This window comes from Achroia grisella, unplaced genomic scaffold, assembly GCF_030625045.1.
Source record: "Achroia grisella isolate CSIRO2021 unplaced genomic scaffold, CSIRO_AGI_Agris_v1 utg947, whole genome shotgun sequence".
Taxonomy (NCBI): domain Eukaryota; kingdom Metazoa; phylum Arthropoda; class Insecta; order Lepidoptera; family Pyralidae; genus Achroia; species Achroia grisella.
This window is the reverse complement of record NW_026713071.1, coordinates 960,628-1,248,985: the sequence shown is the minus strand read 5'-3', so window position 1 is coordinate 1,248,985 and position 288,358 is coordinate 960,628. Positions and strand designations below refer to the sequence as shown.

Sequence of the window (288,358 nt, the reverse complement as noted above, 5' to 3'; positions counted from 1 at the left end):
AGTTCGTATGATTTCGAGATGAGAAGAACTGACAAGAAACTCAGCTCGTATTCTTTTCAAATGAATATTACACGTGTTTACAATATTACAGATTAATTTTTAAATTCAAACTTGGGAGAATAGAGTGACCTCCAGCATATGCTATTGTAAAAGCAAACAGTCTAATCAGTGTTCGCAACCCAAACAGACCAGTCCCCACAAGCAGCACCCGTTCACGAGTATGACGGATGAGCCAGCCATCATTACACTCAACCATATTAGAGGGAGCACATTGACCCGGCCCACCACGCCGCCACAATTTTAAACTTTATAACGAGCATGACTGTGTCAAGTTACTCCACTCATTTATATTATTTACAGCATAGGCTGTACCAATCATAGTTTTCGCCCATTACAATATTAAAGGGTATAACTAACCGTAATTTCTCGAAAAATGACGACCTCGGTGGTCTAGCGGTCTAGCACACAGCTTTACGTCCGATGGTCGCGGGTTCGATTCCTCGCACGGCACAAACATTTGTATTCATGAGTATGATTGTTTGTATCGGTCTGGGTGTTTTCTATGTATAATATGTTTGTATTTACGAAAAAAAATCTATGTACTTGTATCAGTTATCTAGTACCCATAACACAGGCTTTAGCTAGCTTAACTTGTGACTAGATGGCGCTGTGTGAATTGTCCTGAGATTATTATTATTATTATTTCTTATATGTATAGATTTGTGTACATTTAATGTATTATCGAAATAAATACATATAGCCATGAATGTGATAAGGTATCTCATTAAAATTGAAATTTTGTTTATTTATTACATGCTTTGAAAGAAATTTGCCTCAATATATAATAGTCTTTAACAAAATAATATTATTGTGTGAGTTTATGAGGCTGGATAGATGGGTGAAGGATTTGGCATTTGTTTACTATTTCATGAACGGCTACTGGAGGGATTCGAGTCATTGTAGATCATATCTAAATGTGTGAGTGATACAGCTGATATTGATAATTTTCTAATAACTTATTCTAATTTTTTTTTTGTTTCAGGTAAGAGCATCATCTTTTCATGATTCATCATGGATTATCATCGTACGGACTTTGGCTCATGAAGTTCGGTAATTGTAATTATTATAGTGCCATCGAGCTGATCTGATGATGGAATTAGAAGGCTAGTAGTAGTACTAGTAACATGTTAGAAGTGGTCATATAGTGGAGATCGTATGGTTTGTCCTATCAATGTAAGCATCGCCGAGTTTTGGCCTATGTATTTGATTTACCGTCTTAATTTTTTATACGAGTATATTATTAGACAAATCAAATACTATAAATATTAAATATACTATAAATATACTAGACTACTATAAATATACTAGAAATATTACTTAAGTCGAATATATATAATCTTTATTAATTATTATAATAATAACAAGAAAGAAGAAGAAAGAAAGAAAGACATAATCTTATTTTTATAAACTACTAGCTGTTACCGTGACTTCGTCCGCTTGGAATTTATCTTTACTTTTCTAAAATAAAAGTAGCCTAAGTCCTTATTACATCAGCTATCTGCCAAAAAAATTCCCGTCAAAAACGGTCCAGCCATTTCAGAGCGGCAGACAGACAGACAAAAATAATAAAAAATGTTATTTTAGTATATGTACCGTATATATATTCTTCATGTAGTAAAAAACGGTTATTTCAATATTACAAACAGACACTTCAATTTTACTTATATGTATAGATTAAAGAGTCTAATTATTCGAAAATTAACTCTTAAATCAGATTAGCATTATTGGAGGTAAAGTGGATCTTGTTATTAACAAAGTAAACTTTGGAACTACTGCACATTTTCGAAAAAATATATTTTACTGTTTCAAACTGTTTATTCCTTCATATAAATAGTATGTTTTTTAAACAACGATGGTGACAAAACTGCATAAGGCCCAACTGATGGTAAACGCTTACCATAGCCTATAGACGCCTGAAATACCAGGAGTATCACGTGCGAGTTGCCGACCTTTAAGAAACCTTAATATACCCTTCATGGAAATCCCATACTGTAATCTCTAGAGAAAACCTCGGTAGGTAGTTCACTCCATAAAGTAAGTGTACGCGGGAGGAAGCTCCTCTGAAACCGCACTGTCCGAGACCACTTAGGTGCCAGCGTGTGGGGATGAATTCCCTGTCGATGGCGAGCGGTGCGATGGTAAAAGATAGCCGCAGGCATCATGTCAACATGATGTCCACGGCTTCAGAATACAGTCTGTTATATATCTCATTTATTATTAATAATATAAATATATATTCCCTGTCGATGGCGAGAGGTGCGGTGGTCAAACATAGCCGCAGGCATCATGTCAACATGATGTCCACGGCTTCAGAATACAGTCTGTTATATATCTCATTTATTATTAATAATATAAATATAAATTCCCTGTCGATGGCGAGCGGTGCGTTAGTAAAAGATAGCCGAAGGCATCATGTCAACATGATGTCCACAGCTTCAGAATACAGTCTGTTATATATCTTATTTATTATTAATAATATAAATATAAATTCCCTGTCCATGGCGAGCGGTGCGTTAGTAAAAGATAGCCGCAGGCATCATGTCAACGTGATGTCCACGGCTTCAGAATACAGTCTGTTATATATCTTATTTATTATTAATAATATAAATATAAATTCCCTGTCGATGGCGAGCGGTGCGATGGTAAAAGATAGCCGCAGGCATCATGTCAACATGATGTCCACGGCTTCAGAATACAGTCTGTTATATATCTTTCTAATATTAGAAATATAGAAATTTGTGTAATTGTATGGATCGATGTTTGTAACTCTTTCACGCAAAAACAACTGAATGGATTATAATTGCAATTTTGCAATAACATAGCTGTATCAATTCGGTAGAACCGATGACACTTTGGGAGACCCAGTTTATGTAAGACGATCACACACGTCAGTCTTTGTGGAAAGATATGGACCAAGCACTACTTACATATAGACGGATCGTCGGATATTCCCCTGGAAGAGCCGGGGATCGATTCCCTTGTTGCGTTTTGCTCTTCGGGTTTCCACTTCGGATCTGCTGTCCACTTCAGGTCTCACAACTTGAGGAATGATGATGGTTCATAGGGTTATTTGGCTTAAATTTGTATTTTATAACACTTAGCTACGTTGCAACCGCCGTTCGCATCGAATCGAGAGACAAGACTTCTGATCACGAAAATTGTCACGTGATCAACCGATTGCTGTTACGATTGGCTATAGTACGACCAGTCAAGAAACTGGTCAGTGATTGGTCATTTCAATTCACTCAGACTGCGTGTGCGAAAGGTATACATAACAACAAATGTTGTACAATATATGTTTGTTATTTTTTTTTTCTCCTGTATGTATATTATTCTACCTGTTCATTTTTCAATCCGTTTCCCTAAGGTTGCCTTGAAAAGATTGGTTTCAGCAATAAGGCCGCCTTATTGTAACGATACATGTTGTCCTTTAATATATTGTTTATGCCATTTCTTTACTTTGTGTTACAAATAAAGTATATTCTACCTATCTATATATAAATTAATAAAAATGATAACAAAACAATAGCTTCTTATTATAATTATATTTTTTAATTTATAATTATATTTATATAATTATATTATAATTAATACGTCAGAATAATACATAGACTATAAATCTCAGCTTGATATGTTAATAAATACAAAATTCACAGTGTTACAAGGACCCGCACGAAGTCAGGGCGTGATGTTAACTAGTGATAATATTGTACATATTCTAGGTAATAAACGTTAATCAAATTTGCAACTAGAAGCGTCTGAACATTAGTGGAGTGTCATTGAGGAATTTCATATCGTCGCATTGGAATTAATTTATGACACAATATCTTGAACAATAATGCAGTTTGATAACGTATGTAGATCACGTAGGCAACCAGTCCTATTTAATACAATACCATCTAATCAAATCAAGTCAAAAATCATTTATTCATGTAGGACATTTTAGTCGCTTATGCACGTCAATATTTTTGATTTAACATTTTTTCCCTACCGTCCAGTTCAGTATACAGCTTCAATAGAGAAGAACTAGCAAAAAAGCCAACCAATTTAAAAAAAACCCGTTTATTCATTTATGTACTTATGTAGGTCTATGTCTAACATTAAATGAAAATCTGCTTGTCGTGGGACTAGATGGCGCTGTGTTAATTCTCTAGAGGAATTTATTATTTATTAATACTCTACTATCCTGCCGCTTTGATGTAAGTACGATTGTACCCCGTCCAATTAGAATAGAATAGAATAGAATAGAATAGAAAATCATTTATTCAAATAAACTTAATTTAAGCAATAGTAAAATTTTTTTTTAAATCTACCGCTTATTCGGAAAGCTGTCTCATCACAAGAAGAATAAGCAAGAAACTTGTGTGTTGCTCTTTTAAACAATCCTTGTAAGTTCACATTTTACAAGTGGAAACGTGTGAATACAAATTACCAACCAGCACTAATTTATTTAGGCTCAAATATAAAAACACAATAAGATTAAATCAGTCGTAGTGATAATAACAGACCAGTCCCTACAAGCAGCACTCGGTCACGAGTATGACGGATGAGCCAGCCATCACTGCGCTCGACCATATTTTAGGGAGCCCAATGACCCGGCCCACCACGCCGCCACATGTCTGGACATTTTAGTGAGCATGACTACTCATTCCACTCGACCATGTCACAGCTACAAAAATTACTATATGGCAGTTACAGTATTCGCACTTTACATGAGGATGCATGCGGCAATCAATACAAAAGCCGCTACGCTATCATATATCAAGAAAGCAGTATGAAAAATAAATTATAACGTTGTCCGCAAATAAACTTGCTATATATTGCTATCAATTCAAACGGGGATCGAAATTACAAGAGCCTAGGATAGAACCCATAGCAGTGCGGACTAAAGTCATATCAGTTAAGCGGGAGTTGACCTTCAGTCGCTCCGCGGGTTTGGAGTACCATCTGTACTTGCCCCCTATCGTCCAATGAAGCTGTAAATGCCAGCTGCAGCGAACAGCATTAGAGTAGTCCGAAAAAAATGTCACGTCTCTCTGGTATTATGGTAGGGTTATGGCAATGCCTTTATAGAATAGAATAGAATAGAATATAGCAGATATAGAACATAACCTTTTCCTGTACAGGTAACAGATATGTAGCATTTACGAAGAAAGCACCCAATTGATGGTCGTCATTACAGCGTGGTTCTTAAATTAGTAAATATGAGGGAATTTGGGAATCTCATGTGTATAATGTAAGTTACATTAGGATGTTTATCTCGGTTACTCTGCTTTGGGTAAAGTCCACATTTAGAGATAAATTGCATTTATTCAATAATCAAATTTTTGTGAAATTCGATTTTAGAACAATGATTTAAATCTTACATTAATATATACAAAGATATAATTGAAAACTATATTAGTTTAGTTTGTTAACTAATCTAAATATATATAACTCAAATGTGACTGACATAGTGATCTACCAACGCACAGCCCAAACCACTGGACGGATCGGGCTGAAATTTGGCATGCAGGTAGATGTTATGACGTAGGCATCCGCTAAGAAAGGATTTTGATTAATTCTACCCCCAAGGGGATAAAAAGGGGATGAAAATTTGTGTGAAACTTTGTCAATTTTAAACCGATCGGGCTGAGAATTTGCATGCATAAAGCTACTTATGACGTAGGCATCCGCTAAGAAAGTATTTTGATAAATTCCATTTCTAAGGGGATAAATTAACGCGAGCGAAGCCGCGGGCAAATGCTTGTAATTATTATAAAGATGTATTTCCAATATTTTTAATTTTTATGTTAAAGCGGTCTATTATTAAGCAAGATATTTTATCGAAATTTGAAATATCCCTATTCAAATAAATAAATTACAAGCACTTTAAGAAGATCAAGACTATGTCAGTATTAGAATAGAATTTATAATCAGCTTTTGTTAATCAAAATCTACAAGTTTAATATTAGCAGTGTAATGTAAATGTTTTATAAAAGACTTAGTAAAAAAGCTTATTATAAGATAGAATAGTTTATAAAAGATAGTAATGTTTTTATAGACAAATTCTAAATTTAAATCATAGTATTATTTCATTGCTCAAAGATTGTGCGTAACGGTTTATATGTTGACTTTTCTTCTTCTTAATCGTTCCCTCACTGCTGAGGATCGCGACTCTACATTATCTTGTCGACCAGCTGTCGCCATCGGTTGCGCTCAGACGCCTGGTGTAGTGCGGCGCTGACAGTAATGTTTACCTGACGGGATACCTGGTCTGACCATCGAATGGGACTTCAACCTCGAGGTATTTACCCTCTATCTCCCCTGTTACCATTAGTCTCTCTATATTGTCCACACCCCTCCGCACAATATGTCTGAAGTATCGCGCAATGCGTTGCAGACAAGTGGAAGACAGACACTGTGACTCTTCTAATTTGAGCTCTTTTAGTACAGAGAGGTTTGATGCCCACGGTATCCTCAATAGTCGACGCCAGCACCAATATATATTGATTATCGCATGCATAATCCTTGTTAATGTTTGTATAATTAAAATAACATTTATTTAAAAGAGCAACACGCAATTTTCTTGCTCGTTCTTCTTGTGATGAGCCTGCATTCCGAATGAGCTGTGGAATAAAAAAATGTGGCTATGCAAAAGTGCTTATATTAAGTTAATTTGAATAAAGATTATTTCTATTTAGAAATAGACAATTTTAAGTCATTCAGTCTAGTCTACTAGCCGTAATGCCAACAGATATTGAAACCTTCAAAACAAATGAGCACATTCCCTAACATTGTCACTGTTCATTCTGTTGGTACAAAGTTTACCAACTTTACTGATACTATGGCATCCCGCATAACGACGTCGCCTCTAAAGACGGGTGCGATGTCGTAAGAAATGTTAAAACCTATTAAACTTGACAACTTTATGCCAGTCCCCCGTTCTAAGACATCACTGTAAATTCTATAGCTGGCGTAATGTTGGATTTATTTGCGAACACGTGTTGCTTCTCGGAAATGGTTCGTATGTAGAGGATAGAAATGAGATGTGTATTTGTTATGTTTTAACCAACGTCAAAGCAACGAATTTAAGGATAAATTCACATCTAACGCTGTAGTATAAAGTAGTATTTATTTAAACTTTAATACAATATATAAATGTGCATATTGCGAACTTAACACTAAACAGATTTCTCTACCTGCCTACCAGTTAGTAAGCGGTGCATTAAAGTTAAGAAATATACATATATAGAATCTGGTACGTGATGATGCGGCTCGAATGACAGATGGTAGGTGCTGATGGCTTCAGCAGATTACGGGGTGGATAAATGATAGATTTCGCTTGATTTCTTGAATTTAATTGGTAAATACTGTGATAAATTACAATTTTGGTGGAGTGAACAAATATACGTTAGATCGATCGGTTGATTTTTTAAGTCTGTACGTTACGTTGCGTATTTAAATTGGATGGGTGTGCGGTCCAATCAGAACGCTCCCTTTGTATTGCGTTTTGTTACTGCTTGGTACGCGACAGAATCTTTTCCTCAAAGTATATATATTTAAAATATATATTAGAATAGAATAGAATAGAAAATCATTTATTCAAATAAACTTATTTTAAACACTTTCGAATAGTCATAACAATTTTTTTATCTATCGCTATACTATTTATATTGTTTTATTGCAAGTGTCCAATCGATTTCAACCGGCGCCGTGGAGCAGTAGAATAACAAGATTCAACTGCTGAAACATATTTATCTGAAACACAGCGGAGCGTGACGTTTTGTCTTTTACAAAAGATAAATTCAACGTTTTCTTTATTCTACTTTACTGTAGTAGTTTCGTTGTTTCTCTTTTAAGGCTTTAAACATTTGATGGCCTCGGTGGTCTATTTTTTTAGTTTTTATTTATTGCACCTTTAAAAAAATATAAAACAAAACAATAATCACCTTTTGTACCTACTAACAAAAGGCGATCTTATTGCTTATGCGATCCCTTCCAGACGACCTTTGGGTAGAGGAGAAAAGACATAATTTATATATATATATATATATATATACAATATAAATGCATATACATACATTATCTATACATATAAATAAAATTGGAGTGTCTGTTTGTAATATTGAAATAACGGTTTATCGTATATCAGAGAGGGAAACTCCAAGCAGTTCCCGGGACTTGTGACCCGGATGTAGTTTTAAGAGGACTTTGCCTAATAGAGAGAACTCTTAGCGTTCATTGGATTCACCAGGCGAGTGCAGGGTCTATCATATAGCAGAGAGCAAAACTCCGAGCAGTTCCCGAGACTTGTGATCCGGATGTAGGTTTAAGAGGACTTTGCCTAATAGAGAGAACTTCTTAGCGTTCATTGGATTCACCAGGCGAGTGCAGGGTCTATCGTATAGCAGAGAGAGAAACACCAAGCAGTTCCCGGGACTTATGCCCCGGATGTAAGTTTAAGAGGACTTTGCCTAATAGATAGAACTTCTTAGCGTTCATTGGATTCACCAGGCGAGTGCAGGATCTATCATATAGCAGAGAGGAAAACTCCGAGCAGTTACCGGGACTTGTGACCCGGATATAGGTTTAAGAGGACTTTGCCTAATAGAGAGAACTTCTTAGCGTTCATTGGATTCACCAGGCGAGTGCAGGGTCTATCGTATAGCAGAGAGAGAAACACCAAGCAGTTCCCGGGACTTGTGACCCGGATCTAGATTTAAGAGGACTTTGCCTAATAGAGAGAACTTCTTAGCGTTCATTGGATTCACCAGGCGAGTGCAGGGTCTATCGTATATCAGAGAGGGAAACTCCGAGCAGTTCCCGGGACTTGTGACCCGGATGTAAGTTTAAGAGGACTTTGCCTAATAGAGAGAACTTCTTAGCGTTCATTGGATTCACCAGGCGGGTGCAGGGTCTATGGTATAGCAGAGAGGAAAACACCGAGCAGTTCCCGGGACTTGTTACCCGGATGTAGGTTTAAGAGGACTTTGCCTAATAGAGAAAACTTCTTAGCGTTCATTGGATTCACCAGGCGAGTGCAGGGTCTATCGTATAGCAGAGAGAGAAACACCAAGCAGTTCCCGGGACTTGTGACCCGGATATAGGTTTAAGAGGACTTTGCCTAATAGAGAGAAATCTTAGCGTTCATTGTATTCACCAGACGAGTGCAGGATCTATCATATAGCAGAGAGGAAAACTCCAAGCAGTTCCCGGGACTTATGCCCCGGATGTAAGTTTAAGAGGACTTTTGCCTAATAGAGAGAACTTCTTAGCATTCATTGGATTCACCAGGCGGGTGCAGGGTCTATCGTATAGCAGAGGGAAACTCCAAGCAGTTCCCGGGACTTGTGACCCGGATGTAGGTTTAAGAGGACTTTGCCTAATAGAGAGAACTTCTTAGCGTTCATTGGATTCACCAGGCGGGTGCAGGGTCTATGGTATAGCAGAGAGGAAAACTCCAAGCAGTTCCCGGGACTTGTGACCCGGATGTAGGTTTAAGAGAACTTTGCCTAATAGAGAGAAATCTTAGCGTTCATTGGATTCACCAGGCGAGTGCAGGATCTATCATATAGCAGAGAGGAAAACTCCGAGCAGTTCCCGGGACTTGTGACCTAGGTATAGATTTAAGGGGTCCTTTGACGACATACGTCAACACTCACCTTCATCACTCGTATTTCTCTTCTTGCCCAGACAAATCTGGTAGGAGTCTGTGCAGTTTTTATACACGTTCTACTATAGTATAGAAGTTACTATAGTTCTAGACAGGTCGAAGTATTTTAGAAACTTCTAGAAAGATTTCGTTGATATACATCTCACTCTCTTATATGTTTTTGTTTATGAAATTAAATGAAATGTTTGCGCAACAATTATAACTAAATCTTTTGTGGCTGCTGCGACAGATTTGTAAAATACATTTACAACACAATGGCAGCTATTTGGAATAAATCCATTATAATTTATAACATAAAAGATTATAGTAATGAAAACACATAATACAATCTAAAGTTGGTAATTGTGAAGCAAGGTTGAATATATTTTGATATTTCTGAGTTTACTTTTGGGAATGAATATTTAGGGTAGTCAGAAACTGCAAATACTTGCCATAAACGTTATATCGTAGAAAATACTCCCAAATCTCTACTTGGTTGGATCGCCTTCCATATAGGAAAGTATTTGAAAAATATTGTGTAATTAATCAAAAACTGTTCTAGTATCGTCATCATCATCAATACTTTAAGATGTCCACTGCAAAAAGAAGGCCTGCCCAAAGTTCTAATTTATTTATTTATTTATTTCGAAACCAACAGCATACACAATACATAAAAACGTATAAGGTGTAACGTAAACGTATTTTCACAGTTAATGTTATATGGAGAAGGAGTTAATGTAATATGTATTACATTAACCATTTATATCCGATTCCAGCCACCCCCTTCATAACCACTCTATTCCCGTTGTTCGCTTAAAAAGTAGGAAGAGTTTTTAAGAAGTACAAGAGCTTTGATCAACGACCCAAAGAAAGCCAAAGTAAACTTATGGAAGTTAAACCATCCTGCTCCTTTGGCCTTTATTCAACCAACCGAATACCTGCCCCCTGGTAACGACCTGCAATGGCCTACTTGGAAATCGCTCAACAGCCTGCGAACCCAGATGGGCCGCTGCAGGTACAACTTGGTGAAATGGGGTAACGCTTCAAGGGAGACTTGTGACTGCGGAGCACCATCCCAGACTATGGCCCATCTATTGACCTGTCCTTTGAGCCCAACATCCTACACAAAGGAAGATTTAAAAAAACGCGACAGAATGCGCAAAAGTCGTCGCAATATTCTGGGGAAAATACATTTAGTTGCCACTGAAACGAAAGAAATAGTACACAAATTGCCATGTGTTTGGTCAATATATACTTCAAGTCTTTGACAATATAACTTTCTTTATTAGAATACAATAGAATAAGAATGAAAGAAATTTATTCAAATAAACTTATTATTGAAGCACTTTTGGATAATCATCACATTTTTGTTTTCCACGTTTACTTTTCAAAATTAAAATTGTACAGAATTATCGAATATGGTCAATTGAACGACAAATGGTGCCTATAATTTGTCCTCTTCAGCATTCATATTGGTCTGTATATATTTATATTCATCTATTAAATGGGGATATAAACGTATTTATTTGCCTCTAGAGATATTGTCCGTAAAAGCTTACCAGAGAAAGCTATTCATACCGACGTCGGCCACTTCAGATAATAATCAATATTGGTGTAGTCTTAGTATAAGTCTGTTTTATCCGAGACAAGTGGGACAAAGGCTCCGGGAGATATTGGCCGACTGGCCAGTGATAAATTGATAATATTGCAAACTCCGGAATTGTTTCATTCTCCAAGATTTATATTATAACTGTTAGCCGTGACTCTCTATGATTTATTATTTCTTTTTTTTTTTGGGATAAAAAAGTAGTTTGTTTACACTATTGTGCTATATGTGAAATTCTATTAACTTCAGCTGTTTAGTCATAAGAAGGTGATCTTACTAATTGTATAAACCCGAAAGTTTGTGAGTATGGATGTTTGTTCCTCTTCAATAACTACAGAACAGATTTTGATGAAACTTTATCATTACATAGTATAAAACAAAGTCGCTGTCGCTGTCTGTCCGCCCTTATGTATGTTTAAATGTTTAAAACTACGCAACGGATTCTGAAGCGGTTTTTTTTATATAATACATGTACACTCGTGCGAAACCGGGGCGAGTAACTAGTAATATAAAGTAAACACGTGTTTCAGAATATGTTGATATTAATTCTCCAAGGATTATAGAGAAAGAAGTATACCAAATAAACATTGAACGCAAACCGACAGCGTGCCTAGAGACATAATATATTTTGTTTTTAAGTACATCTCATTACTTTATTTATTACATATCTATACCTAATTTTATTTGATACTAGCTGTTCCCGCGACTTCGTCCGCATGAAAATTAACTTCATTTTTATAAAATTACAATTCGAACTTATATCAGGAACTACAAGTCCGAATTGAAATATTATTTTTGTGTTGGATAGTCCATTTATCGAGGAAGGCTTTAAGCTACATAACCTTACGCTACGACCAATAGTTATAGTTAGTTATAGTTATGTTATAGCGGAGCTGGAATAGAAAATATTGCAAAAGGTGAGGTAATGAAATGCAGATGATGCTGCGCGGGTCAAATAGTTATAGTATAAAGAAGTACAATCTAATATATCTGGCAGGTTACTAATGGAACTGATAGAATGAGAAGTCAGGTTACTTAACCCATTATTGAAAATTCGCATTAACTTAAGAATTAACAAGGTTTTGCTTCGAAGTAAAAAATAAAAATAAGAATAAGAAATCTGATGTACCTTACATTGTTAGCAATACAGTTAGTAATCACTATTTCTTACGCTGGCTAGCACCTAATGAGATAGAAAATATATTGGTTTATATGTTTACTAGCTGTCTGGAAAACGTTGTTTTGCCTTAAAATAAAAAAAAAATTAGGGATGGACTACCCCTAACATTTAGGGGGATGAAAAATAGATGTTGGCCGATTCTCAGACCTACTCAATACGCTCACAAAATTTCATGAGAATCGGTCAAGCCGTTTCGGAGGAGTATGGGAACGAAAACTGTGACACGAGAATTTTATATATAAGATTAGCTGTATGCACAGACACAATGCTGCTCGTTAGGTGGAAGGGGATTGTTAGCAATGTGGAATTTACCCCTTTGCTAGCCATGTCAGTTTAGCTTGGAAACCATCATGATAAATTAATGATGAATTTGCTACGATGAGCTAACTGACCTAACCTCATGTTCATCACATCATCCTCCACTGGTGACTCGCTGTACCATGTCAGGTTGGCTTGGAAATCATCATGATAATTTCATGATGAATTTGCTACGATGGGCTAACTGACCTAACCTCATGTTCATCACATCATCCTCCACTGGTGACTCGCTGTACCATGTCAGGTTGGCTTGGAAAGCATCATGATAAATTCATGATAAATTTGCTACAATGAGCTAACTGACCTAACCTCATGTTCATCACATCATCCTCCACTGGTGCCTCGCTGTACCATGTCAGATTGGCTTGGAAAAACATCATGATAATTTCATGGTGAATTTGCTACAATGAGCTAACTGACCTAACCTCATGTTCATCACATCATCCTCCACTGGTGACTCGCTGTACCATGTCAGGTTGGCTTGGAAAACATCGTGATAAATTCATGATGAATTTGCTACAATGAGCTAACTAAGGTAACCTCATGTTCATCACATCATCCTCCACTGGTGCCTCGCTGTACCATGTCAGATTGGCTTGGAAACCATCATGATAAATTCATGATGAATTTGCTTCGATGAGCTAACTGACGTAACCTCATGTTTATCACATCATCCTCCACTGGTGCCTCGCTGTACCATGTCAGATTGGCTTGGAAAACCATCATGATAATTTCATGATGAATTTGTTACAATTGGCTAACTGACCTAACCTCATGTTCATCACATCATCCTCCACTGGTGACTCGCTGTACCATGTCAGGTTGGCTTGGAAATCATCATGATAAATTCACGATGAATTTGCTACGATGGGCTAACTGACCTAACTTCATGTTGGTCTTATCATCCTTCACTGGTGCCTCGCCAGCGTAAACCGTTATCACAGGCGGGTGCTCCATTCCATTGTCATCAATGAAAGTGTAAGGAGATTGTTAGTAATATGAACTGATGATCTCTTGGCTAGCAATGTACCATATCAGGTTGACCCCCACGCGATTCACCTGGAAACCGTCGTGATAAATTCCTGGTGAATGTCACGATGGGCTAACTGACCTGACCTCATGCTCATCTTATTATCCTCCACTGTCGCGCCAGCATAAACCATTACCAGACCATACCAGATTAACCAGATGCACTATTCCATTATAATCATTACATAGTATAAAATAAAGTCGTTGTCGCTGTCTGTCCCTATGTATGCTTAAATCTTTAAAACTACGCAACGGATTTTGACGCGGTTTTTTTAATAAATAGAGTGATTGAAGACGAAGGTTTATATGTATAATACATGTACACCCGTGCGAAGCCTGGGCGAGTAGCTAGTTTATTGTAAAAAAACGCTTCTCGTTTCCACGGGAGAACATGGCAGATCATCAGCATCATCATTAATTTTAATTACATCCAATAATTCAAACGCATATTCCATTAATTGTCCACATTACTTATATGATATCGAATACAAACACAAATATAACACGCAATAAGCCGGCATGTGTTTGAAACGAGAGCTTAATGTATTTAATTAATCACAAAACATTTCCAGAGTGTATTGAGTTACCCATTAGTTCGATGTGATATTACATTTTCGGGAACGAGGCCGGTTACAAAGTCAATAGTTCACTTGTATATTTATCGTGTAAGAACAGGGGCGATGTTAGGTGAGACCTCGACGGATTCAATAGTCTAACGGATTAGCTCAATTTTGCACCAGGGGTCGGTATGTTGCAAACTCTATGCAATTTTTTATATATCTGCCCATGGTTTGGGCTGTGCGTTGATGGATCACTATGTCAGTCACCTTTGAGTTATATATATTTAGATTTATTTATTCAAGAATAGGGGCGACGTTAGGTGAGACCTCGACGGATTCAATAGTCTAACGGATTAGCTCAATTTTGCACCAGGGGTCGGTATGTTGCAAACTCTATGCAATTTTTTATATATCTGCCCATGGTTTGGGCTGTGCGTTGATAGATCACTATGTCAGTCACCTTTGAGTTATATATATTTAGATTTATTTATTCAAGAACAGGGGCGACGTTAGGTGAGACCTCGACGGATTCAATAGTCTAACGGATTAGCTCAATTTTGCACCAGGGGTCGGTATGTTGCAAACTCTATGCAATTTTTTATATATCTGCCCATGGTTTGGGCTGTGCGTTGATAGATCACCAAGTCAGTCACCTTTCAGTTATGTATATTTAGATTTATTTATTCAAGAACAGGGGCGATGTTAGGTGAGACCTCGATGGATTCAATAGTCTAACGGATTAGCTCAATTTTGCACCAGGGGTCGGTATGTTGCAAACTCTATGCAATTTTTTATATATCTGCCCATGGTTTGGGCTGTGCGTTGATAGATCACTATGTCAGTCACCTTTGAGTTATATATATTTAGATTTATTTATTCAAGAACAGGGGCGACGTAAGATGAGATGGATTCAATAGTCTAACGGATTGGCTCAATTTTCCACCAGGGGTCGGTATGTTGCAAACTCTATGCAATTTTTTATATATCTGCCCATGGTTTGGGCTGTGCGTTGATAGATCACTATGTCAGTCACCTTTGAGTTATATATACCTATTTAGATTTATTTATTCAAGAACAGGGGCGATGTTAGGTGAGACCTCGACGGATTCAATAGTCTAACGGATTAGCTCAATTTTGCACCAGGGGTCGGTATGTTGCAAACTCTATGCAATTTTTTATATATCTGCCCATGGTTTGGGCTGTGCGTTGATAGATCACTATGTCAGTCACCTTTCAGTTATATATATTTAGATTTATTTATTCAAGCACAGGGGCGACGTTAGGTGAGACCTCGACAGATTCAATAGTCTAACGGATTAGCTCAATTTTGCACCAGGCGTCGGTATGTTGCAAACTCTATGCAATTTTTTATATATCTGCCCATGGTTTGGGCTGTGCGTTGATAGATCACTATGTCAGTCACCTTTGAGTTATATATACCTATTTAGATTTATTTATTCAAGAACAGGGGCGATGTTAGGTGAGACCTCGACGGATTCAATAGTCTAACGGATTAGTTGCAAACTCTCTGTAAACACCCCTGGTGTTTCAGGCGTCCATAGGCTACGGTAACCATTTACCATCAGATGGGCCGTATGCCTGTTTGCTACCATAGTAGTATAAAAAAAATATATATTTATTTTTTATTTATTTATTCAAGAACAGGGGCGACGTTAGGTGAGACCTCGACGGATTCAATAGTCTAACGGATTAGCACAATTTTCCACCAGCGGTATGTTGCAAACTCTATGCAATTTTTTATATATTTATTTTTTACTAGCTTTTGCCCGCGGCTTCGCTCGCGTTAATTTATCCCCTTAAGGGTGGAATTTACCAAAATCCTTTCTTAGGGGATGCCTACGTCATAGTAGCTTTATACATGCAAAGTCTCAGTCCGATCGGTTTAAAATTGACAAAGTTTCATACAAACTTTCATCCCCATATTTTAACCCCTTGGAGGTAGAATTAATCAAAATCCTTTCTATGCATAAGCACGTCAAATTTCAGCCCCATCCGTCCAGTGGTTTGGGCTGTGCGTTGATAGATCACTATGTCAGTCACCTTTGAGTTATATATATTTAGATTTATTTATTCAAGAACAGGGGCGACGTTAGGTGCGACCTCGACGGATTCAATAGTCTAGAAGATTAGCACAGTTTTGCACCACTGGTCGGTATGTTGCAAACTCTATGCAATTTTTTATATATTTCTATTTTATTTATTTATACAAGAATTGCGGCGACATTAGGTGAGACCTCGACGGATTCAATAGTCTAGAAGATTAGCACAGTTTTGCACCAGAGTATGTCGTCGGTAAGTTGCAAACTCTATGCACTTTTATATATATATATATATATTTCTGCACACACAATTGCAAACATGGCGGACTTATTGCCTAATGTCATTCTCTAGCAGTCAACCGTCGCGTTGATCAGAAATAGTATGGCGGTGCAATGTATAAAATAGATTTACAAAAAAAATATCTCAGTATTTATATCAGTTGTCTACTACCCACAACACAAGCTCTGCTTACTGTGGGACTAGAAGACGCTGTGTGATCTGTTCTGAAGTATTTTTATTTTAAGTCCAATGTTTGTGCTAACAAACTCTTCTTCTTTTAAATATCATATCTTTTTATAATTCAGAATATCTCACGTCCTAGGCAAATGGTTAGTTAATATGGAATATACTCTAGACAGCTCTATCAAGTTCATCTTAGTGATTATTGTGGGGGTGAAAAATTTCATACGTCATCGTTTAGTGGTCGGATGGGGGTGAATTCACGCGTCATTTGCTCCGGACGGATATCGAAAGGAGAAAGGGCTACCTACAATTTTTCGAGCCTCGTCCGATCGCATTGTGTTCTGCAATCGCTTGGCTAATACGAGAATTACTCACTCAACGATACGCGTATGATTATCAAGGATTCCGTACTGTATGTTATAATTACATTTTAAATTGTACAAAAGAAATATATAATACTAGCTACTCGCCGCGGCTTCGCACGTACATGTATTATTTATAAACCTTCCTCTTGAATCACTCTATATATTAAAATCCGTTGCATAGTTTTAAAGATTTAAGCATACATAGGAACGGACAGACAGCTACAGCAACTTTATTTTATACTATGTAATGATATGCAAAGAGTTAGGTTCGATGACTTAGTTCTTCGGAATGGTAAAGCCCGAGTGGTATCACGATTATAACATGATAAAGGTATGTAAAGGTATGGTAAGACCTTCTCTCCATCGTGGAAACACGTCATTCGCGGCAGGGCGGCGTGCAAAGTCGGCCCGGCGAGCGACACAGATTTCCCCAACTGCCACACCACTCCCTCAGCAGCCATTTCAGTGATTAGCCGGAACAAACAGACAGACTGACAGACAGACAAAAATTATAAAAAATGTTATTTTGAGGTATGTACCTTGATATGACACGACGAACTAATTAATAACATTATTGAAGGAAAAATAGATGGAAAGAGAGGAAGGGGAAGACAAAGATACAGCTATATCAAGCAGGTTAAAGAAAAAGTTGGAGTCGTGTCGTATCAACAGCTGAAAGGACTGATAGAAGATCGTGGAAGGTGGCGGGAGCTCCACCGACAAGAGCACAGCTCTTAAATTATGAAAGAACGATGCATGTAGTAAAAAACGGCTATTTCAATATTACAAACAGATACTACAATTTTATTTATATGTATAGATAAATTTTATTAAATAATAATAATAATAATCTCAGGACAATTCACACAGCGCCATCTAGACCCAAGTTAAGCTAGCTAAAGCTTTTGTTATGGGTCCTAGACAACTGATACAAATACATAGATTTTTTTTTTCGTAAATACATACATTACATAAAAGATACCCAGACCGATGCAAACAATCATACTCATGAATACAAATGTTTGTGCCGTTCGAGGAATCGAACCCGCGACCATTGGGCGTACAGCGGTGAGCTAGACCGCTAGACCACCGAGGTCGTGGTAAATAGTGTTTATTTTATTCTTTTCGGATAAAAAATAAAGATGTTCGTTCGTCTGTACCGTACCACGAGTACGGGGTCACGGGTTCAGTTCGTACTTAATAAAATATATTTTTCCTTCTTAGTATTTACACTTCCGTTTTCATTTCTGTTTACGTTTCCGGTAAAACTTCGTTATGGCGTCTGCTTCCGCTATGTCACGTCCGTGGTCTCATCAGTTCTATGATTTCTTTGAGCATTTATTTATTCTTTATATTTCGTTAAATAGTAAAATTATTGAAATTCTTATATATACTTCTTTATTAATGTCTATTGAAATATAATATAAGAAATTTAGATTATTTTACATGGATTATAAAATATAAAATAATGATAAATATCTATGTAGCTATTTAACAAAAAATTGGGTACAAATCAACTCATAATCAGGAGGTATGCATAATACATTTTTTCTTAATGATTTACAAAATAATAATGAGAAGATTTAGTCTTACGTTTATATATAATAAACAATATTATATAATAATAATTCTGGAAAATTCACATAGTACCTACTAGTTCTAAGCAAAGCACAGCTTGTGTTATGGATACTAGACAACTGATATAAATACTAAAGAAAGAATATATATAGAAACACCAAACTAATACAAATAATTATTCTCATGAATACAAATGTTTGTAACAAGCGAGGGATCAAACCCTCAACTGAGGGATGTAATGTATATAAAATTCTCGTCTCACATGTTTCGTGTTTATACTCCTCCGAAACGGCTTGACCAATTTTGATGAAATTTTGTATGTTTATTCATTAGGTTTATATCTAATTTTTATACCCCTTAGTGTTAAGGGTGTCACAATTTTTTTTTTATATTTTCGTAATTTTTTTTTTATGTCGCAATAAAAATACACGCAACCCTAAATTATCACCCTTCTATCACCAACCCCTATTTGTAAATAGCGATTTTAATTTATATGGCAATACAACGTTTGCCGGTACAGCTAGTGTTACATACAATTCGCTTTAGCCTCTGATCCGGGCCGTACAAATCGGTACTTATAAAAACTTGATAATCCTAATCAATGCATAAATCATCTTGTACCCACCACTTAGAGCTGAAACTCAAACAAAGCTTTTCATTTCGTTTAATGTTAACGTTCAATTTGCAGATAATATTATCACTAAGACGATAATTAACGTGGTTGGAGCCTCTCATTTAATTCCAGGCCCATTGAATAGGTATAATCATAATCTTGAGTGTTCTCCGGTTATTATTTGAGTACTTAGTATGGTGACCAGATATTTGGAACTTTGTCTTTAAATTATATTTTATTACCACATAATAAAAACAAGTTTTAACCGCTTAATCATTAGCATTGACTAGCTCATGGCTCAGCGGTTTAGCATACCACTTTACGTCCGATGGTCGCGGGTTTTATTCCTCGCACCGTGCAAACATTTGTATACATGAGTATGATTGTTTGTATCGGATTGGGTGTTTTCTATGTATATTATGTATGTATTAAAAAAAAAAATTAAAATTATTTCTATTAGTTGTCTAGTAGCCATAATACAAACTTTAGCTAGCTTAACTTGGTTCTGGATTGCACTGTATGTGTAATAGAAATAGAAATAGAAATAGGAATAATCTTTATTCAAATAAACTCATTACAAGCACTTTTCAATAGTCATATTTTGATTCTACCACCCATTCTGAATGCAGATGCATCACAAGAAGAATGAGCAAGAAACTTGTGTGTTGCTCTTTTGAATAGATGTTTTTTTTATATAAATAATTACAGTGTAACAAGTAAGAGGCATGCGATAATCAACATAGAAATCGCTACGCACTCATTATTAGTGTAATCAGATAATATTGTCAGTGCTATGTATTTAAAATTTTTCTACAAAAACATTATTATCGTTAACGAATTCTTCAATTTTATAGTAAGCTTTTTTGCAAAGGAACTGTTTTATTTGACATTTAAATCTTTTTTCTGGCAGATTTATAACAGACTCTGGTATTTTATTGTAAAAATAATAATAGGTAATTGTGTGTGTTGAATTGTCTTGATATTATTATTATAATTTGTATTAAATTATATACCCATATTGATGTATTTTTTAGCCACACTGCAGCGATTGAAGTAAGGAAGGAACTTACTCAAATTGCACAAAATTATAGTTTATCTACTTATTTAACTTATCGTTTATCGGCGACTTGAAACACTTGAGTTTTTTAATTACATTATACCACACTCGCGACACAAATACAGTTTGTTTTAATATTGAAGGAGCTCCTTTTGTTTATTGATGCATGTGATGGTTGTTTTCCTCGTTAGACGACGGCGAAGAATAATGTCCATATTGTACAGGGGAAGGGGGCGGGAAAAAGTAGTATGGTGGCTTACAAATGTTTTTATGTTTTTAGAAGATGTGTAAACATATACTACCCATTTTACCCATAATTAAAATTTATCTGAAGCTTGGACTTATTTGATTAATATATTTAGACTTTATTCAAAGTCTTCTTCGATTATCTCTGTCGTATCTATTACAGTCGCCAATCTAATTGACAAGATTTGTTTTGGTTGTAGTTAGATGAGGCAGGCAAATTATAAAATGTGGTATGAGATCTCTTTGTTCTGTCTTATTTATATTAGAAACGCGAAAGTTTGTGAGTGTGAATGGACGTATGTTACTCTTTCACGCAATAACTACTGAATGGATTTTGATGAAACTTTACAGCAATATCACTTATACATCAGGATAACATATTATAGGCTATAAATTTCACACGAGTCAAACCGCGGGCACAGTTAGTGTTGGAAACTCCAACAAAAATAGATATTAAAATCTTTTTAATTATATACTTTATATTTTAATATAGAACGCTGTGTTCTAATAATTACAATTGTCATTTGTTTTTATGTGCTTCAATATATTGTTACATCACTAATTATATCGACATTTTAATAAATATATATAATTACGATTTAATTTACAATTTCGTGTTTTATAATTGTTTACAACTAATACATCCACGCTCCTCGTTGAGATTCACACAGTTAGTAGGCTGTAATTTAAAAGATATCATATAAATCGGGCAAAATACTATGATAACTGTTAAGTAAGCATGATACAGAAGTAGTTGCGACATATGTATATATGCAATCATAAGTGAATTAAAAAAATCGCCGCAATGCAACTCGCAGCAATCTCGATATAGAGATATCAGGCGTAAAATTATTTTGCATGTTGTATCAAATTCATTAATCGCTTCATATGACATTTGAGCTATCATTACCAATCCATTTGAATATGTCACCGTATGATTGTGAAGACCGTAAAATTTAAATTTACGTTGTGAAATTTTGGAATAAATATTATTTACAATAATGCGTATTAATTTTCGGTTTAATAAATGAGAAACACGAATTAATATACGTAATACAAATAGCTATGTGGGAGCGAGAGGTATACCAGGGAAATGTATCTAGAATCTTTCAAAAAAATGGGTAGAGAGAGAAATACGAGCGGTGAAGGTGTAAGGTGTGTCTCAAACCTACACTTGGGTCAGAAGTTTCTAGAACTTCTGGAAGTTTCTCTGCCACATGAAGATAAACCAGTGTATCTAGAATCTTCTAAAAAATGGCCTGTTTAGAACTGCAGTAGGTTCTATACTAGAGTATCTAAAGCAGCATTAGCAGGTTCTTACCAGATTTGTCTGGGTATGGAGAGATATACGAGCGGTGAAGGTGTATGTTGAGGTACGTCGACAAAGGGGCATCTCAAACCTACACCCGGGTCAGAAGTTTCTGGAACTCCTCGAAGTTTCTCTGCCACTTGAAGATAAACCAGGGTATCTAGAATCTTCTAAAAAATGGCCTGTTTAGAACTGCAGTAGGTTCTATACTAGAATTTCTAAAGCTGCACTAGCAGGTTCTTACCAGATTTGTCTGGGTATGGAGAGATATACGAGCGGTGAAGGTGTATGTTGAGGTACGTCGACAAAGGGGCATCTCAAACCTAAACCCGGGTCAGAAGTTTCTGGAACTCCTCGGAGTTTCTCTGCCACACGATGAACCAGACTCTCTCGCTGTGAATCCATGGAATGTGAAGTATGTCTCTCTGTAGTATTATGTTTTTTTTTTTCAATAAATAAAGATAGTTTTTAGTGTATTAATATTAAACAATCGAACAAACAAACTGTAACTTATGTCACAATCTATCCGAGTTTAAACTGTGAACTGTTCCTAAACGGGGTACCATAGAAGTCCGGACGGTCTTTCGTTGTGTCCAGTACTCAACGAGTTACAATCACTGGTATTCACTGTACATTATTAAAAAAAAAATTCGCTAGTAGAAAGAATACTAAAATTATTTATTTAAATAAACTCACTTTGAAGCACTTTTGAATTGTCATCACATTTTTGTTAATTCTTATTCGGAATGTTGTCTCATCACAAGAAGAACGACCATGAAACTTGCGTGTTGCTCCAGTCTATACTAATATTGGTTATGATAAAATTGGTTAATTGGGATATTTGCGGTAATATTTAGTACTCTAATCTAATTTTGAATATTCATTTAGTGTTGGAAAGCCTATTTATTGAATATAATTTTACGATCAATAGCATCGGAGCTACAACGAAAAGTGTTACAACAAATAGTGAAAATCATGCAGACGAAGTGGCGCAAGTCAGTTTCTAATAACACCAGTAAGAAATTGCATTCATCTGCAATAAATATAATTGACTTTTATCCGCAGTGTAGCAATTAAAGATAAAAAAGAAAGTCCCAATTCGATCAGGGTGCATTGGTCGCCCTACCCTCGCTCTTGAGTATTACCGGAACTCGGTAACCAGTGCCCGACTAATAACTTATTGATCCCCAATGAATTATGACAAGGCGCTTACACTACACGTTGAACGAGTTTATGACATTAATTAAGGGTTCTAAACACGTATGGAGTTTCAGGTGTCCATAGGCTAAGGTAACCGTTTACCACCAAATAGGCTGTATGCTTGTTTGACACTAACGTGGTATTAAAAAATTAAACATTCATTTATATACTTCGGTCGTGGTTATATAGACACACACACACACACACACACACACACACACACACATAGACCGACACACATACGCATACACACCCACACACACGCATACACACAAACAAACATACTTCTTTATTTACACGCATCCGTTTGTTCTATTACGAAATTATATACAAACCCTATTTCTAGTAAATAATAGGCACAATATTAATAACTAGTGATCGCCTAATGGTGGAAATTCGACCATAAATAATTTAAATGAAAAGTTTAAACATTATTAGGGATCCATTGTCAAAATAAACATTTCTATGTGTGTGTGTGTCAAATATATGTGTGTGTATAATGTTTTTATATATTGACTTAATTTTTACTTCAGCAATCCAGTATTTTTTCTTATTCATGTTTTTGTATATATTTATTTTTACAGATTAATGAATATACCTAGTTCTTTACTAGTATTTTTTATGGGTGATAATGGAATAGTGCATCCGCCTGCACTAACGGTTTACGCTGGCGGGGCACCAGTAGAAGATGATAAGATGAACACGAGGTCAGGGCAGTTAGCCTTAAATTCACCAAGCATTTATCACGATGGTTTTCGGGGGAGGTCAACCTGATATGGTATATTGCTAGCAATGAGATCATCAGTCCACATTACTAAATACTAATCCCCCACCTAATTCCCATAGAAGTAGCCACAAATGTAATATATTCTAAATCAAATGGGCTTGTTTTATTTCTGTTCATATTGTTCATACATATTCAGGCCAGATCGTCGGCTACGAGTGCGTAGTTTTAACTTATTTTTTTCAACACGTCACGAATTTGATCGATGTACATTTTGGGCGGCTCCTAACGATATCTCCGTTCATTCCCGCTGAATATTATTTTTATCCGTAGATATATCCTTTCCAAATATCCAATCCAGCGCTATATCTTCTTTTCAATCTTTGTCATTAACTACATGTTTCAATTCACGCGTATCGCTAACTAGGTTCTGACCCCGAATTCGTTCGCATGACTATTTCTACCGAAATAAAAAAAATCCTTTATTGTAATCCGTTCAAAATAATAATAATAATAATAGCTGAGGTCAATTTATATAGTAACTACTGATTTAAATATATAGACATATATATTTTTTAATAAGTAATAAGTAACCTAAACAATTATCATAGCGCCATATAGTCCGGTAAGCAGAGTTTGTGTTTTGGGTACTAGACAACTGATACAAATAGTTTTTTTTGTAAATACATATATATAAATACACCCAGTCTGATGCAAGCAATCATACTAATGAATTCAAATGTTTGCACCATGCGAAGAATCGAATTTGTGACTATCGGAAGGAAGGCGGTGTGCTAAACCCGTAGATCAACGGAGCCGTCATTGCTAATCGGTTATGTAGTGAAAACGTATTTTTTATGATTGGGCATTAAAATATATATGCAATCCAATATTTCACCTTTCCACCTTCAAAGTCTATTTTTTAATAGCGATATTGATTTTAATTATAATTATTATTATCTCAGGACAATTCACACAGCGCCATCTAGACCCTAGCTAAAGCTTATGTTATGGGGACTAGATAACTAATACAAATACATAGAAATATCAATTGATATGACAAAACAACATATATAACCGGGTCAGCTAGTATAATATTAACTGTAAGAAAGTAGCTTGAAAGAGGTTGTGTGTAAACATATTTAAATCATCGAGATAAAACATGAACGTGAGAATCCATTAAGGAGCGGACAACAGCAATTTTCATCAGTGTTACATTTTATTATGTATGTCTCCCGCAGGTTCAATTCCAATTTGTGGCCTATGTGTTACAAGGAAATAGTGTTTGGTGGGGATGAAGGCAAAATAGCGAGACCTCCTCGGGGAGCGATGAATGCTCGGTCTGATGTATTAACTTAAAGGAATGCTTTCACCAAACCTACATTAGCGAATATTCCAGTCGTATACGTTCTATTAGGTTGTTTTTTATTTTGTTACAGAAATACAGTAATATATTTTTATTGACGGTATACCAGATGGAAAGTGAAAGATGAATTTGAGTTTGATTTGATTTTGATGAAAAGGTGATAACACTTTTGTAAGATTATTATCTAGTTCACGATTAGTAATGTTTGACTGCGTTATAAAATTGTTTGATATCGACATCGATGTCTAGGGCTACATTTTACCATCGCATCGCTCGCCATTGACAGGGAATTTATTCCCATATACTTGAACGTAAGTGGTCTCGGAGAGTATGGTTTTAAAAGAGCTTCCTCCAGCGTACACTTAGATTGTGGAACGAACTACCTGCCGTGGTTTTCTCGTGAGACTACAGCATGGGGTTTATGAAGTAAATACCCTACTTTATAAACCCCATGCTTTAAGGTTTCTTAAAGGTTGGCAACGTGCACGTGACAACCCTGGTGTTCAGCCAACCATAGGCTACGGTAATCGTTTACCATCATATAAGACCCATATGATAAATACGCTTGAAATTGATGCCATAGTAGTGTAAAAAAAATCTAACAGTTTATTGTTTATTACATAGTTCATGATTATTTTTACTGTATTTTCACACTTATGACTCTAGTGTATAGTGCAACTACCATATATATATAATGCGTAATCTATAGCAATAAATACAGTCTATATCCGAACTTAAGAGTAGTGATTTATCCTCCCAAAGTCCACCCTTAAGTAATGACCATGACAGCACTCGAACCTGTATCTTCAGATTTAAATTACTATTACCTTCATATTTATTTCTTTTCCTAACATTGGAAACCTATCATCCAAATATATCATTCTATATTTTAGCGTTAATATTCTTTCAAGCAATTTCGTGTTCTGATTATAAAATTCAATTGAATTTATCTTCCAGGTAGATACTGCCTCGAATTATATAATGCCGGCAAATCTCTAAGAAAGAATGATCATGAAATCTCTAAGACGAAACAATCATGTGTATAAGAAATTCATCGCCCTTTTATCTCTGGTACATAATTTATTGAATGATAGGAGGACGTACAACGATAATATTAAAAAAGGTCTATCAGGAATGAGAAAATAAAGAAGGGATTTTAAGAATAAATCACAGGCCATAAAGGTTACGCTGAAATCTTTCTCTGTTTCCTTGGATACGTTGGTATTATTTGGTTATGACGCGGGTTCTCCGTGTGGATTATTTACATTGTCTACAGACAATTGTGGCTTTTATATCGTTTTACTAAGTGCTGTTTTGTGCTGTTCGTTTTTAGAATAAATAAATAGGAATATTTGTTGACCAGTATCTTGAGGATTAAGTTTAAATCTGGAATTAGGTTTCTATTCATCTAAATATATATAACTCAAATGTGACTGACATAGTGATCTATCAACGCACAGCCCAAACCACTGTACGGATCGGGCTGAAATTTGGTATGCAGGTAGATGTTATAACGTAGGCATCCGCTAAGAAAGGATTTTGATTAATTCTACCCCCAAGGGGATTAAATAGGGGATGAAATTTTGTATGAAACTTTGTCAATTTTAAACCGATCGGGCTGAGACTTTGCATGCATAAATCAATTATAACGTAGGGATCCCCTAAGAAAGGATTTTCATAAATTCCACTCCTAAGGGGATAAATTAACGCGAGCGAAGCTGCGGACAAAAGCTAGTTACAATATAAAGTTTGTAATCCATTTGTTTCTTCTAAAAATTTTTCGGTACAATTCTTTTTAATAATATACGGTTCATCTAATTATAAGAGGTCGGTAGTTAATCCGTATAGTGATAACAATTCTGCAAGAACGTGGCTCTTTAAATATTATTTACATTTACTATTTGATGCGTATACACGAAACTGGGCACCGCTTAATAAATTAAACGAAGAGGGCGAAACAAGCCACTTATTTTTTACCTTCTTCTCGGCAACTTGTCAAAAAAGTCCCTTTCAAGAGATAGCCCTGGCTGTTTCTGGCAGGCTCGACCATCAGTCACCGGTCCCTCGGGAGCCGAGTTATTAAGCCCAAGAAAAGGGCCAACATAAATACAGCTTACAAAATTAAGCTTGTCCGTCGGCTATTGTATAGCATGGTAATATAAGAACATAATGTTCGTATGGTATTATGTTAAAGTTACGTCCATGTGAAAGTTACACCATAGAATTATTACTCTATTCAGTTCAGGAGGTGCTCGAAGATGTATGACCGGTTTACAATAGTTTTCAAATTGCCGTGATGCTACGTTATATTCTTAAGTATATGGTTAACCTTTTAGTTTATTACTTAACAATACGAGTTAGTTTCGTTTTACTTTGAGTTACTTTTAAGAGCGTTATTAGAATGTAAATAAAGGTATTTGCAATCAAACGTTACAATTTTTCATTGATCTTTTGATCTAAATTGTTCTTCTTGACCGAAATATCGATATCGAAAGAAAACAACTGTCATGTCATATGGATGACCTGATTTTTGATTAGACAAACAAGAAGATACTCTTTAAATAGATTGCTATGCAAATGTCTTATTCACTGTTTAGTAATTTCAACTATTACTAATGCTTTGTACGTGTTACTAAAATTATTAATTTGTTATTATCTATTGTTGTAAGTGCTTTAGTAAAAGTTATCTAATTCTATATTTGTTTTACGGTCTGTTTGTTTACTAATAAAATCAGTAAATCCGTTTCTTGAAACCTTCCTTTTTTCTATATTTTCTAAATATGCAAGTGTTCACAAGATACATGTATTGTATTTTATGTAATTTGAAATCATCTTACTAATATTATAACCGTGAATGTTTGTGAGTATTCAGTAACAGAGGCTTCAAAATCCCTTTTGTATATTTTTACATGTATTTTATTGGGAAAAGTTATATATAATTTACAGATTAAATTTTGTTACAGATATGAACACAATACAGAGTAGACATAGGTTTTTTTTTTATGTTTCTGGAAGCAGGCGTAGACATACCCCCGGCCTTGGAAGCTCCGACTTCCAACGGATGGATCGATGTTTGTTACACTTTCACGTAAAAACTACTGGATGGATTTTTATGAAACTTTACAATAATATAGTTTATACATCATAATAACACAGGCTATAAATTTCAAGCAGGTGAAACCGAAGCCACAGTTGTTAATAATCTTAAAATAAGGTACTCTAAATCAATCGACAATATTATGTAGAAAACGCAATGTCACCACTCAATTGTCTCATTACCATAGCACAGCATGACAAATACGCCTGTTGAACGTCAGGAAACCGGTAATGTATCACGAATGAGCCCGCATCGCCGCATCATTAGCATTGCGTATTGGAAATTTGTCACTCCAAAACGACTCTGACGCGGCGCTATACAAGGATATTCGAGAGATAAATCCCAAACGTCAGAGGAGTTTACTTATGCTCCAAAGTGGAATATTTGTGATTCTGATAAATTGAATTTGTATTAGGGCTTTGCCGCAATCGCCAACAAAATTATGCAAAGTGAAAATAAATAAGAATAATTTTTCTAATCGCGAATACGTAATCCACTGAGTTGCGGAAAGCATAAAACAATTCGAGTGAATTGGTAAACAAGCGATGGATGGCTAATATAATTGAAACTGTTTGTCAAATCAAAATATCTTTATTCATGTCATTACAGACTCTTACTTAATATTTATATATTATATACATACATTATATATTTAGAAATTTTGTAATAAATATATTTTCTGTTCAGCTTTTATATATAATTTTTTTCCTTTCCTAAAACCGAGTGGATGGCTCGTTTTGGGAAAGGAAAAAAACTAATATAAAACTAAGCTTGAAAGCTTTAGTTCGTTTTAAAAAAACTAATTTAAAAGCTGAACAGAAAATATATTTATTGCAAAATTTCTAAATATATAATGTACTAGCTGTCCCGGCATACGTTGTTTTGCCATATAAATTAATAACGCTTTAAAAAATAGGGGTTGATAGAAGGGTGAAAATTTAGGGGTGGACTACCCCTAACAATTAGGGGGATGAAAAATAGATGTTGGCCGATTCTCAGACCTACTCAATACGCTCACAAAATTTCATAAGAATCGGTCAAGCCGTTTCGGAGGAGTATGGGAACGAAAACTGTGACACGAGAATTTTATATATAAGATGTATATAATATATAATTATTATATTTAAAATGTATGTATAAACACATAAAAAATACGCTATTCTCTCTTTTAAAAAAATGACATACAAAAAAGAATTGTGCATAAAACCTCAACACTTACGATATGTCAAATCTACAGTCAGTTCAGAGTGCTTTCGAGCAAAGAACAATCAAGAAACTCAGCTCTTATTCTTCTCAAACAAGCTTATACAAGAATACAAAAATACTTAATTCAATTAGGGAGAATGTAGTGATAACAAGCATATGCTATTGCATTTTGGTTAAAACGAAATAATCAATGGCTGTAACAGTATCCGTTCGCGAGTATGACGGATGAGCCATTATTGCACTCAATCATATTAGAGGGAGCACGTTGATACGACCCAACATTAGTTTCAACTTCATACCGAGCATAGCTGTTTCAAATTACTGCTCTATATAATTATAAGTATAGTTAATAAATTTAATGTTTTCGTTAATGTAATTTTACCTATATTTATTATTATTTGTTTTTTGTCTATGTGTAAAAATGGATATGCAAAATGGTTCATTAAGGCATAATTTCGAAATAAAATCTTTACTAATTAAACGTCTTCTTAAACGATTTTCGAACTCTTCATTGTGGAGGATTTATTAAGTTTCATAGGAATTTCTATTTGAAATAAGGTTTTACTTTATAACATGTTCACTTATTATCCAGGATTTTCGAACTAAACATGTCAGATGTGACAAAATGTGTGAAGCTAAAAGATCTTAAAAACCACATGTGTACCACATTTTTAAGCAATAAATATTCATTTAATTTCTAAATTTCGAAACAATAAATCTTGTTGCATTTTCTAATTTTTATTAAATTTCGCTATAGTAAACTTTTTGTATTGTCTATTTTATATATATTTAGTACTAGCTGTTTAGCTGTACCCGCAACTTCGTCCGTGTGGAAAGACCTTGGCCAAATAAAGAAAAAATATTTAATAATCTAACCCAAAATAGCCAAAGAAAAAAGTTTCGTCGTTCTAGCATCAAAAGTAATGAATTTTTGATCTGAGTCCGTACATACGTTCTTATGTCAGCATCATCTCAGCCCGAAAGACGTCCACTGCTGAACAAAGGTCAAAGATCTCGACAACGATCGGTCCTGCGCTGCTCGTATCCAATGCCTTCCAACGATCTTGACGAGATCGTCGGTCCACCTTGCTGGAGGCCTTCCCACGCTGCGTCTTCTAGTTCGCGGTCGCCACTTGTGGACTGCTGCCCCAACGGCCATCTATCATACTTCATCTTCTTCTTCCGGCCTTATCCCATTTGGGGTCGGCTCTCCTAATCTTTCTTCTCCAGTGGTGTCTATTTTGGACTGTTGTTGGCTCTATTTTTTTTTATATAACACAGGGGACAAACGAGCATGCGGCTCACCTGATGGTAAGTGATTACCGCCGCCCATGAGCACCCGCAACACCAGGCGAATTGCAAGTACGTTGTCGGCCTTTTAAAAAGGAATAAGCTCTTTTCTTGAAGGTTTCAATATCGTATCGGTTCGGAAATACCATTGCTGGAAGGTGATTCCACAGTGTGGTTGTGCGAGGCAAAAGTTTCTAGAAAACCGTACTGCGGAAGACCGCCATTCATCCAGATGATCAGGATGGTATTTCAGTTTCTGGCGGGTGGTAAACTCAGCAGCTGGTATTAATGTTTCCGTTGTCCTTAAGGTCCTTACCAACTACTGACATCCATGTAAATTAGGGTCGTCCACGCTTTTTCGGTACTAGTGACAAGCTGTTAATTTTCAATTACAATCAGACAGTACAATTTCACTTAGTTGTACATATTGTAAAATTCTAAAGAGTCCAAGAATCCCTGCGAAGTATTGTTTCGAAATCAATACAGCGTTGTAACATAATACCGAAGCGGTAAATAACATTTCTCTAAATACGAGTATTTCCACTCAAAAGACAAATTGTACGAAGCTGTGTTCCTTTACCTGTACTTTGTAATTGAATTTATAGATGAAGCCTTGTAATTGGTCCTTTATTACTATTTTCGGTGATTGTTGCGTAATGTTCCAGTTTGGGCGATTGTTGCCTATTGTTCAATTTTGGGCAGTAAATAGAACAGAATAGAATAGAAAATCATTTATTCAAATCAACTTAATTTAAGCACTTTTGAATAGTCATAATCATTTTTTTTTATCTACCGCTCATTCGGAAAGCTGTCTCATCACAGGGAGAACGAGCAAGAAACTTGTGTGTTGCTTTTAAAATTATTCTTGTAAGTTCACATTTTTCAAGTCGAAACGTACGAATACAAACTACCAACCAGCACTAATTTATGTGTATTCATGAGTATGATTTTTTGTATCGGTCTTTTTTTTTAAATTGAATTGTCATATCTAGTAAGTGTTGAACCTCATCATATGCTTAACTCGTGACACATCTATTAAGCGTATTGACCGATTATGATATATGATATAATTTTATTTAAAAATATTTATTTTTTATCTCTATTTTAGTAAACATGTACATGTAGTAAGCTCATTTGAAAAGAATAAGAGTTAAGTTTCTTGTCAGTTCTTTTGAACTCGATAGCACTCTGAACTGTCGGTATATCATAAAAACATATCATAAAGGTCTGTAACAGACTTACATGAATAAAGATATTTTGATTTTAATATTGCGTTTATGTTTATTTAAATGATAACGTCACCGAAAGAGATTTATTAGAGGTTTTTAATTTTAAACTAGCTAATTAGCTTAACTCCGTCTGTATCACATACTTGACATTTAAAATTTTATTTCGCACAATTCTCATAATATCTTTTTAAACTACTAAGCTAAGATCTGTCTTAAGAATTAACTAATACTCCATATATTCTAAATCTAAATATATATAACTCAAAGGTGACTGACTCACAGCCCAAACCACTGGACGGATCGGGCTGAAATTTGGCATACAGGGAGATGTTATTTTTCATGACGTAGGCATCCGCTAAGAAAGGATTTTGATTAATTCTACCCCCAAGGGGATAAAATAGGGGATGAAAGTTTGTATGAAACTTTGTCAATATTAAACCGATCGGGCTGAGACTTTGCATGCATAAAGTTACTATGACGTAGGCATCCTCTAAGAAAGGATTTTGATAAATTCCACCCCTAAGGGATAAATTAACGCGAGCGAAGCCGCGGGCAAAAGCTAGTGAGATATATAATTCTGTAGTATTTTGAACACTACAATTATACATCTCATGTACATTATTGGTACATGTATTGATAATGTAATATACCCCTTAAAGAGTAGAAACGAGGCTCCGACCACAGGAGTTACAAAATGCTTCAATTTTACAGTGTCACGAGAACCACATGATAAATGAGGCAGGACGTAAGGTAACGGTACCACAAGTGACGTTAATATTAATTCGTTATATTCTCATGTATGCGGTACACATGAGAATCTTATTAATATTATAAACGCGAAAGTTTGTGAGTATGTAACTTTTTTAAGGAAAACCAAAAGCATGACATTATATAATATCAGGTACTATATATATAATTAAGTAAGATAAACGGGAAGTAATAATATAAAATTACATTAGTATGAAAATAAATGCGAAAGTTTGTAAGTATGGACATTTGCTACTCTTTCACGCAAAAACTACTGAACGAATTTTGATGAAACTTTACAATAATATAGCTTATGCATCAGAATAACATGTAGGCTATATTTCTTATTGAAAAATAACGCAGATGAAACCGCGGGCACAGTATTATTATAAAAATTATCATTTGTCAAATAAATATAGAGAAACATGAAATATATTTGTACCTATCTCTTAGTGAATTTATACAAAAGAAAATTAGAAAGTAGGCTCCAAACTTAATAACATTGGCCGTAATAGTTTACGGTATGAAATACTAGATGGCGCTGTGTCAATTTTAAAACGCGCTATAGTTTCGTTTTGATCATAACATGTATTCATTGTAATGCAAAAAAATTAAATTGCCCCCTCCGATCGATCCCCCGTCCAATTCAAACGGGGATCGAAATTACGACGGCCTGAGCCGAGGTTCGAACCCCTAGTGGTGCCCTCAGACTAAAGTCGTATCCGTCAGGCAGGAGTTGACCTTCAGCCGCTCCATAAGTCCTTCCGCGGGTTTGGAGTGCCATCTGCACTCGCCCCATAACGTCCGGTGAAGCCGTAAAGGCCATCTACGGCCAACAGCATTAGAGTAGTCCGAAAAAAAATAATTAAATTGTCAGTTAACCTTGATACGTCTTTGATTTGTATATATATTTCTAGAAACTTAAACATTAGCAATATAAACGGGAAATAATAATGTAAAATTACATTAGTAAGAAAATCTTATTTAATATTATAAATGCGCAAGTTTGTAAGTATGGACTATGGACGTGTACTCTTTACGCAAAAACTACTGAACGAATTTTGAAATGAAACTTTACAATAATATGAGTGGTAGAATCAAAATATGACTATTCAAAAGTGCTTGTAATGAGTTTATTTGAATAAAGATTATTTCTATTTCCATTTCAATAACATATATTTTATTGAAATACAACGCGGATCAAGGGCACAGTATTATTATAAAAATTATCATATGTACAGAGAAATAAATATACAGACACATGAAATATATTTGTACCTATCTCTTACTGAATTTATACAAAAGAAAATTAGAAAGTAGGCTCGCTTCATATTTACAATACACGTGAGTACACACCCTAATGTTTGAGTTCCCGTTGCGTTTTCCTGTTACATTATTTTACTGCGTCTCACAAACATGCTGAAATATGTTCAACTTTATGACATATATGTTAATGTCGTATTTGCAATAAATACTTGACTTTTATGTAAGTACGGAAGTACAAGTCTTATATTTTTAGAGATTTTGTCAACGTGTCATTATTAATTACTTATACTTGGTCTATTTGGACCAAGTACAGGGTTAAGTTTTAAAATTCTAAAACGTATACCCACTGAAAGTAAAGTGTCTTAAATCTTTTGTTTAACCTACTACGGGTTCGATTCTCACAGTGCAAACGTTTACATTCAGGAGATATATTTTTTTGTCATATATTGCCAGTATGAATCATTGCATGGTAGAAAACAAAGTCGCTATCGCAGTCTGTCCGTGTCCCTATGTATGTATTCCTGCTTCGCCCGGGTGTACATGTATTATATATATAAACCTTCCTCTAGAATTACTGTCTATTAAAAAAACCGCTTCAAATATAATGTATAATAAATTTATATTATTAAGGAATTGTACATAGTGATTATTTGCTTACTGACATCACTCAATACTGTATTTATACTTTAGCTGTATGAGGGCGCCAACTGTGCTTTTTACTTACTGACATTCTCTTGTAAAATTCGTTCTGTAGTTAGTAACAATAATGACATCTGACAGATGTCAAAGGTCAAAATAACTGAAACATCTGGCTGTATAGGCTGTGTCCTTTTGCCTTTCCCTCAAAAGGGAAAAACGAACCAAAAAAAAAAAACTGAAACATCGAGCTGTACGTGATGTCACTAATGGCAGGCACAGAATACCAGGGCCGTGACAGTTAGCTGTCACGGCGTATGCTGAGTGTCAGCCATGTTGCCAACCATTGTATATAAATAATATAAGATGATTTTTTGTAATTGTTCTAAGTGTGTATGTATGTATGTATATATGTATATGAGTGTGTGTATGCATATGTGTATATATATATATATATATATATATGTAAAATGTACCTTTGTCAAGTGTGTAAATGCAATAATGGTTGTCAATAAATGTTTTTTCTTTCTTTCTTTTCTTTCTTTCTTTCTAGTTCTGCATCATTTTATTGTACTCGAAAGTTACTTATTATTATTAGGAATCTGACTCAACTATTTAGTGTTTTAATATCCAAAACCAATACATAGCATTGTACTGTCTTTAAATATTAATTTAAATAAAAAAAATTGTGTTTCACATTTTATTTGGCCGTTCCCGCCATTTTACAATACCAACTGTCAACTGCACAGAGTACGTTATAGAGAACAACATTAATTATACAAAAGACTATATATCTATAACCATATAAATGTTTGTGATGAGCGAGGAATTGAACCAGCGGCCATTGTAAAAACGCTGTGAGCAAAACCGATAGACCACCGATGCTTTAAATTTAAACATTGATACAGACTTTCAATTTATATATTTTAGCATTTATTATTTAGAATATTATATAGTATTCCAATGTATATTTCCATGGGGAGGAGAGGCACTCTATCTTATTCAACAAGAGCTGTAACAAGCTAATTAGAGTCGGGATCCGTCGACGCGGAATACGTTGGACGTTTATTATTTATTTTACCACTGGATGACATTATAAACTTAGGATAAGGACTTGGAAACTTTGATAAAGTACTTGAATTTTGTGAAGAAGGAGCGTAGTATGAATTTTTTTTTTATAACGCTGTAGACAAACGAGTATGCGGCTCACCTGATGGTAAGTGATTACCGCTGCTTGTTTGTTTTCAATATTATTTGTCTACTGTTTTCTTGATATATGATAGCGTAGCGGCTTTTGTATTGATTGCCGCATGCATCCTCATGTAAAGTGCGAATACTGTAACTACCATATAGTAATTTTTGTAGCTGTGACGTGGTCGAGTGGAATGAGTAGTCATGCTCACTAAAATGTCCAGACATGTGGCGGCGTGGTGGGCCGGGTCATTGGGTTCCCTAAAATATGGTCGCAGTGATGGCTGGCTCATCCGTCATACTCGTGAACGTGCTTGTAAGGATTGGTCTGTTCTTATCACTACGACTGATTTAATCTTATTGTGTTTTTATATTTGAGCCTAAATAAATTAGTGCTGGTTGGTAGTTTGTATTCACACGTTTCGACTTGTAAAATGTGAACTTACTAGGATTGTTTAAAAGTGCAACACACAAGTTTCTTGCTTATTCTTCTTGTGATGAGACAGCTTTCCGAATAAGCGGTAGATTTAAAAAAATGTTGACTATTCAAAAGTGCTTAAATTAAGTTTATTTGAATAAATGATTTTCTATTCTATTCTATTCTTATTGAATGTTAAATTAATTATGGTCATATTTCGACTACTAGGTGACCATTAATAAACGTATTTACAGTATGTTCGTTACATAATATGAACTACATTACCACTTCTTTTCAATCTCAAGATGTAGCGAGTGGTGATTACGAAATCACTCGCATTACTCTATGTTCAAAACACTTGTATTCACGAAAACTGTATATACCCTCAGTTTCAAGACACTCTCCTTGATGTGAAGCCAAATCTCCTTGATGAGGTCCTTGGCGTTGATATATCCAGTGACGTTCAGTTTTGCGGTCATTTGGAGGACAAGGCTAAAATAGCCTCAAAAAAGCTTGGTGTGCTCAGTACAGTGAGACGGTATTTCACGGCGGCCCATCGCTTGCAATTATACAAGGCGCAGAATCGGCCGCATATGGAATATATTATTATAATACCAGCTACATTCATTTGACCGCATTCAGAACCGAGCAACCAGAATCATTGGTAATCAACGTCTATGTGACAGACTCGACCCATTGGCTTTGCTGCGAGATATTGCATCTCTGCATTTTCTACCGCATATATCACGGGGAGTGTTCTGAGGAATTGTTCGGATTAATATCAGCTGCTGAGTTTCATCACCGTACCACCCGCCAGAAACTAAAATACCATCCTGATCATCTGGAATAATGGCGGTTCTCCACAGTGCGGTTTTCTAGAAACTTTTTGCCACGCACAACCACATTTTGGAATCACCTTCCAGCAATGGTATTTCCGAACCGATACGATATTGAAACCTTCAAGAAAAGAGCTTATTCCTTTTTCAAAGGTCGACAACGTACTTGCGATTCCCCTGGTGTTGCGGGTGCTCATGGGCGGCGGTAATCACTTACCATCAGCCGCATGCTCGTTTGTCCCCTGTGTTATAAAAAAAATATATGTTTAAGTGTTACCATTTCATAATATGTTGTTCACGAAATAAACGTTAAACTATATTTAAAATAATAATGTATGAAATTACCACAATAATTTATTTATGTTTTAGTTTATAAACTATCATTGTTATAACATAATGTTTTAGTCTATGAAGTTGAAGATTATTGTAATATTACAACAATTGTAAAATGTAATTGTGTAATTGTACATTGCGATCTGTTTTATATTGGTAACATCAGGGTTACAATACAAAGTATTAATATGTGGATTGCTTATTTTACCTGTGATAGTGTGGCGCAAGTATCGATAATATAGGTATCGACAAATAAAAGTTTTATCTATCTATTTATTTATATAATAAACAAATATAGTTGTACATCGTAATGCCTTAAAATCGAAATCAATTTAATAACTGGATAAAAATGGATTCTCAAAAAAACTACTTCTTCGACAAAACAAAGTCGCTATCGCTGTCTGTCTGCCTCTATGTATGCTTAAATCTTTAAAACTACGCAACGGATTTTAAAGAGTTTTTTTAATACATAGTGATTCAAGAGGAAGGTCGATATACTATATATATAATACATGTACATCCGTGCGATGCTGGGGCGAGTAGATAGTCTACGTATATATATTTTAAAAAATTCCTAAATTTTTCGAGTTCAACACAATGGATAAATTTTAATAAAATTTAGTATAGACCTAGATGAATTGTGTCCTAATTTAACAACTTCTATAATACATAAGTAAAGCAGCGATCTTAAAAATGCAAATACCTAGAAATATATAGCTTACATATCTAGAAATACGGCTGAATACAATTCACAATACGCCTAGTGCGACGGTAATCGATAAAATACACGAGTTAACACAACACTATTACCAAAACCTGACACCGCAACCCAAATGCCCATTTGGGTGGGTGCCCACCCAGCACGGTATTTTGCAGGAATTTGCAAACGGCAAATGCGAGTTCATGCGAGAGCTTGCATCTAGAAAATTTCATGTCTCTCTCCAGATGAGAGCGACGTATATACCTAAAGTATACAATGTTACCACAGTTTTATGTATACAGGATGTCACAAAAATAATGTTATACTTTGAATTCGCTGCTGTTTTGTTATAAACAAAAAAGCGATTTGTTTCATCATTATTATGTGTGTTTCACAGCTTATGCAGGTGATTAGTACCGAGGACGGGATATGACAAACCTCTCGTTACTTTATTTTGCGTGATGGTGGTTTTGTTGTGGCATTTAGAAAGCTACGAACTATTGCACATGTATCTATTGTTAACTATCGTGTGACTGTAATTAATGGTGCATTAATTAAAAATGGTAAAGTCAATAATCATGTAACCTGAAACGGAACGTCAGAGGCCAGAGCCTAAGTAATCTATGTGACATTGACAAGTGGATGACGGACGATTGAACGGAGGCAGCGGGAGTTTTGGAGCGAAAGTGTTGATATTATTATAAAAACAAATAAGAGAGAGATAATTGTGAATATTGTAGGCATTGAGGTGTTTCTCTCCCTGACTAACCGGCATTACGCCTAAGTCGTCAGGATACTAGTGATTTTAAAACTCTGATAACAGCCTTTCGTAGTGGAATGTACATAGATTAGTTTATTTAATTTCAGATTGCCTATTGTTTTATGTAGAGTTTATAGTTCCTGTAGATGCTAATATTGCTAGTAATGATATAATGACATTATTATTATTATTATATATATTATATGTCTCCCTTTGATGGCGTAATAGAATTATTATTATTATCATCATCTCACTCTCTCAGTATTTGCTGGTTTTTTTTACGGGCCGAAACCAAGTAAGTGCAGTGTGTGTGAGTGTGTGTATGTGTGCGTGCGTTATTATTATTATTATTTTTTTTTTTTCATTATTTTTTCTCGACTTTCGCCGGTAATCTTGTTATGTACGGGCCTAAGCCAAGTACATAACAATGTTCTATTTCAGGTGGATATACCATAATACAAATGTAGGCCTAATATTTAATAATATTATTATTATTTTATATACATAAAATATATTTATATATCTCCCTTTTTACAGGGGATGAGTTTTATTACTATTATTAGTTAGATAATACATAAAACTTTTATTTGCATTAACGGCATACACACAACGTACAGTAATATAAAGAAGTAAAAGAAAAAGAGAAAAGTACACCAAGTTTCATCACTTAGAAAAATATATGCATATTAATTAGGTGTAATAAATGCCGTACAATGAGCGTAGTTATGCATAAGCTCGGGAGCATTTGAGCAACATATTTTTTCTTGTTTTTACTTTTTTATAAAATGACAGTCAATTCAAACAATGACATTTTTTTGCATCAACCTGTAGATTCTAAAAGTGTGGAATTATTCTGGTATTTTTATTACACAACAACAAATGAATGTGGGTTACTTTTTTCGTATTTACGGGGTTTCTTATGGGTTTACGAACTTCACTATCATCTATACATATAAATAAAATTAGAGTGTCTGTTTGTAAAATTGAAATAACTTTTTTTTACTACATGCATACGAAATATAAATACGATACATACACCAAAATAACATTTTTTACAATTTTTATCTGTCTGTCTGTCTGTCTGTTTATTCCGGCTAATCTCTGAAATGGTTGGACCGATTTTGGTGGTAGTTTTTTTAGCAGGTAGCTGATGTAATAAGTTAAATTCTACGCGGACGAAGTCGCGGTAACAGCTAGCCATTAATATAAAAGTGATGATGGTCAGCAGTCATCATTAGTACCATTATTGGCTTCTGAATATGGAGCTATAGGTTGCTATACATCGTCTTATACAGCATTTCTATAAAGACTAACATACAAGTGTCTCGCTCAAATATTGATTGATAAAAATTTTTATAGAAGAGTTACACTAGTAAGAAATATATAATTTTAATAAAAACAATCTTTATTAAAAGAAATGATATAGCAATATAAATTAAAGATCATTACGCAAGTTTCTTGTGAAGAGTCTGCGTTCTGAATGTGTAAAAATATGACTATTCAAATGTGCTTGTATTAAGTTAAATGTAGCGCATACGAAGTCGCGCTCGTTAGTTAGTATTTAACATATTACTGTTATAAGATCGTGATATTCAGAGTTTATTTTTACACAAAATCAATTGTACAATATTTGTTTAAAGGAGTAACAGGCATGGTTCTTACTCATTACAGTATAGAAGAATTCATAGATGACAACATATCAAGTAAATAATTAGTTTATTAGCATACAACGTTATAATTTATTCTTCTCATTGCTTTCTTGATTTAATTTCACAATACATTTATGAAAATATCATGTATACACGGAAGAACTTAGATCATCATCATCATCATCATCATCGCAGCCCGGAAGACGTCCACTGCTGGACTTAGGGATTTAGATAGTTTTAAAAAACTCAAAGACTGTACAAGTAGAAACTTACGCAATATAAATAAGCTAATTTTACCTAAATGCCGTCTACACAAAATCAGTAACTCATTATGGTATATCACTATGGTAATTGCGTAAGATTTTATAATAAACTGCCAGAATCTGCATTAAATCTGGCAGAGAGGCAATTCAAATCTTATATTAAACATTTTTTATGTAAGAAAGCCTATTACAGGATAGACGAATTCATAGACGACAACATATCAAGTAAATAATTAGTTTATTAGCATACAACGTTATAATTTATGTATCTCATTGCTTTCTTGATTTAATTATTTTAAAAATATGAAAGCAAAGTGGTTTTTGTATTGATTGCCGCATGCATTCTTATGTGGAATATGAATACTATAACCATCAGATGGCAATTGTGAGTAGCTATGACATGGTCTAGTGTTTTGAGTAGTGCTCACTAAAATGTCCAGACTTGTGGCGGCGTAGTGGGCCGGGTCATTGGGCTTCCTAAAATATGGCAGTTGGTTATATATTCAATATTTTTTCTATATAAAATTATTTAAAAGAGCAACACGCAGGTTTCTTGCTCGTTCTTCTTGTGACGAGACAGCTTTCAGAATGAGCAGTAGATTAAAAAAATGTAATGACTATTCAAAAGTGCTTCAATGTAAGTTTATTTGAAAATGATTTTCTATTCTATTCTATTCATTTTTGTTAACTGAATTCCGAATTAGATGTAGAATTAGGAAATATTAATCATAAGTAAAAATATTAAGTTTATTTGAATAAAAAAAAATATCTACATAGATAAAATAAGGTAGTGAAATAAAAAGGTACTTAATTTATTCGTAGTTTCATTTTTGTTTTTTAATTAATTATTAAAACATGAGTTCTTAATAATTATTAATATCAAACGATAATAATAATTGATTAAGTTGAAATAGAAATTAACAGGAAATTAATAAGAAAAAGAAAATAAAAATTTAATCGTACGCTACGAAAGCTACGAACTATTGCACATGTATCTATTGTTAACTATCGTGTGACTGTAATTAATGGTGCATTAATTAAAAATGGTAAAGTCAATAATCATGTAACCTGAAACGGAACGTCAGAGGCCAGAGCCTAAGTAATCTATGTGACATTGACAAGTGGATGACGGACGATTGAACGGAGGCAGCGGGAGTTTTGGAGCGAAAGTGTTGATATTATTATAAAAACAAATAAGAGAGAGATAATTGTGAATATTGTAGGCATTGAGGTGTTTCTCTCCCTGACTAACCGGCATTACGCCTAAGTCGTCAGGATACTAGTGATTTTAAAACTCTGATAACAGCCTTTCGTAGTGGAATGTACATAGATTAGTTTATTTAATTTCAGATTGCCTATTGTTTTATGTAGAGTTTATAGTTCCTGTAGATGCTAATATTGCTAGTAATGATATAATGACATTATTATTATTATTATATATATTATATGTCTCCCTTTGATGGCGTAATAGAATTATTATTATTATCATCATCTCACTCTCTCAGTATTTGCTGGTTTTTTTTACGGGCCGAAACCAAGTAAGTGCAGTGTGTGTGAGTGTGTGTATGTGTGCGTGCGTTATTATTATTATTATTTTTTTTTCATTATTTTTTCTCGACTTTCGCCGGTAATCTTGTTATGTACGGGCCTAAGCCAAGTACATAACAATGTTCTATTTCAGGTGGATATACCATAATACAAATGTAGGCCTAATATTTAATAATATTATTATTATTTTATATACATAAAATATATTTATATATCTCCCTTTTTACAGGGGATGAGTTTTATTACTATTATTAGTTAGATAATACATAAAACTTTTATTTGCATTAACGGCATACACACAACGTACAGTAATATAAAGAAGTAAAAGAAAAAGAGAAAAGTACACCAAGTTTCATCACTTAGAAAAATATATGCATATTAATTAGGTGTAATAAATGCCGTACAATGAGCGTAGTTATGCATAAGCTCGGGAGCATTTGAGCAACATATTTTTTCTTGTTTTTACTTTTTTATAAAATGACAGTCAATTCAAACAATGACATTTTTTTGCATCAACCTGTAGATACTAAAAGTGTGGAATTATTCTGGTATTTTTATTACACAACAACAAATGAATGTGGGTTACTTTTTTCGTATTTACGGGGTTTCTTATGGGTTTACGAACTTCACTATCATCTATACATATAAATAAAATTAGAGTGTCTGTTTGTAAAATTGAAATAACAGTTTTTCACTACATGCATATGAATACAAATACGGTACATACACCGAAATAACATTTTTTACAATTTTTATCTGTCTGTCTGTCTGTCTGTTTATTCCGGCTAATCTCTGAAATGGTTGGACCGATTTTGGTGGTAGTTTTTTTAGCAGGTAGCTGATGTAATAAGTTAAATTCTACGCGGACGAAGTCGCGGTAACAGCTAGCCATTAATATAAAAGTGATGATGGTCAGCAGTCATCATTAGTACCATTATTGGCTTCTGAATATGGAGCTATAGGTTGCTATACATCGTCTTATACAGCATTTCTATAAAGACTAACATACAAGTGTCTCGCTCAAATATTGATTGATAAAAATTTTTATAGAAGAGTTACACTAGTAAGAAATATATAATTTTAATAAAAACAATCTTTATTAAAAGAAATGATATAGCAATATAAATTAAAGATCATTACGCAAGTTTCTTGTGAAGAGTCTGCGTTCTGAATGTGTAAAAATATGACTATTCAAATGTGCTTGTATTAAGTTAAATGTAGCGCATACGAAGTCGCGCTCGTTAGTTAGTATTTAACATATTACTGTTATAAGATCGTGATATTCAGAGTTTATTTTTACACAAAATCAATTGTACAATATTTGTTTAAAGGAGTAACAGGCATGGTTCTTACTCATTACAGTATAGAAGAATTCATAGATGACAACATATCAAGTAAATAATTAGTTTATTAGCATACAACGTTATAATTTATTCTTCTCATTGCTTTCTTGATTTAATTTCACAATACATTTATGAAAATATCATGTATACACGGAAGAACTTAGATCATCATCATCATCATCATCATCGCAGCCCGGAAGACGTCCACTGCTGGACTTAGGGATTTAGATAGTTTTAAAAAACTCAAAGACTGTACAAGTAGAAACTTACGCAATATAAATAAGCTAATTTTACCTAAATGCCGTCTACACAAAATCAGTAACTCATTATGGTATATCACTATGGTAATTGCGTAAGATTTTATAATAAACTGCCAGAATCTGCATTAAATCTGGCAGAGAGGCAATTCAAATCTTATATTAAACATTTTTTATGTAAGAAAGCCTATTACAGGATAGACGAATTCATAGACGACAACATATCAAGTAAATAATTAGTTTATTAGCATACAACGTTATAATTTATGTATCTCATTGCTTTCTTGATTTAATTATTTTAAAAATATGAAAGCAAAGTGGTTTTTGTATTGATTGCCGCATGCATTCTTATGTGGAATATGAATACTATAACCATCAGATGGCAATTGTGAGTAGCTATGACATGGTCTAGTGTTTTGAGTAGTGCTCACTAAAATGTCCAGACTTGTGGCGGCGTAGTGGGCCGGGTCATTGGGCTTCCTAAAATATGGCAGTTGGTTATATATTCAATATTTTTTCTATATAAAATTATTTAAAAGAGCAACACGCAGGTTTCTTGCTCGTTCTTCTTGTGACGAGACAGCTTTCAGAATGAGCAGTAGATTAAAAAAATGTAATGACTATTCAAAAGTGCTTCAATGTAAGTTTATTTGAAAATGATTTTCTATTCTATTCTATTCATTTTTGTTAACTGAATTCCGAATTAGATGTAGAATTAGGAAATATTAATCATAAGTAAAAATATTAAGTTTATTTGAATAAAAAAAAATATCTACATAGATAAAATAAGGTAGTGAAATAAAAAGGTACTTAATTTATTCGTAGTTTCATTTTTGTTTTTTAATTAATTATTAAAACATGAGTTCTTAATAATTATTAATATCAAACGATAATAATAATTGATTAAGTTGAAATAGAAATTAACAGGAAATTAATAAGAAAAAGAAAATAAAAATTTAATCGTAATTAAAAATTATGAATATCCGACGGGTATCAAGGACGCCGTCACTTTTATGTTTAGGAATTTTAATTCATTTTTGGTATGCTTGTGTTTAATCAACGTTGGATAAATGTAATCAATTCTTATATCTTATATCAAATATATATATATATATATCAAAAGCCTTTCTTAGAGGATGTCTATGTCATAGTAACGTTATGCATGTAAAGTCTCAGCCCGATCGGTTTAAAATTGACAAAGTTTCATAGAAACTTTTATCCCCTTGGTGGTAGAATTAATCAAAATCCTTTCTTAGCGGATGCCTACGTCATATCATCTACCCTCATGTCAAATTTCAGCCCGATCCATCCAGTGGTTTGGGCTGTGCGTTGATAGATCACTATGTCAGATACCTTTGGGTTATATATATTTAGATATTATACTACTATGTTATACTTACTCTCTGATCGATCTCCCGTCCATACAAAACGGGTATCAAAATTACGACGGCCTGAGCCGAGGCTCGAACTCCTAGTGGTGCACACAGACTAGTCTTATACGTCCAGCGGGAGTTGGTCGTCAGCTCCATAAGTCCTTCCGCGGGTTTGGAGTGCCATCTGCATTCGCCCCCTAACGTCCGGTAAAGCTGTAAAGGCCAGTTGCGACTTAAAAAAAAACTGTGCTCATCATCACTACACAGTATAAAACAGTCGTTGTCTGTCCGTCTTTATATATGCTTAAATCTTTAAAACCACGCAACGAATTTTGAAGTGCGGTTGTTTAATAGATAGATTGATTCTAGAGAAAGGTATATACATATATATAGAATAGAATAGAATAGAATTTTATTAACTCGTTTTTACAGTAATAACATAAGAAGTACAAGAATAATTTACACATTAAAAACGGAGTCAATGTGGACCACAACTCAGCATAGTGCTGGAAGTAGTTTCCAGCGCTGATTTTCAGTTGGCCCTCAGTACGGACGTGCATAATATATTACAATTAAAAAATACGTATACATATTGTGGGGGTTTTTGTTAAATAAAACCGCCTTGGTTGAATGCTACTCGAACACTGATTTTTATTACTAAAATAAATATAATGAGGTGAAATGTATAGAAGTGAAATTGCATGTGTAGGCAATTGTGTATTGCACAGTAAGCAGGCATGTGCGGTTGCCCGTACACATACACTTAATACATATATGTATATAATACATGTACACCCGGGCGAAGCCGGATAGTGAGTAATCAATGTAATAATGATGTAATATACCTTCTCAACCATTAGGCGATGGGCTCTAAAAAGTGGGCATTAAATAAAAGGTTGAGAAACGCTGACATGGTGAATGTAATGGTATTTTATTATAGTTATTAGAAATATTGATAGCGGCGTCGTAAAATATAATGAGCCATCAATAGAAAGAAGGTTAATCGGTGGTAGGTTGAAATGTAAAACTTTATTGATTACCTATAGCTTCCACGGGGTTGAGTTTTATTGAAATTAATAAATTTGATTGATCCGACTTTATTGGCTATATAAAAAAAACGTGCCGTGCCATTCCGGGGTGGGGGGGTGGCGATTAGTTATATTATAGTAGGTGGTGCGTGATGATGCGGCTCGAATGCTCAGATGACACGGATTGGCTTTTCATTTTATCTTGTAATTTTTTTTTCCTTTTGATACTGTTATTGTAACTGATTTCGGTTTTTGTGAGTTTATCTATCTATCTATCTATCTATCTATCTATCTATCTATCTATCTATCTATCTATCTATCTATCTATCTATCTATCTATCTATTTATCTATCTATCTATCTATCTATCTATCTAGATGATGTTGCGGCTCGAGTGATAGATGGTATGTTCGCGCCATTTATAAACATATCAAGTGGTATGGTATTATTCCCATATCCTAATCTCCTTCCCGCGCACAGTATGTCAACTGAGGTCGCCCGACGACCTCGTCTACTAACGTGAATGGTGACTCGTCCCAACCGCTCCGCTTTAAATTAATTAATATAATATTGACATTAACAATAAGTAACTTTGTGTGCGTGCCTGTGTTAAACTTAGTGTTCATCGAGTGCAGCAGCTGTGCAGTCGCAGGTACGTACTGTGGATCCCTTTACTTTATTCCATACAGTCCATTTACCATATCCGCTATCCCCCATTTCTCCATGGTAAGTGTTGTGGCTTCAGCAGATTACTATAAGCAAATTTGCTTATAGTCTTGAATTTATTGGGTAAATACAATTTTAGTGGAGTAAACAAAAGTATGTTAGATCGATCGAATAGATTTTTAAACTGTTTTCGTTAGGTTGCATATTTAAATTGGATGGGTGTGCGCTTCATTCAGAACGCTCCTTAGCATTGCGTTTTGTTGCTGCTTGCAATAGTAGGCTTAAAATAATTATTGGAAGTAGCCTGTTGGAATTAAGTTAATATAAATCTTATTATAACATTATAAAAGCGAAAGTTTCTGAGTATGGGTGCATCTTTGTGACTCTTTCACGCAAAAACTACTGAATAGATTTTGATGAAACTTTACGGTAATATAGCTTATGGGATACATCAGATTAACATATAGGCTACGATTTAAAAGGAGAAAATTGGGCGAAATATAATAATAAACGTTGCAGACGAAGTTACGCGGGGCAACTAGTGTATTATACGAGTATATTACAGTTATAAAGTTTGTAAGTACTAATCGACTTAACAAAATGTAACTTAAAATTCAGTTTGTAAGTGATAATAATAAAGAAAACTAATTTAAAATTCATAGTGTTGACCGTATGGTATTGCATAAAAATTAAATACGTAGCTGTTTCTATGTTGATTGTCGCGTGCATAATACTTCTTCTACTCCATCACGTGCCGTCCACCAGCTTCTGTCTTTTCTCCTCTACCCAAAGGTTGTCTGGAAGAGATCGCATAAGCGATAAGACCGCCTTTTGTACCCATATACTAAACATTGTTTTCTTTTGTATATTTGTTTTTATGTTATTATGGTGCAATAAAGAATAATAAATAAAATAAATAAATATGTATTTATTTAGAACCACATTTGTTTAAAAACATCATGCAAGTTTCATACTCTTTCATCTGGTCATGAGTATGCATTCCAAGTGGTAGAAATAAAATATGATTATTGACAAGTGCTTATATTAAGTTTATTTTACTACACATTACTTCTAGTTCCTTAGTAGTAACTCTCCTTTATTTTTGTTCAATCAATTTTCAATCAACGGTTTTCTCTATTTTGATTATAATTTTTAATTAAATGATATATAAATTAAATTCAAAAATCATTTATTCATGTAGGACATTTTAAACGTCAAATTTTTACATTCTAATTTTAATTTTTTTCCTACTCTACTCGTTCTTCTCAATTGGATATATATACCGAACTGGACGAGTTCGGTATATAGATCCAATTGAGAAGAACTGGCAAGAAACTCAATTGAATTACTTTATACATATGTATCTTAATTGGCAGTCATTATTTTATTCACTTTAATTATATATTATGATATATATAGGTATGTTAATTAAAAAGTTATTTTTTTACTCTACATATAGAGTCATATAAATGTTTACATAGTATAACATGAAGTCGCTTCCGTTGTCTGTTCACTTATATCTTTTAAACTACGCAACAGATTTCAATGCAATTTTCAGCAATAGATAGAGTGATTCAAGAGGAACGTCTATATGTATAATACATGTACACCCGAGCGAAGTCAGGGCGGGTATCTAGTGATATAAAAGATGGTAGCCACATAAATCTTGAGAATACTTCTCAACCTCAACCTCTACAATTTAACGGCCTTCGTTCACATTGTGACTCGGAATTGGAATTCTGTAGGGTTCATTTCACCCATTTATCGTTTCATTGATCGATTGATAGACTTTTTATAGGATTGTATTGTTGCCTGCGAGTTGTGAGTCTTTCGTTTTTTTGTAATATGTAATTGAAGCTACCGAACTGTGTTTTAATTGGTTTTATTTAACACATGGTATCAGATCCTCCTTTTTTTGTGAAATAAAAGTAGCCTAAGTCATACTTTATAATATTAGCTATCTGCGAGTAAAGGTCCCGTTAAAACCGTTCAGTCGTTTCAGAGATTATCAAACAGACGTTCAGACAGAAAAAATATTAATTATTTTTTTTATGTAAGTAGCGTATATACTTTCATATGATAGATAGATAGATAATCTTAAGATCTTAATTCACATTACACGTATTTATAAACAATCTAAATTTAGATAGTTATTTTTGGTTTGATTTGATTTGATTAGACCACCGTAAATTTAAAGTTTCAGTTAAGTGAGCACATCGCCTTGATTCCCATTACTCGTATTTATAAACAATTTAAATTTTGGTCCACAGTTATATTTGATTTGATTTGATTAGACCACCCGTAGACTTAAAGTTTCAGTTAAGTGAGTACATCGCCTTGATTCCCATTACTCGTATTTATAAACAATTTAAAATTTGGTCCACAGTTATATTTGATTTGATTAGACCACAGTTTATTTAAAGTTTTAGTTAAGTGAGTACATCGACTTGATTCCCATTACTCGTATTTATAAACAATTTAAATTTTGGTCCACAGTTATATTTGATTTGATTTGATTTGATTAGACCACCCGTAGACTTAAAGTTTCAGTTAAGTGAGTACATCGCCTTGATTCCCATTACTCGTGTTTATAAACAATCTACATTTAGGTCCCCAGAACACCATTAATATCGACGCGTCCAAGATGCTACATTAAAGTTAAGATAACGATCGTTCAAAGTAAATCAACAGTAATTTGGAAGTGGAACAAGATATCTGTCGGTCCGATCCGCAGTCCTAATAATTGTACAAGATGTGGATCGAGAATCAATTTGTCAAATTGAGGTCCAAATGTGGCCAATAAAGGACCGTAACAAGACGAGGCCGCCCTGTCCTATTCTGGATTAGGCGAATTTATATCGTAATTGGGTTAATTTTATCGATGTCGATATGTTTTGTATTATATTTTATGTTTAGATATGTTTATGAATCGTATATAAGAGCGGTTTTATTGATTAATTAATTAAACATCAAATTAGAACATTTTAGCCTATTCCGGGATTTCTTTCTCTTTATTTTAGTCTTTTATTATATACTACAGCTTCGTTGGGGTACTCAGAACTTAGTTGGTTATACATATATTGGTTATTTATTAATATAAAAAAAAAACAAATTTATCGAAATAAATATACATATAAATAATCGTCATTTGAATAAGCTTAATATGCATATAAGCACTTTGTAATATATTTTTTTTTATTCTACCACTCATTCCACTCATTCACGCAGCCACACACACACACACACACATATCATTAACTATATTATATACCGCAACTAGCGACACATTATACAACTTTACCTCACAAAAACAGTTAGATTTATTAAATACCAGTATGTCCTCGGAGAGAGCCTGGAGATCTGTAGTACAGGTTTCGACTTAGTTCAGACTCCAGACTCTCACAGAGAATAGCTTGTAAGATTAAATACATACTTTTATTACTTTGTTCAATATTGTAAGTTTCCTTGTGAGCAGTAAATAAATAAAGATTATTATTATTATTATTATTATGAACGCAGGTTCAGCACCGCGTGTTGCTCCTTTTAAATGAAAGTTGTTCTAAGTTTATTCTTTTGGCATTTATTCATATGTTAAATATATAATTTATTTATATCTCTTATATTATATATGTAATTATTAAAAATAGAGCAACTGTAATACAGTTATTGAATCAATGCAGTTGTTTTACCTAAATGTCGTTTAACTAAAGTTAGTAATTCGTTTTACGGTAATTGCGTGAGGTTTTACAACAAACTACCAGAGTATGTTCTAAATATAAAAAAAAAATTAAAAAATTCATAGCTCTGACAATATTATCTGATTGCACTAAGAGTGAGTGAGTTTCTATGTTGATTACCGCATGCCTCTTACTTTGTTATTGTATCATTTTTTATATAAAAAAAATCAAAAAGAGCAACGCACAAGTTTCTTGCTCATTCATCTTAACTATGATGAATCTGCGCTCCGAATGAGTAGTAGAGTAAAAACTATGACTATTCAATCGTGTTTGTATTGAGTTTATTTGAATACATATTATTTCAAAATCTATTTCTAAACTAATTTTTGTTTGTTTTAATGTTAACTTAATTTACTATTGATGGCTACTTAATTTACTTTTCACTACCTAACTCTACAAAATACGTATAATTAATATAAAAAAAAATACAGTCTATGGTAATTTTGACATTATAATCCATCCAATTACTAACTCTATCGTTACTTGCCACTTTTATCATTTGGAAAACTCATTATTTATTCACGATACTGAGTAGTAGATACAAAAAATAAATGGATTTCTGACTTCAAAGTGTGAGTTTTTTATGTCCATAAAAATATGTATTAGTCATGAAATTTTACACTTTACCTTTTTAAACAAAAAAGCTTTGATATACTCTGTGGTCAATCTTTTTTTACGTAGCGCTATTTCCTACTTTTCTGGGTCGCCTAATCTTATTTTGTATTCGGGTAGCGTTGTTCTTTTAGTGAAAGCGTTTGTAATTTTATGTTAGAAACTGGTGTTAAAAATCCTTTATAAAAAATAAATAATCCTGGACAATTAACACAGCGCCATCTAGTCTTATAGTAAGCATAACTGTGTTATGAGTCCTAGACTACTAATATAAACACAAAGAATTTTTTGTAATTACATACTTAAATACAAACACACAGATCGTTTAAAACAAAACTCATTAATACAAATGTTTTCACCGTGCGAGGAATCGAACTCGCGACCATCGGAAGTAAAACGATATGCTTAACCGCTAAACCACCGAGGCCGTCAGTTATGACCCAACAATGTATAGGTAGACGATTTTCAATTAAACCTAAGTAGTTATTGTTTAATTGTCCAAATCTCACCACAAGCCTTTCCATCGTAGTCTATAGATCCACACAAACAATAACAACTTTATGTACCTATAAAGGGACCATGAAATATTTGCAAATTGCGACCGAGATTAACTATAAAATAGCCGTATAATCTTACTCAATAACACCTTGAGTTACTTATCCCAAATCGGGGGCTACAATTAAATACTGCCATTTATTACCACTGTGTCCCTCGAGACCTTCCTCAGGATTATCAATAAGGGGATATACCACGGCTCGGGGACTCAAGTAGCAATTTTGGTCAGTTTATAGGTCTGCGGAATGCTCTACACGCGTTCCAGTGGCCGTAATCTATTTTATTACTGGCACCTTAGCGTTTGCTTCAAAGTTACGTCCATTAGTTGAAACTAGTAGTTTGCAGTCTGTATGTTGCAATTTGAGAAGCTTACACGGAAACCGCTATACTGCACTTTGTAGATTGCGTTCGTTTGAAATGTGTTTTAGTGCAATATTCATAGGTGTGAGTATTTAGACGACGCTCTTAATGACCAAGTTACTCTATATTTTCTCGTTTATGTTTTGTAACTAAATTACTCTGCATTTTCTATATGTATTCTATGTTTTGTCTCACCTATTAAAATAACATAATGTACATATATATATATTAGATTATTCGGAAAGTAATTTCGTTTTTTCCTGACTGTGGATTTAATTGTATTGTTTGTACTCAACTTCACACTAAAGTCGTATATATAATATAGAGATATTTATTTATTTATTTATCATTTATTTATTTATGCATCATTTTTATATGCTTTGAGAGCTCATATAGCAAGGCTTGTGTGTGAAAAATTACAATTAATTCTACGCAGTAGTTTTTGGTTGGTACCCTTTTAAATATGGAGAGTCATAAGCAGCATTTTCGATATATACATATATATATCGAAAAATTTAAGTGATAAGTTGAGTGCAAAAAATACAATTGAGTCTTCAGTCAGGAAAAACCGAAATTACCTTCCGAACAACCTAATATATATATAGCACAATTATATAATATATAATTATATGATATAAATATAAGACAATTATCTATTATTAGGTCCCTCGACAAATTAAACCATGCGTTGCTCTGTAAAACAAAGTAATTTTATTTAAACTTTTACAATGTTTGATACAAACAAATTATAAACGAGTTATCGTAATGCAACAAACGTTACCTGTAAAACAAAGAAACTATATTTAATGTTTATTTATCGATCTTTTTCCACTAACACACTTTTATTTTGTAACACTGTCACTCACAATCTCAGTTTTTCAATCCACCATACTTTTATTAATCTTTAACAATTAGCGCCATCTATTGGAAGTCGATGAGAGAGTAATTGAGGTTTAATAACGCGCGTAAAAACAAAGCGTAAAGGTACGCTAAGTAAGTATTTCTTTATATATATAAAAACACCTATATCAATACAAACAATCATACCAATGAATACAAATGTTTGCATCGTACAAGAAATCTAACTCACGACCATTGGGCGTAAAGCGGTGTACAAAACCGCTAGACCACCGACACCGGTTTACTTCCATTGACCGCGGGTTCGATTCCTCGCACGGTACAAACATTTGTATTCATGAGTATGATTGTTTGTATCGGCCTGGGTGTTTTCTATGTATATAATGTATATATTTAAAAAAAATCTGAACTATTTTATATCAGTTATCTAGTTCTTATAATATAAGCTCTACTTAGAGTGGACGAGATGTCATTATGTAAATTGTGTATGGGATATTATATATTATGAGCTGTACCCGCGGTTTCACTCACATTAAACATTCAATTTCAATATATTATGCATTATTCTGATGCATAAGCTATATTACTATATGTCGGGATTAATTCTGTGTTTTTTCGCTAGATGGCGCTAATTGTACTTTTGTTTAATACAGTTTCCTCAGTGGTGTTTCATTTAATAATAAGAAAAATCAGTAATGAGGTAGTCATAGTGGTCCTTCGAGCCGGATAGTTGCATTAACATTCGTTCAGTAGATTTTGCGTGTAAGAATAACAAACATCTATACTCACGAACTTTCGCGTTTATAATATTACTAGCTTTTGCCCGCGGCTTCGCTCGTTAATTAGGGGTGGAATTTATCAATTCCTAGGGGATGCCTACGTCATAGTAGCTTTATGCATGCAAAGTCTCAGCCCGATCGGTTTAAAATTGACAAAGTTTCATACAAACTTTCGTCCCCTATTTTATCAATTTGGATTGAATTGAATTAATCAAAATCCTTTCTTAGCAGATGCCTACGTCATAACATCTACCTGCATGCTAAATCTCAGCTCGATCCGTCCAGTGGTTTGGGCTGTGCGTTGATAGATCACTATGTCAGTCACCTTTGAGTTATATATATATATAGATTAAGGTTATTATAATGATACATACAAAACAATGTAATTAATCTCTTAAAACATTCTCAACTCGGAGAGAAAGTTAGCGTGGACACATTTTCTTGAAGGTTTACATTATATAGACGTATGTATATATATTTATGTATCAAATTGTAAGAAACCAAAAGTTTCCGTCACCATAATTTACAGTCCAAAACAAAATTAATTTCATTTGATATTTCTTTGACCGCGACTCGTATATCTTTTGTTCCCTGATACTTGGGAATGGTCTTTAGCGAATTAATTTCCCTTAATTACGGAGCTCCCCTGTAATTAATAAGAGAGTTCTGTAAAGTAACATTGAAAGTATTTATCATATTTTTTTTTAATCTCTTCCCTGTTTATTAAACAGTTGGAAAATTGATTTTCTATAATAGAAAGTGTTTCTAATTCCAGCACGGTTTGAAAACGGTGGATAGTGTTTCGAGTTTACTTTTGTTTTTTGTTCCTGTCAATGAAAATGTTGCTGAAGCGTGAAATAAATGTGGAATAATTATTTCTGTAGAGAACAACTGAAATGAATATCTGATGGAGGGTATTTTTTGTATTCAAATTGTCTATTATATAGTATATTCTTTATTGCACTTTAAAATACAGTTCTAAACTTAAACATATACAGAGTGAGCAAAGGTGGACTTATCTCTAAGAGAGATCTCTACCAGTCAACCCAACAATGTGGCATAGCTAGTGGTGAGTAGGTAACACCTGTGCAATTAACACTATTATGTTGAAATGTCCAAAAGTTGAGAAAAATAAAACATTTAAAATGTTTATGTTTATATTATATGTTTATTCTAAGAAATAAAAATAAAAATTACGATAACTGGGCAACTGAATTTTAAGTTGTTTATTTTTGATACTTTGTGAGTAATGTATTTACGCAATGGAAAGTTATTTATATAAATAAACTTAAATTTGGTCACTGTTGAATACTTAATTTTTAATCTACTGCTCATTCGGAAAGCTATCTCATCACAGGAGGAACAAGCGAGAAACTTGCGTGTCGCTCTTTTAAATAATCTTTGTAACTTTATATTCAGTTAACATGTGCGAATACAAACCAACTAGCACTAATTCATTAGAATCCCCAGTATTAACATATATTATTCCATATACTGGTTCTTAGGTTGCCGAGTTTTTTTCATTCGTATCTATCTATATATTTCTATCATACCATCATACCATCCTGATCATCTGGATGAATGGCGGTTCACAGTGCGGTTTTCTAGAAACTTTTTGCCACGCACAACCACATTGTGGAATCACCTTCCAGCAATGGTATTTCCGAACCGATACGATATTGAAACCTTCAAGTAAAGAGCTTATTCCTTTTTAAAAGGCCGACAACGTACTTGCAATTCCCCTGGTGTTGCGGGTGCTCATGGGCGGCTGTAATCACTTACCATCAGGTGAGCCGCATGCTCGTTTGTCCCCTGTGTTATAAAAAAAAAATCTAACTCTATGATTTTCCGTCTAGTATTTAAATTTTTTTTTAACAGTAGACTGAAAATCATGCTGCAAGGTCATACTGTGAAGTAAGAGGTATTATTTTGAATATTTGTACTCATGAGCCATTTAAGCTTAGCTATAGTTGAAAAATTTCGATTAGAATCATAGCTTTACGATATTTAAAACCTATATATACCCTCAAGACGGCTCCGAAGCCGCAGATTGTAGGGAAAGTTAAATTTTATTGCCTTCACTAACGACCTGCCCCCTCTACTCTATCCCCACCGATATTAAACGATACTTCCTTCCAACGGAGTGTAAATCCCGCAAGTTTCCGAATCTCAGACGTTGCTCCGAGAATACGATCGCTGGACTCATTTCGGCGGAAAATCGATGAGGAAACTACTGGTGGAAATTAATTTAAATTTTTATTTCCACTACTTTTTTTATTGGTACAAGTTGCATTGTTTGCACATATTTTAAATTGGTTGTAATAACAAATGGTTTAGTAACAAAATTGAAAATGTACCTTACATTTTCATTTTTGTATATACTATATATGTATTATTTATACATATTTTCGGATGTGTATTTTAATGTATAAATATTTGATATGTTGATTATTTGATATAATGTTAGAGTGATGTACCGAAACAATGGGATCAGATTTAAAAAGGACAACAATAGTTTTTATTGGTTCTTCCTATTAAAAGCTTTTCATGTATAGAATTACTTAAAAAAAATAAACAATAAATACGACAAAAATCAACTACTATATAATTAATCACATAAATTGTAATGGTTTATACAGCTTCCAAATTAAAAAATCGGCAGAATTCAACGGTAGGGTAAACCAAAAAGAATGTGGGATAAAATAAAATAAGAATATGAGAAGAACATAAAAAACAAATAATTTTTTAGTCAAATTTATCAATATTCCAAATTTGAATATAAAAATGAATCTGTATTATTGTAAACATCATTATCATCTGCTTCTTCCTTATCCCATTTATTTGGGGTCGGCGTAATATGTTTTTATTAATATGTTGTATGAAAGGGAGTAAACAACGGGATGACTGCGAACAGAGATGAATGGAAGAGAAAAACATATTATTGTAAACATGTACAAAATTTATTTGAAAATAATACGAGTAGAGTTTCTTGTCAGTTCTTCTCATCTCGAAATCATTCTGAACTGATGGTAGATTTGACATATCATAAGAGTCTGTAATAGACCTACATGAATAAAGATATTTTGAATTTGAATTTGAATGACATTATTTTGATTGGAACCAGCACCTTTCAGCTGTCTCTATGCCATGCCAAGAATGTAAAATAAAAATGTCACCTAAAAACTCATATTTTCCTAATTTTATATATTTACTAGCTGTCCCGACAAACGTTGTTTTGCCATATAAATTAATAACGCTATAAAAAATAGGGGTTGGTGATAGAAAGGTGAAAATTTAGGGTTCTATGTAATTTTATTGACATATAATAAAAAAATATAAATAAAACATTTGCCCAAAAAATAAAAAAATAATGTTAGGGCTGGACAATCCTTATCACTTAGGGTACAAATAGATAGTAGTCTATTCTCAGACCTATTGAATATGCATATAAAATTCCATAACAACTAATATTATGAGACGAGAATTTTATATATAAGATTTGCTTCGCTTTCCTATATATTAATTTAGAAAACAAATTCTATTTCGTATTACGTTTGTATCTGCGGTTATTCCGTGTTTTTAGTTAAAATTCCAGCGGCGGGTAGCGGCGTCGAGTCTACCCGTAGAGCGCGGCGCGGCGCGGCGCGGCGTGCAGAACTAATGGTTTTATAAATTTAGCTGTCCAGTGGATTTATTACGGAACCTGTTCAATCTATTGCAGTAAGGGTGTGTACAGTTACATCTATTTCACTCATATCAGCAATAATTTAATAAAATATTTCATATTAATTAGTGATATTAATAAGTTTACGACAGTATGGCAACCGCGTCAAACTCCTGTAATTTATAGTTTTCAAATATCTCTAAGACATAATTACATACACATATACATAGTGCATGTATGTGTATGTAATATTTCTAAGCTGTGCCCGCGACTTCGTCTGCGTGGAATAGTCAGCATTTTCAATTATTTAGGTTAATTATAAGCCAAGGAAAGAAATTAAGAAAAAAAATTTTTGCATACAAACTTTCATCCCCTATTTTATTTTCAAAATTTTTACAAACTTGTAATGTCATATTCATTTATATTCAATCAACAGGCTAAAAAATAAGTTTCAAGCTTCTAGATTTCAAAATGACGATACTTCCATACAATCTTTCTTTGTTTTGAATTAAAAAGTTGCATAGGAAAATCCCTTCTCAGGGTCTAGACTTTCTGTGTACCAAATATTATTTTAATCGATTGAGTAGTTTTTGGCGTGACAGCGAAACATACAGAGTTACTTTTGAATTTATAATATTAGAGTACTATATAGAATTATATAGTACTCTAATTATAGTCAACTGAAGTATACACGTACTACATATTTTTGGTATCCGCGCTCCAAGCCCTCAAGATACAGCCCTAACCTAGTTAGGGGACTACTGATAAAAGAAATATATAAAAAAATTATTTATGTAGTAAAAAAAAAAATTATAATATTAGTAAGAATAATATGTAAAGATGACGGATGAACGACGACTGCATGCAGCTGAAATGCAAATGTTGAGATGGATGTGTAAGAAGCACTAATTATGATGGACGACTGATGCTTTGAAGCCGGCTACCGCAAGGGAAACCCCAAGTAGCGCCCGGACTTGTGACACGGGTGTAGGTTTAAAAGGCCCTTTTAGAATGCATTAACACTCACCTTCACTACTTGCAGCTTCCCCCCAGGCCCAACTAAGACCGGGATAAACCCATTGCTAATACAATTCACTTTAATATCCAAAACACAACCGGCACGTTCTGCACTCGTCGACTGAATGCCGCGGCTCATCCAACCAAAGAGGATTATTCAACTACCGACCTCCGTATTTATAGACCAAAGTCAGTGTAGTAGGTTGGTCTATAAATACTAGATGGCGCTATTTACAATATTCGTAATAATGCTTACATTGGGTACTTCATTAGTACTAAAAACAAACTACCTTCTTTTAATATATTTTTAAAATATCGGATTTTTCTACAATAATGATGTGAATTCTAACAGATATATGGTGTGATAAGAATGGATAAGATAAAGAATGAATACATTAGAGGAAGTATGAAAGTGGTTCCAGTGTAGGAGAAGTTGAATAGACTATATATAATAGTAATAGCAATCGTTTGTCTCGGTATGGCCACGAAATGCATAGAAATGAATATCATATTTTAATGAAAGGGTTATATATGAATATGGATGGCTATAAACGCAGAGGAAGGCAGAATTGAAGAGAAAAACCGACCTCAAATGAACGGGATAAGGAAGCAGAAGATGATGATACACAATATTTAATAGGAAAATAATCTTAAGTTTATACCACTTAAAAAAAAAACTGCCATCCTACGAAACCGCAGCAAAATGCATGTAACTATATACTTGTAAAAAGCAGACCCGACCACGCGTTGCTGTGGTTAAGATTCTTTAATAAAATAATATTGCGACTATAAATTGAGATGTAAGCTATCCTATCTTTCAAGTTAGATCAAATTGCACAAATCAAATTTGCAATCGGTTAAGTACTTTAGGAGTACATCGCGAACAAACAACGTGACACGTAATTTTTATATATAAAGATTAACAATTGGGTAGTTTTGATAGTACAAACATCAATTCTAAACCCAACAGGATATATCACATCGAAACCGTGGAAACAATAAATAATTCTAGTGAAATGATGGAAAAGTTCATTGGCCAATCACTAGCGGGTACATATTCGGACGGATGTCCCTTTTGTTTTTATAAGTGTTTGTTAGCTCAATTAAAAACTCCTCTGAATCTGACTTTTTTATGTGTATTTAAAATATATATTATATTTAAATAAAAAATATATGTAATTTATAAAAATCCTTTAAAAAAAAAAGACAGCGGCAGAGTCTTTGTTTTATACTATGTAATGATTAAGATTGTATTGTTAAACACTATACTTTTATACGGGCATGTGATATACATATATATATGTATATATTAGTGTGTAAAGATTTTTAATATAGTTAATGTATATTTGACGACCTCGGTGGTCTAGCGGTCAAGCACACCGCTTTACGACCGATGGTCGCGGGTTCGATTCCTCGCACGGCACAAACATTTGTATTCATGAGTATGATTGTTTGTATCGGTCTGGGTGTTTTCTATGTATGTGTTTACAAAAAAAAAATCTATGTATATGTTTCAGTTATCTAGTACCCATAACACAAGCTCTAGCTAGCTTAACTTGGGTCTAGGTGCTCCTTTGCAAAAAAGCTTACTATAAAATTGAAGAATTCGTTAACGATAATAATGTTTTTGTAGAAAAATTTTAAATACATAGCACTGACAATATTATCTGATTACACTAATAATGAGTGCGTAGCGATTTCTATGTTGATTGTCGCATGCCTCTTACTTGTTACACTGTAATTATTTATATAAAAAAAACATCTATTAAAAAGAGCAACACACAAGTTTCTTGCTCATTCTTCTTGTGATGAATCTGCATTCCGAATGAGTGGTAGAATCAAAATATGACTATTCAAAAGTGCTTGTAATGAGTTTATTTGAATAAAGATTATTTCTATTTCTATTTCTGTGTGAATTGCCCTGAGATTATTATTATATTATTATTATTTAAGCAAGATAAAAAAATATATTAGCATTCTGGACTTCTCTATAAGAGCGGGAAGTTACTAGTACATGCTCCTCCGGACGGAGCAATTTTCGTAAAAAGGGTTACAAAGTTTTTACTTCACGTATTAATATAATCGATAGATATATAGATAGATAGATAGATGAAATAATATAGTGAAGGCGTTGGTTAACGACGTCGTTATAGCAAGAGCAGTATCTGCAGTTAATTGATTGGGTTGTAGCCGAGTACCGAGTCTTATCTGTACATAATACTAACTGTACCCGCAGCTTCATTTGATATCTTAGAGCATATGAGAAATGGGATGGGATATCCTAACTTGGTAGTTAAATGTGAATATAAAACCTTCATGGCTTTACATTTTTTTTTATAGGACAATTCTAAATTTGAAATGAGGTCACATAAGTTTTATACCATAACTAGCTGGCTTCGCAAACGTTGTTTTGCCATATAAATTGATATCGTAATAAAAAAATAGGATTTGGTGGATAGAAGGGTGAAGTTTTAGGGTTATATGTACATAGTTTTTAATGCCACATAATAAATAAATATTTTCTATTGTCGAACAACTGAATAAAATAGGGATATAAAAATTAGTTATAAACCTATTCTCAGACCTACTGAATACATATAAAATTTCATCCAAATCGGTCAAGCCGTTTTCGGAGGAGTATAAACACGAAACGTGTGACACGAGAATTTTATATATTGGACTAGCTACTCGCCCCGGCTTCAACCGGGTGTCCATGTATTATACATATAAACCTTCCTCTTGAAACACTCTTTTTATAAAAAAAACTACTTTAAATGAATTTCTTATGGTTGTCTTTGACATTCAGTAAAATTATAGACACATAATAGTAGAGACAAACAATATTGATGTATTCTCAATTTGACCACAGACTTTGATAATAAACAAATGAGTATATATGTGTCTTTGTTTACATGGTACACTCTGGTGATATACTCATTTGTTTACATGTATTTACATGGTAGTGTGTATAATGTTATTTTTTTTATTGATTTAATATAAACTATAAGTAACGCAATTTTCGTATAAAGGGTTTCAAAGTTTTTGCTTCGCTTATTAATATAATGATATTTATATTTTTTTTATCTATAGGACAGTGCTAAATTTGAAATGAGAAATTAATTAGTGATGTAACTAATTAATTTCGCATTTCAAATTCAGCTCGATATGATAATTAGTCGTGTTAAGAATATATTTTTATTTTGTTAAATAATAATAATAATACATAATAAATATCAGAATTATAAAAATATTAATTATTTAAATCTGAATATAAATAATATTCATTCAAATAAACTCAGTACAAGCACTTTTGAATAGTCATATTTTTGATTCTACCACTCATTCGGAACGCAGATTCATCACAAGAAGAATGAACAAGAAACTTGTGTGTTGTTCTTTTGAATAGATGTTTTTTTTATATAAATAACTACACAATAACAAGTAAGAGGCAAGCGATTATCAACATAGAAACCGTTACGCATTCTTTCTTAGTGCAATCAGATAATATTGTCAGCGCTACGAATTTTAAGTTTTTCTACAAAAACATTATTATCGTTAACAAAATCTTTAATTTTATAAAATGCATTTTTACAAAGGTAGTATGTTGTAAAACCTTACGCAATTACCATAAAACGAATTACTAACTTTAGTTAAACGATATTTAGGTAAATAGTCTATTAGTGTACATTTAAATAGACTTACTAGAGTGTAATCAGATTCAGTTCAGTCAACTGACTCGTTCTATTATTGGTTAATGGTTATTGTCAGTGAGCTGGTATAACAAACTAACAATATTTTGAAGTAAGTTCAGTGTCAACAGTGACAGACAGTTTCAGTTCCAGCGCGGCCCGGAATGGCCTAATTCATTACGTGAGCTAACTTTGTCTGGGAGCACGTATCTGGTAATTGAGAGAGGTCTAACACTGTGTGGGATGCTTGGAGTAAATATGGATATTGTTGGATGTAAAACGAAGCTCACACGAGGGAATATTGTTCGTGTTTTTGTCCTTATATTAGTTGGTAACTGTAATTGAGAGAGGTCTAGCGGTTTAGGTGCTGCTTTACTTCCGGTGGTCGAGGGTTCGATTCCTCGCATGGCTCAAACAGTTGTACTCATGTTTTATCGGTCGGGGTATTTTGCATGTATATTATGTTTTGTAAGTATTTAAAAAAAATCACTAAGTATTTATATCAGTTGTCTAGTACCCATAACACAAGCTCTGCTTACTTTAGGAAGAAATGACGTTGTGTGAATTGTCCAGGATCATTATTATTATTTTACAATATAAATAAATACGATATTCAAATTATGTGACTTATTAATTAAGTATTTAAGATTAAGTGTTGTCCTTTGAATAAAAAGTAATTAAATAAAATTATATATTATTATGTCTTTCGTGAAGCAAAAACTTCGTGCTTATTACGAAAGTTCGTAGGGTAATCGTAAGGTAATCTTATATATAAAATTCTCGTGTCACTGTTTTCGTTCCCATACTCCTCCGAAACGGCTTGACCGATTCTCATGAAATTTTGTGAGCGTATTGAGTAGGTCTGAGAATCGGCCAATATCTATTTTTCATCCCCCTAAATGTTAGGGGTAGTCCACCCGTAATTTTTTTTTTTATTTTAATGCAAACAACGTTTGCCGGGACATCTAGTATTGTTATAATATACCTATTTAGAAGTACATTAATTTTATATCATAAACATTACACACAATACCATACATTTGATACACATACGTACACACATCATTACATAATCCTTACTCCTTACTAATATTATTAATGCGAAAGTAACTCTGTCTGTCTCGCTTTCACGCCGAAACAACTGAACCGATTTAAATCAAATTTGGTACACATATAGTCTAGGCCCTTACAAAGCACATACGCTACTTTTTTTTTTTACTTTTTTAATGCAAAACAAGTGTTATAAGGGGTTGAAAGGTTATATGGAAGTATCGTCATTTTACGCAGACAAAGTCGTAGGCGCGGCTAGTATAAAATAAAGACTTTATTTTCTACCTGTGTATGCTTAAATCTTTAAAAGTACGCAACGGATTTTGATGCCGTTTTTTTTATAGATAGAGTTATTCAAGAGGAAGGTTTATATATATAATACATGTACACCCGGGCGAAGTCGGGGCGAGTAGCTACTATCTATATATATTGTTTTTTAAAAATAAAACCTTAATAACATTCCAACTTCAACCATAGCTAGAACGCCGCTAAATGCTAGAACCTAAGTGGTCTCGGACAGTGTGGTTTCAGAGGAGCTTCGTCGCGCGTACACTTAGTTTGTAGCACAATAGCATGGGGTTTTTCAAGGAGGGTATATTAATGTTTCTTAAGGCAACGCGCACGTGACACCTCTGATGTTTCAGGCGTCCATAGGCTACGGTAACCATTTACCATTAGATAGACCGTATGCATGTATGCCATAGTAATATAAAAAACTACTAAAATTTAAATTAAGTATCCCCTCCGATCGCTTCCCCGTCCAATTCAAACGGGGATCGAAATTACGACGGCCTGAGCCGAGGTTCGAACCCCTAGTGGTGCCCTCAGACTAAAGTCGTATCTGTTAGGCGGGAGTTGGCCTTCAGTTATTTGAAGTGCCATCTGCACTTGCCCCTAACGTCCGGTGAAGCTATAAAGGACAGCTGCGGCCAACAGCATTAGAGTAGTCCGAAAAAAAAAAATTAAGTATGGTTTTATTTCGGTACAGTGGTCGACACAAATACATTAAACATGAACACATTATCAATGACAGTCGAATACATTTAGTTAACAAATACGTAAAATGCACTGCTCACCGGAATAGGCGAGTTTCGCTGTAGTTTTGCAATTCAAACTTCGTCTCATATCGGTTTACGGACGAATGGTTCAGCTACTGCCCTCGACGTTGGTGCAATTCACAAGCTTACGATCGTTTTAAAATTAAAATTAAAATTAAAAAATCATTTATTCATGTAGGACATATTAGCTGCTTATGAAATTTAATTGAATTTTGAATTTATTCAGCACATATTATTATCCATACGTACATCTAATATAAGCTAGTTTTACAGTTTTCCAATGTATCATAGAAAGATTACAAGCTGTAGTCGCGACTTCAACCGCGTGGAATTTAACTTTATTTTTCTAAAATAAAAGTAGCCTAAGTTACTCCTTATTACATTAGCTACATGTCAAAAAAATTCTCGTCAAAATCGGACTAGCCATTTCAGAGATTAGCCGTAACAAATAGACGGACGGACAAAAATGTTATTTTGGTGTATGTATTTATATTCATGTAGTAAAAAACGGTTATTTCGATATTACAAATAGACATTCCAATTTTATGTATATGTATATGTAGATGTATAGTTATGTATAGGCGATGGATAAACAATGACTGCATGCAATTGATATGTGACTGTTGAGATGTATGTGTGGACGGATGTTTTTCCATTTTAGAGAAATACTAGAGAGAATGAAAATAACATTAATATCTAATGACTAGAGGTAACTGGGACCAAATAGAACTATTTCTTTTTATAGTTCTATTATCCTATTGGCTGCAGCTGACCTTTACAGCTTCACCGGACGATAGGGGATGAGTGCATGGCACCATACCACCCTTGGAAAAACTTATGGAGCGGCCGAAGGCCAACTCTCATATGACGGATACGACTTTTGACTGACCCTCGGCTCAGGCTGTCGTAATTTCGATCCCCGTTCGAATTAGACGGGGATCGATCTTAAAGGCAAGTACCTCCCGTTCTATTTGTACTAGCCATAGTTCGTTTACGAATGGTGTTAGTATAGTTAATAATATTATTTGCACGCTTTTCTCTCATGACTCGCGCCATACAAAAATCTCGTATGACTTTCTGATACAGTGGACACGAAACGTGAATATTTGTGTAAAAACCGTGTAAAACCTGACCGCTTTACTGACCAGAATTCACGGGCTTTTCAGGCCCGTTGTTATGAATACAGCCATATATAAAATAACCCGTATTTTGGAGGACAAAAGAGCAGATACTAGCGGCGCTGTTATCTGAATCGTAATGTAGTGGAAAATGCTGTTAAAAAGATGTATGGCTTATGAATATTGAGATTCCGAATGAAATATGTGTTGTACAGAATATTCTGTTATTCGTATTGTAGGTTCGTGCCGATGGTTGCGGGTTCGATTCCTCGCACGATGGACACATTTGTACTTATGAGTATGTTTGTTTGTATCAGTCTGGGTATTTTCTAAATAAATTATGTATGTATTTTTATAATTTGTCTAATATCCAGAAATCTGGTCTGCCTGCTTAGCTTGGGACTAGATGGCGCTGTGTGGATTGTTCAAAGATATTATTATATTTACACTACATATGTAACATATATTTAAATCTTAATAATATATTAATATTATAAACGCGAAAGTTTGTAAGTATGGATGTTTGTTTCTATTTCACGCAATAACTACTGAACGGATTTTGATAAAATTTTACAGTAATATATCTTATGCATCAGAATAACATATAGGTTATATGTTTTATTGAAATTTGACGCAGGTGGAACCGAAGGCATATCTAGTTATCAATAATTGTAAATTTATGTCTATAACCTTATTTAATTATGTTCGTTGTAAGCAACGGCGGATCCAGGGGGGGGTCATGGGGGTCATGACCCCCCCCCCTGAGCTGGTTTCAGGACTTAAGTGGACCACTAATGGAACATAATGATTTTATTTATATATTTTGAGACCATTCAGATTTTATGTAACTACATACCTACCTTCAATTTTTAAATAATTTAATATAATATAATAATCTTGTACATAACTAAAATACCTACTTTTTACTTGTATATATTGTTATCAAAATTAAATTATAAGTTCTTGACTTGACCACGACTATGTGACCCCCTCCTGAGGGGGGCCCTTATATGTAAAAGATATAGATTATAATTATTATCTCCGGCACTAGAGCAAATGGAAGAGATTCTATATAATGTTTGCTAATTATTCCATCGCCAGTAAAATACCAAGTTAGGTTGACCTCTACACGGTTCTTTTAACCATCGTCATAACATCCTGGTGATTTTTTCACGACGGGCCAACTGACTTGATCTCATGTTCATCTCATCATTCTCCACTGGTGCCCGAGTAAACCATTAGCACAGGCGGGTGCACCGTTCCATAATCATCAATTAAAAAATAACTTCTCTCTCTCGTCTCTACTCTCTCTACTTCTGTAATATAATCTATATAATATTATGACTCATTATTTATTTATTTATTTAACTTCAATGCACACAATGTACAAAATATAGTAAAGTACATTTGGCGGACTTAACACCATGCGGCATTTTCTACCAGTCAACCATAGGTGGTGCAGAGAGTAAATGTTGGCGGTGCAAATATAATATAATGATAAATATATACAAATATTATATTATACATATATACAAATAAATATATACACACATATATATAAAATAAATATATACTAGATACTCAATAGTCTGACAGTCACAGAACCATAGAGAGTAGAATGGAAAAATAATGAAAGAAAGAGAAATAGAAGAGAGTAGTAAACTGTTACAAATTGAGATAATGTTCTCGTAGTTTATGTTTAAAAGAAATTTTATTCGTAGCGGTTTTGATATCAAGAAGTCATTTCAAAGTTTGATAGCCTGAACGGCGAAAGAATAGTGGACGAAATGTTAACATTACGTATTTTAATACGAAAAAAACTTTGCCAAAGAATAAACTTACTGTACTTGTTTAGCGGGCAATCTGATGATATTAATTTTGTTCGTCGCTGTACCATGACTTCGTAATTAGTACAGTCACGAAGTTTTTTAATTTTATAATACTGCCCAGCTGACTTTTAATGAAATATCCTTAAGATCTGTTTTTTTCCACGCTGTGTTACAAACAATAGAAACTTTTTTTAATCTACATGTGCAGGTTCTAGGTTTTAATTTCTTACAAAACAGATGAAGAATGTATGGATGTTATTATGTCATAAATTATTTGAGTGTCCCTACCGTTTGTGTAGTACTAGTAGTATAAGCTGTAATTAATTTAACACTAGATGGCGCTTTTCCTTTTCAACAATTTACAACGCCATCCAGCGGCAAATAGCTTATACAACCTAATGTATTAAGGTCAAAATTTATTAATGTAAAAATTTGTCAGGCCATTTGTACTAATTTACTAATAAAGGCTATAACAAAATAGCAGAGAGGGTGGACTGCCTTCTCTGAGTTATAGACCGTTTTGTCTCGATTATTACTTCTAAATCATTACATAGTATAGAACAAAGTCGCTGTCGCTGTCTGTCCGTCCCTATTTATGATTATATCTTTAAAACTACGCAACGGATTTTGAAGGTTCTTTTAAAAGATAAAGTGATTCAAGAGGAAGGTTTATACTTATAATACATGTAAACTCTTGCGAAACCGGGACGAGTAGTATAATAAAACTTATCATAATCAGCAATTGTAATAGTTGAGACAATAATTTTGCGACCCAAGACTAACAGTATTTTACACTTCAGCAGCGTTTATATATATAGTTTTATAATCAAACATGACAAAATTGTTCTTGCCAACTCCCTAACGGAGTTAATTAAATCTATCTAAAGCTCTTAAATAAACACACACTATTAATAGATCACTTGGAATACGTAGATTGAAGATAGCTATTGTTTCACGGCTTTGGAGTACGACATTGAAACACTATTTCTTTTCTGCGAAGAAAATTATTTTAAATTCTTCAAATGCTCAGCTTAGGATTAGATAATTCATTATACTAAAAAATTACATCTTTCAATAGCTTTACTTTCCTTCCAATTGTTCAGAGGCAGACTGTGCTGTCACCTATCGCTGTCTTTAAGTATTTGGATTGTAATCCGTTTTGAAATTCACGACGTTGAAATAAAGCATTGAAACACTATTTCTTTTCTTTGAAGAAAATTATTTTAGATTCTTCAAATGCTCAGCTTAGGATTAAATAGACTAATAAATTACATTTTCAATAGCTTTACTTTCCTTCCAATTGTTCAGAGGCAGACTGTGCTGTCACCTATCGCTGTCTTTAAGTATTTGGATTGTAATCCATTTTACTTTGAAGTATGAGAGACGGCAGTGATATTTCAAAATAAGGAGGCATCATATTCACGACGTTGAAATAAAGCATTGAAACACTATTTCTTTTCTTTGAAGAAAATTATTTTAGATTCTTCAAATGCTCAGCTTAGGATTAGATAAAATTCAATTCAAAATTCAAAAATCATTTATTCATGCATGACAGTTTAACCGCTTATGAACGTCAAATTTTTGTATTACAATTTTTTCCCTACCGTCCAGTTCGGTATATAGATCCAATTGAGGAGAACTGGCAAGAAACTCAATTGAATTACTTTTTTTTTTAAAGCCAGTTTATTTACAATGTATTTTTATATAGGTGTCTATGTCTAACATTAAATGAAAATTCAGTGCATGAACAACTATTGCCATGCACACTCGTCATTCAAGTAATCGTTTAGTGAGTAATAGGCCTTGCTCAGTAAATATGATTTAACAAATTCAAATTTTTTTTCAAAATCAAATTCAAATTCAAAATATCTTTATTCATGTAGGTCTATTACAGACTCTTATGATATGTCAAATCTACCGTCAGTTCGGAATGATATCGAGATGAGAAGAACTGACAAGAAACTCAGCTCGTAATTTTTTTCAAATAATAGTGGAACATGTTAATACAGTTATTAAAATTCAAATTTGGGAGAATAGAGTGACCACCAGCATATGCTATCGCAAAGAACAAAAAATTTAATCAGTGTTCACAACCTGAACAGACCAGTCCCCACAAGCAGCACCCGTTCACGAGTATGACGTATGAGCCAACCATCATTGTACTCAACCATATTTGAGGGAGCACATCGACCCGGCCCACCACGCCGCCACAAGTTTGAACTTTATAGCGAGCATGACTGTTTCAGGTTACTCCACTACGTCAATTATATTATTTACAGCATAGGCTGTACCGATCACAGTTTTCACCCATTACAATATTAAATTTACATTATTTAATTTACAATATGTCATTACAAAATTTATAATAAGTTTCTTTATTGTTATTACATTATCCATGTCAATGGGAAAAATTATATGCCTCATAACAAAAGTTAAAATTGTAATTAAGTCCACACATTGTAGTCATTTAAGTAGTCGTTTATTTTATAATAAGCTTTAGAGCAAAGTGTTTTTTTTACATGTATCTTAAATTTGGCTTCACTTAAATTTAAAACACTATCTGGCAATTTATTATAAAAACGTATACAATGTCCCATGAAAGATGTACTTACTTTTTTGAGACGATAACTAGGCATATTTAATTTATTTTTATTCCTTGTATTAAAAGCGTGTAAGTGACTATTTTTTGGAAATAAATTTAAGTTTTTGCGTACATACATAATATTTTCATATATATATTGAGAGGGAACAGTAAGAATACCTGTTTCTTTAAAGCGTTCTCTAAGAGATTCGCGACACGGTAAATTATATATTGAACGAATTGCTCTTTTTTGTAATATAAAAATTGATTCTACATCAGCCGCTCTTCCCCACAATATAATACCATACGACATTATACTATGGAAGTAACTAAAATACACTAGTTTCGCTGTTGCAGTATCAGTCAATTGTCTAATTTTTCTGATAGCAAAAGCAGCCGAGCTTAGTCTTTTGGCTAGTGTGAATATATGTGGACCCCACTGCAATTTATTATCTATTACAATACCAAGAAACGAAGTCTCATCAACAAAGTCCAAAACATGATGATTCATACTAACAGTTGTCGTTACTTGTTTTACATTTGGTAAAGAGAATTTAACACATTTTGTTTTCATTGAATTAAGCGCTAGATTATTTGATGTAAACCAGTTTAGAACATCCTCAAGAGCAATATTTATATTATTAAAATCCTTTGTATTTCTTTTCACTTTGAAAATAAGTGATGTGTCATCAGCAAACAATACTATGTCAAGTATGTTTTGAAACTGGTATGGTAAGTCATTTATATAAACAAGAAAAAGAAATGGGCCAAGTATAGAACCCTGGGGTACACCCATTTTTATAAATGACCCCTTGGACTTGCTTCCTTTAATGTCTACCACTTGAATTCTATCGCGCAAATATGATCCAATGAGTTCTGAGGATTTTTCTCTAATTCCATAATGCTCTAGTTTGCGTAATAATATCCTATGGTCAACGCAATCAAACGCTTTAGAGAGATCACAGAAGACACCAATGGCATCCTGTTAATCTTCCCAGGCACCGAAAATACTTTGTATTAAGTTAATGCCTGCATCAGTAGTAGACCGTCCACTCATAAATCCAAATTGCTGTTTATGAAATAAATCATGTGTATTAAAATGAGCTAACATTTGTGTAAGTAGTATCTTTTCAAAAATCTTACTAAATACTGGTAAAATTGAGATAGGTCTAAAATTTGATATATTGTCTTTGTCACCAGATTTAAATAGCGGTATTATTTTACTCACTTTCATTAGGTCTGGAAAAATACCTTGATCAATGCTCATATTAAATATTTCAGTTAAATGTGAAGCAACTTCACTTATTACAGTTTTCATGACTCTAACTGACATACCCCAGATATCCTCAGTTCCTTTTAGATTGAGAGCGTTGAACGTTTTTATCACACAGGAGCAACTGATATGATGAAAAGTAAAGTCATGAACGCAAGGATTTATGGTATTTTTTAATAATGTTTCAGCTAAACTAGGTGACGAGTTTAAATTTTCCGTAGCTTTGAGAGGTATTGTTGAAAAGAAATTATCAAAAGTTTGAGCAACTAGTTCATTATTATCAATAATAACGCCATTTTCTGCTTTTAACTCATATTCTGACTGGCGCGACTTAATGTTACCTGTTTCTGTATTTATTATATTCCAGGTAGTTTTTATTTTATTTTTAGAAAACTTAATTTTATTCTTTAAATAAAGTGCCTTGGCGGCCTTACATACTTTTTTGAATAACTTTGAATAATTTTTGACATATTCATAGAATATAGGATCACGCAAATATGATCTAATATCATATAATTGATACATATTTTCCCTACTTATATTGATACCTAATGTTGACCATTGAGCGTACTTAGAATTATTGACTTTAAGTTTCTTTACTGTAAAATTTTTATCAAAATGATTTTTTATTATATTGAAAAAACGATTATATGATATATTTGGATCAATATTATCAAATATCAAAAACGGTAAACTTCCATTTAATCTGTTTTTAAAATTCTGTAATTTAAATGCTGTCGTTGGTCTGTAGAACTTATACATAATCTCGTTTTTTTCATTACATGTGAATGTTGCTATTTGTCCACAATGGTCTGACGGCAATCTATTTATAATCGATTTATTTAAAATACTAAAATTACAATATATATTATCAATACATGTTGCCGTAGTGGATGTAATCCTAGTAGGTTCAAAGAAAATATGATCCAGATCAAAACTTTTAAAAAGGTTTCTAATTTTATTACTTATAGGACTATCAACAAGAAGATCTATATTGAAATCCCCACATACCAAAATAAATTTGTTACTTTTGAATGCTAACTTCAGTACATCTTCCATGGTAGACTCAAATTTTTCATAGTCTGAGTTAGGAGGCCTATACACACATATAATTATGTGTTTCTCTAGTTCTACACATGATAATTCTATAATGCATTCATTTGAAAGTGCTACAATATCTTTACGTTCTTTCCCTTTAATGTTATTTTTTAATAAAATAATTGAACCACCTCTAATTGAAATTTGCCGAGTAAATGTACTCAATATTTCATAATTTGGTAACTGAAATACCATGTTGGACTGTTTCAACCAATGTTCTGTGAGGCATACAATGTCAATATTAAATTTACTTATAAATAATTCTATCTCTAATTCTTTGCCAAGAAAGCCTTGAATATTTTGATGTACTAAATTTAGTTGTGATGGCTTTCTCTTTGTCTGTAACTTAAGTTTAAAGATTCTTGCACAGAAACATTAGTAAAACTACTAAAAACTGTGCAGTCAGAATGAGTACCCGTTATACTACTTATAACAGGATTGTGTATATTATAAGCTAACAAAGTAGCTATATGTCTTTTATCAAAATGTGACAAATACAAAGTATTTTTAGTCAATGTAAATTTTTTTACAAATTTATTTGTATCAAAACAATGAATGTTGTCATTATAACAGCTCATGTTATATATATGAGTGTTAAGTTTAAAGATATAATTATTTCTATTCTTTGATAATGATTTTGAGTATGGAAATGTACATATTACAAATTTTTTAATTCTCATATTTGAGACAGATTCAAATAAGTTCATCAAATCATTTTGAGTGATACCTAAACTATTTCCAATGAATAACACAATAGTTGTGTATTCAGTATAACTATTTTGATTTTTTAACATTCTATCAACTATATAATTAAATGGGGCATTCGGCATACAATTGTTTTGGATATGTTCACTCAAACAGTTATTCATGAGCGATCCTAGATTTATTCCTATACTATCTGAATATATTACAGTGTTATTCTTACATGTGTGGTGACTACTAACAACATTGGGTAGTATATTTGTTTGTTCCGGAGTGACAATGGATGTTGATGAAGGTGATGTGTAATTGCCCGACATAGTGTTGCAGTCTGCATGTTGCTGTGACAGTTGTTCTGATGTTCCACTTTCACTTTTTGAGTTAAATTCAAGCAATTCCTTCATCACAACATTATGTTTTGATATTTGAAACTGAGCATGTGAGTACTTGTCACTAATAGCATCCAATGATGTTTCCAGTTCTTTTATATGCAATAATAACCTTGTAGTATTTGTATCAAACTGTAATTTATGGGTCCAGAACTGATTTTCATAATATTATAATTGTTTTTCAAAATTAAATTCTTTTTCTTTTACTAATTTTGATAAGGCAGTTTGATTAAGTTTGAAAGATTTTCTTAATCTTTTAATTTGTCTGCTTATTTTTCTATAGTTCTTACTATTGTAATTAGTTAGAGGGTGCTTTACTCGCTTCTGTTGTACAAAAGGCTTCTGTGTGTCGGAGATGGAGTGGACAGGGTCAGGCTCATCACATACACTTAGTTAAAATAGTTCAGACTGAGCATATATAGTATATTAGTTAGCGCAGATGGATGTGCATGTTGCATCATCTATAAAAATAATAAAAAATAGTTTTACAAACAACCCTTGAAATGTTTCAAAATTTTCAGGTTCGATCAACTCGGCATATAATGTCATAGTCTTTTCTGCTTCTTGGTCTCCCATTTTTGTGGTCAATGTGTTAATTTTATTATATGCTTCTGACAATTCACATTCTAATTCATGGATGCGGTTGAGTGCACAGTCATGAGCATTCCGGCACTGGTCAAAGGAGTCGACAAGAAACTGCAGTTGATCCCGTTCTTTTTGTACATTTTGAAATTTACAGTCTAATTCAGCCAAGTTTTGCTTTAATATAGTATTTTTATGTACTATATTTGATATTTCTACCTCCCCCTCATCCCGTTCCTGAATTAATTTGTCACATAGTTCCTTCTTGTCTTTTAACTCCTGTAAAGCCTTCTTCAATTTCACATCCAAGTCCTTACTGCGAGTGACCATTTTTACTGGAAACATAGTAAAGATAAAACAGATGAGTATTGAAAATATACAATTTAGTAAGGCTGATTAGGGAGTTAATATATAAGATTACTTGACAATTTAATAATTTATAAAACAATTTTGTAGTTGTGTATTATTTTATATTTATGTATTAATTATTAATTAAGAAAATATACTAGAAATTGTCAGGGAGTACAGTAAAGACAAAATAAACGAATCGTTAGTACTATTATGTAGGTAGTTAGGAGTGTATTTTGTAAGTCGCAATTATTGTTAAATATTTCTAATATTACTTTAGGAATAAAATGAGTAAAAAATGGTAAATCTAGATACTTATTTTTCTATAAATAAAACAACATTCAAAGAATTTGTATATAACAAACGATCTATAGCATGTGATGAATTGATGACAATCTAATTATTTAGATTAGCAAGAAAGTATTTATATTAAGAGGTAGTTTATTGATTAAATAGATTACTCAATCAAAGGTAAACATATAAATAAAAACAATACTTCCCCGGTTTATCCAAAGTTTATCCAAAGTTTTTCGAATTTTGCTGCCGTTGCCGAATTTCACAAATTAAATCTTGATGAAGTCTTTAACAAACACTGGTACTAATTAATTATCACTTATTATATTAAATTTTATTAAAATACACGATTATTTATTAGTAAAATTAAATTAAAATATAAATAATGTATGAGCTGTTTGTTTTGACAGCCGGCCGCGGTGTTGCCATCCAATGCCAATAATTTATTAGACTAATAAATTACATTTTCAATAGCTTTACTTTCCTTCCAATTGTTCAGAGGCATTATATTAATACTATTATTTTAGAAAAATAAAGTTAAATTCCACGCGAACGAAGTCGTGGGTACAATACTAACTAACTTAGTTAATATTACTAACAATCCCTTTTCTTATATGTCCATATATTTTCTACGTTTGAGATATGCTGACTCAAATCCTGTTGAAATGACAACTTCATATTTTCATTGTCTTTTCCTTAAATGTTCATATATTCTCTATATTTTAGATATGCTTTTAATTCCGTCAAATTAACAATTCTAATTTTTCATCCTAATTATATTTACCGGAGGAAAGGGACTAATGACCCCATTGCTTGATAGCAATGGGGTTATTGGTCGGGATATACCAGAATATAATGAAATAATGAAGTCGCTTATAAAACATTTTGCACATATAAGTCAAGATATGTTTATTTGGTGTTTGTTTAGTGTGATGTTTCAGGTAACAATAGGTTAACCAATTTGTTTAGAATAGGACTAAATGTAATGTACCATGTTAGGTTGTCCTCCACGCGGTTCCCCTGGAAACCATCGAGATAAATTCCTAATGAATTTGCCACGATGGGATAATTGACCTGACCTCATACTCATCTTGTTTCCATTATCATCCGTTAAAAACAAATTGTATTTACCGAAGTGGATTGCTAAAATCTCATCACAATATTATTAAATGTATGCAAACTACATCTGCGGTCGAGAAATGAAGTTATGAATCCGAGCTAATACGTATCTAACAGTAATACATTTCTCACTCTACCTGGCGAATGCACCCGGGGCAAATTACGACGGAATAAATTGTATTTTTGCCTGACTGCTAAAGAAAGGTGGGGAATATATTTCAGACTAGCTGTACCCGCGACTTCGTCCTCGTGGAATTTAACTTTATTTTTCGAAAATAAAATTAGCCTAAGTTACTCCTTATTACATCAGCTACCTGCCAAAAAAAATCCCGTCAAAATCGGTCCAGCCTTTTTAGAGATTAGCCGGAACAAACAAACAGACAGATAGACAAAGATTGTATAAAAAAATATTTTGATGTCGGCCAATTTTTTCCTACCCCTCATGGAAAAGGATGACCTACCCCTAAATATTTTTGTTTGGCAATTTTTATTATTTTACTTTATTATGAAAAATACATACAACTTCATTTTTGCCCTTTTACAATCAACCCCTATTTTTGTACTATACTTTATATAACAAAACAATGTTTGCTGTTAATATAGGTATATGTATGTACAAATGTAGCATGTAGTAAAAAACGGTTATTTCAATATTACAAACAGACACCAATTTTAATTACAACGGAATAAATTGTATTTTTGCCTAACTGCTAAAGAAAGGTAGGGAATATATTTCAGACTAGCTGTATCCGCGACTTCGTCCGCGTGGAATTTAACCTTATTTTTCGAAAATAAAATTAGCCTAAGTTACTCCTTATTACATCAGCTACCTGCCAAAAAAAATCCCGTCAAAATCGGTCCAGCCTTTTTAGAGATTAGCCGGAACAAACAAACAGACAGATAGACAAAGATTGTATAAAAAAATATTTTGATGTACTGTATTTATACTCATATGTAGCATGTAGTAAAAAACGGTTATTTCAATATTACAAACAGACACCAATTTTAATTACAACGGAATAAATTGTATTTTTGCCTAACTGCTAAAGAAAGGTAGGGAATATATTTCAGACTAGCTGTACCCGCGACTTCGTCCTCGTGGAATTTAACGAAAATAAAATTAGCCTAAGTTACTCCTTATTACATCAGCTACCTGCCAAAAAAAATCCCGTGAAACTCTGTCCAGCTTTTTCATAGATTAGCCCGAACAAACATACAGTTAAAAATTAAAAAAAAAAATAATTTGGTTTTTGTACCGTATTTATATTCATATGCATGTAGTAAAAAACGGTTATTTCAATATTACAAACAGACACTCCAATTTCATTTATATGTATAGATTTGGAGTTTTATAATTGTTTTCAACGATGCCATTCACGCACCTCGTCGAGATTCACACAGACACCACTGGTTGTGAGACTAAACTGTGAGTGGAATTGAACCCGCGGCCAACGGAAACAAGTCGGCGAGGTAAACAGCTAAACCACGAGGTCGTTTATGTTTATCAGTATCTTCACGTACATTTAATACACTTTGTGATAGCGTTTTTTGTTTTTGTTTAATTTAACCAATCACTGGATTCCAGGCATTAGAAATTTTATTTATATGTATAGATAGACATCATTATAATACATATTTGTATAAAGTTTAATAACGGAATGCATCAAATAAACTAGAGGCTTTGCATTTATATTCCAATCGGATTTAATTAAATGTACAGTTGTTTGAGTTAATAACTGTGGGTATCTAAATATTCGCATGTAGATGCTAAAACAAACTAACCCATTTGAATAGATTTATGTTCACGTCTTCAAGATGGAAAATTCGAGAACGCACTCGAGGTAGCATGTTCCCAGTTCGGAGATGCCCTCAACAGCGGGAGGGCTGATTTGAAATGCTAATGCCTCTGAAATCCCATTCGGGATTACGACAGTAAGGCGTATAGTAACAGTTACCATTACCACTGCCAATGGACTTCATAATTGAAGGGATGACAATATCACAAAAGTTACCATTCTTTTTTTTTTCGGGAATAACTTTTATTGTAATTTTTTACTTAGTCATCTCGTCTTTATAAATTGGGTTCGTCGAATAGGATAAAGGAAAGGAAAATGAAAAAGAAAAAAAAAGAAAAAATATTACCAACTTTTTCTTCGATTATTCCTATCCCTTACAGAGTAGACAGAGAGCTGTAAAATGATAGGGATAAAGAAAAAGATATATCTTTATTTTTATATTCTAGTCAGAGGACTAGAAGATAAAAACAAAACATGTCTTTAATTATTTAATTAAGATTTAAATATTTTAATTTTTTTAATGTAGTGGTTAAACGTAGAAGAATTGGATTAGGGAGTTAACGCTGAAACCTAAGTGGTCTCGGACTAGGTTTCATCCCGCGTACACGTAGATTGTGGAATGAGCCGAGGTTCGAACCCCTAGTGGTGCCCTCAGACTAGAATAGAATAGAATAACATTTATTAATCACACATCACAACACAATAAAAACGATGCCGACAGCTGCATATAAATTATTATGTAAGATGAACGTAAATATAAAACAATTCATTAAATTAGAGATGAAATCATTATATAAAAAAAATGAAAGAACAACATAGTAACAAACAAATAAATAATAATAATAAAGTAAAATGCATTTCCTATACACCACTGCGGAGCATCGCCACCGCGTCACTGTGTACTGATGTGTGTGTAAGGGGCCCATCTCAGCATTATGCCATGACAAAAGCCACGACGCTGATTTTCAGTGGAACCCCGAATAAGTGATTCACGGACAAATGTACAGAGAAAGTCAGTCAGACTAAAGTCGTATCTGACAGGCAGGAGCTGGCCTTCAACCGCTCCATAAGTCCTTCCTTAGGTTTGGAGTGCCATCTGCACTCGCCCCCTATCGTCCGGTGAAGCTGTAAAGGCCAGCAGCCAACAGCATTAGAGTAGTCCGAAAAAAAAAAGATTGTGAAATGAACTACCTGCCGAAGTTTTCTCGCCAGATCGGTTTAAAATTGACAAAGTTTCATACAAACTTTCATCCCCTATTTTATCCCCTTGGAGGTAGAATTAATCAAAATCCTTTCTTAGCGGATGCCTACGTCATAACATCTACCTGTATGCCAAATTTCAGCCCGATCCGTCCAGTCCAGCTGATATAATAAAGAGTAACTTAGGCTGCTTTTATTTTAGAAAAATAAAGTTAAATTCCACGCGGATTAAGTCGCAGGAACAGTTAGAAAATTATTAAATTAGATATAATATAAAATGTTTATTATTTCTATTTAATTATTAAAACAAGTCAATACATTCAGAATCAGTTGGTACAGCTCGTATAGTTTGTTTGTTTGTGTTCACGTTATTGACTGAAGTGTTTGTGTAACTTGCGACTGTTTATTTCAGAATTCCTGAACATGCTGAATAATTTAAGGCTCTATTTTGTCAACATTATACTCTATCTATCCGTAGGTATACCTAGTTACTTTATTACGTAAATACCTATTAAATTATTTTATTTATTTAAAATCTATATATATATATATATATAACTCAAAGGTGACTGACATAGTGATCTATCAACGCACAGCCCAAACCACTGGACGGATCGGGCTGAAATTTGGCATGCAGGTAGACGTTATGACGTAGGCATCCGCTAAGAAAGGATTTTGATTAATTCTACCCCTCAAGGGATAAAATAGGGGATGAAAGTTTATATGAAACTTTGTCAATTTTAAACCGATCGGGCTGAGACTTTGCATGCATAAAGCTACTATGACGTAGGTAAGGAAGAAAGGATTTTGATAAATTCCACCCCTAAGGAGATAAATTAACGCGAGCGAAGCCGCGGGCTAAAGCTAGTTACGTTATAAAGCTTCTTGTATTTAATAAAAATTACACTTTAGTATCCGTTTAATATTACTGACTAAGTTTTCAATATATTTGATTATATGTTATACTGTATGTAAATATTTATATCTCCAGCACACATAAGAATTGTTATCAAGATAAAATAAAAGTAAAGTGATTATCAAAATCGTTATTGATTACAATGATTACCTATAAACAAATAATAATTTATTTGTATATAAAATTAAGTGCCAAATGGACTAAAACCTGAACATGTAACAATCCAATTCAGTCATAGTTTTTCCCAATACATCAATAAAATATAATCGAGAAAAGAGCAATAATAAGTAGAGAAAGGGCCAATGAAGAATTCCCCAATAATCCTTTAGGTGCGATGGGACCGCAAGGCGAGTTAATCTAACCAGTTCGTAATTCGATTAAAGTTGCTAACTCTTGCCGCGATCTAATTATGTTTTTGCCGAGTTTCGTGGTAGACGCCGGCACGCGAGGGCTGGCTCGCCAACACCGCTCAAATTGCTTAGATTCGATATTATGCGAAACTTAATGTTCACGCTAATATTTAATTTGTAGTATAAAATAGTTCCGCAGAGTAAACTAGATGTCGCTGTCTCGTTTATGTTGAAGTTCTACTTCGCGTTGGCAAGATTTTATGTCTTATATATAAGTAATGTAGCGATTGATTGATCCATCGCGATCGATCCCCCGTCCAATTCAACGGGGATCGATGTTACGACGGCCTGAGCCGAGGTTCGAACCCCTAGTGGTGCCGCTTAGACTAAAGTCGTATCCGTCAGGCGAGAGTTGGCCTTCAGCCGCTCCATAAGTCCTTCCCCGGGTTTGGAGTGCCATCTGCACTCGCCCCTAACGTCCAGTGAAGCTGTTAAGGCCAGCTGCGGCCAACAGCATTAGAGTAGTCCGAAAAAAAAAATCGATCCACAAGTCCAATTCAAATGGGGATCGAACAAAATTAAGACGGCTTGAGTTGAGGTTTGAACTCCTAGCGGTGCCATCAGACTAAAGTCGTATTCGTAAGGCGGGAGTTAACCTTCAACCGCTGCGTAAGTCCTTCCGCGGGTTTGGAGTGCCATCTGCACTCATCCTGTGAGACTGTAAAGGCCAGCTGCTGCCAACAGAGTAGTTCGAAAAAAGTTATAGAATCCCTCCGATCGATCCCCCATCAAATTCAAACGGTGATCAAAATTACGACGAACTAAAGTCGGATAACCAGACGATACGCCAGACTCGTCGTGGCCTTCAGCCGCTCCACAAGTTCCGTGGATCTAGAGTGCCATCTGCATTCGCCTCCTATTGTTCAATGAAGCTGTAAAGACGAGATGCGGCCTACGAAAAAAATTTCTTGGCTAGTACCGCAATTTTCTAGTAATACCTGTAAATATTAACAGTTTTTATAATATTCTTTCTGATACAACACTAAACAAACAATATGAGAATGTGAAAGAATAATTCGATATATTAGACTGTATCGGAAATTACGAGTGTCGGTTGGATTCAGCGCGCAATCAATCACAGAGTGCGGATGTTTAGCCAGTCTGACAGGTGGCAGCGAGGGAATTACAAAACGAATCTCACATATTGACGTTGCAACTAATATTACATTACAACAACGATTTCTACCATCCGATGGTAACGATTATAATAAAAAATTAAATCTATCTAACAATTTAGAATATTAGTCTAATGTGCACAATAAATATCGAAATTCGAAGTTCGAAGTCGCGGGAACAGCTAGTGTATAATATAATAGAGATACCTACGTGTTTTTTTGTTGATGACTAGCTAGTACACGGGATTTCGTCCGTGTGGAATTTAACTTTATTTTTCTAAAATATAAGAAGTTAAATTCCACGCGGACGAAGTTGCGTGTACAGCTAGTTGTCGGTAGTCTAGCGATTTAGCTACCACACCGCTTTGATTCCTGCTTGGTGGTCGAGGGTTCGATTCCTCGCACGCTGCAAACATTTGTATTCATGAGTATGATTGTTTGTAACGGTCTGGGTGTTTTCTATGTATAGATAATATATATGTATTTGTATCAGTTGTCTAGTACCCATAACACAAGCTTTAGCTAGCTTAACTTGGGTCTAGATGGCGCTGTGTGAAGTGTCGTGAGATTAGATTATAATTATTATTACATTATATTATTATATTGATACATATCATTACATAGTATAAAACAAAGTCGCTGTCGCTGTCTGTCCGTCCCTATGTATGCTTAAATCTTTAAAACTACGCAACGGATTTTGAAGCGTTTTTTTTAATAGATAGCGTGTTTCAAGGGGAAGGTTTATATGGATAATACATGTACACCCGTGCGACGCCGGGGTGGGTAGCTAGTATAAAATATATTAAACAATTTATAATTATAGAAAACTTTTTCAAAAAATAAAATTCAAAATATCTTTGTTCATGTAGGTGTCTTATGATATGTCACATCTACTTATCTATCGTCAGTTCAGAATGTTTTCACGTTAAGAAGTCAAGAAACATGGCTTTCATTGATGACGGCCTCGGCCTAGCGGTTCAGCGCACCGCTTTTCTTCCGATAGTCGCGGTTTCGATTCCTCGCAAGTCACATTTGTATTCATGAGCATGATTGTTTGTATCCGTCTGGGTGTTTTCTATGTATATTATGTACGTATTTATAAAAAAAATATCTATGCATTAATATCAAATTCAATTTAGAAAATCATTTATTCATGTAGGACATTTTAGCCGCTTATGAACGTCAAATTTTTACATTCTAATTTTAGTTTTTTCCCTACCGTCCAGTTCGGTATATAGATCCAAAATATATCAGTTGTCTAATACCCATAACACAAGCTCTGCTTAGCTTGGGACTAGATGGCGCTGTGTGAATTGTCTTGGGTTATAGAGATTATATTTATTCTTTGCTGGTAATATTCGACTACGTTCGATATCCTGTCAGAAGAATTATATCAGATACATTGTTCTTGGCGCCTGCCGCTGCTTAAATGAGCCCAACCGAGTAATTTATTCGCATTTAGATTAAGATCTTTGCTGTAAACAACGATCAATGTCACCTTCCTAGTAAAAATATCTGTAGCGGAATTTCTCTAAGAAAATATTGTCTTTTCTTAGAATGAAGCTTGAAAACAAGTATACCCGTGTAACTGATGGCGCCGTAATAATTTTAAACACGCGTTCTTGTAGGTAAATGTTGGTGTTTTTCTGTTGTATAAATACGAAGATTAACAATTTCCACGAAGTAGGCGAGCCATTACAATTGTTAAAAGTAAATTAAGTGGTGTTAGCTATTGGAATTTTATAAAATATAGTAACTATATATCTAGTGAATATTGTAGCATCGTAGACATCCACTTCAAAACAATCGGTGCATATCGAAAAAAATATATACGACCGTTTAATAGTTCCATTGGAATAGTAAAAAAAAATTACTATTTTAATATTAAACACACATAGAAACAAAAACATATGCAACTTCTTTAAACGACGAAATATGTCTGTATATTTTGATGGCAATTTTATATGCCGGCAGGAGATATTATCGTTTTGACATGTGATATTAAAAATCATATATACATATTACATCATGTTGGCGTGATCTCCACGGTCAAAAATTTTAAGTCCCTGTGCTCAGAATTTAACTACTGTCTATCTTGGTCAATCGTGCTAATACTAATCTGACACAGACATAGTTGGGGGAAATAATTGTAGTAGTGAAATAATTGTCCTCAATGAACCATGTCAGGTTGACCTTTATACGGTTTTCCCTGGAAACTATCGTGATGAACTCTCAGTTAATTCGTCACGGTGGTCTAACTGACCTGAAGTTGACCTGAATGATTATCTTCTCTTCTGCCACTGGTGCCCCGCCAGCGTATACCGTTAGCGAAGACGAGTGCGCCATTTCATCTATTAGAAAAAAAGCTGTAAAATCTTTTTTGTCTTTGATGTTATTCAAGACTTTAATACACTACTACCTATTAATTATTTATTTGACGTGAGCCCGAACAATCTATCAAAGATGGCTACACATAAGTGTCGACTATATCCGGACTTAAAGTAACAAACCTGAGGGTGACACAGCTGGAATCGAGTAGCAACGCTAGCTTCAAAGCGATTGTGGCCCTGGTCTCCATCATCTGTCTACCTTCATGATGGAAGACTACTGGCCGAAGGGTCTATCAGCCCTACCATGACAGATTGCCATGATGAGTGTGGTGACCACAAAGAAAATATTATTATTATATATATGTACCGAATATACCGAAAGGAATATCTAATGAACGGCTAATATTGTTACATAAATAATATTTTTTTGCCTGAATCAAATAAATAAAGTATTTGTGGTTTATATCTTAGTGGACATATGCAATGTATGTTTATTTTAATAACAAGTTGTTGTAATGACCTTACTCAAAGGCTCTACTCTACGACATGATTTGACAACGGAAGTTCCAAAATTTCTAATAACTACACAAAAAATAAATCGCTTAAAAAACTTAGCTTGTACATTCTGAAATATAAAAAAGTGGAGATATACTTTCCAAGAATACGCAATTACAAATGATTCGAATGGTATTTCTTAGATAAAATTCAGAATATTCCATGAAACTTTAGTATTTTCTATATTTTTATCGAACGTAGGTACATGATATCTTTTCATAAATTCTTTTCGGTTCATTTTTCTTTTATTATGATAAGTGTCTTGAATATTTAGATGGGTAATTCCTTTTAATAATACTGATCGCATTTCCTCCTCCGTTTTTTCTTTACTACGAAATTATTTCGCAATATCAATCATAATATATATTTCCCGAAAGAAAATAATAATGAGATTTCAAATTAATCATTTTAATATGTCGTAAGTATTTTTATCTACCGAAGTAATTAAATTAAAAATAAAACATGGGAAGCTTGAAAAGGAATTATAAAATAGAGATGTTATGTCGGGCGATGCTGTTGCTACGAGGCAGATGTTTTATTTCTTTAGTACACATTCATCCTCATCCAGTTACAGGATCAATTTCACTGTCTTCTAATTACGTTGAGGTCTACAATATTTTAGCGGTTTGTCTGTATGTTGTGTTATACAATATTTTAGGGATTTTGGGTATACGATCACATACAGAGTTATGGGAGTGTTTGGAGAAACATGAAGCGTCTGGGAATTGGACCAGCTCCCCGAAGCACTAGTTTACTGCGTAGAAAGGAATTATAAAAAGTTTTTGGAAAAATATGGACGCTGCCAAGTTATGCAAGGAGCTGTATTCTAGACTTCACCGTTGTTCTGATAATGTTATATGTATAACATTATCAGGAAGAATTTCATGAAACAATAATATTATAAAAGAACCTAGAAAACTACACCTAATTAATAATAATACTTACTACTACGCGGGCGAAGCCGCGGGCGAAGCTAGTTGCACTGTAATCCAGCACATCCAAAATGGAGTGTATATCCCAATTTGAACTAATACCGGAACTAGCATTGATACATTTAATGCTCTTTCGGAAACCAGGTTTAAGTGATTATCTGTAAAATTTGTGATTGATTATTGGGCCCGTGCATTATCATAGTTAATCTGTTATTTGAACCTCACAGGGGTGAAATAGGGCGTACATCCATAGGTGAGGATAATGTTATTACAGAATTTTCAGATACTGTAATAGACTTGAATGAAATGATTCTGAAATTTATTAATTAATGATTCCTAATGCCTTCTTACATGACTACCCCATAATATATACGGGGTAGTAAATTAATAAGGTATTTAGAAGAGCAAATGATGAGTACTATTGAGAATAGGATAGGGGCCGTTCAAGTATTACGTAAGCACTATAGGGGGGCGGGGGCTCTTTTCTTTGCTTATTTTGGATGACATGGGGGTGGGGGAGTCTGTATGATGATTACGTCATCGGTCGTAATTTACTTTTTTACACGAATGGCAACCCTCACATTGTCTTTGCTAAAAAAACAATACATTAATTTAGAAATGTTTACGTAAGCATGGGGGGAGGGGGTAAGAGCTTTGCTTACTTTTGCTGACAAGGGGGATGGGGGGTAAATAATTGTGATAAATCTGCTTACGTAATACTTGAACAGCCCCATAGACAAGGTGTGGCACCACATACAACGTAACTAACGCACATCTTTACATAGTATAAAACAACTACTAGGTTTACATGTATTATACATATAAACCATCCTCTTGAATCACTCTATCTATTTAAATAAACGCTTTAAAATCCGTTGCGTAGTTTTAAAGATTTAAGCATACATAGGGACGGACAGACCGCGACAGCGACTTCGTTTTATACTATGTAATGAAGTTAAACCCGCTGTCTGTTCGCTGATATCTTTTAAATTACGGCAACGGATTTTAATGCAGTTTTCAACAATAGATAGGTAATTCAAGAGGAAGGTTTATATGTATAATACGTGCATGTTTTTTTTTTATTAATAATGGGATTGCGCTTGGTCTTACCTCATCTGATGGTAAAATTTTTTAGAGGATGATAATGGAATGTGTCAGCCGCCTGCGCTAACGGTTTAGCTAGTGTCTGGTCTGAAGGTCTGAGCTTACTCTTGGTTACGTTAAATTAGCTTGAACGTTTATATAATATTTTTTCTTTTTTTTTCCAGGACAATTCACACAGCGCCATCTAGACCCAAGTTAAGCTAGCTCAAGCTTGTGTTATGGGTACTAGATAGCTGATACATATTTTTTTTGTAAATCCAAACATATTATATATAGAAAACACCCAGACCGATACAAACAATCATACTCATGAATACAAATGTTTGTGCCGTGCGAGGAATCGAACCCGCGACCATCGGTCGTAAAGTGGTGTGCTAGACCGCTAGACCACCGAGGTCGTCAAATGATAATGAACTTACTGTTCATATTGTATTATTATATATATATTTTTTTAGGTGTTCTATTATTTTTTGTTGATGTATGAGTGCTAAATATAACTTCAAATCCTTTATCTATAAATCTATTTACAGATACATTATGATATTGTATCTGGACGTACTATCGGGATATTTCATAGCTTGTTCTGTGCTCAAGTGTTGGCATATCGATTACCAACACTGCTATTAGTTTGCTGTCCACAAAACTTGTTTCCAATCAATCATATATAATCCAATATTTGTCCAACGTGTTCGGGAGCAGTCGTTTCCGTAATCGAGCCTTGATTAATGATGGGTAGCCGACTAGGCGCTTCGTGTCTGCACTGTATTGCTTCATCCCTAATATAATTTGTGTGGGTGTAGTGACAATAGGTTTTTAGATTCATGACCATGTTAGGATATTGTTTCAGTCTAAATACCAATTTGTTTTGTTAATTTTAGGTACTTGATCTATATTGTAAGTTACTTTTAAGTAATGAAGACAATTGATATGGTATCGTTAGTATCTGTGGTAGGTCTCAATAGTTTTAAAATTTCAAGTATTATTTGCAGTAAAGTATTATATTTTAAGCTGTTTGTAATCTTTATATATCTTTAGTACAACTATATATACGTAGGTCCCTAATTAAGATCCGGCTCGAAGGACTATATTGCATATTACGAAATTAAGACGAATAGTTCAATAGTACCAGTTAATTAAGTATAACTTAATTTCTACTAAATATTACAAATATCATTTGAATCTATGAGAGTATAAACGTTAAGTATGGAGAACTTACTATCACAGTAAAAGCTCTAAGACCTTCTTTGCTTATGATACTACTGTTAACGCCATACATACTAGCTTTATAAAAGAATTTATGTTAGCTCCTATAAAGACAGAACTAGACTTATGAATTTAGCTGTAGACTTAGTGACAGTTGATTTTTTTATTGTTAATTAAAATTTTATGACCATCACACAAATTTATAATATCAAAGATGAAATCTATAATAGCGGTCGTAATACTTCAGCAGTTAGTAAAATTACACTTCCCAATGATAGTAGAATTAAACGAAATGATTCTAATTTAGTAGCTAAAATACGAGTACACAAATGACATAAATGTATCAGTACCTCGTAATTGCCACACTAATGAGACGTGCTTACCGCGAATGTTACGTTGTTTGTTGTTAAAGATGATAGAAACAAATTAATTCTCACCTTGAGTGTTACGTTTTCTTAAAGCGTATTCATATGTTTAACGCAATGGAATACAAAATCGGAAATTCCAGAGGCTTAAAGACTAATATATATTTATGATACTTTATTGTACTAATATTAAAAGGAGATACAACAAATAAGCAATAGATTGAAGTTAGAAGCTAAACGGAAACAAAAGGCGGTCTTATCGCTAATGCAATCACTTCCAGGCAACCTTTAGAAAGAGAATATTACTAAAAGTAGGCAGCACATGAGTAGAAAAAAGTTAATAAAAATAATCACTAAGCAATTCAAAATTAAACATGCGGATGTACACCGAAAGGTGTTTAAAAAGTAATCTAATAGTATCACAAAATACAACATTTAATCGAATTTAGTTGTTATTTTGCGGAAGTCCATTTCACTACTTGATGGATTTGAAAACAAAATAATATAAATGCATCAAGTAGCAAAATACAATAGTCTTCAAGAACAGCACGTGATAAGTACTGCTTATATACGAGTAAATAGTCCTAAGTTACCTTTTCCATCAAGAGTACCATAAAACTACGAGTACAAAGCGACATTAAAAAAGAATTTATAACAATCATTAGGTACATACAGGCGCGACATTTTGCCTTGAAATGTATTTTTTAGTACTAGCTTCTTCTAGTAAATATGTCATTCATTCTTTTAAATTTTGTCGAGGCTTTTAAGTAATGTAGGAATTTTATTTATTACTAAAACACTTAAGGTTATTGTTAGTAATAATATACGATCTAAGTAATCTGAATAAAATTTATTATCATTATTTGAAATGTAATGACTATTATTGTTCTTGTATTATACAAGTTTAATTCCAAATAACAAAGACTATCTAAAGGTAACAATAGAAGCGTATAATAGGGTTTAGCTACAACCCTTTTAATACAGTCTAATCCGAGAGAAAAGTGAATTTAGCTCATAACATTAGCATTTCAAACGGAGAAAGCCCTACATACTTGAAGGCTTAACTCTATGGTGCATCGCTAAGGGCTTTTTTGTTCCACTATCCATTAGGTAATGTTGACAGGCTGCCCATTAGGGCTGCTATTTGTCTTGTTCACTTGTGGTCTGGGGGGTCGGTGACGAATGATTTGTATTGGACGAAAGGAGTCGTTACTTTTTCTGGTAATTTTGTGGTCTGCTGTAGATCGTGATTGTTGGCCATGGGCTATGAACTCATTATCATTATTTTTTTACTAAACTCTAAATTAAAATATCGAGTAAATAGATTTTGTGTTTAAAATATCACACCCTGCCATCTACTTTAAATATATGTAAAGTTAATATTGTGATATTAGAGGTCAGGTAGATTTTTTTTCTGTTTTTGTAACTTTTTTAATGTCATAAAGAACATATATAATATTTTTTTAGTTTGTTTATTATATACAATTCAACGTACAATAATATATACATGTATGTAGTGTATTTCTGTAGTTTTGGTAATCCTATTCACGCATAATAATTGGACATTTTAAGAGAAACAGTTATCTAGATATTAAGTACATAAAATTATGAAGAGGTGAAGATATTAAAAGTTCCTTTAACTGTTAACGTACATTTTGTAATAATTTTCGTTTTTGTTTCAGGTACAAATAATACTTGGCAATAAAGGAACATATTCATGCAAAAGTGAAGCAAGAATTAAAGAGGAAAAGGTCGAGCATCGTTCCGACAGTTCTTTATCCAAACTATCGTTTATACACAATCCGTGGCGCGTCCTCCACTCATGAATATGACATCAGCCATCGTTTGACCCGCAATGTTGATTTATGCCCCGACGGCAATCCATCATCCGGCCCGGATATCTACACCGACAAACAAACCACTTTTGCCTGATAGGACAACGGCGAACCTTTTGTGTGCCCAACTCGAGTCTCGGGAATTGTGTATGCATGAAGCTACAATTTGGGTAAAGTGATTCGTTTTGATGTGTTTAGTGTAGTGCGGAATCATGAGGCGACGCCCGTTGCCGCCCGTCAAAGAGGAAGTGAATACGAAATCTTGGCGTAGCGTGTGTGAGAGCGAGTGGGCGATATATGCTTTAGTGTCATCGGTGGGTGCGTTGACCTATGCGAATAGTTTTGATGGTGAGTTTGTGCATGATGACATCCCTGCGATTGTGTCGAACAGTGATGTGAATGGTGGCAACCCTATCGCGAGGGTTTTTAAGAATGACTTCTGGGGGACTCCTATGTCGGATTTGAACAGTCATAAGTCCTATCGGCCGTTGACAACGTTATCGTTCAGGTGAGTTATAATTAGATAAATAGATAGATAGAGATAATTATTTTATTTGCATCCTGCACATAAATTAGAATAACATTGCGAAAACGATGTAAGGTGAATAAAAAATTAAACCTACGCAGATGTTTCCGTTCGAAACGATTTTGGTTCTTTCATGATATATTTTTGTAAATCTAATCTATATTACGAATATATTAATTAAATTAAATCCAATTTGAATTATTACACTTATAATTTTAAATTCTAAGTATGTGAATAATAAGGTACGAAATCGATTGATCTCTAATTAACATAGTAACGTGGACTTGAGTCGGTTTCACATTCATGAAATTAATATCATTCAATTTAACAATTTCATATAATCAAATAACGTAATCTTTACTTATCATATAAATGGTTTATAATTTTTATCTTACTAATATAATAAACGCGGAAGTTTGTGGATGCATGGATGTTTGTTATTGTTTCACGTAAAAACTATTAAAGGTTAGGATATAAATGTAATATTATGTTATTATTATTATTATTATAACACTTTATTGCACCAACATATAAAGGACATGAACAAATTAAAAACAAAAAAAAAAAACTAAGTACAAAAGGTGGTCTTATCGCTTATGCAATCTCTTACAGACAACCTTTGGAAAGAGAGTATTTACAAAAAAAAAAATAAAGTAGGTGGCGCATTAGTGGAAAAATAAAAATTGTATACACTTATGTAAACAAAATAAAAAAAAATATAGTACATACACAAATTTACATATATATACATACATACGAATACACAATAAAATAATATAATAATATAGTATACATCAAATAATTATACCTAATCAAATATTACACATATAAACCAGAAAAAAAAAAATATCATACTAGTTAAAAAGTCACAGATAACACAGTGTAGAAGAAGGAAACATATTTATAAAGAGAGAAAATAGGATTTGACTAGATGCTTAAAAATGGCTGGGGACTGAGCATTACGAACGGAGGTATTACGGTTATCTGTGGTAATATCTCATTTTGTGATAATTAAAAACAAATATTGAAAGGATGTTCCTTTCTTTATTTAAATATAATAATCTAATTCAAATTTACAAAGAAAAAAGTTTCATTGGTGTAACTTTAAAAATATACTTCCATACAAATTCCATCTCATCCATCCAACTCTCATATTCTCCATCTTCCCTTTCAACCTCTCATAAATCTTTCTCGCTTTAAAGTAACTTATGTCCTTTCAGGGTCTAGACTAACTGTGTACCAAATTTCATTTGAACTTTGGTACCGTTCCATCTGAAACTATCAGAAGTTTTGGCGTGAAAGCGAGAAAGACAGACAGACTTACTTTCGCATTTAGTAAGGATTTAACCTGTAACTTATAGTATCCTATGGCCAAATAATTCAATGGTAGATAAATAATGAAAAAAGTCGACGATCTCCGCGAACCGATACGAAATGATACTATGATGGATTGCGTCCGCATTTGATGTGGTGATTCCGGATATTCCTGCTGCGTAAGGGTCATAACTTTGAATAAAAAAGGGTTGTGAGGGGTTGAAAGGAGTTTCAACCCCTTACATCCCTTTTTTCGTTGTGTTTGTAAGAGTTTGAAAGGGCTTTCTACCCCTTACAACCCTTTTTCGCATTAAAAAGTTGGCTATATCATATCAGGGTCTAAAGTCATAGATTTTGTTTAAATTAGTTTAGTAGTTTTGGAGTGAAAACGAGAAAGACAGACAGACCTGTAACTTACCGTATCGTATAGTTAAATGTTTCAATGGTAGAGTAATGATAAAAGTCGACGATCTCCGCGAACCGTTACGAAATGATACTATGATGGATTGCGTCCGCATTTGATGTGGTGATTCCGGATATTCCTGCTGCGTAAGGGTCATAACTTTTAATAAAAAAGGGTTTTAAGGGGTTGAAAGGAGTTTCAACCCCTTACATCCCTTTTTTTCGTTGTGTTTGTAAGAGTTTGAAAGGGCTTACAGCCCTTTACAACCCTTTTTCGCATTAAAAACTGGCTATGTCCTTTCTCAGGGTCTATACTCACAGATTTTATTTAGATCAATCCAGTAGTTTTGGCGTCAAAACGAGACAGACAGACAGACCTGTAACTTACCGTATCATATAGTTAAATGTTTCAGTGGTAGAGTAATGATAAAAGTCGACGATCTCCGCGAACCGATACGAAATGATACTATGATGGATTGCGTCCGCATTTGATGTGGTGATTCCGGATATTCCTGCTGCGTAAGGGTCATAACTTTGAATAAAAAAGGGTTGAAAGGAGTTTCAACCCCTTACATCCCTTTTTTCGTTATGTTTGTAAGAGTTTGAAAGGGCTTTCAATCCTTTACAACCCTTTTTCGCATTAAAAACTGGCTATGTCCTTTCTCAGGGTCTATACTCACAGATTTTATTTAGATCAATCCAGTAGTTTTGGCGTCAAAACGAGACAGACAGACAGACCTGTAACTTACCGTATCATATAGTTAAATGTTTCAGTGGTAGAGTAATGATAAAAGTCAACGATCTCCGCGAACCGATACGAAATGATACTATGATGGATTGTGCCCGCATTTAATGTGCTGATCCCAGATATTCCTGCTGCGTAACGGTCATGACTTTGAACTTTTTCTTTAAGTCGCTAATGGTAGAAATCCGGTGTTTTTGTTGCATAACCGTGGCTTTAATACCGCTATAGATGATCATAATGAATAGGATTTGCTTTGCACAGCTCGTTAAATTTAGGTGTCTCGCGGAGGGATGTTATGAGGAGTGTGTCCACAAAATAAAATTGCTAATTTAGTTATTCTTCAGTGTTCATTCCATCTCTATCACGAGACCTTGTCTCTCCACACCCAAGTGAGATAGCAATACTTTCAATCGAAATTTTACTGTAAATATTTACGTTTCTACTCGCCTTACACTATCACAGATGAAATATTATTGTACTGTATTTTAATATTAATTTAAATTAAAAGGTAATTTTCGTTTCACATATAATTTGGCTGTAGAGCTCGTATTCTGGGTACAAAACTACTGATAGAAATACTTATGTCATGAGTTTCTATAAATATTGTTTCATTAATAAAATAGAATGTAGGTTGTTCCGACTATCGTAGAAAGTTGATAGAGGACTCTGTTGGAAACTCCAACAAAAATAAGTGTTAATAACATTTCAATAATATATTTCATAATAATCAAATATAGTGCGCTGTGTTCTGAGAGATTACGATTTTCATTTGTTTCTCTGTTCCTCAATATTTGGTATACCGTTAATATGGACATTTTAATACAAAATATATAATTACAATTTTATTTACAACAAGCTGCATCTGCGACTCGTCCGTGTGGAATTTCACTCTATTTTTCTAAAATAAAAGTAGCCTAAGTTACTCCTTATTACATCAGCTACCTGCCAATAAAAGTCCCGTCAAAATCTATCCAGCCATTTCAGAGATTAGCCGGAACAAACATACCGACAAAAATAGTAAAAAATGATATTTTGGTGTATGTACCGTATTTATATTCATATGCATGTAGTAAAAAATGGTTATTTCAATATTACAAACAGACACTCCAATTTCATTTATATGTATAGATTTGGAATTTTATAATTGTTTTCAACGATTACATTCACGCACCTCGTCGAGATTCACACAGACACCACTGGTCGTGAGACTAAACTGTGAGTGAAATTGAACCCGCGGCCAACGGAAACAAGTCGGCGTGGTAAACTGCTAAACCACGAGGTCGTTTATGTTTATATTAAAACTTACTCAGAATTGTGATCCCAATAATTAATGAGAACGGTATCTCTGTTACAATAAATAATACAGAACTGGCAGTTAATAAATATCTTCATCTTTTAAGTAGGAAATCAAAATCACGCGCACGTACTACCTTTGTTGTACTATCTCGAATTATTTCAGGGTCCCCGGGACGAGGTATGTATTTTTTTTCTGTATATTTTTCATATTTTCTTTGCATTTTTATTATACTTTACTTTATTACATTCTTATCGTAACTTGTAACTTGGAATGTTGGATTAAATATTATGAAAGAACGTCCGTGTTATTTTAACATATGTACGTTATTCAGACGGAGATGGTATGTGTGTATAAGTTTAATATGTTCATTAGTAACTGTTTTAGTAGTTCACTTTTTTATCACTAGATGGCGTTATATAGTTTTTAAACAACAACAACAACTTGTAACCTATTTTAGATAAAATTAAAAATGTTCATTGATAACTGTCCAATAGTTCACTTTTTTATGACTAGATGGCGTTATTTAATTTTAAATAACAACAACAACTTGTAAACTATTTTAGTAAAAGTTAAAAATATCCATTGATAACTGTCCAATAGTTCACTTTTTTATGACTAGATGGCGTTATTTAATTTTAAATAACAACAACAACTTGTAAACTATTTTAGTAAAAGTTAAAAATATCCATTGATAACTGTCCAATAGTTCACTTTTTTATCACTAGATGGCGTTATATAGTTTTTAAACAACAACAACAACTTGTAACCTATTTTAGTAAAAGTTAAAAATGTTCATTGATAACTGTCCAATAGTTCACTTTTTATCACTAGATGGCGTTATATAGTTTTTTAAATAACAACAACAACTTGTAAACTATTTTAGATAAAATTAAAAATGTTCATTGATAACTGTCCAATAGTTCACTTTTTTACCACTAGATGGCGTTATATAATTTTTAAAAAACAACAACTTTTAAATTATTTTAGTAATATCTTATAATTGATATTATGAACGCGAAAGTTTGCGAGCATGGATGTTCGTTACTCTTTCACGCAAAAACTACTGAACGGATTTTGATGAAACTTTACAGTAATATACCTTATACATTAGAATAACATATAGGCTATAAATTTCACGCGAATGAAACCGCGGGCACAGCTAGTATTATATATTATTAATCCAGCCTACGTCCTTATGTTTCTATTAAAATTATACATGTATAATAAATAAATAAAGAACCCTGGACAATTAACACAACGCCATCTAGTCCCATAGTAAGCAAAAGCTTGTGTTTTGGGCACTAGACAACTGATATAAATACATAAATATTTCTTTTATAAACACATACATAATATACATAGAAAACACCCAGACCTACATAAATACCACATGCATATAAATATAAATACGGTACATACACCAAAATATATTTTTTTACAATTTTGTATGTCTATCTGTTTCTTCCGGCTAATCTCTGAAATGGCTAGGCCGATTTTGATGGGACTTTTTTTGGCAGGTAGCTGATGTAATAAGGAGTAACTTAGGCTACTTTTATTTCAGAAAAATAAAGTTACATACCACGCGGACGAAGTGGCTGGGACACCTAGTAAAATATAAGAAATATAAATAGAAATAATCTCTATTCAAATAAACTTAATATAAGCACTTTTGAATAGTCAAGTTATATATAAATATTGTTGTATTGTATACAACAATATTTATGTTCTTCTTTTTGTAATGAAATAATAGAGAACATATTCGATGAATGGAAAAGAAAACCCAATCAAACATAATGGGATTCGTTGGAATTGTGTTGTCCTTTTGTTATATTAGCAACAAACAGCAATGATGCCAGAGTTATAATAAATTTACCCTGAAACATACTTACGTTTTGTACAGACTTTCTTGTTACACAGATAACGTATAGACTTGCAGATTATAATACTCTAAAATATACTTACGTTTTGTACAGACTTTCTCGTTAGACACAGATAACACATAGACTTGCAAATTATAATACTCTAAAACATACTTACGTTTTGTACAGACTTTCTCGTTAGACACAGATAACATATAGACTTGCAGATTATAATACTCTAAAACATACTACGTTTTGTACAGACTTTCTCGTTAGACACAGATAACGTATAGACTTACAGATTATAATACTCTGAAACATACTTACGTTTTGTACAGACTTTCTTGTTACACAGATAACGTATAGACTTGCAGATTATAATACTCTAAAATATACTTACGTTTTGTACAGACTTTCTCGTTAGACACAGATAACATATAGACTTGCAGATTATAATGTTGTAGCCTAAAAATATGAGGTCTTGTATCCCATATTCCTACTTGACAATATAAATACAGACTTTTATATCTTAATCTTAATAATATTATGATTAGTATTTTTTTATATGTATGTATTTACAAAAAAATGTATCTATTTATAAGTATAATTAGTAAATCACGGGATCTTACCACGTTTTATTTTTAATCAAAAAATAATTATTTGAATCTAAATATATATAACTCAAAGGTGACTGACATAGTGATCTGTCAACGCACAGCCCAAACCACTGGACGGATCGGGCTGAAATTTGGCATGCAGGTAGATGTTATGACGTAGGCATCCGCTAAGAAAGGATTTTGATTAATTCTACCCCCAAGGGGATAAAATAGGGGAAGAAAGTTTGTACGAAACTTTGTCAATATTAAACCGATCGGGCTGAGACTTTGCATGCATAAAGCTACTATGACCTAGGCATCCCCTAAGAAAGGGTTTTGATAAATCCCACCCCTAAAGGGGATAAATTAACGCGAGCGAATCCGCGGGCAAAAGCTAGTTTAAAATAAAACGTAAGATCCCGTGATTTACTAAGTATACTTGTAAATAATGAATGATGATAAACTTAAGTATATAATGTATGTATTATTTCTATCAGTTGTCTAGTACCCATAATATAAGTTTTTTAGCTTGGGTCTAGATAGCACTGTGTTGTTATAGAAAATTTTTATTCAAACACAATATAAATTGTAAGATATATTATATCAATATTTGTTTTTTGATATTATTACAATCGAATTGTATCCATATCCCCTTACTATACTGTCAGATATCAAAGCTGGGAAATACACACAAAAACAAACTTAAATATTTCCCGGAACAAACATAAACTATTGCATTATGGACCCTATGTTGTTGTGTTAAGGGTGGAAAATGAATGTTGGGTGTGGTATTAAAGTTGTTGCGCAGATGAGAAGGGCAATGAAATGTGTGATATGTAGATTTACAGGCAATTTTAACCGTCTACAAAAAAGAGAAGCTTCTTAATACGTCTGTTTTTTTTTAATATATGTTACTTCGGAACTTCATCGTCTATGAACATATTTGAAAATATGTTTTAAATTTGAAAGAGTATACTTTCGGATTGGTCTAATTTTCTTTTGGTATAGGCTTTTTAACTGTCTACAAAAAAGAGAAGCTTCTGAATTCGTCTGCTTTTTTAATGTTTGTTATATAACTTCGTCGTTTATAAACCGATTTGAAAAATGCTTTTTATTTATTTGATTTCAGATTTATCTAATTTTTTTAGTTAATGGAGTCGGTTTTTTTTTAATATTATTGTTATAATTCATATTCGAATTTGGCCAACGATTTAAAATATTATACTATACTAGCTGTCCAGGCAAACGATGTTTTGCTATAAATAAAAAAAAATTAGGGGTGGACTACCCCTAACATTTAGGGGGATAAAAAATAGATGTTGGCCGATTCTCAGCCTACTCAATACGCTCACAAAATTTCATGAGAATCGGTCCAGCCGTTTCGGAGGAGTATGGGAACGAAAACTGTGTCACGAGAATTTTATATATAAGATTATACGTTTATTGTGTATTGAAAAAATTGTAATATCATTTAACGTGATTTATTTATTGAATACTATAACATGTAAAATATAAATATATATGTAATATTTATTTGAATGTATACAAGTAACAAATAAAATGAAATTATATATTCTATGTTAAAAACCCGAACACAAACATTATATTTTTTCATATATATTATATTTATACTATATAAGTAACATGTTCAAATATTTTTTCCCCTCCGATCGATCCCCCGTCAGATTCAAATGGGGATGGAAATTACGACGGCCTAAGCCAAGGTTCGAACTCCTACCAGTGCCCTCAGACTAAAGTCGTCTTCATCCGCTCCATATGTCCTTCCGCAGATTTAGAGTGCCATCTGCACTCGCCCCCTATCGTCCGGTAAAGCTGTAAAGGCCAGCTGCGGCCGACAGCATTAGAGTCCGAAAAAAAAGTCGTGGAATTCTTGAAAGTTACAATTTATTATAAATTAAAATAATTTTATCTATCAGAAACAACTGTATCTACCAGATAAGTTATAATTGCTATAATTTCTCGACTTTAGTCTTTATATTACTTTTTTCTTATTGAAATTTATTTTTGTGTTACGTACGATTATGCTTTACTTGTACTACTATGTTCTAAGTAATAATATTAACTAGTGGGTCAGTGTCAGTGGTGGAAATTTGACCATAGATAATTTAACACTAAGTAAAACTACAGATAAATAATATTAATCTATTCTCACTTCGGACAAGATGGCGTTGTCAATTGTTCAGGGATATTGTTATTTAAATATTATGATTTCTAGAATATTTCGCTACGTAATTGTAATTTTACAAAACAATAGTTGTTAAATTTTATGTTTTTTAAAATACGTACTTTAGCCTAAGTTACTCCTTATTACACCAGCTACCTGCCAATGAAACTCCCGTCAAAATCGGTCCAGCCATTTCAGAGCTTAGCCGGAACAAACAGACAGACAGACAGACAGAAATTAAAAAATATATTATTTTGGTGTATGTACCGTATTTATATTCTTATGGATGTAGTAAAAAACGGTTATTTCAATATTACAAACAGACACTCCAATTTTATTTCTATGTATAGATTAATTATGGCCGATTTTCGATCATTCGGCGACCACAAAAGTATCAGCCGTAAAATATATGACTTTTAATTAAATGTTAATTAATTATAAGGTAAATAAGTGTATGTATAAACCATAAATAAGGCAATTTAGGAGGCTTTGAACATATAACAAGGATGTTATGGTAATTATAAACAGCTTTTGTAATTTGTTAGAGCATTATTCATATTACAAATATATTATTACAAATATTTAGTGTTTCATCTTATTTATTTAAAGTAACACGAGTTTTTTTTTACTTTACCGTTCAGTCGTAAGTTACACGAGTATATTGCCGTATCTACATGTGAAATAGATATAGAAATAATATTTCAAATAAACTTAATATAAGCACTTTAGAAAGGTTTTGTTTTTTATATTCTACCACTCATTTAGAACGCAGACTCATCACAAGATACATAAACTTTAGAAAAGTCACACATTTAGAACGCAGACTCGTTAGAAGAAGAATGAGCAAGAATTTGCGTGTTGCTATTATAAATAAATGATTTCAGAATTACATTTTTAAGAAGTTTGTGACCGCCATATAGACCTAAGTTAAGCTAGCTAGAACTTGTGTTATTTCGTAAATACATATATATTATTGCACATAGAAAATACCTAGACAGATACAAACAATTATATACTCATAAATACAAATTTTTGTGCCGTGCGAGGAATTGAACCCGCGACCATCGGAAGTAATGCGGCGTGCTGAACCGTTAGACCACCGAGGCCATATATATATATAAGACACAATATATGTTTGTAATATCTTCCATACACTGCCTTTGTAGCCTCCTTTCCTAAACTGATAACTTCCTAACTGACCTGACTCCATCTTATCCACTCCACTGGTGCCCCGCCAGCGTAAACCGTTAGCATCAATACATTATTATTCTCAGAAAAAAACGACTACGCCTTTCTCAGTAAATATATTTTGAAACTTTGCAAGTGACATCACAATTACAGTCATTCTACAAAGTCCCATTCGGGACAATAGTGTCAAATTCATTACCAACTAAAACTAAACAAAGAGAACCCACACGGTACGAAGCCAGAAGTAGGTCGCAAAGATTCGGAAGACAATGGATGTCGGAACGCCACGGCAGATGTGATAAACGACAGGGGGATGAGTGGTTGAAAAATGCTCCGGTGTAAATTAAAAGGAGCCGGCATGATGGATGGCCCTCGTGCGGAGATCCAGAGGAAAATATAATTTTCAAGATTGAATGAGTATTTACGGGCGATTGTTTGATTTGAAAGGCAACTGAGCATTGCTTTTGTTTCAACGCGTTATATTATTGTTTTGTTGCTTTCTATTTTTTTTTTAACTAGCCGTTCCCGCGACGTCGTCCGCGTGGTTATTTAACTTTATTTTTCTAAAATAGAAGTAGCCTAAGTCACTCCAAATTATATCAGCTACCTGCCAAAAAAAGTCCCGTAAAATCGGTCCAGCCATTTCAGAGATTAGCCGGAATAAACTGACTGACAGACAAAAATTGTAAAAAATGTTATTTTGGTGTATATTCATATGCATGTAGTAAAAAACGATTATTTCAATATTACAAACAGACACTCCAATTTTATTTATATGTATAGATTTGAATTGTTTGTGAGTGATGATCTTGGTGGTATGGCTTTTGAAATCGTCGCTCAAGACAAGACTTTTATTAAGATGATTCTTTATATCACGGACCGAGGCTGTGGTTTAGCACACCGCTTTACGTCCGATGGTCGCGGGTTTGATTCCTCGCACGGTACAAATATTTGTATTCATGAGTACGATTGTTTTTGTCGGTCTGGGTATTTTCTATGTCTATTATGTATGTAGGTAAAGTATCTATGTATTTATATCAGTAGTTTAGTTACTCAACTACACAATCTCAACTTAACTTGGATCTAGATGGCGCTGTGTTCAAAGATATTATTATTGTTTTTATAATTATTAAGTAGTAATCCTTTAAAAATTACTTACAATAACACATCCACACATTTTTTTTTATATCACGTAGGTGGCAAACAGGCATACGGCCCATCTGATGGTAAACGGTTACCGTAGCCTATAGACGCCTGAAACACATATACAACCTTCGATATTGATGTCCCCTACAAAACTATGGTACAATAGGGAGAAGGGATTTGTAATATGGACTAATAATAATAATAATGGTGTTTTTGGTGGACATCACCATACCGCATGACGAGAACCTCGTGAAAGCCGAAACTGAGAAAAAGAGAAAGTATCTCGACCTGGCTCACGAGGTGACCGAAATGTGGGGGGTGATGTCCACCGAAATCATTCCAATAGTTATGTCGGTGAACGGTCTTATCCCAACCAGTCTGGAACAACATCTCAGACGGTTGGGATTCCGGGGCGGCTCACTCCCGGGAAAGATGCAGAAAGCGGTGCTGTTAGATTCTGCCCGCATTGTACGCCGGTTTCTCTCACTGGGGCCCTGAACCCCGGCCGACTGTGCTTCTGCCGGGGGTATGTTGCTATCTCCTCTCCTTAAGAGGGGAGATGAGAATTTTTGGGAAAAAAAAAATAATAATAAGAAAGTTTCTACAGACAGATTAGGCCTAAATTTGTATTATGGTATATCCACCTAAGATAGAACATTGTTATGTACTTGGCTTAGGCCCGTAAATACCAAGATTACCGGCGAAAGTCGAGAAAAAATAATATAAAATAATAATAATAATAATAACTTGGATCACTTACTTTCATCCTTCTCCAAAAAGCTGTAATATTAAACACTTGTAGAATAGTCCGCAAATTTTTGTCTTCCACTTAAAAATTATCCATCCTCATCATTCATAATTTATACTATCATTGTTTGGTGATTTTTACCCGCAATGATCAGTCTATTACCCCATCAAAGGGAGATATATAATAATAATAATAATCTCAGGACAATTCACACAGCGCCATCTAGACCCAAGTTAAGCTAGCTAAAGCTTGTGTTATGGGTACTAGATAGCTGATACATATACATAGATATTTTTTTTGTAAATACATACATATTATATATAGAAAACAGCCAAACCGATATAAATAATCATACTCATGAATACAAATGTTGGCACCCTGCGAGAAATCGAACCCGCAACCATCGGACGTAAAGCGGTGTGCTAGACCGCTAGACCACCGAGGTCGTCATAAAATAACAATAATAATAATAATAAATTCTCCATCCTCATCATTCATAATTTATACTATCATTGTTTGGTGATTTTCACCCGCAATGATCAGACCCCATCAAAGGGAGATATATAATATATATATTATATATAAAAAAAAATCTTTATTGTGCACAGACAAACAAAGAACAATAAAAAAAATGATAAAAAGTTATAACATATTCCATTGCTAGCAATGTCCCATGTTAGGTTGAAGAGCAACCACCTGGAGTGGTTGCTATGGAAACCATCGTGATACCTTGCAAATTTAGCATGATGGGCGAACTGACCTGACCTTACTCATAATCATCTTATCATCCTCCACTGGAGCTACCAGCCCATGCCGTCAGGGCGGGTGTACCATTTTATTCAACATCGTCATCATATCGGCCCGGAAGACGTCCTCTCCAGAATAAAGTCCTCCCCCAAAATCTTCACGACGCTTTCCAGCGTTGATCTTAACCAGATCGTCGGTGCACCTTGTCGAAGACCATCTCACTCTGCGGCTACCGGTCTTTACTACCTACCATTCCATCATTATCCTTCAAGAAACTGTAGTACATTATTTTGCTTTAAGCATTTTTTACTCCAATTTTCACACGTTAGTTGGGGTTATTGAAATATTCTATCGCTTACGTTCATCAGGCATGATGTAGATGATGTAATGGTAAAAAAAATGTTTCAAATCGGTCTAGCAGATTCGAAGCTTATTCGATGCAAACAAACAATCAAATCTTTTCTCTTTATTATATTTTGAATAAACAATAAAATTATATGTATAATTGAAAATACTCTAAATTCTTTTAGAATAATGTGGACCATGTGATAGATATTAAATTTTCATTATGTTTAGATCATAATAATATAAAAAATGATAAAATCTGTGAGTTAACAACATCCGCTTCAAATGAGAATTCTTATCCGCTTCATTTGTTTTATATAAACCGAGATAAAAATGTCGTTTTCCGAAAAAAATAACAGGAACAAACACAATCGTTCAACAAGTACAAACAGGATTACTTGGTACATTTTTATCTTGGTAGAGACGGCAAAACATCCATCGGACCATTTTTCAAGCGTCCCTTTCATAATACTCCGACATCAGGACGTTACACAATCTATTTGGGTCCCTCCGTTTTACATGATCACGAAAATATTGTCTACCATTTTAGTGATGTTTCATATTGCCAGCATCTTCATTTCAATTGATAGCGTTTCTTTCTTTGAAGGAATAAAACGCTATTTGCATATTTCCGAGATTAGAGAACAGACAGACATATATGAAAATAAAAACTTGGTGTATGGACCGTATTTATATTCATATGCATGTAGTAAAAAACGGTTATTTCAATATTACAAATAGACACTCCAATTTTATTTGTATGTATAGATAATTATGATATGTCAAATCTACCGTCAGTTCGGAGTGATATAGTTCGATATCACTCCGAACCGAAGAAGGACTGATAAGAAACTCAGCACATAATCTTTTCAAATATTCCCAAATTACAATTACAAAAGTGTTATATTAAGTTTCGCACTGGTGTACATGTATTATACATATAAACCTTCCTCTTGAATCACTCTATCTACTAAAATAAAACCGCTCGCAAAATCCGTTGCGTAGTTTCAAAGATTTAAGCATACATAGGGACAGACAGCGACAGCGACTTTGTTTTATACTATGCAATGATTGCAATTTCACAAAACTCACAAAGTAGACATCCGGGAGAAGGCGGGGCGAAGTATTAGTATACACTAAAAGGAGTATCAGATTTTAAAGTTAGCTCTTTTAGAAATTTAAGTATACATTTGCATGCGTAGAGTTTCATATTAACGCAAACTATTGAGATAGTACAAAGTTTAGTCGTTATCATCATCTCGATATCACCAGCCCGAAAGACGTCCACTGCTGGACATAGGCCTCCCCCAAAGGTCTCCACGACGATCGGTCCTGCGCTGCTCGCATACAATGCCTTCCAGCGATCTTAACCAGATCGTCGGTCCACCTTGCTGGAGGCCTTCCCACGCTGCGTCTTCCGGTCCGCAGTCGCCACTCGAGGACTTTATTGTTTTTATTAATTGACGACTTCGGTGGTCTAGCGGTCTAGGTCTAGGTCTAGCACACCGCTTTACGTCCGATGGTCCCTTGTTCGATTCCTCGCACGGCACAAACATTTGTATTCATGAGTATGATAGTTTGTATCGGTCTGGGTGTTTTCTATGTATAATATGTATGTATTAAAAAATATATATATGTATCAGTTATCTAATACCCATAACAGAAGCTTTAGCTAGCTTAAGTTTGGTCTAGATGGCGCTATGTGAATTGTCCTGAGATTATTATTTATTGTTTTTACAAAGCTTAGTACAAATACTATAATAACTTGTACTAAATATGTAGCACTATGCATTTCCCGAAGTATATTCTAGTAGAATGTAGAAGGAAGATCGCGTGTTACCAACTTATTACGGCATTGCGATTTCCTTTAAGAACTAACCTAAGTTCGCAAATAAACTTTACACATTCGGCGTATCATCAACTGTTTTGAAAGTGATATTAGCAGCTTTTATTACTTTATTTATCGCTTGGTTTCTTCATTTAATTAATAATAATATTAATAATAATATCAGGACAATTCACACAGCACCATCTAGACCCAAGATAAGCTAGCTAAAGCTTGTGTTATGGGTACTAGATAACTGATACATATACATAGATTTTTTTTTTGTAAATAAATACATTTTATACATAGAAAACACCCAGACCGATACAAACAATCATACTCATGAATACAAATGTTTGTGCCGTGCGAGGAATCGAACCCGCGACCATCGGTCGTAAAGCGGTGTGCTAGACCACTAGACCACCGAGGACGTCTTTTTTTTTATAATAATAACTTTAATTATATAATAATAACTTAAAAAAATTACTTACTTTCTTTTAATTTAAGTTTACCATATATCTTAAACGAATTGATACAGTTTTATACGGTATTAGGAGATCTTCCCCCGCATTCACTTAGGTTGTGGAATGAAGTACTGATTTTTCTCGATGTAGTCTATTGTCAGCATGGGGTTTTTCAAGAAGGGTGTATTAAGTTTTCTTAAGAGTCGCTAACGTGCCGCGCCGTGACGCCAATGGCGTTTTAGGAATCCATAGACTACAGTAATTGTCTACCATCAGATGGGCCGTATGCTTGTTCGCCACTGTCAGTGTATATATTATATTCCTATAAGTAGGTTTTTATTTTACGCACCTCGACTTTTTGACGACCTCGGTGGTATAGCGGTCTAGCACACCGCTTTACATCCGATAGCCGTGGGTTCGATTCCTCACACGGCACAAACATTTGTATTTATGAGTATGATTGTTTGTATCGGTCTGGGTGTCTTCCATGTATAATATGTATGTATTTATGAAAAAAAAATCTATGTACTTGTATCAGTTATCTAGTACCCATAACACAAGCTTTAGGTAGCTTAACGTGGGTCTAGATGGCGCTGTGAGAATTGTCCTGAGATAAAAAAAAAATTAACTCAGGATAATTTCTTAATTTACTTATTTATTTTTTTATTCCGAATAAAAAAAATTATAAACCTAAATTTTTTGGTATAAAAAAAATATTTAGGTTGGACCATGCCTAAAATACTTTACGTCCTATTCTAAAACCTACTGAATATACAAACGAAATTTCGTAGGAATCCGTCAAGCCGTTTCGTAGGTGTTTTGTCACAAACAGTTCAAAAAATTCAAAATTTAAAATATCTTTATTCATGTAGGTTTATTACAGACTTTTATGTATGTCAAATCTACCGTCAGTTCGGAATGATTTCGAGATGAGAAGAACTGACAAGAAACTCAGAACTTATTTTTTTTAAATCAGTATAACAGGAGATTTTTATATATTAGAATAGAGATATATTTCTATATTTGTACCAATTATTCCGAATAAAATGTGATTAGACGACTTCCATCACGCGGCGAATAATTTTTCACTTCCCCAATTTTTCCTCGTCTTTTGTTTATAAATACAACTGGGGTCCAACGATTTTTCCATTCAAAATAAAAATGTGCCCGTTCAATGAGTGATCGCAAAAAAATAAATATTTAATGTTACTTGAAATGCAAAAGAATTGGTATTTTTGTAATTTCACAATTTGTCTTATAGAAGGTGTTTATTATTCATTATAATTAAAAAATAACTTTTTCTTTTCTTATTTTTTATTTGGATTTCATGTAGTAGGTAAGTTTCATCATCGCTAAAACAATTAAATATGTATGATCTTTAAAGAGTTTAGAAATAGAATATAAAAGGTGTTATGTTCAACATTCAATATATATACAATTTTTTTTCTATTTGCAGCTTTATGTATACATAATAATTTAGGAAACTCATCTATAATATTCCATGAAGTTTGTCAAAGTTATCAAATGAGATTCATTGTAATAAACTTTTAATATAAATACAATATTTTTTGATTAATAAAAGAAATGTAACAAATATTTCTTTTATTAATCAAAACATATTTAATAAAATATAAGTATCGATGGTAAATAGCGATATATGTATTATCGAAGAATAGAAAATGCTTTATTAGAATAAACTTAATTTAAGCACTTTTGAATAGTCATAAAAAAAAATTAATCTATCGTTAATTCGGAAAGCTCATCACAAGGAGAACGAGCAAGAAACTTGTGAAGAAAAAATAAAACCTACTTAAAATATAAAAAAAAATCCAGCGAGTATAAAAGAAACACTACGTTCTTCCTAATTTAATTGAAAATGAATCAGTATTTTTGTAATCATGTACAACCTCATTTGAAAAGAATAAGAGCTGAGTTTCTTGTCAGTTCTTCTCATCTCGAAATCATTCCGAACTGACGGTAGATTTGACATATTATAAGAGTCTGTAATAGACCTATACGAATAAAGATATTTTTATTTGATTTGTGTTATTTGAAATCGTGAAACCTTTTACTTATATACATAGATAATTCAAGTAGACATAAACTTAGTAAGTCGTCAAACAGATTCACATGAGTAAGCCCCGAGTCAATTACAACTCTGTTACAACGCTTATAGCGCTATATCTCCAATATCACACTTGGCTTAACACTTTGTTACGAAAGCCTCAATGGAAAACAAACGATCATTATAGAGGCTCAGACACACTTGTTTGAGCCGAGTAATTCACATAATGACATGTCAGTATTGAGCATAAGGACATGCATCATTTGTCAACCAGTGGAGTGTTCTCGCGTCAATTTTGAAGATTGACATCTTATTCTTGTAGCGTGTACAAGGATTTTGCGGGAATAACATGTCGGTGTTTTGTGACGCACTGCAAGAAAGATTTGGGCCATTAAACTTTGTCACATTACGCTATTGTGGAGTCGGATCGACGCTATTGTTGTGGAAAAATTTTATTCCTTCACATATTTGATGATTAGTTGGTGTTTGACATCGATTTTTCTTATTTTTGTTGTTAACTGGCTCTTGACTCGAATAATTTTATAGTAAAGAAAGGAAGTATAGAAATCTATCTTGACCTTAACCGAATGTTATATATAAAATTCTCGTGTCACAGTTTTCGTTCCCATACTCCTCCGAAACGGCTTGACCGATTCTCATGAAATTTTGTGAGCGTATTGAGTAGGTCTGAGAATCGGCCAACATCTATTTTTCATCCCCCTAAATGTTAGGGGTAGTCCACCCCTAATTTTTTTTTTAATTTTAAGGCAAAACAACGTTTGCCGGGACAGCTAGTATGAATATAAATACGGTACATACAGTAAAATAACATTTTTTACAATTTTTGTCTGTCTGTCTATTTGTTCCGGCTAATCTCCGAAATGGCTGGATCGATTTTGACTGGACTTTTTTTGGCAGGTACCTAATGTAATAAGGAGTAACTTTTGCTACTATTATTTTAGAAAAATAAAGTTAAATTCCACGCAGACTAAGTCGCTGGTACAGTTAGTATAATATATACATATATAACTTTGGACAATAATAAATATCTTTAAGTGTTGTTCACGCATTTGCATTCGCCGCTTGAGACACCTATTTCGTTTGCGAGTTACAAAATATCCGACTGTCTCGTTCCGTGTCAACCCTTTTTACTTTTATCCATTAGAGAAAGGGAGACAGCGATTACTGGAATGGACTTATTTTTACGGAACACAAAAACGGATTGTTTTCCTTTATATATTTATATATAAAATTCTCGTGTCACAGTTTTCGTTCCCATACTCCTCCGAAACGGCTTGACCGATTCTCATGAAATTTTGTGAGCGTATTGAGTAGGTCTGAGAATCGGCCAACATCTATTTTTCATCCCCCTAAATGTTAGGGGTAGTCCACCCCAAATTTTTTTTTTTCATTTCAAGGCAAAACAACGTTTGCCGGGACAGCTAGTATTTATATATTTGTAACTATAACACGCTGCTTACTAATTTCTCAATTTGCCTTTTGGTTGACTGGTAGAGAACGCCCTTGGGTGTTATGTTCCCCATATGCACATTGTATTGTATTTGTGTATTGGTTTAAATACATTTCTGATGTTTGTATTGGATATTAGTGCTGATTTAAATAATAATAAAAGAAGTAATTTATAATAATAATAATAATGATAATAATCTCAGGACAATTCACACAGCGCCATCTAGACCCAAGTTAAGTTAGCTAAAGCTTGTGTTATGGGTACTAGATAACTGATACATATACATAGTTTTTTTTGTAAATACATACATATTATATATAGAAAACACCCAGACCGATACGATCAATCATACTCATGAATACAAATGTTTATGCCGTGCGAGTAATCGAACCCGCGACCATCGGTCGTAAAGCAGTATGCTTACGTGTCACGTTGTTCGTCCGCGATGAACTACTGAACTACTGAACAGACTGCAAAATTGATTTACACATTGTGTGCAATTTGATCCAACTTAAAAGATAGGATAGCTTACATCTCAATTTATAGTCGCAATATTATTTTATTGCCTTAGCCACAGCAACGCGTGGGTCTGCTAGTATTTATATATATATATATATATATATATATATATATTTGCTTTGTAAGATGTCACTGAAAGACAAACTTTACGTTACTTAATACATGTACACCCGTGCGAAGCCGGGGTAGGTACCTAGTAAAAAATAATGTAGATCTCAATAATTGAAAGCATTTTTAAACTAAGTTTTTTTTTACTATATGGCACACAAATACTTACTACAAATTACAAATTTTGACATTGTATAACTCTCTTATAACAAAGATATCAAACAAGTTACTATATAAAGATACATATAAATAAAATTGGAGTGTCTGTTTGTAATTCTGAAATAACTATTTTTTACTACATGCATATGAATAACGGAAAACGGTACATACAACAAAATAACATTTTTTACAATTTTGTCTGTTTGTTCCGGTTAATCTCTGAAATGACCGATTTTGATGAGACTCTTTTTGGCAGGTATATGATGTAATAAGGAGTAACTTAGGCTCCTTTTTTTTAGAAAAATAAAGTTAAATTCCACGCCGACGAAGAAGCGTTTACAGTTAGTTGTACAATAAACTGAATTCAACCATATAAATATATGCTATATACGTAAGTTTAACGGTAACTGATAACAAAGTCGTGAAGTTTAGTAAAGTTAGAATAAATAAAGTACAGCAAAAAGGCCCAGCAAGTTTGGTTTCAACTTATTTACGTCACGGACCAAAGGGATTCCGCATTTTGCAGCTTTCGGCCCCAAACAGATGCCCTTGGAGCTACGGAATTACTAGCGGAACTTCAGGAAAAATAAGTTTGCAATACGCTTGTACATTGTTCCTTTTTACTTAACCGACTTACAAAAAGTGTTGATAATTTATACATATGAATAAAATTGAAGTGTCTGTTTGTCATACTGAAATAACCATGTTTTTTACTACATGTATATCAGTATAACCTATCATGGGAACATATACCTAAAAAACATTTGTTAGAATTTTCGTCTGTCTGTCTGTTTGTTCCGGCTAATCTCTGAAATGGTTGGACCGATTTTGATGAGACTTTTTTTGACAGGTAGCTGATGTAATAAGGAGTAACTTAGGCTACTTTTATTTTAGTAAAATAAAGTTAAATTCCACGTGGACGAAGTCGCGTGTACAGCAAGTAATAACAATAAATAATAAATATCGCAGGACAATTAACACAGCGCCATCTAGTCACAGGATTGATGTTAATCACATTGAGATGATTAACATCACAAGTTATCTCCCATTATTGTGTAAAATAAATTATGAAATTTAAAAAAAAAAACGTCATACTACACTTACTCCCCTGTGAAATCCCAACAACAATATCCTAGTTATAAAAAAATATTGACGTCCATAAATGGAAATCAAACTCTCGACCTTAGGAAGTAAGAAGGTTTAATAAAATCCCCGTACCAATGAGACCCATCAAGTATGCCGCTTATCTCATAGCTCGATAGGTCGGGACCGGATTTTACATCAAGGCTGCCAGGTGCAAAGGTTCGATTACCCGGTAACGTGAAAGCCCAAAACTCTCATTCATTCAGCCACGCATAAACTTTGGTATATTGACGCTATTTTGGAGGTTCGTTTTATATAGATGCAAATCATAGGCCGTTAGTTGATTTATTTGAAGAAAGAAAGATTAATAAGTATTTCATTCAGATATTCTTGCTTCTCAGAAAGGTTAAAGAGTAATCGTCTATCGTGGTATGGGCATGTAATGCGTAGGAATGAAGATCATATCCTAAGGACGGTGTTACATATGAATGTGGATGGTTATAAGGGTAGAGGAAGACCGAAAAAGAGATGGATGGACTGTGTGAAAGATGATATGGTGAGAAAGGGAGTAAATAACGGAATGACTGCGAACAGAGATGAATGGAAGAGAAAAACATATTACATATTTGTTTTCTTTTATATAGTTTTTTTTTTGTGGCTTAAAGCATAAATAATAATTATTGTTCAATTTTCTCAGCTTTTGCTAGTTTTTTCCATACTTACGGGCCGAAACCAAGTAAGTGCAGTGTATGTGTGTGTGTGTGTGTATGGGCGCGTATGCGTGTACTTAGTGTGTAACTGGTGTAATTGGTGGTGGACCCTAATATGGTTAGTGCAATGATGGCTGGCTCATCCGTCATACTCGTGAACGGATGCTGCTTGTGGGGACTGGTTTGTTCATGTTGTGAACATAGATTAGATTTTTTGTTTTTTTTTTGCAATAGCATATGCTGGTGGTCACTCTATTCTCCTAAATCTGAATTTAAATGACTGTGTGTTATTGTTAACATTACATTTTTTTTAAAAGAATACGAGCTGAGTGTCTTGTCAGTTCTTCTCATCTCTAAATCATTCCGAACTGACGGTAGATTTGACATATCATAAGAGTCTGTAAAAGACCTACATGAATAAAGATATTCTGAATTTGAAATTTGAATAGCTGACAGATTCTCTCGCAACACTAGTGTTTAATAACTCCCTAGGATGAAGTGACAGGCAATCTATTTGGAAATTCACTAAAATATCATTATACAGAACATTATAACACTTGTCAGCTGTTTGGCACGTCACGTAATTTCCTGCAGGAAATAAAATTTTGTTGGGAAGTTAGAAATGTCACGATATCGACAGATCCTGTGAGCAGCTTTGGTTTAATTTACATATTATTCCGTAGCTGTTTTTTGTTTATAATATTGAATACTTGCGTATTTTTTCTTAAATATATTTTACGACTCCGGAAGCGAGCCGTTTTTAACCTGTGCGTGCCTAGAGCGGGAACACAGAATCTGTTTATTTAAAAATTTGTAATTCTTAAATATATTTTTACGACTTCGAAAGCGAGCCGTTTTTAACCTGTGCGTGCCTAGAGCGGGAACACAGAATCTGTTTATTTAAAAATTTGTAATTCTTAAATATATTTTTACGACTTCGGAAGCGAGCCGTTTTTAACCTGTGCGTGCCTAGAGCGGGAACACAGAATCTGTTTATTTAAAAATTTGTAATTCTTAAATATATTTTTACGACTTCGGAAGCGAGCCGTTTTTAACCTGTGCGTGCCTAGAGCGGGAACACAGAATCTGTTTATTTAAAAATTTGTAATTCTTAAATATATTTTTACGACTTCGGAAGCGAGCCGTTTTTAACCTGTGTGTGACTAGAGCGGGAATACAAGAACGGTTTATTTAACAACTTGTAATAATTGTATATGTGTGTATTTCTTTAGTGTGTATACTTTTGACATGTTTGTGAGACCTCTTGGGAAAATTTGGACTGTAAAATATTTGTATCAAAATAATACAATATTTATAGAAAAGAAGGTGGACAAGCTGCCAGCTATACTGTGCAATGTTTTTTTAATTAACTTAATCTTTTAGCACTATAGAATAGTTTTGAAATAAAATTTTAAATTGTATGTTATGACATCTCCTAAACATAAATATATTACAAAAAATTAAATGTAATGTTACAATATGTAATTTAAATTGTAATTAACTAAGAATGTGCGGAACGCCACGATAACTTAAAAAATCATTTTAAACACCAATAGAAATAGAAATAGAAATAGAAATAGAAATAATCTTTATTCAAATAAACTCATTACAAGCACTTTTGAATAGTCATATTTTGATTCTACCACTCATTCGGAATGCAGATTCATCACAAGAAGAACGAGCAAGAAACTTGTGTGTTGCTCTTTTTAATAGATGTTTTTTTTATATAAATAATTACAGTATAACAAGTAAGAGGCATGCGATAATCATAATAGAATAAACTAAAAAGTAAAGGACTGTGTACGTTTGTAAATAATCTATATATATAAAAATAAATTGCCGTTTGTTAGTCTAAAACTAAAACGCTAAAACTCGAGAACGGCTGAACCGATTTGGTTAATTTTAGTCTTGAAATAGTCGTGGAAGTCCCGGGAAGGTTTAAACGATGATCAAATACGGACAAATTGCAAGGAAAATAGTAAAAATAACAATTTTATTCTCCCATACAAACTGTGCGTTTAGAAAATTATCGCGTAACTAAACTTCAAAAAACCTTTGACAGCTAGTAATTATAAAAAAATATTTATTCAAATTCAAATTCAAGAATCATTTATTCATGTAGGACATTTTAGCCGCTTATGAACGTCAAGTTTTTTACATTATAATTTAAATTTTTTTCCTACCTTTGTAATTATTATTGAGATTATGTAAACGTAATACATATGATACAAATTTGAATATATAGGTGATATAAAAGAGATTATAAAGCGGTCTAAAACAGAAGGTTTGCTCTCAATAAAAACATAATTTGTACAAATTGCCATAATAACGGTTTGATATTAAATTTACGCGTTTCAAATTTACGACGGCGTATAGGTGTACAATAAAGGCAAAAAGTACACGAATTTTTCGCTTACAGTATGTTTTATGGTCCATTAAAAATCGCTATCCGGCCTGAAATGTTTTATTTTCATAACAAGCGGCATTTTATTGCTGGCGTGGTAGAAAGTAAATTCTGTGAGGGTTGAATGATTCAAACGAGTACGAAATGTAGATAGACTTAACCAATGGGTGTCATTTACTGGAGACTATTTTTTGATGTTACAACACGATACAAATATATATAAATAAAATTTAAGTGTCTATTTGTAATTTCTGTAGTAATTTTCTTTTTTATTTTTTTTATTCTTACATTTATTTATGGATTTTCATCATAATATGACAATGCCAGTAGAGGCGTATCTTATTTTTTTTTAAGGGATGGTAATGGAATGGTGCACCCGCCTGCGCTAACGGTTTACGCTGGCGGGGCACCAGTGGAGGATGATAAGATGAGCATGAGGTCAGGTCAGTTAGCCCATTGTGATAAATTCACAAGGAATTTATGACGATGGTTTACAGGGGGAACCGCGTGGAGGTCAACCTAACATTACTAACAATCCCTTTTCCCCCAGCGTATCTTATTACTAATCTTATCTTATATTATTCAATGAAAATAAAAATCTTGCTGGCGATGATACAGGATCAGATTTGTTTTGTTGTAATTTACAAATCAATAGAAGAAAAGAAATAAAATTGAAATGTCCGCTTGTAATTTCAAATTAACAATTTCTATCTTCAAATTAACAGCAACACACATCATTTCTTGATCGTTCTTCTTGTGATGAGTATCCTTTCCGAATGAGAGGTAAATAAAAAAAATTACTCATCAAAACTTTTTAAATTCAAGTTTATTTGAATAAACAAAGGAAATTTTACGAATTTAGATACCGTACTTACATTAAAAGTTGAATTTTTGTCTATCTGCCTGAATGCTAATCTCTGCAATTCACTCGCAGATAGCTAATATTATAAGTAGTAATATTGGCTATTTATATTTTAGATATGTTATAAGGAGTTATATAACTACTTATATTTTAGATTTATTATATTTTAATAGAAAGTAAGTTAATTACCAAGTGGACGAAGTAGTGGGTAACTGCTAGTCTAAAAATATATACATTGCCACGTAGTACAGCGATTTGGTGGCACTGTAGTCCATTCGTATGAATCCGAGATACGAACCTAGTCTAATTTTTATATACCAAACGAATACATCAATTTATTAAAAAATTAACATTATCGCAATAGGAATTTCATTTTCATTTTCATCCAAGAGGCCATCTGTGTGATTCCGATGCATAAAACTAGTATAATATTTAAATACCAAACGAATACATCCAATTATTAAAGAAAAACAACAGTCATTGAACGAATTTGATAATTGCACCCCTTTTAATCGTTAATTATACGTGCAATCGAGGCGTAAACGAAATTTCCATGCAAAATACTTTTTTCATTCTAAAAACGAGAACATACATTCAGCAGGGCCAGCCCCCTTCGCCCCTCTTTTAATTAAACGAATTAATCAAACGCCCCCACCCTCTCGGCCGTCTGTCCGCGTCAATCACGTGACGCGGCGTTTAGCCAACATTGGCTGTTTTTAATTAATTTAGCCCTAACTATTGCTTCATATTTAAAAACACACTCTGAAATACACTTGAATGGAACGATGGTTTTCGTATCCTTCCATATCAGCGTGTTAATTATTATTAGTATTTTATAACACAGGGGACAAACGAGCATGCGGCTCACCTGATGGTAAGTGATTACCGTCGCCCATGAGCATCCGCAACACCAGGGAATTGCAAGTACGTTGTCGGCCTTTTAAAAAGGAATAAGCTCTTTTCTTGAAGGTTTCAATATCGTATCGGTTCGGTAATACCATTGCTGGAAGGTGATTCCACAATGTGGTTGTGCGTGGCAAAAAGTTAATTACTTAAATTTGATTAAATTTTCATCATCAGCCCACTTCAGCTCACTGCTGGACATAGGCCTTTCCCATGCACGCACTGGGCATGATCTTTAGCTCCTCTCATCCAGTTACTACCCGCTATATATGTACGTATGTTGTCACTCCACCTTGCTGGGGGGCGTCCTACACTACGTTTACCAATTCGCGGTCTCCACACTAGAACATAGGCGTGTTCTGTTCTCCAGCGTGCATCGGTTTTGCGACAGATATAAAATCTGAAAGTTTAAATAATTAATAATATATATAAAGCTAGGGTTTACCTTGATCATGACGGATATATCTGCCTTACCTATTCAAATCAAATCAAGCCAAATATCTTTCAGGTAAGTCTATTACAGAGTATTACGATTCGTCAAATATACCGTCAGTTCGGAGTGCTTTTGAGCTAAGATGAACTGACAAAAACAAAAAAGTATATATGAAGTATCGTTTAGAAAAAGTCAATAGTCCAAAGAATATACAGTAATTACCCTTAAATAAATTCACAACATCTGTTAAATCATATTTACTGAGCAAAGTCTATTACTCACTAAACGATTACTTGAATAACGCGCGTGCATGACAATAGTTGTTCATGCACTGAATTTTCATTTAATGTTAGACGTAGACACCTATTGTAAGTAAACTGGTTTAAAAAAAAAAATTAATATTCAATTGAGTTACTTGCCAGTTCTTCTCAATTGGATCTATATACCGAACAGGACGGTAGGGAAAAAATTAAAATTATCTACATGATGATCTACAGGAATAAAGATATTTTGATTTGATTTGATTTGACAAAGATACAACAATGGAAAAGAAAAAAAAAGGTAAACCTCATAGTAATGTGTAACGTATGTAAATGTGTCTTTGATAGAGCGAGACAGAGATATCGTGCCTCTCTCACACGCATCCTATTACGATTTTATTATAATTACATGAAGAGGTAACAAAATTCCGTGTCAGTGAATAACCAACATCGGTTAACATCTCTATATTCTTATATATAAAATTCTCGTGTCACAGTTTTCGTTCCCAAACTCCTCCGAAACGGCTTTACCGATTCTCATGAAATTTTGTGAGCGTATTGAGTAGGTCTGAGAATCGGCCAACATCTATTTTTCATCTCCCTAAATGTTAGGAGTAGTCCACCCCTAAATTTTTTTTTTATTTTAAGGGAAAACAACGTTTGCCGGGACAGCTAGTAAACTATAAGTGTGCGGAATCTCATACTGCTCTGTGCGCGCAATTTTCGTAAAAAAGGGTACAAAGGTTTTTGTTTTACATCTTAATGATTAATTAGATAACGGTAGATTTGACATATCATAAGAGTCTGCAACAGATCTACACGAATAAAGATATTTTGATTTGATTTGATTTGACAAAGATACAACAATGGAAAAGATAAGTAAATGTAACGTATGTAAATGTGTCTCTGATAGAGCGAGACAGAGATATCGTGCCTCTCTCACACACATCCTATTACGATTTTATTATAATTACATGAAGAGGTAACAAAATTCCGTGTCAGTGAATAACCAACATCGGTTAACATCTCTATATTCTTATATATAAAATTCTCGTGTCACAGTTTTCGTTCCCAAACTCCTCCGAAACGGCTTTACCGATTCTCATGAAATTTTGTGAGCGTATTGAGTAGGTGTGAGAATCGGCCAACATCTATTTTTCATCCCCCTAAATGTTAGGGGTAGTCCACCCCTAAATTTTTTTTTTTATTTTAAGGCAAAACAACGTTTGCCGGGACAGCTAGTAAACTATAAGTGTGCGGAATCTCATACTGCTCTGTGCGCGCAATTTTCGTAAAAAAGGGTACAAAGGTTTTTGTTTTACATCTTAATGATTAATTAGATGCAACAGATCTACACGAATAAAGATATTTTGATTTGATTTGATTTGACAAAGATACAACAATGGAAAAGAAAACAAAAGGTAAACCTCATAGTAATGTGTAACGTATGTAAATCTGTCTTTGATAGAGCGAGACAGAGATATAGTGCCTCTCTCACACACATCTCATTACGATTTTATTATAATTACATGAAGAGGTAACAAAATTCCGTGTCAGTGAATAACCAACATAGGTATTAACATCACAGCGTTTTCAACTTACGTCGAGATACGTTAGACTAATACATTCAACATCACTCCCCGAATTATTACGAGTTCTTATATAAGATTTAATAGAAATTCATACCTGCCTTTGAACTTTTGACAGGGCTTTCATGAACGAACATGAAAGCGTGTTGTTTGTAACTTGTAATCATGAAAATAAACGTATAAAGCTATGCGTATAAATCAGAGTCTTGAGTCAACAGTTTGCAGCATCTACCAAAAATGTCTAATGAAATTTGACAAAAGTACAAGGAAGCTTATGTTTGGATTTATTAAACGGAAATACAATTTCACTAAGAGCATCAACGTATATATAGCTTTGTGAATATGTAAAAGAACCGATTCATTTTGATATTACTTTAGTCCGTATATAATCTATAATAGAATAATGATAATCTCAGGACAATTCATACAGCGCCATCTAGACCCAAGTTAAGCCAGCTAAAGTAGAAAATCATTTATTCAAATAAACTTACACTTTTGAATAGTCATTACATTTTTTTTTATCTACCGCTCGTTCGGAAAGCTGTCTCATCACAAGAAGAACGAGCAAGAAACTTGCGTGTTGCTCTTTTAAATAATTTTATTATTACTTTACATTTTTAAGTTTAAGTGTGTGAATACAAACCACCAATTAGCACTAATTCAATTAAATACTCAAAAAGAAAAAATATTGAATACATAACCAACTGGTTAAACAATTAATAAGAGGAAATCAGTCATAGTGATTAGAGCAGACCAGTCCCTACAAGCAGCACCCGTTCACGAGTATGACGGATGAGCCAGCCATCACTGCGCTCGACCATATTTTAGGGAGCCCAATGACCCAGCCCACCACGGCGCCACAAGTCTGGACATTTTAGTGAGCATGACTACTCAAAACACTAGACCACGTCAAAGCTACTCACAAAGCTTGTGTTATGGGTTGTGTTATAGATAACTGATACAAATACATCGATAAATTTTTTTAAATACATACATATTCAACATAGAAAATACCCAGACAGATACAAACAATGATACTCATGAATACAAATGTTTGTGCCGTGCGAGGAATCTAACCCGCGACCATCGGACGTAAAGCGGTGTGCTAGATCGCTAGACGTCCGAGGTCGTCGTATATACACTTAACAAATAAAAATATTTTTGTTGTTGTTGTTGTTTACTTGAAAACTGTTACTTTGTAATATGATCGCTACATGTATACAACATATATATATGTATACCTATTGCAGAGGTACCAACAACAATGCGGGCAGCCCGGTGTCCGTACATAAGGCGCTTGCCTGGTAGGAATGCGGGCAGTTCCAGGATCTTCAATAATGTCGTATCCTCGCATAGTTTAGGGGCGGACGCTTCCGAAATTCCGAATGTAAAGCGCTATGAAGTTTGGCATTGTGTTGGCTGTTATAATAAACAACGTATAATTGAAATCATTGATAACCTCAGTGGCCTAGCGGGTTAGCACACTGCTTGGCTTCTGATGGTTGTGGGTTCGAATTGTAATACTAACATTTGTTTGTTTGTAACACTTTATTGCACAATATAATAATAATAATAATAATCTCAGGACAATTCACACAGCGCCATCTAGACCCAAGTTAAGCTAGCTAAAGCTTGTGTTATGGGTACTAGATAACTGATACAAATAAATAGATATTTTTTTTTTGTAAATACATACATATTATATATAGAAAACACCCAGACGGATACAAACAATCATACTCATGAATACAAATGTTTTGCCGTGCGAGGAATCTAACCCGCGACCATCGGTCGTAAAGCGGTGTATTAGACCGCTGGACCACCGAGGTCGTCAATATATACATTTAAATTAACTAAAGATGCAACGATCTTAAAATATATATATATAAGTTTTTTTCTTTTCGGACTACTCTAATGCTGTTGGCCGTGGCTGGCCTTTATAGCTTCACCGGACGTTAGGGGCGAGTGCAGATGGCACTCCAAACCCGCGGAAGGACTTATGGAGCGGATGAAGGCCAACTCCCGCCTGACGGATACGACTTTAGTCTGAGGACGCCGGTGTAGAGCGCCCGGGCGCGCGCAGGCGCCCGGTTGAATGCGCGATATTGTGTGTTTGAGGTCGTCGTCTTCGCCGGCGAGGACGGTGTCGTGTGTGTGTGTAAAAGTGTGGTCGGGGTGGAACGGGTGGGTCCGTGGGGAGGTTACCTGCCGTTATGGGGTCGTCGGAGTCAATGAGAACGTGCCTCGGGCGACGTTGTCGCGTATGTCGGATATTACTCCTCGGTGCGTAGTCGACCGCACTGACTATAAGCGGGTTAAGGATATATGTATATAAGATGTACAATGGCTGACTTATCCCAAATGAGGGATTTCTTCCAGTCAATCTTTGAATGACTGAAAGGAATTGTGGAGTGGTGGAAATACATTTTGTATTAATGACATTTTGTATTCATTAGTGTGATTGTATGTTTCAGTTTGGGTGTTTTTTATGTTTATTATATATGTATTTGCAGAAAGAAAATGTATTTAAATATTTCAGTTGTCTAGTACCCCTAACACAAGCTATGCTTCGCTTGGGATTAGACGGTGCTCTATGGATTGTTGAATTCCAATCCACGGACAATTTTTGATTATTATTCATAACTAGCTGTACACGCGACTTCATCCGCGTGGAATTTAACTTTATTTTTTTAAAATGAAAGTAGCCTAAGTTACTCTTTATTACATCAGTTACCTGCTAGTAAAAGTCCCATCATAATCGTTGCAGCCATTTCAGAGATTAGCCGGAACAAACAGGCAGACAGACGATTGTAAAAAATGTTATTTTGGTGTACGTACCATATTTATACTCATATTACAAACAGACACTCCAATTTTATTTATGTCATGTTATATACATTTTAAATTAATTCTTTAATTTTATTCCTACATTTCATTTTGTAACGTTAATTAACAATTCTTCCATTTTAATTTATATAAATAATCTTTTAATTAATATACTTTCGTATCTTTTTATCAACTAAATTTCATACCTTTTGAAAATTACCGATGTAGAGTTTATACAAATTCAAATTCAAATTCAAATTCAAAAATCATTTATTCATGTAGGACATTTTAGCCGCTTATGAACGTCAAATTTTTACATTATAATTTTATTTTTTTCCCTACCGTCCAGTTCGGTATATAGATCCAATTGAGAAGAACTGGCAAGAAACTCAATTGAATTACTTTTTTTTTAAAGCCAGTTTATTTACAATGTATATTTATATAGGTGTCTATGTCTAACATTAAATGAAAATTCAGTGCATGAACAACTATTGCCATGCACACTCGTCATTCAAGTAATCGTTTAGTGAGTAATAGGCTTTGCTCAGTAAATATGATTTAACAGATGTTTTGAATTTATTTAAGGGTAATTCCAACATATCCTTTGGTATCTTATTGTAAATTTTTATACCTATTCCCATAAAAGACCTATTAACTTTTTCTAAACGATACTTGGGGACAGCAAGTTTGTCTTTAAATCTTGTATTAATATTATGAATATTGCTGTTTTTTGGAAATAAGTCAAGATTTTTATGAACATATAGGATATTTGAATATATAAGTTGAGAAGCAGCGGTGAGAATATTTGCCTCTTTGAATTTCTCTCTTAATGAGTCACGACTCTTCATACAGTAGATCGCTCGAACGGCACGTTTTTGTAATATGAATATATTTTTAATATCTGCCGCTTTTCCCCATAGTAATATTCCATAAGAGAGTAAACTATGAAAATAACTAAAATAGACTAATCTAGCAGTATCAGTATCAGTGTACTGTCTAACCTTACGCACGGCAAAAGCTGCTGAACTTAGTTTCGCTGCAAGGCTTTGAATTTGTGCACCCCATTGTGTTTTATTATCTAGTGTGATTCCTAGAAAGACAGTAGATTCTATAAATTCGAGAGATTCGTCATTTAATTTAATATTGCAATTAGTATTAAAACTTTTAGACAGAGAGAAATTAACACATTTTGTTTTTTTAGCGTTTAACATAAGATTGTTAGTTGTAAACCAGTGCAGGAGACGCCGCAAAGCACTATTTACATCGTCATAATTATTAGTCATTCTATTAACTTTAAAAATCAATGAAGTATCGTCTGCAAATAATACTATGCCGCATCTATCCTGCATGGCATATGGGAGATCATTAATGTAAACTAGGAATAAAAAAGGACCGAGAATAGATCCTTGAGGTACACCCATTTGCACAAGTGACCCGTCAGACGTAGCGTTGCTAACCTTCACTTTCTGTATTCTATCAGATAGATAAGATTTTATTAAATTTAAAGCATGGTCTTTGACGCCATAAAAAGCAAGTTTTTTTAGCAATGTATTATGATCAACGCAATCAAAAGCCTTAGAAAGGTCACAAAAAACACCTATCGCATCCATTTTAGTTTCCCATGCAGCAAATACGTGTCTAAGCAACTCTGCACCTGCGTCTGTAGTTGAACGACCTTTGGAAAAACCGAATTGACTATTGTGGATTAAATTATTTAAATTGAAATAACTGACAAGCTGCATAAGGATTATTTTTTCAAAAATTTTACTGAGTGCTGGGAGTATAGATATAGGTCTATAATTTATTGGGTCACTCCTATCTCCAGATTTAAAAAGCGGTATGATTTTACTAATTTTCATTATGTTAGGAAATTTACCTTCATCTATACATTTATTGAAAATAAAAGCAAGAGAGGGCGCAATAATTTCCATTATACTATCTAGTATTTTAACAGATATACCCCATAGATCCTCTGTTTTTTTATTATTAAGCTGTTTGAATATTTTCATTATTTCTACTGATGATGTATGTCTAAAGTTAAATACAGCTGATGACTTGCTAACATTGTCTGTTAGTAAAGTTTCAGCAGCAGACGGGGAAGATTTTAGAGCCTGTGTCGTAATTAATGGAATATTAGTGAAATAAGATTCGAATGTATCCGCGACCTCTGTGTCGGAATTTACCAATATGTTATTAATATTTAAAGCTATTTTACTATTTTGAAAATTAACTTTTCCAGTTTCGCTATTTATTACTTTCCAAGTGGCTTTTATTTTATCTTTAGATTTAGTTATTATTTTACCTAAATAGAGAGACTTAGCTGTATGACAAACCTTTTTAAATATTTTCGAATAAGATTTTACATGTTCATGAAATAAGGGATCGGATATATAGCTTCGTTTTTCGTAAAGTTCGTAAAGATTAGCCCTAGACTTATAAATACCAAACGTGGCCCAGTCACAAAACTTTGATTTTACACTAGTTGAAAAGGTTTTTGTTTTAAATTCACTGCTAGCTTCATGTTCAATTAAATTAAAAATATGTTCACATACAATGTCCGGGTCATATTGAGGTACTATGACACTAGATATTTTATGTTCAATTTTATTTTTAAAACGTGCCAAATTCTTTTGTGTTATTTGTCTGCATGTAATTGTTTGAGTCCCTTTGGATCCCTTAGTTTCAATTATAACTTTTTGTCCATAATGATCAGATCCAAGACAGTCGAAATTCATTTTCACCTTTACTTCACAATTACAAAAAACATTATCTATACAAGTGGCAGAATTTCCTGCGACCCTAGTGGGTTCTAAAAAAAGATTGTGCAAATTAAATGATTTAAATAAGTTAATCAATCTTAAGCTTATTGAGCATTCCGATAATAAATCAACATTAAAATCGCCACATACAAATAATGTTTTATTCTTCCGTGCGACTCGTCTCAATGCTTCCTCCATAGCCAGTTCAAAAGAATCAAAACAAGCCGATGGCGGACGATAAACGCAAATTATTATACAAGTAACTAATTCTACGCAAGATAGTTCAATTGTTTGCTCAATAGAAATATTTACAATGTCTTGACGGTTTTTATATTTTACATCATTTTTTAAAATAATAATTGACCCGCCATGAATGGCATTGTTCCTAGCAAAAAAACTAGCTATATTATAATGTTCAAAAGGACAAATTATTTCATATTGTTTAAGCCAATGTTCTGTCAGACATAACACCCGTACATTGTTAGATTCTAAGAATAGACTTAATTCTAATTCTTTGCTGGAGAAGCCACGAATATTTTGATGAATAATGACCATATCCTGTGGCTTAACCAATGTCGTAGATGTTAGTTTAAATTAACACATGTCACATTATTAGTATTATTACTAATATTACTAATTAAATCCGTTATACTACTTATAATGGGATCATAAATGTTATACGCTAGTAAACTAGCAATAGTCTTTTTTTGTTTTTTAGGAAGATAAAAATTACCTCCCGTCATATAATAATTTGTAACAAATTTGTTACTTTCAAAATAAAATATATCATTACAATGATATGTCATCGAATAAATTAAATTATTTATACTATAAATGAACTTATTCTGTTCATTAGTCAGGGATTGAGAGTAGGGAAATGCGCATAATAATATTTTACCTATACCAAGCTCCACTATATTATATAATGATTTTATTAAATTAACTATATCAGATTTACGCATATGCAAACAATTCCCTAACGCTATTACTAGGGTCGTGTGAATATCATATTTTTCATTTACTATATTTCTTATAATCTTATATATACCTGATCCCGGAAAACAATTATTTATTACTTGTTGCGAGAGACAGTTCGATAATAAATTACCTAAATCCTTGCCAAATTCATCTGAATAAATAATTGTTCTCCTGATGGTTTCATGTACAGTGCTGCATTTATTTACTTTTGTACTGTTTCGTGTGGGTAAACATGAAACGTCTGGTTCCGTGACGGATGAGATATCAATGTTCAACTGATTATGGTGGGACGGTTGGACACAGGTCGGTTGGATACAGACTCACCTGTTTCAACCAGCAAGCAGGTTCCTTTTTATACTGGGTTTCTTTTTCACTGTATAGGTTACTAACGACCCGCCCAGGTTTCGCACGGGTGCAATGCAAAATATGTATACCTACTACAGACTGTCCAGGAGGAAGGGGATTGCTTTTTTTTTATTTTTATGGATGATAATGGAATGGTGGTCCCGCCTGCGCTAGCGGTTTACGCTGGCGGGGCACCAGTGGAGGATGATAAGATGAGCAAGAGGTCAGGTCAGTTAGCCCATCGTGACAAATTTACCATGAATTTATCACGATGGTTTCCAGGGGGAACCGCGTGGAGGTCGACCTGACTGGACTGCTGATCTTATTACTAGCAATGTACCATACATTGGTAGCAATAAGATCAGCAGTCCACATTACTAACAATCCTTTTCCCGGAAGGGAATTGTTAGTAATGTGGACTGATGATTCTATTGCTATCAATGTACCATGCCAGGTTGACCTCCACATGGTTCCCCTGGAAACCATCAGGATAAATTCCCAGTGAATTTATCACGATGGGCTAACTAACCTGACTTCATGTTCATCCTATCATCCTCCACTGGTGCCCCGCCAGCGTAAACCGTTAACGCAGGCGGGTGCACCATTCCATTATTATACACTAAAAAAAAACTACAGACTGTCCTTATAAACGTTTACAGCTTTTTTGTCATTAGACAGTACAAACATGTATTGTGTAGCGCCGCCGGCAGGGCCGGTCCGGTCCATGCATGTCCCTGCATTTTTAATCTGTAATAACTTCGAAAATAGTCATTTAAATTAAACAGTAAACAGCCATATAGATCTATATTAAATGGATAATATATTTAAAGTACTTCATCAACATCAGCCCACTGCAGTCCACTGCTGGACATAGGCCTCTCCTAAGGCACTGGGCACGATCTTCGGCCCTTCTCTTCCAATTACTACCCGTAACTCTACGTATGTCGTCGCTCCACCTAACTGCGTGGCGTCCTACACTACGTTTGCCAATTCGCGGTCTCCACTCTACAACACGTCTACGTCCAACGAGCATCGATTCTGCGACATATAACGTACTTAATTCGATAAAAATTAATGCTATATTGCTTAAAATAAATTCGTAAATGAGCAATTTTTTTCGTAAAATGTAAAGGATAAAATATGGTTCTGCCAAGGTTTTGCAATTTAAGTGCATTTAAGTGTTTATTTACAATATCACAGTAGAAACCTCTAAATTTATCAGTGTTTCTCTACAGTATTATGCATGTATTAAACATATAGACCTTCCTCTTGAATCACTCTCTATTGAAAAAAAAGCGCTTAAAAATCCGTTGCGTAGTTTTAAAGATTTAACCATACATAGGGACGGACAGACAGCGACAGCGACTTATTTTTATACTAAATAATGATGATGTATGTATTTACCAAGCAATAGTATATATATAGTTCTACGGGTCTTCTCTGTGTAAACGTATAATGTACCTATTTACAATATTGTAAACAATATTACAATATTGAAGCGGTTTATTTTAATAGAGTGATTATATAGGAAGGTTTATATATATATTACATATACACCTTTGCGAAGCCGGGGCGAGTAGCTAGTAATATACATAGAGAATACGAATAATCATTCCCATGAATAAAAATGTTGGTAACGTGCGAGGAACCGAACCCACGACCAATCTCGATTATGTCGGTTCACAACATTTACAAAGTGATGTGCATACAACATCGTCACATGAAAAGTAAATAGCTCCCCACTTAATATTTTACATGATTCCAAAAATAATTATGAAAATGAGGTCATTCCGGCGCGTGGTGGAATTTAGTTTTGCACGTAAATGAGGGGAATTTCAATGTGACTAAGCCATTGAGTGGTTTTGTAATATACCTATGATATTTACAGAGTATTGTTTTGATGTTTAAAACACATGCTTTAGCTATTCAAATTCAAATTCAAATTCAAATTCAAATTCAAATTCAAAAATCATTTATTCATGTAGGACATTTTAGCCGCTTATGAACGTCAAATTTTTACATTATAATTTTATTTTTTCCCTACCGTCCAGTTCGGTATATAGATCCAATTGAGAAGAACTGGCAAAAAACTCAATTGAATTACTTTTTTTTTAAAGCCAGTTTATTTACAATGTATATTTATATAGGTGTCTATGTCTAACATTAAATGAAAATTCAGTGCATGAACAACTATTACCATGCACACTCGTCATTCAAGTAATCGTTTAGTGAGTAATAGGCTTTGCTCAGTAAATATGATTTAACAGATGTTTTGAATTTATTTAAGGGTAATTCCAACATATCCTTTGGTATCTTATTGTAAATTTTTATACCTATTCCCATAAAAGACCTATTAACTTTTTCTAAACGATACTTGGGGACAGCAAGTTTGTCTATTATCCGGTACTTCTAGCGGATATTGAATAAAGCAAAGTAATGTACTAAAGTTATTTTCATAGCACCTTAACACATGTTCTTCTGACATTTAAGCAATCTTAACACCCTTCTAAAAAACCCCATGCTGCAGTCTCTCGAGAAAACCTCGGCAGGTAGTTCATTCCACAATCAAAGTGTACGCGGGAGAAAGATGCTCTGAAACCGCATTGTACGAGACCATTTAGATTCCAGCGTGTGGGGATGAAATCCCTGTTGATGGGGAGCGGTACGATGGTAAAAGGTAGTCGTGAGCATCATGTCGAATAATTCTTCAGAACCCAGTCCGTTGTATGTTTGGTAGAACACAGAAAGCAAAGCGAAGTCGCGCCTCAAGCTAAATGGTTCGATACCCCCTGAGAGATCGGGATCAAAAATTTTCATAGCACGTCTCTGAGCCGAGTCGAAAGGACCGAGTGGTAAATGGTAGGTATGTACTCCTGCCCAAAAATAAGAGCAGTACTGTATAGGCGAACCTGTGATTTATAGTAGACATCAATATTGAAGGTATTATGTGTGTGTGTGTGTGTGTGTGTATATTAAAAGGGATGAAAAGTATTATAACAAGAAGATCGTCATTAGGGATAATGTAGAAATCTAAAGGTAAAAGAATTTCTCAAGTCGGTCCAACAGTTCAGAAGCCTACTCAATACATACAGACGATCAAATCTTTCCTCTTTATAATATTAGTATAGAGAGGGGAATTACCAACGATTATTAACAATTACATGTGGATTAATAACCTCATTACTCGCAAGGTTGACCTCCACGACGGTTCCCCCTGGAAACCATCATGTTAAATTCTGGTGAATGTGTCACGATGGCCTAATTGACCTAATTCATTCATGCTCATTTTATCATCCTCCAATGGTGCTTCGCCAGCGTATACTGTTAGCCCAGCAGGTACCATTCCATATATTCCCTTAAAAAATATATAGATAACGAAAAATGCCGTGCCTTTAAAAGTTACTCGTAATATACCTAACAGAACGTTACAATTCCCAAACCCTCATGAAATATACAGAAACGAGTTCATAAATAAAAACATACGTATGATATTATATGAGTATAATAAGCTCACGCATACCTAAGGTCCTCGGCTTGCAAAATATTAACGTAACAGGTTTGAGGGGCTCCCAACACTTGTTATAACAAAGGACGAAATCCATTTAAACCCTTCAAATAGACCATGAAAATTTCAGCAGAAAGGATTAATGGAGCCGGCCCGTAATCATTATTTAGCGTAGTCTGCTTCATTGCTTTATTCTGATTATGAAGAGGGTATTAAAAATGGCCGGCGTATGGTGAAATATTGGCTAAGGAGCAATATTGTTCGGCCTAATCTAGGTATTTTGTGGAAAAGGAAGTGGTAAAGAAAATATCAAAATTTCTCCCGCGCTGAAAACATAAATCTGAGATCGGTGGTATTGAATTGGTTATACTGAGAACTTTTGAAGAATTCCAACTTAATTGAATTATGTTTCATGAAAATACATTGGTGAGTTAAATCGATCCACGATGGAAGTTGAGGGCTCTTATCTTGAATGACTTGGATGTAATTATCTGAACTCTTAAAACTGATTTACAGTTCTCTACAACGCGGTACAGTTTCCTACTTTTAGTTACTAATTAATGGTAGTTTTAGAATAGAAAAGAATAGAATAGTAAATCATTTATTCAAATAAACTTCATTTAAACATTTTTGAATAGTCATAAGTTTTTTTTATCTACCGCTCATTCGGAAAGCTATCTCGTCATAAGAAGAACGAGCAAGAAACTTGTGTGTTGCTCTTTTAAACAATCCTTGTAGGTAATCACAAGTCGAAACGTGTGAATACAAACTACCAACCAGCACTAATTTATTAGGGTCAAATATAAATAGACAATAAGATTAAATCATACGTAGTGATAAGAGCAGACCAGTCCCTACAAGTAACACTCGTTCACGAGTATGACGGAGTTTGTTACCAATTTTATGATAATGTAACATGTAGAAGTATAAGTAAGTATAAGTTTCATAATTTTCCCTAAAGGCCGGGTCCTTCGAGTTTGCTAAGCCACACAACCGGAGTCGCCAGCATCCCCGCAACTACCCTGGGAATTTCGGTTTTTGAAATCGTAGAAAATTTTCAACCAGTTTTTGGCAATTTTCTCACCGCCATCTTGGATTTTAATTTTTTATTTTTACGCCATATTTTGGGTCCCGCCGAGACGTGCCAAATCACTCTTTGAAAGGGAATCGATCTGAGCAAAACTGTAAAAGTTAGCCGCCATCTTTGTCCGCCATCTTGGATTTTCCCAAATTTCGGAATTTTCTCGTGGTCACCCTAGCCAAAGGAACATTTCCCCCATATACAGTACAAAACTCTTTATTTTTCTCGTCACAGATAAAATCATTTACTTCTAATACTTATATAAAATTCTCGTGTCACAGGTTTCGTGTTTATACTCGTCCGAAACGGCTTGATCGAGTTTGATGAAATTTTATAGGTATATTCAATTTCTTTTGAACAAAGATTTTAGTTCTGGTTCTGGTTATAACTAATTTTTATACTACTAAGTGTTAAGGGTAGTTCACCCCAAATTTTTTTTTTATGTTTTTTGTAATATTTTAATTTTATTTGTTATCATGTGGCTTTAAAAAATACATACAACCCTAAATTTTAACCCCAGTTTCAACGAGCCCTATTTTTTAAAAGTAATATTAATTGATATGGCAAAACAACGGTATGTAATAAAAATATGAATATACAACAAAGGGCAAGACAAAGAGGCAACAATGGGCGGCCTTATCGCTGAAAGCGACTTCCTCCAGAACTTCTTCGTATTATGTTTTTATTAACTAACTGAATACAATTAGAATAGATATAATTAGACTTTTTAAGAAAGTTAAGTTAAAAACTTTTTTCTTATACAATTATGTTAATATAGCATGAAATTTGTCAGTATTGTTTTGTTTTTTTTTTACTTTTTTATATAAAAAAAAGCTAGTTTCTATTAATAATATATTATTATCATTATTAATATAAATTTTAATTCATATTATATATCCTTCATCTTTATATGTTTGATATATATGAGGTAATATGCAACCAGAAGAAAAGAAAAATATATACATTGCGTATTACCTGTGCGATATTTGAATACGTGTCCATAAGGTTGCCTTAAAAAGATTGCTTTCAGTAGTAAGGCCGCCTTATTGTAATTGTACATTAATTGTATATTTTTGATGTTTTTTTTTACTCTATGTTTCAAATAAAGTATATTCTAGTTATTTACAACTAGCTACTCATCCCGGCTTCGCACGGGTGCACATGTATTATATATATGTATACCTTCCGCTTCTATCTCTTAAAAATAAATCTCTTCAAAATACGTTGCGTAGTTTTAAAGATTTAAGCACACATTGGGACGGACAGACAGCGACAGCGACTTTGCTTTATACTATGTAATGATAATGATTATCATCGACTTATAAAATAGTAAAGATCTCCTTTGTAATACAAACTATCTTCACATTGAAATATTCAGCCGTTTAGTCATAAAGCAGAGCCTATTATCTCACTAAACGATTACTTGAATGACGAGCGTGCATGGCAATAGTCGTTCATGCACGGGATTTTCATTAAATGTTAGACATAGACACCTATATAAATATACATTGTAAATAAACTGGCTTTTAAAAAATTAAAATAAAATATACAATTGAGTTTCTTGCCAGTTATTCTCAATTGGATCTATATACTGAACTGGACGGCAGGAAAAAAAATATATAACGTAAAAATTTGACGTTCATAAGTGACTAATATGTCCTACATGATTAAATGATTTTTGTATTTGAATTCGAATTTGAAATTAATATATATTACCTATAATTAAATAACATTATACACGTGCGTTTCTTCTCTCCCCAGACAAAGGTTGTGGCAGCCAGTTCTGGAATTTCAAACATTACTGAATTTCCCATTCACTGATTTTGCGAGGTCAAATAAGCTTCTGAACAAAAAAGCTTCGAAATTAATTCGATGCGTAGGTACCTGCGAAAAGTCGGCTTTATCTTGAGAAGGATTTAACTGGTGCTCCGTTAGGCCCCGTATTTTGGGGTTAATAATATTGACATGACCCTTATCCCGTGATAAGTTATGAGATATTTGATTAATTGTACAACTAAGAACCTAAAATTAAAAAGCTTAAAAAAATATATAATATGATGACTAAAATATATTATTAAAAAGGGTCCCTTTAGGCAACGTTCCGAAGATACTGGCAGCGTTCCCTCTTTGAATAGCTAGACTAATTATTACATCAGCTATCTGCCAATAAAAGTCACATCAAAATTGGTCCGGGTTCGATTCCTCGCACAAACAATTGTATTCATAAGTATGATTGTTTGTATCGGTCTGGGCGTTTTCTATGCATAATATGTATGTATTTACAAAAAAATATCTATGTATATGTATTAGTTATCTAGTACCCATAACACAAGTTTTAGCTAGCTTAACTTGGGACTAGATGGCGCTGTGTGAAATGTCCTGAGATTATAAACGCGAAAAAAACAATCTATAGTCTCAAAAAATATGGATGGACAGATTTTGCGTGAAAGAGTAACAAACATCCATTCATACAGATGTATGAATGGATGTTTGTTACTCTTTCACGCAAAAACTACTAAATTAATTTTGATGGAACATCATTAATAAAGCTTGCACATAAAAATAATATACTGGCTATAGATTTCATGTGGATGAAACCGCGAGCATGGTTAGTTTACTATATGTATTTTAATGAATCCAGTTATAGAATATAGTTCTCTAACAAACGAATAGATACAATTAAATTTTGGATGGATACTTCGTCAACTATTACCCCTAATTGGTTCGGTACACAAGAGAATTAAGACGAAATCACTGGTACATAACAATATCGCTAAATTAACAAATACATAAGTGTACAAGCGGGCCCTGAGCTCGACTAATTGTAGGGAAAATAATCTTTGCAACGGTTATTGGCCCAAACGGCTGTTTGCGCGGCCCGCATTAATTTTCATGAGCTCCGCGTACCGGGTCCTACGTGTTTGTAAGATGTCCGTGTTGATTAAATTAGACCCTAGATATTAAATGGCTCGCATATGTCGACTATTTGTTGCTTTAGTGCCTCTTACATATATAATAATAGCTGTTCCCGCGACTTCGTCCGCGTGAAATAGTGAACTTGACTAAATAATGGAAAAATATTTAGTAATCTAACCCAATAAAAACGTGTCATTGTTCTAGCTTCAAAAATGAAAATTTCCATACGAAATACGATACAACTCAATCAACAGCCTAAAAAATAAGTTTCAAGCTTCTAGCTTTGAAAGTGACGATACTTCCATACAATCTTTCATCTCTCTTTTTATCCCTTACAACCCAATTTCTATGTTGTGTAGACTATCTGGGTACCAAATTTAATTTAAATTGGTTCAGTAGTTTTGGCGTGAAAGCGAGACAGACAGACAGACAGAGTTACTTTAGTAAGGACTAATTTGGGGATTGAGCGAACATTGAAACTATTCACTGGCTCCTTGACTATACCAGTGTAGCCTACACTGGCATAGTCAAGGAGCTTTTTTTTTCGGACTATTCTAATGCTGTTGGCCGCAGATGGCTTTTACAGCTTCACCGGGCGAGTCCAGATGGCACTCCTAACACGCGGAAGGACTTATGGAGCGGCTGAAGGCCAACTCCCGCCTGACGGATACGACTTTAGTCTGAGGGCACCACTAGGGGTTCGAAACTCGGCTCAGGCCGTCGTGATTTCGATCCCCGTTTGAATTGGACGGGGGATCGATCGGAGGGGTACCTTAGACGTTTTTTTTTGTTATATATATCTATACCAATATCATAAGGAGACAAAGTATGTATGTTTGTGTGTTCATGGTAAACTCGAGACTAGAAATGCAGTAAGTTCTATACCATAGCGTGTATTTAAAGCTACATTAGCGGGTTCCTACCAGATTTGGCTGGGCAGGGAGACCAACACGAGGGTTAAAAGTGAGCGTTGAGGTACGTAGGCAAAGGGACCCCTTAAACTTATAACCGGGTCACAAGTTCCGGGAAAGGAGAGAAAAACGAGCGGTGAAGGTGAGTGTTGACGTATTGACAAGGGGCCTACACAAGGTCACAAGTTCCAGGAACTCCTCGGAGTTTCCCTCTCTGCCACACGATGGACCCGGCACCCGCACGGTTAATCAGTGGAATACTAAGAAGTTCGTTACACTATATCAGCGCTATATAGTCTCCGACTGATTGCAGGATAAGCACAGAAAAAAAAAGTAATAAGTATAGTATAAGTAAGGAGCCAACAGAATATCAGCGCTGCAGAGTTATCTGTAGCATTATGCTGAGTTGGCTACCTTTTCACTTTTGCGGCACATAAAGTCACCTACATTTCTTTTATTAATTCGTGTTTTTTCTGTATCTCATGTATGTTATGTGTCTGTAATTGTTAATAAAGAATTTATCTATCTATCTATAATTGCTAAAAATGATTCATCTATATCTGTTAATTTTTAGAGCATGTACATCTTACTAATTTTATAAATGACGACCTCGATGGTGTAGCGGTCTAGCACACCGCTTTACGATGGTCGCGGGTTCGATTCCTCGCATGGCACAAACATTTGTATTCATGAGTATGATTGTTTGTATCGGTTTGGGTATTTTCTATGTGTAATATGTATGTATTTACGAAATAAATATATCTGTGTATTTGTTTCAGTTATCTAGTACCCATAATACAAGCTTTAGCTAACTTAACTTGGGGCTAGATGGCGCTGTGTGAATTGTCCTGAGATTATTATTATTTTTTATTTTCTCTCAGTTTTTGCTGATTTTTTTTAAATTATTATTATTATTATATTCAAAAGGTTTAAGAAACGCTTATTGTAAATTCAACATATTTTCTTTCTTTCTTTCTTTCTTTCTTTCTTTCTTTCTTTCTTTCTTTCTTTCTTTCTTTCTTTCTTTCTTTCTTTCTTTCTTTCTTTCTTTCTTTCTTTCTTTCTTTCTTTCTTTCTTTCTTTCTTTCTTTCTTTCTTTCTTTCTTTCTTTCTTTCTTGCTTTCTTTCTTTCTTTCTTTCTTTCTTTCTTTCTTTCTTTCTTTCTTTCTTTCTTTCTTTCTTTCTTTCTTTCTTTCTTTCTTTCTTTCATATCTATTGGTATGTTATGTATTGAAGTAATTTGGATTATTATTTCTGTATTATAATTTATAGATTTTACTCCCACGCTCTTCTCATACTTGTACGTTAATTTTGTTCTGAACAAAGTCAGATTACTTTTCTGAATAAACTAGCCTTTGCCCGTGGCTTCGCTCGCGTTAATTTGTCCCGTTAGGGGTGGAATTTATCAAAATCCTTTCTTATTGGATGCCTACGTCATAGTAGCTTTATGCATACAAAGTCTCAGCCCGATCGGTTTAAAATTGACAAAGTTTCATACAAACTTTCATTCCCTATTTTATCCGCTTGGGGGTAGAATTAATTAAAATCCTTTCTTAGCGGATGCCTACGTCATAACATCCACCTGCATGCCAAATTTCAGCCCGATCCGTCCAGTGGTTTGGGCTGTGCGTTGATAGATCACTATGTCAGTCACTTTTGAGTTATATATATTTATTTGAGTTATATATCATTTTGTGTGTTTTCTTTGTCTGGTGTAATAATGATTTTAATAAATAATTTTTTTTTTTATATCATATTTATTATACTTTTAAGATTATACTTTTTTTTTGGAATCAATTTAAATTTATTTTATATGCTAAAGATAATTCTATAATAATTTTGATGGTAGAGTTTACTCCTGTGTTTCTGAAGACTAAGTTACATCTGAAGTTGTTTTTTTTTGTGGTAACAAATATACTTGAACAAAGTGCGGTCAAGTAAGAAGCGACTTTCAAAGAAATAATGGCTAGTTGCTACAGTAATGTCGACAAAGAGGGTTATATATTTGCCGCAGCGTTCAAGAGAAATTGTGCAGCGAAATTTTTCACCGCCCCACATTCTCAAGTACCACTGCCATAATTTTAAACTTGTTAAAATTACCACAAATGTAATTGAGAATTTATTTATTCAGTTGAAATTCTACATACATACTTTTGCAGTAAAACTTTTTACTCGTACTAGCGACCAGTGCTGTAATTTTAGATTTGTTGAAATTACAACAATTACAATTGCAAATTGTTCAGTCCAAATACTATAGGGACAGATATATTGTTGAAATACACTTTTTTCATATCTAAAACACTATAGGCACAGAGTAGAGAAAATGGTTTAAATTCATTTTAATTATTGGCATTAGAACATAACATTATTGGCCTTTGTGCCAAATATACACGCGTAGTGCTAATGACGAAGGAAGGGAAATTATTAGTAATGTGGATTAAGAATGCCTATTGAGAAATGTACCATGTTAGGTCGACCTCCACGCGGTGCCCTATGTAAACTATCATGTTAAATTCCTGGTAATGCTAGCATGTTCGCAACCATTCTCTTACAACACGGGCTACTATAAAAATTATCTGCAATAATTTAACTCAAAGTAATGTTATAACAAAATTTTGGTTGAAAATATTGCTATGGCGTTTAGGAGAGTGATAATAAACTTATATAGTGGCCATGTCTTCTATAGAAGCATATATATCGCGTCCGCAGACTGTCGCAGATATAGGTTGTATATTTTTATACTTTGAATGGCTGATTGCCATTCAAAGTCGTCATCTATATACATAAATGGCATGTCGACATGACTAAATTAACTTTAGTATCTCACCAATTAAAATTATACAAAATCATTACAAGATGGGATAGAAATATTACCAAAAAACGTTCAGTGAGTTCTGAATTAATTCAAATTAAAAATAATTTATTCATTTAGGACAATTTAGCCGCTTTCTTCTTCTTCTCATTCGCTTCGTTCTTGTCAGGACGGTCGTGGTCATTACGTAGTGGGATGTGAGGCTGATGTCGTCCGCCGCACGACAGCTCAAATTCAAATTCAAATTCAAAAATCATTAATTCATGTAGGACATTTTAGCCGCTTATGAACGTCAAATTTTTACATTATAATTTTATTTTTTTCCCTACCGTCCAGTTCGGTATATAGATCCAATTGAGAAGAACTGGCAAGAAACTCAATTGAATTACTTTTTTTTTTAAAGCCAGTTTATTTACAATGTATATTTATATAGGTGTCTATGTCTAACATTAAATGAAAATTCAGTGCATGAACAACTATTGCCATGCACACTCGTCATTCAAGTAATCGTTTAGTGAGTAATAGGCTTTGCTCAGTAAATATGATTTAACAGATGTTTTGAATTTATTTAAGGGTAATTCCAACATATCCTTTGGTATCTCGGCTCCTATCCTAGGCTCGCCATTTGTCTCTACTGTCTGCCATTCTGGTACACTCGTGGAGTGGACCGCCTATTGCTGCTTTGTTTTGGTCGGTCCATCGCATGGGTGATCGTCCACGGGGTCTAGTACCATCAACTCTACCCTGTATGACAAGTCGCTCTATGGATGCGTCGTTTTTGCGTGAAACCTGACCGAAGAAGGAAATAATGCGTGATTGTGTTGTTGCTGATAGACGCTGTGTAATGCCGAGTTCTTCGAGTATAGAAACGTTTGTTCTGAATTCGGTCCATGATACCGGAAGCATTCTTCTCCAGCACCACATTTCCAGAGCGTCTATCTTTTTCTTTTCTATATCCCGCAGGGTCCACGTCTCCGTACCGTAGAGAAATATGGGGAACACGAGTGTACGCACTAATCTCACTTTTGTATTCTTTGTTATTTTTCGGTTTCTCCATATTTTTTCAACTTATCCATAGCGCTTCTTGCCATGGCCATACATCTTCCATGCAATCTTCTCCATTCGAAACTAATGAGCCCATGTAAATGTAGCCGCTTATGAACGTGAAATTTTTACATTATAATTTTATTTTTTTCCCTACCGTCCAGTTCGATATATAGATTCAATTGAGAAGAACTGGCAAGAAACTCAAATGATATACTTTTTTTTTTAAAAGCCAGTTTATTTATAATGTACATTTATGTAGGTGTCTATGTCTAACATTAAATGAAAATCCAGTGCATGAACAACTATTGCCATGCAGGCTCGTCATTATTTGTACTTACTAATATATCGTTATTTTTTACTACTTGATTAATTTTATAAATCACTTAAATATTGAAAACGAATGAAATGTCATGTAATATACTAAGAAGGAAGCTTTGCTTCCTTTGGGCTTCCCTTATATTCTTCTATGAAGTCTAAACACGCGTCTCGTTTAACCGCGATCTGAAGAATGCATGCAAATCGTACTGCCGTCTTCTTTACGAAACTGTATCCATTTCTCATCACTAGTTATGAATATCGTAACAGTTAAATGTGCAAACGGTGCCCCAACATTGCTATGATAAAATGAATTATTTATGACGCAACGGAGCAACCTCCATTCTATTTTCTCAGCAAATTACATGCGAACCGAATTCATAAAACGAGGAAAAACTCAAAGCACAATACAAGGGCTCTCTCTTTGCCCTGTATTTAAATTCGTTCCCTTTATAGCGCGTAATGAATTACAAGACAAAAGTTTCTAACATTATTCTCCACCCGTTTTGAAGCGGAGGTAAAGTAATTAGCGTAATCAATTTATTTTACATTTTGTCCGTCTCGTGCAGAATGGAGAAGAATTAGGGCTCTCCCTTTGTTGTTTTGACAACATTTTGTAATTCATAAGATATAAAACTTTTATATTACGACTGTGAATCTGAACAAAACGAGAGGACAAAAGTTGAGTTGGCTTGGACATGTCTTTAAAAGAAATGAGGATAATGGCAATAAAGACGGCAAGCTTAGAAGTGATTAAAAATAGATAGGAGTAACTTTGTCGAAGGATATATATATATATTGTTAGTAAGCACAAGAATAAAAATATAAAAATGTTATTTTCATTTCTAACAAACAAATTTATACAATAAACTTAAATAACTTTAAAAATATAGACAAGATAAATATACGTGTTCAAACATGTATATTTATCTTATCTATATATCATCATCATCATCATCATCGCAGCCCGGAAGACGTCCACTGCTGGACATAGGCCTCCCCCAAAGATCTCCACGACGATCGGTCCTGCGCTGCTCGCATCCAATGCCTTCCAGCGATTTTGACCAGATCGTCGGTCCACCTTGCTGAAGGCCTTCCCACGCTGCGTCTTCCGGTCCGTGGTCGCCACTCGAGGACTTTATTGCCCCAACGGCCATCTGTCCTACGAGCTATGTGCCCCTTATCTATACATGTAAATAAAATTGGAGTGTCTGTTTGTAATATTGAAATAATCGTTTTTTACTACATGCATATGAATATAAATACGGTACATACACCAAAATAACATTATTTACAATTTTTGTCTGTCTGTCTGTTTGTTCCGGCTAACCTCTGAAATGACTGGACCGATTTTGACAAGACTTTTTTTAGCAGGTGTATTACACCAATTACCTGCCAAGTAACTTAGTTTACTTTTATTTTAGAAAAATAAGTTAAGTTCCACTCGGACGAAGTCACGGGAACAGCTAGTGTTGTATAAAAATAGAACATTAACCTATTATTATACATTTCTATTAATCGACTTTCTTATAGCTTTGAGATAGTAGTTGCCAAATATATAAATAAATAGCAATATATATATAACATAACTGAGGTGTTTTCCTTGAAAAATCTACCAGAACATTCCTTGACCATTTCCAGAACCTTATTCAATCGTCAGTAGTCAGGAACCCGGTAACGACGTCCATGGGACTTATAAACATTGGCAAATAGTTGTTCCACCCCTGTTCTTGTAATACCATAGGCTTTCTAATGCTCCCTTGAGGATGTCATGCACGGGATTCGGCCGACCCATTTCAAATTTTCATAGGTTTCATGCTACGAGTATACCGCAATTTTAGTATATTAAAAATCAATATTTTTACGACTAAATTGTACAAAAATTTTTTTAATATAACTATTTACTCGCTCCGGCTTCACACGGGTGTCATGTATTAAACATATAAACCTTCCTCGTGAATCACTGTATCTATTAAAAAAGACCGCTTCAAAATCCATTGCGTAGTTTTAAAGATTTAAGCATACATAGGGACGGCCAGACAGCGACAGGGACTTTGTTTTATATTAGGTAATGATAATGATTAAGAGGCATGATATCTTAGTTCTCTGGAATAGTAACGCACGAGTGGTATCATGGGTGTCACATGATAACGTGATGTACTTGCTGTTCGTGTATGTTGGCGACGGTTACCATTTACCAGCAAGTAAAGTTTGTTTGCCATTTAAAGTACTTAAAAAAATTGATATTGGGGTTTCTGTTCAGTTCTCTAGTACTGAAAGTATAAATTCGTTGGAGTATCTTATATATAAAATTCTCGTGTCACAGTATTCGTTCCCATACTCCTCCGAAACGGCTTGACCGATTCTCATGAAATTCTGTGAGCGTATTGAGTAGGTCTGAGAAGCGGCCAACATCTATTTTTCATCCCACGAAATTAGGGGTAGTCCACCCCTAAATTTTTATTTTTTATTTTAAGGAATAACGTTTGCCGGTACAGCTAGTAAATATATGTAATCTTTATTAAAATAAACTTAATATACGCACTTTTAAATAATCATACTTTTTTTTTATTCTACTACTGTTCGTTATATAAAAAAAATAGTAATAATAAATTCAATTGAGTTTCTTGTCATTTCTTCTCAATTAGATCTATATACTAAATTGAACGGTAGGGAAAAAATTGTAATAGAAAAAAAATTACATTCATAAGCGGCTAAAATGTACCACATGAATATATAATATAATCTGAATTTACTTATTCGGAATGCAGACTCATTATACATAGATAGATAAATTCTTTATTAACAATTACAGACACATAACATACATGAGATACAGAAAAACACGAATTAATACAAGAAATGTAGGTGACTTTATGTGCCGCAAAAGTGAAAAGGTAGCCAACTCAGCATAATGCTACAGATAACTCTGCAGCGCTGATATTCTGTTGGCTCCTCACTTATACTATACTTATTACTTTTTTTTTTCTGTGCTTATCCTGCAATCAGTCGGAGACTATTGTAACATTATTTGTTAATTATAATTTATTTTATATAAAACATACATGTATTTAAAATAGATATTTTTTCGATCAATATAATCTGTAATGTTAAATCTTATCTTCTAAAGATGTAACGATTTGAATGACATTGACTTCTAAATAAAACTTTATGATCAAAACGGGAAAATAACAAGTTGGTCATTTTTTTTATCGGTTGATATATAAACGGAGTGGGAAATAATGACTTGCTTTGTATTATCTATTATTAAACAGCTGTTTTACTATGAACAGATTGTAGTAGAATGAACACAGAGTGTAGGTGCTACGTCGCGGGTAGAGAGTGATTCCCAGCAGAATCATCGTCTCTTTTGGTGGTCCTGGTTGATCATCGGGTTCCAGTAGCCTACGCCTTTTAAGCCGACATATGTTGGGGAAGGGTTAAGGGACTATCAGATGGTTGGCCCTACACTTATTACTAAAAAAAAATTATGACCTGGTTTGTTGGGGTTCCGGTCACTAAGTAGATTATAACCTTTTGATAAAAATGGAGTACAATATTCTGGTCACAATAATATCTCTAATTAAAATTAAAAATTAATATGCATTTCTATAATCCTGTACAAACTCATTTGAGAAGAATACGAGCTGAGTTTTTTGTCAGTTTTCAAAATACTGACGATGGATTTGATATATCATAAGAGTCTGTAATAAACCTAGTCACAATCTTGACGACCTCGATTGTCTAGCGGTTTCCAGACCGCTTTACTTCCTATGGTCGCGGGTACGATTCCTTGCACAGCACAAATATTTGTATTAATGAGCGTGATTGGTCTGGGTGTTTCCTATGTATAATATGTATGTATTTATGAAAAAAAAATGTATTTGTATCAGTTATCTAGTACCCATAACACCTTAGCTAGCTTAACTTGGGTCTAGATGGCGCTGTGTGAATTGTGTTGAAGCTAAGCAGAGCTATATTATGGGTATAAGACAACTAATATAAACACATAGAAAACATCCTGACGATACAAACATACTTATGAATACAAATGTTTGCACCGTGCGAAGAATCGAACCCGCGACCATCGGAAGTTAAACGTTGTGTGTGTCAAACTTTATTTTATTTCCACAAAGTGCAATAGAATCAATAAATAAGAGTATTAAGTTTTATTTTACGTGTAAAGCAATATTTCATGTGTCGCATTTGAAGCGAATCAGCACACTTGCACGCTTCGACAAATATTCCACTATTTCGTTGGTTCCGCTATGAATAACTGCAAATTCAAATTTTCTAGGCTTCTGTGCAATAGTAAAAATATACTGTTCATAGTGAATTTTAAAGAAATAAAAAAAATACATATGCATGTGGATGGTATTAGGGCAATTTACTTGAAAAATTAAAACAAGTTGCTTGTGTGCAAGATTTTATACCAGTCTTCCTTTAGTAAAACATACTTATAATAGTAATAATAAATACCACATGCACACACACACACACACAAACACACGCGCGCGCGCACACACACACATATACACACACTGCACTTATTTGGTTTCGACCCGTAAGTATGACGAAAACCAGCAAAAGCTGAGAGTGTGAGACGATGATAATAATAATAATAACCCTGGACAATTAACACAGCGCCACCTAGTCCCGTAGTTAGCAGGACCTGTGTTATATGTACTATACAACTGACATAAATACATAGTTATTTTTTCATAAATACATACATAATAGACATAGAAAACATCCAGATAGATACAAACAATCATACTCATGAATATACAAGTGTTTATAGCGTGCAAGGAATCGAACCCGCGACCATCGGAAGAACAACGGTGTCCTTTATCGCTGGACTACCGAGGCCGTCATGATCAAGTACTACAAGGTTGGGTTTCATGTGTAGCACTCCCGCGACCTATCAAAACTGTACATGGTCCCCCCAGAGATTTCTTCGTTACCACGCGGAACTTTCAAACTAACTTCCCAACTCGCGAGTGACATAAAACTTGTAACTTTAATAAGCAAGTAATAATAGAACTTAAATTGACAAGATTTTCTTTAATAACTTATCTCCACAACAAGAAATATTGCAGCAATAACTAATAATACAATTCTACTTATATATTACTTAATTTGCCTAATCAGTGATCTAACGGTTTACCCTCTTTACTTTCGAAGGCTACGCGTTCGATTCCTCGCACGGTATAAACATTTGTATTGAGTCCCATACTCATGTTTGTATTGTTTGTTTTTGACTGTTAACATTATGTATGCATTTACAAAAATATATATTTTAGTATTATCATCAGTTGCCTAGTATCTATAACATAGGCTCTGCAACATTAACTGGAAACATATATCAATCTCTTATAATTAAAATGTTTTTGTATGAGAATTTGTAAGAAAGTAACATATATAATTTAAGAAAAAAATTGTATCAGATAAACTTTGAACCGGTTAGGAAATTGTTCTGATTTACAATGTTTATGCTATAAGCCATAGAGTAAAATAAGTAGAAGCACTAGCTTCTACTACTACCGTGCTTACGGTAAAGTTTGAAAGTAGCGTCAGTTACACAGAAGTTGCGAAGTAACCGATTATCTTGATATAGCCGTCTCATGTGAAGGAACGAAAGCCTTGTTCTAAAGAAGGTATCGAACATAAATTGGATATACTCGAAGTGAATGATTAAAGATGGTGTAGTATATGTGGGAAAGAGAAGAAAATATATTGTCTTTATCGCACACTGCTGGCGTCATGCTGGCACTAAGCTGTGAACGATGAGTGAGAACAGTGTGAATTTGAGAGTCAATAATTAGGACTAACAATACATATTGATAGTATTAGAGTGATCTTAGGTATTAAGTTAGTTATGAGTCAGTAGCACTGGAATGCTTTTAATAAATAATCAGATAAACACAAGAGGATGACAAATACCATATTAAATTAATGAAAAAATCCATACTTTTGCTCGTTAGCTAATAATTGGGTACCTAAAATGTTATATTTACAAAAATTGTTGAAATGTTGTTGGAGCCATTTGAAATGAAATGACTAACTTTAAAAGTTTATAGTACAGTGACTTTAAAACTAATTCTAATTATATAGCTTGAAAAAAATACTGTTTATTGAGTGTACAAATTGGAATGTCTGTTTCTAAATTCAAATTAAGAGCTTTTAACTAAATGCATAAGAATCACATCAAAAATATTTGTCGGTCTGTTTTTCCTAATCTATAAAACGGCTGGACCGATTATGACCGATTTTGAGACTTTCACTCGCAGATAGCTAATGTTACAAAGAGTAACTTAGATTACTTTTGTTTTAGAAATGGTATTTAATTAAATAAAAAAACATTAAATTCCTCGCGGACGAATTCGCAAGTAATAGCCAGTTATAAATGTAATAAATTTGCAAGACAGATGAATATATTACAAACTACTAAACGAATTGAACTCTGTATGAGACCTGGATCTTATCGAACTCTATCTCTCTCTAATCGAACCTACTAAATTTCAGAAACGTTATTAGACTTGCCTTCCGCTACGTTGATTTAAATCTATGCAGGCAAACGTGGTCTACACCAAATATATTCACACAAGAGTCAATAAAACGCGTCTATCCAACCCATTTCGAATTGTAGCGTATTTTTTTATGCTGCACCATATTTTTACACATAACAAGGTTGTTTTACTTGTAAGTCACGTCCATTCTACGTGTTTTCTTCCACCGTACATGTATATATACATGCCTAGTTATATTAGGTTTGGGCCAACGCTTTGAGGGCAAACCGCCGGTCACTCTTGGGACTAATTACGCCGGGCATCTGTTCCCGACATAATCTCGCGGCTTCCCACAAATATGGAGCATCTCCAAACAGGCTGTTTACTTGCTTTTATTATTATGTATTTTCCAAGATAACCAAAGTTGGGAAGTGTTTATTGCTTTTAATAATGTTGGCGTCTTGTCTTATGTGAGAACGGGATGAAACTGTTAAGATGCGCAGAAGGAGTCATTCTATTAGACAGACCACATTCCCGGCAGCTTTAAGATCTCCCCTATCGAAGACGTATTCACCGAGAAAAGGTTGAGGTGGTATGGTCACAAAATGAGACGAGAAGAGAGTTATATGACCAAAGAAGTTCTTTATTTAATAATATTGGCCCAAAGAGACGAGAAAGACCTACCTACTAATTTCGTAGTTATGAATAACAATTTAAAGAGAGACGACAACAAAAACCAAGGGGAGAGGAAGAGGCAAAGAGAGAGGGTGTCTTATTTTATAACACAGTTGCGGTTATAATGGGTCTATGAGACGATTTGGCATTCGATCTGCTAGGCTAGTGTATCTAGTTCTAATGCAATTAGTGCGGAGTTTAGTTGAGTTATTCAGGCCATCATGTTAGTATTAGATTGGTCTTACTCAATTCTGTAGATGGATCCAACAAATTAGGCCATTAAAGTATGTGCTTTTGAACAATAATTGAAGTGCTCTTGAATAGGATCAAACTTTGTGCCTAATTGCTCTTCCGATTTCAGTCACAAGTTGAAGGAAGGACGAATAGACACAAAGTTTCTATATGAACAGAAAACACAGACAGAACTTATAGTACAAGCCCAATAAAACAAAAATAACATAATTTTAAAATATATTTTTGATATTGGTTCTGGAATGAACAAAATGGAGAGTATCCACCGATTTCTCCACAGATAGAGAATATTTTTAATACCGGGGATGTTTTTAAAACAAAAAAAGCATATAATATACTAATAGAAGAAAGAGGAGAAAGAAAAGTCGCCAGGTAATAGATGACTGATCTCCTCTTACCAAGTAACTATTTCCCAGTTGTGGCATATTAATTAAATTTAATATAATCTGCACAAATGAAAGAAGTCACTTGTAGAATAAGTCTTGTTGAAGCAGGTTCTTCAATTGGGATGTCTTTATACGATATTGATGTTAAATAAAAGAATACTGTGGAAATAAGAACAGCAAGTGAAGAAGGTTAGATATAAATATATGTATAGAAGCACGACATATTGTATTCTATATCTGTATGTTATGTTAGTGAACCTTAAAAGTAAATAAATAAATAAACATTCCTACGGTAGTGCCTGCCAACAGTACTGAAACGATGCGAATGCTTCAATAAATTATTTGGAGCTCGCAGAAAACATCGCTAAAGACATTTCTATTTATGACTTAAATGCGTAAAGTATCTTCAGAGTTGTCGCAATAAATATAAACGTACAATTCGCAACAACTGTCTGTTTCCGTATTAGATGCGTTACGAATATTTATGGGAGTGCGTTGAAGCAACAAATATTTGTTGTAATTGTCGCGAAAGTAATCCGCGCGGTCGAGAACACCTCGAGAATACACCCCCGTCGGTCACAAATAAAATTTTATAGACCAAATACGGGTTCGTGTTATGGCGAAATACATTTCACGATCCTGTTTCCCGTATGAAAATTCGTAATGCTCGCTTTTTGGCTCACCGGCGCGATTTGTTTGTTGCGGGAAATGTAACAGATGTAATTATAAAGGTGGTATTACAGGAAGCAACCGAGTTCTGGTTCCTTCCAGACACTTGTGCTTGTTTATTGTAACATCATCTATGAATATTTTAGACGTACAAATAGATATGGAAATAATGTTTATTCAAATACACTTAATATATACGTTTGACGACCTCGATGGTCTAGCAGTCTAGCACACCGCTTTACGACCGATGGTCGCAGGTTCGATTCCTCGCGCGGCAAAATATTTGTATTCATGAGTATGATTGTTTGCATCGGTCTGGGTGTTTCCTATGTATAATATGCATATGTATTTACAAAAAAAATCTATATATATGTATCAGTTATCTATTACCCATAACACAAGCTTTAGCTAGCTTAACTTGGGTCTAGATGGCGCTGTGTGAATTGTCCTGAGATTATTATTATTATATACAGTTTCGAATAGTCATAATTTCTTAATCTACTACTCATTCGGAACGCAGACTCTGATTTTTTAAGTTCTCTTATTAGAGTTTTTTAAGTTATTTATGACATTCATGGAATATACTAATGTAATTACATTTGCCGCAGTTTAGGCTAACTGACATTTATTCGTAGAAAACACTGCTACGTAATTTTAATGGTATAAAAATGTCCTAATTATACATTCCACTTGGCGTCTTCCTTTTTGTTCTTATTTATTCCCATATGCCATCCCATATATATACCTTGTATATCATAAAATATTTATAACCTAACCCAAAAAAGCAAAAGTAAAAGTTTCATCGTTCTAGCTTAAAAAATGACGAATTTCCATACAGACTTTCATCCCCTATTTTATTTTATCCCCTTATGGGTAAATTTGTTACTAATTTTGAATGTTATTTATATTTAATCAACAGCCTAAAAATAAGTTTCATGCTTCTAGCTTCAAAAATGACGATACTGCCATACAACCTTTCATCTCCCCTTTCTACCCGTTACAACCCTTTTTTCACATTACAAAGTAGCCCATGGCCTTTCTCAGGATGTAGACTATCTGTGTACCATTTTTCATTTAAATCCGGTTAGTAATTTTGGTGTGAAAGCGCGACAAACAGAAAAATAGAGTTACTTTTGCATTTATGTTATATGTTAGTAATAATGATTTAAGTGGGCAATAACTTTATAGCTAGTCACTTAAAATAATGATATACTAAAAGCTCAATAAGTATACAGTAGCAATCTTATAGAGATTACTTATTGATCTTGAGAAATAGTTTCTAATGCACTCGGTCACAACTTACCGTCGTCAATATAAAATGTAGCCGTAAGATATCTCACTTAGCGTCCATTCTTGTTTGAACCGTAAAGAATGGCGTCCGGAGCTCGGGTCCCGAGTAAATCGTGCTTTGCTTTTAATGTTGAGATAGCACTTTGCACGCGACGCGCCATGTCCGTGAAGATGGGCTTATTTCCGTAGCAAAATGTAGGGAAGTGCGTGCCTACCTGATGCATTATGTTTATTTAGTACTTTTCCACACGACTGACAGGGAAAACGTACATCTTTTCAAGTAGACCACGATCGTGTACAACAGAGACAAACAGGGTCATTTGTTATTACAGAAAATAGCAACCATACGGCTGACATTAAGTTAAATTGTTATAATACTCCATTGAATATTTAGGTACACCATGCCTATGCTGCTATACGCTACCCTTTACATTACATTTAGCCGCTTCCCCTGCCACTCGCGCTGTCGGAAATATTGCCGGGCGACAACTGAGCGAGAGGGCTGAATGTAAAAACACGCTGCCACTCGCGCTGCCAGTCCTTTGACTCGCGCACGAAAAACCGACAATCGAGGGAGCGCCGGGCAGCGCGTGTGGCAGCGCCAATGGCATGGGAAGTGTTTCCACTCGTGTTTACACTCTCGCGCTGCTCACTTCCCTGCCCACTCGGGCTGAGTGTAAATTGGGCATATCATTACAAAAGGGTAAGTAGAGAAATTTCATATCTTTACCTATATAAAGTGATGTCGCTTCCGCTCTGTGTTCGCTTAGACATTTTAAACTACGCAATTTTAATGCAGTTTTTGCAATAGATAGATCTATTCAACAGGAAGGTTTATATCTATAAAACATACATCTGTGTGATGCTAGTTAAAAAAAGTGAGAATAAGAAGCTGGAAGTGTAATTAGTTTCTTTATAAGTTGTTTTTTTAGTATCCCGTCTTGAGAGGCTTACAATCAATATAATAAAGAGTGCAATAAAGAACATAAATAAAATAAATAAATAATATTTTTAAGAACGCACTCAATGCTAGTCAAAAAAATCTTAGAAAGTATAAAATAAATAAATAATATTTTTAAGAACGCACTCAATGTTAGACAAAAAATCTTAGTAAGTATAAAATAAATAAATAATATTTTTAAGAACGCACTCAATGCTAGTCAAAAAAATCTTAGAAAGTATAAAATAAATAAATAATATTTTTAAGAACGCACTCAATGCTAGTCAAAAAAATCTTAGAAAGTATAAAATAAATAAATAATATTTTTAAGAACGCACTCAATGCTAGACAAAAAATCTTAGTAAGTATAAAATAAATAAATAATATTTTTAAGAACGCACTCAATGCTAGTCAAAAAAATCTTAGAAAGTATAAAATAAATAAATAATATTTTTAAGAACGCACTCAATGCTAGTCAAAAAAATCTTAGAAAGTATAAAATAAATAAATTATATTTTTAAGAACGCACTCAATGCTAGTCAAAAAAATCTTAGAAAGTATAAAATAAATAAATTATATTTTTAAGAACGCACTCAATGCTAGTCAAAAAAATCTTAGTAAGTCCTTTTCAAAATATCCTATGCTGTGGCTTTTAGAGAAAATCTCGGGAGAATGTTTTAGAGAAAAATTATACCGAGATTTGAGAGTTTGCGATAGTTTCGTACTTTCAAAGAGCTTTTGAATTTTTATCAAAGCCTCCAGTTGTTCTTAATGTATATACTTGTTATCTATTATTAAATGATAATTTTATAATGTTTATTATTTCTTCGTAAATTGAAAAAAATCTTGCTGTTTCCGAAGAAGCAACTAACGACCTCATTTAGGTAAAAAATCACATTTGAAGTAGATTCGGATCGTCCTTCCAAGAGCTAGGTACTCAATCGTCGATTGATTTATCTCAGGCTTCAACAATGACTATTAAAGTATTTTCTTTTGAAGAGATATTATCATCATTAGCTATTTTTTTATAATTAGAGCGGTAAACAACTTGATGACGGTAAATGGCAACTATCACCTATAATTATTACATGAACAGTAGCTCAGATATTATGTCCGTGATACTTCTGGTGTATTGTCATTTCTCCGTACGATATACTTCTCTACCATATCTCATCACCATCCTTCATCATCATCATCCTCAAAAAATATGGTCGAGCGCAGTCATGGCTGGCTCATACGTCATACTCTGCTCTTATCACTACGACTGATTTAATCTTATTGTAAGTGTATTTATATGTGATCCTAATAAATTAGTGCTAGTTGGCAGTTTGTATTCACACTTTCGACTTAAGTTTCAGGCGTCCATAGGCTACGGTAACCATTTACCATCATATATATATGGGCCGTAAGCCTAGTTGCCACCATCGTAGTATAAAAATAAAATTGAATCGTGTAATAATAGAGATGGTAGTTCTATAACTAAGGATTTCATTATTCAATTGAATGTCGATGGTAGACAGCAATATACTGCACATCTCATAGAACTATTGCTAAATAACTCGTATTCAACCTCAAAATCCATGATACAATGTCAAATCAACTGTTAAAACTATCACTTCGAGTCATTGGCCGATGTTTATGTAATGTGTGGTGACTAATGCTTCGCTGAGAATTCTAATGATTATTAGTTCTGTAAGAAGCACTAATAGAAGATGATGATTTAGGCTTTAAGTAGCGCTCGTGACTTGTGACACGGGTGTAGGTTTAAAAGGCCCTTTTAGAATGCATTAACACTCACCTTCACTACTTGCAGCTTCCCCCCAGGTCCAACTAAGACCGGGATAAGCCCATTGCTAATACAATTCACTTTAGTATCCAAAACACAACTGGCACGCTCTGCGCTCGTCGACGGAATGCCGCGGCTCACCCAACGAAAGAGGATTATTCGACTACCGACCTCCGTATTTATAGACCAAAGTCAGTGTAGTAGGTCGGTCTATAAATACTAGATGGCGCTATTTACAACATTTGTAATATCTTTACATTGGGTACTTCATTAGTACCAAAAACAAACTACCTTCTTTTAATATCTTTTTAAAATATCGGATTTTTTCCTCAATATTGATGTGAGCTTTAACAGTTCTTACTTAAGAAGAATTCTTGTCTATAAAACAAAAATGATTGCTTAAGTAATTACTTTTGCTCAAGCAATTACTTTTGCTCGACTATAAATACGAGTGTTAGTCCTCTATCCTCTGGATGTCCGTCGAGCTGTTCGTGTATATAGTATTGGGAAGTTTCAGAAAAGATACGTCGATGCAGAAGTACTTATATTTTATTCCTTTTTCTAATTACACTCCATGTAAATTGCGTCGCTGTACATTCACGTGTGGTCATCTCGGTCGCCTCGAACAGAGAGAGAGCAGCCCGCTCCCTGCTTGTTCCCGGCCTCTTTATCTCTATTACTATTGGTGGCGACATAATCGTGACGTCACCAACATCACGTGACTCACTATGGTTTCTAATTTGAAATGTAAGTAACTTTTTCGTGCGCGAGTCAAAGGACTAGCAGCGCGAGTGGCAGCATGTTTTTACATTCAGCCTTCTCGCTCGCGGCGGCAGGAGAAGCGGCTGAATGTAAACGTAGCATAACAATAGGCGATGGTAAGATCTTACCATCATAAAACAATTTTCCTTTGATTGAGTGACAAATAAAGATTACACTGCACGTCACTGCGGACAGGCTGTCGGGGGTTCGGATCACGCACGTCAGTTACGCGTCAGACACGGGCGCGGCCGACGAGTGTCGGATTATGTGAGATTATGATTGTGTGTACGAAAATGTACTACTCAATTGACGGGCCATTTTATTCTTTGTTAATATCGGTAAGACACTCGTGTATGAAAAGATAATATATAATAAATCGCATTACAAGAAAATTTCTAACTTCCACAATAATAACATCCTCTCGTACGACAACTTCTCCCACACTTGGCTAAGGCCCGTGAGTATCTTTTAAACAAGATAAAAGAAGAGAAAAGATAAGAAATAAAAATAATAATATCAGGACAATTTACACAGCGCCATCTAGACCCGAGTTAAGCTAGCTAAAGCTTGTTTTATGGGTACTAGAGAAATCGTAATTTTTCGTAAATACATATTATATATTCTATATATAATATGTATTATATATAAAATATATAAAAATAAAATACACATAAAAATAAAATAAAAACAAACTGATACAAACAATCGTATTCATGAATGCAACTGTTTGTGCCGATTGAGACATCGAACCCGCGACCATCGGTAGTAAGGCGGTGTGCTCCACCCTCCACCACCGAGGCCGTCAAACATAAACAGGTGTCCATCCAGATGTATCTAATTTTAAGAACTTATAATAATAATAATAATCTCAGGACAATTCACACAGCGCCATTTAGACCCAAGTTAAGCTAGCTAAAGCTTGTGTTATGGGTACTAGATAACTGATACAAATACATAGATATTTTTTTTTTGTAAATACATACATATTATACATAGAAAACACCCAGACCGATACAAACAATCATACTTATGAATACAAATGTTTGTGCCGTGCGAGGAATCAAACCCGCGACCATCGGTCGTAAAGCGGTGGCTTGACCGCTAGACCAGCGAGGTCGTCACTTATATCATATTACTTTAGAAGACGAAAGATATGCTATCAATTTTAGTTATTAAGGACATTTTCCATCCAGTTCCTTAGACGTAGATGCAGAATGCAATTCGAGACTTAAATTGGTACACCAACTTCAGTTTCGTATAACTGCATTCAAAGTTGGATGCTAACTAGATTTTATGTCACGAAATATGTCAGTCGCAGTTCAGTCGCTGAACACTAAGCTTCCAAACTATCTGATCTCTATTCAATTCTTGATGGAGCCTCATTCAGAAGTAAAACAAGTGTTATGAGTGTAGACTCAACAACTCTTTCCTTCTATATTCCTTAATAATAATTTTCATGAAATCATTACGCCTAGGTGCCTTATCAGGAAATAATAATCTAAGGACAATTCACACGCGCCATCTAGACCCAAGTTAAGCTAGCTAAAGCTTGTGTTATGGATACTAGATTACTGAAAAAAATACATAGATATTTTTTTTTTCTTAAATACATACATATTATACGTAGAAAACACCCAGATCGATACAAACAATCATACTCACGAATACAATTGATTGTAATGATTTTTAATATATTTTTTTCTATGTTTTTCTTATTAATATTTTGTTTTTTCTCGTTTAATTAGTTAAAATTATATCAAATTATACTCTGAATTATTTACATTATTTTTATTATAAACACACCACACAGACAATCACCAATAATATTGCTCTTTTTATATTATATTTATTTTAATTATTATTTTCACGTACACTCAAAAGGGTTAAAGCTGAAAATCAGTGTTTTGTTCCTTGAACAATGTTCCACGCTGAGCTTCGACCTTTTTGTATTGCTACAGATCACACATAGTAACACAATTTTATAAATCTTATGTCGTATTATGTATTGTCTATTCTTATGAACATGTTGTGTGTGATTAGTAACAAACAAATAAACGATATATCTATATATCTATCTACTGTGCGAGAAATCAAACCCGCAATCACTGGACGTAAAACGGTGTACTAACCGCTAGACCACCGAAGTCGGTATAACATTAAACTACAGATAATATACTATACTATATATATACTAAAATCTGTAGACAGAACATTTATCTCGGCTCCTGCAGCGTTTTAATGTCAGTCCTTTGCTCAGAAAACATCTAGCTACACTCGCAAGAGAAGGATCGCCGTGGGCGTACAGTATGAGAACATCACAAAGGCTTGGAATGTTTCGGGACAGAAATGTCCCAGAAATAGATCTTTGTATAAAGATGACCAAGCATCTTCTGTATTAGTCTGACACTACAAATATTTTTCTGAAATAACTATTTTTGTATGCTCTTTATTAAAATTTGATTTTTGTTCTTTTATTCTTTACTAGCTCGGCGCCCCGGTTTCGCACGGGTCTCCATGTGTTAGACATATCAACCATCCTCTTGAATTCCTCTTTCTCTATCTACTGCTAAAAAATTTGTTCCTTTATGCTTTACCTAGACTGGCTACTCGCCCCGGCTTCGCACGGGTCTCCATGTGTTAGACATATCAACCATCCTCTTGAATTCCTCTTTCTCTATCTACTGCTAAAAAATTTGTTCCTTTATGCTTTACCTAGACTAGCTATCCGCCCCGCCTTCGCACGGGTCTTCATGTGTTAGACATATCAACCATCCTCTTGAATTCCTCTTTCTCTATCTACTGCTAAAAAATTTGATCCTTTATGCTTTACCTAGACTGGCTACTCGCCCCGGCTTCGCACGGGTGTACATGTGTTAGACATATAAACCATCCTCTTGAATTCCTCTTTCTCTATCTACTACTAAAAATTTTGATCCTTTATGCTTTACCTAGACTGGCTACTCGCCCCGGCTTCGCACGGGTCTTCATGTGTTAGACATATCAACCATCCTCTTGAATTCCTCTTTCTCTATCTACTACTAAAAATTTTGATCCTTTATGCTTTACCTAGACTGGCTACTCGCCCCGGCTTCGCACGGGTCTTCATGTGTTAGACATATAAACCATCCTCTTGAATTCCTCTTTCTCTATCTACTGCTAAAAAAATTATTCCTTTATGCTTTACCTAGACTAGCTATCCGCCCCGGCTTTGGACGGGTCTCCATGTGTTAGACATATAAACCATCCTCTTGAATTCCTCTTTCTCTATCTACTGCTAAAAATTTTGATCCTTTATGCTTTACCTAGACTAGCTACTCGCCCCGGCTTCGCATGGGTCTCCATGTGTTAGACATATCAACCATCCTCTTGAATTCCTCTTTCTCTATCTACTGCTAAAAACCCAGGGCCCCGTGGATACAAACGGCCCCCAGTCCCCACTGAAACGATATTTAGAATATAAAAAAATATCTAGAATTATAAAAAACCTATCATAAAGTTGACAACCCTGAGTTCAATCAACCCATGCAAGTGCGCGTCTATCAAAAGGAACGGGTAATTTCTGGTAAGTGTATTTTTTTAGTTGAGTATTAATTAGGTAGATTTTGTCCAGGGCCCCACAAATTCATAATCCGCCCCTGCTAACATTGCATTTAAACAGACTTAATTTCATACTATGTAAAGATTGTACTCAGGAAAATCAAATTTAAACTGTAAATATATAAATAAAGACAGTGTATTGACTAGTAGAGACATACACAAAAATACATACAAAAAAATAAGAAATTGAGCTATTTATATTAAATCAAATACAAAAACAAAAATTACATAAATTATACAACCGCTAGTTAACCACATCGCTTTACATTCGATAGTCGTTGGTTCGATTCCTCGCACGGTGCAAATATTTGTTTTCATGAGTATGGTTTTTTGTATCGGTCTGGGTGTTTTCTATGTATATTATTTAAAAAAAAATACTAGTATTTATATCAGTTGTCTAGTACCCATAACACAAACGCTGCTTATAGTGGTACTAGATGGCGCTGTGTCAATTGTCCAGGATTACTTATTATTATCATAATCTATACATATAAATAAAATTGGAGTGTCTGTTTGTAATATTGAAATAACCGTTTTTTACTACATGCATATGAATATATATACGGTACATACACCAAAATAACATTTTTTATAATTTTTGTCTCTCTGTCTGTTGGTCTGTTTGTTCCGGCTAATCTCTGAAATGGCTTAACCGATTTTGACGAGACTTTTATTGGCAGGTAGCTGATGTAATAAGGAGTAACTTAGACTACTTTTATTTTAGAAAAATAAAGTTAAAAAGCACGCGGACGAAGTCTCGGGAACAGCTAGTATATAATATAAAATCCTTGAGAAACCTGTTATATAAAATATTGTTTATAATACTTTTGTACCTAATTATTTTTCATACCTTAATCATATAAATATAAAATCTCAAAAGGCAATGTTTTTTTTTCTTAAGTCATTAAAAAAACAAAAACAGTATTTCGCTGACAGTCTCAAGAAATTGTTCTTCATGTCAGTACATTAACATAATAATTTATTTATTTGAGTGTATGTTGCGTTTTCATTATTTATTACCACAGTATAATCATAATGTATGCAAATTATGCAAAACACTCGACACAAGGCTGAGTCTTTGCGGTCATTTGGAGGACAAGGCTAAAATAGCCTCAAAAAAGCTTGGTGTGCTCAGTAGAGTGAGACGGTATTTCACGGCGGCCCATCGCTTGCAATTATACAAGGCGCAGATCCGGCCGCACATGGAATACTGTTCTCACCTCTGGGCGGGAGCACCACAATACCAACTACTTCCATTTGACCGCATTCAGAACCGAGCAGCCAGAATCATTGGTAATCAACGTCTATGTGACAGACTCGACCCATTGGCTTTGCGGCGTGATATTGCATTCTATCGCATATATCACGGGCAGTGTTCTGAGGAATTGTTCGGATTAATACCAGCTGCTGAGTTTCACCACCGTACCACCCGCCAGAAACTGAAATACCATCCTGATCATCTGGATGATACCGGTCTTCCACAGTGCGGTTTTCTAGAAACTTTTTGCCTCGCACAACCACATTGTGGAATCACCTTCCAGCAATGGTATTTCCGAACCGATACGATATTGAAACCTTCAAGAAAAGAGCTTATTCCTTTTTAAAAGGCCGACAACGTACTTGCAATTCCCCTGGCGTTGCGGGTGCTCATGGGCGGCGGTAATCACTTACCATCAGGTGAGCCGCATGCTCGTTTGTCCCCTCTGTTATAAAATAAAATAAATAGTTTTTTTCTTTATTATGTTCATATATATTTTAATAAATAAAATATACATGAAATAGTTATTATTACCTTTACATAGTATAAAACGAAGTCGATGTCGCTGTCTGTTCATCTATCATACATAGGGACGGGCAGACAGCGACAGCGACTCTATTTTTTACTATGTGATGATAATAATTTTTAGGAAAAAAAAGTACTGAAAGAAAAAAGAAACTCCGTATTTTTTATTATTTTACAACAAGAAAATTGCGAAAGTTTCTTAGTATGGATGGATGTTTGTTATTCTTTAAGTACTGAATGAATTTTGATGAAACTTTACAATAATAGAGCTTACGCATCAGAATAACACATAAGCTATATATTTTATTGAAGTTTAACGCGGCTAAAACAGCACAGCTATTATAAAATAATAATAATTTGTAAAAAATAGAACGCTCCATATTTTTTATTATTCTATAACAAGAAAAAATGTTAACAATCAGTGATTTTTCAAGAGCATGTAGAATAAGATGAATTTTGAACTCTTTGCACGGGTTTGTAGTCCAACTATGTGAATAGGATTTACTTTTCACAGTTCACAAATGGTAACAACCACGCACCGTCACAGTACATAACATAGCTATATGAAATAGAAGTAGAAATAATCTTTAATCAAATAAACTTCATATAAGCACTTTTGAATAGTCAAGTTTTTTTATTCTACCGCTCAATCATGAATGTAGATTCATCACAAGAAGAACAAACAAGAAACTTGTGTGTTGCTCTTTAAAATAAATATTGATTTAATTATATTTACATTAACAAGGATTAGGCATGCGACAATCGACCTAGAAACCGCTACGCACTTAATCTCTGTTCAATCAGATAACATTGTCAGCGCTATGAATTTTAAGTTAGATATTTTCTACAAAAACATTATTATCACTTATAAATTCTTCATTTGAATTTCAATAGACGACCTCGGTGGTCTAGCGGTCCAGTCTACCGCTTTACGACCGATGGTTGCGGGTTCGATTCCTCGCACGGCACAAACATTTGTATTCATGAGTATGATTGTTTGTATCGGTCTGGGTATTTTCTATGTATAATATATATGTATTTACGAAAAAAAAATATATCTATGTATTTGTATCAGTTGTCTAGGACCCATAACACAAGCTTTAGCTAGCTTAACTTGGGTCTAGATGGCGCTGTGTGAATTGTCCTGAGATTATTATTATTATTATTATTAATACATATATACTGTACAAAATATTTTCTTTGTAAAAAAGCTTTATAATAAGCTTTTTTACAAAGAAAATATTTTGTACCACATTTGAATTTTTTTTCTGGCAAAATGAGTGGTAGACATTGAAGTTTACGAGACCGCTGCACGTTGGCTGCTATTCAGCAATCAGACATATATCTTGGTAATTCTGGGTGGCGCGCAGGGACCGGAGCGGCAGCGGCACCAGGCCAGCCGGCGCTGCCAGATTCGGCTGCATTTTCGCTGCTTTTATATGTTTTACTAGTTGTTACAGGCGACTTTGTCTGCGTAAAATTTACAGTATATATGTATTCAAATTCAAATTCAAAAATCATTTATTCATGTAGGACATTTTAGCCGCTTATAAACGTCAAGTTTTTACATTATAATTTTTTTTCCCTACCGTCCAGTTCGGTATATAGATCCAATTGAGAAGAACTGACAAGAAACTCAATTGAATTACTTTTTTTTAAAAGCCAGTTTATTTATAGGTATTTATATAGGTGTCTATGTCTAACATTAAATGAAAATCCCGTACATGAAAACTATTGCCATGCACGCTCGTCATTCAAGTAATCGTTTAGTGAGTAATAGGCCTTGCTCAGTAAATATGATTTAACAGATGTTTTCAATTTATTCAAGGGTAATTCCAATATATCCTTTGGTATATTATTGTAATACGATACTTGGGGACAGCAAGTACGTTTATTACAGACTCTTATAAGATCTAATTCGTAGTGCTTTCGAGCTCAGAACAACTAACTAAGAGAAACTCAGCTTTTATTCTTTTCAATAAACCTATTACTAATATTATAAACACGAAAGTTGTAAAAAGTGATTGAAGATGGATGGAGTTTGTTACTCTTTCACGCAAAAACTACTGAACGGATTTTGATGAAACTTTAGAGTAATATAGCTTTTTCTAGAATAACACGTAAGTTAGGAGTATGGGAACGAAAACTGTGACACAAGAATTTTATATATAAGATGTTATTCAAAGTTTAAATGAGTAGTAGTAACGTGAAACATACGTTTAGAATACATTACAGATATCAGGACCATTCTGTAATGTCGGCTAATCGGTTGTCATGTAAATTGCTCCCCGTTTGATCTCATCCCTCGTCTCGCAGACAATACGGGATCATTCGAGTCTAACGCGTATTTCGTACGTTTATTGTATTTGATATGAATGTAGATGTGTTATGTAGGTGAAGGACGGAGGCTGTAGTGGGTTCGATAAATAACTGTATCAGTAAGGTTTTCAATTAAATCAATATTTATTTAAAAGAGCAACACACACGTTTCTTGCTTATTCTTCTTGTGATGAATCTGCATTCCGAATAAGCGGTAGAATAAAAAAACTTGACTATTCAAAAGTGCTTATATTAAGTTTATTTGAATAAAGATTATTTCTATTTCTTTTATTTGTCGGCGATGGTCGTTTAGCGGTTTAGCACACCGCTTTACTTCTGATGGTCGCGGGTTCAATTCCTCGCACGGTGCAAATATTTGTATTATTAAGTACAAATATTACAAAGTGCTAAATTCTACGCGGTCGAAGTCGCGGAAACAGCTAGTATCATGTATAAAGTGAGGTAAATAAATAATGTTTAGTTCATAGTAATGTTTGTGACCGCAATACAGCTCTACAAAGTGCTGTATTACGCTCGTATAGCGCCGGAGTGTTTCCACTAATAACATTATGTTCCAGTTTATACACGGGCGGCTATAAAGGGTTGAAAGCCAGGGGTTGTACCCGTGAATAGGGGTTGTACCGATAAACTGAACAACTTTCATCATGCAACCAAGTGGAGATGCGAAAATTAATTTTTAACTTTTCATCCCACATAGGGCGTAGTTTTTATTAAGTGTTCGAAAATTGTTAATAACTAACTATATTTCGCGACTTTGGTCACCCGCTTTTGGTCACTACCTTTTGTTTGATTCTGTCTAGTAGTTATTGCGTGAACGACTTACAAACATCTACCTTCAGAAATTATAATCTATACACATAAATCAAATTGGAGTGTCTGTTTGTAATATTGAAATAACCGTCTTTTATTACATGCATATGAATAGATATACGATACATATACCAATATAACAATTTTTATATTTTTTGTTTGTCTGTCTGTCGGTCTGTTTGTTCCGGCTAATCTCTGAAATCGGCTGACCCGATTTTGACAGAACTTTTTTTGGCAGGTAGCTGATGTAATAAGGAGTAACTTAGGCTACTTTTATTTTAGAAAAATAAAGTTAAATTCCACGCGGACGAATCGACTATATACTTAATAGTGCACAGACCTTAAGAAAAATGTAGGAGAAGAGACCATGAGACAATAAGAACAATAAAAACTTGAAGGGAAAGAAAATGAAAATTGACAAAGAATTGGAAACTGCCATGTGATTTAATGTTCCAAATGCAAGGAGATCCTACCTATATGTATATTTCTAGTTTTAAGATTAGGATCTTTTTATACCTATCAATATAGTCGATAGAAGCTATCTGTACACATAAGTCTTAAATGTTTCATACAATTGTTTCAGATTAAACCACGCTCTATGTGGTTTCTCACCGTGGTGGTGGCACGCGTGCAATGTAGCGCTGCATGCAGCCTGTTGCGCTCTGGTCGCCCGAACTGGCGCTGTAGTAGCACGGCTGCAGCGGCCATTTGCAGCGCTGGCTGCTCTGCTGTTCGCTGTACATCCAGTGCACACTGAGGCTGTAAGTTTAGAACATACTTTTTATCAATTATTACACATGTTTTATTACATACGATTTTAAACTTGACGCGGTCATTATTTATGTACAACTAGCTGACCCGGCAAACGTCGTTTTGCCATAGAAATTAATATCACTATTAAAAAATAGAGGTTGGTGATAGAAGGGTGAAAATTTAGGGTTGTATGTATTTTTTAATGGCACATAATAAAAATAAAAAAAAAATATTGAAATAATGAAAACAATTTTTTGGATGTAAGACACCCTTAACACTTTATAAAAATTAGTTATAAACCTATTTTCAGACCTATTGAATATACTCATAAAATTTTATCAAAATCGGTCAAGCAGTTTCTGAAGAGTATAAACACGAAACCTGTGACATGAGAAGTTTATATATGCTGCTCGCATCCAATGCCTTCCAGCGATTTTGACCAGATCGTCGGTCCACCTTGCTGGAGGCCTTCCCACGCTGCGTCTTCCGGTCCGTGGTCGCCACTCAAGGACTTTACTGCCCCAACGGCCATCTGGCCTACGAGCTATGTGCGCTGTCCATTGCCACTTCAGAGTCGCAAAGATTATATGATAACCTCTACTAACGAGAAAATAATTCATGACAAAATTACAGTTTTATTTTGAAATATTGCTAAACCGCTAAGCATCGAATGAGTGTAAAAAGTTACAATTGTATGGCGGAGATAACATGACAACCTTTACTAATGGTGTGAAGTTAAAGAACTCACAAGGATCACATATTTCTATCATCTGACAACACTTTCTCTTCCCTCTACCCATAGGTTGTCTGGAAGAAATTGCTTACGCATAAAAACCTTTGTACCTTATTACTCCTATTTATGTTCTTTATAGTTTACTTCTGATGCAATAAAGAGAGCATAATTTATTAATTATAAAATTATAGGTCTATTTTGAAACATTGCTAAATTCCTAGAGCATCGAATGAGTGTAAAAAGTTACAATTGTATGGCGGAGATAACATGACAACCTCTACTAATGGTGTAAAGTTAAAGAACTCACAAGGATCATATATTTCTCTCATCTGACATCACATTACACGCCGACAGCAGCCTTTGAAAGATAATGCCATATCATATATTATCTGTGAGAGCTTTGAACTGTATAATATGATTACGGTGAAACGTGAATTGTAAGATGATTTAGTAATGAAATTTTAAAAGTTATTTTCGTTCGTACTAGACCGATTTGGAAAGGTTGGACGAAATAAAAATTATGAAAGATAATAGACAATTATAGACAATTATTTTTTAGCCTTCTTAAATAATAGTATTGCAATATAGCTCATTCATCACTCATTGTACTAAATAGTTTACTCCAAAAACACAAAGCAATTTTTTGGAGTAAGTGAGTAGCTGGATTTGATCTTTTATTATATGTCATTTTTTTACTTTTCTATTATGAGCCTTTCTGCAAACCAGCTACTCACTTACTCCAAAAAATTGCTTTGTGTTTTTGGAGTAAGCTATTTAGTACAGTGAGTAGCTATATTGCAATACTATTATTTAAGAAAGCTAAAAAATAATTGACAAGAAACTCACATTAAAAAGGTAAGAATTGACATATTAAAAAAGTGTAAAAAATAAACTGTGTAAAAAGAATGTAAAAAGGTGCAATAGTTTCAAAAAAGGCTAACAATAGAAAGGAAAAAAATGATATATTAAAAGAGTATAAAATAAGGTGTGTTAAAGGAATGATAGACAATTTGCTAGCAGCAAGTTAGATAAAATATAATTGTAGGGGTGCATTAGTCTCAAAAAAGGCTAACAATAGAAAGGTAACAAATGACATATTAAAAAAAGAGTATAAAATAAGGTGTGTTAAAGGAATGATAGACAATTTGCTAGTAGCAAGTTAGATAAAAGATAATTGTAGGGTTGCCTTAGTCTCAAGAAAGGCTCACAATAGAAAAGTAAGAAATAACATATTAAAAAAAGACTATAAAATACTGTGTGTAATAAGAATGATACACATTGTGCTAGCAGCAAGTTAGATAATTAGTACATTAGTGAGAGAGTCTTTGATTTTTGTGATTTGCCATGTCGTCTTATAACCAAATATTTTGAGTTAGAATTTAGCTACTTAAAAAAATTCGTTATATACAAAACTGATCCGAGGTACAAAGTATTCCATGTCAAATATTTTACTGTTTATTAGTTGTGTCAATCTAGAATGTATTCTTGTCTATATTGCCTCACAAACTTTCTACAATACTAGTAGCATTACAAAAGTATGTACATTTTATTATTGCTTACGTCAAGTCAAGTATACCAATATTCTTCCATTTTATCTCAGATTATTCTTGCCGTATTCTTGCCTCGTAATACTTGGATGTCACCTCAACAGCGTTGATTGAATTTCGGTCTCGCCCCCTCATATAGATTTTTTATGGACCGTTCCTCTGGATGGAATCTATAAACTGTTTTAGTGCGCCGCAAGCTGACATTGTCTGTGTTATTGTAGTGGAATGTGGTTTGTGTTCCTTTATGAGACAGTCGCTCAAATATTTTTATTATAATAATAATAATATATCGCTGCAAAGTAATATTAATAGTATTAAAAACAGTAATAATAATAATAATAATGTTTGGTCATTTTCACCCGCAATGACAAGTTTATCACCCCATCAAAGGGAGATATACAAAATATATACATAAACAATAATAATAATCTCAAGACAATTCACACATCGCCATCTAGACCCAACTTAGGCTAAAGCTTGTGTTATGGGTGCGATAACTGATACAAATATATATATATATATATATATATACATATTATACATAAAAAAACACCCAGACGTTCCAAACACTCAACGTTAGCGCAGGTGGGTGCACCATTCTGTTATCATCAATAAAAAAATCCACATAAGGAGGGTAAGAAGAAAGATTTTTAGTAATGCGATTACATGCAGTGCCCCCTGAAAACCAACTGACCTGATCTCATGCTCATCCTATCATTCTTAACTGGTGCCCCTCCAGCATATACTGTTAGCGAGGGTGCACTATTCTATTATCATTCTATAAAAAAATAATACCATTACTACTGTTTGCGCCACAACTAGTTTAAATGCACATCTCGTGTAATAGACAAGGACAGACATACTCACGATCTAGGGCCGAAAGGAGCCGAGTACGCCCGCGCCATCGATGGAAAGAAAGATGGCGTTTCTTCTTCGTTTCCCGCTCGTGTCTGAGAAACGCCGCTCGCACATAATTACGTTTTATAATAATTGAATCACTACGATTTAATAAACTATTGAATTGTCAAGGTGTATATAGATAGTGTGCAATATTCAAGGTGTATATACACTAATTTCCGCCGCGCGTGTTGTGTGTGTGATCAGTTCATCGATCATCATCGTCGTCGATCATCGATTCCTGCACCAAGACGCCATAGCAGAAAGCCAGGTACGCTCGTAACTCCTTACTTTGCCCGTGATCTGTGACGACAGTCTTATCGAAGGAATATATCTCTCGGGATACATATCCCTAGGGAACCGCTTTAACATTTTTTGGCCCGTTGCGAACCGGATATTTTGCTATTTTTAAATTGAGTTATATTTAATAACGTACCCCTTTTGCTATTTATTCGCAAGGTCCTTCGTTTAATATTATTATTAAGAAACCGCTTTCAAAATTGATAATATAAAATCCGCTTATTTAGTCTTATATTACTTATTTGTTTCTCAGACATACCCGCGTAGCCATATAGGATTGCCTTGTTATTTCTTTATATTATACCGCAACCAAGCACCTATATGTGTAATAGTTTATTATTTATAAACATATTTATTATATACCGCTATAGAATACCATATGATATCCCGCATTCCTCTGTATTATCTCTTTAGATAATAAATATTTATATCACCGCATTTATAGTATAGTCTTAAAATTGTATCCTATAACTATATTATACATAATATACTTGTACATCCCGCACACCTATAATATACAAATATAAATGTCTATATCCCGCATTCCATTATATTTTATATAGTAATCTACGCAACACTTAACCGTGTTCTCGCTACATACCTACATATAATTTTTATTTTCGTTACTGTCCGCTTACGCTGTCTATTGACAGGTCACTGTATAATTACCTATAGTTATATTGCGTTAAATCATTAGATATGTCACGTAAAGATAAAGATGCGCCTACCTTTTCACCTAGTCGTCAACTTATTATGTTAGAAGCTAAACGTAATGCTTTATTTCAACGAATACAAAGTATTTACGATAAGTCGAAGTCGGCTACGGAATCGGAAGAAAAAAGACGTATGTTTCTTAGTTCATGTATAACCATCGATGACGTTCGTAATAAGTTTCAAGATGTACTTGATGAATATAATAGTAGGATGCTTGATGAGAATCCTTCTGCCGTACCTAATTTTCATGTATATGACTCATTTGAAGATTTGTTTTGTTCAATTAAACAGACATTTTCTGATCTTTCTTCTGCGCCCACGGGTGGGAATTCGTGTGGGATAGATGCACCTGTATCTAGGCCCAGGCTCCCCCCCCTGGAATTAGTCTCCTTCAGCGGCAATTATTAAGATTGGAATTTATTTTACGCTAGTTACAAATCTACTGTCCATGACAACTCCTCACTTACAAACTCAGAAAAACTGTATTATTTACTGGGTAAGTTATCACCCAAAGTACAATCGGTATTTGCAGGTATTACACCCTGCGCCGAAAACTATGAAATTATATTTAAGTCTCTGCTTGATAAGTATCAAGATATTCACGTTCTCGGTTCTAATTACTTAGACCAGATTTTAAATCTTAAATTAGGCAAAATGCCTTCCGCCGCAAGTTTTCAATTATTTATAGATAAGTATGTCACCGCCGCTATGTCATTAAAGGGCTTAGGTATAAAACAATTATCTGATTTCATTTTATTATATATTGCAAAACGTAAATTCGATTCAGAAACATTACGCGCGTTCGAATTACACTCTTCTATAACAAAATCACGTGATTTTGACGGATTTATTAATTTTATAAAAACACAATGCCGCATATATGAAAATACACAACCCGCGCCCGCCACCAGTACAGAGTCAAATAAATACCGCCCGCCTACTAATAAATACCGCCCGCCTGCTAAGTACCCGGACCCGCAGTCTTATGTTTCAAGTGTAACACCTATAAAATGTTCACTTTGTAATAGTAATATGCATGATCATTTTTATAAATGTAGTGCATTCGAAAAATTGTCACCTCTCGATCGTTATAAACATATTAAAGCTAACAATTCATGCGTAAATTGTTTAAGTACCAAGCATAAGTCAGGTGTTTGTAGATCAAAATCTTCGTGTCGTGCATGTCAAAAGCGCCATCATTCTTTGCTACATTTTGTTACGGATCGGGGCTCGCTGCCCGCGCGCGATGCGCCCGCGCCCCGTAGTAGCATGGCCTCACCCCCGCTCCCGTCACACAGTGGCGAGGCCGTGGCCAAGCAGAGTGGTCTGTCACTTTGCGCGCTCAGTAACAAAACTGTGCTACTAGCAACTGCACGCGTTATTGTGTATGACGCATTAGGTAAACAACACTTAGTTCGATGTTTATTGGACAGTGCGTCCCAAAGTAATTTTATTACTGATGAATGTTGTGACCGCTTAGGTTTATTAAATGAATTAAAATATTCATCTACGATGGTAAAGGGTATTGGTGGCTCACAAAAAAACGTTAAGGGTTCAGTAGAATTTAATATATTTTCTCGTTTTAATTTTAATGTTCGCTTTAATATTTCCGCGCTTGTTGTTGACCGTATTACGGACAGTTTGCCTTCCGTTCCTGTCAATACCGCCGCATTTTCACACATTAAAAACCTACCGCTGGCAGACGGCGAGTTTGCCATTCCTAGTAATATAGACGTACTTATAGGTAGTTCTATATTCCCGCACTTGCTATTGCCGGGTATTGTGCATAGCAAGCATCGTAATATTCCGCCTGCGATACAAACCGTATTAGGGTTTGTAATCATGGGTTCCGTACCCACTTTTAATTCCGCATCGCCTAATTCCGCATTATTAAATACCGCATATACAACGTCATGTTGTTCCGTGATTCATGATCGTATGGACACTCTCTTCCAAAGTTATTGGTAATTGGAGGAGATATCCGCGCCGCCCGCTCAGAGTGCCGATGATCTCGAGTGTGAACATTATTTTCGCGCCACCACTACTCGTGATGATAGTGGTAGATATATCGTATCCCTGCCGTTTCGAGAGGACGTGTTCTCCTTAGGCGACTCTTTCGCTGCCGCACATAGACGTTATTTATGTCTAGAACGTAAGTTGGAAGCGTCACCTCATTTTCGTTTTTCTTATAACGAAGTAATTCGCGCATATATTGATAAGGGCTATTTAAGTCCAGTTAAATCGCATCAAGACAATTCACTTATACCCTCGTACTCGTACTACATTCCACATCACGGAGTGCTACGAGAGGATAAGGTCACCACTAAATTGCACGTGGTTTTAGATGCCAGTTGTAAAACGACATCTGGTCGTTCGTTAAATGATATATTGCATAGTGGTACCAACCTACAGGGTGATTTATTTAGTATTTTAATTAACTTTCGTCTTTTTAAAGTTTGTATTTCCGCCGACTGTTTTCAAATGTTTCATCAAATAGTTGTACGCGAACCCGATCGTAGGTTTCAGCGAATTTTGTACCGCTTCAGCACCGATGATCCTGTGACTGAATATGAATTTAATCGTGTATGCTTCGGACTGAGGTCGAGTCCATTTCTCGCGCTCCGCGTTGTTCAACAACTAGTTGAAGATGAAGGGGATAAATTCCCTGCTGCTGCCGCTGTTGCTTCGTCTGCACTATATATGGATGATATCGTATCTTCTGTTATGACAGATGAACAGGCTATTACCATTAGCAACGAACTTATTGCACTTTTTAAAATGGCACAGTTTGATCTCGTAAAGTGGACGAGCAGCTCCCGCGACGTGCTTGCTCACATCCCGGATACACACAAAACTCTCAGTGACAAATCATTCGATAATTCCACCCCGCACAAGATCTTAGGTCTATTTTGGGATAACTCTAATGATTCTTTTAAGTTCAAGGTAATCACGCCAGACGCTATATGTACTTTACGCGCTATCTCAACGCTTTTCTGTATATTCTAAATTATTACGGACTATTGTATATATATATAAATTTATTAAACGCCTTCCTCGTAATACTGTTATTACGAGTGAAGACTTAGATTTTGCTGAAATAAAGTTAATCCGCGCCGTGCAAGAAGTATATTTTGCACATGAGTTTAATAATTTAAAAAATAATAAATATTGTTCTTCCGCTTTAAACAAGCTCCGACCATTTATAGACAAGTACGATGTCATCCGCGTCGGTGGTCGCTTGTCAAGTTCCGCTGAGGATTACTGCACTAAGTATCCTCTACTTTTACCGCGCCGCGATCATGTTATCGATATTCTTATCGACTTTTATCATAAGAAGCATCTTCATGCAGGACCAGAGTTACTTATGTCCTTACTCAGGCAGAAGTACTGGATCCTGTCCGCTCGCCGCTTAATACGTTATCGCATTCATAAATGTAACGCTTGTTTTAAAATAAAACCGCGCCCTACGATTCCACTCATGGCCGATCTACCGAGCCACCGCGTCACTCAAGTTGATAAGGCATTTACGCATGTAGGCTGTGACTATGCCGGTCCCTTACAGTACACACCTATTCGTGGTCGGGGGGTTAAAGGCCGCAAAGCATGGCTATGTATTTTCACTTGTCTGACAACCCGTGCTACTCATATTGAAGTTGCTACTGATTTAAGCACGGTTAGTTTCTTATCCGCACTTAAACGATTCTTATCTCGCCGAGGCCCGATAAACTGTTTATATACGGACAATGGAACATGTTTCGTGGGTGCTCGCAAGTATCTTCGCGATTTATATAAGTTTCTTGATGAATATCGCCCGCATTTAGAATTAGAACTTTCAGAAAATCGCATTAGTATGAAATTCATTCCTCCCGCTGCTCCCCACTTCGGTGGAAGTTGGGAAAGCATCGTAAAAATAGTTAAAAATAATTTATTTAAGGTGATAGGATCACAAATTCTCTCTTATGAGGAACTTATAACAGTGCTTTCTCAGGTTGAGGCACTTATTAATTCGCGTCCACTCACAGCTAGAAGTAGTGACCCCGCTGAGCCGTCTGCTCTTACGCCGGCTCATTTTTTAAATACTGTCCCTCTTTCATCCATTCCTGCGCCAGAAGCTAACACGCACGATTTAAATCAACGCCATTCCCTTCTGGATAGCATTGTACAGTCTTTCTGGCGCCGGTGGCGAATGGAGTATCTGCATCAATTGCAGACACGCGCTAAATGGAATCTTCCATCAGTTCCCATTAAGGAGGGTACTGTTGTAATTTTAGTAATAGATAACGCACCGCCCTTTTCATGGCCATTAGCTGTCGTTGAAAAGGTACATCCTTCCAAAGACGGAACTACGCGAGTGGTCACTGTTAGGACTTCAAAGGGTAGCTACCTTCGCCCGGTAGTTCGTTTGTGCCCATTGCCGCATCAATAGTTATATATTTAATATAAGTAAAATTTAGATTTAGCTTAGTTATATATAACTTTCATTCATATATCGTATTCACATAACCTCAAATAACTTCCCGCTTATGATTAATCTTATACGCATTAATATACCGCTCATTTTATTTATATATATCTTCCGCATACTGCTATTCATTTCCCAGTGGTATATATATGTATATTTTTTTTAAAGGCAACCCTTTAAGGCCGGGGGAATGTTTGCGCCACAACTAGTTTAAATGCACATCTCGTGTAATAGACAAGGACAGACATACTCACGATCTAGGGCCGAAAGGAGCCGAGTACGCCCGCGCCATCGATGGAAAGAAAGATGGCGTTTCTTCTTCGTTTCCCGCTCGTGTCTGAGAAACGCCGCTCGCACATAATTACGTTTTATAATAATTGAATCACTACGATTTAATAAACTATTGAATTGTCAAGGTGTATATAGATAGTGTGCAATATTCAAGGTGTATATACACTAATTTCCGCCGCGCGTGTTGTGTGTGTGATCAGTTCATCGATCATCATCGTCGTCGATCATCGATTCCTGCACCAAGACGCCATAGCAGAAAGCCAGGTACGCTCGTAACTCCTTACTTTGCCCGTGATCTGTGACGACAGTCTTATCGAAGGAATATATCTCTCGGGATACATATCCCTAGGGAACCGCTTTAACAACTACCAACCCCTGACTAGAACTGTTTTCATTTCATATTATGGAAACTTACATCAAAGGCTCTTATAGAAAATGTTCTTTTAATTCTTACAAAGAGCTCAAACCTTTTAACTACAAACACGTCACATTCTGACAAGCAATAAAGAAAAACATGTCTTGTATGTATACAATATCCGGTTCAAGGAAGAAAGGTTGTTTTGTGAAAAATAAGCGAATAGCGCTGTAAAAGCTGTTATGTGGTGAAAACAATTTTCTCAGTAACAATGCTATCAACAACAGTTTGTAATACACCCTGTATGTCAGGGTGTATTATAAGGTATCTATATTAGAACACCCTGTATGTCGATACTAGCTACCCGCCCCAGGTTGGCATGAGTGCAATTATTAATCATCTTATATATAAAATTCTCGTGTCACAAGTTTAGTTGGTAACTAAAATTGTGACACTCCTCTCAAACGGCTTGACCGATTTTTATAAAATTTTGTATGCATATTCAGTAGGCCTGAGAATCGGCTTCAATCTACTTTCCATACCCCTCAGTGATAAGGGTTGTCCACCACTAACGTTCTTTTTCTACTTTTATAGCCAATTTTTTTTATATTTTTATAATATGGCATTAAAAAATCCATACAACCCTAAATATTCACCCTCGAAGCACCAACCCCTATTTTTATACCGACATTAGTACTTTAATTTATATGTGCAAAACAACGGCTGCTAGGTCAGCTGGTATAATATATATTAATAATGTAACTTTCTATAGATAATTTATCAAAATATTTTTAAAATTTATAAAGCATTTTGTTGATAAACTTATGGGAACGTGGTATAGTTAGTTCTCCGTTAGTTTTATAATAATACTAGCTGTGCCAGCCAGGTTTCACTCGAGTTAAATTTAAATATATACATTTCAATAAAATATAGACTATGTGTTGTGGATTTTGTTTGTGAGTTTCAATACTATATTAATATATATATTATATAATAATAATAATAATAAAACTCTTTATTGTACTTGCACAAAAATAACAAAATATTATAAAACAGAAAAAAAAATATGTGCGAACAAAAGACGATTTTATCGCTCAAAGGAATCTCTTACAGACAACCTGAGAGATACAAGTATTGGGTAAGAGAAAGATAGGTAGCGCACTGTAAAAAGAGAGTTAGATGTTATATGAATACTATATATATAGATAGATAGATAATAGTTTTTATTTGTATCTTACACACATATAGGTTTAATTATAACATCACATAACAAGTACCTATAATATAACAATTAAAGATTTAAGCATACATAGGAACAGAAAGCGACAGCGACTTTGTTTTATACTATGTAGTCATAGATAGATAGACAGATAATAGTTTTTATTTGTATCTTAGTACACACATAGGCTTAGTTATAACATCACATGACAAGTACCTATAATATAACAATTCAATAAGGGTAAACCTGCAAGTGTGTGCTACAGCAATACAAAACTGGTACATAGCTCAGTGTGGAGAATCACTCAAGGAGCAAAACACTGATTTTCAGCTATGTCCTCGAGGGTGAATAAAATACTTTTTTTTTATCTAAAATGAACTGAACGAAATAATATGAAATAAATAAATATTAAAGGAACTTGGATAATAGGAATCACAGTTAGGGTACCAGAACTTTATAAATACCTAGATACTATAATTTAATTTGAGATATATGCAAACATATACTAAAGGTATATATATGTATATAAATTTGTTGTAATATTATATATTCGAAAATATGTCTGACTGTCTGCATGTTTGTAAAACAGTAGTTAAAAGTCATATTCAAATTCAAATTTATTCAGCTTTAAACAAAGAGTATCCTTTTTCATAAATTTCGCATACACTGGTCATCCCCTAGGGGGTTGAAGGTTGGGGCCCTTGGGATGAAACCCTTTACCCGGCATCAACTTCAGGAGCAACAACTTCCGGGTGATTGAATATAAGCCTCTTACAGCGGGATATTAAAAATCTACCAGGAATACAATTAAAATAGACTTGACCTAACTTAAGAAGTAGTGCCATGTTTGGGCACAATTTTTTTTAAATAGAATAGAAGAATAGAATAACATTTATTTCATAAAATATAACTTAAGTAACATTGTAACTATGACCCCACACTAGGCAATGCCTGTATCGTGGAAATCAAAGCAGGTTTGACAGTTAACGTTACATTGGTACGGCGATCAGAGTGCATATAAAAATTTAGTGTTTATATAATATTAATACTAGTAATATATGACAAAAAATAAAATAAAATAAACAAAGAATACAATAATAAAAATTACAGATATGTATTTGTTAGTCGGCGAGTGTGTGTGTGTATGTGTGTACGTGTGAGTGTGTGTGTGTGTGTGTTTGAGTGAGTAAGAATGTTATTTGGAAGTGTTGTAAATTCATATAGAATCATTAGAATATTTCAGAATTGTCTAAATTTATATTACGGGTTTTAGTATTTTCTCAGTGTCCTCATATGTCCAGGACATCAGTATACTGTTGAGGAGTGTTTTTAAACCTGATAACTGAGAGTGTTTCATATCAATTAGTTTGCAAATTTGATTGTATATGTGTGGAAAGAGAATTTTTTTGTGACGTTGAGCAAATGATGTTTTAGCCTTAGACATAGGAGCTTTATAGATTCTCTTCTTTAATATATCTTTGTATGTTGGTAGACTCTTCACATATTTGTGCATGTATACAGTAACTCGCATTACAAACAATTTGCGCACGCTCAGGACCTCAGCCTCTTTATACAATTGCATCGTGTCGAATAGTCGCGGTTTTTTTAGAGAAACCTTCAGAACAGCTCGTTGAGCTCTTTCTAAGGGAATTAAATTGGACTTCGTAATACCTCCCCAGGCTAGTAGACAATAATTTATTAAAGACTGACATAACGCTAAGTATACCAATTTCAGAGTAGTGTTGTCTGAAATGACTCTCAATAATTTCATTGTGTACATTAATTTTCTAACTCTTTTTGCGGTAATTGATATATGTTTCTTGAAATTTAAATTTTCGTCCAGTTCAATTCCAAGATACCTCAGCGAGACCACCCTGTTGATAATGTCACAATTACAGTAAGCGTTGGAAGTACCATTAGGCGATAGGCAGTTTTTGTGTATTTTAATTTTTTAGTATTTAAAAGTTGTTAAATTTAAATTTGAACAATAAATTTCCTATTACATTATAATGTTCTAGAAAATTCTACTGGGTTAAATTAATTAATATTTTATTATCATATAGAATATTTCTAGAACACAATGGGTAGCTACCCATCGTTACAAATCGTTCTTCTTGTGATAAAATATAAAAAAAAAGAAATTATTCAAAAGCGTTTAAATTTAAGACTATTTGAATTAAGAATTTTGTTATTCTATCTACCGTTGAATAACAAAATTGTTCTGCTAACAAATTCGACGGAGCTGATTATAAAATCGTCTTTTCCACACAAGTGTACGGAAACACCGCAATGGATGCGTTTCACGACGCTTGACTTGTAAACGGGCGGATACGGTCTCGTTGATATAAAAAAAAATAGATTATTTGAATTAAGAATAGTCTATTCTATTCTATTCTACTTCAAATTCTACTGGGGTAATCAACTAATCACCACTACAAATTGTTCTTCTTGTGATGAAACATCTTTCCAAAACAGCCGCAAATCAAAAAATCTAATATGACTGTTCAAAAGTTCTTAAATGTAAGTTTGTTTGATAAAGAATTGCGTCTACTATTTTATTCTACGTCAAATTCTACTGAGGTAAGCAGCTAACTACTACTACGATACTATATTTCCGAATTAGCGGTGGATTAGAAAAAATATGACTATTTAAATGTGCTATAAGTTTGTTTTCTATTCTATCTACCGTTGAATAATAAAATTGTTCCCCTAACAAATTCAACGGAGCTGATTATAAAATCAGCTAACCATCACTACAAATCGTTCTTCTTCTTGTGATGAACTTTGTGATGATTTTTCCGAATTAATGGTAGATTAAAAATCCATTATGACGATTGAGAAGCGTTTAAATTTAAGATTATTTTAAAAAAGAATTTTCTATTATATTTTTTTCTAAATAATTCTATTGGAACAACCATCATTACAAATCGTTCTTCTTCTTGTGATGATCTTTCCGAATTAGCGGTAGATTAAAAAAACACATGACTATTCAAAAGCACTTAAATTTAAGACTATTTGATTTAAAAAATTTCTATTCTATTTTGCGTTGCGTTGAATAATAAAATTGTTCTGCTAACAAATTCGACGGAGCTGATTATAAAATCGTCTTTTCCACACAAGTGTACGGAAACACCGCAATGGATGCGTTTCACGACGCTTGACTTGTAAACAGGCGGATACGGTCTCGTCGATATTGGAAATATGTCTCCGCAAGTATTGCTCGATCCGAAAATATTTCAACTTCCAACTACGTCGCGTTGTTGTAGATTGTGTAGCTACCTACTGTTTGTCTGTTCTATTTTATTCTATGTCAAATACTACTGGAGTGAGCAGCTAACCGACACTATAAATTGTTCTTCTTGTAAAGATCTTTCCGAATTAGCGGTAGATTAAAAAATCCATTATGATGATTCAGAAGCGTTTAAATTTAAGATTATTTTAATAAAGAACTTTCTATTATATTCTGTTCTAAATTTCTATCGGGATAAGCAGCTAACCATCATTACAAATCGTTCTTCTTCTTGTGATGAACTTTTGTGATGATCTTTCCGAATTAGCGGTAGATTAAAAAAATACATGCCTATTCAAAAGCACTTAAATTTAAGACAATTTGATTTAAACATTTTCTATTCTATTTTGCGTTGAACAATAAAATTTCAACTTTCAACTACGTCGCGTTGTTGTAGATTTTGTAGCTACCTACTGTTTTTGGGACGTGAGGTGACAGTTATTGGTTGATTTGCCCTTTAGATGATTTCTCTTACAGTTTACTAGCTACTCGCCCCGGCTTCGCACGGGTGTAAATATAATCATCATCTGCTTCTTCTTTATCCCATTTATTTGGGGTCGGCGTAATATGTTTTTTTCTTCCATTCATCCATAATAATAATAATCCATCATTACATAATAATATAATATATTTTTTTAATCTCCACATTTTACATAATTCCAATTTTATTATACAAATGCCAACAATAAAAATCACAAATATAATTTGTGGGAAATCTGGAGCCCAAACTAAGTCAAAGCCTGTACCTTAGATACCATAGTTTTAAGCATAAACGCGGAGAATTGAGCATGTATGTGTATGCGCGGGTGTATGTGTGTGTACATGTTTTATATAAATAAACCGTCCTCTTGAATCACTCTATCTATTATAAAAAGCGGCTTCAAAATCTGTTGCGTAGTTTTAAAGATCTAAGCATACATAGGGACGGACAGACAGCGACAGCGACTTTGTTTTATACTATGTAACGATGATTTGTTTAAGCTTGTGTTTCATCATCATCATTCCCTTGCCTTTATCCCATTATTTGGGGTCGGCGCAGTATGTCATTCTCTTCCACTGCTCTCTATCGGTCGTCATATCTAAACATACTCTTCTTTTATTCATATCATCTTTCACACAATCTATCCATCTTTTCTTAGGGCGTCCCCTCCCTTTACATCCATCCACATTCATATTATACACTTGTTTATCTTACTAATATTATAAATGCTAAAGTCTCACCTCGCACTTTTTTTTTTCATTTTTTAGAAAAAGTTTTATATTTTTGTTTTTTTATAAAGTGATATTAAAAAATACATACAGCCTTAAATTTTCACACTTCTACCACCAACCCCAATTTTTTAATAGCAACATTAGTACTTAAATATATGGCAAAACAGCTAGTATTCAATATAAAATTTGAATTTCAAATTTCGAACGTCAAAAGTGGAATTCGACGTAAGTACATGGATGTATATTTGGTATAATTACTAGAGCACATGTGGAACTCGTGCCCGGCTGCGCGGCTGCTAAATTATTCAGCCCGCGAACCATTCGCCGCCGACGGGAAAACTTTTGCTTGCGAATTTAAAATATTTAGCGTAGCTACCCACGTCTTGAGCATTTAACGCCCGAAATCTGGTTTACTGTTGGAATTTTGAAGACGTACTGCCTACTGGATTGTGGAAGTTTGACGCCATTAAAAGTATATAAAGCTGCATTGACGTAATGAAGGAATCAGTCGATGGAGTTTCACGTGTAATCTATACATATGAATAAAATTGGAGTGTCTGTTTGTAATATTGAAATAACCATCAAAACAACTTTTTTACAAATTTTGTCTGTCTGTCTGTTTGTTCCGGCTAATCTCTGAAATAGCTGGACCGATTTTAACCGGACCTTTATTGGCAGGTAGCTGATGTAATAAGCAGTAACTTAGGCTACTTTTATTTAAAAAAAATAATGTTAAATTCCACGCGGAAGAAGTCGCGGGTACAGCTAGCATATAATAAAATATTTATTTAAAGTCCAAAACTAAGATTTGGCCTCCTCGTTAGTAAAACATAACAACATACGACAAAAGTGTAATGGGATCGCAACTACCACAATAAGAAAAACAATATGTGCACAGATCAAAAGCCTGTAATCAACAATAATTCTTACGACTCGTCAGTAACTACAAAACGAAAACATATCGCGTTGTAGAAATTGAACAGCGCCATCTAGTGACAAGTATATAAATTAAATTTACAAAAGACGATTAAACACTACACCACTGACTGACTTTAATATTCGGATTTAAATCAATGTATTCTTAATTTGAATACCTAATAGGTTCTTTATCTGTATTTCTACATCCAATTATTGATACATATATCATGAATAAAATTAATTAATTAATTAAATTAATAATCTAATCAATAATAATTAATAATCAATAAATAAATAAAATCTAAAATTATTATCTAATCTAATAAATTAAATTAATAATCTCCAAAAGTGTTTATTAAACACTTTTAGACAAGCTTTCTCTATTTCGTGTTTTCAGTTAACTTCAACTCGACTTCCCAATTCTTCTTTCTCTTTTCATCCCTATTACTATTACTGCCAGAATCTGCACTAAATCTGACAGAGAGGCAATTCAAATCTTATATTAAACAATTTTTGTGTAAGAAAGCCTATTACAGGATAGACGAATTCATAGACGACAACATATCAAGTAAATAACTAGTTTATTAGCATACAACGTTATAATTTAATTTTCTCATTGCTTTCTTGATTTAATTGATTGATTTTAGAAATATGAAAGCGTAGCGGTTTTTGTATTGATTGCCGCATGCATTCTTATGTAAAATGTGAATACTATAACTATCAGATAGCAATTGTAAGTAGCTTTGACGTAGTCTAGTGTTTTGAGTAGTCATGCTCACTAAAATGTCCAGACTTATGGCGGCGTGGTGGGCCGGGTCATTGGGCTCCCTAAAATATGGTCGGGCGCAGTGATGGCTGGCTCATCCGTCATACTCGTGAACGGGTGCTGCTTGTAGGGACTGGTCTGCTCTAATCACTATGACTGATTTCTTCTTATTAATTGTTTAACCAATTGGTTATATATTCAATATTATTTCTATTTGAGTATTTAATAGAATTAGTGCTAATTGGTGGTTTGTATTCACACACTTAAACTTAAAAATGTAAAGTAATAATAAAATTATTTAAAAGAGCAACACGCAAGTTTCTTGCTCGTTCTTCTTGTGATGAGACAGCTTTCCGAACGAGCGGTAGATTAAAAAATGTAATGACTATTCAAAAGTGCTTCAATGTAAGTTTATTTGAATAAATGATTTTCTATTCTATTCTATTCTATTAAATAAATAGGTATGAAAAGAGAGAGATTCTCTAAAGAATTCTCCCTTCTATCTCTAGAATACCATTCTGTTATTTCTCTATTCAATTCCACCCTTGTGTCACGTATCTGACCCTATAAATAGAAATTACTTTTAAATACTGATCTATAGCTATATCATGCAGTAACTTTATTATCCATCGACTTTCAAAAGTTATACGGACCATAAAACGGATGAAGTATTTTATGTGATCGAAACTGCTCTGATCTACAAGCAAAAGCCTACAGAAGTTTGAGAATTTATAAACGCTAAGTTAATATTCAAGTACATATATGTAGACTATAATAGAGAAGTTAAAGAGTAATCGTCTATCGTGGTATGGGCATGTAATGCGTAGGAATGAAGATCATATCCTAAGGACGGTGTTACATATGAATGTGGATGGTTATAAGGGTAGAGGAAGACCGAAAAAGAGATGGATGGACTGTGTGAAAGATGATATGGTGAGAAAGGGAGTAAATAACGGAATGACTGCGAACAGAGATGAATGGAAGAGAAAAACATATTACGCCGACCCCAAATAAATGGGATAAGGAAGAAGCAGATGATGATGATATATGTAGACTATAGTAAAACTGATATGTCTCTCTCATTCTCTGAGTGTATTGTTTTAACTTATGTTATTTTAATCGAGTACCAACTTATGTTAAAAAAGTAAGAGAATTTTGCTATAATTGCCCCTCCTATCGATGTTACGCCTGAGACGAGGTTCGAACCCCTTGCGGTGCCCTCAGACTAAAGTCGTATCCGTCAGGCGGGAGTTGGCCTTCAGCCGCTCCATAAGTCCTTCCTTGGTTTGGAGCTCCATCTGCGCTCGCAGGTCTAGGTAGGTATCGTCCGGTAAAGGCCAGCTGCGGCCAACAGCATTAGAATAGTCCGAAAAAAAAATTTGGGCTACAAATGTGTGTTATTTTACTCAAATACATTTCAAATTCAAATTCAAAATATCTTTATTCTTGTAGGTCTATTACAGACTCTTATGACAAATCTACCGCGTCAGTTCGGAATGATTTCGAGATGAGAAGAACTGACTAGAATGTCAGCTCGTAGTCTTTTCAAAAAAAATGTTGTACATGTTAACAATAATATACAGTCATTTAAATTCAGATTTGGGAGAATAGAGTGACCACCAGCATATGCTATTGCATTCTCATTTTATGCTTGTAAGGGCATTTTTCTATAAACTTTTTCCAAAGGTAGACTGTCTATTGCTATTTGATGCCTGATGATGCCTCGTTCAGAGGCGGAACACGTGTCGCATTATGGGTGCAGGACTGTACACTCAATAACGGTCGGAATTTGATCACCAATAGAAAAGGTCGTAACGCTTCCAGTAGCGATGATCTGGTTTCCATACTGAATATTTGTGATCTTTCACTTGCTAATGGTAGTGGAATTAAACAAAATAATATAAATTCATTGAGTAATGGAATGAAGTTTCGCAAAAGTTCGATAAAATATAATAATTATAATAATAACTCCTCTCCTTAAGATGATGATGAGAAGATGAGAATATTTGGAAAAAAAAAATAATAACTCTTTATTGTGCATAAAGAAAAGAAATAATTACAATAACGAAAGAAAGAAAAATATGTTAACAAAAGGCGTCCTTATTGCTGAAAGCGATCTCTTACAAAAGTTATTGTTATATTAAGTTTAAGTTATTGTTATATTAGTATTAAGTTTTAGTTGAAATTAAAAAGAAATTAAAATTAAGAATATCCTTATTCATGTAAGTCTATTACAGTCTCTTATGATATGTCAAATCTATCGTCAGTTCGCAATGATTTCAAGATGAGTAAAACTGACAAGCAACTCAGCTCGTCCTCTTTTCAAGTAAATGTTAAACATGTTTACAATAATACAGATTCATTATAAATTTAAATTTGGAAGAATAAAGTGACCATTTGAATAAAGATTTCTATTGTGAATAATAATGTAAATTAATTGGTATAACAATATAACTCCAATGTAAATGCAATTTCATGTCGTACTTACTGCATTTCGCTTGTCTTCAATCTCGACTAAAACTGTAATCCTATTCACAAAGGTATTTCGCTCTTTCAGATGGTTGTTAGGGCATCAAATGGCTTAAGCGTTTGGTTGTCTAGTAATGTACTGATTCGGATTGTTTAATTTCACTTCAGTTAATTTTAATCATAACTTATACATTATAAATTAACTTTCCATTAACTTTCACATCAATGTTATTACGTCATTGTAATTTATTATTACTAACTTTACTTGAAGTTTAACAAATTTCCGAAAATAATCTTTGAATGTTTTCCTTCTTTGTTCAACCCTTGTTCTTAATTTCTCTGTCAAATCTCCCTGTATATTTGAGCCAAAGAACTCTGAGCTATCTGAGTAGTAAGGTTGTCCTGGTCCATCTGTTTCTTAATATTGTTCCACCAAGAGGCGGGTGGCCTGCCTCTACCCCTTATCGAGTTTGGTATGTTGAGTAGTTTGTTCACCACGTAATCGTCTTTGCGTCTTTGGAAATACCAGCGTAAGAGGGAATGTTATGACATCATTGTAATTTACTATTACTAACTTTATTTGAAGTTTAACAAATTTCCGAAAATAATCTTTGAATGTTTTCCTTCTTTGTTCAACCCATGTTCTTAATTTATCTGGGGTCAAGTCTCCCTGTATATTTGCGCCAGAGAACTCTATTCTGTCTTGTTTGAGTAGTAAGATTATCCTGATCCATCTGTTTCTTAATTTTTTTCCACCAAGTGGCGGGTTGCCTGCCTCCACCTTATTGAGTTTGGTATGTTGAGTACTTTCTAAATCATGTAGTCATCTTTGCGTCTTTGGACATACCAGCGTAAGCGAGTTTCTCTTACTTTTCTTCTTTCCACGATAAGAGGAACTCCTTTGCAAGAACTTCTAATATACTTGTAATAAAATAACCTTCGGGTCATGAGTATGATTAATATTAAAATTTCTTTTACATTAATCAGCAGTTCATATACGTTGTCGATTATATACGAACCAAAAGTAACCTGATATTGAGTGTGACGCAGCTGGAGTCGAGCCACAGTGCAAGTTTCAAGGTGCTTGTGGCCGGGTCCCCACCAACATTTATGAAGGAGAACTATTGGCAGAAGGGTGTGGTGTATCAGTGCTACCATGGCAGATTGCCGTGGTTTCATGTGACACCTGGAAACCATTGTTATAAATTCTTGGTGAATTTTGCCACTATGGGCTAACTGACCTGGTCTTATACTCATCCTATCATCATCCAGTGATGCTCCGCTTACCTAGCGTAGGCGGGAGCACCATTCCATTATCATCCATTAAAAAAACACATTGCTATATGAGCTCTTGGTTTGCGACCAATTAATTTATTTTCAACTAGCTGTACCCGTGACTTTGTCCGAGTGGAATTTAACAAAAAAGTTAATTAGAGAATATTTCTAAAATAAAAGTAGCCTAAGTTTTTCCTTATTACATCCTGCCAATAAAAGTCCCGTCAAAATCGGTCCAACCATTTCAGAGATTAACCGGAACAAACAGACAGACAGACAAAAATTGTAAAAAATATTATTTTGGTGTATGTACCGTATTTATATTCATATGCATGTAGTAAAAAACGGTTACTCCAATATTACAAACTTTTTTTTTCGGACTACTCTAATGCTGTTAGTCGCAGCTGGCCTTTACAGCTTCACCGGATAGGGGGCGAGTACAGATGGCACTCCAAATCCGCAGAAGGACTTATGGAGCGGCTGAAGACCAACTCCCGCCTGACGGATACGACTTTGGTCTGAGGGCACCACTAGGGGTTCGAACCTCGGCTCAGGCCGTCGTAACATCGGTCCCCGTTTGAATTGGACGGTGGATCGATCGGAGGGTAATTACAAACAGGCACTCCAATTTTATTTATATGTACATATTACGGTGACAATAATTAGCATGACCTGATGAGAAAACCGTTACATATTCAAACACGGTCGACTCCCGTTGGTCGATTTTATTCGCCAACAGCTCGCAGCCAATCACGAACGTTTGTTTGTATAACGGTATTTTAATTATATTCTGTTTGAATTTGGAATGAACTGCGAACGTTAATCAAGGTCGTTGCTTTTGTAAATGTGTGTAACATGAAAGTACTTTATGTAAAATTGTTATATCTGTAGCCTTTACATATAGTAAAATCAGCTATACATATAAATAAAATTGGAGTGTCTGTTTGTAATATTGGAATAACCGTTTTTTACTACATGCATATGAATATAAATACGGTACATATACCAACATATATTTTTTTACAATTTTTGCCTGTCTGTCTGTCTGTTTGTACCGGCGTTCTGAAATGGCTGGGCCGATTTTGACGGGACTTCTTTGGTAGGTAGCTGATGTAATAAGGGGTAACTTAGGCTAATTTAATTTTAGAAAAATAAAGTTAAATTCCACGCGGAGGACGTCGCGTGTACAGCTAGTTAAAAATATAACTGTTAACTCTATGAGGTGCGCCGTAAAACGTCTAGTAGGCACTCATAAAAGCTCTAAAGCTCACTAAAGCTGAACGCGTGATGTTTCGTAGAAATTTGAGATAATCGACGGCCTTCTTTGTTGGGTAAACAGAGGAGATAGATAGATAGATAGATAGATAGATAGATAGATAAATTCTTTATTCAACAAACAGACACATAACATACATGAGATTCAGAAAAAACATGAATTAATAAATTAATAAATAGAGTCATTCAAGAGGAAGGTTTATATATATATAATACATGTACACCCGTACGAAGCCGGGGCGAGTAGCTAGTCCTATTATAATACTACTTGTGGTCATTAACTTAACAGATACATCCTTTTATTTTTAACATTAGCAGTTAAAACATTAATTCGCGGACAATCCGCTCGTTAAGTAAAACCCGGTGAGTTATTGTGGCCAGGTAAATCGTGTTAACGAGTTGGGGTTCCGTGCCTGATAAATAACGCCTGATAACTGCTAATGTCCCCAACTGGCTTTGTCCCGGGATAAATCGGCGGAAAATTGAAGTGCCCCCGGTGTATTCACGTGGAGATATCGTATTCATGTTAAGTGCAGGCTCCAGTTACTTAGAATATTTAGAAAATAATTGCAATGTTGAAAAAAATTACCAGTAGATTTTGTATTATAGACTAATTTTTCATTTGTTCTCCTAAGAGTAGCATGAACTCATAGGAGTGTATCCACTCTATAAAAATAAGATGTACCTACATCTACCTCTTTTGGCATTCGTTCTATCTCTTTTCAGAGACGTTGTGTCTCCCTTCATCCAAACGCGAAAGCAATACTTTTCTTAAATTTTCAAATTTATTCAATTCCTTATTCTAAAAATTCAATATTATTCCAATAGTATGCAATTTTTTTTTATTTTTATATTGTGTATACTAAGTTTTTTTTTTTGGTACAATTTGTGATTTTCAGTTCTGTCTCATTCTAAAACAAACTTGTTTAAAGAAAATCTGACTATTGTGAAACGTTGATATTAATTGACTTATTTGACTACCTCGATGGTATAGTGGTCTAGCACGCCGCTTTACATCCGATGGTCGCGGGTTCGATTCCTCGCACGGCACAAACATTTTTATTCATGAGTATGATTGTTTGTATCGGTCTGGGTGTTTTCTATGTATAATGTCATGTATGAGCCGAGGTTCGAACCCCTAGTGGTGCCTTCAGACTAAAATCGTATCTGTCAGGCTGGAGTAAGCCTTCAGCCGCTCTATAAGTCCTTCCGTGGGTTTGGAGTGCCATCTGCACTCGCCTATCGTCCGGTGAAGCTGTAAAGGCTAGCTGCGGCCAACAGCATTAGAGTAGCCCAAAAAGCGGACATGTGACCATAGAGCGCGCGGTTTCCCACGTAAAATGACATGTCGTGTAAAGGCACCTAATGATGAGGACTACTGACCCAAATATTAGCAATGTACTCTATTAGGGTGACATCTATGCGATGCCCCCTGGAACTCGGCGAGGTTAATACCTGAGAAATTCACCACGAAGGAAAATCTGACCGAACGTCATCCGCCACTAGTGCCACGCCAGCGTATTGTACGAGATTGACACTTATTTATATTGAATTTAGGTGTAAATAGAATGAAACTACAGAACTTATTCGTCACAGAGTAGGGATCATTAGATACAGATACATAAATGTAGGTTCAAGTTTAGGTGTAAATAGTATGAGTGAAACTACAGATACTACCTTGTTAGCCACAGAGTAGGGGCCATTAGATACAGATACATAAATGTAGGTTCAAGTTTAGGTGTAAATAGTATGAGTGAAACTACAGATACTACCTTGTTAGCCACAGAGTAGGGATCATTAGATACAGATACATAAATGTAGGTTCAAGTTTAGGTGTAAATAGTATGAGTGAAACTACAGATACTACCTTGTTAGCCACAGAGTAGGGCCATTACATACAGATATATAAATGTAGATTCAAGTTTAGGTGTAAATAGTTTGAGTGAAACTACAGATACTACCTTGTTAGCCACAGAGTAGGGATCATTAGATACAGATATATAAATGTAGGTTCAAGTTTAGGTGTAAATAGTATGAGTGAAACTACAGATACTAACTAATTAGCCACAGAGTAGGGATCATTAGATACAGATACATAAATATAGTTTCGAGTTTAGGTGTAAATAGTATGAGTGAAACTACAGATACTAACTAATTAGCCACAGAGTAGGGCCATTAGATATAGATACATAAATATAGGTTCGAGTTTAGGTGTAAATAGTTTGAGTGAAACTACAGATACTACCTTGTTAGCCACAGAGTAGGGATCATTAGATACAGATACATAGGTTCGAGTTTAGGTATAAATAGTTTGAGTGAAACTACAGATACTACCTTGTTAGCCACAGAGTAGGGCCATTAGATACAGATACATAAATATAGGTTAGAGTATAGGTGTAAATAGTATGAGTGAAACTACAGATACTAACTAATTAGCCACAGAGTAGGGGCCATTAGATACAGATACATAAATGTAGGTTCAAGTTTAGGTGTAAATAGTATGAGTGAAACTACAGATACTACCTTGTTAGCCACAGAGTAGGATCATTAGATACAGATACATAAATATAGTTTCGAGTTTAGGTGTAAATAGTATGAGTGAAACTACAGATACTAACTAATTAGCCACAGAGTAGGGATCATTAGATACAGATACATAAATGTAGGTTCAAGTTTAGGTGTAAATAGTATGAGTGAAACTACAGATACTACCTTGTTAGCCACAGAGTAGGGATCATTAGATACAGATACATAAATGTAGGTTCAAGTTTAGGTGTAAATAGTATGAGTGAAACTACAGATACTACCTTGTTAGCCACAGAGTAGGGATCATTAGATACAGATACATAAATATAGTTTCGAGTTTAGGTGTAAATAGTATGAGTGAAACTACAGATACTAACTAATTAGCCACAGAGTAGGGGCCATTAGATACAGATACATAAATGTAGGTTCAAGTTTAGGTGTAAATAGTATGAGTGAAACTACAGATACTACCTTGTTAGCCACAGAGTAGGGATCATTAGATACAGATACATAAATGTAGGTTCGAGTTTAGGTGTAAATAGTATGAGTGAAACTACAGATACTAACTAATTAGCCACAGAGTAGGGGCCATTAGATACAGATACATAAATGTAGGTTCAAGTTTAGGTGTAAATAGTTTGAGTGAAACTACAGATACTACCTTGTTAGCCACAGAGTAGGGATCATTAGATACAGATACATAAATATAGTTTCGAGTTTAGGTGTAAATAGTATGAGTGAAACTACAGATACTAACTAATTAGCCACAGAGTAGGGGCCATTAGATACAGATACATAAATGTAGGTTCAAGTTTAGGTGTAAATAGTTTGAGTGAAACTACAGATACTACCTTGTTAGCCACAGAGTAGGGATCATTAGATACAGATACATAAATATAGTTTCGAGTTTAGGTGTAAATAGTATGAGTGAAACTACAGATACTAACTAATTAGCCACAGAGTAGGGGCCATTAGATACAGATACATAAATGTAGGTTCAAGTTTAGGTGTAAATAGTATGAGTGAAACTACAGATACTACCTTGTTAGCCACAGAGTAGGGCCATTAGATATAGATACATAAATATAGGTTAGAGTATAGGTGTAAATAGTATGAGTGAAACTACAGATACTACCTTGTTAGCCACAGAGTAGGGCCATTAGATATAGATACATAAATATAGGTTCGAGTTTAGGTGTAAATAGTTTGAGTGAAACTACAGATACTACCTTGTTAGCCACAGAGTAGGATCATTAGATACAGATACATAAATGTAGGTTAATGCAATCTGTATATTCCTGTAATCTTTATTTATAGCTACAACGTTGGTGAAATTAAACTGAATATTGAATTGCGGCCACAAACATTTGTTACAAACGGATGTGGCAGAATATGAATGGTTTCTGTAGTTCCGTCGTCATGCTTTGATATATAATATTAATTACACTGAAGTAGAGTTATCTACATATGTGGGTACATGTTTATACATAACTAGCTGTACCGGCAAACGTTGTTTTGCCTTAAAGTAAAAAAAAAATTAGGGGTGGACTACCCCTAACATTTAGGGGCATGAAAAATAGATGTTGGCCGATTCTCAGACCTACTCAATACGCTCACAAAATTTCATGAGAATCGGTCAAGCCGTTTCGGAGGAGTATGGGAACGAAAACTGTGACACGAGAATTTTATATATAAGATATATCTCGTAAAAATCAATATTAGCCACAGAGTAGGATCATTACATACAGATACATAAATGTAGGTCCAAGTTTAGGTGTAAATAATTTGTATGAACAGTATAAAATAGAAAATCATTTATTCAAATTAACTTAATTTAAGCACTTTTGAATAGTCATCACATTTTTTTTAATCTACCGCTCGTTCGGAAAGCTGTCTCATCACAAGAAGAACGAGCAAGAAACTTGTGTGTTTACTCTTTTAAATAATAAAAAAAGTGGAGTTATCTACATATGTGGGTACATGTTTATAACGAACGAGAATGGAAATTTACAGTTTAAAAAAAAGTTTAAAGGATTTTTTTGACAAATATAATTGTCGATTGGTGAGATCCTATTTTAGTATTTTTCTTATTATTATTCTCTCTGTATAGTTAATTATGTATAATTTTCTAAACAATACTATTTTTTAATGCCATTACTATGGCAAAACACGTGATACTAAGCTTTAATTATCATCTTTTGTACTGTGTTTTTTGAGCAAATAAATTATTATTGTACAAAAGATGTCTCGTAAATATCAATTTTTTCTTTTTATATTTTATCTCATACGAAACGATTAAGCGGCTTAAGTTTTCTTAAAAATATTTGGTAGGAACAGAGACTGGCAACTTTGTCGATCTTCTTTTTTCTCTTCTTCGTCTTAACTCTGTCCCACTTTATGCGTGGTCCTGTCCCACTTTATGCCTGGTAGGCTCTTCTAATTTCTCGTCGCTAGGAAATCTGTCCTAGGTTGTCGGGTCGGGCAATTTTTCCGCAGCGATAAGCTTACTCAGCCTTGCATCTTTGTTGTTGCATGTTTGTTGATAATTGATAGAATTATAATAATGAATAGCTGTCTGTACTCGCACGCGTGGAATTTAACTTTATTTTTCTAAAATAAAAGATTGTTTCTAAAATAAAAATAGCCTAAGTTCTAAATTAAAATAGTGATATTAACCAAATAATGAAAAAATGTTTAGTATTCTAATCCAATATATGTCAAATATAAAAGTTTCATCGTTTTAGCTTCAAAAATGACTAATTTACATAATTCCATATAACTCAGTCAAAACACTAAAAAATAAACTTCAAACTTCTAGCTTACTACCTTTTTTCGCAAAACAGTCGCCCATGTCCTTTCTCGTAGTCTAAATTATATGTATACCAAATTTTATTTAAGTCGGTTTAGTAATACTGTCGTGAAAGGGAGACAGACAGACAGAGTTACGTTAATTTATAATGTTAGTAAGGATAGCTAGGGTAAACAGAATACAATCAATTAAATTATAAAAATCTTGAGCACCAAACACTTTTTTCCGACTTCCAAAGCCGCGAAAAAAATCAAACGCAATCAAAATAAAAAAAAAACATTCCGCAGCTATTACATTACCGAAATCGAACACATTCCAGTGTAAATACATAACACATAACACGAGCCGAGTCACTTGAAGTGGAAACGAGTCGCGTTCTTCCGTAGCCAAACACAAAAATCATTTACTCAGCGGTTATTGGACCAACACAAATATTATTCTTCTGATAAAGCAAACTCCCAAACAGTAAAACAAACAGTGTTAACACAACACGGGTTGCAACGCATTATTTAAGGGATGTACACGATTTTGTTACCAGCGGCCGTATGGGAATTAACTGGGATTATATCAAAACTTCGAATGTGACTAAGAATAGCTTTGTTTCTGTATAATCTAGTACAGGGTAGGCGAACCAATGGCACGCGTGCCATTGGTTCGTCATTACACAGTACAGTACAGTACCATTGGTTGATGTACACGATATTGCTACCAGAATCTGTATGGGAATTAACTGGAATTATATCGACACTTCGAATGTGACTAAGAATAGCTTTGTTTCTGTATAATCTAGTACATCGGGTAGGCCAATCAATGGCACGCGTGCCATTGGTTCGCCATTACACAGTACAGTACAGTACAGTACTATTGGTTGATGTACACGATTTTGTTACCAGCGGCCGTATGGGAATTAACTGGGATTATATCGACACTTTGAATGTGAATAAGAATAGCTTTGTTTCTGTATAATCTAGTACAGGGTAGGCGAACCAATGGCACGCGTGCCATTGGTTCGCCATTACACAGTACAGTACAGTACCATTGGTTGATGTACACGATATTGCTACCAGAATCTGTATGGGAATTAACTGGGATTATATCAAAACTTCGAATGTGACTAAGAATAGCTTTGTTTCTGTATAATCTAGTACATCGGGTAGGCCAATCAATGGCACGCGTGCCATTGGTTCGCCATTACACAGTACAGTACAGTACAGTACTATTGGTTGATGTACACGATTTTGTTACCAGCGGCCGTATGGGAATTAACTGGGATTATATCGACACTTCGAATGTGACTAAGAATAGCTTTGTTTCTGTATAATCTAGTACAGGGTAGGCGAACCAATGGCACGCGTGCCATTGGTTCGCCATTACACAGTACAGTACAGTACCATTGGTTGATGTACACGATATTGCTACCAGAATCTGTATGGGAATTAACTGGGATTATATCAAAACTTCGAATGTGACTAAGAATAGCTTTGTTTCTGTATAATCTAGTACATCGGGTAGGAACCAATGGCACGCGTGCCATTGGCTCGCCATTACACAGTACAGTACAGTACCATTGGTTGATGTACACCATATTGCTACCAGCGGCCGTATGGGAATTAACTGGGATTATATCAAAACTTCGAATGTGACTAAGAATAGCTTTGTTTCTGTATAATCTAGTACATCGGGTAGGCGAACCAATGGCACGCGTGCCATTGACGGCACGCGACACAATATTTTGGGCATTTTGTCGATCATAAAACTGTTTGAAGAAGCTGGCTCATGCTATTTTAACAATATTTTCACCTACCTATGCCTGCGAGTCATTATTTTAGAGATGAATAACATTAAAAACTCGGTTAGAAACCGTTTGACAGATGAATCCAGTTCAGCATGCATTTTGCTTAAAGTAACATTGTACAAAATCGTAAAAATCAGGCCAATCAAAATTTTCGCACTATTACAATATTAAATACAACACTACATATACAGAATATTTCTTAAATTTTACTGAGTATGCTATTGAGATTCAGTTATTTATTTTAAAGTATAATTAGTAAAAATCACGGGATCTTACCACGTTTTATATTTATTTGCTGAGTTCCCGATATTTCGGCAGTGTTTCAACCACCATGATCACGGGTAAACTGTTAACCCGTGATCACGGCGGTTGAACGTGGTAAGATCCCGTGATTTTTACTAATTATACGTATAAATAATGACCGCGTCAAATTTAAAACAGTATATTTTAAAGTATTAACGTATTATTGTTGAGAAATGGCGGTCTTCCACAATACGGTTTTCTAGAAACTTTTTGCCTCGCACAACCTCATTGTGGAATCACCATCCAGCAATGGTATTTCCGAACCGATACGATATTGAAACCTTCAAGAAAAGAGCTTATTCCTTTTTAAAAGGCCGACAACGTACTTGCAATTCCCCTGGTGTTGCGGGTGCTCATGGGCGGCGGTAATCACTTACCATCAGGTGAGCCGCATACTCGTTTGTCCCCTGTGTTATAAAAAAAAATGTGTCAACTAGTTTAGTTTACATAACATAATGCCCAAATATTACTATGAAATATTGTTAATTTACTTGATACTGCTAGTAAATGGACAGTATTTAATAGACGAATCTTTTGCTATGAATTAACGACTTTTATCACCGAAGAATCAATCAGAAATAGAAATTGACACGCAAAATATTTTGTTTGCTGTCGGTCAGTTTTAACATCAAGGTCTTTGAGTATGTATCAGGAAAGAAGACCTGTGCTGTGTTCTCAACTGCCAGAGAAATCATACTTTGCAACACTTTGGTTGTGAACGCGTTTGAGTAAATAAATTTTCTCTTAATGCGAGAGACATTCTATAAGTAACTCACTTAAATCTACAAAGAAACACGTACAGAGTACACCCACTTTCCTTATTTCCGCTCTAGCTACCTATATCCTGCTCTTAAGTGCTGTTGGAAGCAGTCGACAAATAAGTGTTGCAAGTTCAAATCTTGCATGTACGTGCTTTATTTGTCCGTTTGAGTCTTTAGGTGGGGTAACGAGTATCGGGTTATATATACCGTTTAATGTTAAACAAAACAATAGTCAAAGATTTTGACTACTTAGTCAAGGAGTTTGTTTGCTTGTGCTAATTTAATCATATTACCAATAATGACCCTGGACTATTAACGCACCGTTATTTAGTCCCAAGCTAAGTAGACCTTGTTTTATGGGGGTACTAGAAAACTGGCTTACAAACTTAGATACATTTTTTTGTAAATACATGCATAATATACATAAGCAACACCCAGACTTGTACAAACAACCATATTCATGATAATGAGCGAGGTTGTACATCGCACGGTGCAAACATTTGTTTGCACATGCGAGGCGAGGTATACGAGCTCAGTTTCTTGTCAGTTTTTCTCATCTCGGAATCATTCCGAACTGACGGTAGATTTATCTATAGACATATCATAAGTCTGTAATAAACCTACATGAGAAAGATATTTTGAATTTGAAAACTTATTAAATCATCCATTACACGCATCACGTCTTCATTTGCATGTTTTTAAAAGCCTTACAGTGCCCCATTGTACCTGTAAACAATGATAGCAAACCCAAATAGATTTCTTTCAACGTTCCAAGCCAGCTAATAGCCTGCCGCTTTGTGTGTCCAATTTCCTTCCGTCTAATGTTATTTAAGATTACCTAAGCTCGGGGGCTTTGCTGATAGTAAAATGCCTAGCAAATATTGACAGTAGCGTAAATGACGAGGGATTATGTGAAAAGGAAAGGAAATAACTTACTCTTGTGTTAACTTTTTATGTAATAACATTGGTATTCTGTAAGCGGTTTATCAACTATTTCACTCATCGCTTCACTCGTATCACTTGTCAAATATAAAATTCCTACTAAGCTATCGAGTTTGCCTGTATTTCTAAAAAACTCACTACTGTCTGTTTTACCTCTATCCCGCTCTCGTGTGGCACTGTAGTCGCTGTCGAATTTTATAGAATACCAATGCAATATGTAATGTTTTTGCCATACACAACCACATTGCGGTATCACCTTCCAGCAATGGTATATCCGAACCGATACGATATTGAAATCTTCAAATTCAAATTCAAATTCACAAATCATTTATTCATGTAGGACATTTTAGCCGCTTATGAACGTCAAATTTTTACATTATAATTTTATTTTTTCCCTACCGTCCAGTTCAGTATATAGATCCAATTGAGAAGAACTGGCAAGAAACTCAATTGAATTACTTTTTTTTTAAAGCCAGTTTATTTACAATGTATTTTTATATAGGTGTCTATGTCTAACATTAAATGAAAATTCAATGCATAAACAACTACTGCCATGCACGCTCGTCATTCAAGTAATCGTATTGTAATAGGCTTTGCTCAGTAAATATGATTTAACAGATGTTTTGAATTTATTTAAGGGTAATTCCAACATATCCTTTGGTATCTTATTGTAAATTTTTATACCTATTCCCATAAAAGACCTATTAACTTTTTCTAAACGATACTTGGGGACAGCAAGTTTGTCTTTAAATCTAGTATTAATATTGCTGTTTTTTGGAAAGAAAAGAGCTTATTCCTTTTTAAAAGACCGACAACATACTTGCAATTCCATTGCGGGTGCTGATAGGCGGCGGTAATCACTTACCATCAAATGAGCCACATGATCGTTTGTCGGTGTTTGTTATTATAAAAAAAATACACTGCGGATTTCGCTTTCGAATTCGTAAGTGATGCTTACAGAATAGATCTAATGGATTTTGATTTGGAAACAAATTGACATCTCATCTAATGGAATTTTCTCTCTCTCTCCTGTACATGCAAAAAGCACTAATTCAAGATGGCGTGTAATTCTCACGTTCAATAATCATCATATTTATTTTTAATCTACCGCTCATTCGGAAAGATATTTCATCACATCGACAGCCTCGATGGTCTAGTGGTTTAGCACACTGCTTCACTATCCGATGGTCGTGGGTTCGATTCCTCGCACGGTACAAACATTTGTATTCATGAGTATGATTGTTTGTATCGGTCTGGGTGTTTTCTATGTATAATATGTATTTATTTACTAAAAATCTATCCGTGTATTTATATCAGTTGTCTAGTACCCATAACACAAGCTCTGCTTAGCTTGGGACTAGATGGCGCTGTGTGAATTGTCCTGAGATATTATATTATTATTATTATTATCACAATAATAATATTGCCTCTAATTAACCTTGCCTATATAAACAATATTCTTGAATATGACAAAAAATGTTTATATGTATTTTTATCAGTTGTTTAGTACCCATATTTTTGGAATTATGATTTGGCAAGATACTTAAGTAAATATATTTTTAATAGAAAGTGTGTTTACGTTATATATTTATATAGGAGTCCATGTCTAATATTCAATTAAAATCACGTGATAGATGTTTGTCACTCTTTCACGCAAAAACTACTGAACGGGTTTTGATAACACTTTATTGAATTCATAAATAGAGTAGTGTCAAAAATATAACTTATACATCACAATAACACATGTTAATACTATTATAACAGGAATGTTTGTTAGGATAAATTTGAATTTTTTTTATTTTTTAGTAATATTTTTTATAATGTGGCTTTAAAACATTTGTACAACCTTAATATTTTTTTTGCCCCAATTATTACCCACTCAGTACCACATATCCCACTGTTTTAGGTTGACTGGAAGAGATCTCTTCTAGGGATAAATCCACCTTTGCTCACGTTGTCTCTAAATTATAATATCTTTTTATTATCTGTGCAATAAAGAATATATAATATTTCACCCTTCTTTAGCCAACCTCTACTTTTTAATAGCGATTTTAAGTTATATGGCAAAACAACGTTTGCCGGGTCAACTAATTTCAATATAAAATATTTGAATGACAAAGAAAGACATTTGGGTGACAAAGGCTACTGAACAGATTTTGATGAGTGTACAATAATAATTTATGCATTAGAACAACACATAGGCTATATTTTATATTGAAACTAGCTGACCCGGCAAACGTTGTTTTGCCATATAAATTAAAATCGCTATTAAAAAGTAGAGGTTGGCTAAAGAAGGGTGAAATATTAAGGTTATACGAATGTTTTAAAGCCACATTATAAAAAATATTACTAAAAAATAAAAAAAATGTTAGGGATGGACAATCCTTAATTATGAAAAATAGATAGTAGCCGATTCTCAGACATACTGAATATGCATAGAAAATTTAATAAAAATCGGTCAGGTCATTTTGGAGTAGTATGGTAAGTAGCATTGTGACACGAGAATTTTATATATAAGATTAAACGCGTGTGAAACCGCGGGCTCAGCTTATCAATATTCCATCTCCCTTCATGTTATCCGACGTAATTAAATAAACGAAGAAATTTATTATTCCTAACCGTTCACTTTTCCGGAGTATGATTTACCTTTTAATACCTCAGTGGTATTTCAATTGCGAGCTCTCAGATTGCCTCTCGGGTTCCGTACGTTTAAATATTCAACAATCCGGCGGATCCTGCCTCCGACAGGATCGCTACAACAAGACGCTCTCTGTACCGTAACTATTACATATTATTACATTCGATATGTTTAATTTCACTTTAGATATACACCTATATAAATATACATTGTAAATAAACAGGCTTTTTAAAAAAAAGTAATGCAATTGAGTTTCTTCCCAGTTCTTCTCATCTCGAAATCATTCTGAACTGACGGTAGATTTGACATATCCTAAGAGTCTGTAATAGACCTACGAATAAAGATATTTTAAATTGTACGCGTTTTTTAGCGATATTATGAGAGTGTAGAATTATGGTTTGTTACTTCGATTTCGTGAGTTCGAAACAGGGTGATACAAAAACATCGTGTGTTAATATATGTATATACCAGTTCTTCTAAATTGGATCTACATACTGAATTGAACGGTAGGGAAAAAGTTGTAATATAAAAAATTTGACGTTTATAAGCGGCTAAAATATCCTACATGAATAAATTATTCTTTAATTTGAATTTATATAGATATGTTACTCTAAAAGTCTGTATATATTACTTAATTGAAATAAGATACATGCTAAAGGCCAACTCCATATATAGCATACGCTGGAGGTCACTCTATTCTCCCAAATTTGAATTTAAAAATAAATCTGGGTTATTGTAAACATGTACAATATTTATTTGAAACATTTTTTACGAGCTGAGTTTCTTGTCAGTTCTTCTCATCTCGAAATCATTATGGACTGACGGTAGATTTGAGATATAAGTTTTGAGTCTGTAATAGACCTACATGAATAAAGATACTTTGAATTTTGAGTATTGGTTTCTTGGGAATCTATCAGCTGCCTGCTAAAAAAAGTCCCGTCAAAATCGGTCCAGCCATTTCGGAAATTAGCCGGAACAAAAAAAAATGTTATTTTGGTGTATGTACCGTATTTATATTCACATGCATGTAGTAAAAAACGGTAATTTCAATATTACAAACAGACGCTCCAATTTTATTTATATGTATAGATTAGTGCATAATAGGAGAATTTCCTATTTTAGTTCTGTACAGGAAACGTACGGGGAGTTTAGTTTGTCGCTGAAGTATTCCGAGCTGGAGCTCTGGAACGGTAAAAGTTTGTACTATTTCGGGTAATCGAGATAAGTTTCCTTTGTGAATTTTAAATTTAAACTAAAACTCAAACCGGTCTAATAATTTGTTCATCTTAGTATTAAATAGAAGGGAAAAATAGAAGGAAAGAGGGGGAGGGGAAGACCAAGGCACAGCTACATCAAACAAACTAAGAAGAAAATGGGCGTCGTGACGTATCAAGAATTAACGAGCATGATGGAAGATCGCGGAAAGTGGCAAGAGCTCCACCGATAAGAGCGTAGCTCTTAAATTATGAATGAATGAGTATTCACTTACGTGATTATATAATTTGTATTACAAAAACACAATTGGCTAAGATATAAAATATATATGTTCAAAATCTACCCTGTATCATCGTAAGCACAGATTATTATATTAGAGTCCGTTAGTTTGTGTTCCCGCGGTTTCTGTTCCCCTTCCTTACCTACAGTACTGAACTGACTGTACGGCGGCCATGACGCGCGCGCATTGTGTTGTGAATTAAAATAAATTAGAACTGTGTTAAACCTACTGTGAAACTGGAAAGCTAGCGAAGATATCTTCGAGACCCTGAAGCCCAAGAAATCCGCAGAACCATACAGGTACGTGACTGACGCTTCCACCTATTTTTCCCTATATATATATATATATATATATATATATATACATAGTACTTTCCCTAACATTTTGGTAGCAGAGAGTATTTTCCCTAACATATATTTATAATATATAGGCTTAATTACAAATGGTACAGTACGGATTATTTAAACCAATATAATGTATGGGACACAGTTATCTAGATACATCAAAATAATAATTGCATTTAATAATGTCTAGTAAGACAAATTCAATATTGTCTACTAAGCACTGTGTCACCCCACCTTACATTTTCCTGTTGTTATTTAGTATATAAGATCATTATTTCTATATACATATGGTGCCTCCACCCCGACCACACTTTTACACACACACACGACACCGTCCTCGCCGGCGAAGACGACGACCTCAAACACATAATATCGCGCATTCAACCGGGCGCCTGCGCGCGCCCGGGTGCTCCACACCGGCGCCCCCGGGCGCCCCTCCGATCGATCCCCCGTCCAATTCAAACGGGGATCGAAATTACGACGGCCTGAGCCGAGGTTAGAACCCCTAGTGGTGCCCTCAGACTAAAGTTATATCCGTCAGGCAGGAGTTGCAACAGCATTAGAGTAGTCCGAAAACAAAAAATGTCATATGGTCAGTTTATTATCATCTGTAATATATATCGTCTCTACCAACAACATCGTATCATTACCAGCAACACAATGCAATAGGGTAAACTTGCAGTGTGTGCTACAGCAATACAAAATGGCTCATAGCTCAGTGTGGAGAATCACTCAAGGAGCATTCTTTCCTTGAGTGATTGACTGATTTTCAGCTATGTCCTTAAGGGTGAATGTACTATTTAATATAGTTTATGGAAAAGGTTAATGCGTAAGGTTTTACAACAAGCTCCCAGAGTCTGTACTCAATTTGCCAGAAAAAAATTCCAATGTGTTATAGAGGGCCATTCACTCCATTTACGGTATGGGTTCCAGAGAGTCCGCGTGAATGTTTTAAAGAATCCAATATCCTCACCGTTACTTCTCAATACATCTACGAAAATATTATGTATGCCAGGAAAAATAGTAACAGTTTTAAAAAAGTAGATGATTACACTAATAAAAGCTTACGTAATGTCAACAAACTAGTTTTACCTAAGTGCCGCTTTACGAAAGTTAGTAATTCGTTTTATGGAAATTGCGTAAGGTTTTACAACAAACTCCCAGAGTCTGTACTCAATTTGCCAGAAAAAAATTCAAATGTGTTATAAAATATTTTCTTTGTAAAAAAGCTTATTATAAAATTGAAGAATTTATAAATGATAATAATGTTTTTGTAGAAAATATATAACTTAAAATTCATAGCGCTGACATATGATTGAACAGAGATGAAATGGGTAGCGGTTTCTATGTTGATTGTCGCATGCCTAATTCTTGTTGTTAATTAAATATAAGTAAATCAATATTTATTTAAAAAAGCAACACACTAGTGTTTTGCTCATTCTTCTTGTGATGAGTCTGCATTCGAAATGAGCGGTAAAATAAAGAAACTTGACTATTCAAAAGGGCTTATATTAACTTTATTTGAATAAAGATTATTTCTATTTCTATTTCTAATAAAAGAAAAACTAAGGAACCTTCAAGTGACTGAGAACTTGAAATGAAAACATTTTATAATACAATTTTTCGGCGGTGCGCTAAACCCTAGACCACCAAGGAGGTCATGTAACTATGTTTTTTACTACTCTAATGCTATTGGCCGCAGCTGGCCTTTACAGCTTCACCGGACGTTAAGGGGCGAGTGCAGATGGCACTCCAAACCCGCGGAAGGACTTATGGAGCGGCTGAAGGCCAACTCCTACACTATTGACATCCCAGCTGCTCGAACTAATCGTTTTGCATCATCTTTCCTTATGCGAGCAGCTAAGGAGTGGAACTCTCTACCAGCGTCTATTTTTCCTGCCTCTTACAACATTGGGTCTTTCAAGTCAAGAGTGAAGGCACTATTTGAGCTTGCGTGTAACAGCTTAGACCACATCATCACTTAACATCAGGTGAGATTGCGGTCAAACACGTTCAAATTTTAATTTTAATATAAAACTCCTGCCTGACGGATACTACTTTAGTCTGAGGGCACCATTAGGGGTTCGAACCTCGGCTCAGGCCGTCGTAATATCGATCCCCGTTTGAATTGAACGGGGGATCGAACTGAGGGGACTGTTACTTTCCTATATATATATATGAAAGTAACAGGCCGTGTGTATACTATATGATCCTGTATCATCGCCAGCAAAATTTTTATGTTCATTGTGCAGTAGAAGATAAGATTAGTAATAAGATACGATGGCATTATCATATTATGATAAAAGTCCCTAAATAAATGTAAGAATAAAAAAAAAAAATAGGCCGTGTGTAGCTGTAATCGTAACATTGTACAGTTTAATTTTGCAACAATGCGCAATATTTTTTCCGTTGATTTCGTGTTATTCTTACGGGATGAGTTAAAACCGCTTTTCCCGTGTGCTCGCATCATAAAGGATTCAAAGGGAGTGTCATATTTCATGACTGCGACCACCATAGCCGTCGGCCATTGTTTCCAACGTCAAAACAAAACATGAACTAACTTTATGTATGTGAGGTTATAGCGGAGTTATTTTATTGTGATAATAGTTTTGTTTCCAAATTATTTTTAGGAACGGAAACGTTGTTTTATAAATGTACTAGCTACTCGCCCCGGCTTCTCACGGCTGTACATGTATTATATAATAAATCTTCCCCTTGAATCACTCGTATCTGTAAAAAAAAACCGCTTCCAAATCCGTTGCGTAGGTTTAAAGATTTAAGCATACATAGGGACGGACAGACAGCAACAGTGACATTGTTTTATACTATGTAATGACGTGCAATATCTTTGACTTTGATGGTCTCGGTAGTTTAGCGTTTTAACACACCGCTTTACTTACGATGGTCGCAGGATCGATTCTTTGCACGGCACAAATGATTGGTTGTATCGGTCTGAGGTCTGAGTTTTCTAAGTATATATGTATAATTTGTATCAGATAGCTAGTACGTATAACACAAGCTTTAGTTAGCTTAACTTGGAACTAGATGGCGCTTACTTACTTTTGAGTTGCATTTTGTCAAAATAAATAAAAATCTATTGCCGATTGTGTACAACCTGCTACACCTATTGCTATTTAATATAATTTATGCATAATAAGAATATCGTCATGTAGTCCAAAACTAGTTTGTGACTAGACAACTGGTACAAATACTGAAATAAATTTCTTTTGTTAATATACACATACTCACGATGTTTGCATCGAATCAAACCAAATTTATTTTGAGAAAAACATAGATAATTTTAAAATATAACATTCGATTATGTCTTACTTCATTATGCATGAAATATATAACATAAAAAAAATATTTATTTTAAAAAAACAAATTTCGTCAGATCATTTTACTAGGTACTTAACAATTTGTTTAAGGAGTTGAAACATTGAGAGAGTAATCGAACCTGCAACCATCAGTTGATGGTATTCTACATACAGTAAGACAGTGTGCCAAATATGCTAGACCAACGAGACCGTTAAACTTTTGAATTCGAATTTATGACATCATCTGCTTCTTCCTTATCTCATTCATTTGGGGCCGGCGTAACACATTTTTCTCTTGACTTCGCTGTTTACCGTCATCTCGTTATTCACACCCTTTCTTGCCATATCATCTTTCATATTCCATCTCTTTTTCGGCTTTCCTCTGCATTTATAACCACCCCTTACCTGCACTTATATATATCACTTTCTTTAAAATATTATCTTCATTCCTACGCATTATATTCTCATACCATGACAGACGATTACGCTTCAACTCCGACACAAGTTCGAATTTTGTAACAATCTCTAAATGGAAGTTCGAAGGTGATAGGTAGAGACTTTACCGAGCAGACTTTGTAATATTTCAAACAAAAGGTCAACTATATTTCAATAGAGACAAGGGTAGTCGATCTTAAAGGTCGCCCGTCGGCATCCCCACGCATTTGTGACCCATATACGTGTCAAATATGAATCAAACCAAATAAAGGTTAATCTCATTGGAACGTATGGTGACATGGGTACGGTTTAACTCTAATATGTCGTAGTTAAGCCGTTGGAAGAGCGGGAAAATTTCTGTTTTGTGGAGAGCTGTAACTACATAGATAACCAAGCGTATTGACGTAAAAGCTAGATAGATAGACAGATAAAATCTTTATTCATATCCAAAATATTACAGACAACGTTAATGATAGAAACAAATCAGCATGAGAGGATTGTTAATCTTATCAGGTAGACATTTAGTCGTTTGCTGCTGTATCTCATGATGGGCTGGCTGGCAGGTTACTTAGACCTGACGTCATGCTCATATTATCATCCTTCACTGATGCCCTATCAGACTATACATTATCAGATTATAAAAATATACGAGTAAGAACGTTATATAAAAAAACAAAATGAGTGTAAAATGAAAATAATAAAAGAAAACATAAAAAAATATTCGCACAGGTATATGAAAGGGTTTTGGATTTTTTTTAAATTTTGCTTCAGGTCGATAGTTAGCTATTATTTAGTTATTTTATATATATCTGTATCCAGTTGAATTGCCCGTGTTAATTCCGATAAGAAGTCTAGAATAGTATCTATACATATGTCAAATTACAGTCTAGTCAGTCCAGTAGTTTTTGCATGAAATAGCAACAAAACTATCTTCCATTCACATAAACTTCTAACTACTATGCTACTAATATAATTTACTACTACTAATTTTAAGAAATACTTGCATTATATATGGAAATATATATAGTGTTGTAGTAATAAGAAAAAAGACTAGGTAAAACGGAGAAAATATAACTGGCTAATCAGATATGTATTTTATATTCTAAATTTGTATTTGAATTTATAGTTCTTTTATATTACATTCTTGTTTTTGATACTTCAATTCATTCTTTCTGTTCCTAATTGTCAGTAGTCTATATTAATATATTTTCTCCTTTTTACCTAGTCTTTTTTCTTATTACTACAACATATAGAAACACAGTTAAGTTCATTTTGTAACTGAGTTTTACAACATGTATTATTATTGTCTTTATTTTTTATCTTTTCTTTTTCTTCTTTTATAAATTTAAAAGAAGGTAATACTCACCCAAACGGGCCTTATCCAAGTATGGGAGAGGTGCTGTGTGAAGATATTATTGAGGAGATCAAGAATTTTCGAGTTATGCGACACGTATTTAATATTGTGACTTTATTATAATTATTATTATTAATAACAACAATAGAATGCTAGTGATTGCTTAATAGTCGAAATTCGACCATATATTTTTTAATTCTTACGTTTAAATGTAATTGGGATGCTTTTCATAAACCATATTTATACCTATTTATACATTGTTGAACATTACAATCCAATATGCAGACTCAGAGCTAACCTACAACACTCTCTCGGATGAATTACGTTTGTTATCGCTGTTACTATCACCGGAGATTTATAACGAGTAAATAAAATGTGAGTTTAGTACCTGAATGATAATTTCCTGAAAATAAATCAGCAATACTCAGTGACTAGTGATATCTAAGCTGTTAGCCACCCCTAATGGGGCATTAGGCAGTGCTCAGCGCGGGGCTCGGGCGTATCTCGTTATTTATCTGCTGTGTCGGTTTTGCACAATCATTAATAACGTCATTAACGAAGTATTATCAAGTGGTTAACATCCCGTTAATGTTAGCCGTGAAATATTTCAGCCGACTTCAAAAAGAAAGCAAGTATGTCGATCGTGTAAGTCGATTAAAGAAATCGAGTTAATGACTTTTTTTTGTCGAGTACTTATGTCATAGAATAGAATAGAATAGAATAGAAAATCATTTATTCAAATAAACTTATATTGAAGCACTTTTGAATAGTCATAACATTTTTTTTTTTTAATCTACCGCTCATTCGGAATGCTGTCTCATCACAAGAAGAACAAGCAAGAAACTTGTGTGTTGCTCTTTTAAATAATTTATTCTTACTTACAATTTAAGTTTAAGTATGTGAATACAAACCACCGATTAGCACTAATTCAATGAAATAATAAAATAAAAAAAACATTCAATATACAACAACTGGTTAAACAATTAATAAGAGAAAATAAGTCATAGTGATTAGAGCAGACCAGTCCACACAAGCAGCACCCGTTCACGAGTATGACGGATGAGCCAGCCACCACTGCGCTCGACCATATTTTAGGGAGCCCAATGACCCATCTTGACCATCATCAATGACCATCATCTTATGACAATCGAAAATGACAATAAAAAAAAAATTCAACCGGGAAGATGGCTATAGACTCTCTAATACTTGGAATCCAGTGATTGGTTTAATTAAACAAAAACATAAAACGCGATCACAAAGTGTATTAAGACGTGAAGAGTGAGTATAGTTTGCCGAGATGAATATCAAGCGAGTTCCAATAGTAGCAACAAACGAAGACATGTGAAGGTAGATGGATATGTCTGCCCATAAAAGATTTATTTACCATCTACTCGCTGCTCGTTTACTCGTGATCATGGCCGTTGAAACACTACCGAAATATCGGGAACTCAACAAAAATAAAACGTGGTAAGATCCCTACGTGATAAGATTTACTAATTATACTTATGACAATCGATCGAATCGATGTTAATAATATTTTTTTTTATACCACGAAGGCTATTAAGCATACGGCCCATCTGATGGTAAACGGTTACCGTAGCCTATGGACGCCTGAAACACCAGGGGTGTCACGTGCGCGTTGCCGACCCTTGAAAAACCTTAATATAATAATAATCTCAGGACAATTCACTCAGCGCCATCTAGACCCAAGTTAAGCTAGCGAAAGCTTGTGTTATGGGTACTAGATAACTGATACATATACATACATAAGATATACCTTTCTTGAAACACCCCATGCTGTAGTCGCGATGCCTGATATACATGGTATGATTCCATACTATATCTTTACATTACTATGTAAATTAGGTTCAGAAAATAACCTCACCAAGAATATTGCACTGTCTAGTCTAGGTACGTGACACGACAAGCATATAAATCATTTATTTCTCAGTACAATATGTATTTGTTTGCTTTAGACATCGTTTGCATACGAATATTCTAGAACAGATACTGTCTGTCATGATATATCTACTTCATATTTTACTAGCTGTTCCCGCGACTTCGTTCGCGTGGAATTTAACTTTATTTTTCTACAATAAAAGTAGTCTAAATTACTCTTTATTACATCAGCTACCTGCCAATAAAGGTCCCGTCAAAATCGGTCCAGCCATTTCAGAGATTAGCTGGAACAAACAGACAGACAAAAATTGTATAAAATGTTATTTTGGTGTATGTAGCGTATTTATATTCATATGCATGTAGTAAAAAACGGTTACTTTAATATTACAAACAGACACTCCAATTTTATTTATATGTATAGATAATTAGCATGACAGAAAACCGTTACGTTGCCAATAAAAGTCCCGTCAAAATCGGTCGAGCCATTTCAGAGATTAGCCGGATCAAACAGACAGACAGACAAAAATTGTAAAAAATGTTATTTTGATGTATATACCGTATTTATATTCATATGCATGTAGTAAAAAACGGTTATTTGAAAGAAAGAAAATTGTTTAATTGGTACACTGAAAATAATTTTTAAAATTAAATTAACATTTTATATTAATAATTAGAGTTACATAGTATAAAATATTTATTAATATTATTTAGTTACATAGTATAAAACAAAGTCACTGTAGCCATCTGTCCGTCCCTATGTATGCTTAAATCATTAAAACAACGCAACGGATTTTGAAGCGGTTTTTTTTAAATAGATACTGATTCAAGAGGAAGATTTATATTCTTTATTCAAATAACGTACAAATATTACAAAATTTATTATAATAAGTTTATTGTGCAAAAAACAGTTACAAAATGGACTTAACTAAGATTCTATATCTACTATATATACATATATATTCACTTTTTAAATTACACTAATTTAAAATTTTTATGTAAACAAATCGATTGTATATTAAAAAAAAAAGAAGAAACAGATACAACATTTAAGTCTCAATATAACATTATGTCACTGCTGTCCTTACTAGGTCATTATAATGACCTGTATGAAGGACAAAATTTATTATACATTAGAACTCGCACTAGAACCTGTATCGCGGGAGTCCACAAAAGAATTGCCAAATAATTATTAACTATTACTGATCAGTGAGTTTGACATATCAGACTAATTATGATTTTTTAGATTGGTTTCATAAAAACACAATTGTTGACTATATAAAAAGTACACAAAATAAACAGAGAAAATAAAATAAAAAGAGAAAATTTCAAGTTCAACACATTATATATAATACATGTACACCCGTGTGAAGCCGGGGTGAATAGTTAGTTAAATATAAAACATTATCTCGTAAAAGTGTTTACACGATCGTAATACGAAATAAGAATAAATGTCCCGATATTTCACGACGGAACAACCAAATGTGAGTTATAAATATGAATAAAGCCAGATATCATACCATTCACAAACAGACAGAGCGATAATGTTTATGAACTGCACAATTTGTCCAAGTAAAATGGGCTTCATTTATTTGAATTTGCCATGTAAGTACTTGTATATTACCCTGGCACCAGAAGTTTCAAAGGTTTGAACATATTTGAACAAATATTTGGAATATATTTGAATTTGCCATGTGAGTACTTGTATATTACCCTGGCACCAGATAGTTTCAAAGGTTTGAACAAATATTTGGAATATATTTGAATTTGCCATGTATATACTTGTATATTATCCTGGCACCAGACAGCTTCAAAGGTTTGAACATATATTTGAACAAATATTTGGAATATGTTAGAATTTGCCATGTATATACTTGTATATTACCCTGGCACCAGACAGCTTCAAAGATTTGAACAAATATTTGAATATATTTGAACAAATATTTGGAATATATTTAATTTGCCATGTAAGTACTTGTATGTTACCCTGGCACCAGACAGTTTCAAAGGTTTGAACATATATTTGAAGATATTTGAACAAATATTTGGAATATATTTGAATTTGCCATGTGTATACTTGTATGTTACCCTGGCAACAGACAATTCAAAGGTTTGAACACATATTTGATATATTCGAATTTGCCATGTAAGTAATTGTATATTACCCTGGCACCAGACAGCTTCAAAGGTTTGAACATGTATTTGAAGATATTTCAGCAAATATTTGGAATATGTTGCTAATAGAAATTTTATATATGAAAATAAAATGACGTTTATTAGTCTCGTTAAAACTCAAGAACGGCTACATCGATTTGGCTAATTTTGTTTTTGAAATATTTGTAGAAATCCAAGTAAGGTGTACCTGGTGAGAAGGTACGAACAATTTGCATGGAAAAATTTATTTTTCCATACAAACTAGTACCATATTTCCTATACAACTTCATACCTGTCAAACAGAGTGCGTTCAGAAATGTATTGCGTTATATATATTATTATTTAATTGTTAGATGGAACACAGTTTGCGAGGGTCAGCTAGTTTTAATAATAATAATAACCCTGGACAATTAACACAGCGCCATCTAGTTCCAAGCTAAGCAGAGCTTGTGTTATAGGTACTGTTAATATCAGCTGTCTAAGCTGATATTAATACATAGATTTTTGTAAATACATACATAATATACATAGAAAGTTCCCATACCGATACAAACAATCATACTCATGAATACTAATGTTTGTACCTTGCGAGGAATAGAACCCGAGACCATCGGCAGAAAATTGGAGTAGTAAACCGCTAGACCACAGAAGCCGTCACAAGATTCTACAAAAATATTTGAAGAATTTTAAGATTTTAAATTCTTCAAGCAAAAATCTAATCTTTGTACTTGTACAGTATAAAATATAAAACACAAATGGTACTCTATAAACACATCGGAAATTCTTTAAAATTTTCTTTAAAATGTGCGCTAAAAATATTTGAGCCAGGCAACTGCAAATGTTTGACCAACATTTGAACATGTGAAATCCTCCATTCGTGCTACACTTACAAACTTTGTAGATGTTTGCGTATTTGTAGTTACGTCTTTCAATGGCTTTATGTATTTTATATTTCATGGTACAATTGACGTGGCTATTATAAATGAAATTATTACATTATTACAGTTACATTCCGTCACGCGTTGCGTAATATTTTTATACATTATCTAATTTAATTCAAAAATGAATCTGTATTTTTGTAACCTTGTACACATTTGAAAATAATATAAGGCGAGTTTCTTGTCAGTTCTTCTGCTTAAGAGTCTGTAAAAGATCGAATTTTTTATACATTATCTAATTTAATTTAAAAATGAATCTGTATTTTTTTTACCATGTTCACATTTGAAAATAATATAAGGCGAGTTTCTTGTCAGTTCTTCTGCTTAAGAGTCTGTAAAAGATCGAATTTTTTATACATTATCTAATTTAATTTAAAAATGAATCTGTATTTTTGTAATCTTGTACACATTTGAAAATAATATAAGGCGAGTTTCTTGTCAGTTCTTCTGCTTAAGAGTCTGTAAAAGACCGACTTGAATAAGGCTATTTTGTTTTGATTTGATTTGATTGGCCCATTTCTTACCCAGATAATATTGACAGTTTACCATACATAGTATACTAGCTTTATGACCTTCCAAATTAATTTTTAAAAGTAAACGATAATCTATGATCAATCACGAATATATAGTAATATCAAGTTTCATCACGATCAATCCAGCCGGTACATACACCAAAATAATATTTTATACAATTTTTATCTGTCTGTCTGTTTGTTCCGTCTAATCTCTGAAATAGCTGGACCGACTTTGACGGGACCTTTATTGGCACGTAGCTGATGTAATAAGAAGTAACTTAGACTACTTTTATTGTAGAAAAGGCAACAAAAAGACAGACAAGCAGACACTTTTTCACATTTATAATATTGATATAAATTATAAGGAAGCATGGTTTTTAAATTGGCTTCACATTTTTTTAATATTTGTACACTTTTGTAGAATTAAAATAATTTTTTGGGAACGCTGTAATTTTAATTTAGCCATATTTTTTTGCTCATTTGTTTTGATTGTATCTACGTTACTAATGTATATACAATAAAAAAACCTATACAAAACTGATTGAATAAAATTAATTCAAAATAAATATTATTATATTGTATACATACGTAGCTGTTTATTTATATATAGGTATGTGTATTATATAATTTATTTATATTTGCAATAATTATTTAAATTAAAGTTATATAAATAAACTAGCTGTCCCGGCAAACTTTGTTTTGCTACATACATTAAAATCGCTATTAAAAAATAGGGGTTGATGCTAGAAGGGTAAAAATTTAGGGTTGTATGTATTTTTCAATTCTAAATAATAATAAAATGAAAATAAAATATTATGTCGAAAAAATAAAAAATCTCTTACCACTTAGGGGTATGAAAAATAGATAGTAGCCGATTCTCAGACTACTACTGAATATGCATATAAAATTTAATAAAAATCGGTCAAGCGGTTTCAGAGGAATGTGGTAACTAACATTGTGACACGAGAATTTTATATATAAGAAGATATTATTTCTATTAATTTGTTTACCCGTACAGAGTAAACTTTTGCAATGTTTCATATTTTATCTAAGTAGGTCCAAAAATCAATTGTACTAATACAAACCTATAGCAATCCTATAAACATTTCAGTTTAAAGTGTCTATTCAGAAGATTTAAAGCAATTACGAGATCCATCCTTAACAACAAGCACCTAAATAACAAACATACCAAGTAGGGATGTTCAAAATCGAGAGCTACGGCCTGGAGTTTGAAGTGGCTGGCTCGAATGCGGGCTATTGTCGGCCGATTGTGAATACAGGGTGCTCCACTGACACAACGGTACAGGGTGTTGTTAGTAGCTCCAATCGAAGACTAGACTTCGGCTTGTTGGAGTGGGTTCGGGGCTCTTGCGGAATATAGAGTTTGAATTCCATGCTTATATACAATTGTGATGTCGCATGGACGCAATATATATAAATAATTTAACGTTTGTTAGTCTCACTCAAACTCGAAAGCTACAGGACGGATTTTCGTAATTTTGTTTTGAAATTTTTTTTAATTCCAACAAAGAATCGAAGATTCAAAAGGAGAAAAAATATAAAGAAATTATAAGGATTTTCAAGTAACTGTTTATAAAATTGCTTGTAAAATTAATTTCTGAACACATCCTGTTTGATGAGCAAATGAGGTGTGTTCAGAAATTTATTTAGGTACATTTCAATTTAAGTATATAAAAAATATCAGTATTAATAGTAAAGACTTTTTTCTAACAAAATAGAAATGGAAACAATCTTTATTAGATGCAACTCAATGCAAGCACTTTTGGGTAGTCATCTTTTGTTTTTTATTATACTACTCATTCGGAACGCAGACTCATCACAAGAAGAACGAGCAAGGAACTTGCGTGTTGCTCTTTTGAATAATTGTTATATTAAATGAATAAATACCCAGTAACAACTACAAACTCATTCTTTATGCAATCAGATAATATCGTTAGCCCTATAGTATTAATAGTTTTTTTCGACGAAATTAGGAATATGATTAAATTGCCAGGAAAATAGTAAAAGTAACAATTCTATCTTCTCATACAAACTGTTGTTATGCAATGTTATGTATTCTATAAAAACTAAGTAAACTACGAACTCATTCTTTGTGCAATCAGATAATTTGTCAGCGCTATAAAATTTAAGTTTTTTCTACATAATTATAAAATATGAAAAAATTGCCAGGAAAATAGTAAAAACAACAATTCTATCTTCCCACACAAACTGTTGGTATGTAATATACTGTTATCTGTGCTGTTGGTATCTGTCAAAACTAAGTAAACTACGAAATCATTCTTTGTGCAATCAGATAATATTGTCAGCACTATAAAATTTAAGTTTTTTCTACGAAATTATGAAATATCAAAAAATTGCCAGGGAAATAGACTGTTCTGATCCGTCAAATAAAATAAAATAAAGGAAGATATAAATTTCTGAATTTCTCATCTTGTCACAATATAACCACTCATCAATACTTATATTATTGGTTCCAATATTAGAACCATGTTGCGTACCGCTATACGCGAACACGTTGTGACACCACCTCAACATGTCACGCTGTCTCAGATGACAGTGACAGTGACACGACAAGTCACATAACGCATTGGTAGATGCAGTTGACATTTGCGGAGTAGATGGCATTTGGGTATTTGATTAGGCGTGAATGAGTAGAAATAGGGATGTACATATATATATATATATATACTGTTAGATCCCGCTTAGCGCTGTTTTGTTCAGCGTTCCTTTATTTCAACCCGGGTATTCGGAACATAACGGAAAGACGTCAAGGACAAGGTTCAATCAACAGCAGTCTTTTTAATAATGAGGTCAAATAATTAGCTGAGCAAGAAGAAAATATTTTTTTTTTTTATTCTTTACACTTTATAAGAGTGTACAAGAGGCGAGCTTAATGCCATATGGCTTTTTCTACCAGCTAACCTTTGGGTAGAACTAGAAAGCGTTGTAGGGCAGTAATGGCGAAAATTTGTGATATTAATACTGTAATAAATAATTAGCTAAACAAAATCTATGTACATATATAATTTATGTTATATAAATATAATATATACTTTAAATATACATATATATATACACAGAATAAATACGCTAAATATAGTTGAAAGTACCTACTTAACTCAACGTTGATAGTAGTGTTAAATTCACTAGTTATCATAATGACTTAGGTAGAGAGAAAAAAAAAAAATAAAAAAAAAAAAAAAAAAAAAAGGTAGAGATGTGTCAACTCGAGTTGCACTGAATTCGAGTTACCTCGAGTTGAATTATGACAACTAGAGTTGGAAGAATTCAACTGGTAAATGAACGAATCGAGTGAAAGAGCGAGAGCATGATTCTGTCATCGAACCGACAATGACATGAAATTTTCCGATCATTTCATGTCATACAATTTTCACTCGTCACAAATATTTCAATATGGATTTGAGGTTGTTATAATTTTTTTCGCATATTCGTCCGGTTATGTTATCATTAAAATGATTATGCGTTCCATAAGTCCTTCAGCGGCTTTAAAGTGCCATTTCTACTTGCCCCCTATAGTTTGGTGAACCTTTCAAGGCTAGCCCAAAAACATTAGAATTGTTCGAAAAATAAAAAAAAACTGTTTATTCCAGGTAACTCAAGTCAACTCGAGTTACCTGAATTTCAACTCGAATTAACTCGATTCATGTTTATTACGAGTTAGCACATCTCTAGACTTAGGCGTGATGCCGGTTGTCCAGGGAGGAAACCCCAAGTAGCGCAATGTAGACTTTGAGAAAGGATATAGACTACTTTTTAATGTGAAAAGAAATGTGGAAGGGAAAGGAAGGAAATAAAAATTACTTCTATTTATATTTCTAGAAACTTCCCTTTATCACGATTTGTTTAAGGTATCTACTATTTTCTATTCTAAAAAGAAGAAAAAAGATTTAAAGCCAAATAAAACAGTTCCTTTGCAAAAAAGCTTACTATAAAATTGAAGAATTCGTTAACGATAATAATGTTTTTATAGAAAAACTTTAAATCTATAGCACTGACAACATTATCTGATTACATTAATAATGAGTGCGTAGCGACTTCTATGTTGATTATCGCATGCCTCTTACTTGTTATACTGTAATTATTTATATAAAAAAAACATCTATTAAAAAGAGCAACACACAAGTTTCTTGCTCATTCTTCTTGTGATGAATCTGCATTCCGAATGAGTGGTAGAATCAAAATATGACTATTCAAAAGTGCTTGTAATGAGTTTATTTGAATAAAGATTATTTCTATTTCTATTTCTATAAAAATGGAGCGTCCGACAAAGCTAGAACATACGCACCTATCCTGGACCCTCATGAAGCCATCGTGGTATACATAATGAATATGACACCGTCTGATGCAGATATACCAGTCACTAAAATACGAACAACGAAACCAGCATCGTGAAATTTTAATTAACGCACCGATAAATTTATCCCGTCAAATTAGAGAATTTAAGAATTTATGACTTATTAAAAATGTTGTTTCATAAAGTCTAATTAGTAATAAATTCTTCATAATCGTTTTATGTTATTATATACTAACCTACCCTCCGATCGATCCCCCATCCAATTCAAACGGGGATCGATATTACGACGGCCTGAGCCGAGGTTCGAACCCCTAGTGGTGCCCTCAGACTAAAGCTGGCCTTCAGCCGCTCCATAAGCCCTTCCACGGGTTTGGACTGCCATCTGCACTCGCCCTCAAATGTCCGGTGAAGCTGTAAAGGCCAGCTGCGGCTAACAGCATTAGAGTAGTCCGAAAAAAAACCAAAAAAACTAACTGTGATTCCACCCGGAAATAATCATGTTAAATTCCTGGTCTTTTTATCACGAGGGTCTAATTAATCTGACCTCATACTCATCTTATCATGCTTCACTGGTGCCCCACCAGCGTATACCGTTAGCACAGACAGTTACACCGTTCCATTGTCACACTTGATAACCTAATTTGTCAGCACTTTTAAACAGTTACTTTTCCATTTTATCGCCAGATTCCAACACTCCACAGCTTTTCGTACAGCTACAGAATGATCTAGAAACTGAAGAGGAGAAAAAAAATAAAAAGGTTTATCAAGACGGCAAACGTACATTTAAGCCTAAAAGAACTAATTTCGCCCAGTAATATTGGCCGCGATTACCTTAATACTCGGCGGGGTAAATTTTTAAACAAGAAAATCCTTTCGCCCTCTAATTTCGTTGCGAGCGAGTTCCCAAGAAATTCGGTCCGTATCGGAGACACAATTAGAAGGCCCTACCTCCCCAGAGATGAAAGGAAAACATTAAATGGCTGGAACGGTTCTTATTGTTTAACGCCTAGTTCCAAGTTTTAGCTCCATACTGAGGGGGGGGGGGGGGGCAGGGGTATTGTTTCACTAACTCACCCCGTTCGGCTTCTCGTATAAATCAAAATTAAACATGAAGTTTGGTGCTGGGCAGATTAAGGCCAATTGGTTTTCGGCGCGGGGTCCGTTCGCATAATTTTCAGTGAGGTTTTTAATGAGCCCATGTGCGTGAAAGTTCCTATTATATTATATATATACAATAATAATGAAATAGAAATAATCTTTATTCAAATAAACTCAATATAAGCACTTTCGAATAGTCACATTTTTTTATTCTACCACTCATTCGGAACGCAGACTCATCACAAGAAGAATGAGCAAGAAACTTGCGTATTGCTGTTTTAAATAAATGTTATTCTAAGTAAATATAAGTTAACAAGGATTGGGCATGCGACAATCAAGATAGAAACCGCTACGCACTCAAACTTTCTTCAATCAGAAAAAAATCGCGTTATGAATAAATAAAAAAAAAATGACTATATATGTACATCTATAAATAACTAGCTATCGTTTGAGACAGAAGACGAAAGTAGGCTACGTTTGTTCTTAAAATACAATCTAATTTCAATCCGGCCATTAAGCTCCTTTCAGTCGTCTAGACGTAAAAAGGTAACAGACAGAAAGGACAGATAGACAGCCACTGTTTCGTATTTATAGTTTTAGTATTTATAGATGACGATAAATTATCGCTAAAAGATATAGTAAGTATATCATGTGATGAGTACAGTAAATCTACTGACACGTACTACCTAGAAAAACCCTAATACTCAAATATTAATTTCAAATCATATGAATAAACAATAAAAATTTCTCGAAATGGACATAACTCAAAATCTGTCATGAAATTAGTCTTGCACAATTTTATTGTTTATTCCTATGGCCTATGTCCAGCAGTGGACGTCTTCCGGGCTGCGATGATGATGATGATGATTCCTATGGTTTTCATAATACAGAAATAACAGTCACCATGTTGATTGGATATTTATACTTAAAAGATTTTTTTTATTTGTCCCTAAGCGCAAAGACAATTTTTAAACACCAAACTAAATATCCATTCATCAGCAATAGAAACCCAAAGTAATCCAAGTAAAACAATACATACTAAGAACCGCAAATAGTTTATCAGTAATAAAAATAATCATCTCAGGACAATTCACACAGCGCCATCTATTTATATTTATATTGATAGTTTGAATATTATTTTTAGATTTATACATGGTAATATTTACAAGATCAGTGATTGGCTTTGCGAAGCCCTTACTTTTAGGAGATGTATTATTTGACGACCTCGGTGGTCTAGCGATCTAGCACACCGCTTTACTTCCGATGGTCGCGGGTTCGATTCCTAGCACGGCACAAACATTTGTATTCATGAGTATGATTGTTTGTAGCGGTCTGGGTGTTTTCTATGTATAATATGTATGTAATTACAAAAAAAAAATCTATGTATTTGTATCAGTTGTCTAGTACCTATAACACAAGCCTTAGCTAGTTTAACTTGGGTCTAGATGGCGCTGTGTGAATTGTCCTGAGATTATTATTATTATTATATGTAAGTTTTTAGTAATAAATATACTATAAGTACAGGAGCCAACAGAATATCAGCGCTGCAGAGTTATCTGTAGCATTATGCTGAGTTGGCTACCTTTTCACTTTTGCGGCACATAAAGTCACCTACATTTCTTTTATTTACTCATGTTTTTTTCTGTATCTCATGTATGTTATGTGTCTGTTTGTTGAATAAAGAATTTATCTATCTATCTATCTATCTCCTCTGTTTACCCAACAAAGAAGGCCGTCGATTATCTCAAATTTCTACGAAACATCACGCGTTCAGCTTTAGTGAGCTTTAGAGCTTTTATGAGTGCCTACTAGACGTTTTACGGCGCACCTCATAGAGTTAACAGTTATATTTTGAACTACCTATACACGCGACTACATTCGCGTGGAATTTAACTTTATTTTTCTAAAATACAAGTATTTTTTAAAATATAAGTAGCCAAAGTTACTCCATATTACTTCAGCTACCTGCCAAAAAAAGTCCCGTCAATATCAGTCCAGCCATTAAGAGATTATCCGGAACAAACAGACAGAGACAAAAATTGTAAAAAAAATATTTTGGTGTATGTACCGCATTTATATTCATATGCAAGTAGTAAAAAACGGTTATTTCAATATTACAAACAGACACTCCAATTTTATTTATATAGATGTATAGATTATATACAATGTATAAATAAGCATCCTTTTCGTACCATAAAAATATACCTGAGTGAAAGTTAGTCTTATCGATCATAATAAGTGACTAACTTTACCTTTACCTTTTAGGTTTTTTTTATCATTACAATCTCATGCGTATTTCCCTTGGGACAGGACATGAGGTTATATATAAATTCTTAACTTATTAATAACTAACATTATTAACTAAAATACATACATCTTAATATAAATATTATTTACTAGCCACTCGTCCCGACTTCGCCCGGGTGTATATATATTATATATATAAACCTTCCTCTTGAATCTCTCTATCTATTAAAAAAAACCCTCTTCAAAATCCGTTGCGCAGTTTTATAGATTTTTAAGCATACATAGGGACGAACAGACAGCGACAGCGACTTTGTTTTATGCTATGTAATGATTATAAAAGCGAGTTTGCGAGTATGGATGTTAGTTTCACGCAAAAACTACTGAACGGATTATGATGAAACTTTACAGTCATATAGTTTATGCATCGGAATAACACGTAGGCTATTTTTCTTTTAATTTAACGCGAGTTAAACCGCGAGCACAGCTAGTTAATATTATCAACGTGAAAGTTTGTGAGAAGCTGCTCTGAAACCGCACTGTCCGGGGCCACTTAGGTTCTAGCGTCATCATCTGCTTCTTCCTTATCCCATTTATTTGTGGTCGGCGTAATATGTTTTTCTCTTCCATTCATCTCTGTTCGCAGTCATTCCGTTATTTACTCCCTTTCTCACCATATCATCTTTCACACAGTCCATCCATCTCTTTTTCGGTCTTCCTCTACCCTTATAATCATGGTGTTTTGAGTAGTCATGCTCACTAAAATGTCCAGACTTGTGACGGCGTGGTGGGCTGGGTCATTGGGCTCCCTAAAATATGGTCGAGCGCAGTGATGGTTGGTCGCATCCGTCATATTCGTGAACAGGTGCTGCTTGTGTGGACTGGTCTGCTCTAATCACTATGATTTATTTCCTCTTATTAATTGTTTAACCAGTTGTTGTATATTGAATGTTTTTTCTATTTTATTATTTAATTGAATTAGTGCTAATCGGTGGTTTGTATTCACACACTTAAACTTAAATTGTAAGTAAGAATAAATTATTTAAAAGAGCAACACACAAGTTTCTTGCTTGTTCTTCTTGTGATGAGACAGCATTCCGAATGAGCGGTAGATTAAAAAAAAATGTTATGACTATTCAAAAGTGCTTCAATGTAAGTTTATTTGAATAAATGATTTTCTAATTCTAATTCCACATTCATAGGTTCTAGCGTGTGGGGATGAATTCCCTGTCGACGGCGAGCGGTGTGATGGTAAAAGGTAGCCGTGGGTATCATGTCGAATACACGAGTTGTACAATAGGTATCATATACCTTGTAATTACCGTGCTACTTTTCATGCGTTGTCTTTCCTATCTTTTCTTTAATTTTATTCACGTTATCTATAAATAAAATTGAAGTAACAGCTTTCCACAAAATGCTTAAGTATTAAAATTTTTTTCTTTCTTTCTGTTTGTTCTCGCTAATCTCTGAAACGACTGGGCCGATGTTAAAGGGAGTTACAGTCGCAGATTACTAATATTGTAAGGAGTAACTTAGGCTATTTTAAATTTAGTAATTTTAATTATATTAATGAAATAAGTAGTTATTAATAGTAATAGTTATAAACTATGGGTCGAGTTAGAATTGTTTTTAAAATATATATAGGTAAAGAAAGACAACTATTTTAAAAAAGGAAATCAAAATAGAACAAATATAGTAATCATGAATAACTGTTGATGATATAATGTAAAAAAAAAACATATTCTGATATTAATTTCATTTACATATAAACCAGGGCTAGGTTATTGTTAAAGTATAATTTCAAATTTAAATTAAAATATACTGGCCTGACTGAACGAAGGTCTGTTTAGGTGAGTAACCTTTTTTTTTACAATACTATTTAAAATGTTATTATTAATCAGTATTGTAAAAAACAGGTAGTAATTAAGGAAGTATTACTACAATATGTAGCTACGTAGCGAAGGCTATACTTATTCTATATTAACTGTACTTGCGACTTCGTCCACGTGGAATTTAATAAAAAATAAAAGTAGTCTAAGTTACTCCTTATTACATCAGCTATCTGTCAAAAAAAGTTCAGTCAAAATCGGTCCAGCCATTTCAGGGATTAGCCGGAACAAGCAGACAGACAGACAGACAAAAATTGTAAAAAAATATTTTGGTGTATGTACCGTATTTATATTCATATGCATTTAGTAAAAAACGGTTATTTCATTATTACAAACAGACACTCCAATTTTATTTATATGTATAGTATAATTGAAATTCTAATAGCTATAATATAAGATATAAAATGGAAATATTGATAAGCTTGTTTGTTTTAATTAACTGGAACTCGAGACAGCCATTAGTGTAGTTAAAGGGCAAAACGATGTTTTGAAAATAAACAGAATGAACTCAACGTTTGTTGTTGTGTAATAACGATTATACATTTGCGACAATTCTCAATATTCTCATGTCATATTTGCTGTGAGAATTCTCATACACTCACATTAGGTCTCACTACAAAATCCCTACAGTTTCTAGATTCATTTTAAAGATAGTGTGAGAATATTGCGTATTTATAAATCAAATACAGACCAGACTATTTTACTTGATAATGTAAATTTCATTGAGAATTCTCATACACTCATATTAGTTCTCACTACAAATTCTTATACCCTACAGTTTCTAGATCCACTTTAGAGATTGTGTGAGAATATTACTTATTTATAAATCAAATACAGACCATTTTACTTTCAATAAAAGTTTCATAAAGTGAACGAATTTTTAAAATTCGTTATATTTGTTTTAATTTATCCATTATAAATGCAAATACAATACTTTCTCTTTTATAAATATTGTGGTATAAACCAAAGTCGTCTATTCTGTCTGTCTGTTTCTACGATTTCTTGTCCTAAACCACGCAACAAAGTTTAATATAATAATAATAACCCTAGACAATTCATACAGCGCTATTTTGTCCCAAGGTGCAACAGCAAGCAAGGTGCAGAGTTTGTATTATAGGTACTAAACAATTGATACAAGTGTTTAGACACATTTTTATAAAGAATATATAAAAGCAGTGTAAAAACGTGTATGGAGTGTACAACCTTTAGGGTATATAAACGTGTAAAAGTTATTATCGTTTTTGTTAAAAAAAATGTATAAAAGTGCTGAAAACTGTTTTAATAACAAAACAAAACACACCACATATGTATATGTATATTTAGTTTGTTAAATCTAAGAAAACATACACAACTTCCCTAAGGGATTGTGGCAAGGCGGGCTATTTTATCTAGAACGTCTAATTAAGTTTAATTTTATTTGAATTTCATTTGTTTAGAAATGAAAACAGCCAATTAACCCTCTCTTTCCCTTAACAGGAAATGTTCTAAAAGCAAATATCACAAAGTTTTATTATGTTTCGAGGTGGATTTTAATTGCCGTCTGTTGATATGCTACTATTGAAATTACTAGCAATTTTACCTATAGATATAGAAATAGAAATAATCTTTATTCAAATAAACGCAATACAAGAACTTTTGAAAAAAAAAGCTACAAGTGAGAGGTCTACAGACAGCCTCTAGTGATTCAGCATACCGCTTTACTATCCGATGGTCGCGGGTTCGATTCCTCGCACGGTACAAACATTTGTATTCATGAGTATGATTGTTTGTATTGGTCTGGGTGAACAAATAGGTACCGTGAGGTCAAAAAGCTGCTATTGCGGATTCCAATTGAAACTACCATTCAATAGGGATGATAGGAATTTATTTAAAAAAAATGCTATACGGAGGTCATTAAAACAAAAAAAATCTTAACAGCGCCATCTACATTTACCTGTGGCGCCATCTAGTTTGCACGGAGTGAACTAATATTATACATTTGGAACTATCTTAAACACTGGTTGTGTTTTCTATGTATTTATTTACAAAAAAATGCATTAATTATTTGTATTTTATTTTTGTGTGTGTATTTTGTGTCTGTACGTACTAACATTAATTATAAGAAATCTGTAATACTAACAAAATGGGCAAGTAAGCCTGATAATAAATAAATTATTATTATTATTATTATTTCTTTATATATATATTATATATCTCCCTTTGATGGGGTAATAGACTGATCATTGCGGGTAAAATTCACCAAACAATGATAGTAATACCAGATGATATAAAGACACTTCCACGAGAACGATTGACATATAAATTAAATAGTTGGTTACTCGACAAATGTTTTTACTCCGTAAACGAGTTTTTAAATTAATAATAATGTAATAATAATAATATGTATTTATAATTCTCTGATGACAATTGATTTAATAATTAAATAATATTTAATATTTATATATTTTGCATGCCTAATGAGGCAAAACATAATGGGACATTATATTACAATAACAACCAATGTTTAGTGCAAATAAATTTGATTTGATTTGATTTGACTTGATTAGTATAAATGATACATTTTTTAAGTGGAAGACAATATTATTATTATTAATACTTTCTTTGTTCTTGTCAAAAAGTCTCTGTATTATGAAACGCATATGTTTATCAATCAAATAATATAACTATATAATATTATCTTATCTATGCAATAACTAACACTGGAAAAAGCGTAAAAAATTCTTGTTAAAATTATAACCTTTCAAAGTAATATGTCATCACTGCAGTAATTATTTTTTTAACTTATAAAATATGTACATGTATTAACTGCGCATTAATAATTGCTAACTATAATAACATCTGTAGATACAAATGTTTGAATTGTGCGACCAATCGAATTCCCGAACATTGGAAGTAAGGCGATGTACCTAATCGCTGTACCACCGAGGTCGTCATACTTAACCATTTTTTTATATATATATTTTTGTCTAATAAAGTTACACTTAATGGCTTCTTTAAGTGAAATACAACAACACTATCAACATATCATGAAGTGCTTAATTAAAAAGATGGTATTCATACAGTAAATACAAGCGAGCGAAGCCGAGTGAGGTCGCTAGTCTCAATACAAGTGGGCGGTCTTTGTGAGAACTTGAAAGCGATCTAAAACAGGAACATTTGAGGTACCCACTCGTACTTCTAAGATGATCTTGGCTGAGAGAAATAGCCCTGTTGAAGTATTGGGAGCACGATCTACCAATCCAATAATAGTCCTCCCATCTGCTTTATGAATATTCATAGCGTTTTTCCGTTACGGGGGATCTCACCCGGTTTGACGAGTTAATAAAACAAGCTAGGGTGCATACGACTATGTTGAAATATTGTAAATTGCAAGTAGAAATCAAGTTTTTTATTCTACCGCTTATTCGGAATGTAAATTCATCACAAGAAGAATAAGCAAGAAACTTGTGTGTTGCTCTTTTAAATAAATATTTAATTAACAACAAGGATTAGGCATGCGACAATCAACATAGAAACCGCTACGCACTTAATCTCTGTTCAATCAGATAACATTGTCAGCGCTATGAATTTTAAGTTAGATATTTTCTACAAAAACATTATCATTTGTCTACTTGTCACTTGTCCACTAGTACTTTACAACTACTTGTAAAGTACTAGTAGACAAGTGATACAAATACATAGATATATTTTTTTTCGTAAATACATACATATTATACAAAGTAAACACCCAGACCGATAAAAACAATCATTCTCATGAATACAAATGTTTGTGCCGTGCGAGGAATCGAACCCGCGACCGTTGGACGTAAAGCGGTGTGCTAAACTGCTAGACCACCGAGGTCGTCATTAGCATGTGCACAACAAATAGTCAATGCTGAAATCTGATCAATACTACTGGAAGCGATAGGGTCTTCTCTATTGGTGATCAAATTCCTACCGGTATTGAGTCTACACCCAAACTGCGTAGTAGTTGTGGACTAATAATTCCTTTGCTAGCAATTTACCATATCAGGTTGACCTCCACGTGGTTGCCCCTGGAAACCATCGTGATAACTTCATGCGGAATTTACCACGATGGGCTAACTGCCCTAACTTTATTTTCATCTTATCATCCTCCATTGATGCCCCGCCAGTGTAAACCGGGTGCACCTTTCCATTATCATCCAGAAAAAAAAAACACTGGGCTTCTAAGCTATATCCGAACTCTATTCCATGTCTGATGATGCTTCGTTCACAGGTGGTACACGTGTCGCAATATATACTTTTTTGTGTCAGTACATACATAGAAAACACCCAGACAAACAATCATACTCATAAATACAAATATTTGTACCCTGCGAGGAATCGAACCCGCGACCATCGGAAGGCCATGTTCTAAACCGCTTAACCACCGAGGTCGTCAAATGTATATAAAAATTGCAACACATTTAATATTGCGATCTCATTTTTGTGTCAGTACACAATATACATAGAAAACACCCAGACAAACAATCATACGCATGAATACAAATGTCTGTACCGTGCGAGGAATCGAACCCGCGGCCATCGGAAGAAGGCTATATGCTAAGCCGCTAAACCACCGAGTCGTCAAATGTAGGTAAAAATTCCAACACAGATTTGATATTATGCAATCTATTTTGAAACGTAAATTGTTAGTAACTACTCTACATAATCAAGTTTTCAGAACATAATGTAGTTAGTTAATAAATTTGATTTACTAAATAATAATCAGTAGCGTTACAGAGATAGAGATAAACTTGCGAGTGTTAACGAGTCGTATTTCATTAAGAACTAGCTGTTTCCTGTGACATTCTTAGCGTGGAATTAAAATAAAGAATATTTCTATAATAAAAAGATAGAAACGGTAGATACAAAAAATTATGTAACATTATGTAAATTTAAGTTTATTTAAATAAGGAATTTTCTATTCCATTCTATTCTAAAAGTTACCTAACTCCTTATTACATCAGCTACCTGCCAATAAAAGTCCCGTCGAAATCGGTCCAGCCATTTCAGAGATTAGCAACAAACAAACAGACAGACAGACAAAATTTTAAAAAAATATTATTTTGGTATATACCTATACCGTCTTTATATTAATATGCATGTAGTAACAACGGTTATTTCTATATTACAAACAGACACTCCAATTTTATTTATATGTATAGATATAGATTTATATGTATAGATTTATGAGTATTCAAATAAACCTCTTATCTATCTATGTATATGTATATGAATATTTTATTAGCTATGTTTATTTTGCTGTGTGTTATTTTTTTAATTGTGTATATTTTTTTGTTATAGAAATAGAAATAGAAATAGAAATAGAAATAATCTTTATTCAAATAAACTCATTACAAGCACTTTTGAATAGTCATATTTTGATTCTACCACTCATTCGGAATGCAGATTCATCACAAGAAGAATGAGCAAGAAACTTGTGTGTTGCTCTTTTTGATAGATGTTTTTTTTATATAAATAATTACAGTGTAACAAGTAAGAGGCATGCGACAATCAACATAGAAATCGCTACGCACTCATTATTAGTGTAATCAGATAATATTGTCAGTGCTATGTATTTAAAATTTTTCTACAAAAACATTATTATCGTTAACGAATTCTTCAATTTTATAGTAAGCTTTTTTGCAGAGGAAGTGTTTTATTTGACATTTAAATCTTTTTTCTGGCAGATTTATAACAGACTCTGGTATTTTATTGTAAAACCTTACGCAATTGCCATAAAACGAATTACTAACTTTAGCCAAACGACATTTAGGTAAAATCAGTTTGTTATTGTTACGTAAGCTTTTATTAGTGCAATCACTAACTCTTTTGAAACTGTCTATATTCTTCCTGGCATACATGATGTTTTCATAAATATATTGAGAAGCAACGGTGAGGATATTTGATTCCTTAAAGCACTCTCGCAAAGACTCCCTGGAACCCATGCTATAAATGGAGCGAATGGCCCTCTTTTGTAAAATAAATATTGTATTTATATCAGCTGCTTTGCCCCATAACAAAATACCATACGACATAATGCTATGGAAATAGCTAAAGTACACAAGTTTAGCCGTTGCCACGTCTGTTAATTGTCTAATTCTTCTTACCGCATAAGCGGCAGAACTAAGTCGACTCGTTAATTTAGTAATATGGGCACCCCATTGCAACTTGGAATCTAATGTGATACCTAGAAATACAGTATCATCCACAAAATTAATAGGTTTATTGTCCAACATGATTTTTGAATCTACCGGCCTTACATTGGGGAGAGTAAATTTGATACATTTAGTTTTATTTGCATTTAGTAACATATTATTAGCCGTAAACCATTTTAAAACATAAGAAAGAGCACCGTTTACTTCGTCCAAATCATCAATATGTCGATTGACTTTGAATATTGACTATGTCGATTGACTTTGTTATGTGTGTGTTTTATTATTTTCGTTCATTTTTTATTTCTATTCGATTACAATTGTAGAAACTTCTCACCATCCACCAAATAAATACCATTTCATTTCATTTCAACCAGGGCAAACTAAGGCAACATATTAGACTGACTCAACCGGCCTCCATTTGTGCCAATTAATCAGAATCTGAAACGTCGACCCCACTAATTGGAAGTCATAACATGTCTAGAATTGTATACAAAAAAACCCAAGTTTTTTTAAACAGTATTATGATTAACTAGCTGTTCCCGCGACTTCGTCCGCATGGAATTTAACTTTATTTTCCCCTTGGGGCTAGAATTAATCAAAATCCTTTCTTAGCGGATGCCTACGTCATAACATCTACCTGCATGCCAAATTTCAGCCCGATCCGTCCAGTGGTTTGGGCTGTGCGTTGATAGATCACTATGTCAGTTACCTTTGAGTTATATATATTTAGATTAAAGTTTCATTTCTCTTCAATTTGAATAGATTTCATTTAAATTTATTAGTAACAAACAAATAAACGATATATCTATCTATCTATCTAAATAACGATAGAGATAATCTCAAAAATGTTTTACGATATCAATTTAACGACAATAACCGGTAGTTTATGATATTTTTATTTGCACATTAAACATCCTTATTAATATTATAAATGCGTAAGTAACTCTGTCGGTCTGTCTGTCGTCTGTCTCTAGACAATGAGAAAGGACATTGGCTAATTTTAATGCGAAAGTAGGGTTGTAAGGGGTTGAATACTTCTATGTAATCTCCCCTAGATTACATTTTTAAAGCTAGAAGTTTTAAACTTATACCTTATAAGTTAAAAACTTCTAGCTTTAACTTAAGCCGTTGATAAATAAATATGACATTCAAAGTTTGTAAATATGTAAAATATTTACAAATTTTGAATGTCATATTTATTTCTTTAAGGGGGTAAAATAAATTAGGCGAAATTTGTAAGTAAAATTCATTCGTCAAAACGTCATTTTTGAAGCAGAATTTTTTTGCTTTATTGGTTTGATTGTTGAAAGTTTTTCTTTATTTGGGCGCCTATTTATGTTACTTTTTATTATTTCAACTTTTTTATGCAAAAAAATATTAGCATTCTGTACTCCTCTCTATATAAACTATAATGTTGACTATAATGAAATTTTAATAATCCATGATCCGCGCAATTCTCGTGAAAACGGAGTTTTCGTTAAATCAAAATTTTTGCTTTGCGTATTAATTATATAAATATATATAATAATTGTATAGCTGTTGGCGTCAGGGAGTGAAAGAGTGGACTGTTATAGATTCTCCAATGCGTTTATTACTAGAACTTGTATTACAATGCTTTAGCCCGACATTAATAGTATGGAACGCTATGAAAGTAAACTAAAGATGCGCGTACGACTGTTACGGCGTTAAAAACCAGTGTGTCGCTGTGTGCGGCAGCTATATTGTCCGACGCCCCGCGCCCCCGTGTCTCCCCGGGGACATCATCGCGCTCGCAGTTTATGGCTTGACCAATAGCTGAATTTCAACATCCAGCCAATAAATTAGGTCTTTCTTGGAATATACGAAAATAGACATGTATTTTACTACATAAATACTCTATAAAAAAAATCATACCGTTGCAATTTAAAGTATTTGGATAACAGTTTTAAAATCACTAGTATCCTGACGACTTAGGCGTAATGCCGGTTAGTCAGGGAGAGAAACACCTCAATCCTACAATATTCACAATTATCTATCTCTTATTTGTTTTTATAATAATATCAACACTTTCGCTCCAAAACTCCCGCTGCCTCCGTTCAATCGTCCGTCATCCACTTGTCAATGTCACATAGATTACTTTGGCTCTGGCCTCTGACGTTCCGTTTCAGGTTACATGATTATTGACTTTACCATTTTTAATTAATGGTGCGTCACACGATAGTTAACAACAGGCACGTGTCAAATTGAAAATGACGAGTAACGGTATAAAACGCGCGCAGCCAAATCGGAAATTCTCTGCATTCAATGTATCCGATTGAAAAACTAGGCGTTGTTGCGTTCCCGCCAATTTTTTAGTTCTGATTGGAAACCATTCCGATCGATGTTCTTTGTTCAAAACGACATCAATGCGGATTAAACGAATGGATATTGCTTTTTCTATGTTGAAGCGGATTTACAGTGTTGAGTCTGTGGGGTGCTTACTTTGTACAGGGTGCTGTAGCTCCATTTTTTGCTTGTCGTACGATTATTATGGTAAACATTAAAAGCATTTAAGAAATTACTTCAAAATTGTATATTTATTTTATGACTAGTATTCGAATAAGTATAATTAGTAAATCACGGGGTCTTTCCACGTTTATTAATATATTATAAATTTTATTTCATCTCCACAAATGACACAATTCCAGTTTTATTATATAAATGACAACAATAAAAATCACAAATGTAATTTGTGGGAAATCTTGAGCCCAAACTAAGCAATAGCCTGTACCTTAGATATCAGCTTAGATTTACCCAATTGTCAAATTTGTGATTGTAATTGTGAACATTTGTTGATGGAACGCGTCAATAAAAAAACAGACAGAATAAACTTAATTTTTTTTTATATTTCCCGGATGTCAACTTATATTAATAAACTATTCATTAAATTATTCTGTTTACGGTAATAAACTTACATTGAAGCACTTTTGAATAGTCATCAAGTATTTTTTTTAATCTACCGCTTATTCGGAAAGCTGTCTCATCACATGAAGAACGAGCGAGAAACTAGCGTGTTGCTATTTTAAATAATTTTTGTAACTTTACATTTTTAAGTTGAAATGTAAATATACAAGCTTTTTTTTAATTTTTTGGACAAATATTTTATTTAGTTCGTAACTCGCTATTAAGCAAACACACAAGCCTAAATTTTCAGCCGTAGGGAATCGTAGAACGCAAACGTTGTTTTGCTATATAAATAATTAACTATATCTCTATAAATTAATATCGCTATTAAAAAATAGACGTCATTGAGAGATGAGAGAGAGAGAGAGAGAATGAGAGAATCACTAACACCTATTTTTTGTAGAAAAACAACGTTGGCGTTCTACAATTCCCTTATACCCTTCTACCATCAACCCCTATTTTTAATAACTATATCTTATATATAAAATTCTCGTGTCACAATGTTGGTTACCATACTCCGAAACGGCATGACCGATTTTTATGAAATTTTATATGCACATTCAGTAGGTCTGAGTATCTATTTTTCATACCCCTAAGTGATAAGGGTTATCCACCACAACATTTTTTTTATATTTTCATGTGGCATTAACAATTACATACAACCCTAAAATTTAAAATCGTATCACCATCGCTATTTTTAAAAAGCGATTTTAATTTATATGGTAAAACAACGTTTACCCCGGGGGTCAGCTACCCCAGCTGACCCCCGGGGTAGCTGGGGTAAATTTATAGATAGATAAGTAAATTTATATCTTTATATATAAATTGAAAGCCTTTATATTTAAATATAGTAGGTAACAACCTAACCTTACTTAAAAGCGCGTGATTTAAGGTACTCAAGTTAAACCTTTTTTTTTTTTTTTTTTTTTTTTTTATCGTGTGGAAAAATCTTCAACAAGACCGTCACCCCGCCGGAGGGATGGCGAGGTGGTGTGTGGGACTCGTACCCACTAAAAAACCACACGGTATACCTCGAGGTGCCGCGGGCCGAAGTCCGGGGATCGCACTTGGCACTCAACCCAGACTTCGGCGGCTTGGCCTGTCCTGTAGATGTTGTAGGACAGGCCCCCTCTCTCCGGTTAGGGTGCTATGGCTTGCACCCTACCTTCTCGTGGAGGCGCGTGGGTACACGCGCGCGCCTCCAGGGGCCTGGTTGTGGGGTGGTGCCTCCCTCAAGGCATGCACCCCGGCCCCCGTGGGGGGTATACTCGGGACGGAGTTGGACTCGTCCCGACGTCTGCGCCTGGTCCTCCGGCGGCGGATCATTGGGGCGAAAGGATCGTACTCCCGGTCCCTCTCCGCCGCCTCCTTCTGCGAAATAACTTCTTCGCAGAAGGTGAGCACTGCCAGCCACGACCCCTCGCTCCTAACCATTGCCCGAACTAAATTCGGCAGCGAGAGGTCGGCCCCCACTTCCGCGACCAAGACGCGGCGCTCCTCTGCGAATGCAGGGCACTCCTCCAGAACGTGCTGCGCCGTGTCTTGGTCGCATCCGCACTGGTGGCACATTGTTGTCGGCTCCCTCCGTGCGATGTTACACAGGTACCGCCCGAAACACCCATGTCCGGACAGCACCTGCGTAAGTCGATAAGTCAGCGGCCACCGTCGCCTGCCCATCCATTCTTTGAGAACTGGACGGACAGCCTCGACGGTCCTCAGGCCGGCCGTAGGGTTGGCCAGCCTTTCTTCCCACTTTTCCATGAGGACACGTCGGAGGTGGGATTTCCGTTCCCCTAGTTCCACTCCAGAGGGCTCCCTTCCTTGGGCCCTTTCGTCCGCGCGCCACTTGTACAAGGACGCGCGGGAATCCGCTACGAGATCCCAAGGTGGGGAGCCCGCGAGCAAGCACGCCGCCTCTCTCGAGACGGTGCGGTACCCTCTGATGACCCTTATGGCCATTGCTCGCTGCGGACGCAGGAGCAAGGCCATATTCCCCCTGGACAGGGCCCCATACCATATAGGGGCCCCGTATAGGGCCATCGATTGTACCACACCCATATAGAGGCGGCGACAATTATCCCCCGGCCCCCCGATGTTAGGCAGCAGCCAGCTTAAAGCGCCGGCCGCCGCCATTAGACGAGGAGCCAGGTTCTTGAAGTGGAACCGGAAACCCCAGCGACTATCAAGGTCAAGCCCTAAATATCTAATATGTGGCTTGACCTCGAGCCTATGACCGCTGACCACGATATGGGCTCCTGGTGGCGGCGCTCGTCGGGGTCCATGGAAACAAAGGACCTCCGACTTCTCGAGCGCCACTTGGAGCCCTAACCTCCTAATCCTGCCGACAACAAGTGCCACACTGTCAGTAGCGAGACGGGCAGCCTCCCTGTAGTCCCGCCCGCGGGACGTTACCAGCGTGTCGTCCGCATAGCAGACTAAGCTGGTCCCGTCGAGCAAGGTGCCCCGCAGATTCCAGTCATACCCGATGTTCCACAGGACCGGACCCAGAACCGATCCCTGTGGAACACCGCGTTGCATCTCCCTCTCAATCACCGCGCCGTTCCGCCCGATACACATCACTTTCCTGTCTTGGAAGTAGGCCCCGATCACCTCCCGAAGGTAGAGAGGCACTTGGTGGAATTTGAGTGCCTCCCTAACACACTCAAAGGGAAGGGTGTTGAAAGCATTTTTGATGTCGAGAGACACCGCCAACAACACCCCTCCCCGGGAGACTACTTCATCCGAGAGGGCACGAACCTGTGCGATAGCATCGATCGTGGATCGGCCCTCCCGGAACCCGAATTGATTCGGGGATAGGTCGGGACCCACCCGGACCAGGTGCTTGACGAGGCGGCGTACTATGATCCTCTCGAATAGTTTGCCGACCTCGTCAAGAAGGACTATCGGGCGGAACGCCGAGGGGGATATGGAATCCGCAGGGCGCCCCTCCTTGCGGAGCAGGACTACTCTGCCCGCCTTCCACTTCTTGGGAAATCGCCCCGACTCCATGCACTCATTGAAGAGGCTTAGGAGTCGGTCCCCAAGGGCACCAAGGGCCAAATATAGAGTCCGGCCGGGAACACCATCAGGCCCTGGGGCAGTTTTCTTGCCCCGGAGCTTGTCCACGGCCGCGGAGAACTCTTCCGCCGTGATTGACGGAACCCCAACTTCCCTTTGGGTGCCGCCGTCGTCGTCCTCTATTTGACGGCTGCGCGGCACCATAGGAGGGGGTGTGAACTCCGGCTGCTCTGGGAATAGAGCTGTCAACACCCCCTCCAATTGCTGGGGCTGGAGGCTCTCTGCCACGGGGGGCGTCCAGGGGCGTAATTTGCCCCTTACGCTCCTGTATGGGCGCCCCCATGGATCTTTGTTGAGAGTCTCCAGGAGTTCCTCCTTGGCACTCTCTTTGGCCCTCCTGATGGCGAGCTGCAGCGTCTTCTTCTTCTGCGTATATTGCGCGTGCAGCTCGGCTTCTATAGCGGCGTCACGGCCCCGCCTGAGACGGCGGTGCCTAATGTACTGGCGTCTAGCGCCCATGCTTTCGACTCGCAAGGCCGCTATCTCTGCGGACCACCAGTACACTTGACGTCTCGGAGGGGGAGGGCACTCAAGTTAAACCTAATATCGTAAGAGGCGTTTAAGCCACGCTTAGCCACGAGCACAGATAAGACTATTTAGAAGTGGGCGTATTAGGTTTAACTTGAGTTGTATTAGGTTTAACTCAAGTTAAACCTAATACGCCCACTTCTAAATAGTCTTATCTGTGCTCGTGGCTAAGCGTGGCTTAAACGCCTCTTACGAGACAGCCACCGGCTTATCACTATATCAGAGCACAAGCGCGGCAGCCTCCCAAGCTTCTGTTAATTAAGATACTTTCATTAGCTTGGCCGTAGTCGGCGAATTAAAGTGAGTTGCTTGAAGTTTAATTTCACTTAGCTGCGTTGTATTGTTCATATGTGTAACAAACTGACTGAAATGTCATTAAAATTGATTAATTTAAATAGAATTTGAAATGGTCTGTAATTTATATTTAGTTAAACAATAATTTTTTAACAGTCAATAGTTGAGAATAAAATTGGTCAGTGTAATAATAAATATAATAACTTTAATGTAAATATAATAAATGTATACAGTAACTGACCAGTGTCGTTGGCTACCCGAAGGAGATTGACTAATAATAATATAATGTATTATAAAATAACGGACAAAATAATATAAACAAAAAAAAATATTAACTGCGGGAAACCACAATGCATATTATTCGCGAAGCACTAAAGGCGAGGAAAAATAAATAAATAGAAAGACACGATTAAAAAAAATTGCAAAAAAGGACATGGACCTTCAGTCTATGGTAATAAGGGCGAAACTATATAAAAATAAAAAAAGATGACACAAGATGCACATGACGCCTAAGGTGCTAATGTAGAAACACTACTTCTTCTATCTAATATAGGTATAAAATACAATGAAGTATTAATTGTACTAGTACACTCCAGTACTTCTGGCTCTGTTTAGTTTATGACAAGATTACTAGGTGGCGCTATGCGCTATGTGTAGTTCAGGGTTATTTATCACTAGTTAGCTATCATTTCTACTAAAAAGTACTAATACTACTAAAGTTAATAACTAGGCCTATGCACGACAAGTATCTGCAGATTCTGCCAAACTGAAGAGGAAACGCCGCTTCACATCCTATGTGGTTGTAGCCCACTCATGCATAAACGAAATATCTCCTTTGGAAAGTTTACACTCTTTCCCGAGGAGATAAAAACCATCGCTTCTGAAAATATCCTTCAATTCTTGTCCCTGACGGGTCTAGGCAGTGAACTTTGAGAAGGGCGAGCACAATAGATCTATGTAGGTCGCAGTGCTACAGGTGCTACACATCTGACAATAGCCCAAACAACCCAATAAAAAAAATAAAATAAAAAAGTTAATAAGAAAAATACGGGTGTAAACAGTCTCCTAATCACTATAGCAAACATAGTAAATTGTCCACTTCAGAGGCACTGTACATCACTTCATCTGGATGTCGACACGGCTAAGATAGTTTTTAAGTTGTTTACTAAATTCAAATTCAAATTAAAAAATCATTTATTCATGTAGGACATTTTAGCCGCTTATGAACGTCAAGTTTTTACATTATAATTTTTTTTCCCTACCGTCCAAAACTAAACTAAAATAATATGAAGGGATATCCGAATTAAATATATATAATAAAACTAATTTTATATGTTTAAAGTAAAGATATGCCGAATTTAGAACTATTTTAACAATAAAATCTGTTTTTTTTATTGATTTAAATTTTGATAATTGTTGCAATTGCTTACGCTAACGGTTTACCCTAGTGGGGGATAATATGAGCATAGTCACTAGTGTGGTCAATAACCATAATGTTTTGTGTTTTAAGAGGGGGACGGCGCGAACGCAGTCCCCACTACCAAAAATTACGCGTCCGAGTTATCCACATTAGGGATAATCACAGGGGTCAACCCGACCGCAGTGCAATGGAAGGGTCTCACCCTGGGGGAACCGCCTTATTGATCACGGTATCCCCTACGCCAGGTAAGTATGATTTCAACTTCGCGCACTGAGGAGGTCATCCACACGGAAAAAATCTTAATAGCGCGATGTAGAAACTCGACGTAAATTGTACAGCGCCATCTATCGTAGAGGTGGGAACTAAAATGTTACATTTGTGCTTTATATTAGCACAGATAAGCAAGAAATCAATAAAATAATTCAATTTATAAAATTAATTACATTAATAATTAGAATTAGGAAAACACCAAAATAACTGAAAGACAATTGCACTAGTTAACTCGTATATTGAGAAGGGCGTGTGATTGTATGTACACACACACAAGAGTCATTCCAACGCCTGCTCGCTTCGTGCCAGCAAACATCATACGGCAAGCGCCAACAGGCGTAAAAGCAACTCGTATGTGGGGCCCTGCACATCACTTCCTCCAACCTTGTACCAAGGTCGGATCCAGCTTTGGCGCCAGGAGGGGGTCACATAGTCGTTGTCAAGTCAAGAACTTATAATTTAATTTTGATAACAATAGATACAAGTAAAAAATAGGTATTTTATTAATGTACTGTATTTAAAAATATTTATCCTATTTTTACACTTGAAAAACTTAACACTTAATAACTTGTATATATACACGTACATATTGCCATCTTCTCTTGAAGACATCCTGAGAAGCACTATTTAAATATAATTAATTAAATTTTGAAGGTATGTAGGTAGTTACATAAAATCTGTATGGTGTCAAAATATATAAATAAAATCATTATGTTCAATTAGTGGTCCACCTGAGTCTTGGAACCAGCTCATGGAGGATTCATGACCCCCATGACCCCCCCCCCTGGATCCGTTGTCTTGTACATATACATTACATTTTGCTTTTGTGTGGAAGCCATTTGGTTTGTCAATTATAAATGCAATTTACTATACTAGTGATTACCGCGATTTTATTCGCGTTTTGATTTGTATTACATATTATTAAACTAGCCGTTCCCACGACATCGTCCGCGTGGAATTTAACTTTATTTTTCTAAAATAAAAGTAGCCTAAGTTACTCCTTACGGGACTTTTTTTGGTAGCTGATGTAATATCAGCTACCTGCCAAAAAAGTCCCGTCAAAATCGGCCCAGCCATTTCAGAGATTACCCGGAACAAACAGACAGACAGACAAAAATTGTAAAAATGTTATTTTGATGTATGTACCGTATTTATATTCATATGCGTGTAGTAAAAAACGGTTATTTCAATATTACAAACAGACACTCCAATTTTATTCATATGTATAGATTAATCAATAGTACATTGCGTATTTTAAATCAATAGGTTATGTTTACTAATAAGAATCGTAATAAAGTGAAAACTGAGTTTATTTTGAAATGTCGGTTATAAGTTATATTCTTTTTCTCAATTCTTACGATTATATTCTATTCAAAGACTAGTTGTTACCCGCGACTTCGGCCGCGTTATTTTTTTTTTTAATAAATTAAATAGAATTGATAAAACACGAGAAGCCTAAATAACTTCTTATAACATTAGCTATAATAATAAGAAAGCGGTGCTCTTAGATTCTGCCCGCATTGTACGCCGGTTTCTCTCTCTGGGGCCCTGAACCCCGGCCGACTGTGCTTCTGCCGGGGGTATGTTGCCATCTCCTCTCCTTAAGAGGGGAGATGAGAATTTTGTTAAGTTAGTTTTTAAGTTAAGCTATCTAAAGCTTGTGTTACGGGTACTAGATAACTGATACAAGTACATAGATATTTTTTTTTCGTAAATACATACATATTATACATAGAAAACTCCCAGACCGATACAAACAATCATACTCATGAATACAAATGTTTGTGCCGTGCGAGGAATCGAACCCGCGACCATCGGACGTAAAGCGGTGTGCTAGACCGCTAGACCACAGAGGCCAAGGATTAGCATGCAGTCAGATTTTAAAGATTTTTTTAATGTAAATTTTAACCATATTTACTATCATATGCTTTTAGTAAAAAGTTGTTAATTAAAAGTTACTAACAGAAACACCAATTTTATTTATCTTTAAAGATGTAGTATATACATAAACTCGCTACTCGCCCCGGCTTCGCACGGGTGTACATGTATTATACATACAAACCTTCCTCTTGAATCACTAAATCAATAATACTAAAACAATAATTATTTTGCTTTCTTTCAAATTCAAATTCAAATTCAAAAATCATTTATTCATATAGGACATTTTAGCCGCTTATGAACGTCAAGTTTTTACATTATATTTTTTCCCTACCGTCCAGTTCGGTATATAGATCCAATTGAGAAGAACTGACAAGAAACTCAATTGAATTACTTTTTTTTTAAATCCAGTTTATTTACAATGCATAGGTATTTATATAGGTGTCTATGTCTAACATTAAACGAAAATCCCGAACATGAAAACTATTGCCATGCACGCTCGTCATTCAAGTAATCATTTAGTGAGTAATAGGTATCACTACATAGTATAAAACAAAGTCGCTGTCTGTCCGTCCCTATGTAAGCTTATACCTTTAAAACTAATGGATTTTGAAGCGGGTTTTTTTAATACATAGAGTGATTCAAGAAAAAGGTTTATATGTATAACACATGTACACCCGTACGAAGCCGGGGCGAATAGCTACTAACGTATAATACAATGAAACGCGTAAATCAATCCAAAACGCATTACCCTTTCAAACTGCAACAGGCCCCAATCCAACTTGCCCTAACTTGCGCAAAGTTGAACTCAATCTAAGTTTGCGTTGAGAATTTTTATTACTTACCGCCACAGATAAGTAAACAGTGACCACAGACATAAACTGTGAACTCATCAAAGTCGAGATTAACTTTCGGCTCCAGATTTAAGAATTATTAGCGACAGTACTCTCTTGGGATATTTCTGAGACAAACATGTTATGCTGAGTAAGCAGAAGAAATAAATCGCTTTAATACACTAATAATATTCATTTAGTAAATATTTGTTAGTAGTGTAACGTTATTTATATTATTAACCGGGTCTTAACACGAAAAAATTTTGTGGCAAATAAAGTTATTTACATTTTTTTAAAATATTTTTATGTGGCATTAACAAATACATGACCGATTTTTATGAAATTTTATATGCACATTCAGTAGGTCTGAGAATCAGTTACTATCTATTTTCCATACCCCTAAGTGATAAGGGTTATCCACCCCTAACATTTTTTTTATATTTTACATACAACCCTAAAATTTAAAATCCTATCACCACCCCTATTTTTAAAAAGCGATTTTAATTTCTATGTTAAAACAACGTTTGCGGGGTAGCTAACCCCCGGGGTAGCTGGGGTAAATTTATAGATATATAGGTAAATTTATATCTTTATATATAAATTGAAAGCCCTAAAATTTAATATTCTATCACCACCCCTATTTTTAAAATGCGATTTTAATTTCTATGTTAAAACAACGTTTGCGGGGTAGCTGACCCCCGGGGTAGCTGGGGTAAATTTATAGATAGGTAAATTTATATCTTTATATATAAATTGAAAGCCCTAAAATTTAAAATCCTATCACCAACCCCTATTTTTAAAATGCGATTTTTATGGTAAAACAACGTTCTGTTATGCCCGAGCCCAGTACAAAGAAAATGCTGAGCCTGACTGATTCCCGATTTACATCGTTATATGAAAACAGTTTAGACAGTTAGTCAAATCAGTGCGCGTAGATAAATCATTTCACTTGCACCTACATAGTTTGGGATAAGTTTGTTAATATAATAACTTGTGAAACCACATTTTCGAAATAAACTATCTAAAATTAAGTGACTTTTGTGTTGTGTATTAAAAACGGTTTTTTTTAAAAACCAAACGGGGTCAGCCGCCTAACAGTTCGCTGACCCCAGGGGTAGCTGGGGTAAATTTATATATAGATAGGTAAATTTATATCTTTATATATAAATTGAAAGCCTTACCATAGATAACATAATATTACATAGCCTTACCTACCTCGACGTTTACGACAGTTTACGACCTTTCTCGATGTTTCGACTAGGTTGCACTAGCCGTGGTCACGAGCTGACTGGAGTAACAGCGATGTCAATGTAGATAGGTGACAGCAGTTTTTTCATCTACCGTCACTAGATTGTTTTAACGAAAGTTCGCGACACACAGCACTCACGGTATCCGTACACTTATTGACTATTGATGCTACTGAACTTTGCTTGAATTTATTTATGACTGGATTCCACGCAGAAATACGAAAGTTAAAAAATAACTAGTGGTGTATCGGTTTTAATTATTGTTTTACTATATTGGAGTGGCGGTGTGTATATATATATATTCATATATACATACTGCAAAATTAATTTAATGTAGGTATGCTAATGTTGACTTTTTTGGTAAATAAATTTCTATTATTATTTTTTAAACTTTATAAAAATTCTCATCTCCCCTCTTAAGGAGAGGAGATGGCAACTTACCCCCGGCAGATGAACAGTCGGCCGGGGTTCAGGGCCCCAGGGAGAGAAACCGGCGTACAACGTACGTAAATTGGAGTGTCTGTTTGTAAGATTGACATAACCGTTTTTTTACTACATATATATGAATATATACGGTACACACATCAAAATTTTTGTCTGTCTGTCCGTTTGTTCTTGCTAATCTTTGAAATGGCTGGACCGATTTTGACGGGACTTTTATTGGCAGGTAGCTGATGTAATAAAGAATAACTTAGGCTACTTTTTAGAAAAAATCTCTAATTAACTTTTTGTTAAATGCCACGCGGACGATGTCGCGTGTACTACTAGTCTACATATATATAACTCAAAGGTGACTGACTTAGTAATCTATTAACGCACGGCCCAAACCACTGGATGGATCGGGCTGAAATTTGGCATGTAGGTAGATGTTATAAAATAGGCATCCGCTAAGAAAGGATTTTGATTAAATCCATCCCTAAGGGGATAAAATAACGCGAGCGAAGCCGCGGGCAAAAGCTTGTATTAAACAAAATTTAAGTAAAATGAAGTTTATTGAGGATTTCACGTAACAAATGCATGAAACAACACTACAATACAACATCCACAAATTCATCACTTGAAATGGGAATGTATTGCAACGGAACACAAAGGTTCTCTCAGCTCGGACGGCGCTCAAAGCCAACGAAAGTAATAAACATCGCAATCTTCATGAAAAATCCAACTAAAATGGCACTAGACGATGAAACCACACAAGCAACAACACTGCGGGCAGGGCCGGATCTACCTAAGGGCTTTTTGGGCTGTTGCCCAGGGCCCCGAGTATACTAAGGGCCCCCAGTCCCCACTGAACCGATATTTAGTATATAAAAAAATATCTAGAATATTAAAAAACCTATCATAACGTTGACAACCCTGAGGTCTATCAACGGGGAATTTCTGGTCGCTTGTTTTTGGCCGGTGTATTTTTTTTAGTTGAGTAATATATTTAGGTAGGGCCCTAAGTAGATTAAGTTCAGGGCCCCACAAATTCACGATCCGCCCCTGACGGCAGGCAACAAGTGCTATTGTTGCACTAGAACGGCGATTGTACCGTTTATATATCCGGATGGTGGACTTAACTCGTGAACCGCCTGCATCCGTAATGCAGCGCTGACCTTACTCCATTCAGTTACATTTTGTCTACCTAAATAAAAATATATTGCCGGCTGTGTATAACTTGCTGTATCTATATTAATATAACATAATAATAATGATAATTCACACAGCGCCATCTAGACCCAAGTTAATGTAGCTAAAGTTTGTGTTATGGGCACTAGATAACTGATTCAAATACATAGATCATTTTTTTTTCGTAAATACATACATATTATACATAGCAAATACCCAGACCGATACAAACTATCATACTCATGAATACAAATGTTAGTGCCGTGCGAGGAATCGAACCCGCGACCATCGGACGTAAAGCGGTGTGCTAGACCGCTAGACCACCGAGGCCGTCAAGTGTGTAATTAGTACATATATATAGTAGTATGGTTTTTTGCATATATATGTACATATTATATCTTAACATATAGCAATACGAGTAGAAAGCATCTTTATTAAAATAAACTCAATTTATATTTTCAATGAGTGGTAGAATAAAAAAAACTAATATTTTATTTTTATTGTAGACTCATTTTATTTTAGGTCTCAATAATACGAAACCTACATCCGTTTTATCCACACGATACACACAATATTTCGGTAACTGCCTAATATTACGATACAGTATCATAAAGAAGACTAGCTCAACTTCGATCCGATAAAAAATATATCACATTGCTTTTAACGAAATGACGTCGGAGTGTCACGTTTAATGAAATATCCATAAAGATATGAATTACTATTTTAGTACCGTATAATCTTATTATTGTCTCCGAAGCATTATCTCGATTGGCGCTATAAGGTCATTGGTGATATTTCATAACACCGAGCCATGAAAAATTTACGCCTTTGGGGCGGTACGAGGCTCTTAAGACCGCCGATAAAGCCTCGATACAACTCGTAAACCATTTGAGTGTTCTTTTTTCATCGTATATTATTTAACTTAGAATATTTTATTTATATTACAACATTTAAAAAAAAAATACTTAGGCTAGGATAGGCTAATCTCTGAAAGCTGAACCTATTTTGACGGGACTTTAATTGGCAGGTAGCCGATGTAATAAGGAGTAACTTAGGCTACTTTTAGTTTAGAAAAAATCTTGTATTTTAGAAAAATAAAGTTAAATTATACGGTTAAGTTATATAAACCATTTGAGTGTTCTTTTTTTCATCGTATATTATTTAACTTAGATTATATTATTTATATTACAACATTTAAAAAAAAATACGAGCTCAGTTTCTTGTCAGTTCTTCCCATCTCGAATCATTCCGAACTGACGGTAGATTTGACATATCATAAGAGTCTGTAATAGACTTACATGAATAAAGATTTTTTTTTATTTTAAGGCAAAACAACGTTTGCCGGGACAGCTAGTATACTATAATATTTCAAAAGTATAGTCAGAGTTAAGACAGACTTATATTATACTAGCTGTACCCGCGACTTTGTCCCCGTGGTATTTAACTTTATTTTTCTAAAATACAAGATTTTTCTAAACTAAAAGTAGCCTAAGTTACTCCTTATTACATCGGCTACCTGCCAAATAAAGTCCCGTCAAAATAGGTTCAGCTTTCAGAGATTAGCCGGAACAAACAGACAGACAAACAAATATTGTAAAAAAAAATTGGTGTATGTACCGTATTTATATTTAATATATGAACTCTCTCTCTCTCTCTCTCGTCTCTCTCTAGTCTCAATATATGAATCAAATTTGACAGGTTTATGTGAAAGAGTTTTTGAGTTATGAGGGGGTCAAAAGTGACTCCAAATGGTTCGTGTAAGTATACACACGGTGCTGCTCGCCAGTTCTCTTACTTGAAACTCGGCTTTGACACGCTACGGCGTGTCTCAAATTCATATTCAAATTCAAAATATCTTTATTCATGTAGGTCTACTACAGACTCTTATGATATGTCAAATCTACCGTCAGTTCGGAATGATTTCGAGATGAGAAGCTGACAAGAAACTCAGCTCGTATTTTTTTTTAATGTTGTACATATTTACATTAATACTATTTCATTTAAATTCAAATTTGGGAGAATAGAGTGACCACCAGCATTTGCTATATAAAAAAAATAATAATAATCTAATCAGTGTTCGCAACCTGAACAGACCAGTCCCCACAAGCAGCACCCGTACACGAGTATGACGGATGAGCCAGCCATCATTGCACTCAACCATATTAGAGGGAGCACATCGACCCGGCCCACCAAGTTTGAACTTTATAGCGAGCATGACTGTTTCAAGTTACTCCACTACGTCATTTATATTATTTACAGCATAAACTGTACCAATCACAGTTTTCACCCATTACAATATTTAATTTACAGATTTAGATGTCTAGATATGCATGTAGTAAAAAACGGTTATTTCAATATTACAAACAGACACTCCAATTTTATATATGTGTATATATGTATAGATTACGACGATACCACGTCGTACTGCTATGAATTTATTAAACGCGTCTACAAGCATGTATTTCGCTTAAAATCAGTTTCCATATAACGTTATTACAGTATCCGATGCCACCCAAATTGGGTAATGGGACTCGACTTAAAGTAATTGCACTTGAGCAAAATTTAATAGGGGCAGTAATTTTATCAGGTTGAATGAGGCGCTTGATGGGAAGAAAAATAATCATCTCAAATAATACCGTATTCAGACCTTGAAAGAACAAACTTTAGCAGTAAAACCACCTCTATGTATCTGAATTTCCCTGTTGATTTGTATAAATTTATAATTGTATGTGTATTTGTATGTAGTATGTAAGTAGGTACGTACGTGTATGTAGTTATATTTATATATGTATAATTATTTATTCATATTATGTATTGTAGTTTATAAGTATATTCGCATATGTATTTATATTTAATCATATTAAAGTGATCTTCTTATTATTTTACTTTTTTTAGGTTTGAATTTCAATTTGTAAATGCACCGCTAACATGAATCTCTGTTTGCCCAATGGTTGACTGGGAGACAATGCCACAAGGTGTTAAGTCCGCCATGTGTACCTTTATTTATATATTTGTGCATTAAAGTTTTAATAAATAAATAAATAAAATAAATAAATACGTTAGTGTAGTAGAAATAAAAATTATCTTTATTCAAATAAACTCATTACAAGCACTTTTGAATAGTCATATTTTGATTTTACAACTCATTCGGAATGCAGAATGCAGATAGTATATAAGTAACTTAGTCTTGATTACTTAAAGAAAGAAGGAAAGAAAGAAAGAAAGTACACATGTACATATACACTACACTACTTATTTACTACGGAATACAGGAGTACTTTAAAACTAGTTATTATACATCTATACATATAAATAAAATTGGAGTGTCTGTTTGTAATATTGAAATAACCGTTTTTTTTATTCATATGCATGTAGCATATGTAGCATACGTATTTTTTTTTTTTTTGGAAGGTAGCTGATCTAATAAGGAGTAACTTAGGCTACTTTTATTTTAGAAAAACAAAGTTAATTTCCACGCGGACGAAGTCGCGGGAATAGCTAGTCTACCTATAAATTCACTCATCCTATGTACCAGCTGTCCCGGAACCTAAAAATCTGTATCCGATCCATCACATGCGTTGTTTCGTTTTAATATAGTATATACATATATATCTATATGTTGAAACGTTATATTATATAACTAGCTGGACACGCGACTTCGTCCGCGTGGAATTTAACTTTATACTTACTTTGTCTACAATAAAAGTAGCCTAAGTTACTCCATATTACATCAGCTACCTGTCAATAAAAGTCCCGTCAAAATCGGTCCAGCCATTTCAGAGATTAGAAGGAATAAACAGACAGACAGACAAAAATTGTAAAAATGTTATTTTGATGTGTGTACCGTATTTATATTCATATGCAAGTAGTAAAAAGCGGTTATTTTAGAATTACAAACAGACATTCCAATTTTATTTATATGTATAGATTGTTGGAACTTAAATTTATATCTGGCCGTTATTGGTAGAAGATAATTTGAATTTTGTATAAAGAAAATATCTTCTATTGTTCGTAAGATTTTCTATTGACATATCGTATGTGAGCCTTGTTACTTTTACCAAATATATATATTTTACTTTCTTATTTTTCTATATTTACTTCCGCTGTGCATACTACCCCTACATAGATGTATAGATATATCGTAATTTTGTTGAGCTGTATTTTCTACAAAAGTACTTCCCATTCAGCAAAGCTATTATAAGTACGATGATGGTGTTTCATTTGTCTATTCATATTGTACTAGCTTCGCTGATAGCCGCGTTTTGATCTGAAACGAAGACCATTGTATATTTTAACGAGAGGAAAACATTTACGAAGACGTCTCGAGTTTCTGAAAATCTAGAGAAATATTTACCCATTATTTTGTTCGTAACATCAAAGCTTTCCATAGTTCTGTTTAATATATATCAAATAGATTTTAATGTAATTTAATTCTTAACAGACCACAAGAACACATCATTATCAGTATTTCAAATTTTAGGATTTCTATCTATTATTTTAGTCTAAAAAAAATAAAATAATCGTACATTATTCACCCTCGACGACATAGCTGAAGATCAGTGTTTTGCTCCTTGAGTGAGTCTCCACACTGAGCTATGTACCAGTTTTGTATTGCTGTAGCACACACTTGCAGGTTTACCCTTATTGAATTGTTATATTATAGGTACTTGTCATGTGATGTTATAATTAAGCCTATATGTGTGTACTAAGATACAAATAAAAACTATTATCTATCTATCTTGCGACCTTTCTTATGAGATCACATTTTCATACATATTCCTAATTTTCTAATTCTTTTGATATGTCTTTTATTATAGTTTCTTATGGTCTTTTATAGGCGAAAGCTAAAACCTGTACAAGAAATACCATTAAATTAAGAACTTTTTTCGATAATTGGTAGAAATCGACAACCTTTGATAGCAATCAAAATAAATTAAATGATAATTTTTATATGAAATCACTGTCACTAAAATCTTAATATTTATAACTCAAAGACTGACATAGTGATCTATCAACGCACAGCCCAAACCATTGGACAAATCGGGCTGAAATTTGCCATGCAGGTAGACGTTATGACGTAGACATCCGCTAAGAAATGATTTTGATTAATTTTACCCCCAAGGGGATAAAATAGGGGATGAAAGTTTGTATGAAACTTCAATTTTAAACCGATCGGGCTGAGACTTTGCATGCATAAAGCTACTATAACGTAGGCATCCCCTAAGATAGGATTTTGATAAATTCCACCCCTTAGGGGATAAAATAGGGGATGAAAGTTTGTGTAAATCTTAGATTTTCGACTGATTGAACTGAAATTAAAGATTGCAGCTACTATGATGAAGACGTTCGCTTAAATAGGATTTTGATAAATTCAACCCCCATGGGGATAAAATAAGGGATGATGCAGGATGTAAATGTATTAGTTTGAACCTATCAGTACCTAATGGAATTTTTATAGGATACACTTTGCATTGCACTCTGCATTTGATCTTGCCTTCTCCTTTTTACCACCGAACTACACGACGAACACTGGGACTTCATCCGTACGTCGTGGAAATTCCGCACATTCGGAGCGGTTCGCATGGTCCTTCCTAATACGCACTGCCAAAGAGTGGAACACACTTCCAGCTTTTGTGTTCCCGGAGAAATACAACCCCGGATTCTTCAAGTCTATGGTGAATAGATATCTTCTGGGTAAGCGCGCTACATCCTAGGTCTTACCATCATTTACCATCAGATGAGGTAAGACCAAGCGCAAACCCATTATTAATAAAAAATAACATAGCAGCTCCAATCTTTTGGGTACATCGCGCTTGACTTGGCACAAATAGACAGCAGATTTGCATCTGACTGAGTTTATCATTTCTAAGATAGTAAATAGGATTTCCAACGTCACTGTTGATCCCGAACTCGAATCTGCTATAATTAACAAAAGCCGAACCTTTTGTCTATCTCGGAACTTGGTGTTGATTGAATTTGAAATTCACCTGCCGCCAGTACTAAATGAAACGGCGGGTTTTAAAGAGAAAATTAGAATAGAATATAAATAATCTGTATTCTAATGAAGTAATTTTAGATTCAATGTAAGTATTCTAGTCTATATTGGATTGTCTGGAAGAAATTTTATTATGTACTAGCTACTCACCAGCTTCGCCCGGGTGTATATCTAAATGTATATAACTCAAAGATGACTGACGTAGTGATCTATCAACGCACAGCCCAAACCACTGGACGGATCAGGCTGAAATTTGGCATGCAGGTAGATGTTATGACGTAGGTATTAGAATAGTATAGAAATACTCTGTATTCTAAAGAAGTAATTTTAGACTCTATGTAAGTATTCTAGGGTCTAGGTAGCGAACTTTGAAAAAGGGCGAGCACAATAGATCTATGTAGGTCGCAGTGCTACAGGTGCTATAAATAACTGACAATAGCCTAAACAACCCAATAAAAAAAAAGTATTCTAGTCTATATTGGATTGTCTGGAAGAAGTTAATGCTACTCGCCCCGACATCGCCCGGGTGTATATATATTATATATATAAACCTTCCTCTTGAATCACTCTATCTATTAAAAAAAACCGCTTCAAAATCCGTTGCGTAGTTTTAAAGATTTAAGCATACATAGGGACGGACAGCGACAACGACTTTATTTTATACTCGCTACTCGCCCCGACTTCGCCCGGGTATATATTATACATATAAACTTTCTTCTTGAATTCTATCTATTAAAAAAAAACCGCTTCAAAATCCGTTGCGTAGTTTTAAAGATTTAAGCATATATAGGGACGACCAGACAGCTACAGCGACAGACAGCGATAGATAGATAGAGTGATTCAAGGGAAAGGTTTATATGTATAATACATGTACACCCATGCGATGCCGGAGCTAATAGCTAGTATTATATATATATATATATTAATGCGAAAGTTTGTGAGTACGAATGTATAGATGAATGTTACTCTTTAAAACTACTGATGGGATTTTGATAGAACTTTACAGTAATATAGCTTATACTTCAGAATAACATATAGGCTGCAATTTAAAAAGATATGTAAATTGGTCGAAATATAATTGATATATATTAAGTAAGTGTGATGCAGGCGAAGTCGCGTGGGTCAGATAGTATGATATAACCACAGATAACATAAATATAACTTACAAAGAGTCTCCTAAAATAAATTTGAGAAAAGAAACCAAATATTCAATTTTAAATAATGGCCGGGATTTTTATCCGTTGGCTAATTTTCTTTGGGTGCCATTGACGTAACATAACTTTGCTCTTACCTGCCGTCTCTCTCATTTACGGCGAAATAAATCCATATCGATTTTCTTGGTAGCGTTACTCGAATAATAAGGAGTATAATGTAAAAGAACGCCTTATTGCTTAGCGGTTTAGTACTTCCAATGATCGCAGGTTCGATTCCTCGCACGGTAAAAACATTTGTATTAATGAGTATGACTGTTTGTAGCGGTCTTTTAAATTAATGATAATGGAATGAGAACACGAGATCAGCCCCTCGTGTCAATTTCACCAGGAACTTATCACTATGGTTTCCATAGGGAACCACGTGGAGGGCTACCTGACATAGTACATCTTATGTCATTCCTCTACTTATATATTTTTTTTTAGTGGATGATAATGGAATGGTGCACCCGCCTGCGCTAACGGTTTTTTTAATTAATTTTATTTGTTTCTCTACTGGTTTTATTACCACATTTTTACTTTTTTTTTATTATAAATATATTATCTAGTACTTCAGCCGCGATTTGATACGGCCAAAGTTTTAATTGCTTAATGTGTTCCTCTGGAGGGTATGCTAAATAATCGAAATAAATACATATATATTATATTACATTATAGTTATATATATACGTAAATGAATAAATAAATATTCTTTTTAATTTTTTTTACGCTGGCGGGACAATAGTGGAGGATGATAAGATCATGAAGTCAGATCAGTTAGCCCAACGTGACAATTTCATCGGGAATTTATCACTATGGTTTCCATGGTTCCCCACGTGGAGGTCAACCTGACATATTACATCTCATCCCATTCCCCCTTCTATATATATTATGTATATACTTACAAAAAAAAATTTTTTTTTTCTCAGAACAATTCACACAGCGCCATCTAGACCCAAGTTAAGCTAGCTAAAGCTTGTGTTATGGATACTAGATAACTGATACATATACATAGATATTTTTTTTTGTAAATACATACATATTATACATAGAAAACACCCAGACCGATACAAACAATCATACTCATCAATACAAATGTTTGTGCCGTGCGAGGAATCGAACCCGCGACCATCAGTCGTAAAGCGGTGTGCTAGACCGCTAGACCACCGAGGTCGTCATATATATCAGTTGTGTATAGTACCCATAACACTAGATCTGCTTAGCTTGGGACTAGATGGCGCTGCGTGAACTGTCCTGAGCTATTTAAAATATGACTAGCTGTTACAGGGTTAAAATTACTTTTTTATAGCATAGGGGACATATATACGAGCTTGCGGCTCACCTGATGGTAAGTAACTGCTGCCGATAAGCACCCGTAACACAAAGAGAATTGCAAGTGTATTAGCTGGCTTTTAAGAAGGAATAATCTCTTTTCTTGAAGGTTTTGGAAATACAGAAATTGGCGTGACTGTACATAATGTAAGGATGGAAGAAATTATTACGTAGTATAAAACAAAGCCGCTGTCGCTGTCTGTCCCTATGTATGCTTAAATCTTTAAAACTACGCGACGGATTTTGAAGCGGTTCTTTTAATAGATAGAGTGATTCAAGAGGAAGGTTTATATGTATAACCAGCTGTTCCCGCGACTTCTTCCACTTGGAATTTAACTTTATTTTTCTAAAATAAAAATTGCCTACGTTACTCCATGTTACATCAGCTACCTGCCAATAAAAGTCCCGTCAAAATCGGTCCAGCCATTTCTGAGATTAGAAGGAATAAACATACAGACAGACAAAAATTGTAAAAATGATATTTTGGTGTATATAGCGTATTTATATTCTTATGCACGTAGTAAAAACCGTTATTACAATATTACAAACAAACACTCCAATTTTATTTTTATATTTGTACTATCCTTTTGTTGTTATGAAAATAAAACAAATATTTCATACTAATAATAAGTAATAATAATAATAAACTTTATTCATAAATGTACGGTACAAATAAATATTGTTAGCCCTGGCTTTCGATATAGGTGAACCTGTGCCACGAAAGCCAGTTCCCAAAGGAATGAAAAACAATTTATAGAATGACATATTTAAAATTCGATAACTTTATGTTCTTTTTTTTACAAATGTAAGAAGCACTAATTATGATGGACGACTGAGACTTTGAAGCCGGCTACCGCAAGGGAAACCCCAAGTAGCGCCCGTGACTTGTGACACGGGTGTAGGTTTACAAGGCCCTTTTAGAATGCATTAACACTCACCTTCACTACTTGCAGCTTCCCCCCAGGCCCAACACAGACCGGCATAAACCCATTGCTAATACAATTCACTTTAGTATCCAAAACACAACCGGCACGCTCTGCGCTTGTCGACTGAATGCCGCGGTTCACGCAACGAAAGAGGATTATTCAACTACCGACCTCCGTATTTATAGACCAAAGTCAGTGTAGTAGGTTGGTCTATAAATACTAGATGGCGCTATTTACAATATTCGTAATAATCCTTACATTGGGTACTTCATTAGTACTAAAAACAAACTACCATCTTTTAATATATTTTTAAAATATCGGATTTTTTCTACAATAATGATGTGAATTCTAACACAAAGTAATAAAATATATTGTAGCAAAGAGGTTGCATACTTTTGTATATAACAATATTTAACGCCTTTAATTTCCTATCATAATAATTTTCTAGAAACTTTTTGCCACGCACAACCACATTGTGGAATCACCTTCCAGCAATGGTATTTCCGAACCGATACGATATTGGAACCTTCAAGAAAAGAGCTTATTCCTTTTTAAAAGGCTGACAACGTACTTGCAATTCTCCTGGTGTTGCGGGTGCTCATGGGCGCCGGTAATCACTTACCATCAGGTGAGCCGCATGCTCGATTATCCCCTGTATTATAAAAAAAGAAATTATATATACATTCTATTGCTTGAATCTTGTGCGATGCGTTTTCATTTGTATAGAATTGAAGTCTTATTTAGGTTAGTTTATAAAACCATCCTTTTCTAGATATAGTCAGATATAATTTCCCAATCATATTTACCGTCTTCGACATACATGTCACACCCGTGCGAAGCCGGGGTGGGTAGCTAGTGATAGTATAAAATTAATGTATGGTTGAATGTTATTGCTAGAATAATCTTCTTACCTGACGTGTAGCAGTTATACCATATTTCATACCCAATGTTTCCGCATTTTGCGGACAGTTTAACGTTACCGGTTGAAAATTGGGCCAACCCCTCCATAAAGTTCCCTCCCTGATTTACTGCGATGGGATCGGATACAAACTAATTTATTAGACGGTTAAATTAACTTAATCGTTAACGTAACAGTGCAATGAGGTGCAGTACTTCTAATATTGATTTTCTAAGTAGCTTCCTATCTACGTCTGAAGCAGATTGTATGAACAAAAATAAATGTTAACATACATTAATTATTATACACTCAATAGAAAAAAGAAAGAAAGAAAAATAGCAAGAAAGGAAGAAAGAAAACATATTATTATTTAGATTATACCTTTTAATTAAAATATTGTACTCATTTGTATTTTTGTATTTCGAATGCGCTACGCATTCATTTGTTTTATGAATAAAAATATTAAAATTTGTATAGTATTTTATTATTTTTATAATGTTATTATTGTACAATATTATTGTGAAAATAGACAATTATTTTACATACACATAAGAAAAACAAATCTAGTTTATGACTTCATTACATAGTATAAAACAAAGTCGCTGTCACTGTCTGTCCGTCCCTATGTATGCTTAAATCTTTATTTAATAAATAAATAATATAGAACAAAGCTAAATAATGTAGAAATATATATTATGTGTAATGTATATGTTTATAATGTATATCTGTTTTTTTATATATTACTGTTATTATTAATGTTTCTTCTATTCCATCTTGCGACATCCAGAACCTTCTGTCTTTTCTCATCTACCCAAGGGTTGTCTGGAAGAAATCGCAATAAGACCGTCATTTGTACCCATATATTCTAAATATTGTTTTCTTTTGTATTTTTTTTTTGTTATGGTGCAATAAAGAATCCTTACTAGTTTATAAATGCGAAAGTAACTCTGTCTGTCTGTCTATCTTGCTTTCACGCCAAAACTACTGAACCGATTTAGATGAAATTTGGTACAAGGTGAGAAAGGATATAGGCTACTTTTTAATGCGAAACAAGGTTGTACGGGGTTTGAAGGGGGAATGAAAGGTTGTATGGAAGAATCGTAATTTTTGCAGCTGGAAGCTTGAAACTTATTTTTGAGGCTGTTGATTAACTAATTAATAAATAAATATGACATTCAAAGTTTGTAAAAATGTAAGGGGGTTACAAAAATAACCTAAAGCGGATTATAGTTTGTATGGAAAATCGTTCAATCTATTTGCCTTTTTTGGGTTAGGTTATTGCATTTATTTTATTAAAAAAAATATTTTCTGAAAATTATTTTTCTTTCTTTGTTAGGTCGAGGTCACTATAACACGCGGACGAAATCTGAAAGGTTTCATATACTTACAGATAGTCAACCACTAGACCGCTGCAATCTCAAATTACTTTCCAATACCAATCAGAGATAAACACAGACACGTTGTAACAGGTGAGCTATTGGAAGACAATAATCTTGGAAGTTTTCCTATCAGCCGGCTGATTGCAGGAGTTGTCCTTTAGATGGCTTTTAATTTGAAAAGTTGAACGATGCAATTTATAACTGTTGATAGTGTAGCTGTAGGGATGTGAAAGAAAAACAGTATTATGTAAATAGTCGGATATTATTCTATAAAATAATAGAATAGAATTTATTAATTCGTTTTATAGAGTAATAACATAAGAAGTACAAGGAATAATTTACACATTAAAAAAACAGAGTCAATGTGGACCACAACTCAGCATAATGTTTCCAGCGCTGATTTTCAGTTGGGCCCACAGTACGGACACACATATATTACAATTAAAAAATACGTATACATAAAATTTATAAAACATATAATTATAATAATAATAATAATCTCAGGACAATTCACACAACGCCATCTAGACCCAAGTTAAGCTAGCTAAAGCTTGTGTTATGAGTACTAGATAACTGATACAAATACATAGATTTTTTTTATCGTAAAAACATACATATTATACATAGAAAACACCCAGACATATAATTATACAATTAAAAAAAATATTCCAATTTTTTTAATATTCAAACAAATGGATTATTCATTAATCTATTTCATTGTATAATAATAATACTTCAGTACTATGTGCCACACACAGTGCCATCTATTTGCACATTCCAAAAAATAGTCCCAAATTTTTGCACCGTACGAGGAATCGAACCCGCGACCTTCGGAAGTAAAGCGGTATGCTAAACCACTAGACCACCGATGTATTATTTATCTATCCACTGGTGCCCTGCAAGCATAAATCGTTAGAACAGACGGGTGCACCATTCTCGTATGTATGGATCTTTGTTACTCTTTAACGCAAAAACTACTGAACGGATTTTGATAAAACTTTACAGTAATATACGTCATACATCAGAATAACATATAGTCTATAATTTAAAAAGATATTATGTAAATTGAGTAAGTGTGTAGATTTTTTTCGTAAATACATACATAATACATATAAACTATGATTGTTTGTATCGGTCTGGGTGTTTTCTATATATAATATGTATGTATTTACAAAAAAAAAATATCTATGTATATGTATCAGTTATCTAGTACCCATAACACAAGCTCTAGCTAGCTTAACTTGGGTCTAGATGGCTCTGTGTGAATTGTCCTGAAATTATTATTATTATTAAACTACCCAGACCGATACAAACAATCATACTCATGAATACAAACGTTTGTGCCGTGCGAGGAATCGAACCCGCGACCATCGGGTCACCACCACCACCACCACCACTAAACCACCGCGGTCGTCCAAGCGCCATCTATTTGCACATTCCAAAAAATAGTCCCAAATGTTTGCACCGTACGAGGAATCGAACCCGCGACTTTCGGAAGTAAAGCGATATGCCAAACCACTAGACCACCGATGTATTATTTATCTATCCATTGGTGCCCCGCAAGCATAAATCGTTAATATATATGTTACTCTTTAACGCAAAAACTACTGAACGGATTTTGATAAAACTTTACAGTAATATACGTCATACATCAGAATAACATATAGTCTATAATTTTAAAAAATATTATATATATTGAGTAAGTGTATAGACATACATACATAGCAAATACCCATACCGATACAAACAATCATACTCATGAATACAAACGTTTGTGCCGTGCGAGGAATCGAACCCGCGACCATCGGGTCACCACCACCACCACCACTAAACCACCGCGGTCGTCCAAGCGGTGGTATTATATTTTATTTTAATTTAAAACGCACACAACTCCGCAAGGCTCCATGTACCCTGTAATTAATAAATCATGTTGATGTTGTTAATTAATTTCAGCAGCTTCAGTCGCCGATGGCAATTTTCCACACTGACAACTTACAGAGCGCACCCTGCATTATTAATTATTTGCAATTCGTCATTGACAATTGACGACCTCGGTGGTCTAGTGGTCTAGCACACCGCTTTACGACCGATGGTCGCGGGTTCGATTCCTCGCACGGCACAAACATTTGTATTCATGAGTATGATTGTTTGTATCGGTCTGGGTGTTTTCTATGTATAATATGTATGTATGTACAAAAAAAAAAAAATCTATGTATTCGTATCAGTTATCTAGTACCCATAACACAAGCTTTAGCTAGCTTAACTTGGGTCTAGATGGCGCTGTGTGAATTGTCCTGAGATTATTATTATTATTATTACAATATGGATAAAAATGTAGACTTTAGATGTATGGATTTTAAATGTAATTGAACTGGCAAACAATGTGGGAATTTTATTATATTTATATATTACTAGATGTGCCCGTGACTTCGTTCGCAAGGAATAGAGGACGAATGAGGTACTTCCATTTCATCCCCTATTTTATTTTACCCCCTTAAGAGTAAAATTCATATAAACTTTGAATGTCAATTAATAGTCAAAAGTTTAAAAAATAAATTTCAAGCTTCTAGCTTTAATAATGACGATACTTCCATAGAACGTTTCATCTCCCCTTTCATCCCCTTACAACCCTTTCTTCGCATTTAAAAAGTAAGTAGTCTATGTCTTTTCTCAGGGTCTAGACTATCTGCATACCAAATTTTATTTAAATCGGTGCAGTAGTTTTGACGTAAAAGCGAGACAGACAGACAGACAGACAGAGTTAATTTCGCATTTAGAATATTAGTAAGGATTTTAATTCATAAAATATCTGGTACATGAATAATTTTTATTTATTTTAATAATAATAATAATAAATAAATAGATGTTACGGGTAACAGCTAATTTTTGAATAAAATAAGACATCTTCCGCGTGCAAATAAGCTTCTATTATTACTAAAATAAAAGTTTTTTCTTAAATAATAGTAGCCTAAGTTAATCCTTATAACATTAGCTATCTGCGAGTGAAAGTCCCGTCAAAATCGGTCCAGCCGTTTCATAGATTATAGGGAACAAACAGATGACTGACAGAATTTATAAAATTTTAATTTAAAAATTGGTCCAACCACATTACAAATTAGCAAGAACAGACAATTTTTTTTTTATATCAGTGCTTATATAATAATAATAATATTATCTCAGAACAATTCACACAGCGCCATCTAGACCCAAGTTAAGCTAACTAAAGCTTGTGTTATGGGTACTCGACAACTGATACAAATACATAGATAATTTTTTTTTTCGTAAATACATACATATTATACATAGAAAATACCCAGACCGATACAAACAATCATACTCATGAATACAAATGTTTGTGCCGTGCGAGGAATCGAACCCGCGACCATCGGACGTAAAGCGGTGTGCTAGACCGCTAGACCACCGAGGCCGTCTTATATATGTATATGGACTTTCATATATGTATATGGACTTTCATATGTATTTAGTAAAAAGCTGTTAATTTGAAATTATAAATAGACACTTCAATTTTATTTATTTGTATAAATAGCTGTGCCCGTGTTTTCACTCGCGTTAAATTTCAATATAAAACATAGCCTATGTGTTATTCTGATACATAAGCTATCTCTATATTACTGTAAAGTTTCATCAAAATTCGTTCAGTAGTTTTTACGTGAAAGAGTAACAAATATCCATACTTACAAACTTTCGCATTTATAATATTGAAATGTAATCATAAGAAACATTTGATGGGCAAGTTATGATAATTAATGTCTGAAAGTCTGAAAGTTCGATTGAAGATGAATGCTAGCAAAATCAAGATAATAACTAACTCATTAACAAAGATCATCAAAATAGGACACGAGGAGCTGGAATACGTCAAAGACAATATATACTTAGGTCAAGTTATCTCTACTGAGAATCAAACTACAAAAGAGATAAATCTGAGAATAGCTATAGGTTGGAAAAAGTACTGGATTCTTAGGGAAACAATGAAGTTAAAGACCTAGTAATGGCAATCAAAAGAAAAACCTTCAAAACCTGCATACTCCCATGCCTAACTTATGGCTGCGAAACTTGGACCTTGACCAAGACTCGTAGAGCAAAATGCCACCTGCCAAAAGTTTACGGAGAGAAGTATGATCGGCGTACGAAGACTGGACCGAGTAAGGAACAGTGATCGTAGGTTGAGGACGAAATTAACAGACATATTGTCAAAAATAGACCAGCAGAAGTGGTGATGGACTGGCCACATGATGCGTGACAATAGGGAAAAATGGTAGAAAAATAACAGAGTAGTATCCTAGAGACGGAAAGAGAAAGAGGGGAAGGCAGATGATGAAATGGGAAGATGAGTTGAAGGCAAGGCGTGGGCACAAAATGGAGAAGAGTTGCACAGGATAGGAATCAATGGAAGTCGCTGGAAGAGGCCTATGCCAAAAGGCATACTGAAATTAGAGATATATTATAAAAAATTAAATAAAAAGAATTTGTATATTATAGTCAAAAATATTAGTAAATTATTATATTTTGACAATTAATACACAGATTTTAACCATCCGTTAAAAAAATGAAAGCTATGTTTATCGAAAACATCGAAAAGTCGAAGGCTTTGTTGTTAAAAAAGTTATTATCGTTAGTATACGCTTATAACTGATTGTTAGGTACTTTTAGGTTCATTTAAAAAAGTTTTAAGTACTAAGTGCTTTGTTTCACAGTTCACAGGGAATATCAACCGTTTTGAAACTTTCAGGGTTGCTCAAAAGCACTTTATATTTTATGAAAGATAATTCACTGGAAATTACAACCGAAATTGAACGTTTTAGATGTTTTTATACTAGCCGCTTCCCGCGGTGTAGTCTGTGTGAATTCTGGTAATTATCTATGTAATTTTAATAATTTTAGTAGTCAAATTAACGCTACCCGCGACCTTAGAATTTTTTTTTATTTTTCTAAAATAAAACCTAAGTTAGTCCTTTCAATATTAACTATCTGCTAGGGAAATTCCCATCAAAAATGGTCCAACCGTTTTAGCGATTAGCAAGAACAAACTATTAATTTAAAATTACATACAGACATTCCAATTTTATTTATTTTTATTTTAAATTACGTGAATGTGTGTATGTGTGTGAGTGTCTGGGTCATAGCATCCACCAAAAAAGGTCCGAGCTCAGCATATGCTGCAGTGGATGTGAATCTGCAGAGCTGTTTTTCCGCACAAGACCTTTTAAATATAATTAATTTCAATTTTATTTAAACAAATAATATTCCTATTTATTTATATTATAGTCTACAATTAACTTCAACATAGAATTCTCTAGATTCTTTATTTTTAACTACTAGTGGTACAAACATACTAATCTTCTTCTATATGGAAGTCGGTTTTAAACTAATGGATATGACAAAGAAGCCCTATGAAAAATGGTAACATTCGTGGAAGTGGTAGCACGAACAAGCCATTACTTACCAGATTGAGACTTCACACAAAGTCGTCTGGGTACACTCAGCTGTGGGTACACTCAGCTTCATAAATATGGTAGGATTAAGAATGGTTAATGTTCTTTAAAATTCAATATCTTAATCATTACATAGTATACAACAAAGTCGCTGTCGCTGTCTGTTCCTATGTATGCTTAAATCTTTAAAACTACGCAACGGATTTTGAAGCTGTTTTTTTTAATAGATAGAGGAAGATTTGTATATATAATACATATATTTTTGATTCAATGCGAACGAAGCCGCGGGTAAAAGCTAGTAGTAATATTATAAACGCGAAAGTTTGTAAGTACGGATATTTGTTACTCTTTCACGCAAAAACTACTGAACGGATTTTGATGAAACTTTACAGTAATGTAGGTTATGCATCAGAATAACATATAGGCTATATTTTTTATTCAAATTTAACGTGGATGGTACCAGCTAGTGTACTATAAATATCTCTCTAAATAGCACTATTTTGACTGACTCCAAAATAGGAGGAGGTTCTCAATTCGGCTGTCTCATAGTCTTCGTTGATCATTGCTGCTGCCGCCCCGTAATGAAAAAGAGTTTATAAACGACGGAAGAAGAGAAGAGAAGTTTCTCTTAATTGTTTGTAGCTACTTTACACTTCGAGCTGGACCGTGCACACAATATCGTGGTTCTATTTAAAGACAGTAGGTAGATAGAACATAGATAGATAGACAGTAAAGGTAGATAGAACTGATTTGGTCATGCTGAATATGTGACGTTGACCTCACTTCATGATCATTTTATCATACTCCGCTGGTGCACCAGGGTTAACCATTACCATTGGTAGGAGCGTCATTCCATTTAGCTACATAAAAATATTCATTTATATAAAAAATATATAACAATATAAACTGAATCTGTCTGTCGTGGTATGGACATGTAATAAGTAGGAATGAAGAATATTTTAAGGAAGGTGTTACATATCAATGTGGATGGTTATAAAGGCAGAGAAGGAAAGAGATGGATGGACTGTGTGAAAGATGATATGGTAAGAAAGGGAGTAAATAACGAGATGACTGCGAACAGAGATGAATGGAAGCGAAAAACATATTACGCCGACCACAAATAAATGGGATATGGAAGAAGCAGATGATGGTGATGATGATAGACCTATCTTTTTGACAGGCTCCACTTCCGATGGTCGCGGATTCGATTCCTCGCACGGTACAAACATTTGTATTCATGAGTATGATTGTTTTTATCGGTCTGGGTGTTTTCTATGTATTTACGTAAAAAAAACATATCTATGTATTTGTATCAGTTGTCTAGTACCCATAACACAAGCTTTAGCTAGCTTAATTTGGGTCTAGATGGCGCTGTGTGAATTGTCCTGAGATTTATTTATTTAATTTATTATTTCTCTTTTTTTACAGGTAGCGGGTGTTGTGGGACGCGCCGATGTGCTCGCTTGCGTATTCTTCTTATCATCTCTTCTATTATATCATGGGTAAGTTTTTTTATATCTCCATGGCAAACAAGCATACGGCCCATCTGATGGTAAATGGTTACCGTAGCCTATGGTATGGACGCCTGAAACACCAGGGGTGTCACGTGCGCGTTGTTGACACTTAGTTGACATAATAATATAGTGTTAATATACTTTCATGGGCATAATTAAGGGTGAGAAGGAAAAATATTTTGGAGGTTTTTCTTCACTAAAAAAGTGAGAGAGTGAGATCTATCTTTTGATTAGTCGTAGCAACAATCTAAGACAGTATATTTTTTTAAATAAAAACAACTTCATACTTTCATGTTCATACTTAGAAGGGAAAGGGATAGGGCATCATCACATAGTATAAAACAAAGTCGCTGTCACTGTCTGTCCGTCCCTATGTATGCTTAAATCTTTAAAACTACGCAACGGATTTTGAAGCGGGTTTTTTAAAAGATAGAGTGATTCAAGGGGAAGTTGGAAACCTCTTACCAAAAATGAGGACCTATAGCTCAGTCATAGACATAGACAATCAAGTCAGTACATTTTTTAAAAATTCAAGACATTAGAATTATACTAATTTTTCGGAATAATGAAAATATACATATAAACCTTCCTCTTGAATCACTATCTATTAAAAAAAAACGCTTCAAAATCCGTTGCGTAGTTTTAAAGATTTAAGCATACATAGGGACGGACAGACAACACTTCGCTGCATTAATTTATCCCCTGAGGGGTGGAATTTATCAAAATACTTTCTTAGGGGCCTACGTCATAGTAGCTTTATGCATGCAAAGTCTCAGCCCGATCGGTTTAAAATTGACAAAGTTTCATACAAACTTCCATCCCCTATTTTATCCCCTTGGAGGTAGAATTAATCAAAATCCATTGTTAACGGATGCCTACGTCATAACATCTACCTGCATGCCAAATTTCAGCCCGATCCGTCCAGTGGTTTGGGCTGTGCGTTGATAGATCACTACGTCAGTCACCTTTGAGTTATATATATTTGAATTAAGGAAGTAAGGATTGTGTAAAACGAGTTTATTATATTCTATTTTATTCTATAAATAGGACGAACAGTGAAGTATATCTGCAACATAGATTTATAATTTAGACACACTCCTCTTAAATAAGATATCACCGCCACAGACTCCACTGTACTGTATCTGTGGCCGAAGGGACGTGTTCCAATTAAATCTCTCGCCTCTAGCTCGGGCGCAGACAGTTGCAGCTGCATTACACACTAGCAATTAAAATAAGTAAAAGGATTTTCCGTATTTTATTACCTACATGTAAATCTAGTATAAAAAAATGAGATTAAAAATATTTTTAATTATATAATGTGTACAGTATATTGTTAGGTATATGTATAAATATAATATTGCCATCTGCTCATCTCATTTATACTTATTAGATTTCGAATTTACATGTATATATAATAGAAATAGAAATATAAATAATATTTATTCAAATAAACTCAGTACAAGCGCTTTTGTATAGTCATATTTTGATTCTACCACTCATTCGGAATGCAGATTCATCACAAGAAGAATGAGCAAGAAACTTGTGTATTATATATATATAAATAATTACAATATAACAAGTAAGAGGCATGCGATAATCAACATAGAAACGCTACGCACTCATTATTAGTGGAATCAGATAATATTGTCAGTGCTATGGATTTTAAGTTTTTCTATAAAAACATTATTATCGTTAACGAACACTTCAATTTTATCATAATATAATATCATAATTCTATAGTATCATATATGTATATATATGACGCCATTTTGTCCAAGTTAGTATAATATGTGCTAGCTGCCATTTAATTAATTAAAATCAAGCTCTCAGAATATGTAGGCACTACGATTAACTTTTGAATATGTCACGTCACCTTTGTGTTAATGTAACGTTATAAAAATATATGTGTTAAGCCTCCCCACAACAAATTATATGTTATTCCTACAGAGGGAGGCAGGGTGAAACTTAAGAGGATTACAACCGCAGACTATACCTACTACAAACGTGTTTAGCTTCTACGGACCAAGTATATAAGGGGCGGAAAATAGACTGCTCCGATTTTGTAATTGACTAGTGAGTTCATAACTTTGTTAGTTTTATATATTATATAAAATATACTTTGTTAGGTATATATATATATACTAGCTGATCGGACCCATTTCGTTGGGCGGCAATCATTTTTATTTATTTATTTATAATTGCATCTAAATATATATAACTCAAAGGTGACTTACATAGTGATCTATCAACGCACAGCCCAAACCACGGGTTGCATCGGGCTGAAATTTGGCATGCAGGTAAAGGTTATAACGTAGGCATCCGCTAAGAAAGGATTTTGATTCATTCTACCCCCAAGGGGATAAAATAGGGGATGAAAGTTTGTATGAAACTTTGTCAATTTTAAACCGATCAGGCTGAGACTTTGCATGCATAAAGCTACTATGACGTAGTCATCCCCTAAGAAAGGATTTTGATAAATTCCACCACTAAGGGGATAAATTAACGAGCGAAGCCGCGGGCAAAAGCATACATACAATAAATCAACATACAAACTATAACTTACGAAACCTTCAAGAAAAGAGCTTATTCCTTTTTAAAAGGCCGACAACGTACTGGCAATTCCCCTGTTGCGGGTGCTCATGGGCGGCGGTAATCACTTACCATCAGGTGAGCCGCATGCTCGGTTGTCCCCTGTGTTATATATATAAAAAAAAACAATATACATATGGACTCTGTTTAAATGAAATTTAAAATTTAAGTCTGCTGTAGTGTCTGCTTAGCTCCAACAACAGTACGTCTGCTAAAAAATCTGTTACTGTATAATAAGCTTAATCTTTCTGTCAGTAATTCTTTAAGCCTTTTTTTTAATATATTAATTTTACCTTCTTGTTTAATGGTTTCCGGGATTTTGTTGTGTATTATAATAGATCGGTAGTAGGGACTTGCCCTAAACATTTCTATTTTAGGTTCTGGGAGGACTAGTCGGTATTTTAATATATTATTAGTTTTAAAATTAAAATGTGATAAATGCTGATGAACAAATCATTTTAATAATTAATTATCATTTTAATTATTAATTATCATTTTAATTAATAATTATCATTTTAATTAATAATTATCATTTTAATTAATAATTTAATGTTTAATTAATATTTCAATTGATGTAATTGTCAGTTTTTTGATTCAACGTCACGTGTCAGAGTTTTTGATTCAACGTCGTAGCGTGCGGTCGTGTCTATATTGACCGGTACAAAAATTAGTGACATAAAATAACTTAGTTTGCAATTAATTAAATTAATAAATAAATACATGAAATTAATCAAAATATGTCCAATAATAAAGTGTTATGTTTAAATAATTAGTGATGTTGTGAGAATTGAAGTAATTAGTACAGACTTAATAACTTCAAAATATTTTTTCATACGTGTTTATTTGATAAGTGTAATATATGCACCTATTGGAATCGCATGTAAAGCAACAGAAAATAGCAAGTTTTAATAAAAACACAAGTTAATATAAATGGTGTAATCAGCTGTTAACGGTTTCAACGATTGTTTTTTCAAAGTACCCTCTGTTATATAAATATTATATTTGCTCCTCAAGTAAATTACAAGCTTGAACTGAACTGATGACCATGGGTACCACGACCCGCAGGGCTACTGCACAGGCAATGGAAGCCAGATTGAGGGAAGCTCTTGAAGAAGTTAAGTCATTGAAGCAACTTTCTGACCAACTAATGCACGAACGTGAGGACAGTGAGGAGGAAATAAAAAGTGTCATTCAAAAGAATACTAATTTAAAACAAGAACTTTGTAATCTTCACACCACAAATGTTGAGATTACGTCTGAATGTGAATCACTTCGTGCCATTGTGGAGTCATTCAAACAGTGTAGTGATACACATCAAGAGGCATTGGATCGAATCACAGACTTAGAAATTGAACTGTATAAGGCGAACAATATCATTAATCATTATGAAGCGAGTAGACAATATTCCCTAAGAAATAAAACAAATAACCTCTACGATGAATTATTAGCAAGTAATTATGAGTTACACACCATCAGGGACAATCTACAAAATAATTTAAATAAAAATAACGACAGGAACAAAATATGTTTAAGTAAAAATAAAATAAAGAAATATATTAAAATCAATAGATATATAAAAAAGACGCAAAAATTAATAAAAATTAAGAAGTATCATCGTAATGTGCTAAAAATTAAATCTGACAATCGAAGTTTATATGAGCAAATTGATATATATAGAAATAATATGCAGTTATATGATGCTGAAGTAGGTAACATGCAATTAGAGATTACCCGACTTCAAAAAAGTCTTCACGAAACATCGCTGAAATATGAAATATCAAAAAAGCAAATAGCAGAACATATATGAGCTGCAAATAAACTCGTTGATATGTGTACATGTAGTGAAGAAAGACACAAGTCCCTTGTAAATAACGACTACACTTGTAGTAAGTTACCTTTACCTTCTAATTGTAAGTCGGTTCCACTTTCTCCAATTATAACAGAGAATAAAATTTCAACTTTACGAAATTCTGAAGTATCCCAAGATTGTGTTATAGTATTTTCAGATAAAGTTGGAAAAGGTGTGGGTACTTACTTAAACTACAAATTAAACCAAAAAGTTATTAATTATTGCATGTCGGGTGCCACTTTCACTCAAGTTATAAATAAAATTATAGAAATGTCATTTACCAAAAATACAACAATTATAATATTAGTTGGAAATAGTGGGGGAGTACACAAAAAACAAATAAATAAATCCTTTGAAATACTTTTAAGTCTTACTGTAAAAAATATAATATTTTGTGCACTTCCTTATTCTGTTTACTTTACGGCGGAGCAAAATAATTATATTCATAAATTGAACAATCTAATATATAATATGACATATTACAAAAATGATGTTATCAGTTTTTTTGATATTAATAAATTTATGAAAGGTTTTTATTTAAATAAGAATATATGTCATATGCCTAGGAAATGTAGAAATATATTAATAGATTTACTGACTTTTAGAATTAATTCTGTTTGTTAGCAAAAATATAATAATTACAATTTAATGAAATTGATAGTTATAAATGACTTGTAAATATTAATTATCTGTTTATTGGACAAAAGTTGTGTTTCATTATGTATACCCTAGATATGAATAATTTAATTATAATCATGAGGTAAAAAGATTAAAAAGCTTATTTTATTATGTTTATTACTAATTATTATTATATTGGATTCTAATGTCTAACAGGATGCAATGAAGCACAGCCTGCCACAATTTAATTTATTGTTTATTTTATTTGTTTTGTTTATTGTCTTTGTGATGTAAGACTAGGCTAAGATTTGTTCCTGGATGTATAAGTTATTATATTAATATGTTCTCTAAGTAGTAGTGTAATTGTTACTCTATCTCGTATATACAATATATTACTCTATCTCGTATATATAATATATTGATTATAATTAGACTTGTCATAAGTGTCTGTTACGGACCTACATGAATAAATATTTTTTTTAATTTGAATTTGAATTTGTCAGTTATCCGACGAGATTTATACATGTACTAAGATCGCTATTCAAAATAGGGACTGATGGTCGAAAGGTAAAATTTAGAGTTATATGTATTTGTAACTCCGAATCTAAAAAAATAGTCGAAAAAAATTTACGCTCTATTCTCAAGTCTACTCAATATACTCGTAGACACAAAATTTCAGAATAATCGGTCGAGCCGTATCGTAGGCATTTTGTAACACTGTGACTCAAGATTTTTTTTTAATAGATATAGTAAATATATATATGTATGTCTGGTATAATATACCTTTGAAACAGTGAAAGAATTTCTTAAATCATAAAGTGGTTCCAAAGTTGAATATTCTCACAACAAACTCTACTTGCTCTTTTTTTCAGCTAATTTTTCAAATAGTTTATATGTATTTTAAGCTTATATTTATATATTTAATTTTCTACCTTTATACCATAAATAATAGGTAATACCTTTTCACATAAAATACCTATTGACTTTTCTATAATATAAACAAATTATTCAAATATTAATCACAAAAAAAAATACTTAAATAAAACAGATACCTGATATTTTAATTGATGTAAGTATGTAGAAGCGTGCCCAAAATACTGGTAGCAATGCCTCGTTAGTTTTATGAGATTGGACGTTCAGGCGAAGCTGATCCGTTCGAGCATAGTGCCAGCTCTTTGATCCGTACAAGGTAGATTAATATAATGGCTAAGACTTTTAAAGAAGAAGGAAGAAAGAAATAATCTTTATTCAAATAAACTTAATATAAGCTATAAAATAAACTTAACTTTTGAATAGTCAAGTTATTTTATTCTATCGCTTATTCGGAATGCATATTCATCACAAGAAGAATAAGCAAGAAACTTGTGTTGCTTTTTTAAATAAATATTGATTTACTTATATTTAATTAACAACAAGGATTAGGCATGCCACAATCAACATAGAAACCGCTACGCACTTAATCTCTGTTCAATCAGATAACATTGTCAGCGCTATGAATTTTAAGTTAGATATTTTCTATAAAAACATTATTATTATAAATTCTTCAATTTTATAATAAGCTTTTTTACAAAGAAAATATTTTATGACAAATTTGAATTTTTTTTCTGGCAAATTGACTACAGACTCTGGGAGTTTGTTGTAAAACCTTACGCAATTTCCATAAAACGAATTACTAACTTTTGTCAGTCGGCACTTAGGTAAAACTAGTTTATTTGACATTAAGTAAGCTTTTATTAGTGTACTCACCTACTTTTTTAAAATTGTCATTTTTTTTCCTGGCGTACATAATATTTTCGTAAACTTGTTTTGAGTCCCTCGTGCAAGGCAGATTAATTCTATTACATAGTGGCTATGACTTGTGTTTTGTGTAAGACGAACTTCTTAGTATTCCATGGATTCACCGATGCTGGGTCCATCGTGTGACAGAGAGGGAAATTCCGAGCAGATCCCGGGACTTGCGTACCGGGTGTAGAATAGAATAGAATAGAATAGAAAATCATTTATTCAAATAAACCTAATTTAAGCACTTTTGAATAGTCATAACATTTTTTTTTATCTGTCGCTTGTTCGAAGAACGAGCAAGAAAATTGTATGTTGCTCTTTTAAATAATCCTTGTAAGTTTATATTTACAAGTCGAAACGTGTGAATACAAACTACCAACCAGCACTAATTTTTTGGGTCAAATATAAATATACAATAAGATTAAATCAGTCGTAGTGATAAGAGCAGACCAGTCCGTACAAGCAGCACTCGTTCACGAGTATGACAGTTGAGCTAGCCATCAGTCCACTCTACCATATTTTAGGGAGCCCAATGACCTAACCCACCACGCCGCCGCATAGGTTTAGCCCTTTGGCGACGTATGTCATGACACTCACCTTCACTCGTGTTGTCTCCCTGCCAGCCATCCTCAGCCTCATCTTCTCGTCCTGCCCAATCAAAAAAGTTTACATTTTTTTAAATATAGAATATATCTGATCTGGATGGTGAGATCTACATCCTCTGGTATTTTATAATGAGTTTCATACAATAAAATAGATCAGTCAGGTGCAATAGTATTCAGAATCGCTTGTTGTTGGCTTTAATAGAGTTCTTAAATTTGTAATAACTTTTCTGTACTTATTGTAGACATTAAAGAAAATACCTACCGCAAAGAAAGTTTTCCGTAATTTTCTAATAATTTTAATCTGTTCCACTCTGACATTTACTGATGTAGAATTCAATTTTATCCGCCATAAATTAAAATTATTAATAATTCCAATTTCAAAACAGGATTACACAAACTCCTTTAGTAAAGTCAATATTTTTAATAATTCATAACAAACTTGGATTAGTGGATTAATAAAGTTGTGTTGCAAACCAAAAAGAATTATGATTAAGGGATATAATATCCATTACCGTTATAACTTGGACCCTGAAGAATTATAATTAATTAATTAAACTTTTTGTTAATATCCGTGCCATCTTAAGTCTAAGCGTCTTCTTACTTGGACCAAATGTAGAAAAAAATAATAACCCTAAAGTAAAAAAGACAATTCTAGAAATATGGACTACGCTAATTACTATTTACTAGTAAGTAGAGTGATACATGTTTTTAAAAGATTATAAATATATTTTTCTTTTAATAATTAAAATAGAATAGAATAGAAAATCATTTATTCAAATAAACTTAATTTAAGCACTTTTGAATAGTCAACATTTTTTTTAAATCTACCGCTTATACGGAAAGTTGTCTCATCACAAGAAGAATAAGCAAGAAACTTGTGTGTTGCTCTTTTAAACAATCCTTGTAAGTTCACATTTTACAAGTCGAAACGTGTGAATACAAACTACCAACCAGCACTAATTTATTTAGGCTCGAATATAAAAACACAATAAGATTAAATCAGTCGTAGTGATAAGAGCAGACCAGTCCCTACAAGCAGCACTCGTTCACGAGTATGACGGATGAGCCAGCCATCACTGCGCTCGACCATATTTTAGGGAGCCCAATGACCCGGCCCACCACGCCGCCACATGTCTGGACATTTTAGTGAGCATGACTACTCATTCCACTCGACCACGTTACAGCTACAAAAATTACTATATGGTAGTTACAGTATTCGCACTTTACATGAGGATCCATGCGGCAATCAATACAAAAGCCGCTACGCTATCATATATCAAGAAAGCAGTATGAAAAATAAATGAAAATTTGATATGATTTCGAAGTCTGCTACTAGTTATCACACATAAGATTGAACATTTACTTAAAAAAATACAAAAAACATGTCACGTAGATATATATACATTGTTAAATAACATAATATACTTTGAAACCAATTGCCTGACCAATACCAATACAAACATACTTATGAATATAAAATGTTTGTACCATCCCCAATCATGGCAATCGAACTAGCGATCATCGGAATTAAGGCTAAACCGCTAGACAACCGAGTCTGTCAATTATTGCACCTTTATTTTCATCATCCTATAGATAGACATGCAGCAAAATATAACAAATTAAAAATTACACAGTCAGATAATATAAGATTTTACGTACTTACGCAAGTAGTGCGCAGTATACAATTTGAAGAACTGTAACAATTACAGCTTAAATAGAACCCTAGTTGCCTCTCCAAATAATGCTCGAGATGGGACACAGCCGTGGCAGTGTAGCTACTTATAAACACTAATCCCATAGTCTCATAGTTTGTACACCAAAACTCCAGCCAACAGCTAAAGAGTTGGATGCTGTTAGTTACGCTTTGTCGCTCCCAAGTTTCGCGTACTCATTTTTGGTCGCAAAACTGTTAGCCGCTTCTCACTGGATAAGAGGCTTTGTGTTGTTGAAGCCTGTTATTTTTGGTGTCCTGTTTATAGAGGATTGTCTTTGAATAATTTGACTTCTACTTTGTAGAAAATCCCTATCTAGGTATCTTGGCTTGGTGGTAATTTGTTGTCCTAAAAATTTACCAGTTTTTGTAAATAATATATTCTGCAAAGTCATAGTATAACAGTTTGTTCTATCATCAATAGTTTTCGCAGCGCACGCGGTATAAGCTATTTTTTATGTAATTTTTACACCTTGGGTTACATTAATAGATGTATAATTTTTTTTAATCAATTGTTTTTCTTATTTTTTATATTTGCACCGGCTATAATTTTTCTCTGCACAACCTATGTGTTGGCGACCGACCGCCGAACTCTTCTGATATTGTTATTATTTTTAAATTTTTATTTTTGCAGAGTTCTTTTCTATATGTCATGTTATTTGATATGATAACAATTTACCAGTTTCAGATTTTTCCCTTTATATTCACCTAATTACCTATCTGCATGCCAAATTTGAACTTCCTAGGTCATCTGGAAGTGGGTTATAATTTTGATCTATAGTTGATCAGTGATAAAAATGACGATATTTGGACGTTAATATCTAAATAACCGTTTGAGATATGTTTATGAAATTTGGAACACATATTTATCTCGCAAGTCTGAATATATAAACCAAATTTGACAGGTTTATCTGAAAGAGTTTTTGAGTTATGAGGGGGGCAAAAGTGGCTCCAAATGGTTCGTGTAAATATATATACGGTGCTGCTCGCCAGTTGTCTTACTTGAAACTACAATTTATTGTATTATTCTCTTATTGTCTTTTCATAATTTCGCATCTGCACAATAATATACTATTATTATATAAACTATGTGTTTTCATCATTTAGACACCCATACAGTCCACCGATCCATTACACTATGGTTGACTGGTATAAAATACCGTAAGGCGTTAAGTTCCACATATGTACCTTGGTATTTTGTGAATTGAATATATAAATAAAATTACTGGTTTTTTTAGGGTTTTTTTTTTAGTAGGGATTCCTATTTTTTTTTGGAAATATAATGGCCTAGCACCCACGCATAGTGTAGCTTCCTAATGGTGAAAGATTTTTCAAATCGGTCCAGTAGTTTCGGAGCCTATTCAATACAAACTAACTAACAAACCTTTCTCTTTATAATATTAGTTTAGATTTAGGTAGATAATATGCTATATGGACGAGCTTGGTGGTAAATTGCCTGATCTAAATATTTACGTTCTTCTCTGCAAAGTTTACTCTATAATTACAGTAAATATAAAGTTATTTTTATCATTATTCTATATACATTATAATACCAATATAACGAATATTTTATCCAATTTTTATACCGTATATAATTAGGAAAATACACGCAATCTTATTTTTATTGAGTTCCCGATATTTTTATACCGTCCTGGATTGTTCATGCGAATGAGCTAAAGTTTCTTTTTGGTGATAATCTGAATTTCTGTTTCGTCTAATTTTAAATAAAACTTGTTTTAAGTAATTCTGTCTAGTACGAAATCTTGATGCCTTATGTTGCCTTATACTACGGGAAAAATTTTATGAGGCAACCGTCGCCTATGTACTGAAGATTAGCAGTATCACGAGCTCAATCGTTTCCATTCCAGAGAACTAAGATGTTACGCATCTTATCATATGATTTCACTACCTTAGCTCACCCTACAACCGAAACAGCTTTAAGAGTAAGATTAGAGATAATAGTGCAATTTTTTATTTGTATATATTTTTTTGTGTATCTACTTTTTTATATTACTGTGCCATGTATATGTTCTTTAACGCAAATAAAAGTTTTATCTCTGTATTACTTTACTTTTAATTTAGGCTTATTCCTCACTAAACGATTACTTAAATGAGAAGCATGGCAATAGTTGTTCATGGAGGGGATTTTCATTTAATGTTAGACATAGACACCTATATAAGTGTATAATGTAAATAAACTTGCTTTATTAAAAAAAGAAATTCAGTTGAGTTTCTTGCCAGTTCTTCTCAATTGAATTTGTACATATATTGAACTAGACGGTATGGAAAACAATATTAATACAAGAAATTTGACGTTTTTAAGCGATTTTAATTTGATTTTGACTTAACATTTTCAGGTCTTCAGGCAGACACCGCGTATGGTCAAGTGTTGTGCTTGCCGCCCTCAGCATGCTGGCGAAGGAGACAGGCCTTACAGTTCTGCTGTTCAACGTAACCTTCGATTTATATCGGTGCTGGAGCCCCATATCAAAGTAAATATGTACATGTTATAATTCTAACACTAGGTCAAATACGACTGCATTTTACCTGTTTTTGGCAATTGCCTATTGGTGATCTTATACAGATTGTCCCAAGAGAAGAGATCACGACCAACTGAAAGCAGGAGATCAAGTCAGCGCGGGTATAAGAAAAATAAAAAAAACATAACCAAGTATTGTAACTATAAAAAAATTAAAAAACCAACACCACTCCGAAAGAACCCCCCCCCCCCCCCCAGTTCAAATGGGTACATAATTACGAAGGCCTGAGGCGAGGTTCGAACCTCTACACAGTGTTTTAGGACAAGCCCGTATCCGTTAGGCAGGAGATTGAATTCAGTTAGTACCTGTATATGATTTTAGCCTGTATAAAACAAAGTTGCTGTCGCTGTCTGTCCGTCCCTATGTATGCTTAAATCTTTAAATCTACGCAACGGATTATGATGCGTTTTTTTAATAGATAGAGTGATTCAAGAGGAACATTTATATATGTATAATACATATACACTGCGAAGCCAGGTCGAGTAGCTAGTGTATATAACGAAATTTTACCCGCAATATGTGACGTGTTTCAGACCATCCTTAGCAGTGAAATGGAGGTGGAAAAGCGACAGCCACTGGGGTCGAGTGGTGCGGGTGCTGACTGCTCTGTCGTTACTCATAGCGGCTCGACTGGCGCTGCTACAAGGTTCATTGCCGGCTTTCTCACCACAGGACAACCCGCCAGCCTTTCATCCGTCCTTCATCGTCAGGTTTGTATGCGTTACACCTTATTTTAAATACACACTAACAAGTAAAAGGGATGCGATAATCAGTACAGAAACCGTTACGTCCTCACTCTGTGCAATCAGATAATATTGTCAGTATTATGAATTTTAAGTTTTGTCTACAAAAACATTATTATCATTTATAAACTTTTCAACTTTATAAATGAGATTTTTAGAAAGTGAATAAAAAATCATAAATTTTTTTATTCTTTTTAATTTAGTTCCACTGCAGTACTCTTTTTTTTTGATTATTTAAATTATTAACCGGGTCTTAACACGAATAATTTTATGGCAAATAAAGGTATTTACCTCTCTCGACGTTTCGACTAGGTTGCACTAGTCTTTTTTTTTGCTTTGTAATAAAAGTCGTTTGACGGCCTCGGTTGTTTAGCGGTTGAGCACACTGCTTTACTTCCTACAGTCGCGGGTTCGATTCCTCACACGGTACAAATATTTGTATCTATGAATATGATTGTTTGTATCGATCTGGTGTTTTTTATGTATAAAATGTATCTATTTAGAAAAAAAAATCAAAGTATTTATATCAGTTGTCTAGTACCCATAACACAAGCTCTGCTTACCTTGGGACTAGATGGCGTTGTGTGAATTATCCAAGATCTTATTATATTTATTATTTATACATTTTATTTTATTATTATATACATTATTATTATTGTTATTACTTTTCTTCTTGGCTTTCACCGGTATTTTTGCTATGTACAGGCCTATGAGCTTAGTGGAAGATAGCGGAAGTGGCAAGAGCTTCACCGACAAGAGCGTAGCTCTTAAATTATGAATGAATGACTGAACCTATTATTATCCAATTTCAGGCTAATGACTTTCTGCTACCTGGCTGCCTTCAACTGGTGGCTACTGCTGTGCCCCTGGACGCTCAGTCATGACTGGCAGATGGGGTCCGTTCCGCTGATCACCAGCGGTTGGGATCCAAGGAACTTGCTCACGTGTGCTGCTATTATTGCATTAGTTGCACTATCATATAGATGCCTGATGGATTTAGAGGTATAGTGTAAAATGAATTTTGTTTTTCACTTATTTGAGGGTACTAATGGCCCATGTAGATGCTAGCTGACCCAGCATACGTTGTTTTGCCATATAAATTATAATCGCTATTACAACAAGGGTTGCTGGTAGAAGGGTAAAAATTTAGGGCTGTATTTATTTTTTATTGCCACATTATAAAAAGAAAAAAAAATATTTCATCGAAAAATTAAAAAATTTTTTTTAGGGTGAGTCACTCTTAACATTTAGGATTATAAAAATTAGTTATAAACTTACTCTCGCACCTACTCAATAAAATAATAACGAATAAAATTTCATCAAAATTGGTCAAGCCGTTGCGGAGGAGTATAAACACGATACCTTTGATAAAAAACCTGAGAATTTTATATATTAGACTAGCTACTCGCCCCGGCTTCGCATGGGTGTATAATACACCTTATACATATATAAACCTTTCTCTAGAATGACTCTATCTATTAAAAAAACCGATTCAAAATCCGTTGCGTACATTTAAAGATTTAAGCATACATAGGGACGGACAGACAGCGACAGCGACTTTGTTTCATACTATCTAAAGATAAATATCTTATAGACTAACATACCTACTAAGAATTTTCGCTTAAAAGCATCAGTGTGGGGACTGAACATGACTATCTGTTATGTATGCGAATAATAATTTTAACGAAAAGAAAGCAAAATATGTTAAAGGCGACCAAATTATGCAATATCCAATAACAGCACCCTTCCTGGCCTGCATCACCTGGATTGCAGACAGGACCGAGAAGACGTTGATTGATCGTATTTTTTTATTATTTTTGATAATTTATTTTTAAACGGCCGAAGCAAAACCCGTCCTTTCCAACGAACCAATAGGGCACATGAGTTAGACATGCTTCAATATATATCTTTTTCGGTTTAGTGAGTAATGAAATTAATTGAAATGAATTTTATTTGCAAAAAACTGATGATGGTAATATGTTTACAGTGGTCTAGCAGTTTAGCATACCGCTTTACTTCCGAAGGTCGCGGGTTCGATTCCTCGCACGGTGCAAGCGTGATGTGTGTGATTATTTGTATCGGTCTGTGTTGTAGTAATAAGAAAAAAGACTAGGTAAAAACGGAGAAAAATAAATATTAATATAGACTACTGACAATTAGGAATAGAATGATGGAATTAAAGTATCAAAAGAAGAAGTATCAAGAATGTAATATAAAAGAACTAGAAATTCAAATATAAATTTAAAATATAAAACTTATCTTCATTAGCCAGTTACAACAGTCTGGATGTTTTATATGTATATTACTAGCTACTCTCCCCGGCTTCGCATGAGTATATACATGTATAAACCTTCCTCTTGAATCATTCTCTCTATTAAAAAAAACCCCTTTAAAATCCGTTGCGTAGTTTTAAAGATTTAAGCATACGTAGGGACGGACAGACAGCGACCGCGGCTTTGTTTTATACTATGTAATGATAATGATGTATGTATTTACAAAAAAAAGTATCTAAGTATTTATATCAGTTGTCTAGTACCCATAACACAAGCTTAGCTTACCGTGGGTCTAGATGGCGCTGTGTTAATTGTTCAAGGTTATTTATTTATTATTAATACGTTCAGGTATCTTATTGGCAACTGTTTACCCCATTTCATGGGTATACCATTACAGTACGTGCTTTCCTCTCCAAAAGCGAATGGATCTACATGAGGATTGTCTCGAAGTGAAAAAAAAAATTTTTAGGCCCCAATTTAATTTTTATATAAACCTTCAAATTGTAAATCAAGCTTTAAAATGTTTTTTTTTCAGTTACAAAGGCACACCCCAGTGTTGGTAGGTTTGATGCTGCTAGTGATACCATACCTGCCTGCATCCAATCTACTAGTCACTGTTGGCTTCGTGGTGGCTGAGAGAGTACTATATATACCAAGGTAACCAATTGCAATCTAAAATAGAATAATATAGAAATTTTCTTAAAAAAAATATAAATGAAAATGGAACAAACAAGTTTTTTTTCGGACTACTCTAATGCTGTTGGCCGCAGCTGGCCTTTACAGCGTCACCGGACGATAGGGGGCGAGTGCAGATGGCACTCCAAACCCGCGGAAGGACTTATGGAGCGGCTGAAGGCAAACTCCCGCCTGACAGATACGACTTTAGTCTGAGGGCACCGCTAGGAGTTCGAACAGAGTTTTTACATCTGTTAATTCACATTTACTGAGAAAAGCCTACTCACTAAACGATTACTTGAATGACGAGCGTGCATGGTTGTTCATGCACGGGATTTTCATTTAATGTTAGACATAGACACCTATATAAATATAAATTGTAAATAAACTGGCTTTTAAAAAAAAAAGTAATCAATTGAGTTTCTTGCCAGTTCTTCCCAATTGGATCTATATACCGACCTGGACGGTAGGGAAAAAAATATAATGTAAAAACTTGACGTTCATAAGCGGCTAAAATGTCCTACATGAATAAATGATTTTTGAATTTGAACCTCGGCTCTGGCTGATTAATTTAAAAATCACCCTCCTGTCCTATTTTCCAGTGTGGGATCTGTCATCATAACAGCATACGGCATTCAGTTACTGTGGCGACACTACGGGGGTAGTAAAGGGTTGTTGGTGCTGGTCGTTGGGGCGCTGGTTGGTGCCGGAGTAGCAAGGACTCACCTGAGGAACAGGGAGTGGAGGACCAGGGAGACTTTGCTCAGGTAGGCAATGAAATACTCCTATATACCAGCACATTTGTTATTTATGTATTTATTTACTAGCTGACCCGCGTGACTTCGTCTGCATCACACATATGTAAATTGGTCAAGTAAAACCAATTGAATATTTTTTGTTCTTTTCCCAAAAATTCTCATCTCCCCTCTTAAGGAGAGGAGATGGCAACATACCCCCGGCAGAAGCACAGTCGGCCGGGGTTCAGGGCCCCAGGGAGAGAAACCGGCGTACAATGCGGGCAGAATCTAACAGCACCGCTTTCTGCATCTTTCCCGGGAGTGAGCCGCCCCGGAATCCCAACCGTCTGAGATGTTGTTCCAAACTGGTTGGGATAAGACCGTTCACCGACATAACGATTGGAATGATTTCGGTGGACATCACCCCCCACATTTCGGTCACCTCGTGAGCCAGGTCGAGATACTTTCTCTTTTTCTCAGTTTCGGCTTTATTTTTTGTTATTATTATTCATATTATTACACCCTAAAGAGTAACATACATCTACCCATCCATACATATATACTCACAAACTTTTGCAGTTATAAGATAGTTCCTTTAAAGTCAAAAACATAACTGAGGATAAAGTTATGTTACAAGCTGTGCAATCGCAGTCGCAGGTTTTATTCCTCGCACGATACAAATATATTCATGATCATGATTGTTCGTATTGATCTTAAGTGTGTGTATGGATTAAAAAAATGTATTTAAGTTGTAGCTGATGTGTCTCAAAAGTCTAAATTAAATTAAAGAGACAGCTGTCCGAACGAGAGGTAGATAAAAAACAAATTGTTATGACTATTCAAAAGTGCTTAAATTAAGTTTATTTGAATAAATGATTTTCTATTCTATTCTATTCTATTCTCGCGACTGCAAAACGGACCTGAAAAATAAAACTAAAATATTAATAAAAACATAACACATAAAAACATATAGAAATAACCATAAAATATATAAACCAATACTTACCTTTCACTATATATATGTATAAATTGATACTTTACTGTTAAAATATATTGTTTGTTTGTAGGGTGTATCTATAAGATTCTATGTTACATACCTGTATACCTACTTATTTGGTAATTAAATTGATCTCACCGCTTGTGCGTAAATAGCGACACCTATAGCAGTTATCAGTTCCCTCGCACCGCAGGCGAACGCGTCCACTATCCTCACGCTATATATGCGCAAGCGACACGGACAGCTGTAAACTTCAATCATTGTTTCATTCCTGAAAATTTCACCACTCCACTTGCGAGAGTGTTTTAAGGATTTATTTATGAAAATATCATCTATGCCAGAAGGAATATAGACAGTTTCAAAAGAGTTAGTGATTGCACTAATAAAAGCTTACGTAACAATAACAAACTGATTTTACCTAAATGTCGTTTGGCTAAAGTTAGTAATTCGTTTTATGGCAATTGCGTAAGGTTTTACAATAAAATACCAGAGTCTGTTATAAATCTGCCAGAAAAACGATTTAAATGTCAAATAAAACAGTTCCTTTGCAAAAAAGCTTACTATAATATTGAAGAATTCGTTAACGATAATAATGTTTTTATAGAAAAACTTTAAATCCATAGCACTGACAATATTATCTGATTACATTAATAATGAGTGCGTAGCGACTTCTATGTTGATTATCGCATGCCTCTTACTTGTTATACTGTAATTATTTATATAAAAAAAAAACATCTATTAAAAAGAGCAACACACAAGTTTCTTGCTCATTCTTCTTGTGATGAATCTGCATTCCGAATGAGTGGTAGAATCAAAATATGACTATTCAAAAGTGCTTGTAATGAGTTTATTTGAATAAAGATTATTTCTATTTCTATTTCTATTTCGCTTATATACGCTTATCTGCATCGGTTTCATAAGTATTACTATCAATTTGTATTAGTCTGAGTGATTTTTAAAATCTACTGTGTATGTAGTTACAAAATATGTGTTTAAATATTTCTAACAGTTGTCTAGTACCTACCTATAAAACAACCACTGCGCTGTTTAGCTAGGGACTAAGTGACTCTATATGTATTGTCCAGAATTATTATTATTTGTTACTATTACATTGTTGATTTAATTATTGCGGTATGATTGGAGGCTTTATTTATATGCCAGTTTTGGTTGTATATAAGTAGTTTATTCTAATTAGTTTATTAGCATACAGCGTTATAATTTGTTTATATCATTGCTTTCTTGATTCAATTATTTTAGAAATATGAAAGCGTAGCGGGTTTTGTATTAATTGCCGCATGCATTCTTATGTGAAATGTGAATACTATAAACATCAGATGGCAATTGTGAGTAGCTATGACGTGGTCTGGTGTTTTGAGTAGTCATGCTCACTAAAATGTCCAGACTTGTGGCGGCGTGGTGGGCCGGGTCATTGGGCTCCCTAAAATATGGTCGAGCGCAGTGATGGCTGGCTCATCCGTCATACTCGTGAACGGGTGCTGCTTGTAGGGACTGGTCTGCTCTAATTACTATGACTGATTTCCTCTTATTAATTGTTTAACCAGTTGGTTATGTATTCAATATTTTTTTCTTTTTGAGTATTTAATTGAATTAGTGCTAATCGGTGGTTTGTATTCACACACTTAAACTTAAATTGTAAGTAAGAATAAATTATTTAAAAGAGCAACACACAAGTTTCTTGCTTGTTCTTCTTGTGATGAGACAGCATTCCGAATGAGCGGTAGATTAAAAAAAAAAAAAAAATGTTATGACTATTCAAAAGTGCTTCAATGTAAGTTTATTTGAATAAATGATTTTCTATTCTATTCTATTCTATTCTAATAATAGTAATTTACAGCTATATATAGTAATGAAGAACAGTATACAAAAATTAGTGATCAGAAATACAATAATTGTAAGGAAGTCTCTAGAAGAAGTCAAATTGTAGATTGTTTTTCCCGCGCCAAACGCAACGCGCCACAGAGTCAAAATATACGGTGGCGCGCAGCCGCAGTAGGACGATGAGCGCATTATGGCAGTATGAGCGATGTTAATACCACAGATAATATATGTTAATACTATGAGTATTAACAATTATTGTCTAGAATTATTATTATTTATTACTATTACATTGTTGATATAATTAAAATGTATGTTGATTTCAGAGCTGATTTATCAGTGTTGCCTCACAACGCGAAGTTGCATTATAATTTCGCTAACTTTTTGAAGGACATTGAGCAACAAGAGAGTGCTGTTAGGCATTATAAAGAGGCTTTAAAGTGAGTATTGCTAATATATTTCTAACATTATATAGTATAAAATAAAGTCGCTGTCGCTGTCTATCCGTCCATATGTATGTTTAAATTTTTAAAACTACGCAACGGATTTTGTTGCGTTTTTTTTAATAGATAGTGTGTTTTAAGAGGAAGGTTTATATATATAATACATGTACACCCGGGCGAAGCCAGAGCGAGTAGCTAGTTACTAATATTATATCTAATTATTATTGAACTAGCTGTTCCTGTGACTTCGTCCGCGTGGATTTTAACTTTATATTTCTAAAATAAAAGTAGCCTAAAGAACTAAAAATAATTTTCGTCTTAATTTATTCGTTCCATTAGGTACTGGTAGGTTCATACTAATACATTTTATCCCCATGGGGGTTGAATTTATCAAAATCCTATTTAAGCGAACGTCTTCATCATAGTAGTTCCAATCTTTAATTTCAGTTCAAGCAGTCGAAAATCTAAGAAGATTTATACAAACTTTCATCCCCTATTTTATCCCCTTAGGGGTGGAATTTATCAAAATCCTTTCTTAGCGGATGCCTACGCCATAACATCTACCTGCATGCCAAATTTCAGTCCGATCCGTCCAGTGGTTTAGGGTGTGCGTTAATAGATCACTATGTCAGTCAGTCACCTTTGAGTTATATATATTTAGATTTAAAAAATCAATTACAAAAAGGTATAAAACACAATTTCAATTACTCATTGTTATTCTGCATGCGTTGTAACTCGCGTAATGAAAATACTTATACTCCAATTTTATTTATATGTATAGATAATGGAATGGTGCACCCGCCTGCGCTAACGGTTTACGCTGGCGGGGCACCAGTGGTGGATGATAAGATGAGCATGAGGTCAGGTCAGTTAGCCCATCGTGACGTCACCAGGAATTTATCACGATGGGATTTCTAGGCGGAACCGAGTGGAGGTGAACTTAACATGGTACATTGCTAGCAATAAGATTATCAATCCACATTTCACAGGGAATTTCCCCCAATAGCCGTATATTCTTTTGACTACTTTGTAATAGTGTAAAATGATTGTAACTGTTTCAGATTGTGGCCAAGTTACGCCAGTGCTCACAACAATCTTGGCACACTGGTAATGGAGTCAGGTCGAGCTGAACACCACTTCTTGCAAGCTCTTAAATACAACCGGGAACATATCAATGCACATTATAACCTCGCTAAACTATACAGGTGAATTGTGTTGCTAGCAATAAATAATTATTTTATGTTTTAGTTTATGGTAATAGCGATACTGTGCCGAGGGTGGCACCACTGAATCTCTCTCTCCCTCTGGTTTCCACGGCTTTGTCTATCATACGTGGATCAGTGTAATTCAATATCAAAAATCATTTATTCATGTTGGATATTTTACCCACTTATCAATTTATTTATATTATAATTTTTTCCCTACATCCACTTTAGTATATAGATCCAATTGAGAAGAACTGGCAAGAAACTCAATTGAATTACTTTTGTTTTTAAAGCCAGTTTATTTACAATGTATATTTATATAGGTATTTATGTCTAACATTAATTAAAAATCCCGTGTATGAATAACTATTGCCATGCAAGCTCGTCATTCAAGTAATCGTTTAGTGAGTAGGCTTTGCTCAGTAAATATGATTTAACAGATGTTTTGAATTTATTTAAGGGTAATTCCAATATATCCTTTGGTATCTTATTGTACATTTTTATACCTATTCCCATAAAAGACCTATTAACTTTTTCTAAACGATACTTGGGGACAGCAAGTTTGTCTTTAAATCTAGTATTAATATTATGAATAGTGCTGTTTTTTGGAATTATATGTAAGTAATTAAATTCTTGAGTGGTTTAAATATAATACGTTTATTTGCGCCTGTGGTAATGAGCATTATATTACTCAGAGCAGAATTGCTATTACTGTTTTAACAAATATCTCAGAACAATTCACACAGCGCCATCTAGTCCCAAGCAAACCAGAGCTTGTGTTATGGGTACTGGACAACTGATACAAATAAATAGATACTTTTATTTTGTAAATACATATATAATATACATAGAAAACACCCAAACCGGTACAAACAATCATACTGATGAATACAAATATTTGTACCGTGTGAACAATCGAAATCAAATAATACTGGCCAGATGATATAGAAACTCATAAAAAGCACTTAAAATAAAAAAGAAACATCAAAATTACAATACAAAAAAAAAAACAGTCATATTTAAAACCATTTATTTTCTTAAATCGGTTGCAAGTTGACTCTGATGAATTAATTTTGTATTTAGTAAACTTTTTGTTATTTTGCATTTGTGACTTTCCGTTCCCTTATTCCTACTAATACCGAATTGTATTGCATTTAGAAAAAAGAATCGCATAACCGATTCACTGAAGATGCTGGAGCGGTGTATTTCATTGGAGCCACGATTCGTTCAAGCATATTTAGAGCTGCTGCTTATAACGAACGAGAATGAGAAGAGGCCGATATTGGACAAGCTCGTGGAGCTGGAACCAAATAATTGGGAGCATTTTCTTTTGTACGGTAATTGGTTTAGAGATAGAGGTAAGTTATTGCAATTATTTGAAACTACTTATTAGTCTATATGTTTTACTTTCTATATAACAAATCCATATGCAATATAAAAATCAAAATAATATAGCGTAAGTAATATTTTTATTTCTTTCTTTATTTACCATAATTGAGTAATAAGAAGAATCTAGTTGTTGAGTCAATGTCCTTAGGCCTTCATCCGCTCCATAAATGTTTTCGCAAGTTTAGAGTGCCATCTGCACTCGCCTTCTATCGCCCGGTGAAGCTGTAGCTGCAGCCAACAGCATCAGAGTAGTCCAAAGAGAAACATACTTCTATGTTCTCATAGTTCAGAATTTTATCTTCAAGTTTTTTAAACAGACGAGTATTTATTCTAACTTATATTTATTGGTCAGACTAAAGTCGTATCCGTCAGGCGGGATTTGGCCTTCTGCCTCTCTATAAGTCTTTCCGCAAATTTGGAGTGCCATCTGCACTCGCCCTCTATCGTCCGGTGAAGCTGTAAAGGCCAGCTGCGGCCAACAGCATTGGAGTGGTCGGTAAAAAAATATTCTATGTACTCATAGTCCAGAATGTTGTCTTCAAGAAGTTTTTTAAAGGTATTTACACTAACATATACATATTTATTGGTTTTAGATTTGTTGCCTTTGTCATCTGAGTATTATACGATAGCAATGAGATTGTCGTTTGCTGGTGAGACACAGAACAGTGAACGCGGTAAGATACTGTCGCTGCGCGCTGCCTGCTTAGCGCTGCGTCGAGCAGGGCAGCGGGCCAGAGTACTGCAAATGCTTACTAGGTAATGATGACCACATAGTAGAAATTGGACCATACAGATATAGCAAAAGATAAGTTACAGATTTACAGATAAAAACTGTGGCCCTATTTTTTTAAATATATTATGCCCAATTTACACTCAGCCCGAGTGGGCAGGGAAGTAGCGCGAGAGTGTAAACACGAGTGGAAACACTTTCCATGCTATTGGCGCTGCCACTCGCGCTGCCGGCGCTCCCTCGATTGTAGGTTTTTGGGGCGCGAGTCAAAGGACTGGCAGCGAGAGTGGCAGCGTGTTTTTACATTCAGCGTGTTTTTACGCTCAGTTGTCGCCCGGCAATATTTCTGGCAGCGTGAGTGGCAAGGGAAGTGGCTGAATGTAAACGTAGCATTAGTTGTAGAAGCAATCTAAATCATGTCAAATGATCTTTATTCGTCTATTATTATAGAAACTTGTGATAAGTTTTAAGAGAAGTTTGAGCTAAGAAGAACTAAGAAGAAACTACAACCACAGATCAGCATATAGCGTTATCAGCTGTTTGTTGGCAATTTAAACCGAGAGGAAATACTGTTTTTTTTACATGTATGCAAGGGTGCTGCTGCTCAACCTACCGACGTAACTACTGCTTCATGACAATGTGAATCGGGAGATAATGCTGATGTTTTTACATGTTTGCAAGGGTACTCCTTCTCAACCTACCCTCTGAATTGGAGCTCGGAGCTGACTTTCACTAAGCTTCATAAAACAACCTTTTTTTATACTACGATATTGGCCTATCTGATGATATACAGTGTAGCCTATAGATCCCTGATACACCAAGGGAGTCACGTGCGCGTTGCCGACCCTTAACCACATTAAAAATTTTAGACCTGAATGAAATTGATCACATTAACCTGTTCCTAGCTCGTGGGCTATAGTGTAATAAAATAGTACCGGTGTTTGTTCGACAGATGGCAGGCGGGGCGTGGCGGCGCGCAGCCGGCGGCGGCGCGGCGGCTGGCGGCGCGAGCCTGGCGCCTCCGCACAGAGCTGGCGGGCCGCGCCGCACTGTACGCGCGGCCCGCGCCGCCAGCGGTGAGCCTAACTTAATAATTATAACCTCAGGACAATTCACACAGCGCCATCTAGACCCAAGTTAAGCTAGCTAAAGCTTGTGGGCGGGGGGAAATGGGATTGTTAGTAATGTGGACTAATGAACCCATTACTAGCAATGTACCATATCAGGTTGACCTCCACGCGGTTCCCCCTGGAAACCATCGTGTTAAATTCCTGGTGAATTTGTCACGATGGGCTAACTGACCTGACCTCATGCTCATATTATCACCCTCCACTGGTGCCCCGCCAGCGTAAACCGTTAGCGCAGGCGGATGCACCATTCCATTATCACATACAAAAAAAAAAAAAGCTTGTGGGCACTAGACAACTGATACAAATTATTTTTCGTTTTTATAAATACATACATATTATACATAGAAAACACCCAGACCGATATAAACAATCATACTCATGTTTATGCTGTGCGAGGAATCGAATCTGCAGCTATCGAACGTAAAGCGGTGTCCTAAGCCGCTTGACTACCGAGGTCGTCATATAAATTACCTTGATAATTATAAATACAAAGTACCTATATCGCACCTACTATAATTTTCATAGTGTTGATAATAATGACATCAATGTCGATGATGATGATGATTTTGATGATGTTGAAAATGATGATGATTTTATTTTATTTATTCATTTATTTCATACAACTATAAACAATATCAGTAAATTACCTTGTCCCTCAATTCATATACCATGTCCAAATATCCGCAGTAGTGCAATGATGTCCAGGGTCTCTGTAATTGACAATCGGACATATTTGCTGTAATGTTTAGAAGGCTGTTTGCTCTCCCCCAAATTCTACACATTTCCTCATTATAGCGTGAAACCCTTCTAACCGCGGTTTTACAGTCATTAAAACACAAACACAGTTATTATTTTGAAGTGTAGTCGATATTTTCATTGTCATCATTTTCGACATAGTTTAAATCATTGTCATCATCAACAATTACATCATCGTTATCATCCTTATCGTCATCATCATCGACATTATCCTAATCTACATCATCACTACCACTATCATCATCGTCACCATTATTACCATCATCCACCTTCCTTTATTTACAGTTCTAGTTACATAAAAAATGTCTATATCTTTTTTTATTCTTTTTTATATTCCAGGTAACATCGACATGCCTCCACCATAGCCAATTGGAGGTGTCGACCGAAGTGTACAACGGTCACTCTAGAACTTTCTATACCACTCCCGACCGTGAGTTGGACGAAATAGTGAAAATTGATAAGAATAATTGCCAAAAGAATGTTAAGAAGAGCGTATCGTTGTCCACTCAGTACAAGCCGACCCACAACAAGTCGGAGATCGGACACAAGCGGAAGAGTTGCCCGTTACACAAGAAGAAGAAGATGAAGGAGCATAACACGTTTTCTCCGTTCGTTTCTGACCATTTAATAAAGACTTATTAGTTTGTAAGTTTGCGATAAGTTACAGTAGGTAGACTTATACGTTCATATTACTGTCAGTTAAAAACTTACTCAATTGTAATGGCATTTCCCACAGCGCTGAAATTATTTCTTTGTATGAAATATAATTTATAGGTACCCTTTCTATGAAAATCGTACAATTACAGTTTATACAAGGTATAAAGGGACAGGTTGGCCAAAACGAAAACAGCTGATTCAGATGAATGGTCTGAGTCAGATGGTAAAGTATTTTCTCAGCGGAAATGCACCACAGCCATGTAATTAACGATCCTTAGTTTTGACGCCGTGCAATATATTGTGTGCAATGTGATTTTACGTCAATTCAAAACTGATCAGCGCGGGGAAGGATTTTAAATCAAGTAACATTGATGCTTTATGGTATTTTATATTATTTCGCTATGAAATATTATTATTGCTTTATATTATTACATAATATCATAGTTCACATGATTTTAAAAGAAAATACATTAAAAAATTTCCGGAAAATATTTCCACTTGTTTTCAGTTCAGAATAATGGTCTGAATTGAGAGTTTCAGTTTCAGTTCAATGTACAAACATTACATAGTATAAAACAAAGTCGCTGTCGCTGTCAGTCCCTATATATGCTTAAATCTTTAAAATTACGCAACGGATTTTGAAGAGGTTTTTTTAATAGATAGAGTGATTCAAGAGGAAGGTTTATATATATAATATATGTACACCCGTGCGAAGTCGGGGCGAGTAGTTAGTACTGAATAAATGAAGGTGCACATGGTGGATGTAACACCTTGAGGTATTTTCTCCCTTTAATATCGTTTGTCTTTAATGATAATAATAATTACTGGATATCAAAAATAATCATCATAATTTCATTTATTACAATATATATATATTAGTTATTAGTGAAAAACTATGGAACTTTTTCTTTCCTATTTTTTTTCTATCATCTGTTTAAAATAACATCACCAATATTAGCCAATTGATACTTAGTATTTTTCTTTAGTCTCTTTAAGTTTTATTTTTTACTTAGTATTTTTATATTGACTTAACGGCCTCGGTAGTCTAGCGGTATAACATACTTCTTTTCTCCCTATTGTCGCAGGTTCGATTCCTTGCATGGTACAAACATTTATATTCATGAGTATGATTGTTTGGTCTGGGTGTTTTCTATGTCTATTATGTATGTGTTTATAAAAAAAAATATCTAAGTATTTATTTCACTTGTCTAGTACCCATAATAAATACTATGCTTACAGTGGGACTAGATGCAACTGTGTTATTTTCAAATTCAAATTCAAAATATCTTTATTCGTGTAGGTCTATTACAGACTCATATATGTCAAATCTACCGACAGGTCGGAATGATTTCGAGATGAGAGGAAGTGACTTGTAATCTTTTCAAAGAAAACAATAATACAGATATAATGTTAATTCAAATTTGGGTTAAATTTTTTTTTACAATTTTTTATCTTATTATTATTATTAATTATATTAATGTACCTTTATTTCAATTGTTCAAAAATGTTCGTTAACTTGACAGTGATATTGAACGAAATAATTAATGTATATTTAAAAAAAAACCTGTATATACTCGTATAATAAAAGGTCTATTTCATATTCTAATCATACGCCATTTTATGCAACCAAACACAATAGAGTAATAATTTATTTGTATTGTAAATAGAATTGTGTTACATTATTTACTAAGTAAAGTGGGTTAATTTACAATTGGTTTATTTATTTTCTAACTCAATAATTGCATGCTCTGTTCAATTATATCATATCTAACATATATAGATAGCTACACGCCCCGGCTTCGCACGGGTGTACATGTATTATATATATATAAACCTCTTGAATCACTCTATCTACTAAAAAAACCGCTTCAAATTCCGTTGCGTTGTTTTAAAGATTTAAGCATACATACGAGTAGGGACGGACAGACAGAGACAGCGACTTTGCTTTGTAATATGTAGTGATTTATATTGTTGTTACCTAATAGAGAATTCTAGTTGTTACACGCAATTTTCTTTGTCTTTCAAGAATGAGTAAGAAACTTGCATGCTGCTTTTTGTTATCATTACATAGTATAAAACAAAGTCGCTGTCGCTATCTGTCCCTATGTATGCTTAAATTTTTAAAACTACGCAACGGATTTTGATTCGTTTTTAATAGAGTGATTCAAGAGGAAGGTTTATATATATATAACTGGCTTTTACCCGCGGCTTTGCTCGCGTAAAATTATCCTCTTAGAGGTGGAATTTATCAAAATCTTTTCTCAGGGGATGCCTACGTCATAGTAGCTTTCTGAATGTAAAGACTCAGCCCGATCGGTTTAAAATTGACAAAGTTTCATACAAACTTTCATCCCCTATTTTATCCCCTTGGGGGTAGAATTAATCATAATCTTAGCGGATGCCTACGTTATAACATCTATCTGCATGCCAAATTTCAGCCCGATCCGTCAGTGGTTTCGGCTGTGCGTTGATAGATCACTATGTCAGTCACCTTTGATTTATATATATATAGATGTACACTCGGGCAAAGGCGAGGCGAGTAGCTAGTTCAAAATAAATACACATTAACAAGGAAGAGGCAATAGAAACCACTAGGCATTCATTCTTTCAAAGAGGTTACTTTATCTATCTAAATCAGATGTGGATTGCCAACATCGTGATTATTGTCTCACGACACGGCTGAGTTCAGTAGATGCAATAAAAAGTACAGTTAACATGATGTAACAGCGAGATGTCGTGTTTTTTTTATGGATGACAATTGTGTGCACCCGCCTGCGTTAACGGTTTACGCTGGCGGGGCACCAGTGGAAGATGATAAGATGAGCATGAGGTCAGGTCAGTTGGCCCATCGTGACAAATTCACCAGTACTTTATCACGATGCAAGGGGAACCGCGTGGAGGTCAACCTGATATGGTACATTGCTAGCAATTAGATCATCAGTCCACATTACTAACACTCGCTCCCCCCCCCCTCCCCCGGGATATCGTGTTATGGAGTCACCTTTTTTTATACTACGATGTTGGCAAACAAGCATACGGCCCAGCTAATGGTAAACGGTAACCGTAGCCTATGGACGCCTGAGACACCAGGGTTGTCACGCGCGTTGCCGACTGTTAAGAAACCTTAATGTACCTTTCTTGAAAAACCCTTAATTATGATTCTGTTATAATTCCACTAACACTGCAATGCTCTGATAAAGTTTATTTTAATTCATACATTTATTTAGGGACTCTCAGTTTTAGATAAAGTTTTAAAAACTCATAATATGCGATTGTAAAAAATCATAATGTTTTTCTATCTACATTTCATTGGCCTGATATACAATGTAAGTATTGTAAATAATTGTAAATTAAATGTAATTGTAAATAAACCAATATGTACGATAATTTGTTTATCAATGTAAATATATCATTATGGTTTGATATTACCAAATGATGGAAACTAAATAGAATAGAATAGAAAAGAAAATTCTTAATTCAAATATTTCTATTCAAAAGTGATTAAATTTAAATTTGAACAACTTTGAATTGTCATTAATTTTTTTTTAATACACCGCTCATTCGGAAAGCTTTTTCATCACAAGAAAAACGAGCAAGAAATTTGGGTGTTGCTCTAAAATTGCCAAAAAAATTAGTTGTAACTTTACATTGTTAAGTTGAAAATATCAAAATTTAAATCCCGGGATTCTAAACTATATCCCGGGATCGATCTCGATATCCCGGTATTATCTTTCAGTACTCCCGAAATACTGGACTTAAAGAAACTAGTCGGGATCGTATTCTCTAATTGAATACCGCTTATTCGGAAAGTTTTCTAAAGAAGAACGAGCAAGAATTTTTTGTGTTGTTCTTTTAAATAATTTAGTTGTAAGTTAAGTTGAAATGTGTGAGTACGCAGTACCAACAAACACTAGTAATGATAACCCAGGGATCATAAAATGTCATCTCATCCCCATCTAATTAGAGCTTGTAATATGGGTAATAAACAACTGATAAAAATATTGAAATACATTTTTTTGTAAATAAACAATATTTAATAATAATAATGTCCCTGGACAATTAACACAACGCCATCTACTCCCAAGTTAAGTACAGATTGTGTTATGGGTACTAGACAACTGATATAAATACACAAATACTTTTTTTTTGTAAATACATAGCGACACCCAGACTGATACAAACAATCATACTCATGAATACAAATGTTTGTACCGCGTGAGGAATCGAACCCGCGACTAACGGAAGAAGCGGTGTGCTAAACCGCTAGACTACCGAGGGCGTTCATATGTATATATATAAAACACCCAGACCAATACAAACAAGGCTGTGAAATATCAGGGTAAAGAGGGTACTAACGCCTGCAACACTAGGTGTGTCATCCACCCTTAAGAAACCATAATATACCCTTCTTGAAAAACTTTTAAAGCCATAGTGAGTCTCGTGATGTTGCTGACGTCACGATTATGTCGCCACCAATAGGAATAGAGATAAAGAGGCCGGGAACAAGGAGGGTGCGGGCTGCTCTCTCTCTGTTCGAGGCGACCGAGATGACCACACGTGAATGTACAGCGACGCAATTTATGTGGAGTATAATTTGAAGAAAGAAATAAACTAAATGTACTGCTGCATCGACGTATCATTTCTGAAACTTCCCAATAGTTGCCATATAGTTATAAAAAGAAAATATATTTAATCTTGAAACAAATACAGTGTATCAACCTCAGACTTATTGGCTGGTCATGGCACGAAATTTGTTCCAATATGTATAGATAGATAGATAAATTATTTACTCACAATTACAGACACATAACATACATGAGATACACAAAAAACACGAATTAATAAAAGAAATGTAGGTGACTTTATGTGCCGCAAAAGTGAAAAGGTAGTCAGCATAATGCTACAGATAACTCTGCAACGCTGATATTCTGTTGTTACTTATACTATACTTATTACTAAGAAAATAACATAAGTATTAATGTATGTATGTATCATACCATATTGATATATTTAGTATAATAACACTGTAATATTATTTATGCACGTGTTGCTTTAGCTGTAATTTATGTATTTATTTGTTTACATGAAATAAACTGACTTGATATATGAATTCACCGTTTTAATTTTAAACCTCATAAATTGGCAACTTTGATAATCTACACTTACCTACTATAAAATTTATTGGTACCCGTAATGGATCGGTGGACTGTATGGGTGTCTAAATGATGAAAATATGTAGTTTATAATAATACTAGCTGTTCCCACAACTTCAGTCGCGTGAAATTTTATTTTATTTTTCTAAAATAAAAGTAGCCTAAGTTACTCCCTATTACGTCAGCTACCTGCAAAAAAAAGTTTCGTCAAAATCGGTCCAGCCATTTCAGAGATTAGCCAGTACAGACAGACTGACAGACAGACAAAAATTGTAAAAAATGTTCTTTTGGTGTATGTACTGTATTTATATTCATATGCATGTAGCAAAAAATTGTTAATTCAATATTACAGATAGACACTCCAATTTTATTTATATGGATAGATAATATATTAATACAGTTGCGAAACTATCAAAAGACAATAATAGAATAATTCAAATGTATCAAAAAACATAACGTGTAAAAAGAACTGTTCTAAAAATGTAGATTTAAAAATAATAAAAATATCAAAGGAGTTTGCGACGGCCGGTGGTCGACAGTACCAATTTGAAAAACTATTCCTTTTTAATTACATTTTAAATAATAAAAAATCGAGAAATAGAAATAGAAATAATCTTCATTCAAATAAACTCATTACAAGCACTTTTGAATAGTCATATTTTGATTCTACCGCTTATTCGGAATGCAGATTCATCACAAGAAGAATGAGCAAGAAACTTGTGTGTTGCTCTTTTTAATAGATGTTTTTTTTATATAAATAATATAGTGTAATGTAGTGTAACAAGTAAGAGGCTAAGAGGCATGCGACAATCAACATAGAAATCGCTACGCACTCATCAAATGGCGCACAACCTCTTTTGCGATTAAAAAATATATATCTCGGAACAAACACACAGATCGCATCTAGACTCAAGCTAAGCAGAGCTTGTGTTATGTGTACCAAACATCTGATACAAATATTTAGATATTTTTATATAGTTTTTTAAATGGGTGTACATGTATTATATATATGAACCTTCCTCTTGAATTACTCTACCTATGAAAAGAACCGCTTCAAAATCCGTTGCGTAGTTTTAAAGATTTAAGCATAAATAGGGACAGACAGCGTCAGCGACTTTGTTTTATACTATGTGAAAAACTTTGAGGTCATAAGGGTACCTACTATAAACCAAACACTTAACTTGTGTCTATATATATGGTTGATTGGTCGCTCACAAATACAGGTACACTTAGGTCGATAGAACCGTACAACATTCTCGAACATTCTACGATTGAATACAAAACATCACAACACCTCAACTGATTTTGCACAAAACGAAACGTTGGCGCGTTTTACTTTTATGACAGTGCCATCTAGTGACATTTGTGAGAATTAAATTTGCCTTATATTTCTAACACTGTGTAGAATAGAATAGAAAATCATTTATTCAAATAAACTTAATTTAAGCACTTTTAAATAGTCATAACAATTTGTTTTTTATCTACCATTACATGTAATAATGATATATCCTCAAAAATTGTAGAAAAGGCTCCGATTGAAAACCAGTGCCAGACAGGAGCATCCTCTGTACTGGGACCCCATGCAGCCTTTAATTAAGTTTTCTTTAAATAATAATAATAATAATCTTTCACTCCCGGGAAAGATGCAGAAAGCAGTGCTCTTAGATTCTGCCCACATTGTACGCCGGTTTCTCTCCCTGGGGCCCTGAACCCTGGCCGACTGTGCTTCTGCTGGGGGTAAGTTGCCATCTCCTCTTCTTAAGAGAGGAGAAGAGAATTTTTGGAAAATAAAAAATAATAATCTTTATTTGTCTCAAACAAAAACTAGTATAATTGTTGCCCATACAATAATATAATTTAAAACTAATGAATGAGACAAAACGGTCTATAAGTCAGTGAGGGCAGTGAGTCCACCCTCTCTGCTATTCTGTTATAGCCTTTATCAGTAAAATACAATGTGAGATCAACGACGACGATAGCGCATTAAGTTAAGTTCTAAACTACAATTAACAAAAGAAACGTAAAAATTGACAATAAGAAACTTAAATATATATAATCTAAACATTATCCAGGATTAGCTACAACATTAAATAACAACTAAGAATTATTTTATCATGTATACCATCAGACGCAGACTTGCGCATACACACACATATCGACACAACTTAGTAGATTACAATACTACGAAACGAGGGATTGTTCTTGCAGCAACTATTTGCTACATTTGCACCTAAATATCGGTAAGGATAAAATCAGCGATGAACGAACTGGCGGGAGCAAGTCGTTCCAAATTTAATTTAAAATGTATTTCTTACGTATAGTTAAATTGACAGCAATTGTAATTAATTATTGTAATTCTGAAACACCCAGATTCAAACAAACATTCCCCCCCCCCCCTCCGATCGATCCCCCGTCCAATTCAAACGGGGGTCGAAATTACGACGGCCTGAGCCGACGTTCGAACCCCTAGTGGTGCCCTCAGACTAAAGTCGTATCCGTCAGGCAGGAGTTGGCCTTCAGCAGCTCCATAAGTCCTTCCGCGGGTTTGGAGTGCCATCTGCAGTCGCCCCTAACGTCCGGTGAAGCTGTAAAGGCCAGCTGCGGCGAACAGCATTACAGTAGTTTAAAAAAAAACAAAAACTCATGGATACAAATGTTTGTAATGAGGAATCGAACATCGAAAGTAAGATGGTGTGCTACCGGTAGACCACCGAGGTCGCCAGAAAATAAAATAAATTAATTTCTAAGCACACAAGTTTAATAAAAAAAATAGAATTATTTCAAGAAAAACATACTTAGTCTACGCCAGGGATGAGCAACACGCGGCCCGCAGACCGCTTGCGGCCCGTTAAAAATGTTTATGCGGCCCGCCAAGCATTTCTATAATTGAAATTATTGTTTCTACTTTCTCCTATTAATATATTGTTATAAAATTGATTATAATAAAATGGTAGTACATACTAAGCCAAAATATTTTTTTGTGATAAGTTACTCACTTGTCAGTGTCGTGTTCAAACAAGCAATACGAACGTTTGCATAAAAATATCTATAGCAAATCTTTACTTTTGAATTTTTTTTACTTTTACGTTTATTATATATAAAGTTTTGTATATTATCAATAATAATAAATGACCTTGGACAATGGCGCTGTGCGTCATCTAGTCCCATGGTAATCAGAGCTTGTGTTATGAGTAACTAGACAACTGATATAAATACTTAACCTTTTTTTTTGTAAATACATACACACAAACTCATTAATACAAATGTCTGAACCGTGTGAGGAATCGAAACCGCTACCATCGGAAGTAAAGCGGTGTGCTAAACCGCTAGACAACCGAGGACCACCGTCAATAGGTATTACTATGTACCTAATATGTTATCTGTGGTATTACTTTATGTGCGGTCCGCCAAAATAAATAAAAATTTCAAACGGCCCGTTGATTAAAAAGTTTAGTCACTAGACCACCGAGGACCACCGTAACCCTATGTACGGTCCGCAAAAAATTTTAAGTCTCAATCGGCCCGTTGATTAAAAAGGTTGGTCACCCCTGGTCTACGCTTGTAGGTAGACTACGAGATCTCACGAAAAGTGGACAAACGGTTGATAATTTGTAAATAATAACGTAACAGCATGAGGTTACTGTTTCACTGTACCGTCACGGACATAACGCTCTCAATTGCCCCAGTGATTTATTGAAAGTGATTGAACACAATTGTTCCCCAACTGTATTGTATACACTAAACATTGTAATAATATCGAAATATCGGACACTATTGCAATTCTCGTTGCATTGTCAGGGCCATTGTAGATGTGGTCTAACGGTTTAGGT

The 288,358-nt window shown here is 34.3% G+C and overlaps 1 protein-coding gene and 1 non-coding gene across 2 annotated transcripts; one reads left to right on the top strand and one right to left on the bottom strand.

The window, feature by feature from the left end:
- The first annotated feature begins 89,617 nt into the window (after positions 1-89,617).
- LOC131854091 (protein O-mannosyl-transferase TMTC1-like) lies at positions 89,618-279,360 on the top strand. The gene is made up of 14 exons (XM_059205215.1): positions 89,618-90,181; positions 159,504-159,681; positions 254,025-254,098; positions 265,622-265,756; positions 266,338-266,514; positions 267,360-267,549; positions 269,356-269,477; positions 270,098-270,262; positions 273,392-273,505; positions 274,570-274,713; positions 275,872-276,071; positions 276,696-276,858; positions 277,785-277,908; positions 279,058-279,360. Exons 1-14 carry the CDS (start codon positions 89,886-89,888, stop codon positions 279,358-279,360), a joined length of 2,385 nt encoding a protein of 794 aa, XP_059061198.1. The 5' UTR covers positions 89,618-89,885.
- Positions 229,679-229,840, bottom strand: LOC131854100 (U1 spliceosomal RNA). The gene has a single exon (XR_009358019.1). It is a non-coding gene; the product is annotated as a U1 spliceosomal RNA (small nuclear RNA).
- Positions 279,361-288,358: the final 8,998 nt, after the last annotated feature.

What these genes read in the sequence shown, in the direction of transcription:
- LOC131854091 (XM_059205215.1), top strand. Translation starts at nt 89,886, where the DNA reads ATGAGGCGACGCCCGTTGCCGCCCGTCAAAGAGGAAGTGAATACGAAA. An exon ending in TCTCTTCTATTATATCATGG is followed by an intron (nt 254,099 to 265,621) that starts GTAAGTTTTTTT and finishes TAACATTTTCAG; the next exon opens with GTCTTCAGGCAGACACCGCG. An exon ending in GATGCCTGATGGATTTAGAG is followed by an intron (nt 267,550 to 269,355) that starts GTATAGTGTAAA and finishes TTTTTTTTTCAG; the next exon opens with TTACAAAGGCACACCCCAGT.